A 230,123-nucleotide genomic window follows, 5' to 3' on the forward strand; every position below is an offset into this window, starting at 1 on the left:
AGGTGTACCTTTTCCATCTTATGAGGAGCCTCTGCTGGGCAGCTAGGTACCAATACCAGGTGTCTACTATTTCAGGCACCCCTTATCACCATTGCTATTAATGAGCCATTCTCTATGACTGACTCTTCTACAGTCAGCCCTTACCTACAGAAGAGGACCACCACTGAATTTCTCAGTGATGTTGGGGCCCTTCTCATTACTGCATTTCTGATAGCCTTTGTGAATGGTGTGTCCTCCAGGTTCTCCTGCAGAACTGAATCCTCTGATTGGTCTTCTGGACCCCCATAATATATGCATCCCAGCCTGTCTGACTCCCTGAACCTTTTAATTTCTTTGTCTTCCTGCCATAGCAACTCATGCATTTTAAATTCACTTATCATGGGCTAGTGCTTTCTCCAGATTTTCAGAGCCACCCTACCAGTGAGTTTGCCCTATTCTTTTGGGTCCTTCTTGGCAAGGTGTAAAATCTTGTGTTCTGAGAGAGTGACCCTAAGTCAATAAGCTCTTGCTTGTACAGGAGTTAGGAGTTGATCAGGCACACTCAAAATTCAATCCCATGGCTTCTGCTGGTACATCCTGGTGAATCCTTGCAGCTCCTTTAGGGTGTACTCTCCCCTTTCCTTATCATTTCCAGCACACGCCCAGTTGTATTATGCTGGGATTTCATCCTAGTGATTGATCTGGAGCCCAGTGAGGAGATGACATCAGCTTCTAAGGGGTGGCTGGTTGCCTTGCAGGGGGAGAGGTCTCTGCAGTATTTTTCTGCACAGGTCAAGTCCCAACTCACTATAGGGTCTCATGAAGGAAATGCTAACTCTTTTTTAAAAAAAAGATTTTATTTGATTATTTTTAGAGAGAAGGAGAGAAAAAAGTAACATCAGATTAATTTCCTGTCGTGCACTCCCAACTGGGACCCTGGCCAGCAACATAGGCATGAGCCCTGGCCTGGAAATGAACTGGTGAACCTTTGGTTTGTAGGATGATGCCCAACTCACTGGCCTACACCAGTCAGGGTGAAATACTACCTCTTAATGGAGAGGCACAGGTAGTCCCTGAAGTCTCTGAGGGCTCAGGGTAGTCTACAGAGCCAAAGTCTTTTAGGAATCCATCTCTACCCCAGGTTTCAGAGCCTGTGTTTTCTAGCACAGTCCTCATCTTAGCATAACAGACTGGCCTTGGCCGAGTATTCAATCATCTTTGAATTTGGCTACTCTGAATTTGTTCCACAGCTGTGTCTGTTTTCTCACTGCAGGAGATAAGTCTCTTTGTAAGTTGTCAGAGAGGTCCTATGGCTCTCATGCGTAGTTTTTAAATGCTGACCGCCTTCAGTTTCTTATTATCCCTTCATGTCCCTTAGTAATTAATAACCAGCCAACTCCATTGTCCTGTATGCATTGTTCACTCTCAAATGCCTGGATCGCTGCACTGGCCAGAGCAGTCTCCTCCACCAGAACCATCTCCAGAATCGCCACTGGTAAAAGTTTAATGAATAGGCTCCTACCTTTCATCAGTGACCATCAATGCATCTGGGGCAAAGGGTCATCAGTTGCAGCTGGGCAGTGAGTAACATAGTCATGAAAATCCACCTTGCTATTTGCTGTCTTGGACCACTTAGTATCAACTTGGATCCTCTGAGAAGAATACGTCAAGCCCAAATTGGCAACACAAGAGATTTACAGGAGTGACCCTGTGAAATATCAAAGGGAGAGGGATAGCAATGGGTAGGCAAGGAAGGGGAAAAGGATGGTGAATTAAGTAGGAAGAGCCAAAGCTCATTTAGCTCAGTGGAGAGCTCTGGTGTAAAGGTTGCTGGTAGAGCAGTCCCATGTCGTGTAGGTGACCAGCGCCTTGCACACCTGCCATGCTCAGTTGTTAGCTTGGGCTGCCCGGAGGAGTGTGGCACATCCTGAAATTGCTGTAGCTGGAGGATGTCAGCTAACTGCACGCCTTATGCCGATGGGCAAGTCCTTTCTCAGAGGCAGATTCAGCTGGCACACATCAATGGCTGCCATACCATATCAGTTCTTTACATACACCCGGATGTGGTAGGTTGATAATGGCTCCCTCAGATACATTCACCTCCTAATCCCCGGAAGGTATGAGATACCTGTTTTGTAAAAAAGAGTCTCTGTAGATGTGATTAGGTTAAGGATATTGAGGTAATATTATTTGGGAGGACCCTACACATGCCATCACAAGTGTCCCTATCAGAAACAGGCAGAGGGAGATCACACACACACACACACACACACACACACACACACACACACACACGGTATTGTGAAGACAGAGGCAGAGATTGGAATAATGTGTCCAAGGAATGCCAGCAACTACCAAAGCTGGAAGAGACAAGGAACTTATACCCCCCAGAATCTCCAGGGGAGTCCAGCCCTACTGACATCTTGGCTTCAGACTTTTGGTCTCCAGAATGGTGAGAGAATAAACTTCTGTTGTTTTAAGCCACAGATTTCTGGTTGTTTATTATAACAGCCATATGATACTATTAAATCAGGTTTATACCTTATTTTATATAACTTTGATTGAGATGTAATTCATATACCGTAAAATTCATCCTTTAAAATGTATAGTTAAGTGGAGTCACAAAGATGTACAGCCTTTACCACTACCTACTTCCAGAACATTTTCATAGCCCCCATAGCCATTATCAGTAGCCCCCCATTTCTCCTTACCCCAGTCCCCATCAACCATGAATCTATGTCACTACAGATGAACCTGTTCTGAACCTTTTGTGCAAAAGGAATCACACAAATGTGGCCTTTTGGTTTGGCTTCTTTCACTAAACATAAAGTTTTCAAGGTTCATCCACGTTTTAGCATGAGTCAGCATTTCATTCCTTTTTTAAAAAAAAATTTATTTATTTACTTTTGGAGAGAAGAGAGGGAAAAAGAAATGAAAAGAAACATAAATGTGACAGAGAAACATTGATTGGTTGCTCTTGGAACAGTCCCCAAATGGGGACCTACTGCCACCCAGTATGTACCCCAACCAGGAATCAAACCCGCAATCTTTTGCTGGATGGGATGACACCCAATCAACTGAACCACACCAGTCAGGGCAGCACTTCAGTCCTTATGGCCAAATAATATTCCATGGTATGGATATTCTATTTGTTGTTTGTTCATCAGTGATGGACATTTTGGTATAATTTCTTGAAATCAAATTTCTATAGGGGGAATTTTTCTATTAGAACCTTAGGTTACCCAGGTGTCAGTTTGAATCACTCTTCCTCTTAATATTTTGAATAAATTCCAAATCTAGATATTCTCAATATTTCTACAGATCCTTAAGTAGGGGGAGTAAGGAAGGCTTACATTTTCAGTTACCTCTGGCTCCTATGTCCCGCACTGGCTGAATTCTTGTTCTTTGGTCTGAATATTAGGGCTGATTCTTTATCTCTGTATTGATGTGACGCCAAACTTGGAACTCACCTCCCTTCTTTTTCCTTTATTTCATTTCCAACTTTTGCTGCAAGTGACAATAAAAGAACTCAAACCAGCAACGATTTTAGCATCTCGAGCAGTGGTTCTCAAACTCTTTGCACCCAGAACCTCTTTATAGTCTTAAAATTATGGAGGATCCCAAAGGGATTTTGTTTATATAGGTTATATTTATTGAGATTTATTGCATTAGAAAGTAAAAATGAGAAAAGTATAAATATGTATTAACTTAATTAAAAATAGCAATAATAATCCTACTATGTTCTAATAAATAATATATCTTTAATAAAATATAACTATATTTTACAAAACAAAAACATTAGTGAGAAGAGTGACATTGTTTTACAATTTTTCAAACCTTTTTAGTGTTTAATAGAAGACAGTTGGATTTTCGTATCTCCTCCTGCATTCAATCTGTTGCTTGTCATTGAATTATGAAGAAAATTTGGCCTCACAGAGATGTAAGTTGGAGCAAAAGCCTTGGCAGGTCGTTGTGGATATTTGTCTTTGAAATGACCCCAGAAACTTGACAAGTGGTGGTTTCTTAAAGGATAGTTGTAATGTAAACTCTAAACCCACACCAGTGATCTTTTCATACTTTGTTACATTAAAATCCACTGGTCTGTTTTGCCCATTGAATGGATCTTTTACCCATGCATGATTTTGTTACATTATGCATTGGTCGTTTGGAAAATATCATGTCACTGAGTAATGTAGATCTTCCAAATGTTTCATTATACAATATCAAAAAATCACATTTGTTTTTATTGCTACCAATTTCACCAGAAAAATCTTTAAACACTGGTAACCTGTTAGATTCACAGTATTGAATACAGATTTCTAAATCCTAATTTTCACTTGAAAGCTTGCATTTTATCCTTGGCAAAAATATTGTCAGTTGTTTTCCTTGAAGCTAAAGGCTCACTTTATTTTCAATAAAATGTCTGCCAAAGATCCCAATCTGTATAAGCATGCTTTGCCTGCCAGCTGTTCTTTCAAATAAAACGGTATTACACAAAAAAGCAGCTAGTCCAGTTTGTAAATCAATGCACAATCGTTCTGCCTGGAGACAACTATTTCACATTAGTATACAATAGTTCTTTATGTGTGCTTCCCGTTTCATCTTACAGAATATTTAACAGACATTACTCCATTTTTAATAAAGTTAACAATTTTTACTGATTCGTCAAGAGCACTCTTAAGTGAAACCGATTTTTTTAAATTTAGTGTATTTTGGTAAAGAATATACTGACCCCTGGCACAGTTTGGGGCCACTGTCTTGATATGAATCTAGGGGCCAGCTGTTCCATTCACCATTGTTTTGTGTTATCAATAAAAATGTTAACACAGTAGGCAAAAAAATTCAATGTCATAGTATTATGAAATTGCTTTTTTATCTCATAGCCCCCACGAAAGGGCCCCCAAGGTCCCCAGTGGTCCATGGGTCAAGGTCTGAGAACTACTGCTTCAGAGTATCTTCTTTTCCCCAAATGCAACACTCCTGGGAGCTTTAAGCCCTCAACATGGCAGCCACGGAGCCCTGGTAGAGCAGGCAGGGGGCTGCAAACCTCACCGTTTCTCATTGAAGTTAGGCATGAGACAAAGAAGCTTTGACCTGTTTAATCCACAGCTATTTATCATCTGCCTTGTTTGCTATTTATATCGTTTAGTTCACATGATTTATAGCATAAGGTATAGCAGTGAACTTACCAGTAACATTTTGTAAATATTTCATAGCTGGTATGAAATAAATTGATGAGATAAAGATAATGTTTCAGCTTGACTAATGAAGCTGTTCACCCTTGGACCTAGGTGGTCCAAGGATAAAAGTCACTTATAAAAGCAAAACAAGGGCCAAAATCAATTTTGGTAGCTCATACTGGCAAAATCCACATTTGCCTTAGCAAAAATAATTATCATTATACCAGAATGTAATAGGATGGCATTCTCCACATGAATTCTGTGTCTATGAATTGCTGTTCAAAGTGGATGATATTTAGTATTGATGAGTAACTTCACAGGACATGGAAGTTCCTTGTTTTTTCTTAAGCATATGTTTCAATTTAGGCCAGTTTCAGTTTAAGCATCGAGATCAAAAAGCTGTTATGTGGGTGGGGAGTTATACTATAACAATTCTTGTTATGGTTCTGAGGATTTAAAAAAAGGAAATTTCAGTGTTTTCAAGTGACAGAAAAGGACTTGCTTTATCCCAGTAGTAACCAGTGAGAAAAAAAATAGAAATGCAGAGAAAATACTACTTTAAGGGAACAAAAATGTGATATGCAGATGTCTTGAGAGAAATTGGGAGGTTTGATCAAATGCCGGCTAGGGTTTCTTCTAGAGAAAGTGCTCTGATCCTAAGAATTAAAAATCTTGCCAGGGAACTGATCTGAACCAAAAGTGTCAATGCAGCTCATTCGTTCAGACAGCAATTTAAAAAAAAATTGAGGGTCTGCTGTATTTCAGGCACAGTATACTTACTTGATCTGAAGGGTTTCAAGGAACATGTGTAAAGGACACATGGACAAAGCCAAAGGCGGTAGGATCAAGGGTAGGAGTGGGGATGGGGGGGTGGGGGGAGGGGGGGAAATGGAGACAACTGTACTTAAAAACCAATAAAAAAATAAATTAAAAAAATTATGAATATATGTCAAATCAGTGTGTTGGCACTTACCAAATACTTAACAACTGTTCAGCAATATGATCCAGAGACGTGGACACACGGGCCAAGGCTGAAGGCACACACGTAGTCCTCCTATCCTCACGTTTACTTTTGCTCTGACTCACCTGCAGTTGCTCTTCTTCTTAGTCTTTCCCCCTCTCTTACCCATCTCCTTCCTTCCCACTTCACTCCTTTATCCTGCAAATACTGACTGCTCATTGCCTGTGTGCCAGACTGTCTGCTAGGAGCTAAGAATACGGTCATGAACTACGCAAACAGGTCCATTTGACTCTTGCACTCTAGCTGAGGAGACAAATCATTGCATAAATAATCACAATTCTGGTAAGTCTTACAAAGGAAAAGTAAAAGGGCCATGTAGGTTGGGACTTAGATTCTGCCTTGTGTACAAGTCAGGCAGCCAGTCCCCAGGAGGATGACTAATGGTGCAAGCCCAAGGACCAGGGGGCAGAGGAAACCACATTAGGGTGACTAACTATTGAGGTTTACCTGGGCCTCGGGGGCTTCCTGGGACATGGGACTCTTTGTCCTAAAGCTGGGAAAGTCCTCAGTAAATGCAGATGAGTTGATCGTGCTAAGCAACCCCCATCCCAGGACATTTTTTTTCTCCAGGAAAAGGCCATTGGCTCCTTCAGAATTTATGAACCTCCAACAGACACCTGGTAGTGATACAGAATTTCTCTTCCTTGCCATCTAAAGGGGGTGGAATACAAAGGGATGGGCTGTAAAATGAATGAACTTTGTCACAGCAGACCTGAGAGCAGGTCTCTGCCACCACAGAACATTGTTCGATGTGGCACTGGGGGTTTTCAGTGGCCCCAAGCTCAGTAAGACTTCTTCAATTACAGGCACTGGTATGATTAAGTGACTTTGCTATGGTTACGGAGCTAGTTGAGAGAATAGCTGATGCAGGTCTGGTTTCCATGGAAACAGACTCTGCAATGAAGATCCTGTTGCTGAGGATTTATTAGAGCTAGCTCTTTGGAGCGAGGGATGCAGGGCGGAGGGCTGGAACTGCGATGCTGCTGTATCACAGGCAAGCCTTCGCCAGAAAGCTAAAGTGGGGGTGAACCTGCAGAGATGTGTGGCTTGAGGCGAGAGATCTGGGTCCACCAGCCATTCTATCCAGCCTGACTCTGGGAGGAAGCATAGCCTTTTGGCCGAGGGCCCTTCCTTTCACTCAGCTGGGGCGATGAGTGCTGCATTCTGAAGGGGGGACCAGGGGGGCACACGGTCTAGAATATCAGGTCTTAGGGTTTCAGTTCAACGTTTCCATGACACCATGTGTCACCACTTGTCAAGCGCTGCCTGTAGACATCTTTAGCTTTTGATTTAGCATGCAATTAAATAAATTTTCTGCCTCCAGAAAGATGCTGATCAGTGATGTAAAATCATAAAGTTGTTAATAATGAATGAATCTGTAGGCGCAAATGGGGTATAATTACTGTGTAGTGCTTTCACTGAAAAATGCCCTGATTATTTCAGGTGGAAGCTGACATTTTAAATATAAACTGTGATGTGCCTATGAGCAAAGAATCAGACATTTTATAATGCCAGCATTTGCCAAGACACAATATGAGATGACATTTCCCTGCTGCTTGGGAAGTGTTCTGTGGTCTTTTGAGAAATTTCAACACAAAGTTAACAGGGAGTTGAGAAAATGTGTCTAAAAACTTGATTTTAAAAGATTAACATCAGTCAATTTTTTTTTTGAGTAATAAGTGTCTGTGAAGTCACGGTTTCAGACTTTGATTTATTCAATTTGGTTTTTTCTTGAATAGCAATATAATATCAGGTAAGAAAACAAACAAAAATCTGTGTTTTGTTGTATAAAAGTAGTGTATTTAGAGTTGAGTTTTTTATAAACAAAAGAATCACATTTTTTGCCTCCACCTATGATATGGTGAAGTGGCAGAAATAGCTACCTTCACACACGGCTGCACCTTAGCATCACTTGGGGACATAAAAAATATTCAGGCCCCACCCTGTGCATTACAAATTAGGGTCTTGATGTGGGTCCTATAGTTCGTACTTTATCCAAACTGTCCCAGTAATAATTCCTCTGCAGCTAGCTAGGCACTAGTCTAGTGTCCTGACCGACTTTTGGGAAGTGCTGGCAGAGACGGCTTCAGCTACAGGCCCTTTTGTGTTGTAGGTGCCTTTTTTTTTACTAGGGTAAAATATTTAACATCAAATGTACCATTCGAACCAATCCTAGATGTGCAGCTCAGAAGCCTTAAGTACATTTGCATTGTTGCCGAGACATCAGCACCTTTCATTTCCAGAACGTTTTCATCTCCCCCCAGTGAAACTGTGCACCCGTTAAACAGTAACTCCCCATTCTCTCCTGCCCCCAGCCCCTGGCAACCAAAGTTCTATTTTCTGTCTCTGTGAGTGGGACTGGTCTAGGTACTTCATATAATTGGAAGCACACAGTATTTGTCCTTTTGTGACTGGCTTATTTCACTTCACATAATGCCTTCAAGGTTCATCCAGGCTGTTGCACAGTGCCAGAGTCTCCTTTCGTTTTAAGATTAAACAGTACTCCATTGTATGTAGGTACCACCTTGTAGACGGACTCTTGGGGTTGCTTCCACCCTTTGGCTGTGTGAGTTACGCTGCAGGAAAATGAGTGTGTAAATATCGGTCTGAGTCCCAGCTTTTCATTCTCTTGGTTATATACCCACAAGTGGACTTGCTTGATTATACAGTGATTCCATTTTTAATTTTTCGAGGAATGAGCATGACGTTTTCCGCAGCAGTTGCATTATTTTACATTCACATCACCACTGGGCAAAGGTTCAGACTTTCCACATTCTCACTGACACATAATTTTCTGGGCTTTACAGGAAAAGAATAGCCATGTAAGTGGTGTGAAGTGGTATCTCATTGTGATTTGCATTTCCCTGATGATTAGTGATAGAGAGCATCTTTTCATGTACTTATTAGCCATTTGTACTATCTCCTCTGGAGAAATGTCTATTCAAGTCCTTTGTTTTTACCAGCGTTATTGAAGTATGATGTTTTGGCTTATGTATACATTATGAAATCAATCAATCTAATTAGCATACCCATCAATTCATGAAGCGGTAGTTATTTTTTTGTGTGTAGTGAGAACACTTGAGAGTAATCTCTTAACAAATTTTAATTATATAACACATTACTGTTAACTGTTGTCACGAGGCTGTGTGTTAGTTTCCCAGGACACATCCATTTTCTTTTTTTTTTTTTAATTTTTATTGTTATTCAATTACAGTTGTATGCCTTTTCTCCTCATCCCTCGAAACCAGTATGGAATTTCCTCAGAAAACTAAAATTGGAACTGCCCTTTGACCCAGCAATTCCGCTGCTGGGATTATACCCTAAGAACCCTGAAACACCAATCCAAAAGAACCTGTGCACCTCAATGTTCACATCCATCTTCTAACGAAAACTTTGTGCCTTCTGACCAACATCTCTTGATCTCTCGCACCCCTCGGCCCCTGGCAACCACCCCTCTACTTTCTGTCGCTTTGCGTTTGATTTTTTTAGATTTCACATGTAAGCAAGGCCCCGCAGTGTTTGTCTTTCTGTGTCTGGCGTATTTTGCTTGGCACCGTGTCCTTCGGTTTCATTCACGTGTAGCAAACATCAGGATTCTTTCTTCTGCTTGGTCGAGTCGCTGTTGAAGAGCTTCACTAAATCTCTTCAAGAGGATAATTCCGAATTCTTTGTTCGTTAGTTTCCTTTGGTGGTGTCGTGTTTACCTGAGTATTTATGATCCTTGATTCCCTATCTGTTGAGTAAGCAGCCCCCTCTTCGAGACTTTACAGGTTGCTTTGGCAGAAACATCCTTCACTGTTCATCCTGAGGTTTTGGACTGTTCAGTTGGTATCGTCCCTGGCCAAACGGGACTTGCCACGGGCTCTATTTTGGGGCAAGGCCAGTGCCCATGTTGTGAGGTATTGCTGGCTGGGAACAGTTGGATAGGACTGCTGGCTTGGTTCCCTGTCCAAGCACAGCTGTAAAATAGGCGCTGCAGTGGCCCGAATTCCCGGGTCATGTGTACTGATTGGTTGGAGGAGGGGTGTTGTACCTTCAGCAGTAGGCAGGGTTATGAATGTCTTGTCTTTGCAGACGGGCAAAGCCACCGGTAGGGATTTCCACGTGGGTGCAGCTGCAAGTAGAAACTCAGTCTTCAAGGGCCCGTGTGCTCTTTGCTTTAAGCCCTGCTCCCTTCTCTGTCACAATCTCATCCCAGGACTCAAGCCCCACAAATTCCCCTTGATATCCCCAAACCCAAGTGGGCCTCCCAGGAAGTGACCCATAATGCTGGGGGAGCTAGATGACCACTTGGGGGTCTTGTTTTCCCACTGGGGAAACTATAGGTCTGGGGGTTCCTCTTGGTGTGGTGCTGTGCCAGCCCAGCTGAGGGGCAATGTGGTCGGAGTGGAGCCCCTCCTCTTAACGTTTCTAATATGGCCCATCTCAGTCTGTGGTCCAGTGGGTACTTCAGCCTCACCCCTGGGATTTTCACAGTGGTGTCTTGTCTGTGGATAGTGGTTAGTTGGTTTTCTTGTAAGGAAGACTGAAGTCAGGAATGACCTATGTCGCCATCTTTATGACTGCATTTTTTGTTTAATTTATTACATTCTTTAGCTCCAGAATTTCCATTTGGTACTTTTCTGTCTCTGTTGAACTTCTTTTTTTGTTCAAGTATTGTTTCCTGATTCCATTGAGTTGTCTATCTATGTTTTCTTGTAGCTCACTGAACTTTCTTGAAAGAATTATTTGGAATTACTTGACAGGCAATTTGTAGATCTCCATTTTTTGGGAATCGGTTCCTGGAAAATTATTGTATTCCTTTGGTGATGTCATGCGTCCTTGACATTTCATGTTCCCTGAAACTGCATTGCTGTCTTCACGTTTGAAGAAGCTATCAGCTCCTCCAGTATTACTCACTGGCTTTGGGGAGAAATTCCTTCATTAGTCAGCCCTTGTTAGGGATTCTGAGGCTCTTTCAGACCTTTTCTATGAACGTGTCTACTCCACACCTCTTGTTTCTTCTTAGGAGAGGGGGTGATGGGGGATTCCTAAGATCATATGCTTTTTCTCGACCCCACAAAGCCAGGCTGGGCACCGAGAGCCTCTTGCTTGTTTTTCCTAAGATGGCGCACTCAGTTGCTCAAGTTTGTCTGCCTCCTAAACCCACAGATTCAGGCTGGCTCTCTACACAGGCTTGCATGCCATCTGTAAAGGCTCACTCTTGCCATCCCCAGGGTGCACATGGGGAGCTGACCATGGCAGGGTGTTTAGGTGGGGCATTTGGAGTACTGGGGATACCCACGGGCCATTTGAGGGTGTCTATAGGCAAAGTGTCCCAAGTGGCTTATGGGCAGGCTTCTTGATGGAATCCATGAAGCAGTTAGTACAACCATGAATTATGGGTTCCTCTGATGAATTATGAGCCCTGCTTGCTGTGCTCCCAGCTTCTTCCAACTTCCCAGTTGTGCCAATCATCTCAGCATTCTGGGTGGAGCAAGAAATAAGTGGGCACCTTGGGCAGTGTCCTGAACAGCTAGGGAACCTGGGTGCTCATATAGTACCTCTCACTTTCTCCCCTTGGAAGAAATTGCAGACTGAAGGGGTTTCTCTTGGCACTGATCTGAGCTGCCTTGGGGGAGAGGTGATAGGGTAAAGTGGAACTATTCCTTTTACCTAACTCTTCAATGCACTTATTTTTTGATTTTTCACTTCAGTGGTGTGCTGGAACGTCTTTGCTGGACTCCTGAACTCTTACAAAAATACTTCCATCTGTGGCTGGTTATCAAAGTCAACATTCTGTGGGGAAATCATGGTAGAAAACTTTTATTCTCTCATGTTGTTGATGTCACTTGATCCTTTGCCCATTTAAAAAATGAAGTTGTTTGGGTTTTTGTTGTTGTTGAGCTGTAGGAGTTCCATATACATTCTAGATATCAATTCCTTATCAGATATGATTTCCAAATATAGTCTCACTCTGTGAGTTACCTTTCCACTTTTTTGTAAGAGATTTTTTTTAATCCTCTAAAATGGACATTTTACATAATACTAGTGATTTCTGTATAACAGATAAAAGAGATAATATATAATTGAGGCTGGGAAACACTTCTCTTCCTTTATATAGCCAGGCATGTATCTCCCACTTCATTTTTTCATTTTATTTTTTAATAAAGATAAGTTATTAATTTATTAAGCACCTCTTGTCCAGTTTGCCTTTTGTTGTTGTTCTTCTCCAGACTTTTTACTCTTTTGCTAATGCCCCTTGATGCACAAAATCTTTTAATTTCGATCAAGTCCAACTTGTCTACTTTTTCTCTGTTGCCTGTGCTTTTAGCGTCATAACCAAGAAATCATTTCCAAGTCCAGCATCATGAAGCTTTTCCTCTATTTTATTAATGGAATTATACAGTATGTACTCTTTTTATGTCTGACTTCTTTTGCTTAGCATTTGTCTGTGGGAGTCATCCATGTTTTTACATGTAGTTGTAGTTCCTTTAGTTTCATTGCTGCAAGACTTAATTACTCACAAGCAGTATTTCCTCTAATTTTTAAAACAGCTGAGAATGTGTTTTACTTATATCTCTAAAAGAGCCACATGTTTATCAATATGTGTACTCTCTTGGCTTAGTCACTTGTACATCAGCCAGAATCTGTAAGCCTGATATATTCACAGAGTTATCCCAGACAACTGGGAAAGCCGCAGCCATGCTCAACAAAAGGATATCTAGGCAGGAAGGTAACAAGGTGGTCTGGCAGTAGATACCAGGCATAAACACTAGTATTAGCATTTTCCCAGAGACCTTCCAGAGAATGATGTAATTTAATGGGAGGGTTATAATAGTGAGGATTTCAGGTCCTATGTCAAGGTGGAAGTGCAAAAATTTAGGGGCAAATAGACCTCTCTGTATTGCCCAAATCATACAGTATAGATAGGAGATTGCTAGTTTTGAATTTATAAGTAATTGGTTTTGAATCTCAAAAAGTAATGTGTTACTGGGAGTTCTAATTTGATGAGGAGCATTGAGTTGAGCCCGTCTATGCTGAAGAGTTTATTGTGCCGAAGTAAAGACAGTGAATTGGCATGTGAGCAGAATGCTGCTTCACATTCAGGACCCACTTTGTCCCCAGCCAATCTCCCCTCCCCTCCTCTCCTCTTTCTCTTACCTGCCTTCCCATTTGCTTTCACATCTGCTGGAACTATTTTCAGAATTCATTGTTCAGGCCAACTCATTTTGACATAACTGGCAGGTTGATGATTCATGTGACTAGTTAAGTTAATCACTGGTTAGAAGTCTGTCATTATAGTACCACATTAAAACTATCATAACTCAAATGTCTTTTGAACAAATTTTCTTCCCCTTGTCTTCAGCTTAACATCTCATTTCCATTTTAATGAGAGGTTCCTGAAACTGTCTTTTCTGTCTTGCTCACTATTCTGGCTTAATTCAATATCTTCATTGCTGAGCTAATTGGAGTTGGAATGCTATTTCCTCTATTTTGGAAGAGATAGAAAATGGTTGGAACAGGATTTAAAATTAAATAGTATATTTTCTGCAGATGTACCTATTTTACCGTAAACACAATTATCATAATTATCTTTTGAGCATGTAAACTGTTCACATCATGGCTGGGTCATAGGTCTTTGGAGCTCAAAGGAGCTCAACTATAATTTAGTTAAGAGACCAGCCTGTTCTAGAGCATAGTAATTTGGTCACATTAGACAGCTTTTTAATAGCTATTTAGCAGCTATACTCAGCAATGGAAATAAAACAAAATGAAAATATGATGGATATATAATTGGACAGTCTTTTTATTAGTAATATTTTTATTGTACTTTATTGATTATGTTATTACAGTTGTCCCATTCCCCCCAACCCCCCTTTCCCCATCTGCCCGATATCTCCCTTCCCTCTAGCAATCTCTTCACTTAGTTCATGTCCATGGGTAGTGCAAGTAAGTTCTTTGGCTTCTCCATTTGCTATATTATTCTTAACTTCTGCCTGTCTATTTTGTTCACCAATTATGTTTCTTTTTTAAAAGTATATTTTATTGATTATGCTATTACAGTTATACCAATTTTTTTTCTCCCCTTTATCCCTCCTGCCCTGCATCCCCCACCCTCCAGCATTCCCCCCACCCATTAGTTCATGTCCATGGGTTAGTTCTTTGGCTTCTCTGTTTCCTGTACTCTTATTAACCTCTCCCTGTCTATTTTATGCCTACCAGTTATGCTTCTTATTCCCTGTACCTTTTCTTCCCAATTGTCCCCTTTCCCCTCCCCTCTGATAACCCTTCATGTGATCTCCATTTCTGTGATTCTTCTGTTCCTGTTCTAGTTGTTTGCTTAGTTTTTGTTTTTGTTTTTAAGGTTCAGTTGTTGATAGTTATGAGTTTGTTATCATTTTACCATTCATATTTTTTATCTTCTATTTATCTTCTATTCCCCATTTTTTCCCGCCCCCTCCCAGCTGATGACCCTCCAAATGATCTCCATATCTATGATTCTGTTTCTGTTCTGCTTGTTTGCTTAGTTTATTTGTTTGTTTTTTAGATTCAGTTGTTGATAGTTGTGAATTTGTTGCCTTTTTAATGTACATGGTTTTGATCTTTTTTTTCTTAAGTAACTCCCTTTAACATTTCTTGTAATAATGGCTTGGTGGTCATGAACTCCTTTAGCTTTACCTTGTCTGGGAAGAACTTTATCTGTCCTTCCATTCCAAATGATAGCTTTTCTGGATAGAGTAATCTTGGTTGTAAGTCCTTGCTTTGAATCACTTTGAATACTTCTTGCCTGCAAAGTTTCTTTTGAGAAATCAGCTGACGGTCTTTTGGGAACTCTTTTGTAGGGAACTCTCTGCTTTCCTCTTGCTACTTTTAAGATCTTCTCTTTATCTTTAACCTTTGGAGTTTTGCTTATGATGTGTCCTTATGTGGTCCTCTTTGGGTCCAACTTGTTTGGGACTTTCTGTGCTTCCTGGACTTGTATGTCTATTTCCTTCACCAAATTAATGAAGTTTTCTTTCATTATTTTTTCAAATAAGTTTTCAATTTCTTGCCCTTCCTCTTATCCTTCTGGCATCCTTATGATTCAGATGCTAGCATGTTTGATGATGTCCCAGAAGTTCCAAAGCCTATCCTTGTTTTTTTTTAATTCTTGTTCCTTCTTTCTGTTCTGCTTAAATGTTTATTTCTTCCTTATGTTCCAAATCATTGGTATGAATCCAAGCTTCCTTCCTTTTTCTGTTGGTTTCCTGTGGATTATTCTTTATTTCACCTAGTGTAATCTTCATTTCTTCCTTTATTTTTTTTGATGTACTCAAGGAGTTCTCTGAGCATCATGATAACCAAGGTTTTGAACTTTGCATCTGATAGGTTGGCTATCTCCATTTTGCTTAGATATTTTTCTGGAGTTTTGTTCTATTCTTTCATTTGGGCCATATTTCTTTGTCTCCCCAATCTAGCAGCCTCCCTGTGTTTATTTCTGTGTATGAGGTAGCTGCTTTTACTCCCTGTCTTAGTAGCATGGCCTCTGTTGAAAAGGCACCTGTAGATTGTGTGGGATGGAGCCTTAAGTAATTGCCAGGCTGGGATACCCACTTCATCACTTTGTGACTGTGTGGGGAGGGCTTGGAGAAGGAACAATGACACTACATGGCTTCTGGCAGTTTTCCCAGTGCTCACACCATTTCCAGTAATTTTACCGCCTTCCTGTGAGCAACTGGTGCCCTTCCAGTTGCCCTGGTGATGAATCCTGGAGTCGGTAGGTTTGCATAGGTTCTAAGGCTGTGCTGCCCCTTTAAGCAGTGAAAATTCAACATTTTCTTCTGCCACCCCCACCCCCACTGGTTTTTACAGTCAGAGGTTGTGGGAATCTGTCTTCTTGGTGCTGGAACCCTGGGTTGTGCGGTCTGGCATCACTCACTCAGAAGGTATCCCTCCCATCCTTTCTGTGCCACACCACCTCTCTGCCTGTCTCCATGATCTTCCCCTCCTATCCATCTGGATGAATGTGTCTTCTTTAAATCCTTGGTTGTCAGACTTCCATACAGCTTGATTTTCTGACAATTCAGGGTGTTATTAGTTTTGAGATCTGGTTGTAACTCTTTTTATGGTTGCACAAGGAGAGGATGCATGTGTACTTATGCCTCCATCTTGACCAGAAGTCTAATATGACATTCTTGAAACTGGAATCTGTGTTTGTTCATTTTTTTAAAATATATTATTTCTTTGTTTTTAGAAAGAGGGGAAGGGAGGAAGAAAGAGAGGGAGAGAATTATCAGTGTGTGGTTACCTCTTGTATGCCCCCAACTAGAGACCAGGCCTGAAATTCAGGCGTGTGCCATGACTGGGAATCAAACTTGTGACCTCTAGGTTCAAAGGCTGGCACTCAATCCACTGAGCCACACCAGCCAGGGCTGTTTATTCATTTCTGAGGTGTATAAGTATTTGCTAAATATGGTTGATCTAAAGAAGTTTCCCTTATTTATCTCCCTTCACTTATCAGTCATCTATGTACATCGTGTGATTTAAAAAATACTGAAAAGTTGTCCTGGCTTGTATGGCTCAGTGGATTGAGTGCCTGTCTGTGAACCAGAGTCGCTGATTCGGTTCCCAGTCAGGACAAATGGCTGGGTTGTGGGCTAGGTCCCCAGTGGGGGGCGTGCGAGAGGCAACCACACATTGATGTATCTCTCCATCTCTTTCTCCCTCCCTTTTCCTCTCTAAAAATAAATGAATAAAATCTTTAAAAAAAAAGAAATACTGAAAAGTTCATTTGCTCCCAAATTTTTGACATTCCAGTTTGGCATGGTACCTGATGTTACTCTCACTTTACCCATTCAAACCTTTCATATCTCTTTCCTCAAAACTTCCATAGAACATTGCACATTTAACCAGATGGTGGTTGTCTCTGCCTTTAGTATGACCTCCATCAACCTTGAAGTACAAATTAGTTATTCTTCACATTTCCCCAAGAAATATCTACTCCATATAGATAAGGGATTTTATTTAAGATTTCATAAGGTGGATTGAGGAATCAAAGAAGGGAGATTCACAGGCTTTGAGAAGCCTCCCATAGCTTCTGATATCTGATTAGAGAGGTAAAAACTGTGAGGCATACTTTCTCATAAAACATCCAATATATCAGACTATGATTTTCTTGAGATAATTTAAATGGGTTTTTTGGATGGATTTTATTTTTATTGGATAAGTCAGTCATTGGATCTTAATCTTTTTTTTTTCAATTATAGTTTACACTCAATATTATTTTATATTAGTTTAAGGTGCACATCATAGTGGTTAGACAATCGTATACTTTACATAGTCTTCCCCCTGATATTTCTAAATGGGCTTTAAGATGTACAACTATGAAATCTTAAATGAAAATATTGTTTTATCTCCCCACCCCCCCCCACATCCTTGTCAGGGTTGCCTCTATCACGTTTCTGAATATTCCAGGATTCCCACTGTTTGGAAATAAAAAGCCAGTCAAAGAGTCTCGCTTTCCCATCATTGAATGCTTGTAGAGAGTTCAAAATGTTTCAGCAGGAGTGGAAGAATGAGGAGTTTCCTAGTAGAGAGTCATAATCAAAGAAGTTGGATCACAATTACAAGACTTTTATCGACTAGCTCTCCATCCCATGGATTTTTGTATGTTATTGATTTCTCAGAATGTTCCTGGATCCTTTAAAACATATGTATCATTTCTCATTGTTTTACATTTGTCTCCACAAGGCTGTTATTTTTAAAATAAGGTCCAACATGACCTCAGCTGCCTATCTCAAAACTATTCTTTCATTTGTCACACCATGTCACATTGTTTCTGCTCACAATTTAGGACAACCATGGAGTGTTCTTCTTGGTCATCTTTGACACTTTGACTATAAGCAGGTTGTGAGTACAGTGAAGATAATCTTGAGGATGAAGGGGAGAAATGTAATCTGTGTAACGATGGAAGAAATGCCATCGCCCCATAAAAAGCCCCCCGCACTTCTTTCTATTCTCATGAAGACTCATTAGAGGTTTTGAGATGATTCAGATTTGATGTCATATAAAAATCTTCTGATCCAACATTAAGGATGTGTGCCTCTCTATATCTTTGAGAGAATAACCTGTAAAAAAAGAGACTACTGTAAAGCCATGTAGAAGGGTTGTAATCTTGGCAATGAGGTCACCTTCTGCCATATCGATAGAAACGTCAAAGGCAATATCGGCAGCAGTGGAAGGGAGTGGCAGCTGCTGTGGGAGTGGCAGCCATTGTGGCAGTGGCACCTGCTAGTTGTTACTACGCTGTGGTAGAGCAGAGAGCTGGTGGTGCTGGTGCTACAGGAGCAGGAAGACAGTGGTAATGACCTCTCATGAGAAAACCACCAGAGACTGCCTTGTCTATGGAGAAGATGAAGGGCACCTACAAACCCTGTCCATCTATTTGAGCTGAGACACTCTGCGGTCTCCTCCACTTGCCCAGAATATCCAGAAAATCTCAGACTATTGAGAAGGAATAAGATTTTCTAATAAGAAGGAAGCCAGCAATACTAATCCTGATGGTGAGAGTAGCTAACACACTGTGCTTACTGGGTGCAGTCACTGTTCTAAGGGCCTCACGTATATTAACTTATCCCCACTAACACCCTTTCTTCCTCTCACCCCCTAAGAGCACCTATTGGCCACTGCCAGCCTCTCCAGACTGTAAGGGCAGTGAGGATTGTTGGGGAGTGGAGGTCCATCTTGGGGAGCAATCCTCTGAATCTACTCTTTCCGCTCAATGTTGAAAATTGCTAAGAAAACTATATATTTTTGCTCAATTACTCTCTTTTTGTTCTAAACTAGGAAGTAATTTTCACGTGGAAATGGCCCTTCTGGGTCCCAGTGGGAAGCAACTAGGATGATGGAAGAGTGCTGGGCAGTTACAGCTTGTTTGACGTGTGGTTTATGCATCAGTGGTTTTCCACAAGAACAGCAGGGTTAGACAAGGTCCATAGAAAAAAGAAAGCAGACTAATTATGCTTTTAGAACTGTGTAGAGTTTTCAATAGTAGCTGACCATTTCTGCTTCCACTCCTATCTTGGGGAAAACTTTAAACAAAATTTTTTATTATTATTCAATTACAGTTGTCTGCATTTTTTCTCCATCCCTCCACCCCACCCCATCTGAACCCACCTCCCTCCCCCACCTCCACACTCCCCCTTGATTTTGTACATGAAAAATTTTTAAAAAAAATAAAGTTTCCCTCCACAAGCTGCTGGGCAATTATTCACTGTTATCTGATAAAGTATAACCCTTAGTATATTTGGCAAGAAAAGCAATTTTTGCATTTCACAATTTTGACACTAATTTGGTCGTTGCCTCCTTGCTACTTGATTGTCAGAAGAACAGTTAAAAAAACTGTGTTTTTCAGTGTAATAAACACTAGAGTTGGTTTTAGAGGGAAGCCGGTTAAGTCTGTGGAAACTAGCTGAGGAAGTCATTTGTGTTCTTGAAGGTGCCCAGCACTCCATAGCCTTTGGTGCATCCTGAAATGAGACTGAACATTTCAAGGGTGTGGAGTAGATTCTGTAGCAGTGGGAGAAAAGTAAACATGAGGGAGACAGTTGTAAAAATAACTATTTCCAGTTTTAACGAAAAGCATCACATATGCAAGCATCACTAGAGACAGCCCTGGCCAGGTGGCTCAGTTGGTTGGAGCGTCGTTCCGATATACCAAGCTTGCGGGTTTGATCTCTGGTCAGGGCACACACAAGAACTGATGTTTCTCTCTTCCTTCCTCTCTCTCTAAAAGCCAATAAATAAAAATTAAGAAAGGGAGTCAGTATAGATACACAAGAGACTGATAGATGCAGTAACCTCCAAGGTTTATACCGAAGAAATGTTGGTGCATGCTTTCCCCCATAGACATCTTTGATTTGTAAAAATAATCTTTAGGCAAATTTTCATAGATGTGAATGATAAACCAAATAAGGTAAAACTACATAAAATAAGCATTCTTTTTTGGAGGATTATTAGCATTTAAAAATATTTTACTTATTTATTTTTAGAGAAAGGAGGAGGGAGGGAGAAAGAGATGGAGAGAAACATCGATGTGAGAGAAACATTGACCGGTTGCCTCTCTCCCACTGGGGACTGCACCCACAACCCAGGCATGTGCCCTGACTGGGAATCCGACCTGTGATCTTTTGCTTTGTGGGATGCCACCCAACCAATTGAGCCACATCAGGCAGGGTGGATTATTGTAATTTTGATGATTTTTTTGGATCATATTTACTATCCTTTTTGATTGAAATTATTGCTGTAGAGGTAATATATCTAAGATTCAGGATTTGGATCAGTATACTTCATGTATTTGAATTTAAAAAGGAAGTTTTAATGACTTTAAATAGAGAAATGAGTTCCAGTTAGTTGTAATTGAACAATTTAAAGTGATTGATAAAAATTACATCTCTTACTCAAGTGAAAGGGAACTCTAGTGCTTTCACTACTATTTTTAGACTCTAAAATGGCCTTGAGGGAAATTTATCCTGAGGTTGTACGGACTATCAAAAAGACATTAAAGCTCTTTAAAATGTGGGACAATCAGCACGTCAGTTAGAAGTAGGAGAGTGAGCGTGACTTAGTTTCACAAAGTAAAAGAAACAAAGTAAAGAAACTGTTTTGTTTTTTAAAACAATGGCTTGACGATAAAATATAGCTGAGCATGTGTATGCTTCTTGCTACTCTAGCTAGTATCCATCTCCAGCACACTTCCGCATAACATGACTTCACGTGGACAGAAAACATCCTGGGGTCCTCGGGTGCTTCAGTCGCCTCCACCAGTTGTAGCAGACACTGCGTGATGTCTCGCTCCATGGTGGTGCAGAGGGAGACACGGCTCCAGGTTCCCTTCCACCTTGTCATGTATGCATGGCCAGTTTCAGGCCAGTAGGGGCCTTGCTTCTTTCCTGGTTGTCTGTGTCCAGGTCAATTAATGAAGCCTTCTCTCTAGTTTGCACCAGGCCCCTACCAGCTTCACCTGTACTGCCATAATCCCATGTAACCTGGCCTAGCTATGAAGCCAGACTTACCTTTCAAAACTGCAGATTTGGTCATGTCATCTCCTCATTTAAAAACCACTCACATCCAGTCTCCTGCTGAAGGGGCCAGTTTGCATGTGTCCTTTGAAAAGTGTTTGCCAATATTTATCAAGAATTGAAAAACCGTATTTGCCTTGTGGGTCAGCAGTTCTATTTCTCAGCATCCATCCTCAGCAAATAGTCCTAAGCAAGGTGCTTTTCATACAGAGATGTTTAATGCAGCGTATTTAGCACAATAAAGAACTGGAAGCAAACAATGAACATACAGGTAGGGGAGTAGTTAAGTAGCCCCTGGTATGCCCAATGAAATATTTTTAAGCAACTAAAATACTTAATTACACTATTTTATAGTATGAAAAGCACTTATGCAGTAATGTTCAGTAAGCATATTAAAATACAGAACTATATTAAAGATCCAAAAACATAAAATACACAAATTTGCTTTCCTCCCCCCATCTCCATCACCACACCCTGAGGGTGAGGTAGGGAAGTGGTCTCTGAGGAGGATAACAAACCTCTTATTGCCTTCCACCACGGACAAAAGTTAGTCTTGAAGATGCCCTGCCTGAGAAAATGATTTAATATGATAGGAAAGCAAGAGGGATTTCCAAGCTGTGCTAATTCTTCATGGAACCAGGGTGTGGCCCTCAGAGGCAGGTGGCTCTGATGCCAGACAGATGCACAGAGATGGTCTGGTCAGCACTGGCAGGCCTCTGAGAAGGGTTTGCAAGCAGGTGTGTGAGCAATAGTTGTAGGGTGTTGAGGTTGGCATTGCTTTGCATAATAAGGATCAAGTGTTACCTTTAATTTATGTGGGGACCATGTTAATTCGCATTTAGGAAAATGGTTTTCTGAACCCTTGGTATGAACTGAGACTGTTCACTCTTGAGGAGTTTTCTCTCAGTGTGAGTGTGTGCATTTGAGTCAGTGGTTACCTGCTGGATCTATGAGGAAGAAAGAAGAGGCACATTTTTACCTTGCAAGGGTAGATAGACCCCTTTCCATCTTTCATGGAACACAATTCTAGACTGGGAAATGCCCCTGAGTCTGGGTCCTGGGAGCTGCCCGAGGGAGGGAGGAGGTAGAAGGCAGGGTTCTGGGTGTGCACTCAGAATCCTATGGTGGTGATGGCTCTTTTTATGGACGTTAGAGCAGTCACATCTGGTGCATGGTTTACATTTGTTTTCTTTTGCTCTGCAACTCCCTTTCATTACCTCTAATCTTCCAGAAAGTCCATTTTTCCCTTCCAGCCTGTGTGGTACTGTTGAGGGGAGACTAAGGGGCCAGTCAGTAAGGGCACTCTGGGGCCCTTTGCACCTCACCTCTCCCCTGAGGTCAGGGGCACAAAGAGCAGCATTGAGAAGGACACAAGGCCTGAGTTCCAGGCACCGGCGGGCAGAGGAATGAGCCGTGGCCAGTGGAGAGCTGGGAATGAATGGGGAGTAATCCTCCATAGCGAGAGGGGCTGCCAAATGGGTGGCTCCGAGGGGCTCTGAGACCATTAGCTTCTCCTCCAAACAGATTAAACAGAGGTTCCACCCCAGGTTGAAACCACCTGGAAGCTCTTAAAAGTTACTGATACCCGGTTCCTGCTATATAACGATTGAATCAGGACCCCTGGGGGGTGGGGTCTGGCATCAGTTTTATGAGTCTCCCAGATGATTCTGATGTGCAGCCAGCTTGAAACCATTGCCTTAGCGAAGGTTATGGGGAGTGGGAGAAGCTGGCCTTGGGCAGTAAATATAGCATGTAAATCTCAACAAAAGCATTGCAAAAAATTTCTTCATATTAAAAAGTCTGGAAGGAAACACAGTCATTTCTCATAATGGTAGTCACGTTCTATGAAGTCTGGGAACCACTGAACTCGCTAATATTGATTCATTGCTCCCAGGGGAAATATGTACTATATATATCTACACATTTCACATAGATTATAATCTTTAATCCTAAAAACATGCTGTCCTGGTAGATTCTATCTCTTATTTTACAAATGAGAAGAAATGAGAGTCAATGGTGTTAAGTGATTTGCCTGAGACTATCCCAAGAACAGGTGCCAGGGTGGAGTTTGAAACCCCACCCAGCAGACCCCCAGCTGGTACTTCCTGCACTACACCACACTGCCCCCTACTGACTCCATCCCCTGGCCACCTCTGGTGAGAGCGGAAACAGGAGAGCTGGACACAAGCACAGGTCTGGCGGGCCACTCAAAATTATGCACCGCCATGTGCATGTCCACAGGTATTCATTTTGGAGTGTCAAAGAAATTTTCGGGAGTAGGTGAATTTGTAAACGTAAGATCCACAAATAATGATGATCAACTGTATATAGTTGACAGTATTTGTACTTGGATAGAATTAAATGACCTATTCTTCCCTATTTCTCTATTCTTCTAAAATTCCTTTAATAAGTATACATTACTTTTATAAGTAAAAAATGTGAAAAACAAACTAAAAGTCTTTTTCTTGGCATCCCTCTGTCTATAGCCCTGTTTCTTCTCAAAGTATGGCCTTGACATACTTACACCAGAGATGGTTTACGTGACAATCAAAAAGATACATTCCTGTTTTGCCCCTTCCAAAACTACTAAAAAAAGATCTCTAAGGAACCCCAAAATGTGCAATCGACAAATTTCCCCAGATTGTTTTTATGCATGCTAAGAGCATAAAAATGTTTGAAAAAACCATTTGCTCTTGCAGTCTCCAAAGAATTAAGATGAAATAAAGGTATTTCAGACAAAGTGGCTGAAAGAATTTACCACTCATAAACCATTGCTGAAAAAGCTACCAAAGGATATACTTTACTGTAAGAAAGGAATGAAACCTAGAAGAAACCACTGGGATACAAGATGCAATGGTGAGCAAAACAATTAGTAAGCATATGGTAAGTCTGCTTACTAATTGCCTATAGTAAACAAAACAAAGGGAAAGGAAATTAAAATAAGGTGAAATTAAATTAACATAAAGGACAACCACAGGTGGAGAAAGATGTGTGATTCGTGTTGAAGCATTCTGAAATCTTCGTAGAGTTTGGGAGGAGAAAGGAGATTGTGGTTAAACTTTCAGGGAGAGGTCATCAGCATGACTTAAGGATGACTACTAAGTGAATAAAAATATAAAATATAATTTTGAAATCAGTGGGAAAAAATGAATTAAAAACGAGATAACCATAAAAAGAGGGGAAAAAAAAGAAACAAGCAAAAATAGGAGGAAAAAGTAGATCAAGCAAAGAGAATGTGGGGGCAATAGAACAGAAGTGGAAAAGAGGCCCCATTGTCAGCTCTGAAATTTGAATTTATTCTACTCACATGCTAATAACTTAGCTTGTTAGGGTTTCATAGATGTTGGCAGAAGACACAAAATTCCTATGTAAGACACAAAGGACTGTAATACAGCCTGGTAAGTAGCATAAGTATCCATCAGCCTATTTGTATCAGTTTCCTTGTTTTCTAAAACCCATGACAGTTTTACAAAGAGCTGAGATGGATGTTTGAAAGTGCAGTGCATTGTGTTACAGGAAAGGAACAATAGCTTGGGAACCTGCTGTTTTATAGCAAGCACTAAGCAAGCCTGTGCTTTGCCCCAGTGAGGGAGAAATTGCCTTTTTTTCCAAAAGTTGCTTGCTGCAGACGTAACTCTAAGAAATAGTCTTGGTAAATATCAGTCAGGGCCTTGCATTCTTGGCACACCCAGCACTATATGCAGGAGCACAGGAGGCTGTTGGAGGAGTATCTCCCAAAACACATAAGTGAGAGTCTGTGAGTGCATTGGTTTGGGGAGGAGGAAAGAGTAGGGAAGGAGTAGGGAGAAGTAATTTAAAGCCCCATTGCTAAGGATCTTGTATGGCCATTAGGGATGTTATAACAAAATTACCATAGACTGAGTGGCCGATACATTTATTTCTCACAGTTCCGAAGGCTGGGAAGTCCAAGATAAAGGTGCCAGCAGGGTTTATATAGCAACTTAATAAACAACAATGTATTTTTAGAGAAGGGATAAGACAAATTAAAGAGACTTTGAACTTCTAGGGGGTGGCAAATTGTGAAAATGTAAATATATGGGAGAAACTAATGGAACATAAAGGTGGTTTCAGCAAGGTTTGTTATGTAGGGTTCACTGGGGACATCTCTGGGCTGAGAAGAATCTAGAGTTGTCCCCAGTGACTAAGAATCACCCTGCCCTCTTGGTAGAGAGATGGAGGGTTGAGAGTCTTTCTTGTGTCTGTTTCTTCTCAATTGTTTTCAGTTCAAAATAATCCTTATGCTGGAGTGGTGCATTTTGGGGTTCCATACTCTGAACCCCTTCAACCACTACATCCATTTATTAGGTTCATTTTAAAACATACATGAGAATTGATTTAAGAAGAATGAGATAAACTGTATAAATATATATTCAATATTAATTCTAATATTTTCTTATTTTCTTCCTATATTGCACCAAATTTTTTAATGGACCCCTGGTGCAGAGAACTCGGTTGGGAGGCCATTGGGGTTTAGCATAGATATCTCTGGAAGTGTATTCATGACATTGTAACTTATTTTCTCTGATCGACTTACCAAACAGAAATGGTCGAGTGGACATCCTCGGGCAGATAGCCTTGTTGAGATGTTTGACTATGTTTGTAGTAGGGATGTTGAGTCCAACCGTATGTGCATTTCACATTTTGGTGACTGTTCTCAAACGGTCCTACAAAAAATGCTGCACCAATTCCCATTTCAAATGATAGTCTGTGAAAGTCTCTTTTTCCAAACTTCCTGCAAAACTAGGTATCAATCTTGAAAAGTTTGCCCAAGTGAATAGGTGAGAAATAATATATTATGGTATCAAAGAGCATTTCTTTAATTATAATTGAGTTCAAACATTTTAAATTAGACTTAATTCTCTCAATTGCTTAAATCCAATTTATATCCTATGCCAATTTTCCCTGCTTTTGGGGGACAAATATCTAAAAGTTTTGTGTAAATTAAGAAAATTAGCCCTTTATCATATATTCTTGGGTTGCCCTTTGTTTGTTGAATTGTTTGTGGCCATTTAGAAATGTTTAACTTTAAAAAAAAGTATAATCTAATGACATGGAGTGGAGAAAGCTAAGATGGCCTAGGCAAACATGGCTTGCCTCCTCACACAACCACATCACAATTACAACTAAACTACAGAAAAACCATTATTCAGAACTGCCAGAAATGGAGCTGAATGGAAGGGTTACAACCATGGAATTAAAGAAGAAGCCACATCAAGACTGGTAGGAGGGGCGGGGAGGTGGAACAGGCTTGTCCCTCACCCATGTGTGGTGGATAAAAATTGGGAGGGATATCTTGGGAGAGAGGGGTCCCAGCTGCACAACACACTCCCTAGCCCAGGGATCCAGTGACAGGAAGATTAAGTCCCCATAGTTTTTGGCTGTAAAAACCAGCAGGGATTGCGGCTGTGGAAGACAGAAACTGTTGGATTCCCAGGCAGTTCCTCCTACAGGGCCCACAGACTTACTCAGACTCACTTACTCTCAGCTGCAGCACTGGGGCAGCAGTTTGAAGGGCACCACTTGCATACAAGGGGCATCTGGCATCAGGGCAAGAGCAGGGGGACAGCTTTTATCCAGACAGAAGTGCTGGTAGAGGCCATTGTTCCTTTTCTGAACCCACCCACAAAAGAACTGGCAGGCAGGCTCAATGTCTGAGACTCCATTAACCTGGCTCACACTTTTTGCCCTACCCTGGTGATTCTCTGAGGCCATGTCCCACCCAACTTTCAGGCCCACCCAAACTGTTCCCAGTCACTTTTCCAAACAAATAGCTTGTCTTGGCTCATGCTTCAGATTTTCCATCTCAAACCAGCATCTGGCCTCAGCAAGCCTCCTACCTCTTGCTAAGTGGCCCCAGGCCTGCCAGTAGCAGCAGCTGGCCTTGGTTCACAGCTTGGACTCACTTGGGTACCTACAAGCCCAGCCCAAGTAGCAGCCATTTGCAGATTGCTTATGCCAGGAGGCCTCAGACAGAACACAGGCAGAGGCTGACCTGGGCCTGTACCTTCTGGGAGGTTCCAGGGCCTGCACACCAAGTGGACAGCTACAGACCATGTCAGAGCACCACTACCCAACCACCTTCACAGGAGACACACCCAAGGGGCAGGCTCAGTGGGCACCAGAGTCCTGCTGAAGTAAGTTCTGCTCTGAAGTAAGTGGGCTCCTGCACAGCTGATCCTCCACAGAGATTGGAGGTTGGTGGTCAGAGGCCACAGCCAGTCCTTGAAGCTGATCGGCCTGGGAAAATCCTTCCCATTGACCTGCTAACAGCAATCAAGACTCAACTACAAGAGGAAGGTGTATATAGCCCATACCATGAGCACACCTGGAGTACCCAGCTTAGGTGACAGGGGATGCTGTGTCACTGGACCTTACAGGACACCTATTACGTTAGGCCACTTTACCAAGTCTGGGAGACATAGAAGCTCTACCTAATATGAAGGGCAGATAAAGAGCTTCCCAGACAAGAAAAAACGGAGGGAGTGCATCATCACCAAATAATTATTATATGAAATGTTAAAGGGACTTATTTAAGAAAAAGAAGATAAAAAATATGAACAATGAAATGGCAATAAATACATATATATCAACCATTGAATCTATAAAACAAAATAAGCAAATAAGCAGAACAGAAGCAGACTCACAGATACAGAGAACATTCTGATGGTTGCCAGATCAGAGGGGGGTGAGTGGGATGGGTGAAAAAGGTGAAGGGATAAGGAAGTACCAGTTGGTGGTTACAGAGTAGTCATGGGGATGTAAAGTACAGCATAGGAAATAGAGTAGCCAAGGAATATATATATATTGTCCATGGATTATATATATCCATGGGGATTGCCTGAGGAATTAGGGGGACCGGGTAGAGGGAAGAAAGAGGGGAAAATTGGGACAACTGTAATAGCATAATCAGCAAGATATAATTTAATAAAAATAAAAAGTATAGTCAAATCCATTGCTTTTCTATAGGTACTTACACCTGGAGCAGCATGAAGAAGGTGGTAGCCTGAGCACCCACTTCCTTGAATGACCGATGAGAAGCTAGAGCGTGGAGAGGAGATTTTAGGGTTTGTAATGTGAAAGACTGGGATACGGAAAAGACTAGCAAAGGGAGGCAAGTTAGGAAACTCTTAGGATAGCCAGGTGGTTAGGTCACACAGGAAATATGAATAAGGGCTCTGGAATCAGGCTTTGAGGGTTCAAATCCCAGGACTAATATTTGGGGGCAGACAACAGAACATTCTCTCTGCCTCAGTTTCTTCATGTAGAAATTATCAATATTTTATCTGAGGTTTAAATGAGATAAGGTAGTGGCACAGTGCCTGGCATAGAGTCAGTGCTTCCTAGAGAAGAAATAAAGAGAACTTGTTTCAGGTTGTAGGAAAGAAGGACAGGAACCAAGAGACTACAAGTATCAAGAAACTTGTAGAATGAATGGAAACAAGATTGAGAGGAATGAATGGCTCCTCTCTGTAGATTAAAATCATGAACATGTTAATGAAAAGAACAATCGAACACTGATGTGGCATGGATGGTCAACAAAGAGACTCTAGAACTACACGTGCTCCAAATTCCAGCTGTACCCAACTAATCACTTAATGCCTCTCTGCCTTGGTTTCTTCAACTGAAAGTGTGCAATAATAATTCCGCCTATTTTATAGACGAGGAAAAGAAAAGTGAGCTACTATATGTAAAGCACTTGGAACACTATCTGGCCCAGAATATGTACCTAAAAATATTAGCTATTATTGTTAATCTTTTTTTGCACTATACCAGGTGGGGTTTCTTTTCTTTCTATCATCTCATTTGCATTTTTTAAGATCCTTTTCCTTTCAGTATGCATCCAAAAATTGCCGAGATGCTTTTCCTGATTCACCAGGTTCTAAAATTTGGAGCTGATTTAAGTCTGCCCTTCCATATTCTGGATCTTTCTTATTCCATGCTAAACTAATCATATTATATGTTATTAATAGGCATTGATAACTTCGTGTCATCCTTCTCAGATGACATTTGCATTTTAACAAGAATTTTCAAGGCCTTGACTCAAAGGAGTGAGTCATGTGGTTATTTTAGGTATCCTGGCAGAGAAACGGTCCTTGAGCTGGGAGAGTTCTCCTAAACTCTAAATTTATATCAAGCCAGCAGCTGCCTACACCGCTCACTCAGAATGTGGTGTGGGGGTTGTATTGGTGATCAGGGAGTGATTTAAATCAATTAACCAATATTCTTGTCACTTGTTATATGCCAGGAACTATATTAGGTAATGTGGGCAAGAATAGAAAGATGAAATTTATAATCTAGTTGGAGATGAAAATGTAGAAAAATGAAAAAGAGAGTTATTCTTAATGCTAAAGTCAAACTAGACCTGAGAATGTTGCCTCCTGGTCAATATATGAGGTCTCCAGGGCTAGGTCCTAGGTAAACCAGGAGGAAGATTACCTAGAAAGTTGCTTTTAAGATCCTTTTTACCATACAGTCAACGCATGAGCTGCTGCTTGGCAATGAAGCTGGCTCTGCAGTGAGAACCACTGAAGGGGAAGATACTGCACTGAGTTATGCATCAGCTGGAGAGTCTGGATGAAGCATTAACAGAGACGGAGAGCCTGGGGCAAAGACTGGGGCACAGGGCAAGTGAAGGTGTGGGAATCATGTAACCTAGAGGAGGACTTCTCTCACATGAATTCTGGTATGCCTTGCTGAGGCAGGAATGGGTCTTAAAGGAACCAAACTGATAATGAAGAACTGATAATGTTTCCTTGTTTGTAAAATAAGGAAGGTTGAAACATGAGCACTGAAGTCTTTCTGAGCTCTGGTGGTCTGTAAGTCCATCATTCTAGGATAGACAAAAGGCAGTAAGAGGTAGTATTCAAATATGCCATATAGACCCATGTTTCCACGCAGAGTTCTTTCATTCATTTGCAGAGAAATCACCCAATTCTCTTACCCTATCACTTGAATGTGTTAAGAAAATGTAGATTCCTTAGTTCTTCAAAACTGAAGTGGTTTCCTTTACAAATTCCCGCAAGGTAGGAGAAAGAAGAAAAAACAAATTTAGCCCAATTTTATGATTTAAATCTTTTTGATCATTTACTTTTTAGATTTTATCCCTGGTCAGTTATCAGAGCACAGATGCCCAATATTTGGTGTAGGGGGTCCTTTTTCCTCATCCTGGCTCCCAAGTCTTGCATGCAAGTACAGCTTCCTGCCATGGGGGATGGGTAGCTGCTACTGCAGGAAGAGATGAAACTGACTGAAACTCACCACAATTTACTGTCCAAGTTTTCCCCTGGAACATGCAAACCTTTAGTAGACTCGAGGGTTTCAAAAATATTACATCAGACAGGTCTTGCCAGTGAGATTGTTGTCTAGGTGAGGAAACTGATTCCTGGTGCTTCTTGCTCTGTCAGTCCCAGAATCCTCTGCCACTTAAGAATTACTCAGATTTGGGACTCATAAAAGAAGATGATTCGAATGCCATAAGGTGTGGAAGGACTGATCTTTAGGAGTGCATCGTCAGTGTTTACTTCAGTTGGCAATGGCTTTCTATTTGCTATGTTCATTCATTTAATAAATATTAATTAAGATATATGAAATATTACCATTAGGTTTTTCCTTTGTTAGATTTTTTCTTGTATCATCATATTGATTAGTCTCCTCAAAATCTTTTTCCACTGGAAATTAAAAATAAATGGAGTAAATGGGCTGCCATGAAAGATGTTCGGGATGCACCAACACGGCTCATGAATCAATGGTTGAATTGGTTTGGAAAAGATTTATGGTAATTTAGGGTAGAAAATGGTATAGAGATTTAAGCTGCTATTTGATTCATTCACCACTTGAGAGAACTGGCCAGGGCTCTGGCCCATAAGGCTAAGAGGTGGACTGGAGACTCCCAACTTAAATCTGTGATGAATTTATAGCCAGAGATGTAAATAAAGCTGAAAATAGTAGTGCCGTTCTGAGATTCAAGGGGTCGTAAGGCAGGGTCTGGGGACAGCCACAGCTGAGAAGAGCTGGAGGCATGACTTCTGTGATCTCACTTCTTCCGGGTAGCAGTCAGAATCGTTGACTAAGCTGGGTGTTGTGAGTCTATTAAGAGTAGAATTAGACAGTATCACCCAGTTAATCTCCTTCAAAACCATCTGAGCTATCACCATTTTTTGCTCTGTCCAGATGCCTTTCCTCAATTGTACTTAGAAAGCCAAGTTGTTGCGATCAGGCTAGCTGTACAAAGGGCAGGTAGAGCACCTAGGGTACCCTTTACCAACTTCACTACCTGACAGTTTGCTGGCTGACTCCACATTTTCTGGACTGCTGAACTATCTCCACTGGGTCATCAGAAATCCTGAAGTTTTCCAATAGAGAAAGAGTAGACCAGTTGGTCTACTTCCAGGAAAAGCAAGACTCAAGAAAGACCACACCCTTGACCCTGTGTATCCATAGGTAGCCAAAGTTAACCCAGCAAACCTGGGAGTTTGCTAGTGTTCTCCTGGAAACACAGCTGCAGTCCCTGAACCCTTGGTTTTTAATATTGTGCTGAGAGTGAGGCCACCTGTCCCTATATCTGATTTTTTTTTTTTTCTCAAAGAGCTGAGTGATTGCCTGGAACAGCTGTGGGTATTTGTGTTTTATTTTTATAAGCCCTAAGCAACTGAGTGAAAAGCAAAGCCAATTATGTCATTGAGTTCTTCAATATGTATGAACAAAATAGCAGAAAACTGAGTTAGCCATGGCAAATACAAGGTTTACATAGAAGAAGAAACACTGAATTTTACTGGGGAATCAGTGAACAAAAGAAGCAAAACATTTGCTTTTTGGGGCAAAAGACTATTTTTATTTTGTTTATGTTCATTTAGATAAACTATCTTTAGACAAGATCTCTTGAAATCTTACAAATACTGACTTTATCAATATAAGACGGCAGAAGAAGCGTAGTGGAGGACATGCTACATACCAGTCTAGCAAAGAGAGTTAGGTTTTCTGTGCAGCAACCCCTACAGCTATGTTGGTTCTTTGGGCTGTTTAAAATAACTTTACCTTTTTTAAAAAATTCTGTGGAGTTTAAATATTACTATAAAGTTCAGCATCCACTCTGAAAAGTTAGTTGTGGCATCATAGCATGAAGTCAAGAATTTGAAGAGCCAACGCCAGAGAGTCAGTCTTTGGCCACTGGCTCTCTCCAGGGAGTCTGCAGGTCAGTGTAAACGAGAAGGCAGTCTTATTCAGTATGTGTAGCATCCTATTTGGAGCTACAAGTCTCTTGGATCCACCACGACATTTTTAGTGGTGGTGGTGATGGTGACTGGTGCCAGTTTGGGATGTTAAGTGAGATTTCTAATCTTAATATGAAAACTCATAGAATTCTTCTACCTAAAAAAATTGTCCCACATTGGGGTCATTTTTGCTCTCTTTTTGTTTCTTATTCTCCTTCTTATTTTAAGGTGAATCCAGTTGGTGTCACTTATGATTTTTTCTTTATTATGAAAATGCTACTTAATTATTGTTTTTTAAAGCTTTGGAAAATACAGAAAAACTGAAAATAAGGAAAATCCTATTCTGAAGGGCAAGAATTGCTAGCTTCTCTGTGAGTCCCAGCCTAGGTCAGTGCATGTGTGTTTGGTTTCATAAACCAGACTATATTGTATGTGTAGTTTTGTATTCTTAAAAAAAATTAAGTCACAAGCTTTCTTCAATGTTATTAAAAATTCTGTGAGCAATTCCACATCTTTCTGTTTTATTTTTCCTTCTCTTTCTTTCCATTCTCTTCTTTAAAAAGTATTTGATGTTACTTTTTTTCTTCTTTCTTTTCAAGAGGCCATTAAGGGGAAGTTTGCTTTTGGACAAGACAGAATAGGGACTGGATTTTTCCTATAGCCAATGAGGAGATGACAGCCAAGGAGGCACAGCAGTTAGAGTTCATGGGGAAATGGAGAGATGTTGGTTAAAGGGTATAAACTTCTAGTTATAAGATAAAAAAGATTTGGGGATACAATATTCAGCATGGTGGCTGTTAATACTGTATTGTGTACCTGAAAGTTGCTAAGAGAGTAGACTGAAGTGTTCTTACCACCCACATATACAAAATTGTAATTATATGAGGTGATGAGGGTATTAACTAATCTGATTGTGGTAATCATTTTATAATATGTATGTGTATCAAATCATCACTTTGATATCCTGGATTTGTATATGTTATATGCCAATTATATCTCAACAAAGTTGAAAAATATGTAAATAAATAAATAAATAAATAAATAAATAAGAAAACTAGGGAAGTCTTCCTTAGAGTAGAAAGTCAGTTATTAAATGTGGAACTGATGTTGATAGAAAAATCTCCATTTGGCAAAAATCAGAGTAATAATTAACATTAATGGATGTCACAACTAGTGGGTAAAAGTGAGGTGAAGAATGAGATTTTAAATAGTGAAATGATCTCTCCACAAAATATTTATTGATTACAGAAGGGGAAAAACTTACTTTACACTTTTAGCAACCTGGCAAACACGGTCTTAACCATGTAAAGTTAATACCACTGGTAACAGGACTTTTTTATAGGTGAAATGGATCACCTACCAAAGCTGGTTCAGGTGTTGAGACTGCTGATCACACACACAAAGAGGACAGGAAAAGGTTTATTACTCACATTTGGGGGTTGAGTAGGGCAGGCTTACAAGCATAGCTTGAGAGAGCAGGGAGAATGACTGGTTTGGGCTTCTATTCAGTTCAGGGCCTGGGGCCTCTGGTGAGGGTTCCCAGGCCAGGGCCAGAGCTTGTGTGATTTGAACTTCTTACCTGCACCGAAGGAGTGACCATCTGGGCTTTCTTATCAGCTTGCCCAGATGTAGGGCAGGAGAAGAGAGAGGAATGACTTGAAAGTTGTCAGCAATCAAACATCAAAATGGAATCTCGTTCTTTGTTCCGTGGCCAATTGATGCTGTGTCCTACCCAATAAACGCAAAGAGAAGTACACGTTTGTGATATTCAAGCCCAAAATACATTGCCTGGGCCTAATCATTAGAAACATCACTTAAATCTACTGCATAGAAAAGAGTTAGCATAGCAGGCCTTGGCGGGGCGGGGCGGGGTGGGGGAGACCTGTCCTTAGAAAGCCCTGTTTGCAAAATTGGCCTTGGTTGGCATTTGGAAACGTGGATTTTGTTGGGTTTTGGAGTGTTCCCACCATTCGAACTGATAAGAGAGGTTCACTGTGCCTAAACTTTTTGTTCCAGGATATGGTTCATGCTGAATACCTGCTTTTCTTCTTGGAGTCTGGAATTTTGATCCTTGCCAACCTCCAATAAAAGCTTTGAGTCTGTAATAAGCTTCCCTGGTAGACACGACTTCACATATGGACTCATATATCCAGAGTTGGCCAAACTCGGATGGGGATTCTGCATGTTGGGTCTTAAAGGAGTTCTTTGTGCCAACCTTATCAGTTTTTGTTAAGTTTAGAACTGTTTCAAAATAAAATATTAAAAAAAATTCTGAAAACATATTTGTATTGGCTGCATGATATTCAAATTAATGAATCTTCCATAGTTTCCTTAGCCAGTGGTTCTCAATCAGTAATATGAGAATCACTTGCATAGTTTAAAAAATATATACACGCCCAGATCCTACTCCCAGAGGTTTTGTCTCAGTTGTTCCAAATGAGGCCAAGGCATCATTATTATAAAAATAAAATTCCCATGTGATTCTAATATAGAGTCAGGAATGAGAAATAGTTGGCTAAGAAATCTATGGCAGTAAACAATCCCTTAATATTGACTATTTAGGTTGTTTCTACCCATAATATTTTAATAAGAATTTTATACATAAAACTTTCCCCTTATTTTGTAGCATGCTCTTAGCATCAATCCCAGAAGTCAAAGGATATGAGTATTTTTAAGGTCCCTACTGATATTTTTTCAAATTGTTTTCAAAAGCAAATTGTCCAGTGTCTCTTCGACTATATGCAAATACATCCTTTTAACATTTTACACGTCTTTGTTAACATGATTTATAAAAGATGTGACCTTGTTTTAATTTTTATTTCTTTGATTTTTAGAGGCTGACCTATTGCCAATTTTTGTTGCCCATTAGTGTTTCGTCTTTTGAAAATAATCTTTATATCCTGAGCTACTGGAGCGACGATCTTTCTCTGGTAGTTTTATATAAGTGCTTTATCATTTTAGTTGCAGTATTTCCTCAGCTTGTGGTTTGCCTTTCAATTTTGGTCATTTTACTCTTTTGAGAGAAATAACATTTTCTTAGGAATCAGAAAATATGCTGTTGCAGCAAGAATAGTTGCCAAATTCAAGGCTTGCTCTATATCTGGGAAGAGTTCCTAAGACAGAAGAGGAGGAAAATACTGCAAGCTGGAACTAAGGGGCCCTGTGTTTTGTATTCTTGAGGTTATTTTGGGGGTGAGGAACGTGCGTCAAACCCATTGTGGTTTATTTTGTTCTTAATCATGGGACTAGATTAGCCCTGTTTTGAGGACTGTAGTAGAGTCAATGACACAGGCTACAGCTATTTTTTCTCCTTGGTCATGGAATAGTTGAAAAACAAGATACTAAATTGTAACATGGTCCTGAAAATAAAAACTTGCTCAAAAAGTGAATTCACATGAGAAGTGCTGTGTGGGTTAGCAAAAACCCAGGAATAAGCAGATTGTACTGTCTATTATTGAGAAAGATATTCTAGGCTAGCTCCAGTCGTAATCACCACAGTATTTGGTGTCTCAGGACAAGAACCCATCAAATAATAATGTTATTTCAGAAAACACTATGAAAACACATCTGAAGAGAATCAGGATTGCTCACAGACCTGAAAAATCTGGGATAGCCTGCAGAAACCTATTCACCCCATCCAGGTCAGTAGAAGGCTTCAGCCACGTGGGGGAGCTCAAATCTCACTTCCCTTAGCTGTTATTCCACCCCCAAGGGGGTTAGCCACAGACCTTGGGATTGGTCAAGTCTAAGAACACAGTTTAGGGCACAGTGCTAGGGCCTGGAACTTTCTCTGTGTTGGAGGGAAGGTTAAACCTGGAGGCAAAATTTATTTTTGGTTCACCATTTTGTAGGGTTTTCTCTTTAGAAAAACTGGTTTCCCACACAGTTGGATTGATGAAAGAGCGTTCTGCTTAGATGGAGGTGCCTGCTGCCCCCCAGAAGGTCTTGGGTGGCAATGGAGAGTTTCTAGAAACTAAGAAAAGCTTTTCTTTCCTTCCTTGCTTTAAGTGCAATTTGATTGGAATTGCCTCTTCTCTCCATCAGAGCCAAACAACGAAGATAACTGCTGGCCAGGCAACATCCTTTGGGTAATGAGACAGAACTGATTGTAATGGGTTAGGAATTAGTTCCAAGGGCAAAGAAAGGCTCATCTCAAAACAGAACATCTCCGTAGAGAATTTTGGACTGCTGTTGCCGGCATTTGTGGACTGGAGAGTATATTCACAATCCAAGGGTTTTGTTTTTCTTTTTTGCTCCTATTTCTCCACCTGGTGGAGATCAATTTTGATAATGGTATGGATTTTGGAGCAGAAGTGTCCAGTAAACCAGAGCTATGAAATCCATCACTATACAGATGAAGAGGAGTGGAAGTCCTCTCTCCTTGTTACCTCTCTCTCTTCCCTCCTTCCTTCCTTCAAGCTAGAAAACGCTTGGGAGAAGTCTTCCTTCCTTCCTCCCTCCCTCCTTATTCCCTCTGTTCCTTTTTTCCTTCCATTGTTCTGTCCTTCCTTCTCTCCTTTTATTCATTCATTCTTCTTTTTCTTTTGGAGGCAGTTCCATGTAGGATATACCAATAATTCCTTTTCCTATTTAAAATTAATTTTTAACTATTAATTTAAGTGATTCCTGAATACACTCTCCTGCCAAAACACCAGACACCTACAGCTGAAGCTGCCATCAAGTCCTCTTGGGGCATTGCCCCACTATCCTCCTACCCCAGTGCCATATTCCAGGCATTGTCACAGGGTGATTAAAGGAGTAGCTGCAGCCAGATTGCCTAGGCTCAAATTTAAGTCTACCACTTAACTCCTGGGCTACTTTAGGTATGTTACTTAACCTGTCTGTACCTAAATGTCCTTATCTGGAAAATGAAAATGTTACTAATACCTACCTCAAAGGGCAGCTTTAAGGATTAAGTGTAATAATATATGTAAAACACTTAAAATTATATCACACTTAGTGAGTATTGGATGAATGTTAGCTATTGGGTTGGCCAAAACATACACTTAGTTTTTTCCATAAAATAAAAGACACATTTTTCATTTTCACCAATAACTTTATTGACTTGGATATTCTGAATATGTGAGCTATCTCCCACTATTGGCTTCTAGTGGGTAGAGGCAAAGGGTGCTGCTAAACATCTTCCAATGCATAAGACAGCCCCACAGCAAAGAATTATTTGGCCAAAATGTCAATAGTACCAAGAAACTTTGCAAACCCCTTCTGACATGTTCGATCAGTCACAGAACCTTCTTCATACACTGCAAAATCTTTTTTTTTACATTTCAGTTGAGTTTTTACCTTTCTTGAAATAACAAAGCATAACATGACAAAAATATTGCATATTTTCTTCTATCTTTAATATGTAAATAGCTGCACAAAAATTCACCAGTTTTGTAAGCTTTTTTTTTAAAAAAAAATGCACGCTGGAATGACTGCTGTCACAGTACAATCTGACAGAATTGTTGTGAATGACATTAAAGACAACTAAGCACTACCACGGCCATCTTATGGAAAAAACCAAATGAACTTTTTGGCCAACACAATCCTATTATCCCACTGCTCGCCTGTGGTGTGTACTTCTCCCCAGTCCCCAGAGCTAACCACTATCATGAGTTTCCAGAATGCCGTTTTAGTATTGTTTGTGTGTAAGTGTGGGCATGTGTTTGACAAGATGCTGTAATGCCAAGCATACTATTCTTCAACTTGCCTATTTCAATTAGCGATGATGTTTGCAGATTTACCCATGTGGACACAAATGGATCTAACATAGTCCTTTTAACTGCTATAAAACACACAGTGGGCGTCTGTAATTTCCTTAGCTACTTCCTTACTGATGGACACTTACAATGTTACTCATTTTTGGCTGTTGTGAACGGTGCTGCACGGAACCTCCCCACATGCGTCGGTGCCATACTGCGCACACATACCAGAGTTCCGCATAACTCTGTACGTGCAGCTGCTGGGTGGTAGGGGATGTGCATGTTGCTGGAGCCAACCCACACTTCCACTCGCAGTGTCTGAGAGGACTCACTTTCTCAAAACCGCACAAGAGCTCATTAATACAATTAAACAGTTTTTTCAGTCTAATGGAGAGAAATATTATGTCATGATTGTTTAATTTGGATTGCCATGGTTTCTAGTGAGACTGAGCATCTTTTCATATGTTTATTAGCTATTTGCATTTTCTCTTCTGGAAATCATCTGTTCATAGCCTCTGTTCTCATTTTGATTATACTGCTAGTCTTTTTCTTATAACTCTGTAAAATAATCTTTTGTCAGATATGTGGCAAATACTTTCTCTTAATCAGCTTTGCTTCTCTTTTAGCTTTGTCCCTGGACTCTTGGATAACACAGGCCTAAGTTTGGATGTAGCCTAAACTTAGCTGACTATCCTTTTTCTGTGCTTTTTGTTTGCCATTTTGCTTTTAGCGTCTTATTTAAGAAAGCTTCTTCCCCACAAGTTGTTAAGGATATCCATATATGTAAGGTACACATTTACATACATGTGTATCTATAACTCTTTTTTCCTAATGGACCCTTTCTATGCAGGGGTGTGTCATCTTCTTGGAAAATATAAAGGCCTATGGTGCCAGAACAGTCAGATTCTAGATACCATGTTGTGTTGAGAAGCTGGAGCTGGTGTGTTGAATTAAGAATATGCGGATTATGAACCGCGGAGTGAGGGCGCACAAGGCACCTACACAGGGCTGGCAGGGAGCTCCTGCTTTGGGGAACTGAAACCATGGGTCATTTTGATTGAAGGTACAGTTTCAATGCACCCCACAAAGGAGGTAGTCACAAGATTTGTCACCTACAGACTTGTAGAAGCAGGGCGCCCCAACCCTGTGCAGTGAGCTGGGTAGGGTAGTCCTCTGTCCTAGGGGAGAGAGAGCAGAGGCCAGCAGCTCCTACCCACAGGTTGGTTGGGGTAGTGGTCACTAAGTTTTCAGGGCCTTTACTCTAAGTGGTTGTTTTAAAAAGTGCCAGAGGAGAAACAAAGCAGGGACTTATGGCGGGAATCCCAAACTCAAGTCTTTATCTAAATGCCCAGTCTCTGAATATGAGCAGGGCCATCGCATTATAAAATGCCTAGCAGCAACTCAGAAAACAAAAGTTTTTTTTCTCATCATACATGTTTGCTCAGGGGCAGAGGAAAACTATAAGAAGAAGGATTCAAAATCCTTTATAGGCTCAGAAAAGTATTGCTTGGGCTTTGAAAGTGGCAGGTCTGGAATGTGGAGAGGAACGGGGCTAGCTTTCAGAATACTTTTTGTCTGGAGATCAAGTGGACAGCAAGCGTATTGGGAAGGATGGCACCCATCCGACAATGAGTGTAAGCCTACATATTGTAGGGGAGAAATGGAACTAGCTTAGGAGCAGGTGGAAGTTTGGAAAGAAACATCTGACTCTACCTGAAAGAAATGGGGATGCTTTAGGGGGCCATGGAAATCGAACACAGCAGTGAGGCATTAGGTTGTGCTGCTGCAGGAAAAGAGGAAGAGAAAGCAGTATTTCTGTTGGCCTAAAGAAAGCTAAAAAACACATGGGAAAAGACATTGATTTCATTTCTTCCGAATTTGAGGTCATGGGGTTTGATGGGATGGATGGGCTCTGTAAAACCATATGGATTATTCTGGCAATTATTTTTTTCCTCGTTTCCTTCTTCCTCTTTAGAATATGTCTGTGTTTCTTACAGGAAATAGGCACGTGAGTATTATTCATTCCTTAGCCAATACTCCTGCTGCCTTTGGTTAGACAATTTCTGTGTCTTTGGAAGCAGGAGCATGCTTCTGCCAAACTCAACTAATGTTCTTCAACTTCTGACTCCTGATCTACAGACTTATCTGTAGTCACACTCTATTTTTTTCCCCAGATGTCCCCATCCAATGGTACTGTGAGTGTATCCTTAAAAATTTCCCCTCTGCTCCAAACTTAAAAGACAGCTATAGAAAAAAAAAATCCCAAAACAAACAATAGCTAAACATTTTTATGGGCCAGAAATGGAAACATTCAGTGGTAAGCTGGGACTGCAGCATAGGCCTGCTGGGCTAAAGGTACAGAAATAGTCAGAGTTGAGAGTGTGACTCCTTCAAGGGAATGACACCCAAAGTGGCCCACATGTGGTGGGGCAGCTGGGCCAGCCTCACACTGGAAGACCAAAGGCTAGGTGGGCCTGGCCTGACCATGAAACAAGTTGAAACAGCTCTGATCTTTGCTTGAAGCCATGACTGTATAAAACTGAGTCCCTGCAAGGACAGGAGGAAGTAGAGCACGCCCAGCAACAGGGCCTGTTTGGCTCAGTAACTAGATCTAAAATAGGCCCGTCACTCTGTGCTTGGAGCTCTCCCTCCACGGTAGGTTATGGTCTTGGGTGGTGGGTCTCCCTGGAGGCTCAGTGGAGGCGACTGCAAAACTTAGACATAGAGAGGAGTGATCACAGGGAAAGAAAACAAGCTAAGACAAAACAACAAAGACTAATGCCACCCAAGATGAGTCTATCAATCCAAATATAAATTCACCATTAAGAAAATTACCTGTAGCCCTGGTTGGTGTGGGTCAGTGGATTGAGTGCAGGGCTGTGAACTGAATGGTCATCGGTTTGATTCCTAGTCAGGACACATGGCTGGGTTGCAGGCCAGGTCCCCAATGTGGGGGCATGCAGAGGCAACCACATACTGATGTTTCTCCCCCTCTCTTTCTTCCTTCCTTCCCCTCTCTCTAAAAATAAATAAAATCTTTAAAAAAATAATTATGCTAAAAAAATAAAACTACCCCTAAAATTTTATCAGTCAGACGGATTCATGCATAATGAAATATAAAAAAATAGAAACATATCAAGTGATTTTAAAATGTTATGTTCCAGATCTTCAAAGAGATAGAGAAACAGAAATTACAATATAGAAATAGGCAAATCTGATAGACTACAAAAAAAAAGACATTGTGAGAATTAAAGTAAATGAAATAAAAAAAAACTTAACAGTGTAAATACTAAATTGGACCCTATAAAAAACACCAGAGAACTGCAACTAAATAATATTACATTTCTCCTCTTCTTCTGACGGTCTTGAACATGAAGGTGCTCTTTCGATCAATCCCTGTTTCTCACCTCTTTCCCTTTGTTACTCTGTGTTCTTCCCATACAACTTGTTTCTTATGCTTCAATTTCTTCCTATAGACTAAAGACATGAAAATATTAGCCACAAGAATAAGTGTGCAGTTATATATAATTGCACCATGGTAGATGATGCATTGACCACGATAGCTTTTATTATTAGATAGTTTGCTAGAATAGTAAAGCTGTTTTCAGCCAATACAATGCATTATACTTGGTACAAATTGGCTTCCAAAGTCTCTCCTGACTTTCTGCAACAACCACTGAATAAGCTGAAGAGGCTCCAGGTATTCATATGACATAAATTATACTTATAAATTATTCTGACAAGCTCGCTTCTTTTTACCAATGTATTCCCTTCATAAAATTGATTGTGAATTTTGAAAATTGCATATAAAACTCTGACTTTAACTCACACACACCTACCTTGAGGACACTTCATCCTCAGAGTTCAGTTAACAAGATAGACCCAACTTCAAAGAGTTAAAGTTGCTGAATGACTCAGAAAACAACATCAAGTGCCAGTAGAACACGCTGTAACAATTCGCTGGACCACATATTCATTTAGTGCTGATCAATAAGAAGGAATTTGGTTAGCAGGTAGAGTTTTATATCAAATGAATAGCTGTTTCCTGGACTGTTACCAATAGTCTGATGACTAGAACTGGGAATCTGTGGAAGATGCTTCTGGCATCTTCCCAATATCCCTACTCCTTCCCCGTTTTCCAACAGAACACCGATTTTGTTCAGGGGGGCAATGTGCTCAGTCTTAAGCACATCTAAGAAGCCAATTGTGACAATCCTATTCTCTGCTTTCCCAGACTCCCCTGCTCTTCCTTAGGGGTGACTATGTGACACAGTTGTAGTGAATAACATGTAAACAGAAGTCTGCTAAGAAGAGGACAGATGTGGTTTGTGCTGCTCCTAACTATTTCCTCCTGCCTTGAATTTGACGTTTAAAAATGTGTCAGCCATCTTGCAACCATGTGGCAAGACCAAGAGAATCATAGAAATACCAGCCCTGACACCATTGAGCTGGGTTAATGCCGGCAGAAGCTTACCACTTGACATCTTGCTAAGTGAGAAAAACAAGCTTTTATCAAAATACTGTTAACTGTACACAGTTCTAACTGATACAGTATGGAAATAAAATAGTTGGCTTTTTAATCTGTATTTTGAAAGACTAAAATGACTCGATCAGTTCGAGGCTGGAATAAAAGAAGTACATGTTCACTGACCCGCACTAGGGAACAACATATGCTCACAGGGAAGAGAGTAGGAGACATTTCCCTTGGGACTGTTGCTAGAAGAGTTTTGCAGTTTCGGTCCTTGGTAACCAATTGAGGTTTCTCTCCCTCTCTTTCTCCCTCCCTTTCCTTCTCTCTAAAAATAAATAAATATTTTTAAAAAGAATGAAACATCTAAGAATTAATGGAGTTTACCCCAATACGTTTCAGCAGAATTAGCTAGAAAATATTTTTACTAGGCCAAATGAAGTATCTTTCATTTATTAATACAGAACCACAAGGCATAGTTCACATCTGAGGCTCACTTATCTAAGAAGGGTTCCTAGGGAAACAAAAAAATTTTCCATTTCTTTCTGTAACTGCTCCTTCACGACAGAGAGTGTTCTTTCTTTCTTGGCATTCTCTCTTTTCTCTCTACCTCAGGACATATGTACAGATGCATTGGCTGCTTTACAGACATGCTACGATTTCTTGCTGTGGTCGATCAAAGTTGGAATGCCTGAGGAAATTACTCAACTTAGACAGCCTGGAATTGTAGCTAGCCAAATAGTTACAGCACTCTACTTTTCACATGTGTTAAAGTAATATTTTAGCTATCCTGGATGTACGTTGAGAGAACATTTGTCTGCTTCACATTGTGTGAACACTTGAGTCAAATATAGTATGTTGAATGCCCAGCTTTAGTATCTGTGACAGTTCATTTTTTTAATGGGTCCATCACACAGAAGACAACATATTTTATGTAAAAAAACAAACAAACAACTCTCATACACAACAGCATATGTATTAGGAACTAAGACTTTTATGATCTTCTCGAATCATCCAAGCTGTTCTGGAAATGTCAGAATAAATGCCGCAAATGTTGATATTTGTTCTTGAGAACGTTTGTTGATCTGGTGTGCAGTAGTCTGTCAACAAATGGAACCATATTTTTTCTAATTTATTATTAAAATTTTTTTAAAAAGCACTGCACATCTGTCCTTTTCTTTTTTTCTATTAATCTTCCTAATTTGCAAATAAACATATAAAGAGTTAAGCAGAAAAATAATGTCATAGTAGTTTGTTTTCATGTTTTTTGAATTAGAAGGCACAGAATCGCAGTACAAAGACTTACATAAATCTCTAAAATAAAATATTGGCTTCAATAGACTTGCACATATGAAATAGTTTAAAGCTTTGTTTTAGTTGGATTCTTTATAATGTCCAGGAAGAGGTTAGCACACACAGTACCTGAAACTGTCCTTTGCACATGAACTACAGTAGAAAAGACAAATGCAGCTGTTTCTCCAGTAAAGCCCAGTTTGGTATCCACTTACACTTCCCTTCCACCTAAGTAATTACACCTTCTAACCATGTCAACAATAATATAGAAATATCACTAACCCCCCCACCCCTAACAGACCATGCAAAGTTATTGTAAATTATTTAAGTTATTGTAAAATAACTTAAACCATCCGTTTATCAAATACGAGGTGATGACATGATCATAAATGGGGAGGAGAAAGGAGTAATACTAACTTATAAATAGTAACTTATAACTATGATTCTCTTAAGCCAGAAGGGGATAGGATCGAGGGTGGGAGGTGGGGATGGCTGGGGTGAGGGGAGTGGTGGAAGGAAAATGGAAACAACTGTATTTGAACAACAATAAAAAATAAAATAAAATAAAATGACAGGATTTAACAATGAAAAAAAGAGTTCTAACTCACTTTATCTTTTTCTACTTTATTTTTTTGTTGTTTATTCTATTATAGTTGTCCCCAATTCTTTCTCTTTTGGCCCCCTCCACCCAGACCACTCCCCACTCCCACAGTCAATCCCCTCTCCATTGTCCATGTCCGTGGGTCATGCATATATGTTCTTTGACTAATCCCTTCCCCTTCCTTCTACCATTCCCCCCACCCCTCACCCTTCTACAACTATCAGTCTGTTCCATGTTTCCATATCTCTGTTTCTATTTTTCTCATTAGTTTATTTTGTTCATTAGATTTCAGTTATAAGTGAGGTCAAACAGTATTTGCCTTTGGCTGACTGGCTTATTTCACTTAACATAATGCCTTCCAGTTCCATCCATGCTGTTGTAAAAGGTAGGAGTTCCTTCCTTCTTTCTTTCTTTCTGCTGTGTAGTATTCCATTGTGTAAATGTATCATAATTTTTTAATCCTCTCATTGACTGATGGGCACTTGGGCTGTTTCCAAAATGTGGCTATTGTAAATTGTGCTGCTATGAACATAGAGGTGCTAAGTTCTTTTAAATTGGTGTTTCAGGATTCTTAAGGTATATTCCTAGCAGTAGAATCACTGGGTCATAAGGCAGTTCCATTTTTAATTTTTTGAGGAAATTCCATATTGTTTCTCACAGTGGCTGCACCAGTCTGCATTTCCACCAAGAATGTACTAAAGTTCCTTTTTCTCTACTTCCTTGCCAGCACTTGTTTGTTGATTTGGTTATGATGGCCCTTCTGACAGGTGAGAGGTGGTATCTCTTTGGGGTTTTAATTCGCATCTCTCTGATGGCTAGCAATGTTGAGCATTTTTTCATATGTCTATGGGCCATCTATATGTCTACTCAGGTCCTTTGCCAATTTTTTAATTGGGTTGTTTGTCTTTCTGGAGTGGAGTCATGTGAGTTCTTTATACATTTTAGAGATTAAACCCTTGTCTGATGTATCATCGGCAAATATGTTCTCCCATACAGTTGGTTCCCTCTCCATTTTAATGATTGTTTCTTTAGCTGTGCAGATGCTTTTTAATTTGATGTAGTCTCATTTGTTTATTTTTTCCTTTATTTCCCTTGCCCTGGAGATGTATCAGGAAAAATATTGCTATGTGAGATGTATGAAATTGTATTGCCTATGTTTTCCGCTAGGATTTTTATGCTATCACAACTTATAATTAATTCCTTTATCCATTTTGAATTTATTCTGGTGTATGGTGTAAATTAGTGGTCTAGTTTCATTTTGTTTTGCATGTACCAGTCCAGTTCTCCCAGCACCACTTACTGAAGAGACTGTTTTTACTCCAGTGTATACTCGTGTCTGCTTTGTTGAATATTAACTGACCAGAGAGGCATGGGTTTAGTTCTGGGCTCTCCAGTCTATTCCACTGATCTGTGTCTCTTCTTATGCCAGTAACAGGCTGTCCTGATTACAGCAGCCTTGTAGTATAGTTTGATATCAGGTATTGTGATCACTCCAACTTTGTTCTTCTTTCTCAGGATTGCTGAGGCTATTTGGGGTCTTTTTTTGTTCCATATGTGATGCGGACCTCAACCTGCAGGGTCCATGTGTTGTGGCTGCAATAAACAAATTCACAAGGACTACAGAAGTCCTGTGGAGAAAAAGGGATGGCGTGGCCACTCTCTGAATGAGAGAGAGGGCCCTGACCTCTGCCTGGACAGGCTTTTATTGCTTTTCTAGGCACATTACACCAAGGACGGTCCTCATTTACTATGCACAGGTTCGCTTTAGGTAGTTACCTTTTATAGAAAACAAAGGAGAAGATGTTGCTAATTACATCACAGAAGAAGGATATTGCAAATGCTAAGGGAAAAGTGGTTGAACTGGTTACACTCATCCTTGGGAGGTTTAGCATAGATTTTAGGAAGTTACTTTAAAGATATGCAGTAAACATTTGCTGCCTCAATTCAGGGTGAGGGAGTTTCAGCAAAAGCAAGCCTCATAGCAGCCTAGGTACAATGCAGGCTTGATTCCCCATGGGAGAACCTATACGTGGGTGTGGGTCCTGTGTGCTGGACCTTGCTCCCTACTGGCCTTTCCAAGTAGGGTCTGGGCTGCATTTCCCACACCACATGGAATGGTCCCCTATATTTCCCCCGCCCTGTTTTTAGTTAGGACTGCTATAGATCCCACAAAGCTTGGTGCTTGCTGGTCTCTTACACATACATATTTTTGGAATATTTGTTCTAGATCTGTTAAACCAACAAATTTTAAAATGTTCACATCTGCACATACTCCAAAAAAGGAAAATATAAATAAGTCCCTCACTCTGAGCTTTCTGAGAAACCTAATAAGCGTTCGAGCCCCAATGCCCTGTGTCACAGGTATGCACATTAGGCACAGTCAGGAAATGTGTACACCATGCAGGAGGCTGGACCAGTGAGAAGGACTGCCAGTAAAAACTCCCTGGCAATGGGAATGGCCAAAGAACTCTTGTCACATGAGATGACTAGGATTCAATTTGAAGCTGTTTGCTCTGTTATAGTGATATGCAATCCTTCATTATTCTAACACTTAGTAGGTAAAGCCTGATACTCATATAAAAATGAGAGGGTAGAGAGAATGAATGAAAAACACGAAGTCATGTTTTGTTCTGTTTTGAAGTGGGGTTTAGGATATGATCTTGATGGGATTCCTAAAAATTATGTGACTTAATTTTCTTTCTCACTTCTTTCCAGACTCTGAATGAAGGCCTGGGTATGAGAGATGGATAAAAACTTAAAATCAAAGGCAGTCTTTAGATTGACCTTGAAAATATCAGCCTATCATTTTCCTGAACACAGGAAAATCTTCTTAACCTAGCTCCTCCATTACCAAAAACCAACAAGCAAACAAACAAAACCCAGTAGATGTTAGATTATAAAATTGATGCCCCAAATGATATAGATACACACACACAACGGTCACAACACTATAAATCCAAGGGCTGATAAATCTAATATCTCTATTAATATAGGAAAAGAAGAGATTTTACACTTGATCCAAAAGTCTAGATTTGTTCCAAGTAGCCAAAATACAGGATTACCATCAAATCCACCGAATGACCAAATGCAGCTTTAAATAGCTCAAAACGGAATTCCAAAATGTAATATATTCTTGGAGAATAACAACCTCTAGAGCTAAATACAGGCTCGTATGCAGAACTACATGCTCCTCAGGAACTGCTAAGTCTGGACCCATCTACCAGGTTCAGGCAAGGTGAATACATCTATCTGATCAGGTCCACACAGGTCACTGAGAAATGGATAGAAAAGGGTGAAAAGTTTTCCTGTTGCCATCAGTACAAAGTAAAATGTAACACGCACTGTATTTAGGTGTTTTGACTTGGTCAAAAACTAATACCGAGTAGTTTTAATGCAATGTAAAATTAATCTAGAATGCAGCCATTGATTCAGTTTTCTCATCATTGTAAAAAAATTAAAAGGGAAAACATCACTGCTTTTCTGTTCAGCAGGTACTTTGTGCTAGAGAGCAAGTTTAATTTCTAGCATCTTAGACAAAGAACAGATATACCTTTAGTACTAAAGACAAGAAGCAGTATCAGTATTTAAAAACGTGTTTTAAAAGAGAGTGTGACTTTCACTGCCCCAGGCTAACTGGGCTCTGTTTGGTGTTCTTTGTTTGCGCAGGGCCGCCCACAGCCTGTCTTCCCGTGAAATTAACGTTCCAGCAGCAGCACAAACAAGTTGCCTCCTATCTGCATACGGCTCTTCAAGACACATTTCCCTTGGGCAGAGTTAGGAATTCTTGGGAGAGGTGATTTTTCCTGCACCCTCACCGGAACATAGTTACTTGGCTGGATGCAACTCCATGAAGTGTAACTGTCTGTGTGTGCGCCTCAAAAAACAACAAAAAAGAAACGCAGAGAAACATAAGCCTGGGGAACAGGCTGTCTGTCTGTTTCTGTTGGAACACACAGAAATCCTACTAGGATCTTTGGCTAAAATAATCAATCACATCAGCTTGAAAAAAAAGTAAAAAAAAAAATCTGAAGTCAAAACTCAAATTTCATGCAATGAAAACATTTTAAGTACTACTAAGGAAAAATGATAAAACTCCTTGCTTCACACACAGAAAAATTGGACCTCTCCCTATTACAGAGAATAAAAGGTATTATCAATGAAAGAGACAATGAGACTTTCAAAGGTAGTAGGTCTAAATTTAGACTCATTAACCACATGTGGTTAATGGCACTTGTGTATGGCTAAATGCATCAAATTGTCTTTCAAATGTGTTCAGCCCAGTGAGGAAGGGGAGGGGGGTGGGTGGGAGGAAGCAAGGAACCACTGAAATACTCAGCACCCTCTGATTATGAAAAGATGGTTTCTGCAAAACAAAAACCGTGCAGAAGAATGAAATGCTCATTTATTTAAATAACTTTTCAATCTTCCAAATAAACAGAAGTGACTGTAGAGCAGATGTTCCTATTTTTTTGCAATAAAAAGCAAACACTGAAGTGGAGTAGGGAGCAGGGGGTAATTAAGCATCTACTCACAAAGAAAGCCCCTAAGGGAACTTGTTACAGGTTTGGTGAGAGAAATGGGTTTAGTTATATCAGCCCTTCCTACTGTGTCTTTCCATCCTAGATGTGCCCATATCTCGGCAGCAAGCCTCGCCACTTCTGTGACCACTATTAGTGAATTTTTTTTGGTACTTACCTTCATATACCTAAATAACATGCCTATATTACTACTTGTTTTTAGTGGGTGTTATACATAGTTTATTGATTCCCTGCTGTGGAATTTGCTACAGCAGATAAGAACTCACCCATGTATATATCCAACCTCCCAATATATTCATATCACAATTTTGATTAGATTAGTATTTATGGTTTATTATTGCTATGAAATGTTATTGGTAGCTGATATTATATAATGACTTTTCCTTTCTTGCCTGTTGCTTTTCTGGGACTTAATAATGATCTTGCTCTTCATGTTTGCTAATTCAAGGCTAAATTCTTCCAGCTAAGTCTCTTTTTAGTATATTCAGATGTATTAGGTCTTTTAATCAATTCATCTTCTGGACAAAAATCTGCCCCACCCCCCACAAGCCCTCTGACCTTCTCCGATCTGCATCGGTTACCTCCCTCTATCTGGGGACCATTGTCATTCAGGCATCTCTGGATCTTAATAAAACATCTTGAAGATAAATAAGCCAACAAAGAGACATTGTATCTTTATTGTCCTTATGTCTGTTCAACAGTATCTTGTTTCTAGAAATGCTTTAAACAACAAAAAAAATGGCCTTAGCTGGAGTTGTTTGGGACGGAGAGAGAAGTCACTATCTGTGACAGCACAGAAAATGTCAGAGTTGAATCTCTGTTCTCAAGTCTCGCAGTGACTGCAGACTCCATTATGAAAATGGGGTTGAACGAAGTCTTTTCACACTTACAATGAGTCTGTTTTAGTCTCACTGATGTTTTTGCAAAAGATTTTGTTCCTTGCATGCCTGTTAGATCCTCCTCCAACTTAGCCCTACTTAGTCTTCTACTTTGAAAAATTTCTACCAAGTATTGCTTAATGTTTGAATTTAGAATAAAAAGTCAGGATTTTTTTTTCTGGTATCAATATAAAATTAATATATTTTTATTGTGTGAAATTGAAAAATGCAGAAAAATAGAAGGGAGAATGATGATTTGCCCAATCTAATTACCCAGAAACAACCACATTTACCATTTTGAAGTTTTCTTTTCAAAAAATATATCTTTTACAACAATATCCTTTTTACAAAAGTTAAATAGTTGTAATACTATGCATCTTGATTTTTTACTTACTATTATAAACTCTTTACATCTCACTGTAGATTCTAAAAACATAATTTTACTAAAATAGCTTATCAAGATATATCAGCATTACTGTAAAAAATTTAGAAAATACGGAATGACAAAGAGAAGAAAACAAAAATTCCCCCAAATCTCATCCCCAGTGGTCACATGGTCATTTCCTGAATATTGATATGTTGTGGGTATATATGTAACATATATATATATTTTTAATTATTGAAATTATAATCCGTATGTCATTTTGTATTGTTTCTACCACCTAGTACTGCAATATAAGCATTTTACTGTGTCATTAAACTCTTTGTAAATGAAATTTAAAGAGTTTTATAAAATTTTATCATAAAGTAATAACTTAACCAAGGCCCTGTGTTGTGCAAAGCAATACTATGCAAATATCTTTGCATATAAATGTTGTTTGCATTTTTGAAATTTTAATTAGGAGAGATTCCTAAAAGTCCAAGGGTAGGAAAATGTTAAGGCATATTGTTTGCATTTCCAAAACGGTGGCACCTGCTGGCATTCCTACCAGCAATGAATTGGTGTTGGCCTCACACTGCTGGCTGCATTTTTATATTACATACATTTAAAACCTGTGTAAATGATAGATGAGGACAACCCTCAGGACCCTCTGATAACACTGATTCTGAATGGTCAGTCCAGTATCTAGGACTTCAGCTATTTGAACCCTGCACACTCCATTCCCTGGTGTCAGAAGGAAACTGCACATTCATGGCCACCATTCAACAATGTTTTTGAGGGCTGCAGCCCTCTGCTAGATTCTCAGAATGTAGAGAAAAATAATCCATATTTCTGAATCCATATTTTCTGAACTGAAGGCGGGATTTCTCAACTGATATCCCTAGGCATATTGTGCATGAAGATATTGAGCCTCTTGGTCTTTGGGGTACCTAGACGGCATCTGAGGTGACCGAAACCACGGGGATTGTCCCCTCTGGCAGACAGAAGCCCTCTCCGTTTGCCCCAGTGTGTCATACAGATAGTATTAAACACTAGCCTTTTTGTTTTAGGCCCTGATGTGACTAAGGTTGGGGAATGCTGCCTTCAGGTCCTTTTGATGTTCCTCCAGGTCTCTGTCTTCCTCAGAACTAGAGTTGTGGGCAAGAACAAGTATTTTGTGGGTCGAGCAGACTCCTTTCTTTGCTCTCATCATGCGTACACCACGCTGCAGCTGCTGGGGCGTCTAGCACATAGCTGGGCAAAACGTCATTTCCTACTGCAGGCCGAAGCGAGCTCTTTGCAAGGCTGCAGGACTGCCTTGGACAAACGAAATCTCTTTCCTCAAAGGTTAAAAAGTGTTTAAGCAAGACACTGCATTACAGTGGAAAAAATCACCTTTTCAGAGGTCTGTAAAAGCTCTTTTTTAATTACATGTTGTTCTGATAAAGGAGTGTAATAGCACTAAATGCATTCTAATAAGTCACTACAACTTGTAGACAAAGCATCTGGGCAGAAGCAGCTGCATAGTCCTCAGGTGCTCCCGGGGTTTAACAGCCACAGGACAAACACAAGGAAACAAACAGTTGTCCTCAAGGTATGTATAGTTTAGGGGCTGCTGGAGGGGGAGGTGGCGTTAGGGGCCTCCTCCTGCAACTCCCTGTGCTCGGGTGTGGCACCAGCTGCACAGGAGGGTCCCATGACCCATCCAGCTGCTAAGGGAGGCAGCAGCAGGGGCAGCCCCTGGCCCAGGCAAGATTAAGGCTCTGAGCCTGCGGGATCCTGCACTTTATCCAGCCTGTGTGGGCATGCTTCCAAGTGGAGAGGGCCTGCGTGGAGGCCAAATGTGCCAAGTTGCAGGCTCAAGAGCATCTCAAGACAGAGCTGGTGCAGTGGATCAAGATGTTAGAATATGTGCCACAGCAGGAGAGGGCCAAACAGCACTCATTGAAGTTTGAGACAGACTCTAACCAGAGGGGGAAGAGACAGAACTGTCAGAACAAGTCTCCAATAGCCCTGTGGAGTTGGTCACCTTGGAGAACAGCCCACTGGTGTGGGAGGGGTGGTAGCTCCTCTGACAGTTCCTGGAAGAGATGGGCTACACGGACACTACCCTGGATGTGTGGCCCAAGGGCATGTGGTCCCTACTGGGATGCTCGTTGGAGTTCAATGGGGCCATGGAGCCCAGCAAAGGGGCCCCCAGAGCCACAGCAGGCCCTGGGGGCGGCGCTCAGCAGTGGGGAGTCACTGCTGGTGAAATAGATGGAGGAAGAGATCAAGAGGAATGCAGCAGGCAGAGATGGCAGAGAATGCTGTGGCAGACCTCCCTCCTGCAGAACTGAGGACAAAGACAGCGAGGAGGGCAGTGATGAGGACAACCAGCTGGACAGGACAGTGTGCAGCACAAGAAGCAGCATGTGAAGCTGCCAGCCAAGGCTTGGTGACCAAAATGGAGCATGAGAACAAAGAGGGTGACTTAGAGGATGCCATCCGCGAGCTCGACTTCCTGGGCTCAGGAGAGGATGGGGAGGCCTCTCCGGACCCTCGGGGCCTTGGCGATGCTCTGGAGAAGGGACTCACCATGAGCTGGAAAGCTGTGGTGTGTGGGGGTGTCACACAACAGGGAATTTTAGCTGACCTAGGGGATGTAGATGGGCTAATCCCCAAAGTGACTGTCACGCCTCTTGGCACATCCCAGCCCTTGCCCCACAAAAGTTCCTTTGGCTTCTCCTCCACGTTTTCATCATGGACACTATTGGGGGAAGGGAGGTGAGCCTGGGGGACTTGACAGATCTGACCATCACCAATGACAACAACCTCAGCTGTGACCTGTCTGATGGCAAAGATGCCTTTAGGAAGATGTGGAACCCCAAATTCATCTTCTACTCGTGCTGGGGTCGCTTCTGTTCCCTGGCTTTCCACCACAGCCATCTGGTTTTGCTCACTGCTTCTGGTGGCCCGCGCATGCTCTGGAACCTCTCAAGGCCATCACAGACAAGAACGCTGTGCTCCACGTGGAACCTAGCCATGCCTTCCAGGCTCACAGGGGCCCATGTTGGCAGCAGCCATGGGCATGAACAGTGAGCTGTTACAGTGGTGGGGGCGGATGCCTGCATCCACAGCTGGAAGATTTCACACCTTAACATGGACGTCCAACATGTTTGTGACTGAGCAGGCTGAACCACTTCCTGGAGAGCCGTGGGGACTCATGTCACACCTCCCAGCTCCTGGCCTCTTTTGGAATCTGGGACCCCAGTAGGAGCAGCCAGACCTGCCTCTATACCTCCCCCATAGCCAGCAATCATGGGATCTCCACCTCAATGGCCTTCATCAGCACCAAGCCTGCCCACATTGTGGCCTCCTTCCACTTTGGGGACACCTTCTGTATGACCTGGAGGTTGGCAGTGCCCTCCTCACTCTGGAGTCCCAGGGGAGCAGTGGCCCAACCCAGATCAATCAGATGGTGAGTCATCCAAATCAGCCCCTCACCACCACTGCCCACGACGGCAGAGGCTTTCGCTTCCTGGGCAACTGGACAGGGAAATGCATTGCTCACCTGGACACGGCCACCTACCTGGCCATAAACCCCAATGGTGTATTCCTGATGTTGGAGAGCCACCACTGCTCCTCGCATCTGTGGAGGCTGGACAACAAAATGTGAGTGCAGGAGATCACGGCCCACCATGAGAAGCACCAGGAGGCCATCCGCACTGTTGCCTGCCACCCCAGCAAGGCCCTCATTGCCAGTGCCAGTGCCGAAGCCCCAGCCAAGGTCTTGTATGATGCCCACCTGCCCCGGCTCTGGCTGGGGAGCAGAGCTGGGCAGCTGGGACAGAGATGACTCAGCCTCAGTCTGGAGGCCCAGAGGCTCTGCTTCTTCCCGCTGGCCTCAGCCTGATGGTGCTAAAGGCCTTTGACCCAGGAGGCCCACCCCTGTGGCCTGCCCTTCCCCCAGCATCCAGCCTGGGGCATTGCCTCCTTCAGTAAACACCCTCCAAGATGGCCTCTGGTAGTTTCATCTCTGCCCTGACACCCACTCCGGGTCTTCTAGCTGTCTTCTGGGGGTAGTACAACCAGGGCTGGGTGCTCTTGGGGATCAGCTTTTCCAAGACATCGGAAGCGCCAGGTTTTTTCTTTGAACCCTTATTTCTCCTCTTCATCCTTCCAGATAGGGGTGGGAACTGTGCTGGGAGGAACCCCAGATGCCCCTGCTCTGAGTACACCCAGAGCCATGGAGCCAGCTGGAGCCAGGCTGTCCTCAGTGGGAATGCTGGGCCTGGACCACCCCGGAAGCACACCCAGTCCACCACCCTTCCCTCTAGTTCCCTTAACACAGCTTTCCAGACACTATCCAGTGCCTCCAGGGCTGGTAACTGCCTGGGGAGCAGGCGATGCCCTCTGGGGTGGTACCTACCCCTACCTCCCCCAATGCTCCTCCAAGGGCAGCCACTTTCCCTCGACAGGGTCAACCACGGGGAAAGATGGCCTTTTCTTGCCCCTTCCTGGTGCATGGAAGGTGGTGTGGGGTCCCCAGGGTCCCCATAACTCCCTCTATATCTTTATAAATAAATGGGATTTTAATGGAGACGCCCCCATGTCGTTATCCCTGTGTGGTAGTCTGTCAGTCTCTTCTCCTAGCCCTCCACTCCTTCCCTCTATTTATTTCTTTTTTGGGTTCCACCCTGAGTCCTTGTGCTTCCTTCCAGAGTCTTGTTTACATGCCCTATCCTCTCTGTCCTGGATTTGTATGTGTAACTTGTCTCAATAAATCCTTCAGAGAAAAAAAAAAGATATGTATAGTTTAGTTTTGAGGCCTCCGCATTGCTAAATTCAATGGGAAATTCTCAGTCCTCATTTCTCTTCTCCCACTGTGCTCTGGCTCAGCTGATCACTCCTTCCTTCACCTTTCTTTCCCTTTCTTTTTATTTTATTGTTGTTCAGCTACAGTTGTCCTCATTATTCCCCCATTACTCTCCCCGCCCTACCCACCCCCACCTCCCACATTCAATCCTCCCCCCACCATTGTCTTCGTCCATGGGTCCTTTATACATGTTCCTTGATGACCCTTTCCTTTCTTTGCCCTGTTATCCCCCTCTGCCCTCCTCTCTGTTTTCTGTCAGTTTGTTCTTTATTTCTATGTCTCTGGTTATATTTTGTTCACTTGTTTGTTTTGTTGTTTAGGTTCCGCTTACAAGTGAGGTCATATGTTATTTGTCTGTCATTGCCTGGCTTATTTTACTTTGCATAATGCTTTCCAGTTCCATCCATGCTGCTGTGAAGGGTATGAGTTTCTTCTTTCTTTCTGCTGCATAGTATTCCATCATGTAAATGTACCATAGTTTTTTGATCCACGCATTTACCAATGGGCACCTAGGTTGCTTCCAGCACTTGGCTATTGTAAATTGTGCTGCTATGAACACTGGGGTGCATAGGTTCTTTTGAATTGGTGTTTCAGGATTCTTAGGGTATAGTCCCAGCAGTGGAATTGCCAAGTCAAAAGGCAGTTCCATTTTTAGTTTTCTGAGGAAATTCTGTACTGTTTTCCACAGTGGCTACACCAGTCTGCATACCTGCCAACAGTGTGCTAGGGTTCCCTTTCCTCCACAACCTCGCTGGCATTTGTTATTTGTTGATTTGTTTATAATGGCCACTCTGATTGATGTGAAGTGTATCTCACTGTGGTTTTAATTTGCATCTCACTTATGGCTAGTGATGCTGAGCATCTTTTCATATGTCTCTGGACCCTCTGTATGTCCTCCTTGGAGAAGTACTTGTTCAGGTCCTTTGCCCATTTTTTAATTGGATTGTTTGCCTTCCTGGTGTGGAGTCATCCTTCCTTCTTGAAATACATCCTTTTCTTTGCTTCTAGGCACCACACTGCTCTGGTTTCTCTCGTATCTCACAGGTTGATCCTTTCCAGTGCCCTTGCCCACATCCCTCCTGTTACATTTGGTGTGCCCGGGAGGGGGTCAGTACTCAGTTCTTCTATGTCCACTCATTTCCTTGGTACTTTCATACAGTAAGGTGATTTCATGGCTTTGAACACCACCTGCACTATAGCCCCAATTTTATCTTTTTTGTTGAAATCCGTTCTCATGTATTCAACGGTGGCCTATTATGGTGGGAAAGGCTAAGTAGAAGTGATTAGAACTGCTTTTATATAGGAACATAGTAAACCAGAAGCAACATTATATTTCTGAAAGGAAAGTAGGGATTAGTGACACCTTTAAGGACTAAAAAGATGTGGGTGTGATGATTCCCACCACATTTCTGCTCAACTCTTCTATTTGGCTTCTGTAGAAGGAATAGCATTTATATTAGCACCCTCCTAAAAAATACTTAGGTATAAATTTAACAAAATATGTATATAATCTATATGAAGAAAACTATAAAACTCTGAATAAAATAAAAAGAAGGATATTCTATGTTCATGGATAGGAAGACTCAATATTGTCAAGATATTAGTTCTTTACAACTTGATCTATAGACATAATGCTATCCCTATCAAAACTTTAGCAAGCTATTTTGTTAATATCAATAAACTGATTCTAAAGTTTATATAGAGAGGCAACACAGTATTGAAAAAGATGAGCAAAGTTGGAGGCCAGATACTACCTGACTTTAAGACTTATTGTAAAGCCATATATAAAGCAAGACAATGTGGTATCAATGAATGGATAGACAAGTAGATCAACGGAACAAAACAGAGAACCCAGAAATAGACCCACATAAATATAATCAACTTATTTTTGGCAAAGGAGAAAGGCAATAGTCTTTTCAACAAAGAGTGGTGGAAAAACTGGACATTGACATTCAAAAAAGTGAATCTAGACACAGGCCGAACACTCTTCACAGAAATTAACTCAAAATAAATCACAGACCTAAATGTAAAATGCAAAATTACAAATCCTAGAAGATAGCATAGGAGAAAACCCAAGAATCCTTGCATATGGTGATGACTTTTTAGATACAACAACAAATATATAGTTCATGAGAGAAATAATTGACAAGCTGGACTTTATTATAATAAAATTAAAAAATTATTCTCTGAAAAAGACAATGTCACGAGAATGAAAAGAGAAGTACAGATTTGGAGAAAATGTGTGTAAAAGGCACATCTGAGAAAGGACTGTTGCCCAAAATGTACAAAGAACCCTCAAAACTCAACAATAAGAAAACAAAAAATGCAATTTAAAGATGGGCCAAAAACCTAACTAAACACCTCACTAAAGAAGATATACAGCTGACAAACAAGCATGTGAAAAGATGCCCCACATCATAGGTCATCAGGAAAGTGCAAATTAAAACAGCAAAGGGACGCCACTACACACCTGTTAGAATGGTCAGACCTACAACGCAAATGCTGGGGAGGGTGTGGAGCAACAGGAACTCTAACACAGGGCTCGTGCGAATGCAAAATGCAACCGCCACTGCGGAAGACAGTTGGATGGTTTCTTGCAAAACTAAATATCCAGCAGTTGTGCTTCTTGGTATTTACCCAAGGGTGTGAAAAACTTATGTTCACACAAAACCTGCACACAGATGTTTATAGCAGCTTTCTTCATAACTGCCAAAACTTGCAAATAACCAAAATGTCTTTTAGTAGGTGAATGAATAAAGGGGCTGTGGTACTGCCAGACAACGGACTGGTATACAACACTCAAAGGAAATGAGTTCCCAAGCCATGAAAAAACATGAAGGAACCACAAAATGCATATCACTAAGTGAGAGAAGCCAATCCAATAAGAATACATAATGTATGACTCCAACTATATGACATTCTGGAAAAGGCAGAACTGTGAAGACAGTAAAAAGTTCAGTGGTTGCCAAAGGTTGGGAAAGGAGGTGTATAGGTGGAGCACAGACTTTTAGGACAAATACTCTGTAAAATACTATAATACTGGGTATATGTCATCATCCACTTGTCCAAACCCCTAGAATGCATAACACCAAGAGTGATTGTTATGTAAACTGTAAACTTTGGGTGATTACGTGTCAGTATGGGCTCATCATTTGTTACAAATGTGCCCCTCCAGTGGGGGATGTTGATAACGGGGGAGGCTGCACATGTGTGGGAGTGGGGGTGTAGGGAAAAGCTCTGCACCTTCCCCTCAATTTTGATGTAAACCTTAAACTCCTCTAAAAAATGGTCTTCAAAAAAAGTCTCGAGCAGAGACTTGATTGACCACACTGAGCCTATGGAGTGTGGCTGGAAGAGGAGACGCCGTGAGTGGTCCGTCTGGAGGCAGGTTCCTGGTCCTAGATGAGCAAGTGAGGGCTGGGTTTGGCGAGCCTCCGGGGAAGCAAGGCCGTGAAGTACAGACATGGCCTCGGGGACCTACTGAATGTTCTCAAAAGTTGAGAAATCTCTGAGCAGAGACGTTTCCCCAAGGGTCTACTACAAATGAATTTAACATGATATGTGGTATTACTTGTTATCTGCCCAAAATGTATCTCTCAAATTTCAGATGCTACCACTTCATTAAAATATTTTAGGATTTGGATGGTTATGTTCATCTTATCTACACTAAGATTTTAAATCTTAGAAAATATCTCTCTTTCATTCTTTATCTTACCAGCTGGCATCGTTCTTTTATCTTTTTAGGCTGTTCTCAGCGGGTAGCAGCTTGGTCATTTAAAAGACATTTTTCCTGGACCACTTCCAATTACTTTATAGGGCTTGTAGACCTTAGTTTGGTTGTAATTTTGGTCATATTTTCTATTTGGTCATCCATGTTGTTTTGTTGGCATTTTTAGATGACGTTGTTCTATTCAAGGAACAGCCGACTCCATAGTCTGTTTCCCATACTGGTGTTGAAGGACTGTGTGTGTGTGTGTGTGTGTGTGTGTGTGATTGCCAGCTGTAATGCGGATGGTAATCTATGTGTACAGTGATGTTTGAAGGTGGTGGGATGTATAGCTATTTCTGTATATAAACAGTTTAGATTGCTTTTGCCAAAACTTACTTTTGATACTGAAATTCTTCTATTAGTTTTCAGGCCATGTCAGACAGCCCCAGAAAATTTGTTTATAGTTTATCTTAGTTGACCCAAACGTTTTATTACATGAAGAACTTAATGTTTTCTGCAAGACAGCGCATTTCAGCATGCAATTTATCCCTCGGATAATTTATCAGAATAGTAAATAAAACTTCTTAGAACTGGATTCCGAAGAGTCTTAGCATTTATCTTTTCCTTCTGGAGAAGTGATCGTCTGTCTCTATTATTTGTTTTCCAGCGCTGAGCCACGTCTATGTCCATGACATGAAGAGTCTGGTCCCTTGACAACCTAACAGAAATAATACAGCTAGTTCAGCTCTAACTTACTTGTTTCGATATGTATAGGAAATGATAAAAAGTGTGCAAAAGCATGTCACATGATCCAAGGGACTATATAAATGTCAACTCTTTGCCGTAGGACAACAGAATAAAAACAATTCATGACACCTGATCAAGGTTTAAGCTCTCATAGTTATATCTTTAGAAATCTGAACATGTCAATATGTGGTAAAAGCTAATATTACAGTATTTGATGGGGTAGATTAATAAATGTTGTTAATTACAATCACAATGAAATTAAATTTAATGGGTGGCTATATTGGTTAATTTAACATTTAGAAAAAATTCAATTATCTGTAAGTAAGGATGTTGGCCCCTCCTGTGGAGTAGATTTCAATGAAAGGAACGGATGTCTGGATCGCCATTAGGTTTTGTTTTGGAAATTATAAAAGAATTGTATAAAATCTCTAATGTGAAGTTGGAAACATAATTCAAAACAGTCCTGTGTATGGATTGATGTGTCAGTGGTTTTAAACAGACAAAAATAAAATGTAAAATTGTATTTATAGCTGAGTGTCCTGATACCACAGTATTATAGGTCCTTTAAAGAGACTGTGTCAGGTGAGTTGCTTTGGGACAGTGGTCAAATAGATTATATGGCATCAAGGATTTTTGTCTCCGGTTATAAACAAAATTAATTGCTGTTTAAACGTGGAATGGGCAGAGGATTGAATTTCAGAATTTTTTTGGTGAGTTTTATTATTATACTTGCTAGGTTAACGGTGTTCATGAGTTTATACTTTGGAGTCAGGCAAACACGGTTCCTGGGCCAGCCCTGCTTCACAGTAGTCATGTGACCGTACACAAGTCATTTAACTTCTCCAAGCCTCTGTTCCCTTGAAATGGGGGTAATAATGGAATTAGGACTTCCATAGAGTTGTATGAGGATTAAATGAGATCATACAGATAATGGGCTTAACACAGTATCTGGTACATAGTAAGTGCTGCATAAATAATTTCTCTTCTTCCTCCTCCTTATCATTATTGCTATTATTATTTTTTAAAAGCTTTTTAAAATAAAAAAGATTTTATTTATTTATTTTTGGACAGAAAGAAAGGGAGGGAAAAAGAGAGGGAAAGAAACATCAGTGTGTGGTTGCCTCTTGCATGCCTCTGACTGGGGGCCTGGCCCACAACCCAGACATGTACCCTGACTGGGAATTGAGCCAGCGACCTTTTGGTGCGTAGGCTGGCACTCAATTCATTGAGCCACACCACCCAGGGCTATGCTTCTTCATCTTTACAAGTCATTGTCATATGTGAGACCAGAAATGGAATTGTAGACTGACCAGAATTTCTGCAAGTCAATTAAAAAAAATAGACCATGTGCAAAGAACAATGGAAAGTACTGGAAAGTTGGAAAAGAGAAACGTGAATGCAGTCCAAGTTCTGTCACAGCTTAGTGTGACCTTGGGCAACAAGCTCAGTGCTGCATCTTCGTTTCTACAATTGTAGAAACATTGTACATTGTTTCTACATTGTAGCTATGGGCTTGGACTCCGATGATCTCAAAGGTCACTTCTGGCTCGAAGGTTTTCTAATTCTGTATTTTCTTAGATCACAAAACAATTATACTAAATTAATTTTTAATTCTTTCCTAGTTCAAGGTTGACTTGTTATAAGAACCAAAATAAAGAAGAAAACCTTGGGGACAGCATCGGACTTGAATTTAGGGTTCCAATTCAAGTTCTAATGTTGAGCAGCTGTGTGATCTTGGAAACTCCCTTTACCCGATGTATCTTAACCCTGGCTGCACGTTTCAATTAATCTGGAGGATTTTTCAAACACTGATGTTGGATCCCATTCTTGAAGATTCTAAATACATCAGTGGGTTGCTAATGTTCTCCAGGTGACTTGAATGTGCAGCCAGGAATGTACAAACACCAGTGAGGCCCTGGCCGGGTAGCTCAGTTGGTTAGTGCACTGTCCCAATATGCCAAGGTTGTAGGTTTGATACTGGGGCAGGGCACATACAAGGATCAACCTTGTATGTTGATAAATTGCATGAATAAGTGGAACAACAACTTGATGTTTCTTTCTCACACACAAAAATCAATAAATAGCCATGGTCAGGTGGCTCAGTTGGTTGGAGCGTTGTCCCATACAGCAAAGTGTTGCGGCTTCGGGTCTGGTCAGGGCACATGCCTAGGTTTTGGGTTTGATCCCCAGTTGAGGTGCATACAGGAAGCAACTGATCAGTGTTCCTCTCTCACATCAATGGTGGGGTTTTTTTTTCTCTCTGTTCCCTTCATCAATGAACATATCCTTGGGTTAAGGTTAAAAAAATATCAATAAATAAAACAAAAACCCAAACCAGTGAGCTTTAGTGTCCTTGCATCCAAGATGGAGCTCCTAGAAGAACAGTAATAACTGCCCTCTCTACGTCACTGAATTGAGGGATTAAACAAAAGAAACTAGATAAAATTACTCTACAATCTGTAAAATGCACAGTAATTTTTAACGTAAACATTCCTGAAGGGCTTAGCTATTGTTATCCTAAAAATGGGAGGGATTAACATTAGTATATTAATTCTGTTGCTGGAGTCCCAACCTTTTCAGATGAAATTCACGTGCTGTCTTGAAAAGTAGTTGAGGTACTGAGGCAATCCCCCCTCCATTAGTACATGGCAATTTACTCCTGCAGAAACTCCTAGCGCTGCTCTGTGACCTAGTGAGGGCTTAATCACTGCATGTCGACTCAGTGATTATTCTTAACGAACACAATTCTTTCAAGTTTTTCGTAGCACATATCATCACCACAAATCATGACTTACCTGTTTATCCCTTTGTGCCACAGCTTGTAAACGCATCCAACTGTGGGATAAACTACCCGAACGTTTCCATAGTGGGGAGAAAAGCAACTGCTTCTAAATTTATCCTATTCCACCAGGAATTCCTAGTTAACCTTCATCTAATGTAATATCTTTTAAGAACTTAATTTATCTTTCTCTGACTTATTTCACTTAGCATAATACCCTCTAGGTTCATCCATATTGTCACAAATGGTAAGATTTCATTCTTTCTTTTGGCTGGGTAATATTCCATTGTATATATGTACCTCGTGTTCTTTAGCCAATCTTCTACCAGTGGACACTTAGGTTGTTTCCACATCTTAGCTATTGTAAATAATGATGCAATGGACATGAGGTTGCATATATCTTTTTGAAGTAGTGTTTTGGATTTCTTTGGATAAATACCCAGAAGTGAGATTCGTGGGTCATATGGTTTTACTTATATGTAGAATCTAAAAAATAAATAAATGAACAAACAAAACAGAAACAGACTCATAGATACAGAGAAAAATCTGATGGTTGCCAGATGGGAGGTGGGTAGGGGGCTGGGTGGAAAAGGTAAAAAGATTAAGAAGTACAAATTGCAATTACAAAAGAGTCATGGGCTGTGAAGTACAGTATAGAGAATATAGTCAGTAATCTTATAATAACTGTATGGTTTCAGGTGGGTACTAGACTTATATGGAAGGTGACTTTGTAAGTTATATACATATCTAACCACTATGCTGTACACATGAAACTAATATAATATTGAATATCAACTGTAACTTAAAAATAAAAAAAATTTAAGAAAGAACTTAAGTTTAGGTTCCTCCAGTGGTTATCTTTCTTCAGATATTTTCACAATTTGACACTTTGATACATTTTTATCTGTTCAACTATTCCACTGGAAATGTCTGTGACCATTGCAGTTTGGGTAATAATTACTTATTTATTTTCCTAGTAGGGTTGGAATAAGTCACGTCTTGACTGCTGAAACTGACCCACTGTGGTCCATCCTTCAGAATGAGCAGGTGTATTTGACATAGACTTGTAGACTTACTGTTCATGAACTTGAGTCAGGTGGCCTGAGACATCTCCGTGTCTGGAGAGGGAGCTTGCTGCCTCGAAGCTGCTCTTCCGTGTTGAGTTAGAGGACCATGGGCAGATCACTGATGGTGACCGGTGCCCGAAAGGGCTGTCGCTGCGGGTGCTACTCCGTCCTCTGAGCTCTCATGCCTGTAGCATCCATTCAGCATCTCCAAACTCACCAGAAAATACATCTTAGCAAAAGAGGACTCTGGAATCTTTTCAGTATTTGTATTTTTCTAGCAAATGATTTCTGACATTTCTCTCCATTGTCAAAGTCTGGGAATGATCTCTAAATGAAAAACTGCTTCTTTCCTTGGGAACCCCTTCAAGTGATGGACATCTATTAAGAATTAAGCAACTACTTATTCATTACACAAATAGTTAGATTTTAAAGAAGCTGTTTGGAACTAGAGCCATGTAGACTGTTGCACATGCTTTTCTGCTCACAAGCATAGGACATAGTGCAGTTGATGAAAGATTTTAAAAATATTTATACACGTAACACATATATAGTCACGCTTATATGCATATGTATGGTTAAAATGGTATGTTCACAAATGAAAGCCTGATTTTAACATTTTTTTAAAAGTTGAAAAAAACACCAAAGAACATGTGTCAGAGACCATAGGGCACACGAGGCCTAAAATATTCACCATCCGGCCCTTTGTAGAGAACGTGTGCTGACCCCTGAACGCCGTGGGAAGTCCCTCTAATAGACCTCACTCAGTTTTTACTTTCACCAAGAAATAGTCCATTGTCTTTTTCCTTGGAGGTATTAATTTCTACTTGTAAAATCAGTCTTCCCAGCCATTCTAAAAAGAAACAAAAGAACAAAACAAACAAACAAAAAACCCTAGAGAAGCCTCGAAGAGCTGAATCTGCAACAGAATCCTCTGCTCCCAGCCAGGTCTGTTGTAGCCGCCCTTGGCCCCTGCCGGTGCTGTGGCTCTCACTCTCCTAGACCACTCCCCAGCATCACGGCCAGCCACCCATTTGCTGCACCCCTTCTTTGGCCTTGGCTTTTGGGCCAAATGATGATTCCATTCTAATTGCTCCTGTGAATCTGCTTTGCTACATTGCCCTGCTTTTCACTTGCTGTCCCCTTTTAGGGCCCCTCTTCTGTATTCCTTTCTCTACTTCTCTCCCAGAATCTCAGCCCTGTTGAGACAGATCCTTCTAAATATAATATTCCTACCCTTACCCTTCACTTATCCCTGTCCAGGCCCAGTTTTCTGGTTGCTTTCAAGTGGGTCCACTTCTGTCCCCTGCAACAGATCATAGCAAAGAAGGATTTCCGGTGGCTGCCCTCACCAGACCAGCTGAAGTATTTTCATAAGCAGTATAGACACTCGGCTCACTGCTTGCACACACCCTTTATTTTAGTTTTATTTTAAAATTTTCGAATTACAGTTTACATTCATTATTATTTTGTATTAGTTCCAGGTGTACAACATGGTGGTTAGACGATCATATACCTTACAAAGTGTTCCCCTGATACTTCCACTTCCCGTCTGACACCATACGTGGTTATTACAATATTATTGACTGTATTTCCTATGCTGTACTTTACATCCCCCTGACTATTTTGTGATTGTCAATCTATATTTCTCAATCCCTTCACCTTTTCCACCCAGTCCTCACGCCCCCACCCCTATGGCAACCATCAGTCTGTTCTCTGTGTCTATGAGTCTAGTTCAGTTTTGTTTGTTCATTTATACTGTTCTTTAGATTCCACATATAAGTGAAACTATATGGTATTTGTCTTTCTATAACTGACTTATTTCAGTTAGCATAATACCCTCTAGGTGCATCCATGCTGTTGCAAATAGTAAGTTTTCATTCTTTTTATGACCCAGTAATTTCAGTTGTATATACAAACCACAGCTTTTTTTATCCACTATTGATGGGCACTTGGGTGCTTGCATTAGCTTGGCTATTGTACACACTGTTGTAATGAACATAGGGGTGCATACATTCTTTCAAATTAGTGCTTTGGGTTTCTTCAGATATATACCCAGCAGTGGAATTGCTGGGGCATAAAACGCACATCCTTTATTCTGTTTACTTAGTGTCCACGTCACTTGGTGTAGTGTCCTTTCCATGAACCCCCGGCCTCTTGCCTTCATCTATGGCTGCAGCAGTTTTCCACGTCCACCACTTTGACCAGGCCACACCAGAGGTCCCTGATGCCCTTCAGACCCCGCCCACATATTTAACCAGAGCCAGATAGCACTCAGACTTCTGGTACATTTCTTTTTTTCATTCCGTTCCAGCTTGCTGAGTCCCTCCTCCCACCTGTGAGCGTCCCCCCCCACTCCACACACACTCAATCCAATGGTAAGCTCATTCCAAACTACTTAATGAGAATATTACCAAATCTAACAGATAAACCACTTAATGGATATTTAATTCTGCTTTTAACCTTCCAGTAAATATATGGTTTGAGGACCAGACTTCTGGTAAATTTTTCCGAGTGATTACTCCTTTTCTGACTCACTGTCTCTTTTACTGACACATTATGTTGCTTTCAACCATTAAAATCCTGTAAATAAATGCAGTCTTCTTATTATAATGCAGAAGACAACATCCTTCTTTGTAAACGCTCCTGCATGGAAATGTAGCTTAAAACTGGTGGGTGGTCAGCTGGTCCAGGCTGACTCATGGCTTTAATTTTTGGAACTGGTTTTGAGAGCTTGTCTCTCAATTGCAATAGATGCCCTTCAGATAACTTTGTATCTGGGCGTCTTTTGCCTTTCATTTCCCTCTCCTTTCTCATTCCCCAAACACCTTTCTCCTAAGCCCCTTTTCAAAATGATATCACTATGTCACATACCAATTAGGAAAACCTAGCCGGGACACACTTGCCTTGAGGGAAGCACCCCCGAGGACACTGACCTACTATAAGGAACTACAGGGAGGCGGAGTGTTCACCAGCCTGCCCCAGCGCGGCTCTGCTACGTGCACCGCTCATTTACTCATTCAGGACATTCTTTGTGACATCCTTCTCTGTGCCGCAAACACCATGCTTGGTTCTTGGGAAACAATACTGAGCCAAAAGGAAATCGTTGCTGCCTTCATTGGGGGGAGCATCAATTACAAGTTTACATTAACAAATGTGTAATAAATTAATATCCTAGCTCTGATAGAGAAAAAAAGAGCTAATATTAGTTTCTAACTCCCTGACAGCTCTGGTGATCTCTGACCCCTGTCTGGCCGTATTTCTCTCCCCGTCTCCTCCCTTCCCCTCCTCCTCTTTGTTAAGTGCGGGTGGAGAACGTGGCTAACAATACCGGGAGCCCTGGCATTGCTACTGTGCTTTTTATCCACATTCTTTATTTGAATTGTGAAATTCTTGATCCCGCAAAGTAGATGTTATTATCTCCATTTTAAATACCAATAATGGCGTAAGACAACACTGTTATTACTCACTCTGTCGTTGGAAGGGTGAATAAACGAATGCTTGCATTGTGGGAGTTTGGCGTGAGAAGTATGCCAAAGTCCCTAATTTGAAACCATCAGATTTAGTGGATGCTAACCTACCTAAATCAGCGACTCTGGGATTTACTTTTTTTTTTTTAAGCATCGAGAGAAAAATCTCTTTTCAGAAGTCAAGACTGGATCTCAAAATTGGAAACGTGTCCTCCCCCATGCATGCCCACGTGGTTAAAAAACCATGCATTTCCTAAGAAAGGTGCTACACGCCCGGTTTCTAATCTCCGTATTTCTTCCCCGCCAGAATTTCTAAATCCTTCCCAAATACACCCAGTCATACTTTTTGAACTTTTGAGTAAACGTCTTCGGCTTCTGTTTTCCGCAAAGCCCCCAGGCACAGGCCCAGAAACAGAGGCCCGCGTGGAGCGCCCCCACGCCGGGGATCCCTGCGAGGTGGTCTGGTTGGCTGGGAGGCGGCTCAGCGTCTGCGCCCGCCAGCCTGCAAAGCGAGAACGTGCTTCTCAGCTCTGGTTCCACCCGCTGCCCGCGAGCTAAATGAGGAGACGCGCTATTTTTACCTCCCTCGCAGCAATACTTTATATATTTATTTGCAGGAAGGAAATAAAGTATTAAGAAGAAAATGCCTGGCCTCAATTTTTTCCCGGAGGTGGAGAGGATTGGAATAGAAAAGGCTATGTAAGGTATGGGGTAGTGGAGAGGGCAGGTCGCTTTCTCTGCGTGCGCATCATCCTTGGCCTGGAAGCTCCAGCACTCCTTCCCTTCAGGCTAATCCAACTGACAGCTTCCCCTTCCCCCAACTCTGGAGGTGCCACCATCACCTCTGATGCTGCCTGGGTTGCTGCATCACTCTGAGGCTTTTTCCCCTCCCCCCCCTCAATAAAGCATGCGCAGTGCTTTCAATGCCAGGGAACAGCATCAGCATCCCCATCAGCATCAGCATCAGCTTCAGGACCCGAAGCTGCTCTCGGGCGCGCTCTCGAGGGCAGGGAGCACACCCGCGCCGCGCGCCCCCGCGCCGCTCGCTCTCGCGAGCCGGCTCAGCATCCTCAGTCCCAGCAGCAGCCCCCGCAGTCGCTGAAGCGGCCGCGCCCGCCGCAGGGAGGGAGGAGCATCTGGGGAGGTTCCAAGTTGGCGGAGCGACTGGGACCCCCGGACTCTCAGCATCCGCCCCCGGAGGGCCTGAGACGCAAGCAGGGGAGGGGGCACCGCCCAGTCCTTAGTTCCGAGTCCTGACCCCCTGCCCGCGGCAGCACCATGCGTGCCGAGCCGGCGTGACCGGCTCCGCCCGCAGCCTCCCCGCAGCCTAGTCCGGCGCTCTCCCCCGCCATACCGAGCGGCGCTCGGGAGCTATGAGCCATGAAGCCGCCCGGCAGCAGCTCCCGGCGGCTGCCCGCGGCGGGTTGCAGCCGTCCGCGATCCTCCAGCGACCCCCGCGGCGGCCCCGCCGGCCCGGCGCCTGCCCGCGCCCTGGCCCGCGCGCCTCCCTGCCGCCTGCTCCTCGTCCTTCTCCTGCTGCCTCCTCTCTCCGCCTGGTCCTGGCCCCGCGCCTGGGGGGCTGCTGCACCCAGCGGTGGGTATGGCCCCGGTGCCCTTTGCATTGCCTTGCCTGCTGGGCCCTGCAAAGGAAAACGAAGGGCACGCGGGTCCGTGCGCTCCGGACACGTCCCGAGCTCGGCCTTTCCGCGCCTCCCTGCCTGCCTCTCCACCTTTCTCATTCCCAAACCCCCATTTATTCCAGTTCACTTTTTTGAAGTCCATTTCTGTTGCATTCACTAAAAAACCATTCTAATTACTGTTGGTTCCACTGGAAGGTGTTTAGTGGATGCAGGGTCCCTCTGTGCAACTTGGCTGAGGGGAACCCGGTGGACGGGAAATGCAGCGAGGGAGCAAGTTGCTTCTTGGGTGGTGGAGCCTGAATGTGAATGCGGAAGGATGTAATGATAATAGTGGTAATGTGTTGTTTCCTCAAATTACCTTCTGGGTTTATTCCCTGCTGTTGGAATTGAAGTAGGGAAGAGAAACTTCCAGGATATAAACCTTTGGTTTGTAATTTCTCAAAATGCCTGTCATTATAATGAAAAATTCAGATAATATAATATTCAATACCACTGGAAATCAGTGAACACAGAGAGCTGGCCTGGGCAGGAACGCAGAAAAGAATTGGAAAGCTGCCAGCATCTGCATCCCTCTATGGCAAAGGAGTTTTGCTCATCTCAAAGTTAGACGAAAAGGGAATTGTCCATTTTGTTAAAAGAACCAGTTAATCTGAATTTAGCACTGAAGTTATCTTAGGAGCATTCTGAGCTCTCCAGTGGGGTACTCCTAGGCAATACCTTTGAGCCTCTGTGGACTCAGATGAGGGTCACAACCCCTGAGCAAGTTCATTTAGTGACTCTTTCTTCAAGTCCATTCTGCCCCAACCCATACTTAGAAGTATAGATTTGAGACTGGTTAGAAATGTACATACAGAACATAAGTCAAAACCCACAGTACATTATTGTATAAGCCTTATTGGCTGTTAACTTATCCAGGCCATTTCATTGTTGCAATAACTTGCTTTCCTGTGTGTGCACTTCTTACCTGCTTACAAATAAGAAACTTGTTTTTGCCATTAATAGAAAAAAATGCATTTTGGTACGTATGTATTTATAGGGTATATATGTGTGTGTTTGTGTATGTTTCTGCCCCCTGCCCCTTTCTCCCCAACCAGCTCCGCATTGGAATGAAACTGCAGAAAAAAAAATGGGAGTCCTGGCAGAAGAAGACAACACCTTGCAACAGAATAGCAGCAGTAATACCAGTTACAGCAATGCAATGCAGAAAGAAATCACACTGCCTTCAAGACTCGTGTATTATATCAACCAAGACTCTGAAAGCTCTTACCATATTCTTGACACAAAGACAAGGCACCAGCAAAAACATAACAAGGTAGGCAGGGGGCGGGGTATGCAAAAGTAGCTGCCACAAAGAGTTACTTTTGATATGATTTTCTGCCAGAATCTGCTTTCACAAATTTTACTGCAACGTTTTATTAGGAAATCAATATCATGATACGGGAGAAACTGGAGGGAATCAACCTGGGAATCCACTGGAATAGGATTACTCTTTCTCTGCTCTGACTTTAAACTGGAATTGGAATTTTTTTACTGGCCTTATAAGTTTAACAGCTGAAATCTGGTCCCTGTATCTTCCAGGTCATTGGACACCGAACAATAGTTAAGTGACTATGTCTACAGTCCTGACTTATGTCTGTGAAGCTTTATGTAAGGGTGCAGTATTCTCCCTCCCATGATGAAAACTGCTTTCAAGCTGGACACAGAAGATTGTTAGTTGAGGCTGTTTGGCTGCAGATTCCCCCAACAGTCTTTCACTTAGAAATTGAATGTTTAAATTTAAACAACTGCTTTCTTTCTTTAATTGATCAATAGGGAAAAAATGCTTTCTGTTATATTTTCAGTAGGTAAACAGTTTGACATTTTAAAAGATTATGGTGAATATTAGCAAACCATTTATATAATATAGAGACCAATTTTGGTCAGCATAAGACTTCAGACTATCTGCATTCATTGTACGTGGTCACTTTACTTTCAGGCTGGTTCAGAAAGTGGCACTGATTTTAAAAAGGCATTCAGTGGCGGGTGAAGGTGCTTAATATCCAAAAAGTTTATGGGATCTTTTTTTTCTTGCTTACTATTCTTTATTTGAGTTAAGAATACTCTGGACCCAAGCAGATTAACACAGGAGCAGAAAATTGAGTCTGTATGTCAAATATTTTACTTGGGACTATCCTTGTTTAATTGAGGACAGTAACTGTCTAAACATCTAGAACTTTAGAAAGGTACCTGTGGTTTACATTACTGTTTTCTTAGTTTTCTAAAATGAAGGTAAGTGGTAACTATCTATTTCCATTTTACAAATGGGGAGTTAGAAATTTAAGGCTTTTAGGGAACTTTAAAACAGCTAATTGTGAAACAGGTATTACAAAATCAAAAGACCTGAATATTCATTTTTACTATTTTTTACCAGGCAGGTTTCTGAGAAAATGTTTCCTTTGTGTTGATTATTATTACTGGGGAAGTTGATTTGGTTTCACAGTGCTATCAAGTGGCGGTTCCCCGCCTCGGCTGAGATGAATGGGTCTCTGTTCTCGCAGCCCTTTCCCATCTGCTCCAGGGGTGACTCCTGGATCATGTCTGCTCATTTGTCTTGCTGATAGGAGGAGTCGGTGGTGGTTTTAAGGAAGAGTCCTCTTCATGAATGCTTTGAGGTCCCTTTTACGGCTTTCTTAATTAATGAGACTGTCTGTGGTCTAGTGGCAAGTCCTCAAACTCCAGTGCCTTTGCATAAGGTACTGGAGGAAGAAATAAAAACTGCCTCAGAGTCTACGATGAAGAATGTTCAAGCCCTCCTGAGCTGAGAGTTGAAAGAAGTTTCAGCGGAACTTCTTTGTAACTCAAGTATTGGAGGCTATGACTAACACCTGTCGTATGGTTTAACCATATATGGTTGCTCTGTTGGTGGGACATGGTTTGACTGCAATATTGCTGAGTTTCTATGATAATAGGTTTGTTAAAACTTCATTCCCTCTTCATTTGTGTAGAGGAATAGAGTTCTCTCTATGGAACTCATACCTGCTGTTGGAATGATTCTGCCTCTCCACTTCTCATTCCCCAGGGTGGTGGGGCTTCTTTTATCTTCAAAAAATAAATTTACAAAGTAATTATATTTGAAAGCACTTTTCTTCTTTTCTTATTAAATTCAACAAACATTTGTTGCACATTTCCATGTGCAAAGTACTATGCTCCAGATTCAGATAAGAGAGAAAGGGTACCAGGAGGAACAAGACGTGTCCATTTTCCAGGAGACACAAAAATGAGATAAGCAAGATTCTGAAAAGTGCTACCACGCAGGTATAAACAGTGTTCTTCTGCAATGGTGTGTCCCCTGACACTTCCCTTTGTCTTCTGGGATTTCAATTCTACTTCTGTCTTTAAGCACCTCTTGAACTAGTTGACAAAAAGAGTTCCCAGTGCTTTCTGTTTGGATCTTAGGATGACTTGCCTAATAATAGTGATGAGAGATACTTGTTAGTTTAGCTGCTTTATAAATACTTCAGCAAGAGAGGCAGTATAGAATGTCAGGATTTTTGCCTCTATAACTTTTGATTCTAATATCCGTGTACTATGTACCTTTTTTCCTCCCTGATTTCATGGCACTCAAGCACATTTTAATGAATGCCTGAGAAACGCTGAATCACTGTGCTATTCTCCTGGATTCTCCAAGTTGGGGGGTAGATGTGGAGAGGGAAAGTCCCAGATATGGGTTGCATGGCAGATTTTTGTATTTATTTCATAAAGTATTCAGTGTTGATCAGGACTTACTACTTTACGGATATGAAAGTTAAAATGTTTAACTCTTTCAAATTTGGTGCATTCAAGAGCAGGTGGTACAAAGCACCTCTGTAATACCAGTGCTTTTTGAAAACCTTTCAGTTTTCCTTGCGGAATTGTTAACTGTGAATGTTAGAGTTGGACCTCGGATCTTGACTTGGCTAAGAAAGAATTCAGTACCAAGAAGTCTAATGCAAGAAAGGTTATTTGGAAAGTCACAGAGGTTGAAGAAGTGAGCCAGCTGGGCTGTGTGGACTCAGGGAGCAAGTTACAGAGGCAACAGTAGGGCCCCAGGAGCTTAGGAGAAAGAGAGCAAAGGTGTGCGCCTGAGAAAGAAGGCAAGGGTGTACTCTGGAGAGGGGGAAGTGGGGAGAGGAAGAGATATCACACGTGGTCTAGGCCCTTTGTCTTAGGGTTTTTTAATCTGTTTTCCAAAGGTGGAGATTTTAGGGGAGGATCTTATTAGAATATTTGTCAGCATTCCAGGTTTGTTTTTTCAGGGTTGTGGTCTCTACTGATTAGTCAGCGCCAGGGGTCATTAGTTATCACAGCTGGCCCTCGTGTCAGCCTTGGAGGTGGTTCATCTGGTTTTGCCACAGCTGAAGCCTAGATGTTATCTCTCTTTTGACCAAAAATCTGTCATTGTGGTCTACACGCCTGAGGTTTTGTTCTTAAGATCATTTGATGCTGATTAGTACCTCATTGTCCTGAGGGCTTAGTGCTTAAGGGAGTGGTCGTGCAAGGACTTGCAGAGTAATTGTACGAGGTTATTCTCTGGTCCCTTAGTCCCTTGTTCCTTCGCTAAGGGGGTCTAACTGTGTGACTGTTGATATGCTAGGGGAGGAGCGTCACCTGCGGGGCCAAGGTTCCAGACTATAATAGTTCTTTTCTCTAGCTTTGCCCATTGCTAGGCACCTAGGACTTTCTGACCCCGTGACAGTCTATACCTGGCCTATTGGTCCTGCTCTGCTCACGCCTGGCTAACTACCTACTCTATCAGAATCTCTTTATCTCCATATAGGGTGATGGACAATGTATTGCCTAAACTCCGCCATTGTTTAAGAGTGAAAGAGGGCACACTTAATAATTGTGCTGAGACAATACTCATAAACCAAGATGGTTCAGAGCAGATGAGGAATATGGTGACCTCAGTCTAAACAGTTATTAGCTTATTCAAATTCAAGTTTCTTTTCTTTTCTTTTTTAAATGACTTTATTGTTCAATTACAGTTGTCTGCATTTTCTCCCCACCACTCCCCCCCACCCAGCCAAACCCACCTCCCTCCCCTGCTTCCACCCTCCCCCTTGGTTTTGTCCTTGTGTCCTTTATAGGAGTTCCTGAAAACCCTTTTCCCCACTGTCCCCTCCACCTTCCCCTCTGGCTATTGTTAGATTGTTCTTAATTTCAATGTCTCTGGTTATATTTTGTTTGCTGTTTTCTTTTGTTGATTATGTTCCAGTTAGAGGTGAGATCATATGGTATTTGTCCTTCACTGCCTGGCTTATTTCACTGGTTTTTGCACTGCATGTATCACACCTACACTTAGCATAATGCTCTCCAGTTCCATCCATGCTGTCGCAAAGGGTGAGATCTCCTTCTTTCTCTTTGCTGCATAGAATTCCATTGTGTAAATGTACCATTGTTTTTTGATCCACTCATTTACTGAATGGCAATTAGGTTGCTTCCAGCACTTGGCTATTGTAAATTTTGCTGCTGTGAACATTGGTGTGCATAGGTTCTTTTGGATTGGTGTTTCAGGTTATTTTATTTTGTGATGATTTATTATAATTTTTTTCTTACTAGCTAGGATGTCAGTTTACCATCATGTAGAAATATTCGGGTCTGAAATGGAAAAATTTAGTTTTGCTTTGGTACCAAGACATATCTTCTTCATTTGTAGATACTTTTGCAAGCGTAAATGGAATTTTATGATTACTAAACATAAGCACTTTATTAACCACTAATGCAATATATGAATAAAATGGACCATACATTTAAAAAGAGGGAGAAGCTATTTAGATTCATTCATTCATTCAATCAATTTGAGATAATTCTCAAATTATCTTTGAGGTCTGTTCCTAAGAAAGTTAATGAATCTATGGGTGAGAAAAAAATAACTTTTTCTCTTTCCTACTAGGTTCTTGGCTGAGACGTACCCTGTCTTAAAAAAGAGTTAAATAGGAGAAAAACAAACAAATTTCATAACATGTAGACCTCCTGTGTACATAAGAGAGGCCCAAGAAAACTGAGTAACTCTTCAAAATGGTCCATGCCATTGCCTTCAGTAACATCTTCAGCTGAAGACATAAGATGTTGGCGGTGGGGCGGCAGTTCCGGGAGGGTGTGGGGAAAGCACGGTAAACAAGGTTACGGCTGTTCCGCAGATTTACGTCTCTGCCGTCTCCTTTGATAAAAGTTTCTAGCAATTTTAGTCATTTTCTCCTTTGGAGATACCCTTACCAATGGAGATTCCTTACAAATGTAAATGCCTCTTATAAAAGGGTAACTTCTGCTCCATTTTTCAGAGCTGCTTTTGTGTTTGCTGATTCTTAAAAATAATTGGCCAAAAATAATCGTTATGCGAAAGAGGCATGATTTGGGGTTGTATATTCTCTTCCTGTTCAGACCTTTTCCTGAAACTTCCCATTAGTCAAAAATTGCTTTCTCTGTGTCCTACTGTCTTAGGGTTCTTTGCTTTTCCAGGTGAGAAGAGACAGGCGAGGTACACTGTGCATAGCACAGCATCTGGGGAAGGTGGAAATCATCTCCTTGACTGTAGTCAGCCCGCTTACGCTCAGCCTTGTGTTACCTGTCGGAGGTGGAGCAGATGTTTGGAGTTAAGAATATGCAGACGCTGCCCAACTGAATGAGGGGGCACAAGCCATCCACCCTTGGTGGGTGGGTAGTTCCCTCAGCATCTGCACTCCCACTTTGGGAAAGAGACGTTTTGATTATAAAGCTTCAGTTTTAGTACACTCACACAAAGGAAGTAGTTAAAGATGTATTACAGATCCCCAAAGTTGGGGTGGGGGAAGAGCGGTCCCCCGTCCCAGGTCGCCAGCCATCAGAAGGCAGAGAGCAGGGTAGCAAGCACCTATTACTCATAAGGTGGTTGGGCCAAGATCACTAACTGTTCTCAGGCTTAATTCTACGTGACTCTTGCAAAAGATGTAAAAGCAAAATGGGAATTTGTGGCAGGAATCCTAAACTCAAGTCTTTATCTAAATGTTCAGGCTGTGGGTGTGAGCAGAGTTATCACACTGTAAAATGTCTGTGCAACAACTCAGGACAACACAGTTGTTTTTCTCATCACCCCTACCCCTCTGTGCCCCAGGTTGGAGAGGGAGGAAAGAGATGTGTGAGTGAATTTAGATCCTGATAATTGTTATTGCTTCCTACTCTACCTCAGGTCAAGGCCAGTTCCACATTTCTTGAGCATCCCGAAGCCAGTTGCCCCATTGTTCTCAGTGTGGGACAGCAGAAAGAGATAGAGCGTCCTTTCTGAGAATTGGCAGGGTGGCAACTATTAGGTTATGTGACAGTACAGGTGTTTGTATTGGCTTCAATTGCCTTACCAAATTTTTTAGGTCTCCTAAGCATTCACTTTAAAATTGCAGTATATAGAATTCGAGCTTGTAATGGTTTTACTGGTAATGTCTGGCATATATAGGCTCCCAGTAAGTATCTGTTGAATGAATCTATGACTAAACCCTCATATGTTAAGAGTGCATCGCTTTCTGTGAAATTTTATGTTGTAGTCAAATTGGCATCCAAAAGAGCCTCAGTTACTCTTAAACATTTTTGGCCCTGTGAAAGATCAGTAGGAGAGAAAATTTTGGTTGAGTTTTTGCACTGCATGTATCACACCTACTGAAAATACCTTTATCAGCAATTTCCTATCACTGGCACCCCCCATAAATATGGCTAATCAAGAGCTGACCAGGTGGTAGTTTTTGTCGTTGCTGCCGGTTAATTCTCAATGTTAGAGCAAGAGGTGTCCACTCGCATAGTATCTAGTAAATCAGATGTGTATGTTAATTGTTAAGTTCTGTTTGGCTCAGCCTAAATGTTTACGGAATACCTGTTTTGAATCAGGCACCGTGCTGGACTCTGGTAAAAGTGATGAGAAGTAACACCCAGCCCTTAGTTTTGCTCATGACCTCATGGGTGTTAGAAACGAGGCAGCCAGCTATATACTTCATGGCGGCACAGTCGCTCGTTGTAAGAGTAAAAGGCTGTGGGCACTCGGGGAAGTCGAAGAAAACCTCTTTGAGGAAGAAATAATTGAGCTGGGTCTAACGAGCAATTAGGAGGGAGGCATTTGGGAGAGGGACCCGCGGATTCAGAAGCAAAGGCTCAGGCCTGCAGGGAGGCAGTAGGGAGTTTGGTATGGCGAGTGTGAAAATGAGAAACTCTCAAGTGTGGGAAATCTAAAAGAATTGGGCATTAGTGTTACATTTGTAGTCAATTGGGAAAAAACTCAATTCCTCTGGAAACCCAATAATGTACATGTTTATAGATGTAGCAGCTGAGATTCATAGTTAGTGTCTTCTAAAAGGACATAAGCTGGTAAGTGGCAGACAGAGTCAGGATGTGAACCCAGGCCTTATCTTGGCAAACGCTCATGCTACAGAGAGAGTGGGGTGTGTTGAGAGTGGCAGGTTGTGAATGTGAAGCGCTGGGAAGGCTGTGCAGAGATAACGGGTTCGGGTTCATCCCCCATGCCATGGTCAAGTCCCGGTCCTGTGAAGCCGGGAGGTAAGCGCATTGTTGACTGAGCGTTGATGGATTGCCAGTTCTGTGGCTCCTCGGGGAATTTATCTTCTAGTCGGAGGAGACAGACCATGAACAGAACAAGAACAACACCACAAAGATTTGAGGTTTTGACAGGTGCTGAAAGAAGATAAAAGAGCGTATATGGTCGAGAATGGTGGGTGGGCTGGTTTCTCTTGAAGATGATCTTGGGTGGAAGTAACCCGTCTGTTGTCCCTTCTCTTTAGGTGGGGTGCGCACGAGCTGTTTACTTCAGTCCCCTCCACTCCTTGTTGCCTAACACTCACCCTTCTTCATTTTTGTTACTTGCCTGGTCCCTACAGGCATTTGAGTGAGGGCCCTAGTCTTTGATCCTTCTGTCCCTAGAGTGTGGGCCATTTTGGGCCATCTCACCCTGGACCGACGTGACTGCCATTGCACTTTGCAGCAGTCCCAAGCTGCGCTGTGCTGTTCAAAGTCTTCCTTCAGCCGTGGCCAGGTGGCTCAGCTGGTTGGAGTGTCGTCCTCTACACCAAAAGATTATGGGTTCAATCCCTGGTCAGGGCACATTCCAGGCTGAGGGTTTGATTGGGAGGAAACTGGTCAATGTTCTCCTCTCTCTCTCCTTCTCTCTCTAATATCAGTAAAGCATATCCTCAGGTGAGGATTAGAGAAAATATCTTGCTTCAGCATATGTTCCTTCATAATGTTTTCCACTTTCTGCTCATGGGTCGACTCCATCCTGCCAACTATATGACTGGTGTCATTCTGTCTTCACTTATTCTCAGGTTTTGTTAACAGATTAGGCCACTGCCCTTCTCTCAGCATCCAGTCAAAAAAAACATGACCCAGGAGCATTTACTCTCCCGACGGCGTTGCCTCGGGTGGGCGGTGGCAGTCCTCCGACGGCAGTCAGGCAGGCAGAGAGCTGTGCCTTCTGCCCTGCTCCTTGTAATCAGTGTACCGCTGTTGTCCTGGCCATCGAAGAATGAACCTTCGGACTCATCTTTGACTCTCTTCTCTCCTTCATCTTCTGTCTATAAATAGTCACTTATGAAGTCTTGACTTTTCTCCCTTGAATCCATCCCTGTTTCTCTCTGTATTGTGTTCTTGTCATCGCCTCTCGCCTGTCTCTCTCTGTCAATCCATCAGTCCCACTGCTGACAGATTCATCTTCACGGAACACTTATTTCTCATGTGACTGCCGTTATCCTCATGCAACAAGCCTAATTTCAGCTGGATGAGTTTTATCCGTGGGGTGAGGGAGAGACTGTGAAACGCTCTGGAAGAGCTGCCGCTCCCCTTGGTATAACACACATTTGCTGCTTTGTTCTCCTTTCAGCATTTTTCCAGGCCTGTTTACCCAAAGGTCAGTCCCTGGCAGGAGGTAATTTTGTCTGGGTGATTCCATTCATTTCTGTCCAAACTCTGGGACTAGTTATGAAATCCCTTGTGATCAGTGCTAACAGCCTAATCAGTCAGTAGTATGTGCTTAGGCTTTTGTTTTAGGTTCAAGTACTGGTAAATCCCTGCTTCAGAAGATCCTGTCATCTCCATCTTTACAGACCTGAGTAATTAATTGCTCCTAATATATGTTTGCTGAATGAAAAGGTTTTATTCCTGTCAAAACTGTACATAATCATAAGGCTTTATTCACAGAAAGTATTCGATTCACAAGTGACGTGGGTACCCTTTAACCTTATGAAAGACTCATTCATTCACATAATTCACTCATTCAGAATCCACCAAGCATGTGATTTTTGCAGTTTTTCAAAGGGGTCTTTGTGTTTAGAATTTATATAAATTCAGAATAATTTTAATCAAATCTAATGCTAGGACTTCTATCAGAAAAGAATAGGTCCAGTTATCATATTTTACTCAGAATAATGAGAGATTAAAGCAATCACGTTCATTCTTAGCAAATTAGGGTAAAGTGTTTGCTTTCTATAGAGGAATGTGAGAGGTGCCTTCTCCATCCCCGGGTACCCATCTGGGATGGAGCCAAACCTGCGAACTGGCTTCATGCTCCAAATGAGAGTTTGTGATGTAGGTGTCTTCTCTGGCTGAAGAGCAGACAGAGGCTACAAACTAATGAATTAGAGAACTACTTCAAATTTTATTATGAGATATATTTGTTAACAAAGCCTATCTTAATGCAAAATGCTAAGCTTTCTCTTTAGAAATGAAAAGGACGGAAATTAGTCTCCTCTATTGATAGACACCAGTTACAGAGAGTTAAGTTAAACCAGTGAACAGAATTGTAAACAGGGCCCCATAATCAATGACTGTATTGATCTTCAGCTTTGATCTGTCATCATATAGTTGGGGATATTCACCTTTTTCTTACCTGCATGGCACTGTCCACTTGCGAGAGTCATCCTGGCACATTAAAAAAATATTGTATCTATTTATTTTTAGAGGGAAGGGTGGGAGAAAAAGAGGGATAGCAACATCAATATGAGAGAAACATTTATTGGTTGCCTCTTTTACACACCCCCATGGCCAGGGGCCTGGCTTGCAACCCAGGCGTGTGCCCTGACCAGGAATTGGATCTGCGGCTTTCACACCCAGCAAACTGAACTACACTCACTGGTCAGGGCCATCCCAGCACATTTTTAGTTTTAGGAAGGGAGCGGGAATAAGACGATCACTTCTGCCCTCAGGGGGGCTGAGATTAATTTTATTAGTCATACCTAAGCATGGCTAGACACAAGTTGTAGAACACATTCCAGAGCCACAAAGAAACTGGTTTTTAATTCCAATAACTGTTCCAGTGCTTCCTTTTCCTTAGTGTTGACATTCCAGAATTTTGTCTGTCTGGTTGTACTCTGGAACACTGAATGGGATGCTTTGTACTGTCTTTTAAGTGTAAACAGGCCTGCTAAAACCATATACTCTCAAAGTTAATAGTTGTATTGCAGGTGGGCTCCATTAATGATGTAAATGAATCCACACTTAGGGGTATGCCCACCCTCCTCCTGTCTCCTTGTTCTTGACTTTTTCAGCGAAGTTGAATGCATTACGTCAACTTGCAACTCACTCTGCAACATGCTGGTAATTACAAATACAATGTATTGCTTTCGCAGTGACCCTAAACTGTTTTATGAAGGCATTTTCACATCCATAATCATACAACATCCTCTCAGCAATAAAACAAGTTTAATTATTAGACGATTATTATTTATGTTTTCTAGATGAGAAAACTAAGTCCAGAGTGGTCAGGCCCATTGGTCTGGGTCCTGGGAATCATTGGCGTGACCAGAATGACCCCAGCCTTGGTCTGTAGACTTGCAGGTCCTTGTTCTTTTAACACACCACATCTAGGGAACGTCTGTCCCATGTAGACACCTTTTCTCTTGACAATAAGGACCTAGAGCTAATCACAGCAAGTGCACACACCTCCCCTGGCCTTCCTCTGAGCCTTGGGTTTTGTCTTTTTTTTTTTTTTTCCTCAGGGAGTACTCCAGATACATAATCATGTTTAAAATGCTGACATTTTTACAATACTTTGCTTACTTGCTTACCTTATCTTGTTAATCTTCCTTAACTATTTCCTCTCTCTGATTCCCCACCGTCCTTGTTTACGGAAGAAGGGAGTGCACACTTTGTGTTTCCAAATTCTCCCACGTTTCACTAGTCTAGGAAAGCTTTTTCCTCCCTCCCTCCCTCCCTCCCTCCCTCCCTTCCTTCCTCTTTTGAAAAATATTTTCTAATATAGGCTTCTGCAGCCTGAAGAAATAGGTCTTCAAAACAAGCTGAATTTAATAAGAAGGAACTGGTTACTGTACCCTCTGTTTTTTGCTAACACCCCATTTAAACTTTTTGTCGGCATGCAGTCACCAGTGCCCTGTACAGACATGCTTTTATTTCAGTGCAAAGCAGGGACGTTGGCACTTTAATGATGCCGTATAAGCATTCACTTGTGGGATAAATATGATTTATACTACGCTCTTTTGAACATCAGGTATTCTTTGGCTTCTCTTACTAACTCCTTTGCCACATAGTGGAGAAGAGTGAGGGGGGCGGTTGGGCAGGGGGTGTGACAGATCTAACACCAGCTATTTAGACGTGGGCAAGCTACCACGCCTTTCTAAGCTCCAGCTTTCTCATCGATAGTGTGGACGTAATAATAGTGCCCACCCCAGCCGCTGGGACTGACTGACATGTCCTCCCCCTTGGAAAGTGGTTTGCACGGTACTTGGCTTATAGGAAGTACTCAGGAATATTACTTACTTATTACTGACTCAAAGCCTAGGGAATCCAAGTTGTGGACTGCTTTTTTATGAATAAAGGATATTTTATTAAAAAGGAAGGTGGGGGAAAAAAGAATAAAAGGGAAACTTCTGTATAAAAAAGGTGGGTTTAGAAGGAATTGCGGGGATGTTTGTGGGGAGGGGGACTCTCAGGGTCTTCCTGCTTTAATGGCTGTCGGTGAATTGATCGCTTCACCTCAGAGGAGAGTGGAGTAAATGCCTGAGGATGTGGTGAGATGTTTTAGAGGCTGCAGCCCTCCACGCCGAGTGGAGGCAGTCGTCTGTAAACCTGCTCTTTGTACTCCAGGGGAGCATTGGAGTCTTCCCTAAGCCTCGGCCAGTCAGTATCCAGGGCGCTCCAGGGCAGACTTGGAACTGGGCATTTTGGGGAGTTGTAAGGTGAACTGTTTTCTTTGTGGAGCTGATTGCTAAGGTGGGCACAGTGTGTTACCAAATACTATAAATAGCACATATTCATATGATAATTTCCCTAAGAAATGTCCCATCTCTCTTCCTTTTCCAGGACAATCCCCGCCCCAAAACAAAACCCGACACGCCTCCATCTGCAGCTGATAGTTTTTCTGGCTTTAGAATGTAATGTAACCGTTGTAAAACCATGACAATTAGAGTAGTGTGTAGAACTTCTGACCCGGGAGGGTAAAAACACCAGAAGTAAAAGTCTGTTTTTATTCACACACTGGGATATTATCGAACATGCCATGACCAGAAAGGAACATTTTTGGGGCATTGCATCTTAACTGCCCTAACCAAGAAGAGTTTATATGTACACTGATTCCCTTTCTCTTGTAAATTATGGCTGAAAACAGTTGGTGAACTCTATTAGTGAACACAGTTAGTTCATTACCTTGTTAATTACTGTGGTCTGCCCTGTGCAATGCAGTGAACTTTCATCTCTGTAGAGTGTTGAGACTGTAGTTACAGGCATTTATCACTGTTGGGCAGTGTGAACTCGATTGCTTGTTCCCTTTAGAACCAGTGGGACATTGGGATGATGCTGTCCTGTTACTTTTGGCTTTGCAGTGGTGAGTAAAACAGTTTCTTGAAAATAACTATTACTTTCTTCTAATGAACTATACCTATATTTTTCATTTTATTCTTTTATTTGGGACATTAATCCTTTTAAGACCTACTGATTCGTTTTAGGATTATTACCCAAATAGTAAATTTCTAAACTATCCTGGTTACCTATCAGATCTTAAATCGCTTTTCCATTTCAGTTTCCTAGAGTTCTTGCCTGTGCCTGACGCGTTTTAATACCCTAATGTGTTGAAGTTTACGAACTTCTTATTCTTAAGGATACTTGTTTGCGATGTAACATTTGAGGATCTCGGTTTCTTCACAGAGAGCATAATCTCTCCCTTGATGCCCAGACTTTATATCCAACTATTTATCTTGTAGTTCCTCTTGGCTGTGTAACAGGCAACCCAAACCCATCACGTCCAAAACAGAGCTCTTTTCCCTAACAGCTCTTATCCCAGCCTGCCCCTCCCACATTCTCCCCCACCTGAGTGTGTAGAAGATCATCCTCCCAGTCACTCTGGCCGAGAACCTTTACCCTTTATCTTTTAAGCACTACTTCAAATCTTGGTGGTTTTTGCTTCAGTGCTCTCTGGAATCTATTTCTCACTGTCTCCGTTGCTGCCAACCTGGTGTCATCCACCATCGCTTCTCCCTGGTCTTATTTAAATATCTTCCTAACTCTTGTCCCTGCTTTTGTCCTGCCCCCATCACTCTGGCTCCAGTCCTTTTTAAACGCACCAGGCAGAGTGATCTACTTCTGTACTAATTTGGATCACGTCACTCCTCAGCTGAACAGCCCACACCACGCTCAGTGACTTTTTTCCTCTCAGTCACCGCATGGTCACTGATGAAAATGAAACTGGGAGCATCATAGTTTTTGTTTCCATGAAGAGCAGTGCTTTCTTACTCCTTGGAAGCTGGGGGTGTTGCTTGAGGCCAAAGAAGAGAAGCTTTGTAGTGGCTACAGGAGTCTTCATGGAATTTTTAAAAGGAGGCTCTTATGTCAGAGCCAAAGGAAGCAGATTGTACTGCCACCATTGGGCCTCATGGGGAGAGGGTGATCACAGAAAGGTGGGTGTCAGCTGAGGTTCAGAAATGAAAATTGCTCAAAAGGAGTATTTGGAGGTATTTTTCTGGAAGCTGAGATTTACTGACGGTTAGATGAACAAGACAAACAGAATAATGTTAAAGAGAAAAAAGGATGAATAGTTCAGTTTTTGCATGTTTAAATTTTCCTGTGTTTATATATACACACATATCATAAAATTTACCATTTTAACCATTTAACTATACATTTCTGAGGCATTAAGTACATTCGCATTGTTGTGTAACCATCCCCACCATCCATCTCCAGAACATTTTCATCTTCTCCAGCTGAAACTGTTCTCATTAAATGCTAATTCCCCATCCCCCTTCCCTGCAGCCCCCGGCAGCTACCATTCTACTTTTTGTCTCTGAATTTGACTGTCTAGGTACCTCGTATCAGTAGACTTACCTAGTATCGGCCTTTTGTGGCTGACTTATTTTACTGTCTTCATAGGTTAATCTTCATAGGCACAATGTCTTCTGGGTTAATCTATGTTGTAGGATGTGTCAAAATTTCTGTCCCTTTTAAGGCTGAATAATATTCCATTCATGTAGGTACCACATCATTTACCCAGGCATCCACGGATGGGTACTAGGGCTGTCCCACATTTTGGCTGTTGCCAGTAATGCTGCTATGAACGTGAATGTACAAATACACCTGTTTGAGGCCCTGCTTACAGTTCTTTTCCGTATATACCCAGAAGTGGAATTGCTGGGTCATGTGGTAATTCTATTTTTAATTTTTTGAGGAATCACCAAAACATTTTCCATGGCCGTTGCGTTATTTCATGTTCCTACCAGCAGTCAGTGCACAAAGTTTCCAGTTTCTCTACGTTCATGTCGACACTGTTTTCTGTTTTCCCTTCCTTTCTTCCTTCCTTCCTCCCTCCCTTTCTCTCTGTCTTTCTTTTGTTTTCTTTCCTTTTCTGTTCCTCTCTTTTCTTTAATAACAGCCATCCTAATGGATGTGAAGTGGCATCTCATTGTGGTTTTGATTTGCATTTTTCTGATGATTAATCACATTGAACATCTTTTTCATTTACTTACTGGCCAGTTATATATCTTCTTTGGAGAAATATTAATTCAATCCTTAGATCATTTTTAATTGAGTTGTTTGATTTTTTTTTTCTGTGCTAAGAGTGCACTTTGTGCAAAAGTTTTTAATTTTTTTTAAAGTTTTTAATTTTGATGAAGCTCAACTTACCTATTTTTCTTTTGTTGCCTGTGCTTTTGGTGTTATATCCAAGAAGCCATCGCAAAATCTAATGTCATTAAGCTTTTCCGCTATTTTTTTCCAAGAGTTTTAGTGCTAGCGCTTATGTTTAGGTCCTTGATTCATTTCAGTTAACTTTTATGTACAGTCTAAGTTAAAGCTCCAGCTTCATTTTTTGCTCGTAGATTTCCAGTTTTCCTATCACCCTTTGTTGAGAAGACGGCCCTTTCTCTGCTGAATGGTCTTGGCACTCTTCTCAAAATTCATTGACTCTATTTGTGAAGGTTTCTTTCTGGGCTCTTTAGTCCATTGATCTATATGTCTATTTTTATGTCTGTTTTGATTTTACTAACCTGGTAGTAAGTTTTAAAATCAGGAAGTATGAGACCTTCAGCTTTGTTTTTTTTTAAGATTGTCTGGCTATTCAGGGTCCTTGGAGGTGGATTTTTTAAATTTCTGAAAAGTTAAAATTAAAAAATTAGGATAGACAAATTTCTGCAAAAAAAAGTCGTTAGAATTTTGACAGGGATTACACTGAACCTGTAGATTGCTTTGGGTGGCATTGACATCTTAGCAATGCCGAGTGTTCCGGTCCACGAGCACAGGATGTCCTTCCATTTATTTGTGTTTGATTTAATTTCTTTCATCTGTGTTTTATAGTTTTCAGTGTCCAAGTCTTTCACCTCCTTGGCTAAGCTTATTCCTAAGTATGTTCCATTTTGATGCTCTTATATATGGAATTGTTTTCTTTATTTCTTTTTAGGATTTCTCATTGTTAGTGTATAAAAATGGAAATGAGTTTTGTGTGTTGATTTTGTATCCTGCAACTTCAATGACTTTATTTATTCATTCTAATAAGTTTTTTTTCTTTTGGTGGAATCTTTTGGGTTTCTGCATATATAATTATGTCATCTACAAACAGTAATAACTTATGTCTTTCTTTTCAGTTTGCATGCCTTTTATTTTCTTTTCTTGTCTGATTGCTCTGTCTAGGACTTCTAGTACTGTGTTGATTAGAAGTAGCAAAAGTGGGCATATTTGTCTTATTCCTGATCTTAGAGAAAAAACTTTCTGTTTTTCTTCATTGAGTATAATGTTAGATGTGGGTTTTTATACATGGCCTTTATTAGGTTGACATGGTTTCCTTCTAATACTTACTGCATGTTTTATCATACAAGTTTCTTTAAAAGGGATACTGGACATATACAAGCAGGAGAATTAATTGGCTGCATATTAGATGGACAACTTTTGGTAAATCACTTACTTCTCTAGATTTGACGTTCCTCACTTTAAATGTAACGACACTGGGTTCGATTTGGGTAATCTCAAATTTTTGTGTGCACTGGAACCACCTTGGGAGGTTGTTGAAAACAATTTAAGTGTGTAGATCTGTATGAGGTCCGGTGGTTTGCATTTTTATCTTGGACAACTTTGATGTGGGTGAGTTTGTCCTCTAGAATTCCTCATGGCCTTAAAATTCTGTGAAATATCCTCCAATAAGAGTTGAATGGGTGTTCCTCAGAGGCAAAGAAATGCAGATATAAGTGTTTGGGGTAGAGATTGTTCGTTATTCCATGTGATGGCTATATTTGTGGAGTAGCTGCTTCCCTGAGATTCTGTCATGTTGGAAGAAGAGGAATCGTAAACTGTAGACCTTGTTATTTACCAGTGAGAAGAGTAGCTGGTTTCAGAAGTGGTTGGTGTGAGGTGATTTGGAGAAAAAGAGTTTTTGACAAATGGAGACAGAGGGGGGCCTAAAGGACACTTTTCCACAGAGAAGCTGCTGGTGGGATTAGAGTGCCCTTCATTTACCCCCTCAAAATCCTCAGCCGGGCAGTTTCTGGAGGGGGAATTCCAAAGAGTGGTGTTGAGAATCAGAGGGAAGCAATGTTACAATAGGTGAAAAAAACAGATGAATAATTTGTTTTACACTACTAATTGTATAAAATTAGTAGTTACTTTACTGTATTTACATGGTCTAAGCATTTGGAGTTCATAAAGGAGTAAAATGAAAAGTAAAAGGCTCTCTCTCATCACTCCCCAAACTCTGTGGAATTTTTATTTTTAGCTCTTTTAACATTAAATATTTTATCTCTGCCTCATTTTTAGATCCATCAGCATAAGATATTATCTTGTCTGCCTGCAAAGAATTACGAAGTACATATCACACTATGGGGTGCTCTTTCCTTTCTTTCTCCACCTCCTGATTTTTTTTTTCTGGAACATTTAAAAATGTCTGGTAGTTTCAGTAAGAATTTTGCACTCAAAATGGACTTGGAGAGGGAGGGCTGAGGGTTAAAATTATGTGGTGAGTTGCGTCTTCTGCCTTGGGCGAGAGAAGTAAAACTGGAGACTCAGGAAGGGCAGCTGAAATGTAAGTACCTCCCTTTGATAAGTAGCTAAGAGCTCCTGCTCAGTGTGCAAGGCCTTGGAAGGTTGGTGATGAGGGATGGAGAGAAATTCTGTGGAGGAAAACATTGTGGATGTCCTTCTCCACTATTTTTTAAAGGTAAGAAGGCGCCAGAGGATGAAGGGCCTATTAGGATTTTGTTTGTCTAGTGGGAAGCCACTCATGGCTTTTAAAAGAGAAAATAGCATGATTTGGTTTATATTTTGCAAAGATCAGAGTTCTGGCAGCTGTAGAGACCATGGGCTGTAGAGGGGCAAGAGTGGCAGCAAGGAGACTGGGTAGGAGGCACTCACAGGTGTCCAGCGGAGTCTGCATGGCCTTAGTAGGGTTGTAGCAGAGAAATTACAGGGAAGTTGTTGATTTGGGATATATTTCAGAGGTAGAGCCTCCAAATTATGGATGATTTGAGGGGGTGGGTGGGCTAGCAAAGGTTAGGAGATGTGGTAGACAGAATAATGCTCCCCCAAAGGTGTTCACATCCTAATAATCAAAACCTATGAGTATGTTACCTTATGTGGTAAAAAGTGGTTCTGATCACCAAATTTTATTGTGTTGAGGGGGTTCCCCACACCAACAAGCAGTTCTTGGGACACTAACAGCGTGTCCAAAATTCAACTCAATTCTGACACTATTTACCTGGAGGTAGCAACAGGTCCCACAGATTAAGGAGTCAGTCCTACAAGACTACCCACCCCATCTTTCAGATGCCAGTTGCAGGTCCAGGTTTTTACCTGTACTTTTGACTGACTGACTGTAACTAAGAGGTTCCCCAGGCCCACTCCTCATGTTCGATTAATTTGCCAGAATGGCTCACAGAACTCAGAGAAACATTTACGTACTAGTTTATTGGTTTATTGTATAAGGATATGTAACGTGAGAACAACCAGATAGAAAAGATGCTTAGGGCAAGGAGTGGGGAAAGGACATGGAGCTTCGATGCCCTACTCAGATGCACCTTTCTCCACAGCTCTCCATGTGTTCACCAACCTGGGAGCTCTCTGAACCTCCTCCTTTTGAGTTTTTGTGGAGGCTTCATTATATCGGCATGATTGGTGAAATCATTGGCCATTGGTAGTTGATTGAACTTTGGGCCTCTCTCCCTCTCCAGAGAGGCCAGGGGGTGGGACTGAGTGTTCCAACCTTTTATTCATTGTTGGCTCTTCTGGCAACCAGCTTCCATCCTTAAGTGCTTTCGGAAAGTCATCTCATTAACATAGACCCAGTTGTGGTGGAAAGGGGCTTCTTATGAATAATAAGATACTGAAGGAACCAAATATGACAAAAGATGCTCTTACTGCTCAGAACCTTCCAAGGGTTTTGGTTGCTGTAAGCCAGGAATCTTGGGTGAAGACCAAATATATATGAGACATATACTTTGGTCATCTGAGTGACCAAATAGAAATATTCTTACACATCACAATATTACACGTGGCAGAAGAGACTTTGTAGATGTGATTAAGTTAACTATTCCAGATGGGGAGGCTATGCTGGAATAGCTGGATGGGCCCAGTGTAATCACAAGAGTCCCTGAAAGAGGTGGGGTCAGAGAAGGAGCGATGAGTTTGCAGTCATGCGAGGAAGGACCCACAAGCCAGGGAATGCAGGCAGCCTCTAGGAGCCGGAAGAGATAAGATGACTTATTTCCCCTGGAGCGTCTGGAAGAAACAGCCCTCCTGACACCTTAGTAGTAGCCCCTAGATTTTAATTTTGGACTTCTGAACTCCAGACGTGTCAGATAATTATTTGTGGTGTTTTAAGTCACAAAATTACTGAAATTTGTTAACAGTAGTAATTGGAAATTAATACAGAAGTCAAGAATGACTGTAAGGCTTTTTCCTGGACAATAGTGCTGCTGTTTCCCAGTGTGAGAAAGACTGGGAGGGAGGTTCAGAAGAAGGCTGGGGGAAGACGGAACTCGTGCTCTTCAGGCAGACGTTTGGTCATCTGCGTGGATATGGTGACGAGTGGCTTGGCTGTGGTTGCAGGGGCAGGTTGGATGGAGGGAGATGGAAATGGGGGAGCCACCAGCAGGTAAACGGTATTTAGAGACCCGACGTTTAGACCCACAGAGAAAGCATATTACATTCATCATGGAAGGACAGCTTATTAACTTCCAAACTGAGGCCACATACAGTTACTCACCCTCATTTCTTGCTGTTTAAATTACAGTTATTCTCTTTTGAGTCACCAAATGACATTTCAAAAGGTAATAAGAAGCTGCCACTATGGGGAGTAAAAAAAAAAAAAAAAGCAACATTAAGCACCCTTAAAAAATTTTTTTTGGACTGTGTAGATAATTACAACATTTCTTTATTAGTTTTTGAAGAATACATGTGAGTCATTTAATGGATTTAGCCCGATAGTTTAATTTGGGGAGATTTCCATGGGTATAAATTTTTAAGAATTAGCCTTTTAACCAGTGAAAAACATTTAACTTTTGAAAGAACCAAACTCCCGTTTTCTGTGAGTGTCAGGGACTTCCTGCTGTTTTGTTTCAAGGGCTTTAGCAACACCTGAAAGTGAGCTGTGAAATGAAGGTTAAATTTTTTGTAAAGGCAACACATCCAGAGGAATCTGTATGAATTTATGTATCTCCTGAACATGTAGGTCAAGGGTTCTCAACCAGGGGCGGTTTTGCCCTCCCCAGGAGACATTCGACAATGTCTGGAGATATTTTTGGTTGTCACGCTGGAGACTGGATGCTACTGGCATCTAGTGGGTAGAGGCCAGGGATGCTGCCAGCATACCCCAGTGCACATGACTGCCTCTCCCGCCCGGGGTGAATGCAGCCTAAAATGTTAGTAGAGCTGAGGTTGAGGAAGCCTGTTAATAGAGCTTATAAACCTCGAGGTTAGGAAAATGGGAACGGTTATCTTTCTGTCCTGTAACACGTACGCTGTTTCCCACATAAACCTGATGGAGCCAGCAGGCTTTGTCTTTTGCTGCCCTGACTTAAATACTACAGTATTCTGGCAGATTCCGTACTTTGTATTTTGCGATACACTGGCTAATTTACTGTCAACTGGAATGGAGGGCAGAAAGAATTTGCTGAGGTCTTAATTTAAATGGCTCTTTCTTTATGGGGGCTAAGATAAAACAATGTTAAATTGATTATAGTTGTATTTTTTGGAGCTAATTTTATATTCTATAAGCAGTTTTTATTTCGGATAATTTATCAAGTGTTACTAACATCGTGCCTTCTCTAGTCATGACTAAAATTCTTACTTTTTGGCACTGTTGAAATAGCATTGTGATTTTTAAAAAAAATACTGAAGAGAAGTCTCCTTTTTTTGTCATTTGCTAATTGAAGTAGGAGCCCAAGGAACAGCTGTAGGAATGAAGAGATTTGTGTAATTCTCTCAAATATTTTCATTCATAGGTTTTGCATTATAAACCTTAATTGCTGTATTGGTTAGAGATTTTGAGAAATCCACACTATTTAATTGGATGTGGGATATGCCTTAGTTTCTGTGCCTTAAGATCAGGCCTCTAAGATGATAGATAATTAGTAAATTAAAATCAGTAAGTGTATACTTTTAAGAATCCCTAAAATGAGATATATGACAATGTTTGCCTAAAAGCAGTGACAAGTTTGAAATATTAAAAGCAGTTAAGATAGTATGACTTGCAGAATATGGAAATAGACTTCAGGGAAATCAAAGACAACATTGTATGGTAGTGTGTGTGTGTGTGTGTGTATATGTATCTCCATGCATATACCCTATGTGGTTTGTTGGAGAACTAACATCTTCATTTACTGTGCATTCCTTTGTAATTTTAACACATACACAGGACATGTGAAAATGATGCTTTTGGACTTGAATTCTTTTGGGGGAGTTTGTAGTTCATAATATACCTCTTTGGTTCCAAAGCGACACTGTTTTAATTGAAAACGTTATTTTAGAACCCAGTGAGTGGGTTATTGTATACTGACTTTACAGTTTTGCCTCCCCAATTATCTTCATTTTCTCTTTTAAGCTATAGCTATTTCAGACAGTAAGTTGTCTGTGAATTTGAATTATATTCTCTTCTTTTACTAGAATTTTTTGTATCTTCAATAATCATTCATTTATTCACTCACTCACTCATACACTTAATCATTCACTTACTGGTTCATTATTTCTTAATTCACTTACCCAGTAAATGTGAACTAAAAGATATATCTATCTGTGCCTCATGTCTGACTGCCGATTCCACGTCTCCACTTGGATATGTCACGTGCATATCAAACTTCAGAGATCCCAGATAGAAGTCCCGTGTTCCTACCACCACCTCCTCGTCCTCCAGTGTCCCTCCTCCCATCGCTCGCATTTTCTGGTTGATTCAGGCCCCACATTCGGGACTTTCCCTTGTCTCCTCTGCTTTATTCATAATCCATATCTGATCTGTGAGCAACTCCTGTTGACTCTGCTTTTATTGTCTGCCCAGAATATGACCACTCCTCATCAGCTCCACTGTTGTTACCCAAGTCCAACCCACCGTTAACTCCTACCTGGATTATTGCAGCAGCATCTTAACAGGGCACTCTGCTTTCTCTCTTGGCCACCCCCGACCTTTACTCGGTTTCAACACAGTAGCCTGAGTGAACTTTGATAAATGGAAGGCAGATCACATCACTTCTCAGCTCAAAGTCCTCAGCAACTTTTTATTTCATTAAGAGTGAAAAGGATTGACGTTTCTTTACAGTGGCCTTACAAGGTCCTACACAATTGACCCCTCATTACTTCTCTAACTTCATTGCCTAGGACACTCCCTTGGACTCACTGCACTTGATCCAAACTGGCCTTACTGCTGCTCCTTAACGTACAAGTATGCTCCCGCCTCAGGGTTTTTGCAGTTAGCTGTCCCTTTTGCCTGGAGTTCTCTTTCTCTGGATATTCACGTGGCTTATTCCTTCTCCTCCCGACCTTTGCTCAAATGTCACCTTTTCAGAGCTTTTCTCTGTCTACACTATTTGATATTGTCATTTCTCTATACAATAACTCCCTAACTACCTTTGCCTCTTTCTTACTTTATTCTTTTCCACCTGTAGCATTTTATCACCGTCTAACTGGCTTTAAATTTACTTATTGATTGTATTACTCCCCTCTGCTGCTTGAAACATGGTAAAAGGAATAATTATTTGTTGAATGAGTAAATGATTTCATATCTGATATAGCAAACAATGACATAGTGTATAATTTGAGGAAATAGATGTATTCCAAAGTACTGTATTCATTTTTATATGTCTTCAATGTTCCATGCAATTTTGGGTTCTCATTTGGAAATAAAAATGGAGTTTTAATGAACCTTAAACATTCTGTGGACGTGGTGAGTCCCTCATTTGCTTACCAAAATAGGCAGGATATTCTGTGTAACAGTCGGTATTCTAAATGTTAGTTTTAAAATTGGTGACTATAGGTTGAATGGTTGGTATTTTGCAGAATTCTATGGAAGCTGAATGTTGGAGAAAATGAGGTCACATCAGTATTATCTTTTCCTCATCTAGCTTTGAGTTCAGCATGTACAGCACACGTGGTATTCGTTTTGAGTAAAATTACGACACACGACAACTGTGAAAAAAATTACGACACACGACAACTGTGAACCCCTGTGTCCAGGGACCGGCTGAACAGCGTTCCTTAGGAAGTCTGTCAGCTACTGCATGTGTGCATGACGGGGAAATCCATTTTTGTCTTGGCCCCCAATTTGAAAGTACTCTTTCCATCCAGAAAGACAGAATGCAACCCATCCATAGTCATAGCTAAGGTCAGAATTCAGAGCAAAGAATGGATCCAGACACGGCTGAGAACCAGAATACCCAGAAGTGTCTACCCCATAGCTGCAGACAGAGCTGGGACCCTGTCAACAAAAGGAGGCTCCACTTGCCTTGTGGCACACATCTTGCGAAGGGTAATTAAGGGAAGAAAAGACCTCTCAGGAATACTGTTGTCAAATAGCTTTGTATTTGCTATGGACAGATAAGCAGAGCCTGAAAATTTTCCTCAAGTAGAAATAACAGCACAGGTATAGAGATCTTAATGCAAACCAGTTCTGGACAAGAGCAGTGTAAGATCCCCCTCAGGATGAGTAGTATCAAGATGTCTCAAGAGAAGAGCAATCTGGCATAAACAGGGCTGCTTAGCCTTCCTTGGTTGTTTGTTTTAAATAGTTTCTCAGTGAGGGAGAACTGGAAATTGATATTGGAATCGACTCTATTGCATATATGGTTTGCTGGATATGATAATGCTCAACTGACTTGTGTAATTTCTGCATCCTAAATCTCATTTCGTATTTCATACTCATTCCTTCTGAACTACTCCTTATGTGGTCATCGTAAAGATCCAAGGGAAAGAACCTTCTTTTGCCCTAGATAGAGAAATATTTGAGTTGTATCCACTGGGCTGTGGTGGCTGGCATCCCAGAGACCGGAGAGAGCAGACCAGGGAAGCCTCCGGGAGCGCTGCCTTACGATGCTTTCTTCTTTCAAGCTAGTACGACCATTATATAAGCATGTTTGAAAAAGCTGTCTTGTAGTGAGTCACAGACGTTATGCATGGAGCTGGGTGTCTTGTGCATTCTAAAACGTATGCCCTATTTCTCTGATTTAAATTATTTCATGGACCTTCAGTAATTCTGGCTAGAAAGAAAAAATAGGTTCTCGCTTTATGACACGAGTGTCAGTGGAGAGGGAGGCACTCCTTGCAGTTACGCCGTCTGGCGATGTGGAAATTGATGAGGAAAAAGAACAAAGTGAATCACACCTCAGCCACTCGATTAATGCATCAAATTAAATGTTACTATTCAGAAAGGCAGCAGAAAGGAACCGCTTCCATGGTAACTGTTGTCATAGTTGTATTTTTATTCGTCCTTCGGAAAATATATGAAAGCGAAATAATGGAGCTGTAGTGATACTTGGAGTGCTTTGCCCGTTTTCAAATGGCAGGAGCTCCGAAGGCTTATGATTTCAGCTCTCTTTGGAGGCGGCACGGTCAGTTTAATACCCAGCAAACATTAATCACCAGGGGTAAATTTATAGAAGATGGCTCATGCTGATGTCTGAAGGTGCTTTGTCAGTGGAAGCGTATTGTTGCAGAGTTCTCCTGGGTTGCTGCGATCATTCCGGAAGATATTAATGTGACCCTTTAGGACTAAGAAGACCTCCCCCCTGTAATATTAGATATAACTTCTTTTTTTTGACTGACTATGAGGGATTTAAAACATGAATTTTTAGTATAGCTAGCTTACGATTTATTCATTGGAATATCTGCTTGGATGATCAATGCTGTTATTTTTTCTCTGCAGAGTCCATCTTTTGTCTGTATCAGACTTTGAGAGCCCCTCACACTGAGGGTAGTTAAGGAAAAGGAGGAAGATGAAACTGGTTTCTCTTTTAAATTGTCTTTTATTTTTTTAATTTTTTTTTTTTTTTTTTTAGAAAAGAGCTCCTGTCAAAGATTTGGTCAGAAGCTAAAATTCAACATGCTATCCTTTTTTTCTGTATCATCAGATTAGATATTTGAATGTTGGCCAGATTTCTCTCAGAGTAGACGTTCTACCTTCTTGGGTTAGGTTGGCTCAGAACAAGGTCGAACAGTGACCTGCTTCGTTCGCGGAGATGCTGAGCTGTCTCTGGGCTGGGAGAAAAGCGTGCTCCGCTGATGTGATGTTGTGTCTGTAATACTGTAATACCCGTCAAGGAGATGATTTCAGCCTCCTGGTTTAAGGCTAAAAAATAGATTGATTAACAAAATACAATAGAATTTTGGGGGCTTTTGTTCGCATGACTCCTTGATCTCGTGAGGTGCTTCACTTTGTAATTTAAACTGCCATGTGTTAATTCTCAGCACAATCCAAAACATAGTTAATGCTCCAGAATTGAAGGCATCCAGTGTTTTACTTCAAAAGCAAGTTTCTTAAGTCTCTATTTATTAGCTAACACTTAGAAGCATTTTGAAATTTCATCCTGTTTGGTCCCAGAGCTATCCGACTTCTCTCTTTAAATGCTAAGACTTCTCCAGTAAGCTTTCCCTTGCTCTCTCCAGCCCTCAGCATTCTCGCTCCTCTAATTTAAATGCACTTGTTGCTCAGACCATGCACTTGTTAACATTAAATTGAGTAATTAATCGTGCTTAAATTGTATCTGGCATCTTTACAAATAATGTTTATTATTTTACTTTATATTTTATTTTTTTAATCTTCACTAGAGGACATTCATTGATTTTAGAGAAAGGGAAAGGGAGGGAGAGAGAGGAAGAAAAACATTGATGTGAGAGAAAAACGTCGGTCAGTTGCCTCTGGCACACGCCACGACTAGGGACCGAACATGCAACCCAGGCATGTGGCCAGACCAGGAATCGAACCCATGACCTTTTGGTTTACAGGATGATGCTCAACCCACCTAATGACATTGACTAGGGCACAGATAGTGTTTGTTATTATTATCAAATGGAGGTATTGTATTTCCTACACTTTGTCGTTTCTCATCTCCTTTCCCTAACCAGATTACACACACTTTTCGATATCAGTACCGATTCTTCTGTATCTTCACATTTGCCACCAATTTCACACAGGTGAGGGATTCGGCGCCAGCTTGTTCCTGGGTTAACCAATAATCCTGTCTGGCTAGAAGGAAGCGGTGATGATGGTATTGTCTCCCACAAACCACCTATTTAAATACATCTTGGGAAGAATGTTCAGCAAATTACCTTAATTTGCAAAATCGCCTTCATCTAACACGTTCAGCAAATTACCTTAATTTGCAAAATCGCCTTCATCTAACATTTGCAGCTGTTCCACTTCTCAGGAAAATGATTCATATTATTTTAAAGACATGACGACTTGAACAAGGTCAAAGCATAATACCTGATGGTAATTAGCAATAAAAATATAAAATTTGCAAATTTTACAGAGGATAAATCACATTGGATTTTCTAGAAGGTGATCAGCTTTATTGGAAAAGAACTTTTAAGGTGGAGCTGGCCGATAACCTTTCCAAACGCTAATAGGGTTTTTTTCTTTTTTCCCTTTTTCCTTCTACTTTACCCTCCAACCCCCTTTCTAAATTATGGAGCTCTTTCTGTGTGGCCAACATTTTCCAGGAACTTTCTGTTTCATTATTATATAATTTAATCCCCACACCCATCCTGGTAAGCTGCTATCATATATATTCAATGACCAGGAAACATTGAGGTTTTAGGATTTCTGGCATGAACTTGACATTTTTTTTTTCACTGACCTGAAGCATACACCTCATCTTTCTTCCTTTGATGTGTGACCTTGGACAAAAACATCATTTAACCTCTCTGAGCCCTGGAAAAATTCTTTTAAAAATAAAAGGGGAATAACAATATTTGTCCAACTTACCTACATGGGGTGATATATTATTCTGGATAACTGAGATAGTTAAAACACAAGAAATATAGCACATTACTATTTTTGTCATATGGGAGTCTTGATCACATTGGTGATTACCAATGTGCAAATTTAGAATAAGGGATTAGAACCAGATCGTAATGAAAAATAGTCTATTGATGTTTTCTTTTGGACTTTAAAACTCCTAAGATATACTTACGTATTTGAGTTTTTGCATTATACAGAAAAAAGGCCCGGAGGTTGAACTTTGCTGTTTTCCAGCTCATTGGGATAGACCCAAGTTCGTCACTTACAGAAGAGTCTGTGTGATCTAAAGAAAGTGACATGTTTTCCTCAAGCTTACTTCAGTTTAAACTTGACCGTGTGTTTCCTATTGGAATGTGACTATTTGGGTCACTGGATTCTATGTCTCCTATTTTCATACGAAGAGGAAAACATACTGTGCAGCCACGTTGATGCGGGGCTCTCTGATGAAGCTTCTTTCTTCAACAGCTCTACCCTTTGAAACAAGGCAGCTCCTCCTACTGTCTGATTAGCTGATTCTCTTCCTTCTTAGTTGAATTTCCACATTCTCCTGTCTTCTCTGAAACACCATAAAATGTCCTGAATCTCAAAAGAAGGTAGTGTTTGAGATTCTGGAAACTTTCCCCACTGTGTTTGAAAAAAAAGGAGTAGAAACTCTTCAAGCATCTAATGAAAAATCATGAAGAGTAGGAGAAAAAAACAAACAAACAGGTAAAGGGAGGGAGAAATACTTCCTGAGAAGGTTATGGTATATATACACATATACATGTGCACACACAGTCACAACATATATATTTGATACATTTTTAATTATACTTTATTGTTTATGCTATTCAGTCATCCCGATTTCCCCCCCTTTGACCCCTCCACTTGCCCTCCCCACTCGCTGAGGCCATCCCCACACTGTTGTCTGTGTCCAGGGGTCATGCATGTATATTCTTTGGCTAATCCCTTTACCTTTTTTCATCCCTTCTCCCCATCCTCCTCCCCTCTGACAGCTGTCAATATGTTCCATGTTTCTATGCCTCTGATTCTATTTTTCTCACTAGTTTAGTTTGCTCATTAGATTCCATATATAAGTGAGATCATATGGTACTTGTCTTTCTCTAACTGGATTATTTCACTTAGCACAATAGTCTTCAGGTCCATCCATGCTGTTACAAAAGGTAAGAGTTCCTTCTTTTTTACTACTGCATAGTATTCCACGGTGTAAACATACCACACGTTTTTTTATCCACTCATCTACTGATAGGCACTTACGCTATTTACAATAGCCAAGATCTGTATGTTTGATACTTTCCTGAACATAGAATAAGCAGTATTATTAAAGCAATAATGGAATTAAAAACAGAGAAAATTGCCTATAGTCTCACTAGTAATCAGCTACTTAGTGTTTTACTTTTTCCACGATTCCTTTCAGTGGGGGAGACAGTTTTATTAATCCTGGCTTCTAGCCTTGCTGCAGTTTTGCTCTCTCTAGCACCTCCCTTCCTGGGAGTCCACAGGCCTCCTCTTTAGGAAGTCGAGCTTGAAGCATCTCGCTGGTGTCTGCACAGTCCTGCTTGGTAGCCTCCAGGGCTTCTGCCTCCATTTGAAAGCATTTTCTCCTCTTATTGATAGGCTACTCTGGATACATTTCCTTTGTTACTTCATGAGTGTCTCCTTAAATAAACAGAATGTACCTTAAGAGCAGGGAAGCTCCTTCCACATTTTCCTCTGGTTCCCAAACCATGTACATTATAGAGCACACTAAAGTAAAATACGTGCTCAGAGGGTGTTGTGATTGAGAATAAAGACACCTCAAGTCCAGTTGCTCACTTTCTACTGAATTATGAAATTCAGTCTCATAACATTTTCTGAAATCTGGGAAAGCAAACTTTTCATCTCCCATATTTAGTTCCAGTTATATGCCCGCTTCATAGAAGTCACAAATCCTTGCCAAGTAGTAAAGAAGACTGGTTGAGCACTCATTATGTGCGAAACATTTTTGCATGAAAAAGTGCCTGCTTTTTATTTGTATATGTAGTCACATTTTTCTCTCGTTTTTATCACCCTGTTAATGTTAACTATTCTAGAATATGTCTCAAGAAAACATAACTGTGTCTGTTCAGCTTATGTAATGTACCTGACACAAAGCTGAGCACAAATGATTGCTTCATATCATAACATTGATTCATAAAATGCAAAACCAGTCTTAGCTGAGGACGGAACTGTCTCCTAAAAGTGTTTAATAAGATACCATTAGGTGCCATCTATTCGAAGGAAATACAGTAACAAAAGCACATTGTTAAGATGTGTAAATTGTTCTTCCAGGGAAGGAGGTTTGTGTATATAATTGAGTTTAGTTGTTTTTGTTTATAGAGCTCCTGTAATTTCCCTGTGCCAGATTCTGAGTCAAAGGAAAAATATCAGAGTGCTTAGGCAACAGCTGTTCTCAGTCCTGCAGGGCGGCAGTTCTGAGCCCAGGGCTGTGCTTATTCTTATCGTGCAGTGACTCTGACGATGAGGCTCTGCGTTCTTCCCTAGTGCTGTTACAGGGACTGTCCTTGTAAAAACAAGTGTTAATCATCAAGTGTGTCTCCCAGATATCTCGAAAGAGAAAATAACTCAGTATGACCTTATGTGTGTTCACGAACTCATCTCTCAAGTATTCCTATGGTCTGACTTTGTATTACTGAACACACTTCCAAACCTGGATGCATAGTTCTTTCTTTGTGAAAGAAAAGCGAGACTCCGGGTAGGCTTTTTATTTCAGTGAGTGTCAGCGATGCTGGTCAGTGAGGCAACTCTGCCATATTTAACAAGCCATAAGTGTTGGGACTGTATAGTACACAATTTTCTGGCCATCCTTCTAATTTTTCTATCACTTGGAAGAAGTGGGTTGATAAGAAGTAAAAACAAATAATATCCAAAAATGTAATGTGTAAAACAACAATGATGAGGACTCATTTTACCTGATGGAAAACATATGTAAAAGTGACAGTTAACAAAACTGTATATATAATATTTTGTTAAAGAAAAATGATCAATTGATGTGGAATAACCGAGATTCGAGAAGTTAAAAGCTATTTCAGGATGTGACAGAGTCGACAGCACAGAATGACAAGGAAAAGTATCATTTGTCAGGTCTTTATTTTGGTATAGAGAGGAATCTGTACTCTGCATACAAACGCAGAACATAGAGCAATGGAAAGAGAAACAGAATGTAGGGAAAGTAACCTATACCACTGTGCTGAAATTACTTAACATGGATACAGATATGTTAGATGAATATACTAATTCCATTTGATGTTCATGCAAGGAAAATGAATGCTTGAGGAAATATGAAATCACTTTATAGGGCAATGTTCTGCCTCTTAGCATTAAATTAAAAAGTGACAACATTCACACTGACCAATGTGATAAAATCAGATTTTTCCCCCTCACGGAGAGACAGGAAGGTGGTAGATAACATTGTAATCGTTTCAGTTGTGGGGACTAATCTGTCAGCAGGTTGGAGTCATAATGTTGTCATGGATGGTGATGATGACAGTGATGATAATGGCATGTGCCGGGCACTGTGCTGAGGACGGGGGGGGGGGGGGGGGACATGTGGAGGCAAGCTTGCCACTTTGGCCACAGGCATGTGTCTGTGAGCAGCCCTGTCCCTGAGCACGTCCCACAAAGCCCTGCAGTCTCCAGCCCACCTCTTTTAGATTCATTGCTTGGCGTTACCTCCAAAAGCCATTTCCCTACAGGCTATCTACTATTTTTAAACACTAGAAGTTTTTTTCAGTATTTATTTTTTACTCATTTTTTGTGAATGTTCCCCGCCCCTGTGCCCTGAATGTCTTTTCTTCTCCTGGCAGGTGGATTCTTATGCATCTTTTGGAACTTAGTACAAATCGCATCTTTCAGTGACCCATAGCCCCTGGGACCCCTTAGACACAACTCTGAGGCTGGCAGCGTCCCCAGCTTCCCTGGAGCCTGGCGCTTCCTTGAGCAAGAGGCCGCATCCTAACCATCTTTACATGCAGAGTGGGACTTAACGTGTGTGTGGCATGAGTGACTTAAAAACACGAAGGAAAACCCCAGTATTCATATTACTTGCTTGTTCCTTCATAAATTCTGTCAGACTGAACCTTGTCACATTGGCCCCATGTAAACTTACTCGGCAATGATCGAACTGTCCCACTCCCGGCAGCCCTAGGAAGTGGGGTAAGCAGTTAACTCTAAGACGTTTCATTTTGCAGCAGGGTTTTGTTGGGGTGTGCGCTTGTCTCACTGCGTATTCGCTGTAAAGGGCAACTTTTGCTGGGTCACTGGCTGGCTTTTCTTAGTATTTGTAAAGATGCTCAAGGACGTATATTTATCAGCACTTTTAGGCTGGGCTCTTATTAATGAACTCTTCTCTATCATTTAATATTCCTAAGAGAAAATATGTCTATGGACCTATTTTTTTCTCAGGAAGTAAGGTGTTTTTTTTTTTAAGCTTTTGGGACCCAGAGCTGAAAAATTTCCTCCTGTACAAATTATTCATCAATATAAAAATACTCATGCAAAAATTAATGTTTCAAGACATGGAATCAATTCAGATTGAAGGCCGTATGTGACACGTGTATTAGAGAGAGAGGGTCTTCTGCAGAGGATGGAAACCACATTTGGCAAGACAGAAGTGTCTTCCTCATGTGGCTGTCTGGGTGCGGGACACCCAGACCAAGTACAGTGACCCTGTTCTACGTGGCTGTTTGGGGTCTGGCGTGCTGTCACCTGGCGTTAGGGGTTGAGGTGCCTTGTCATCGCTTTGTGTTTAAAATTTAGAATTCGTTTGAGTAATACAAATTAATTTTATTTATTGACTATTATGGAGTGACTCTCTCACCAGCAGCTGTGCTTGACAAGAAGTCATGGTTTATAGTATTTTATAGGTTTGGCGTGACAGAAATCTTGACAAAAAGTATTTGCTTAATTAATTGGAAGTTCGTGTGTTTCGGGGAAGGATCATTAGTCGACACCTACTTGCGAGATGCTTGTGATGTGAGCTGTGGAGCTCACAGTCCAGGTCCAGGCCCGTAGGGGAAGCCTACCTGCCGGTGGAGGGAGGAGCAAATAAAGTTTGCCCCGAAGCCCTGAGGATGAAGAGTTCATCTTCATTTAAGCTTGTGAAGGAGAGTTTCCTTGAAGTAATGCCGTGGGGTTGCCCTTGAAAGATGAGCAGCATTTCAGTAATCGCAGTGGAGGAGGTGGGCCGCCAGGAGCATGGGCAAGGTCTTGGGGGGAAGGTGGGAGTGGAAAGAGCCTGCTTGCTGTGCGCGTGTGCGGCTTCCCCAACCATTGTGACACCCGCGGTGTTTTAGGAATGAAGCCTGGAGGAAGGATGTTTGTGAGCAAGGGAGAGGGAGAGGGGTGTGAATGTTGCATTTATCCTTGCGCCTCCCCCTACCCCCATAGGGGGACAAAGGAGAGTTTTATATTGGATAGTACTTGGACAAAACTTCATTGATTTGCCCTGGCTGGTGTGGCTCCCTTGGTTGGAGTGTTGTCCGGTGAACCTAGAGGTCACGGAGGTGATTCCCCGTCGGGGCACATTGGTATTGCTCTCTCACATTGATATTTCTTTCTCTCTCTCCCTCCCCTCCTCCCCTCCCTCTAAAGTCAGTAAACATGTCCTCAGGCGATGATAAAAAAAATGCATTGATTTGTTAATTTACATTATTCAAGATGGTTCTGTGAACTGTACTAATCTTTAACACCTAGTACACAAGGTTTGTGTGTAGATGAGATTATCTTTGCATTTTGAATTAAGGCACAATAATGACAACATTTGTAAATGTGTGACTTTCACACCTGATCTTAGCCAAGAGGCTGAGAAGGGGTGGGATGTAAACGGGTGTCTTTTTTTAAAATTAAAATTTAATTTAATTAATTTACTTTTTTATGGTTTAATGTTAAATTTTTTTTAAATTTTTTATTGTTATTCAATTACAGTTGTACACCTTTTAAACAGGTGTCTTTTAAAGGGGGACCTAAACTCTCAGTCGCCACAAAGGGCCTGGTTCTAACTGCTCCGGAAGTTAAAAGGTTGTGCTATCCCATTTTACTGGAATGTTCTGCTGATACATCATTTAGGGAAAGTTCCAATTCCTGATGAAGAGCAGAGGGCTGACATGATTTTTCACTTAGGTGCGCAGAAAGAATTGGTTAGCTTTGTGCACAAAATAAGCTGAAGCCAGGCTTTAATTAATCAGACTTTTGCACAATTCATCATGGTCACTTTGTAAGTCCAGCTAATATGCTCTTGATTTCCATCATGATGCGTTCATTTTAAAAGGACTCTCTATGAGTTTCTTGCTGCACAGATATTCAGGTCTTCCAAGTACAACTGTGACAATGCACCAGACTCCTCTTAAAGAAGAATGAGCCCTGGCTGGTGTGGCTCAGTGGATTGAGTGCTGGTCTACGAACCGAAGGATTGATGGTTTGATTCCCAGTCAGGGCACATGTCTGGGCTGCAGGCCAGGTCCCCTGTAGGGGTGCGCGAGAGGCAACTACACATTGCTATTTCACTCCTTCTCTTTCTTCCTCCTCTCCCCTTTGCCTAAAAATAAATGTATAAAACCTTTAATAAAAACAAACTGAAGAATGAATTGTTACATAATGGTCGGTAAAGAAGTAAATTAATCCATAAAAAAGTTCTTACTAAATATTATTCTTGATATTGATATATCAGCCTTTTTAAAGACAGGAAAGTAAGCTAAGGACTTTTTCTGTCTTTTTGGATCCCTAGGCTGTCCATCTGGCCCAGGCAAGCTTCCAGATTGAAGCTTTTGGCTCCAGATTTATTCTTGACCTCACACTGAACAAGTAAGTATTTAGTCATAATCCTGTTAAGCAAGTGTAATAAAACTTCACTTCATGTAAAAGATTTAGTCAAAATAATGTCTGTTGTTGAAGTTGATTTTATGTCATATAGCACCTAAAGAAAAACATGCAAGTCTGAAGTGAATTGTTTTTTCCTTTTCTGGAAAGAAAAAACAAACATTTAACTTGTGAAATATCTCCAATACAGTACTTAGATATAATGACTTAAGTGAAATAAGTATTTGAGGTAATACATACAGTTAATCAAATGTTAACTATAGAATCATGACTATCTTGTGTGTAGGAGGCAGGATAAATGACCAACTCCAGGAGGATTAGACTTCAGTCTCAAAATTTCTTCCTTGTACCTTGCTTTAGGCAATTCTCACACTGTATCGCAATTCTAAGTGGAGAAAGAAAATGAGAGCCTGTAAAAATTTGAGGAGGTTCTCTGCTGTGCTGTCAAACAGGTCTTTTAGAAATTCTGGCCCTGATACACATCTACCTGGTTTTCCCCGGAGCCTGTGTTTGTGTTGATATTCAAATGCAGTTTCCTAAGCTGGAACCCGTTGTACAGATGTCTTGTACGAAGTGTGGACGAGGGCTGATGATAAAAGCCGAGCTTGTCAATCTCTGATGGGGTTAGCAGTGAGCTTTATTTGGTGAAAGGGATTTCCTGTGTGGTTTTCTTTAGTTCAAGAGGCTCCCACCAGCATTTTCAACTCTCATCAGCATTTTGACCAGGACTTCATCTTTGCCAGAAAAATACCATGTAATGCCATCAGACACTATAATGTAGATGACCACAATCAATAATCTGAGAAATCGCGAAAGATTCTAAAGAAGAACTATTAAATTTCCTGTATGCCAAATTCTGTGAACTCTGCAGAAAAAAATGCAGAGTCAGCTTGGGTGCTCCTTACTCAAGTGTTATTGCAGCTTTAAGTCAGAATGAATCAGCAGAACTTAGAACTTCCTTTGTTAGCGGTACTGCAGGTTTTTCTTTCTGAGTCTGCTGAGCGTTGGTTGAGTTCCTTTTCGCCAGGCTGTGTCAGCACTGTGCCCATCTAAGAGATTTGTCTTGCCAAATCTTAGACTATGTTGAGAAGCTAGATGCGGCTAAAGTTAGTGTTTATGTCTTCTGTTCCTTTAACTCTTACTGCAGTGGAGTCTGTCATTCCAGACTGTAGTGTGACAGCAACCAACATTGCTATGTGTCGGTTGAGGCTGATGGCCACAGCAGAGCCTCCCAACCAAATGACTGAGAAAGGGTCATGTGGGATGTCCAGGGTAGTTAGAGGTCTGGAAACACATCAGAAAGTTATTTACCACTAATATTTAATGTGCAAAGGAATCAACTTAAGCACATGCTGTGAGCAATCCTTGCCTTTAGGAGCTTATAGTTTAGTCAGGAGAGATTGTCAGATTAATTATGTAATTTTTAATAAGCAAAATTTGTTGTGTTAGAGATAAACATGCACCAAAAAGAGGCAGCTCTCCAGGCTGGAGGATTATGAAAAGGCATCTTGGAAAGGTGATGCTTGAGCTAAATCTTGGAGGACAAGTGTCAGTGAGGAAGGGAAGTCTTAGGGATGGGTGGGGAGGGGTGGAGCGTAGAAAGAGAGAGCGAGGATGAATGAATATAGAGAGTTATCCTCTGGAGGAGATAGAGTGTGCTAAGGAGGCAGGGCCATGTAGCAGTGTGGCTGTTAAGGGAGCATGCGGCATTTGTTGAACTTCACGGTAAATTACAGGGTTGAGGCAGAGGGAGATGAGTCAGGAGAGGCAGACTCAGAGACAGTTCAAGTCACGGAAGATCTTGTAATTATGCTCAAGTGCTTGCCCATTATTTCCTAGACCGTGAAAAATGAAGTAAGGGGAATAAACAGAAGTTCAATTCTCAGGAATTATAGAGAGGCACAGAGAGGGAATGCCTTCAAGAAATCTTCAGGTGATAAAAATCATTAGGATTACTTGGATGTGGATGACAAGGCAGAAAAAGAGTTGAAGTTAATAGGTGCCTTGGTTGGATAGCTGGGTGGGAGGTGGGATCCAGCTGAAATGGGTAGCATAGGGAACAAACAGGTTAAATGGTGAAGATAAAAGAATGTGAAATCAGGACATAATTGATTTGAGGGGTTTGGGGACACCCATGTCTAGGAGGTGGGTAGCTGTAACAGTCTGGAGCTCAAGAAGACCAGGGGGCTGGAGAGAGTAGAGAGTTACTTCCATGTGTTAACAGCAAACATGGATGTGAAAATTGTCCAGGGAGGGTGGGTAGAACAAGGAGAATGTAAGCTGGGAAGATAGTTATGAGTTGAGGAGAGGAAGAGGAGCCCACGAAGGGACAGAGGATGAGTGGGATCTAAGCATCACCCACAGTAGAATGATCTAGGGAGATAAGGAGTGAAGCCTTCCCTTTGGTTTTGCCAATTCAGCAGTCATGGCTGGTCTGACTGCAGCAGTTTCGGTGAAGCCCTGGGGTCAGAAGCCAGGTGACAGTGGGCTGGGAGTGAATGAGAGGAGATGATGTGGAGACAGCACGTGCTGGTTGGGGAGGTTTGAGAAGGAGACAGAACCAGAGTAGGGGCTAGAAGAAGGCCCTGGGGTCAAGGGAGGGCCTTTTAGGGATAACAGCACAAGATGTTGGCTGAGAGATGGAGCTGAGAAGAGTGAGAGGTGAAGATACAGAAGGGAGAGGAGATAATCCATGGAGCAAGATCTGGGTGAAGACAGAAGGGAGTGAGATCAGGCAGAATTATTGATAGTTTTGAACCAGAAGAGACAGTTCATTCTCGACTTGGGTGAAGATATTATTGTGTGTGCAGGTAAAGATTGCTTTGCAGGTGAAGGGATGGAGTTCAGGAAATGCATCTTAGAAGACTTCATTCTGCTTGGAAATGGCATTGCCTGCCATAGGGATTGGGATGGAGAGGGAGGGTGTGTTGGGGCTTGAGGAAAGTCATGAAAGTTTAGGTTGATTGCTGAGAGGAATGGGTAGGGAAGCTCACCAAGGTCATGCTAAATTTATGAGCAGCCTTCATTAGGAATCACGTGTTGTGCATTAGTCTGGCATCATTATTCCCAATGGTGGATTTTTAAAATGTATTTATTATTATTTATTACTGCAGTGTAGAGGGAAGGGGGAAAATTGTAGTATGGATCAGGGTTCTGTGGAAAACAGCGGAGGCAGGCCTCTTTGAGTACTGGTGAATAACTTGGGTAGAGAAGTATCAGGATGCAGTCTGGGTAAGAAAGGAGATGAGGTCCAGAGGAGGCTGAAAGACTGGGAGAAAGTGGACGTCTTGCAGGGAAAAGTGCGTGCAATGGGAGGGAGGCCGTGAGAGCTCCAATCCTGCGGTGTGTCCCCTCTGCAGATTTCTGAACTGTCTGCAGACTACGTGAGTGTGTGATGATAGCCTGGAGCCAGGGGAATTGTACTTTGTAAGCATACGTGGCAGGAGTTGGCCAGCGTGGGTCTCTAGTTTAAATAACTTTCAATGGCTGGGATTAACTGAAAAGTCTGATACACGTTAGAATAAAGTCAAGAGAATTCTTAAATCAGTCACAGAGGAACCAAAAGAGCTTCTGAGGAAAGAGAAATCTCATTTCCATTAGAGGGTGGTCATTGCCGCTCTGTTTACAACAATTTACAAAATTGTTAGAGGAGGGAAAAGGCAAAAGGTACATAATGAGCATATGGGCTCAGTAGAGGAGTGGAAGCACAAAGATGTTAACATAAACCAATCGAGGGGGCGGCCGTAGAATCTAGATGGTTAATGACCCTACCAGGCCTGGACTGCCAGCTTGTGAAGATTACTCTGATGTGAGTTCCCTCGAGAAGAGCCTTTTTGAGTCTGTGCTGTCCTAGATTGAACAAGTGAGCTCTTGGCTCGCTGAGGCATCTCATGGCAGAGGTGTGTATTTTATTTATTTGTTCAGCAGATGTCGAGTGAACATCTGCTATATGCCACCGACTGCTGATGCTGCTGGGAATAAGCTAGACAGGTCCCTGCCTCCCCGATGGAGCTTCATTCCAGGGGAGAAGGCAGACGGTGAACCACTAAATAAAGACAAGTGCATGGAAGGACATGTACCTCAGCTGTGTGATGGAGAGGGACTGCAGGTGGGGGTGGCCAGTGTTATTGAGATGTCACAGAAGCCAGAAGGTCTGTGTGCAGAGGGACATTGAGGTGAGAGCTGATTGTCAAAGATGAGCCACCCCAAGAGGCTGGAAGGCTGAGGATCCCTCACAGCTAGGGCAGTAAGACAGCTGGTGTTGAGAAGAGCGTGGAATGTTCGAGAAGGACAGAGGCAGGTGGGACTGCAATGCGGTGGGGGGCAGGGGGTGGCGGGAGACTGAGGAGGCGCGATCAGAGAGGACCAGTGTAGGCAGAGCGCTGTCCCCAGCGGGGCGTGTGGGTGGGAAGACACTGGAGGGCAGTGAGTACAGACGCACATCAGCAGATTTACATTCTGTTTGGCTCAGAACATCCTGATTGTGGCCTCACAGGACCTTTACTCACATTCCTTTCAGGATACCCTCCTTTTACATTTTATTTTGTTTTTCCTCTAGAATAACCGTTGTTCCATGTTCCAGAAGGTTAAAAAGGATTAGTAGATTAGTAATTCTTAATGTGTATCAATGTGTATCGATCCTTTGAAGTGCCTGGCGGGCTGGGGGTGGGGCTCTGAGGATTTTCTTCTCCCCCTGTGTGATTGGGATTATGTCAAAGCCTGTAATTAAATTTGCTTGTGTCTCTCAGCAAATGTTTATTGGGAATAACTGTGATCAGAGAGAGCTATGTAATAGTTGAAAACTCAGGTTCTGGAGTCAGACCTAAGTTTGAACCTGGGGCTGCCGTTTACTAATTGTGTGGATCTGGGCAGTTTCTCAACTTCTTTCTTAATAACAGCATGAGATATAATTCACATGCCCTGAAATTCCTGTCGTCCACGCATTATGTGTGGGTATAGTGATTACATGCCATGGGGTATAATCATCCCGTGTGTAATCTGCACAGAAACCGGGGGTGGGCATTATACACGGCAACGTATGGTGCTTCCAGGACATTTCTGTTGCCCCAGAAGGAAAACTTGAACCTACCCGTAGCAATCACTGCCCATTCTCCTCTCCCCCATGCCTCTGGCAACCACTCATCTACTCTTTTGTCTCTAAGAATTTGCCTATTCCAGACGTTTTGTCTAAATGGATCTGTACAACTTGTGGTCTTTTGTGACTGACTTATTTTATTAGTGTAATGTTTTCAAGGTTCACCTACGTTGTAGCCGAATAGTATGGCATTGTATGGATATACTGGCTGGAACAAAAGTAAGTTTGCTGTTGTTCATATGGGAAATAATACAATAATTAATAAATAATATAAGAACAAACTGTGTTTCGTGTACTCATAGCTGTAAACCTACTTTTGCCCCACCCTGCATTCTTCTTAAACTTTAGATTCCTTCCTAAGCTGTAGGTTGTTGTAAGGATTATGTGTGGTGTTTATGCATCTTCTAATTGGAAATACATGTCCAGTGCTGTGGACTGAATGTGACCTAAAATTCCTATGTTGAAACCTTAACCCCCACATAACTGTTTTTGGAGATAAAGCCTACAAGGAGGTAATGAAGGTTCAGTGAGGTCAAAGGGCAGAGCCCTGGTCTGATAGGATTAGTGCTATTAGAAGAGGCGCCAGAGAGCTTGGTGCTCCCTTGCTCTACTGAGTGAGAACACAGCAAGAAGGCAGGTGTCTGCAAGCTGGGAAGAGGGTCCTCACCAGGGATTGAATCAGCCAGCATCTTGTGCTCGGATCCAGCCTCCAGCAGTGTGACAAGTACATTTCTGTTGTTTAAGCCACGCAGCCTATGATATTTTGTTAGGGCAGCCGGAGCTGATTAATACATTCAACAAATACTGGTATTTCTGATTCATTATTATTACCATGACAAGGCTGCCACTGGGCTGGGTGTTGGGGGGTTCGGCATCAGGGAGTTTCTCACCTCGTGGAGCTCACGATAAAGTGGACTGAAGGAAAAATTAGAGACAGTTTGACCGGCCCATGGCGGAAGTACATGAGCACTAAGAGTTTAGACAAATATACTTGTGTTGAGTTAAAGACACAAAACACATTTGTAATACTTCTGGTACTCCTCCACTTGTCCTACAAGCTCTTTACTAGACGCGCATTAAAGAAGTCATTGAATATTTGGCTCTTCAACTTTCCAGGCCATCTGGCCGTGTCTGATGGGATCGCTCAGGCCCTCAGCATGCTCTCCTGTTTATTGTGAAATGAATCCCTGAAATTCTTCTGACCTCTCCCTGGTGTGGAGGGGGAAGCAGACTCAGGATGCATCAGACGTGAAGCCTTGGTTAATAAAGCAGCAGCACGCTCCTAAGAGAGCGGCGCTCTAGTGGGAGGATGCGGGGGTCTTACAAGCCTCTCCTGGGCGTTTGTCTTGAACCATGTACAGAGCAGCGCTGATTGGGCAAAATTGATGCAAGACATCAGTATTGGATGGTGGTAGCCTAAAACTGAGGAGTGGACGCGGAACCTGGAGAGTAAGGGCTTTGCTTCATCGAGTGGAGAGAAGCAATTCTGGCGTTGGATGCGGGGCTGGAGGAAATGCTGAAAGTTGCATCGTTATTATTGTCAAGCCTGTGCCAAGCTAAAATAACCGCGCATGTGTAATTATCAGGTGTATATGGTCTGTGTTCCACATTGCAGTGTGAGCAGGGCTTGTGTCATGAGTGGGCTGCTCTGGGAAAAATGCAGATAAGGTTTTGGGTGAACAAGTGTGTCTTTGGAGGATTCTTTCCTCTATCTGTCCATTTCCCTGAGAGGGTAGTGGCTGAGGAATAATGCCCAAGCAGCACCTTGGATAACGGGGCACCCCTGGTGATATGGGACTGTATCATGGAGACACTCTCTGCCCCCTCCCTGCATTCTCATCTCACCACGCTGGAGAAGAGGAGCCCTGGGAACCTTCCTGCTTTCTTAGGGAAGTTCTAGTGAAGGACTCCTACTCTTTTCTATACCACTGCTTGTTCCTCCAAAGGGGGAGGAATCGAAAGGCTTACTTTATATCTAAGATGATGGAATTAGGCTTTGATGGCTTCTCACACTAAAATATCTGCTCCTGGATGCAGTGGGAACCCCTTGGTGCCCCTGGAGTCTGCTCAGCAATCTGAACAAATGCTCAGGTACTTGCTGCCATCATTCTAGCTCTTCTGCTTGCTACTGGGTAGTGCGGTGGAATGAGTCCACCTTCGCAGGCTCCCTGGAAAGCCTCTTTAGTCCAAGGTGCCAGCCACCTTCTCCAGTCTCACTTGCTCGGAAAGTTGTTTGATGGAGCTAACCCTCAGGTCCATCATTTTGTGTCCACACTCTTTTGGCTAGAACAGAGAGGGATGACTGGCATCCCAACAAACATTATACCTTCTGTGACCTCTGACAGACCCCACGGGAAGACACTGCTGGCCCTGGGTCATACCTAGATTTGGCTTTGGTGCACAAATGTACATATGTAGCTGGTGGGGACTGATGGTGGGCTGCCAGGAATCTCAGAAAAGGAAAATTGGTGGAGCATCCCCAGTTCAGGGAAGTACACAGACCTCAAGTACAAAGCTCTTCTATGCAGAGATGTGTGGGCTGACCTGCAGTGACATTTCCCTTCCCCAGGGATGGTGTGCACTGTGGAGTGTTCAGGAAAAGGTAGGGTAGTGCGGGATTCAGGTGATTAGAGCCGTTCAGTGGCTTCACCTGGAGAGGATGGCCTTAAAGGAGTGTTAAGTAAGAAGAAAGGCAGGATGAAAAGGCTTGTAGTAATGCATCCAGTTAGGTACTTCTGGATTTCGACAAGAATCTTTGTTCTGATTTTTTGGGAATCAGGGATGTTTGATTTAAGATGAATACTAATTAAGAAAACGCTGATTTAAAGAAATACGCTCACACAGTAATTTGCTCATTAAAAGCAGTTCATGCAGTGCTTTGGAAAGAAGAAAAGAGCCACATTGATGTAGTTTTGGCTAGGTTAAATAAAGACGCTGATTTTCGGTGCTGATTAGCATGATTAATTCATTCTTTACTCAGTCAACAAGCATTTACTGAGTGTCCAGTGTGCGGCAGATACTGTGCTGAGCAACCCAGGGAATTCGGAGCTGCGTAAAAGGATCCCTCCCCTCCAGGAGCGCACAGTAGAGCAATGGGATGAAAACATACGCAAACAGAATTAAAATGTGATAGGAAGTGACTTAGGAGGCCTTGGTGCTGAGGGAAGCTTTCATGGGTAAGGTGGGATTTGAAGTTCCTTTTCAAGGATGCTGTCGTGGTTTTGGTATCCCTGGCAGCAGACCCTGTGGTGTGGAATTTAGGAAATACCTGTAGGGAGTGGGGAAGTGAGGTGTGGAAGAGGAGGGAACTGAAAAGGCATGAGTTTCCATGTGCCCAACTGAGGCTCAGCCCATTGAGGACCTCTGGGAGTCTGTGGGTTCATTCTCTAGAACATGCCAGAATGTTTTTCAACTGCGGGGCCCAAAAGATGAAAGTTTGTCCACCAACTGCCAGTCTGTTGTTGGTGGAGGGCTGCTTCTCAGAGCAATAACTCTTCCGTACCTCCCCTGTGCTGCCCCCTGGGTAGAACAGAGGCCCCGAGGCCAGCAGCCTGCGGTCATTGCAGTCTGCTGCCTTCAGTGTGCGGAGGTGAGTGCTGAGGGCATGCCAGAGTTTGCCTCCGATGCTGTCCTTTGGGAAGATGTGGGAGAGAGAGGAAATGGCAGAGCAGAGAGGAAATGGCAGGAGGCGACCGCTTCACTCAAATCATTTTGCACATTCAAGCAGCAACTGGAAGGCAAAACTGCCTGTTCGCTGTTTCCCTGGATTCGAAGAGGGAATTTCAGTCTCACTCAGCAGAATGTTATTTCAGCTCTGCAAATGTGGAGATTGAAACTTAAACTTGGTCTGGAAGAGGGAACATGTGGCGAAGCAGCAGCCCTGCTGCCTTTTGTGGGTGACTAGGGCCAGGAGTTAGGAGCTGTGGCTGGCGCTGTGGCATCGCTGTCTTCTGTCTTGGCTCCTGAGTTTGCGTGACTCCTGAACCAAGACTGGCTGGCCATGCGTGTCACTGCTGCCCCCATGCTTCTCCCTTACTATCTGCCGCCTATCAGTTCCGCTGCTGAAATTCCTCTTACACACGTGGGCCAGGGAAGCAGGGGAAGTGCTGTCCTTTCTGAGCCCAGGCTTCACTCTCAGTCTTGCTGCTGCGGCCGCCAGCTAAGGCGTGCTCTCTGGGTTTTAGTCCGAAGGGGTTAGGGATGATGTGTGACATTGCTCTCCATGTCAGGATCCTGCGTCTTTAAGATGCTGCTCACTCACAGCCTAAATGCTTTCTTTCCTAATTTCAGGGATCTGGGTAAGGAAGGCTGTCTAGTACAGTAATAATGAGGGTGATAGGCCATGTGCTAAGTAGGCCTTTACCCACGTTCTTCAATTTGAGTTCCTTTAATAGCCTGTGAGGAGGATGGGATAATCCCTGTTTACAGCTGAGTAACCTAAGGCCTAGGGGGAGTCAGTCACGCGCTGGGCGTCAGCATGGACTGTCCATCTGGAGTCTTCTTATGTGGCTGCTTTGATCGCAGCTTTGGACTAGCGATTTACCAGTGAGCCGTGCGTAAGTCTAATGATTGCCTATCTGGTCAGATTAAGGGAGGAAAGAAGAATTGAACAATTTCTTCTTTTAGTCCATTTTTAACAGTATAAAGAAAATAAGGCCCCAACAGGATTTTGAAAAATCCTGTTTTTTGAGCAGACCATCTGTTATGTGTTGTGTCCTGCCCCCCCCCCCCCCAACTCCTGTGTCGTGGTCCTAACACCCAGTACCTCAGAGAGTAGCTGTATTTGCAAAAAAGGACTTTAAAGAGGTCATTCAGTTAAAATGAAGTCTTTGGGGTGTGTCCTAATGCAATATGACTGGTGTCCTTACAAGAAAAGGAAATTTGGACACAGATGAGTGTGCACAGAGGAAACGCCACGGGAGAACACCAAGAAGGTGGCCAACTGCAGGCCAAGGAGAGAGGCCTCAGAAAGAAACCATCCCTGCCCACACCTTGATCTGGGGTTTCTAGCCTCTGCAACTGTGAGGAAGTGAGTTTCTGTTGTTTAAGCCACCAGAGGCACTTCGTTAAGGCAGCCTGAGCAAATTTATACACATCCTAATTTTCATTTATTTGCTCGCTTACTGCCATGAGACATTTAGCGTTAAGCTTCTCCTTGGTAATGGGTAAATCTGTTTGTCTCCCGTAATTAACACTAGTGCATTTTGGGAGATTATGGTCTTTTTTACCTTTATGTGCTTTAGGAAGAGTGGAACTGTTTTCATAGTTTTGGTATTATCCGTGATAATAAGGAATCTTAAGAGGCAAAGATCCCCCAAATTGCCGTAAGTACTGATTGCCGCTGTGACGTGCAGTATGATGTGGATGAACATTGCTTTTTATTTCTCCTGTAGGTCCGGTAGTTAGTCATCTATGGCTTCCTGTGCTCACAGGGATGAGTTGCTGTGGGGTTTTCACCTCTTAAGTCATCCTTTCCTGTCTAATTCTAAACATTTGGATGCTTTTCCTCTGATCCAATGCATACCTATCATTTGGACATTTCTGGTTAAAGAGTTGACTGTATAATGAATACTTCAGGTGTTATCATTATCATTTGCTTTTGATGATGACCCATCTTATCCTGGGTAGATCAGGTCGAGAAACTCTTGAAAAAGTTTATAAGAAATTAAGGATTTCCTAAGTAGGTTCTAGTTCTATTTTTTTTTTTAAGGATGGTGTATCTGACCTACTTTCCAAGTGTTTTGCAAGTGACGTTCATAATTTGAAAACATAAAACAATGATATGTAATTATATAATTATAAAACAATAGTAGCAGAAACAGTAAAAATAAAATCATGTTTAAACCATTGGTATTTATGCATTGAGTCTTGATTTCCATAGGTGGACAAGATCTAACGTAACTCTTGGGGGGTGAAGGGCAGTGGGTGTTTGCCTCAGCCTGCAGTAAGTGACTTCCTTACCCCCATGTCCTTTTGCGTGTTGATAGTAATTGTTGTGGATGAATGGGACCCAGAGAGATTAAACACCAGGCTGGGGAAATCAAGAGGGCCCTAGGACCTGGGTTTAGACTCTCTAAGTTTCAAGAGATGAGAAGACTGTGATTGCCCAGAAAGGATCGATCTATGGCCATAGCCTCTAGCACCAAGAAGAAAAAAAATACGGCATCTAAGAATTTCTAGTGAAGTCAAAGCTATCTAATTGTCCATGGGATCACATTGCACTGTGTGTTTAATTTAGGGTATAAAAAATAGTCTCATTCACATGTCTAGTGGATTAAAAGGCTATTGCTTAGCTGGTGGGTTATATAAGACCATTTGCAGAATGTAGGCAAACAAAACTTGAACTTGATTCATTCTTCAAAACTCTTCGTCATTCGAAGACAAATTAATGTATAAAAATTGCAGCAGGAGTTTTTCATGGCATAGGATTTGGTGTTAATGGGCATCTAGTACTTACTAAATTTATAGAAGTTAACTAAATTTAGATTTTATTTTTCTGATAGTTAAGTGAGAAAGGCCACATACTGTGGTATGTAATTCCCATGATCTAATAAACGTTTGTCTGTCTGCCTAGAGATGTCAGTGTTTTCCTGTGCAGGAGCAGTTTAGCTCTTCAGTGTTAGGTAGCCACGCATTCAGTACACAATGGTTAATGTCTGCAGCCATGGTTTTGTGAATGACCCAGAAATGTTACTTAAATGGACTTCTCGTATTGACCTTCTGTGAAAGCCAAATGCATAAAGTTCTTTCTAACCTCAGTGGATTGATCGATAGATTTCCATTGATCGAAGCCTTTAATGAACCATTCCAAGCACTTTTTTATTTCAGAAATGTTTATCGAGACCTGCTAAGTGCCAGACACTCTTGAAGCCGCCAGAGAGAAACGCTTCCCTCATGAAGCTTACAGAACAAGGGAGGAGAAAGACAGGCTCATAGGCATTTAAATCATAGTGTGAGTAGTGTGTGGTGGGCTCTTCTCCCTCATGGGAGGGTGGGAGTGCATAGGAGCTAAATGTCTGAGCTCGGGCCTAAAGCTTGAGATTTGGCCAAAGGTTTGAGCGTTAGAAGTTGTGAGGGTCTGAAGGTAAGCAAGAGAGGTGAGACATGGAGTGATAGAAAATGCAAGCTTGGAGACATTAATAAAACTGCACAGCTAGTAAGTGACAGAGCTGGGATTAGAACTCAGGATTGCTCACTGTTAAAGCCTTTGCAGGTTGAGACATTTTTCAGTGATAAAGTAATTCCACTGAACTTTGGTTTGGAAAGCTCTACAAAGATGGATCTTAGAGAAATAAATTTTATATCATTTGTCTTTTTCATATTTTGCTAAACTTTCAGTACTCCTATTCCTTGCATAAATCTAGCCCAAACAATAATGCATTAAATTCTGCTGCCAGTAGGAACTGTGCTATTTCTAGAATGATTTTTTTGATGATTTATAGACAAGACTCATAGAGTCATTTCCCCTAATTTTAAAAATTAATTATAATGTTAGAGTCTTAACTATTTTTTACTGTGATGTATTTATAAAAGTCCTCTCTTTAAGTAATTAGTTCTAATTCATCTTCCATGATAACCATGTGCTTTAGTATTTCGCTTGTGTTTAAAAAACAAAACAATCTACACAGGCTGTTCCATACGACTGTTTCTGCCAAAAGTTTCAGTTCCTCACTGCAATTAAAATAATTTTAAAATTAAAAATATATTTCTCTTTCTTATAAGAATATTTTTCAAATAAGAGGCTGAAAGTCTCTAACACAATGTAGACTGTACATTTCATTGCTTCTGCCTTTATTTTTTGCCTAAATGACTTCACATATGTAATAAGTAACAGATTAAACTATGGGACAAGAAGGATCTCATAGCATAAGGACAAGACTATGTCTCTTATAAATCCCTAGAATTTCTGAGACACTTAATTGCATCTGAGGCTCTTATTACTGTTAGTATTTATTCATTAAGCACTGACGAACTGGTACTTGACCCTAAGGAGATGCTTTGCTCTTTAAAGCTATTCGGACAATGGTAAAGCGTTTCTTTATGTGACCAGTAGTAGCGCTTGCCCATCCTCCCTTCCTTCATCCTCTACACTATGCTAAATTATTGGGAAACAAAGAAGAATGAGATGTAGTCTCTCTATTTTTTTAACAAAAAATTTATTTATTTTCAGAGAGAGGGAAAGGGAGAGAGAAAAAGAGGGAGGGAGAAACATCCATGTGTGAGAGAAACGTAAATCGGTTACCTCTCACATGTCCCCAACCGGGGACCTGTCCTGCAACCCAGGCATGTGCCCTGACTAAAATCAAACCAGGGAGCTTTTGGTTCCAGGCCGGTGCTCAGTCCACTGGGTCACACCAGCCAGGGTGAGGTATAGTTTCTTTAAGGAGCCCGCAATTTAATGTGGGATCAGGGAAAGCTACACAGAGGAGGGGATGGGTGAGCTGCATTTTGAAGGATGAATAACTTAAGGATGAATTACTTTTAATACTTTTAGATGGGGTGGGGGGAGCAGTAACTCTTGAGCACTCATTTATTTTTACCAATGAGACAATACCTCATACAGAATATTCACTGGATATATGTGAGTGATGGTTGTTGATGCAGGGTCATTATTTTGCATTGGTTTTCTCACTGATAACTAATAACTAGGAGTCATTTTATGAGCTGGAAAATGGAGTGCTGATTTTCCTGAGGTTAAAAATGAATATGTGCCCTTTTTCCTTTGGAAGGTCTAGTTAATTCTGTTTCTGTGAAATCATTAGTGTACTCACCACTGAATGTGTTAACATTGAGTGACAGCAGTGTGTGCTTTCAGAAGTCAATAATACATCTACCTTTCCATCCAGCTTTGAATACCTCGGTTCTTTTGTGCTTTTGATTTGGTGAACTATAGAAAAATGAGCAAACTGAAAGACACTGTTAAATATCCTTTTTCATGAAAGCAGTTTGAGGCAAGGTTTCCAAGTCTGTAGATTCAGAGAACGGTAAAGCCGCTCCTGTTCCCAGTCCCATCAACAAAACACCCATCCTGCATTTTCTTATTTTGATTTCATAGTGCTCCTCAAGATAGACTGTTTGGAGGTATGTTCTATAATTAAAATATTACATGACTTGTTCGAAAACTTACGTTTTTCTGTTGTATATGCAGGAAATTCTTCCTTCTCCCTGTAAGAGCCAGTTTACAAGACTTGCTCCGGGCCGTGGTCGGGTACTCATGGCAGGGTAGAGTGACCACCATTCTCGTAGCAGCATCCCCGCTGTCCTGTAGCAAAGCTGTATTGGAAGCCAAGAGAAAACCAGTCTTTTTGGATCTTCCTTTGAAGGCGACTTCCTGCTAAGTAATAATTAAATTACATGGCTCTCAAAGTACAAACCCCACAAATCCTTCGGTGGAACTCAGCATGTGTGTAGCACAGGTGCATGGGTGGTTATCCATGACCGTCGATGATATTACCACATTCGTGAGAAATGGTCTTGAAGAAGGAGATAAAACCTTTTATGTGGCTGACTTCTCTCTGCCACAGCAGTGGACGATGCAGACCCTGGAATCAAATAGGAATGTTTTTCTCAGTCTAGTTGGATGAACAAACGGCCCCGTAGCAGTGCTTTTGGTGGAGCAGCACAGATGTCCCTGTCCTGTCCTTTGGGTGAAATCCAGAGGGTCCGTCTTGTCTTTACTCTTGGCATCAAGGGAAGTCCGAGAACCTGAGAGAGGGCGGGTCTGCGCTAGGTCTGTTGTAACGGTCTGCACCTCCACCTGTGAGGGGAGTTCCTGATTAGCTGGGGGACACCTTCCTGACACACTTTTCCTCCCACCTGATCCCCTCTGTCATCTTCCACTGTTGATTTAAGGCTTTGAATGTAGCAACTTTGCACTTAAAAAAATTTTTGGAATAAAGGATGTTTTCTTACTATTTGAAGAAAGCATGATCCAAATCATCTTTGAGAGTTGGGTGCAATCACAGATTACTCTGGTGCTTTTCCGAGGTACAAGTCAAGGCATAAATTTCTTCCGTAAAGCACTTGATTCTTGTATTAAAGGAGGCTGTGTTAGGTGAGCTTCCCACCTTTCTTGACTTGGTTAAAGTATATAACTTTTGAATCTCTACTGTGAATTTGGAAGAGTTTATAAAGGCTGCTGATTTGATTAAGAGAGCTTTAATTTTGACACCGGAATGAAAACTATTACATTTATGATTGTGTACTGGTTTTCTGTCTCCAAGAACAACTTGCAGCTTCTTTCATGAGATTTCTTTGAATCGTGAGAGGTGGGGCTAGATAAATTCTTCAGTGCCACTCAGTGCAACTTCTAGCTGACTCTTAAATCTCTTCTGACCTGCACTGAGTGCTTTGCTTCTGTATTTCAGAGCACTTTCAGGCCGAAGTGACTGATTCTTAGACTGAACTGACTTATCAACTCCCTTTTTTCTATCTTTCTGTAATTTTTTTACCTCCCAGTCTGAGTTTTGTACTTAAAAGTCACTCACTTTTGGAGACTGAATATTAGTCTACTAATTCAGTTGTTAGCACTTCCTATCCTGAGATTGCTGTTGTTCCTCCCTCCCCTTAAATAGCCAAGCTTCTGTTCATACGTGTTCACCTAGAATACAAAATAAGATAATTTATTATTTTCTAAGTAGAAAAGACTGGAAAGTTACAAAAGCATTTTTCTAGTACTTGAAAAGTACTATTTTTTAAGCACAGAAGAAGTTATTTATAGTCTTCTCTGCCAGTGTTCAGTAGTATTAAACAGTAGGAGGTTTTCACAGTTTAAAAAATGGTGTTTTGAAGTCTGTAAGAACTGTCTGTGAGGTGAAAGCAATCTCAGGTTGAATTCTGCCAGATTTTTGCTGTCTTGTGTTTTATAGATGACCTTATACCGTCTTATAATATACATCTTTATAGATGAACTGGGTACAGTCTATTAAGAGAGCAGTTAATAACCAGCACACCATTTAAAGATCTTTGCTTTCAACTGTAGCATCTAGTCCATTGTATCTAACTGTGGAGGGGACCCGGTGGAGTGTATCTAGCCCTCTTCTGTTTCCCCAGGGAGAGAATCTAGATTCCTTTCGGCTCTTTGCAACCACAGTCCATACTGTAATGGACCTGTGGACCCGTTGCCCGTGAACCTGTGCAAGAATTTCTCTGGTGCATATATTCAGGAGCAGCATCCAGGACACAAGGCAGAAAGGTGCATGGAGTCTGTGAAATCACTCTTTTAAAGGCAGGACATCTCTTCCACTTCCCTAGAGAGGACCTCAAGTCTTTATTCAAGATTACTAAATGCTGGTTTATATAGAATGCTATTAATCTTGGTTATTCCTTTTTTCTGGCTGTAACAATAAAAAGCAACAGCTTAGTAAGAGCTGGGCTGATAGGAGAGCTGTGTGCTGGGTTTGATGAAGCACTGCAGACCTGCCCTGTGGAAAGGCTGCCCTCGCCTGTTCTTGAGCAAAGCACGATGCTCAGTAGAGTGTTCAGACCCCATTCATTTGTGGGGTGGACTAAGTGACTATTTTTCCTCCAGGCATACTTATTCTCTGTATGTTGGGAAGCTAATTGCTTATTTTTATTGGATAATGGCTTCAGAAATATAAGAGTGAACCTTATGAGGTGAAGCAGTATCAATTAGTTCCCTGGAGATTGCATTAATTTGGCCAAGCCACTGTGATCCTCAGGGAAATGGAGTTTGACGTTTCCAGTGCACTGTGTTGTCTGATGTGGTCACGGTGCTAATTTGAACAGTTAACATAATTAAAAAGGAGAAGCATATTCACTTTGCAGAATTGTATTTATATTTATTTTAAGCCAAGGGTCATACCATATGCCAAGAGAGAGACTGGTACCTGTGGGATAAGAAGGAAAGTTTCCATGGATGCTTTCTCATAGTAGAAGAGATAAAAAGGCATTGTCTGAAGGTTGGTTGAGAGGAGACGCAGGTGGGAAAAGGACGAGAGATGAGAATACATGACCCATCAGCACCTAGAACCGTGCCTGACACCAAGTAGAGGGGAATCTTTATTTGTGCAGGGAATAAATTACTCTTGGGGTGTGGCAGAAAACGTGTTAAGGTTGGTAGCATTCTGATTCCACCCCTGGGGGAAATGCTGGAACTACCCTGAGCCTCAGTTTATTAAACTGCGAACTGAGATTGATGGGAGGCCTCACTGAGGTGCAGTATGTGAAAGAGACTGGCATGTATCATAGACACTTCACGGGTGTTTAGTTCTTTCAGCAGAGTGCACTTTCTGTTTCCTGCCTGTTAATAATCTTTTGCAAATATCTTGTCATAAATCGGTCTGGCCTTAGTCTTTCTGATGGCGAGGGCTATAGTTTCTGAGCCGGCTCATTTTCTGTTTTTCTGTTCATGGCACCACTTGATCGAAACTATAGTGAGGTTCTATTTAAAAACCACTGGAAATGATCACGGCTCCACTTACACGTTTGTGTTTGCTGAAACTATGGAAATTTTGGCCTATTTTCCCCCCATCACCTAAAACCTATAAAGGGCTATTTTTAAAGGTTTTACATTGTGAATCTTCATTTGTATAAGGCTGCTGGGGAGTGGACTGTTTTATGTTAAGTGAGTTTTCCAGATAACTAAAGCTTATTCCTTGATATAGTAAACTTAAAAGAGTCATTTTTGAAAGAATCTCTCTAAAATGGGTTAAAATATTTTCCTGTTTCTTTGATAGAATATATATTAGATATAATTTAACTTTTTAAAATATGCAAGGTTATTGTTTCACCTGGTCGACCAGCTGTATAATCTATATCACACCTGTTTTCTTGCTGTAGGCTATAATTTTACTATCGGTGAACCCGTGCTTTCAGCTCAGCTCTTACTAATTTGTTGCTTTTTAATGTTACAGCCGGAAAAAGAGATAAGCAAAATTATTAGCATTTTATGCAAATCAAGATTTAGTGACCTTGAAATAAATAAAGGTCTTCTCTAGCCAAGTGTAAAAGATGTCCTACCTTTAAAGTATTGATTTGCTTTGTGTCCTTGGTGCTGGCCACAATCCAGGTGGTTAAGAGTCTCAGGAATCTGAGGCCTGGGGAAAAAGAGGTATTATTTTACTTTATAACAGAATACAGAAAGGTAGCTATCAATTTGATACATGCTTTGTAATTTGTAGAGCCTTTTGAGTTTTCACCAAATTCCACACTGACAGATAAAGACCCTAAAATTGAATCATAGACTCTCTTGCCCAGGGTGGCTTGGTTTACACTGAGTCCTGGGCCCTAGGATTTAGAACTTCCAGTCCACCGCCGCTGTCATTCTCCTTCCCAGTGTGGGGCTATCGCCTATTGGGCTGTTATGTATGTGACTCTAGATGATGTACATGGGATTACTAAACTGTGTACTTTGTATCTAAATATTTCAGATTATTTAGATAGTAAAGAGTAAGTAGGAAGAAGAATGAGTGTATCAGAAATGTGATGAGTATTCTGAGACTGAGAATGTAGGTTTCGAGGTATTAAATACTAAATCTGATTTCCTTAAAGCTCGGTCTCCAGTAGAGCCGAGTGGCTTGCAGAGCAAGAAGGGACTATCAACCTTTCCAGTTACCTAACTTGCGAGTGGTGTATATTTGCAAACCAAGGATTCTAACAGTGATGGTTTAGATCTGGTTTTCACTTTCAGAATTATCAGCAAAAGGATACAAATGTTGACTCAAAGTAAGCAGGACTTAGAATCCAGGCAAAACAATGACAGTAATAAGTGACTTCCGATCACCTCCAGTGTGTAATTCGCTGCAGTTCACAGTGCCTTTTGTGAACCGACTCACTGAATCCTCACAACGCCTGCACTCGTACCCACTCTTTAGAGAGGATGCAGCTGAGGCACAGAGAAGTCAGGGCTTGCACTTGGAGATCGCACTTCTAGTTAGCAGTAGTTCTGGGATTTAAATCAGCATTCTATTCTGGCCCTAGAGTTCCATTGCTTCTCTAAAGAGGCAGCCTCATGTAGAGGTAAGTGTACAGAGAATCCAGGCTTGAGAGAGTTGGGTGGTCTTGTGGGGCAACTCTGATTCAGATGGATTCATGGGAAGGCCTGGCCTCAATATAGTTGTATGTTGACATTTTATGAAATGGATCATCTTGTTAAGAAGGGCTAGATTTAAAATTCAGACTTCTCTTACAACCCAACATTGTTTCTCTCCCCTAAGTTAATATAGGCCTCACAGGCCACCAAGAAGTTCCTTGGAATTTCTTCCCAAGACTCTGGACAAGCCAGGCGTTTTATTTCACCACTCCAGTCTCTCCAGACAAAAGGCAGTCTTTATCTGGGTGGTCGTTCTTTGTCATACTTGAGCAAGTGTTGCGGAAGAAAGGGCTTATGGAAGGGGTTAGTTCCCGTATGCTGACCCTGGAGCGGGGGGATAAAGAGGGAGCAGGGTGGGGACACAAACAGTAGTGACTTCAGCTGAAAAGTGAAACGGGATGGCCTTTAGGCCTCTGTTCCCAGGTTCACTGTGTGGTTGGTGTGTTCGCTGGGTAGGGCAGAACCTCAGTTTGAGTCTTTCCCCAGGGCTGCTCTACCTCCTAACGATATAAGCTATCAAGCACCTTAATATTCCTGTGTCCCCACTCTCTGGCTTTTTTACTTTTCAAACTTTTTCTCAGTTACAGCTTGAAATCTCTATTTTCATGCTGAGGCAAACAGGCTACCTTCATTTGAATTGTACCTTCTGTTGCAGGTCTAGTCTTCTCGTTTCCATGGTTGTTTGTTCTCTAAAGGAAAAGGGCGCCCATGCTTTATATCAATTGGAAAACTTTTTTTCACTTCTCTGTTGCCAACAAAACAAGTCTAACTCCTTAACCGGTGTGTAGTTATGCCCCTTAGCATGTCTGAGCAGAATGAGAAAAATTTTGTTTTCCAGTTAACCATACTTGTATTTTGACACTGAACAGTAGGTATTTGTTAAAGTTAATGATGGTCTGAACCTAGAAGTATGAGTGGAAGTGGGTGGGGTGGCTAAATTTTTTTTAAATGTAAGAAGGTGTTCAGAGGCTCTGAAATACTTTATGGGGTGGTTCATTACCTTGCAACAAGAGGAGGTTCTTTTCAGTGTTGACATAACTAGAAATAAATGCAGGCCTTTTTTTTCCAAGAAGAAGGCAGAGTCCAGGTTTTGACAGTTGAGACAGCCGTGGCGTTCTAGATGACAAGTTGCAGTCAGAGCCTTGCCCCCGAGCGCTTACTGCACAGAGTTTTCCCAGGTGGTTCATCGGAAAGTTTACTGTTCTTTTTTTCTCTTTTTTTTATTGACTTTATTGGGGTGACATTGGTTAATAAAATTAACAGGCTTCGGGTGTACAATTCTATAATACATCGTCTGTATATTGTATTGTGTGTTCACCACCCCAGATCAAGTTCCTTTTCGTCACCATTTATTCCCCCTGTTCCCTCTCCTACCTCCCCCATCCTTTCCCCGCCCCTCCCCGCCCCCCTTTTTGGCTCACTGTTCTTAATGAGATTTTGCCTGAATGTTCAGTGTCACGTATTTTCAAGTCCTAGTTTTCTGCGTGCGGTTAGTATCACTGGTATAAAAAATGCAAACATGCTTTGTAGTGTGTGAGTGTTTTTCCGCTTTGTAGGAGTGTCCTTTCTTCCTGGCAGACTTTATGCCGGCCCGTGTATTTATAAGCTGGGAACAGACAGATCTGTAGGCAGTGACCACCGTGCAGCCTGCTTGCATTTCCTTTACTTCTAGGTCTGTTTTCCAGGGGAGATAAGGGTATGAAGGGAATGGGGAGGAAGAGACATGAAGGGAGCTTTTCTCTCTTTTTTTAAATTGCCTAGTTCACTTTAAATTTCTTTCCCAACCATACTTAGGAAAGTAAAGGACTTAGTAAAGCCCTCTGCTTTTCAGAAATCACTTCATTAAAGTAGATGTTAGCATGCACTTACCTAGCACTTGCCTAGGTCTGTGTGCTGAAATGGGCATTTTGTGTTTGAGTGAGAAAGACCTGGTCTTGTTTTTGAGAAGTCAGCAACAACCTAAGATGTGTAACAAGAGCACCTTAGTAGCTGTGGATAATTCTCTCACCTTTTCTCTCTGAGATCACTGGTAAATATCAGTTTTATTGATTTCCAGCCAAAAGCAGGATTCCGTTACAATGGCAGCTTGCCAGGACAAAGTAATGGGGTTCCCGGGTTACGTCATCCTCAGTACCGGCGCTAGAGACCTGTTGTTACTGGACCGTCGCAGAAGAAGCAGCGAATGGTCGTTGTCTAGATGAGTTTCCTTCTCGTTGTCAGAACTCTTTGAACTTCTGACACAAAAGAGATAAGTCAAAAGCAGTTTTCTCAAAGAAATATTTGTTTTTATAAAATTGATAGTGCTCATGAAATTCAAAGTCAATACCAACAAAAGTGGAAAGAAAAAGTTAAAAATTACAGTTCAGAAGTAACCATTACTACTATTTATAAAAATTAATTCAGAGAACTGTATGCGTACAGATGGAAGGTATGATAGATGGTTTACAAAAATAGTAATCTGTGATCATATTTTAAATATAAATGATTAAATTTAACAAATATTAAATTTAACAAAAGAAAGAAACAAGTGAAATTAAAGAAGTTGATGAAGGTCAGATGAATATTTCTTCATAACAAGAGAGATTACTTGCTACAAAAGTCCCAATAAAGTTGTGGAGAACGTTGCTTGGAATAATTAGCCAAGGTTGTATATTGGAGTGAAGAAAAACGAACACACTGACACTTCTTCCACTTTCTTCCTCACCTGTGTTACGATAATCTTTTGACCTTGTCAAGGTTTATAACATCTGCATTTTTTGTTCAGTAACCACAGATCTCACAGTGAATATTAATTCTTCACTTAAGGGAGTTAACACCCCTCCTCCCCTTAGTCCTTTCACCACGGTCTCTCCATTCTTCCTGGATTATTGGGATTTTGCTTGACTGGGACTAATTGAAGAGTATATTGTTCAAGATGGATTTTAGGGCCTTATATTTCATTAATTCTTGAATGCTTGAAAAGGTGTGTTTATTACTCATACTCGGAGAGTATGTAGTTGGCTGGATATGAAATGTTTGAGTCATACTTTGCCCAGGACTTTATGGGGATGGCTCCCCGTCTCTGGGCTCGGGGAACTGCTGTGAATGAGGCTGAGGCAACCTAGTTTTCCCTCTTTAGAGAGCTTTCTTTTTTCCTCCATACATGATTATCTGATTTTTCTTTATCAGTAACTTCCTCAGGGCTAATACACTATTTAGTGCTAATGGTGCTTTATAAAGATTTCCAGGAACATGGTTTGTCTTTTTGAGCTGCAAATTCAGGCTTTTTTAATTTCATTTTAGAAAATTTATGTTCTGTTTGTGCCTGTTCTTCTCCTCCATGTGTTTCATCTTGTTCTTCAGGAATATCAACATTGTGTATATGCTGTCCTCTGTATCTATCATCTCTGTCACTTCATCATTGCTTCCTGTTTTTCATTTTATGTTTCCAACTGTGCTTGGATCCTTGTAATGTTTATTTTTTCATTCTCCTCTGGAGCTTTGCCAGCTTCCTTTTCATCGTATTCTGTTCTATTTTGATAATTCTTTGAGCTCCTTTTTAAAAAGAGGTCATTCTATAAATTTTTTAAGGCCACCGAGAAGTATTCGTCTGAACATTTCCTCTGTTCCTTGTGATGTGATATATATATCCTCCACCTCCCTGGCTTTGGTACTTCCTTCTTTCCTTCCTCAGTATCTATGCTCAAGTCCCTGTTCATTTCTTTTTAGTTATGATGGCTCCATGCCTGGGGATAGCTGTTTGCTGAAGCACAGTGTGGGGAGAAGAGGGCATGGCGACTGGGCTAGAAGGCCGAGCCAGGGTCCCACAGCTTGTTTGGGTTTGTTGCTTTCATTATTCCTCACCAGTATGTAACTCTCCTTTGAAGAGGCACATCTCTCCATGGGGTCCTGAAGGGGTGTGTGGAAAAGATGGCGGAGCCTCCTTTGGGCTCTGTGTGGTGAGCTGGCGTTGGCACTTTCACCTCCCTCTTTCCTCTCCTTCACATCACCTCGGAAAGGTGCTCTCACCTGGTCAGATTCTGCGGAGATAGGTTGACTCAGATTTCCCAGTCTTCAGCTTCATAGTTTTTAGTAGCTTGAAGTTGGGACCATTTCTTCCCATAGGGAATGTATAGTACTTTTGTCTATTAATCAACTTTTTGTCCTTCTGTTGTTATTTATGAGGCATTTATAATCTGGACAGGAAAAAGCTCAGTGATAGTCAAAGATGGAAAGTGAGAGGGAGGGAGACATTTTCAGTCTTCGGAAATATTTTGCCTTATGCATGATTTCTCTTAGGTGCGCTGTAGTGGCAGTCACCTCGGACTTACAAAGGGGATGCCCTGGTAATAATGAGGGTCCAGTAACTAAGAACTTTCACTGAGTTATCCAGCACTAGGTAGAGGGGACAGGGATTTGGGGTATTCAGATCATTTTTTCGGTGACACCTGTGGTGAAATTCAGACAACTCTAGAGAATGAGGCAGTGCCTAGAATCTAGATAAAGAGCTAAAGGGAACTAATATCCGCATGCTTGTTTTCTGAGGTTATGGGATAAACAAATAGAATCACCTTTCAATTTTTAAAAACAGCCTATTTAATATTTTTTAAAAGGATAAACTAACTAAAATTCATTTGAACCTAAGAATTGTAAGAATGATCGGGCACGAGGCAGAGGAAAGAAGTCCCATGGTGCCATCACTTTACTCAGTCCTTTCTGACTTCAGATTGCGGTGTAGTGTGGATGTTTAAATTATTAGTCATCTCAAAATTACCCTCCGGTTTTAGATATTATTAGTCATCCAAATAGGCCATTAAGTGCTATTCCATGGCCCCAGGATTTAAAGAATTGTGTATAAAGATAGAGCAGTTTATAATACGGATCTGACGCACTGAGCATGCATGTGAAAACGCTCCCAGGACAGTTCCTTTTCAGGATTATTGGAAGTTCTAAATATCTAACAATGTAATACATTGTCTTTGAGGAAAAAATAGGAACTCTGAAAAGGTTTTATCTTGTTGAGCATAAAACGTCTAGAAGTGGCTTGTCTGCCATGAGTATCTCTCAGTATAGTTGTGACACAGTCTTACTTGTGCTTAAATCCACTGTTGGTGGTGTTATCTGTGAGTTCCACCTTCCCCTGTGCAAATACGTCTTTTAAACAATGGGAGAGAATGTGGGAGTGAGACAGGGAAGACATTTGTGTGCGGCATGAAGTCATCAATGTTTGTAAGTGATGATCAAAATGACTGAGATGGATATTTTCCAGTTGTGGCTAGAAAACCAGGTTGTTGAAAACCAGATTTCTTTAAAATAATTACATTGAAGTTTGTAGACTGTTCCAATGAAGGGTATGGGATGTGTCACCTGCCCCAGCCATGCTCTGTATGCGGGTTAGGTGACCTTGCACCACCCTCGTTCTTCCCCATTTTAACAGAATTCCTCGGAAAATCGGTACGGAAGGATTTGGTTTGTCTCACCCCTTTAAGCTTTTGACCGTTAGCTCTCTAGTTTGAAAGTTAAATATTTTGATAATAAAATCACATATGGTTCAACTTCTGTCAGGTCTATTACATTTTGTTGCATTTCTGTACTTTCTTTTTCATACTTTGGTATCTTCCAAGAACTTTTCCCTTTCTAAGTTTTATTCTTTTAATAGAAATGGACTCCTGAATGAACACTGTAGTCTAAAAATGGCCTAATAAGCCTGCTATTTTTAGAGGAGGAGAAAGTTCTTCGCCTTTTGTTCTCTCTGTGCCTTTCACTTCCCACGGATCCTTCAGAGATGTCCCCCCTCTGGTTAGTAGTGATAGCTCTCGCATTCTAGATGCCTTTTCCTCCTTCCATTGCCAGCTCAAATTGTCTCAAAATTTTTAATGTCAGAATTGTACTAGGCTCTTCTGTTTCTATTACTTACAGATATTTTAGATTCCTTTCCTCTATTAAAATTATGAAATATACACATAAAGCAGTGGAAATACATCTTTGCAGTTAAAGAATAATAAGTGGGCATTCGTACATACCCACCACTCAGTTTGGGAAACAGAACATTACCGTTGTCTCAGGCATTCTCCACGTCCTCCACAGACATAGTTCCTTCACCGCCCCGCCAACCCAGGTAACTGCTCATCCAAATCTTGTGTAGAAAGGAGATTTAGGGTTTATTTCCAAAAATAAAAAAAGGAAAGAAAAAAGAAAAATAGTAATACCAAATAATAAAAGAATTATAAGAAAATAAAGATGTGGAAACATGTTTACTCCTTGCATTCTATAGGAGGAAAATTCGCTTAGGGTTGTAAGAAGAATCAACACTCCTTAAAAGGGTTCTGCTGTCTGTGCTGGCTTACTGAAGTCAGAATTAGGGTGAGATGAAGGGTTCAAACATATACAATGAAAGCATGCAGTGCACTGTCACCCAGTCTACCTTGTCGATGTTAGAAGGAAAAGTTAGAAATGACCTATTTTGGTCTGCCGCTTTGAGAGCACCCAGTTTCTCTTTGCCTCCTTGATCCCTGATCCTTGAGGATATATACCAGCAGCATTTCCATGTCTTACTGTTTGTTATAGGTAGTCCCTTAAGGCATTACACACACACACACACACACACACACACACACACACACTCCTTTCAGAAAGTTGTAGGTAGGCATTGAAATTATAAGGAGGCCTGACCTTAGAGTGATCTCCATCCTTCATCCATCATTCTTCTTTCAGCCCTACATTCACACTGTTCACAGGCTGACTTTTTGGGATTGGCTTTTGCTTTCATGGCAACAGGATACTTGCCTTACAGGATACTTACCTGTAAGACAGAGACAGAAAGGGGTCTGAGTCTCAAAGTTTTCTTCCCACCTCTGCCATATCCTGTCTCAAGTCCCGCCTTACTCACCTAGGGGCTAAGCTCCGCCCATAGGGCACTCAGCTTCCTGTGGATTCCCCAGACTGGAGTGTGATGGACTGGAGTGTGATGTGCCCGTTGTGTCTTGTCTTTTGTTTCTTCTGAGTTTCCTGGATTGTTGAGTCATCATCAACAAAACTTTATTAGAATGCCCCTTCTGTGTAGGCCACAAATTTGAGAACTGTGGACATAACACAGTACCTGCCCTTTCTATGTGATGTTAGTTTGCAGAATCTCATTTGCGTATCGGATGTTTACATGCTGGTGTGATCTCTAGCCTCCTTATGTATTTCAACTCCTGCTAATTCTCTTGATCTAGAGTTTTCACTCTACCAGACTACTAGGTTCTGGCTTTTTCTCTGAATATAGTCCACTCTATTTTCTACCCTTGTTGCAAGTTACCAGCCTTGGTATGCATGGCTTCCTTGGATATGAATTAATTCACATACGAAGGCTTGTTCTCCTTCCCCATCACCTGCAATCTCCTACCCACTGTACTATCAATACTCAGTGAATTTGCCAGAATGGGTCACATATAGTTGTTAGACTTTCCACCAGGGTTCCAAAAATGTCTGGTTTTAAGATTAAACTAAAAATAGTTTCTCTGAAAGGACCTAAATAGACTAGTTTCTCCTTTTTTTCTGTGTCAGTCTCCCTGGGATTTGGCTGCTTCTAGAATGTTAGAAAAGTTTTGCTTTTGGTCCAAACATTGAGAAGCCTTTTAGTGGTGAATGGGTAGGATTGTCTACATGGACTTAAAATTTTAAGACAATTAAATGAAAGTGGTCTGGCTGGAGGAAAAGCCCATTTATAGAAACTTTTAAAACTCTGATTTATAGACCTGTTTTTCTTCTTTTTTTGACTGCCACTGATTTGATTTTATTACTGACACATTACCTATGTTAAAATAGAAGGAAGTTATCTGCCTATAAGTTACTTTAAGTGACTTTTGAGATATATTTAGAAATCAAGTGTAAAAACTTAATGATCTTATTAGCTTTCAAAAGATAAAAATTCAGTTGTTGTATTAACACAAAATGTCTAGATTGTATCCTTAGACTAGAATAGATTAAATTGGTCACCTGTAATCAAAATTTTGTACATTTTTCAAAATGACATCAAATCTCATGAAATTTGCTTATCATAAGTTACTTATCATAAGTACTTAATTTTCTCTGTTAACCTTGGTTTTTAGTATTTTTATGAAAAAGCATGTTAGTATGACTTTAAGTTTTTGATATATTTTTAGTTACAATCTAGTGGTTTTGTACTTGTGTTGTCTGATTTTCAACACACCACTTAAATGGGTTAGTGTTAACACAAAGGTGGCTTTAGCAGACCTGGCTCATTAGCTCTCGGATTAGTTTCTATGACAAAGATTTTTGTTCATTATTAATCTCATGTGTAGAAAGCATTTGTCACTTTACACCTTAGAAACTTGAGGTGTTATTTTCTGAGGTCGAGGTACAGAGAAACATGTAGAATTAGAAAAAAATGATAAACAGCTCTTTACAGTATATACAGAGTGCAGATGGAACTGTTCTTTCAGCACCGTTCTGGGAATCCCAGTGTCCTGGCCCAGTGTACGGACAGTTCATTGTTTGACAAAGCATGTACCGAAAGGATAAGATGTGTGCATTAACAGACCCCAAGTTCCACCTTACCGTGGTGTAGGGTACTTTTAGGGTAGGAGATGAAGGCAGTCATATGCACATTCACTATTTTAGAGTTAGAAGTTTCTTTAGAGATCCTATAACCTGACATTCTTATTTTTGTAAGGAAGAAATCTTGCTGCACAACACTGAGGACTTCTCCAAGATCTCAGGGACGATGTGTCAGAGTCACGCTAGGAGTTGGATCTCTTGATTCCTGTCTGCCTATTTATTTATTAATGTATGTTAATTCATTCAACAAACAGATAGCTCTGGGTGCCTGTTTAGTCACGGTATTCTTCTATGACTGAGACTATAACAGTGAGCAAAACAAAAAGTTTATCAGTCAGCGCTCTGATAAACCACACTGAGTCTGAAAAGTGCCCATGAGTTGGAAGAAATCCCCCTTCTAGAGAAGCTGCAAGTGAATGCTAGTTTTTCCAATAAATTCTATACTATTCAGAAGTCTGTTATCTTGTTGTTATTTTGAAATAGTACATAATTTGGAAGCATGAAAAGTTCTCTTTAGTTGAGACATTCGTTGGCCATTAGGCAAATTTTGACTTTTGATCAGAAAATCAAAGGCTCAGTGGATAATTGTCTGATGCTATGAAATGTGCTCAGAAGGTGGGAAAAGCATGAAGATCATTTTTCTAAATGGCAATTAAAAAATAGGTGCCATTTTTGTATTATAATCATTTTGTACTTGCTTGAAGAAATCATTTAAAAATGCTCCTTTTTCTTCCTCCTGCTTTTCTTTTTTTTGGTATGTTGTGCTCTTATCTGCCATATTGGTTTGATACTACTGCAGTACCATGTTTCTAATTGCTACTTTGGGATAATTTCTTAAACATCTAACATTTAAGAAGGACTGTGGTGATCATCTCTAAGAGTCCCTGCGTTATCTGTATGAAGGATACCATAATTGCAGAGCGTTGTTTTTGCTTAGTACAGAGAACTCTAGGGTGACAACTTCAAAGGCCTCTTCTTTTATGGGGCTGTGCAGGCTTGTCTCCAGTCTGTCTCGTGGGACTTGCTCTGCAGAAGATTTGGGTCTAAGGTCAGCCAGCAGATATCACACATGCTCAGACCATAGCAGCACGGGAGAAAGAAGGGGTTAGATACTTCGGCACGGTAAAAAGGGAGGGAAAGAGCACACACAGACAGTTGTAGTTGCTTTATAAAAGTCTTACTCTTTATTAAAACTGCATACAGTTGCAAAGTTCATACTAGCACTTGCATAACAATTTTAGGGCAAATATCTGTAATTTACAACAAAAATATTTAAAGAAATGGAAACATTGAAGTCAAAACTAAGCAATCTTTAATCTTTTCTTTGATCCTCATCTCCATTTTTTTCTCTTATTCAGTCTTCAGCCATTAATGGAATGAGTGAAGGAAGGTTAAAGCTACAGGTTTTTACATGTGGAGAGGCCTTTTCTTAGTGTCTTTGGTCTCTTGCCATTCTCTCCTGCAGCTAGCATTAATTACTTTGCAGATGGCTCTAATAGACCCGCTGGAGGAACCTTGTCTGTGTTCAGCCCTTCCCAGACCCTAAAGTCTCTGCGGTTTCTGAGGACATAAATGCAGTACTTGCTGTCAGCCCTTATAAAGAGGACAGCTGTGTTTGGCCTTCCTAGTTCTGAGCCCTGGTCCTAGAGGACACTTTACTTTCAAAGTTCCAACTCCTTTCTTAAACCTGTGTATTGACTAGTCTGAAATGTGCCTCTTTAACACCATCATCCCTGTGACTGATGCTCTGGTCTAATTGGACGTTAGTTGCTCCTTGAATATGGCTCCACCTTTTCCTGTCTCATGTGTTTGCACACCCGGGTCCCTGTGTGTATGGCCTACTCTTTCCTGCCTATATTTGCTGGTCCATATTTTGTCATGAACTTGCCCTGGTCCTGCTTTTTTTTTTTAAAGTTCCTAATCACCTTAGTGGAAATTAACTTCCCCTTTGGAGCAGCTTGATGCTTTGTTATGATAGTAGGGTATATGCTGCCTTGTCTTTTTTTCCCACATTTTTTTATTGTTGTTCAAGTACAGTTGTCTTCATTTTCCTTCCAGAGTGCTTCCACCCTCCCCCTTGGTTTTGTCCATGTGTCCTTTATAGTTGTTCCTGAAAACTATTCCCCCTTTTCCCTCCATTATCCTCTTCCACCTCCCCTCTCTTTACTGTCAGTTTGTTCTTAATTTCAATGTCTTTGCTTGCTTGTTTGTTTTATGGATTAGGTTCCACTTAAAGGTGAGATCATACGGTATTTATTATTCACTGCCTGGCTTATTTCACTTAGAATAATGCTCTCCAGATCCATCCACACTGTCACAAGGGATAGGATCTCCTTCTTTCTTTCTGCTGTGTAGTATTCCATCGTTTAAATGTACCGTAGTTTTTTGATCCATTTGTTTACTGATGGGCACTTAGGTTGCTTCCAGCACTTGGCCTTGTCTTATTTTAACTGTGAGATTATAATCACCTTGGGGCTAAGGACTCTTTTTCTGTTTGCCTTTCTGTCCTCACCTGAACCTCCTTTGGGTATTCAGGGAATGTTGGTCGCGTTGAGTTGCAGGGCAGAGGCAGCCGGGCGGCCACTGTTTGCTGTGTGGTTGGTGGTGGGATTGTCAATATCTGTGGCTCCTTTCCTTTCCTGGGCCTGAAATTAGTCAAGAATCCATTCCCTTCCTAAAGGAGCTATGTTTCTCTTCCTTTAAAAAGCATACCTTGTATTGTACAACAGTGTCTTATTTTAATAGGTGCTATATATTCATTGTAAATGTTTTAGTAATTATGGGTAAACAAAAAAAATAAAAACCATTGAAATTTTTATAGGAAGCAATAGCCCACTATTATATTTGTGTGTATATATCTCTGCAGATGTTTTTCTATGTGTGAATATAAATATATAAACATATTTTTTAAAAGTTAACATATTATCATAACATTTTCTTATTTTGCTCATTGAATGAAGTTGTGAACTTCTTTCCCATCTTTCTGAATGTCTGTAAAAACAGATAAGCCTACTCATATCTCTATCATTTGCAGAGAGTAGCCATATGTGTGCATGTATTTACTCTTGTCTAATTATTTCCTCAGGAAACCTTTATAGGTAGCACTTACAAGATTATAAAAATTTATGTATTTAGCGGACGGGTGAACATGCTTTCAGGGCTTTGATGGCTATTGCTAAATTGCCCTCTAGAAAGAGATATTAACTCATGTTCCCAATAGTAGTGTGTGCAGTGCCCGTTTTCCTCCATTCTTGCCAGCTCTGGCTACTATCATTCATTTTTATTCTCTGAAGTGATAGGGAAAGTGGTCCCTCGTGGCTGTTTGAATGTACAGGTCTTTTACTGCTAATACAACTGTAGACTCGTATATTGATTACTTTTAGTATTTCTAGTTTTCTCTTTTTGGTGAACAGCATTTTGCACATTATATTTTGTAGATTGCCTGCCCTTGTCTTTTGCCCGCTTTCTGTTGGGTTGCGTGTATGTTTTTGGCTCCGTATGTTGAAGATAGCAACCCTTTGTTGTTCATATATTTTGTAAATGTTCTGTCTCAGTGTGCCTTGAAATTTTATTTGTGGTATCTTTATAACTTATGAAAATTTAAGAAATTTTTAAGTCATCTTTTAAAAAAAATGATTTCTGGATTTAAGGTAATGCTTAAAACAGTGTCTCCTTAACATTCAGCTATATTTTTATAGTAAATTTATAGCTTTATTTTTAAACCTACATATCTTTAATGAGTATATTATTAATTTGGTATAAGATTTGATGTAGGGATCTGATTTTTCCAAAATGTTTAGTCACTTGTCCCAAACATATTTATTCTTTATTTATTTTCTTCTCTACCAATTTAAAGTGTCATTATTTTCACATTTTACATTTTTGATGTGAACTTGAATCTCTTCTCAACTTTCTGTTCTGCCCTTTGGGGTGCCTGTCTCATCAGTCCAGGGCTCTCTGTATTGTCGTTACTATAGTAGCATATAAGGTCCTATTGTTTTTTCTCTTTTTTAAGAAATGTTTGGGTAGTTGTAAACATTTATTCTTTAACATGAACTTTAGAATAATTTTATCAAGTTAAAAACTTTCTGAGATTTTGTTTGGGATTACATTAAAATGATAGAATATATGTATATCTAAACATGTACCTATATGTGCAAGTACTCACATACATCACAAATATATAAAATTTGTTGCCGTTGTTGTAGTTGTTAGCAGAAACTTTCCTCCAGATGATTTCAAGGTTGTTTTGTTGATGCACATTGAAACGTATTTTATTTTTGCCTATTTATCTTATAACTGGCCACCTTCCTTAATTCTTACTATTTTTGAGAATTTCCCCATTGATTTCCTTTATATTCTTTTCACCATTTCATGCATACCTCGGAAGAACAGACACTGTACCAAAATGTGCAGTTTTTCTATACATACTAAAAATGAAAGAAGTCGGGAGTTCTTGTTCTAGGATGTAGCAAGAACTGGGTTTGGAGGGGAGTCATTTCTTCTGTACAAGGTCACCAGGGGGCAAGGTTGGTCATAATGGACACATATCCATTCCCTACAATTTTACTATGTGTCACGCCTGGTTTATTAATTGTATAAATAAATGTTGGGCAGATCAGAAGATAACCTGGATTAGCAGTGTTTGACGAACTATAATATTCATTCTTTGAAAATTGTGCATCAGAGCTTTTCGGTTGTGTGTGACTGTGTTGAACAGAGATGCCGTCTTTACTTGGATGCAGTTTTCTTTGTGTCTAAATATTTTTTTGTTTCCTGACATATGGAGGTAAAACCACAAATGTGAGAGTAACTACAATTCTCTCATAGAGGAATTTCAAAATGACTGGTATACTTGTGGAGATACTGGCAGCCACTCTCGGATTGTTTTCGTCACTGCATATGGTCTGGTTTAAAAGTTGGAGAGGAGAAATTAAACATCTTTCAGTTTTATTTAATTAAAGGTGTTTCTATTGATGCCATTTTCTCTGAAGGGAGCTCATATGTATTTGTTTGCTTATTTATTTATTGACTTTATTGGGGTGGCAGTAGTTAATAAAATTATATAGGTTTCAGGTGTACAATTGTATAATACATCATCTGTGTATTGTATTGTGTGTTCATCACCCCAAGTTTCCCTCTATTGCCACATATCCCCCTTTTACCATCTCCTACCTCTCCCAACCTTCTTTCCCTCTGGTAATCACTGTACTGTTGTTTGTCTAAGTATTTTTTTTCTTAATCCCTTCACCCTTTTCACCCAGCACCCCCCCATCCCCTCCCCTCTGACAGCTGTCAGTCTATCCTCTGTACCAGAAAGGAACTCCTAACTGGCTCTTCTTACTGGCTAATCAAGCCAGCTGCAGTGCAGACACTCAGCTTTTATATTACCTTAAGTTTATCCCTTATTTCTCTCCTAACTTCGCCTTTCTCTACTTCCCTGTCTGCTAATTTACAGCCTGCGTATGTTTCCTGTTCTTATACTGCGGTGTTCTTAACTGTATTATGGGGCGTGGGACCGTCGCCTATGAGATGCAGGAGTGCCTACGCATTAAAATTTCTGCTGCAACCTCTTAGTGGTTTAGGAACTCATGAAATTCCCATTGTGACCCTTAAAGGAGCGTAACACCCCTACATCCTACTCGTGCGAGGAGTGTTCTCCACCTCCTAGGACATATGCCCACATTCCCCAGCCCTTGCCTAGCACGCCATCTTTGCTCGATCTAACACAAAGCCTCAGTTCACCCTATAATTGCTTGTACCCACTGAACATATCATTTCTATACTCTTACATTTCAGCCTCTCCATGTCTACAATATTGTAACACAGCTTAAATTCTTACTGTATTGTTTACATCCAAAGGAGTATATATTTCTGAGTTGAAACAACTTTTGGTATAAAAATGTTTTTAGGTGGGACGAGTCTTAACTTTTTCTTAGAACCTGAGAAAAGTGGTGATTGGACATCATTTTCCTTTTTAAGTGTATTGTTTTCGAAAGGAAAGCAGTGTAAGGGCAGAAGGGTTATTGTAAGGTTACAGGCTTCTTCTGCTTCTCTGAATGTACTGAGTTTAAATTCTGTGTCTCTCTTCATTACAACTTATAGCATTTAATAAATTAAAAATATTTATGTTAATAAAAGGAAAAAAGAGGGCCTTAGAGTGTAAGGAGGGAGTGGGCATGTGGTGCTGCGTTGTACAACCCTGTTACGCGTGATACTCCAGGAAGCTGAGGGCATCCACAGTGGCCGGCTCTTGTCGTTATTAAATGAAGGAGTGTGAGACCTGGCGGGGAGGGTGGCAGGAGACTTCTTGGGTGAATATATTAAGGACCGTTTGGGATGATGAGTGTTCCCAATATTGAGAAGTTAAACACTGTCAAACAAAAGATAATCACATATGTGAATTATGAAAATGGATATTAGTGGCCCTCCTTTCTCTCTACACATAATTTTTCATTCTTTGTTCACACAGATGTTGACTTCTGTTCCAATTCCAGTTTGAAGGCATATGGAAACTAATTTATGTGTTTTACCACTGAGAGTTGAATTAGGATATTTGTGGCACTATTCCCTTAAGAACAAAGGCATTGTGTGGCAAAGAGAATGGCTGGTCTAGACCTGAGAAGACCAGGGTATTAGAGTGATTGTGGACTCACAGCTTCCTAGCTTCCAGTCTTGGGCTGTTGATTGGAAGTGTCTACATCCCGATACTATGTGCTGAGAGAGAGAACCTAAGGTGCCTACTCACGGTTGTCTTAAAACAGTGGCCATTTAAGCAACCACAGAACCCCAAAACAATTGGTAAAGGAGACATACTCACAAACAGCTTATTCATTAGCATCTCAGCTTTGGGGTACTATTTACCCATGGACTAGCCTGGTCTTCCATGTAGAACTTGACATGAGTACCTTAAATTTGAGCTTATGTAGGGTAAACATGCATCCTACTTTCCCCAGGACAGTCCTTCCTGATTGATGTCTGTTGTCCTGGCATAATCATTAACGTGCCTCTTTTGTCTCCTATAAATGACCTGATTTGGATGGTACATTATATGGCCAACCAGTTGTTAAGCCCTGGTGCTTGCTACTCTTCTTCTAGATTTTTCCCTAGCTCTGCTGGTGAAGGAATGCCCTGCTGGCCTCTAAGTCCCTCCAGAACAGCGTGTTCTGCTTCCAGCGATCCACTCAATGTCCGAATCAGAGATGCAACCTGAGGGCTCAACAGTTCATTTCAGAACTGGAAGTTCTGGAGACTGGTAGTTGGACTATTTTTTACAGGGAAGTAAATGCTCTCTCACTGATGTAGAACAGACGGTTTCCTTGTGGTCCAGGGTATGGCTTTCCTAGCAGTCTCCTTTATAACCCCAGGTCCTGTTACCTATGCTGTCTCATTCTGAACATCATGTTCGGTTATGCCACTTACGACCTTTCACCACAAGGTTCGCTAGAAGGAGCATATGGTTCTTCCTTTAAAGGGAGGGATTATTTTCTCAAACCACTAGAAGCCATTCACCCTGCATGGTGGGGGCCTGGCATCTAGTAGATGCTGCTAGATGTTTGCTCACACAGCAAATGTTGACTAGGCTTACTATGTGCTAGGCATCATTCGAGTGCTAAGGACGCTGCGACCAGTGAAAGAAGCAGTTTTAAGGGAGGGATCGCTGTGGTCGGCCGGGAAGACAAGATGGGACCAATGGGGATGTGTGCTCTTTACAGGAGGTGGGGGAATGTGGTGATACAGAGAATATGGTGCGGTTTTACGTTGCTCAGTGTCTGTCACAGGCTCCTAGAAAAGGAGCTGTTTTTCTTCTTTAGTATTCCCAAATGCAGTCGATTTTAGAAATAGCTATGTAAATTGGGGGGGGGGGAGAGGCTCTTCAGAAAGGAGAAGTAGGATAATTAAAGTGACCTTTATCAGATCTGGCAATTAATGGTTAGAAAACTATCTGCCTTTGTAATTACAAGCAAAAATAGTAGACTAAAATAACTTATATTTGCAACTCTTAGACATGCTCCAGTGATTGTGTGGTTGAGAATTTTGAAAGTAATGAATTACCTGTAGAGAGAGATAATTAGCATGCAGTTAGTGAAAACTGTCTGTCTCCTGATGTGGCAGAAGTGTTCCTCAGAGAAGTGTTACTGTCAACGGCCCTGTGTATGTACATCCACAGTGCTGCTTGCGACCTCATTAACTAGCTATGAAAGAAGTTTCTGCACCCCGTCAGGTATTCCCAAGGATATAGAGTTAAGAATTGTTGTTATTTTTTACTATTATTTAGATTTTTCAACAGGGAATGAGTATGTGCCATAATTTAGTTTCGAATATAGAATTATCAGTGGTTGCACATTTGATGATTCATTTCATTATAAACACCTGTCCAAGGCACAGGCATGCGCTTTATTTCTGTGTTGCAAAGGCTGGCCTTCAGCTCATCTAGGGAACCAGGCCCCTGCATGTGCCACTCTGGGTTCTCTGCTGCCTGGCTCTGGGCCTCCTCTCGCCCTCCTCAGCGGCTCGTTTTAGAACTGCATCCAGTGCAGCTCTCAGAATGATGCAGAATCATTGAGTCCTCTCAGATGTTGGTGAAAGAAGCAGTGTCAAGGGTTCTTAACAAGAAAACCTACAATTAGGTAGAATTATAGAAACCAGACTGTCAGAGCAAGAAGGGACCTGAGGAACCGTCTGCTCCAGCCCTTCCTCTTGCAGAAGAGGAAATGGAGCCTAAATTTAGGGTGCACATCTGGCTCGTACTAGAACCTTCTGTCGTCCTTCAGTTACCCTTCTGATTACGTGAGTTAATACCCTTATGGTCCTTAGAACAGTGCCTAGGACATAGTAAATGTGAGTTACCGCTTGTTATTATTTCTAGGGGCAGAGTTCAAATGAGAATCCAAATCCCCTAAACAGTCCCGTGTTCTTTTAGATGCCCATATTTTATATGCCCCACGGTCTACAGGGAGAAATGTGTGTGACGAAGTTGAGTTAAAATCGGGAGTGACAGCTTCAGTGCCATCGCTGTGCACATGCTCTGTGCTGAGTTCTGGGCTCAGCGCTGCGCGTGCATTTTCATTAATCTTCACACTCTTTCGTGTTTCCGTTTGACCACATGAAGGCTGAGTCAGGTAACCTGTCCATGGCCCCACCGCTGTTAAAGGGCTGGTTAAGCTCTGAATCCTACTTTGTCTGACATCAAAATCTATATACTTAACTTATGTATTTTATTTCAGTAGTTGGCAAATTATTGTCCTTGGGCCAAGTCCAGCCATACCTGTTTTCGTATAGTCCTTGAGCTAAGACTGTTTTTTTTTACATTTTTAAACAGCTGAAAAAAACCAAAGAAGAATACTATTTCACGGTGTGTGAAATCATGTGAAATTCAGATTTCAGTGGCCACAGATGCAATCTAATTGGAACCAAGCAGCTTGCTTGTGTTTCTGCGTTGCCTGTGGCTGGCGTGTGATACAACAGCAGGCTTGAGTAGTTGTGGTAGGGAGCTGGCCTTTATTCTACTCTCTTTCTCGGTGGTGTGTTTTATGAGATTCTAATTATTTAGATCATTATACTGGGATTTTATAGGGCCTGTCTCCGCCTGCTAACCTGCCTTTTTTGTTTGTTCTATGTTAATTACACGTCCATCAAGTGGTGAATGGTGGGCATAAAAGATGCTCACCCTTCAGTCATCTATGTCTGGTGATTTTGAACAGACTGAGGAGTGAGTTGTTGCTGGATAACATCTGGAACTTGATGAAACCTTTTTTTACTTTGGACTATAGCTGTTTGTGGTGCCCATGCCCCTCACATTCATTTATTGAACTAATTATTTTTAAACCTCCAAGTTTCTTAGATGCAGAAATCACTCTATTTTCTTTCCTTTGTAGTGATTTGCTGTCTTCTGATTATGTGGAGATTCACTATGAAAACGGGAAACCACAGTACTCTAAGGTACAGTTGACAGTGTATGGAAACCCTGTAGTATAAATATACTTAATCATAAGCTGTTCAGTACACACTCATTGTTTTGATGTCTATCTCAATAAAATCACCTATCCTCTTATACAATGGTGCAAAATTTTTATATTTTTAATTTTAAAATATATTTAGGAGAACTTTATGAAAATTTACAAATGTTTAAGATAACAGGTGAGATTCTGTGTATTTAGGCCAATAAAGAAATGTTTATTGTTTTGTTTTACGTACAGTATTCATGTAAATGAATGGGAGAAAGAGCTATACAGTTTCATATCAGCACCTTAAATTAGTAGATTACCAGGCTGTGGTCATAGAAAGTGGATGATAAGAGTGGGTGGGTTATTGGGATGAGTATTTGATCCGAGTGACTTCAGTGCCCAAGAAGGTAGGGAAAGAAGATGTAGGGAGAGCTCTCCCTGTTAACCTTCACAGCAGTTCTATGAGGTGGATGTTGTTACTCCTGTCGTGCAAAGGAGGAAATGAAGGCAGAGAGAGGGCAAAATAAACCTGCCAGCAGGCATTGGAACATAAAGGCGATTGGGTACTTGATTTCCTTCAGTTGGAGATTCACTTTTGTCCCCTTCTCGGAAGATCGATAAGGAGCAAGTGGGTTTAGGTCAAAGTGAGGAGATTATTTGTATGTAAGGGACACAGTGATCTCTACCAGTCAGGGTAAAAGTCCTTGGAATAGCTGCAGGAGAAACCCACGGAATGCCAAGCAGCCGAAGCCGTGTCCACGGGTATCCCAGGCACGGGAGAAGACACGGAGGGAAGCAAACCGCAGTGGGGAATAATCTGACAGCCTCACGACAAATATTTAATTGTAAATACTGCCTGGGGGACATGGCATCACTCAGGATTTGTAACTGTCCAATTACCAGTGGGCACAACTGTGATTTGATGTGTTCCAAACCTTTGAATATTCTGCCACAGATGAAGAACTTCCATGTATTATTGTTACCGGTCTGTCTGTTCCTACCTTAGGCTGCATCTGGGGGTGGGGGTGGGGGTTTGAATCTCCCTAAAATTTAATGCCGTAGAAAGTGAGCAGAAATGCTAAATCAAGCATAGGAATGGTGCTTCCTGGCATTCGTACGAGCCGCAGCTTCTGTCCCCGTGCCAGTGCCAGGGGCACTGCGGATGCTGAGTCGTGAGTCTGGAGGAGAGGAGATTGTGTGAGGACTTTATAGACTCAGCAAACGAGCCGCCTTTGCAGGCCGCAGTAACTGGATCCAAACTTCTCACTAAGAAGTTATATGTATAGGTATATATATTTTATTTTAGAAGCAGACAGCTAATTGGCCTCCAGAGGTCATTCGAGGTGCCCAAAGGAGACCTTATCGTTAATAACAAGACACATCAAATCTTGTGTCAGTTGAAACTGAAATTTAAAACAAAAGGTGGTTCAACTCTGGCAAAAAAAAATGCCCCTTGCAGTTTGTTTTTGTGTTCATTGCACTTCTCCTATTTATGACCCATTTTCTCCAAACAGGTCATGTGCCCAAACTTGCTTCATGTATAATGAACTAATGGGAACAGTCTGTTTTATCTGTGTCTGTCTCTCTCTCTCTCTCTCTCTCTCTATATATATATATATACGTATATACGTATACTTATATATATGCATATATATGTATATATATATATACACACACATACCCCTAAACTGAGATGTTAATGTGGACACTATCTTGTAGCAGGATGTTGTAACTGAACAATATTACAGACATTTTAGCATATATTAAATAATCTAAACTTTTTTTTTAAGTACATAATATTTTTTCCTATTTGCTTGCTATAATTTGTTTAAAGGTTGCATAGCAATAGACAGGTTGTTTCCAGGCTTTCACTATACAAAGAACTCTAGAGAAAGGCTTTCCACATACATTTGAACACATCTTTGATAATTGCTTAAGGATGAATTCTGGTCATGGGATTTTCTGGGTCAAGAGTGGCATATTGTTTTAAGGATTTTGTTAAATAGTGAGTTTTTCTTTCTGAAGGTTTGTATAAATTCACATTTCCGCTACTATTACATACACATTTTAAAAAAACTTCACATTAAATTCCATGTCGTTTGAGAAAAATCTTTGTACGGAGTACCAGAAATTAATGTCTAAAAATGACTGGGTTAAAAAATCCTGTTCTGCGCAGACTTTCTTCCAAATATCTCAAACACACATACTCATGCACTACTATTCACATGACGAGAGAGAAACAGGTTCACTAATAGCCTGTTCGGCTTTGAAGTTAAATATAAGTGTGAACATTTAAAATATTCTGGGAATAATTCTCAAACAAAACGTTGAATCCACACTTTGAAGAAGCTTGTCTAGGTTTTCCTACTTCATCACCACCTTGGTCCTACCTACTTCCCACTTCTAGTTAAGAAGAGGCTCTTGTCTTAGGCTTTACTTTTATTGGAAGAAAGTGGGTTCCAAGGGCTTCTTTCCTTGTGAAATAGAGAAAGGAGCTGGAGAGGACAACCACTTAAGTAGGTAACAGAGCCTGCTGCCAGGTAATCAGTAAGCACATAGGGAAGACTTTTGTTCTGCGCCCGACTGAGAAATCGCTGGAGCTTCTAGCACAGTGCTTTGCATGTGACATGCAATAACCACTCTCTTGATTTGTTGATGAACTTTGTTGATGAACCTGTTAAAAATAAGTTAGTTTTTAGTATTTCATAGCTTATAAAAGAATTAGGCACATGTATGACAGTTTAAAAGTACTTTTCAAATTTAATGTATTTCTATTAAATGCCTTTTAGGTGAACCATTAATTTTAAGTGCTTGCTAATTCTTTGGTTTCTCTTCTGCTTATAAAAAGAACTACCACCCACGGCAGTGGAAGGTTGAATAGATAGATGCAGTCCTCCCAGCCCTGCTTCCCTCTACTTTATTCCTCTTTATCATTTTGGGACAGGGAGACTGTCCTTTCCTAGCTCTATTTTCTCACCTGGGCTTTGTCCTGTTGCCTTGCTCACTCCTACCCAGGACTGAAGAGCAACTTAACTGGTGGGAAGGGGGTTGGGCATGTCTGTGTAGTCCTTTCTTCTTTGTGTTTTGTGAGATCCACCTCCCTACAGGAAGAGCACATTCTCTACTTTCCCACACTCTCAGTTGTGAGTGGTAGCCTGTGTGTGCATGGGGTGGTGGGTGAGGGTTGGTCGTCCCATGGTGTCTGTGTCTGGGTCAGCGAGTCTGGCTAACTCGGGGGTGCACCTTAGCAGGCCTATTGGATCCTCAGCTAATCCTCTCCTCCAGTATAGTGCTATCAAAAATGAAGGTGATATTTTTTGATCACTGTCTCATTTGGTTTTAAATTTAAATGGGGACCAAATCACACCCTCTAGGATGGCTATAATAAAAAAGATGGATAATAACACATATTGGCAAGAATATGGAGAACTGGAATCCTTACACACTGCTGGTAGGAATGTAAAATGGTAGAGCTGCTTTGGAAAATAGTTTGGCAGTTCCTGAAAATGTTAAGCATATGACTCAGCAGTTCTAAACTTAGATATATATCCTGGTGAATTGAACATATATGTCCAAGCAAAAACTTGTACATGGATGTATATAACAGCATTATTTATAATAGAACATTGGAAACAGCCCAAATGTTCATCCATTGGCAGATAAATAGACTACATGTGGTATATTCGTACAAAGAAATGTTATTCAGCCGCAGAAAAGGATGAAGTCCTGATTCATGCTACACTTTGGATCAATCTTGTAGACATTATTCTAAGTGAAAGGAACTAGTCATAAGGGACCACGTATTATATAATTGTGTTTATTTGAAATGTCCAAAATAGGCAAATAGAGGCAAATCCACAGGGACGAAAAGCAGATTAGTGGGTGCCAGGAGCTTGGGGGTGGTGGTGGAAAGGAGGAATGGGGAATGACTACTGGATTTCCTTGTGAAGTGGTGAAAATATTCTGGAATTAGATAGTGGTGGTGGCTTCACACCTCTCTGAACATACGGAAAACCACTGTATTGTACTTTTTAAGAGTGAAGTTTATGGTTTGTCAATTATATCTGAAAGGAAAAAACCCTCTGGTGGGGAATGAAGTTTATTTATCCACCTTCTCAACAAACAAGGATCCTCTGTTCCTTTCAGGCAGGTCTTGCCACTGAGGCTCAAGCCTAAGCCATTCTTGCTCATTTATTAAGTAGTATCGAGTGTGCTTACCGTGATTTAGTCCCTGTTCTAAGTGTTGGATACGTACCAGTGAACCAGAAAGATAAAAATCCCTGCCTTTGTTCTTTCCCATATGGCTGTAATCACTTCGCCCTCTGCAGCGTCCCCACAGTGCTCGTGCGTGTGTGTGCGCTTTCCTTATGGAGTCATCCCTGCAGCTCAGCTTAAGCTCCCTTCTTCCATGAAGACTTCTTGGCAGGGATTATTGTCAGAGGGCATGGACCTTGGTGGGCGTGGCTCCTGGTTAGAAGTTTAAAAAATCCCTGTGAAGTCAAGAGAGCAGACAGTATTTGTTCCTCACACAGCTATTTTAAGTTTCAATAGCATAATTTTGTGTGAACTATTAAAAATTTATACAGCATCGGTACAGCCAAATTGTTCTAATACTTGAACATTTTCCCCCCATTGAGTTTAATAAAGGTAAATAATTAAACTGGTGTTCTTCGGGTCACAAGTTCTCTGATTCTCTAAAATATTTTTAAAATTTCCTTATTCTGCAGTATTCACATTCAGGTATATGTGTCCAGTTATAGATATGTTTTTCTCTTTTGCTACTAGACAACTGATTTATTAAATAAATTGATACTAGTTGATAAGTTTGAGATATTTAGAGATATGTGTAGAGAATAGTGAATATGTAGCCATATTTTCTTATACGTCCAGGAATATCAGAATACACACACTTGTGAGCTAAGGCCTATGTATCGTAGTTTCTTTTCAAACGTTTATCCACGTGTTCAGGAGTCAGTTGAAAAAATCGGAGGTTGGTCACCATGAACAACCAAGTTTATCAGAGTCTCTTAAGTGATGAAGACGATAAGAACTGGGTGATAGAACTTTACTGAAACATGAGATCATTAAACAGACACAAAGGTGGAGCAATTTTGAAGTAAGTTAAAACAATAGGATCTATTTCCACTGGGTTCTATTTTCCGTTGGGTTGTATTTAAAGTAAGTGGAATCAAAAACCACTGCTGTCATTTGGTCAGTAAAACCTTTTTCCCTCTCTGCGCTGTTATCGCTAGGCTCACTACGTTGCTACCCTTCTCCACTTCTGATTAGAAGGTGTTTTAAAGGATGCACGTGGCTTCAGTGTTTCATTATTTGCAGGAGTGGCCTGGTGGTTTCCAGTGGGCCTCTTAGCGTGGCAACTGCAGGGAGCCGAGTCCCAGTTACGTGAGCATCACCTGGCCGTGGGGTGTTCAGCTTAGTGAAAGTGGTAGGCTGAGAAAGTTGGGGAGTATACTTACTAGGGTTTATAAGTTCCTTTGTCTGGTCAATAACTTTCACTTATCGGATGCCCCATTGTGTTCAATGTAATTAACTGACTGACAGTTTTGAATCCCCAAATGCCCCTGGAGGCACACGTAGAGCCGTTGGCTGTCCTGCCTGCTGTTTGCTCAGTCACAGATCTGTGTCCCAGGCATAGCTGGTGACTTCAAATTCACTGGCCAGCACTCTTGAACTCCCTGAGGCCCTTCTGACTGGAGAAACACCAGTGTGTGAGTCTGAAGATGTAAGATTTCATTTCGGCTTTTGCTGTCGTTGGCAGAGCCTTTACCACTTTGTGACTGTCTCCCCATCTGTACATGGGTGGAGGGAGTAGTTGCTATGAGATAGTGAGTGTTCACGATGGCTGGTCCTGTGTGGACAGCACCCCTGGGGCCGGCTGCCCAGTGTCGCTGTCAGCAAAGTGGCCTCTTTGCTCTGGCCCACTACTGTTACCCCTTTTACCCAAGAGGGAATGCCTCACTTCAGTTGGGATTTATTTAATGTGAAATACCTCAGTATGTTACTTTGCAGTGGTGTTTATAAAATGCTGCAGAGATCCGGAGAGTTGCTAAATAGTATTTTTCTGGTAATACTTTCTTAAAAACTTGGTATAAAGACTTTGGTATACAACTCTCTAATACTAACACTGAATTAGAACCCACCAAATTACTTACAGCGCTTAATATAACTACACAATTAGAGATTAACACGTTTTAATGATGATAAACACCAGGGATTGGATGCTGCCTCAAGTCTCACTTGAGGTCCAGAAAATATGGTGCTCTACATTCAGATATACAGGGAACTGAAACAGTCCCCTTCAGGTGGTATCCTGCCTTAATTAAAACAGACAGCAACGACCTTTGTACTGAGAGAGAGCGCGTCAGCCTGCAGTTTCCAGGGCAGGTGAGTGAAACTAAATCTAAGAAGGGACTTGGAAATATTTTCTGGGGAAAAATGAATATTTTTAGGAGTACCTGGAAAAATACAGTTTTTCTCAGAAAGGTCAAGTAAACATGACAGTGTTTGCCGTGCACTTCTAATAATCACCTGATTTAAGATAGCCTTTTAGTATGATACGAGGTCCTAAATAGCCAGTTTGGTGGAATTTACAGTTACCGATGACTGTTTTTAGAATCATGCGAAGGGTCTGAAGTCTAACTGCATGGTATTGAGCTGGATTCTCAAATTCCTGAGATGTGTGATACCATTTGTCTATATAAGTTCCAGAGTTGATTGTGCAAACAGAACTTGACATATCACATACCAGGCAATATTTATACACAAGGTTGTTTTACCATACCCGAAAAGCAGCCCTTTATAAAATATTAACAAGGTTACAATACCGAATTTAGACAGCCGAACGTTTGTATTACACTTCCTAAGAGGAAACACATTGAGTTGGTTGGGAAGTGGTCGTTTGGCGTGTGGGTGGACGCCATTAGTCACTTTAAATGGCCTCTGAGGCTGTCGTGATGCAGTATGATAATCAGTGATCGGAATGACTGTAAATCATCAATAAGAAGTCAAAGTAAGTCCAATACGCTCTGTTTAGGAAAACAAATAGGAAGCTTCTGGTTAAACATTGTGGATTCAATGCTTATGTTTATCTATTCCCTTCCATAACCCACTCAAATAGTGGTTAAGGAATTTTAAAAAGGGCAAGACGAGAAAAAAAGACAACAGAAGAGAGGTGTCCATAAAGTTGTAGGAGATAGAAAGCAGATGGATGAGGAGTAGCTGAGGTTTGAGCTTCTCCTGTTCTGCTAAGTTCTTCTGGGCAAACCCAGAAGCAGCCAGCCAGCTCCCGTCACATCGCCCGGAAAGGCTCAGAAATTGAAGGCACATGAAAACAGAAAGGTTCATGAAAAGTCTGCATGGAGCCCATTTAAATGCTTGATCTACCCCAGACCTCATATAGCCGGGCAACCATATCTTCTGTACTCCAGTGAAAAAGCCCAGTTTTTAGAGAGAAACGGAAAGGAGGGAATTAATCAGAGAAACAGTAAAAGTTTTCCAGAACTAGAGTGTTTGCATTTCTTGATTAAAAGGTGAAACAGAGTGCCCAGCGTGATGAATAAGCAAAGACCCCCCACATCAACACGTGTCATGAGGTTTTATAAAAATGGGGATAAGTAAAATTTCCTAAAGTCTTCGTGAAAGGAAAAAATACATTTGTAGAAAATATCTAACATTAGAATTACATCCAATTCACAACATCAACATTAGAAGCTGTAGGACTATGCAAAATGCTATCAGAATGCCAAGAGAAAATACTTTGCAATCTAGGATTCTCTGCCCACCCAAATGATCACTCCAGTGGAAAGATGGAAAAAGTAATGTTCATTTGTGCATGTTTTCACCCAATTTATCTCCCATGAACCCCTTTTCAAGAAAGTATTGGAGGATGTGTGCCTCCAGAAAAGAGGAGGTGAGGCTGAATGGAGAATATGTGGATGGGGTCTAAGAATCAGTGTAGAAGGTGGGCGGAGGGAGTTCCCAGGGTGATGCTACAGAGCAGTTTTGGGTGGCGGGTGTGAATCAGGCCTGGCAGGAGGCCGAAGGGAAACCGGAAGAGTGTCTCCAGGAACAACATGGATATGATAAGTTAGTTATCTGATGGGTTTGACCGTAGAAAAAGAGTTGTAGATAATATTAGATAATGGGGCTATTAAATAAATAAATGGGAAAATCAGCAAACAAGAAAATGAAGCAAAAATTCTTAAAACATTAAAATGGAGCAAGAAAGAAAATGCACTCACAGTGGCACAGCTCTGCACAATCTTTGCATAGTTGTAATGTAAACATTAAATATCAGTTTAGCCAAAATTGATGATGTGCATTGAATGTATTGGGGGGCAAGAGGGGGTGTTAAGATTCTTTATTAGGAAGATAATTTCTAAAGTGCAAGAAATCAGGATGTAGGCGTATGAATATTCCATTCAGAAATACATAGGTAAACAACAGAAGAAGCAGTTAGGAGTTTAAAATGATGACTGTGGAGGTAGGAAGAGAGGGAGAAAGGAAACTGCTATATTTTAAAAAATAGGCTTTGTAGTTACTGTTTCACTTTGAAAACTAAGCTGTGTATTACTAACAAAATTTTCTTAAAAACTAATTTTAAATAAGAAAGGAAATAATAAGATTTTATGTAATTTTCTGTAACAAATGATTATAAACAGCAACATTATGGTCTCTCCTCATTTAGGCAGAAGACTATTCCAAAAACATTATCTGTTAAGTATCTGCTCCCTTACCTGCTTAAAAAAGGTGTGTAAGTTGGACCAGTTGCACTGGTGTCTTAGTTCCATAAAGCCTTTCGTCCGTCATTAAATTTTACATACACATGCTTGTTACAGGAAAGTTGAAAAATTGCCTAGTGCTCTTTGGGATTTCGTGTTAACCAGGAGGAGTTTCTAGGACCATCCTCCCAGTTCTTTTTGCGGCACAGAAGTGTCCCAGCAGTGAATCACGGTGCATAATTGCTCAAGTCAACCTTCTTCTGTGTTGCAGGGCGGAGAGCACTGTTACTACCATGGAAGCATCCGAGGTGTCAAGGACTCCAGGGTGGCTCTGTCGACCTGCAATGGACTTCAGTACGTGGGCCTCTCGTTGGGAGAATGAACTTGCTTCCCTCTGGTCATCCTTTCCATCTCGTCTGTCACAGATCTGTGTTGTAGTGACTCTTCTGTGCCAGTCCCACGTGAGGGGCTGGAGCTGGACTGATGAACAGGGAGGGCACAGTCACTGCTCTCTTAACATTTAGGGTTTGCAGGCCATTCTGAGGTTAAACAAATGATTATACAGATTAATATTGAATTTGCGTCTTTGGCAGGTACTGTGAAGGGAAAAGACACAGGGTACCTAACTGAGATCCAGCAAGGTTTCCCCGAGGTGGATGCCAGAGCACGTATCAGTTGGGTTAGACCTACGGAGGACTAGGAGTTAGCCAGGCGAGAGTGGGTGTGGAAGAGAGGGGCCTGTGCATCGGCTTCGAGGCAGGCTTTAAAAGCTGTCTGCGGACACCTTTAGACCCCGACACAGAACACGGCATGTGGAGATGTATTTGTACTCGTGTGAGGAAAAAAGGTCTTGAAAATCTTATCTTTACACATAATAAAATATCCTGTATCTCTGTAAATGAAATGTGATTTCAGCACAGTTATTACTGCTTAATGGAAATTCACAATTTGCAAGCATAAAGGTACTTCTGTTTGCCTCTTCAGAGTCAGATAATTTTAGATTATTGTCATACATGAAGAACCTATTTTTCTAATAGATGATATTGGATTTGCATAACAAGAAGTTGGGGCTAGTTGTGTATTATTCTGGAATAATAACTCACAATACTGGAACTGCACAAACAGTCCGATCCAGATTAATCTTCTAATATGTCCATTTAGCTTCAAAAATTAATTCTATCAGGTATAATTTGTTTGCTCTTAGTGTACACTCTTTTTAAAAAGATTATTCATTTTCAGAGAGAGGGGAAGGGAGGGAGAAAGAGAGGGAAAGGAACAGCAATGTGTGGTTGCCTATGCGTGCCCCCTACTGGGGACCTGGCCTGCAACCCAGGCATGTGCCCTGACTGGGAACAAACTGGAGACCCTTTGGTTCTAAGGCCCGCGCTCAATCCCCTGAGCCACACCAACTGGGGCAGTGTACACTTTCACACCCTGGGTAGCCTGTATGCTGTCTGAGTATCGTGTGGGGGCCACAGCAGGATTCCATACAGATATGTGAATTAGATTTGGGGTAATGCAGAGGTATTTATTTAACTAAACTCTTTATATTTAAAGATACAATATGAAGCTCACCTGCTATTCCTCGCCGTTTGCTCTAACTGTTAATTCTCTCCTTGCGTGGTTTCTTGTGTTGCAGTGGAATGTTTGAAGATAATACCTTCGTGTACATGATCGAACCACTGGAGCTGGTTCATGATGAGGTGAGTCTGGCTGTAACATCACTTCCCTGATGGTGTTTTATTCCTTCAACATCTTTGCCTTGGAGCAAGAAAGAGAGTATAATGTAGACTTCAATGTGCCTTTATATATTGTGCCTATTTCAGACTTAGGATGACACCATGAATTTTGAAGCTTAAATTGAACATTCCAGACTACTGGTAAAGGATGATAAGATGAGGCAGAGTGAGGTTTTCTGAAGTGAAAGTTCTTTCCAATCGATAGGAAGAGCAGAGAGGACATTATGTTTTGTACAGACCAACTTCTTTTTCTTTCAACTAGCTTTTATTGTCGCTACTTCTTTAGATAATTGTACAAGTGTGAGCATGTTTTCACTTTTATGAGTCTAAGAAGCCTCAGTGGGGAAATTTGTGGCAGCGCTATGGTTATATTATGTAATATTTCGGTTTCTTTAGAGGTAGGGACAAAAATAATGTTTAGAGTCATGCATAGGCCAGCAACTGAGACAAGAAATGATGAGGGCATTATGCTGAGTGAAGTAAGTCAGACAGACAAAGAAACATTGTATGATCTCACTTATCTGTAGGACCTAAAACAATGCTTAATACATAGCAATAGAAAACAGATTTGTGGTGAGCAGAGGCCAATAGGGGGACTGAAATGGGTGAAGTTGATCAAAAGGTACATTCTTCCAGTTATAAGATAATTAAATTCTGGGCCTGTAATATTGTATTGCCTATTTGAAAGTTGGTAAGAAAGTAGATCTTAAAGGTTCTCATCACAAGAAAAAAAATTGTATCATGTGAGGTGATGGGTGTTTGCTGAACTCACTGTGGAGACCATTTTGTAATATACACATATATCAAATCGTGTTGCACACACACTTACACCATGCTACCCGTCAATTATGTCTCAGCACACTCTGATAGTGTGGCTCTCGAATAGAATGTAACCAAACTTAAAGTTTGACATATGTTCATCAGATACTCTCAGGAGAGTTCACTACATGGTGAGTACCATTATAGATGCTGGGGATAAACTGGTGAACAAAACAGACGTAGAGCCTGAGCCTCATGCATCTTCTAGTCTGCAGGGGCCGACAGGAATGAACAGGATGAATAAGTCCTTACATACAGCCAGGTAGAGTTCAACCTTCGTATTCAGGGAAGGGCACGATGAGATAGTAGTTTTGAACAAAGACCTTCAAGGAATGAGGCAGCCGGAAGAACATTTCAGAGGAGCAAAAGCAAAGGCACCGAGGCGGGACCATTCCCAGAGCATTGTAGGAACTTGGAGGAAGCCAGGTTGGAGAGGAGTGGAAGGGAGGGGGGACGGTAGGAGGTGAAGGCACTGGAGGTCATGTCAGTGAAGAGAGCTGCTACTGGGAAAACAGTTTGAAAGTGATAGAGTCAGAATATTGCAGTCATTGGGTAGGGAGCAAAAAAAATGCTTTTTATCTTTGGAGATTTCAAATGTAGATATAAAACAAACTTTGAGACAGGTAATGGTCATGCAGGCTATTGATAATAACAGTTGAACAAACATTTATTTTCTTTGTTGTGGCAATATATGCCTGAATATGGGGTCGATTTCAAATTTGACACAGAAAAGTCATTAAATTTTAAATGGTAAATGTTTGGATAATTCTGTATCATTTTTCAACCAGTAACTATAAAAAGTAACAGGTAATGAGACAACCCCACCTAGATAAAGACATTTTGATTAAGTAAAATGTTTTTCCTGTACTCCACTGGTAGGTGTACAGCATAAGTATTTGACTCATTCAGCTAAAAAATTTACTTTGATTTCTGGCATTAATTTATAGCCCTGTTACCCTAAAGAACAAAATAAAGTAAAATTTAAAAAACAAAACAAAACAAAAAGTAACAGCTCCCTAAGCCTTAGAATATTTAAATATGTAAAATAAGGTAATTTTTCATTACATCCCTAGTAGGGCAATTTTCTAGCTTTAATGAATTAATAAATGTATGTGACTGGGTCTAATAAACTGTTGAAGAGACTTGTAAATATAGGCAGCTATTGTCCTAATGTTTAAAGCAGTGGTTTTGCATTGTTATACCCATAATCGTATTCTTCCGGAGTGGATGGCTACATGCTTAATGCCCCTTCTTTTTTTATCTTCTTTCTTACTGCCTTCCTTTTATTTTTCAACTTTTATTATTTTTTTCAGTCACAGTTGGCATTCAACATTACATTGCTTTGAGGTGCATAGACATTTCTATACCTTACGATTGATCCCCTTGATAAGTTTAGTGCCTGCCTGGCACCATATACATAGTTACTATCATATTGTTGACTCCGTTCCCTGTGCTGTCCTTCCCGTGACTATTTTGTCACTACCAGTTTGTGCTCCTTAATCCCCTTACCTTTTGTACCCACCTTCCCAGCCCCTCTCCAATCTGGCAATGATCAGTCTGTTCTCTGCATCTATGAGTCTATTTCTGTTTTGTTTGTTCAGTTATTTTGTTTGTTTTTACTTTCCACATCTAAGTGAAATCATGGGGTATTTGTCTTTCTCCGTCTGGTTTATTTCACTTCATTGAACAATTTGTCCTCCTCTTTACCACCAGTAGAGGGAAAGGAACAGGACTTGAAACTTTAAATTAGTCCGTGTTTGAAGTTGTGTTGCTGATCCAATTGTGAGTCTCATTACTCTAGATACCTTTTCTCCTGTTACCAGAATTAAGAGTTTAATGCACTTGAATTTAGTTGTTTTTTGATATTTTGTTTATTATTATTAATATTAGTATGCTTTACAATAAGTCAGGCAATAAGGATGGGGTGTTTCTAATGAGAATTCATTACTCTTAGGTAGTACATGAACAGAAAAATTCTTAATTATTGTAAGCCCTTTATGTAACCTCTTTTTAAAAATTTTTATTTATTGATTTTAGAGAGAAAGAGGAAAGGAAAAAGAAAGAGAGGGAGAGAAACATCGATTTGTTGCTCCACTTATTTATGCATTCATTGGTTGCTTCCTGTACGTGCCCTGACCAGGGATCAGACCCTCACCGTGGCAGATCTGATGAAACTCTCACCAACTGAGCTAGGAGCCAGGGCTATGTAATCTATTAAGAACACTCCCTCTTAAAACTACTTTTCTGATTATAAAACTGATATATTGTAGGAAACTTGGAAAAGCAAAATAAACAAAAACTTAACTGAATAGTAGTTACTATTTGCCATCATCCCATCCCCCAGAAATAACTTCTCTTCACTTTTCAGTGTGCATTTTTTCCAGTTTTCCAATTTTCCAATGATATATTCCTATATATTTAAAAAACAAATTGGATCATTATTTTGTAATGTAATTTCAGTAATGTATCTCCCTGAACTCCTATATTTTTATTTGTAAAATGGGATAAAATATGCACCATATGGAGTTCTTGTGAGGACTAAATTGCATAATGTGTTCATTAAGAGTGCCTGGCACATATGATGCATCCAGTAATGGGAGCTAATAGTAATAATAGTAATGGAAACAAGACATTTCTAGAAGTGTAATTTCTAGGGCAAAGGGTATTGATGTTTTCAGGGCTGTTAATAGACCTGCTAAATTTCTCTTTGAACTATGCTACCAATTTTCTCCTACCAGCAGTGTATAAGAGTGCTTTTTGCCTCTTTTTAATTAACTTTGGTTATCATAATTTTTAAACCTTTGCGAACTTGAAGGCACAAATTCGTATATTTAAATTTTTTACTTTGAAAGAATATTAAAGTATTCATCATCTTTTCATATATGCATTGACCATTTGTGTTTTTTTCTTGTGGCTTTCCTATTCGTGGCTTTGGAGAAAGCTAAGACTCAAGAGTAGCTAATAAGACTATTGCTTTTATCTAAATTGGAACAATTGGATGATGCTCTATTTAAAATTGAAATTCCAATACAACATGTACTTTTCATTTTTGATAGCTAAAAAAATAAGCATATAAATGCCCCCATTTTAGGAAAGATATTACAGAAAGTTCTAACACTGTCCCATAGAGGCATAATTACATCTTGCTTTTCAATTGTCTACAATTGTTTTTTGTTTCAGAAAAGCACAGGTCGACCACATATAATCCAGAAAACCTTGGCGGGACAATATTCTAAGCAAATGAAGAATCTCAGTAAGTTTTAATTCGAATGGCTATTCTATTTTGTGTAATAGGAGCTATGATTTGGTGGAACTTGGTAGACATGCAGGCTTGTGGGGAGCAGAATTGACTTGAGATCTGGAGTGAACAGTGTGGATGGGTGGTGGAGTGAACGGTGGCTTTCGTGTGATGAGGTATGGACAGTTGTTTCAGATGGAGAGACTGAAATATGAAGCCAGGAATAAAGGTGCATGAGGAAGCAGAGTGTGGCCAAATTTACAGCTCTGCAGCCAACTTGCACTCGCTCGTACGCTCTGGTCCTGACACATCTTACGGACGCTGATTTGCAGAAGCCTTCTTTCGGATACTGTTATATGTGATGTTACTGCTTTTGTGTATTGATGCAAACAGTCTTTAATAATAGATGTAAAAGCTTATGGCATACATTATTTTAATTCTAAAGTGAATTAAGCATAGTAGAATTCTCTTCCATTTTCAGATATTGAAGGTCAGGTGATTATGGTTGAAATATATACATTCTAATGAGTTTTGAACAACTCATTCTGTTTTTGATGATGTTTGGGAGAAAATTATGTTTGAATTATATTATAGTTTATTAATTACAAATTGAATTATATGTGTGACTGTGAGAATGTGAAATGTTTAACAATCAATGTGTATTTTCACCTTAATTTTGATTTGAGATGAAATCTTTTATCCAGAAGATTTCCTTCATGTAATACTCCTTCATGTAACATTTGGAAAACATACTCCCATTGAAATGCAGTCGAACATAAATTTTGGTATTCCTTTTTCTTTTACTCAGGTATGGAAAGCAGTCGTGAGTGGCCCTTCCTATCTGAATTACAGTGGTTGAAAAGGAGAAGGAAGAGAGCAGTGAATGTGAGTGTGACCTTGAGCCACAGGTGGGGCCATTGCACTCCATTGCCTGTCATCACACAGTACCTAAGTGTACCTAAAACAGTTAAGATGTGGGCAACTTCCTCTTACACACCAGAACAACAAACCAAAAACCCCTAGAACTGGAGTCTTACAGGCATATTAGTTTTTACTCAACTTGCCCTGTAACAAACTGATTACGGTGTTCTATGAACCCCGATGTCATAGAAGGAATGTATTGATTTAACTCTATTTTCAAAGTGTTTTCTTAATGAAAATTGCAGTACACTTTCTTTCTATTGAAAATATAGCAGACTTTTAAAAAATATGGCTTGCCCTGGCTGGTGTGGCTCAGATGGTTGGGCATCATCCCACCAACTGCAAGGTTGGCAGTTCGATTCCCAGTCAGGATACACACCTGGGTTGTGGGTTCGGTCTGCTGTTCTGAGCGCATGCAGGAGGCAACTGATGGATGTTTTTTTCTCACATAGATGTTTCTCTCTCTCCCTTTCTCCCTTCCTTCCTCTCTATCTAGAATCTATAAAAGAAAAAAATTATAAAAAAATATATGTCTTATATAACATCCTATAAAACATTTCTGTTAACAAGAAAAATAGGAGAAAGAGTTAGGTTTTTAGATGTTGGCTAAGCACACTTATTTTTTATTTCTTTCTAATGAAAACCTCTGTTATACCAAACTTTAAAGCCGGATGTGTTTTTCTGAACAGAATGAATCTATTTGACCATTAGTATCATAATAGTTACTAAATAAGAATCATATAATTATGTAATCAGCAATTGTCTTTTGGCTCCCATGTATTGATAAAAGTATAGGGGCTTTGTAACTGAAATTATGTTGCTAGTCTTTTTCATAATAGATTAGAAAGCCGTGATGACGGGGACTGTCTAGTAATTACATGGTGAATACTATGTAACTGAGAATTAATTCCATAGCATATAGATTACATGGTAATTTACTAGATAACTTAATGAGTAATTATACTGGAAATTGCACATTTTAGCTAATGTTTTGGTGAATGTATTTTTTTCTGAAAAAATTACACCTCCAGTCATCAGAAACTTAGTTGAAGGTCAAATCATCCTGCTTTTATGACCCTGTCTTTGTATGACGGTGATAAGTGATACAAGTTTCTTTTTCTTGCTCCTTTTTTAAATTAGAGATATCGTTTTAGTTCCTCTTGAAGGAGATGTCTTTAGTTACTCTTTAGTTGTGTGGTTGGTAATAAGTTTTATATTAGGCTAGTGACATTTCACTAAAGCTCACCCCTATGAAATATAAAGTTCTTTTTCTAATTAAGAAAGAGAAATAGAAGTTCAAGTGATGGCTAAGATCCTGAGCCCTTGCCCTTACAGATTATCTAGTAATAATAAAAATTTGGAAGAATTTCAAATATTGTAATTGTTAATGTTTATTCCTGGGAGAAGTTGTGTGTTGAAGGATTAGTACACTATTACTAAGATTTCACTCCCTTGAGTTAAGGTTTCTATTTTACTACAGTTGGTACCTTTTCTAGATGTACTCTGCTATTCTTGGTAAATGAGTTTTACATAGGTTTTCCTTGAAGCTTTAAATAGAGATGAATATTTTATCACATCTCAGAGCCAAAGAATTGAGATTATTTGTTTTAATGGAATTATACTGTACATTTTTCACTGTAATATTTTTATGTGTAAAAATGATATAAAGACAACATAGGTGGTTCTCTGTCTTGATGAGTAATGTAATAACACTTAAATATAGTTCTTTTCTGGATTCTTGAATGTGTGCTCTCACTTTATGGTCCCCTTTTTCTGTTTCCCTGAGCAGGTTTCTTCAAGGATGTTTATTTTAAATAGGCAGCAAAGAGCCCCTCTGAAATTCAAAGCCAGTCTATAACTGAACAGTCCTCCTCAGAGACGGCGCTGTTCTCTCTGACCATGTATTTTTCCACATTTTCCACAGCCATCTCGCGGTGTGTTTGAAGAAATGAAATATTTGGAACTTATGATTGTTAATGATCACAAAATGGTAAGAGTATAGAATCAATGTGTTTTGGATCCAACAGCTTACTTGAGAAAGAATACACTTCACTTTTTATTTGCTTACCATTTATTACTTATTAAAGCCAAGATACTTAGATACTTTATTTTTTGGTAATATTAAATGACTTCGTTTATTTTATGGTGTCTTGGAACACTGGGTTTTGTAGAAATTTCAGGACTCTCAACTTTCCTTCTGTGTAGTAATAATTGTAATTGATGGATTTAACTTTGTTTTTTGAATGAAATTGTTACTTATTTTTTAAAATATTTTTGTTGTTGTTCAATCACAGTTGTCCCCATTTCCCCCCCTTGCTGTCCCCTGCTGTGCCCACGCCCTCTCACATTAGCTCTGTGTGTTACCTTTGATGTGTCTTCACGTAAAATTCGTGCTCTCTGCTTTTCTCCATCTAGGTGTTTGGTCACTGCTTTCTAATTTCATTTCGTGTCTTTCGTCTGCTAGCACGTTATTTTCCTTACCAATTATTATGGTTTGTGGCAGATATAATTATAGGAAATAAGCATATGTATTATAATAAAGGTATGCCCAAAGAGACCATCCTTAACTGATGATTAAAATATTGGAAAGATGAATAATCTTTTGTTACTTCTGTCAAAGGAAAATGTGATTCAATGTGTCATTTTAGTAACACGTAAACGATGTATGAAAAATAGTTATTGCCCCCTCCATTGGCTTCTCTTTAAGATAAAGTCAGAAACTTTCTTAACCATATTCCACTGAACCGTTTCTCTTATAAAATATCTGGGCTGAAGCCTAGAGCATTCTAAAGAGCTTTGGTCAGTAGGTTATTTGCTAGTGTATTCAATACTTTTGGCATGCTGGGAAATGTTTAACTCCTGGCTCTTTGAAAAAAGTCTTGATTTAAAAAACTAAACTAGAATAATTTACATCTGTTTTTCAATATCAGGAGATTTGCTATTGGGTTTTAGAATAATCATCCTACTTAGAGTATTCATCTTACAATCTTTGTGCTAGATGAGGCAGCATAGTTATTTTGATAACTGTTATCCTTGGATTGGAAATCAAGCTCTAATTTTATCTTATTTTTTTCAGAAAACAAATTTCTTAAAGATTGTATTTGTTTAGGAAGAAAAGGCAAATTTGGCACTTTAAATGTAAATTATTTTCAGTATTCAGAACATGTGAAAGTAAGTTTTATCATAAATGGAGATTGGACATTTTTCTTTGTATACAAAATTAGTTCTCATTCAGGCAGGAAATAGAAATGTTTCTCTGCATTTACACTCAAGCTTACCTCTTTAATTCAGAGTAACCTCCTATTGGCCTTCTGAAGAAAGTGCAGGTATCTTATTTTGAGCAAGCATCATATCATCAGTGGATTTCATTAGGCGCACACACACACACACACACACACACACTCCCTTAATTTTGTAGAAAGCATTTTAGTAGCTGGCTGCTGGAGCCTAATTTGTGAGCCAATTATAGTCTTGAAAAGGGTCTGCAAATATTTCTTTGAGCCATTAATCTAAATATAAATATTAAAAACCTTATTCTAATAGAAAATGATTGAAACATTTTAAAGTACATGAAATACAAATGTTTGCTTACATTTTTGCTGTATCCTTATGCGTAAGTCAGCAAATGAAAATGTAGTAGCTCAAATGTTTTTCAATTTAAATCTCCTTTGGTTTTTCTTATTTTAAAACCACTGTTACTTATTTTTATTTTTCAATTATAGTTTACATTCAGTATTATTCTCTGTTAGTTTCAGATGTTCAGCATACTGAAAAACCCTACTTTATAGGTACCTACCAAATTGAGTTCTCTCTCATGGGTAATCATGATTAGGAATATCCATAAACTCTTTTATAAGAATTGCTAACTGAATGAGTTTCTCTCCTCTACAACTCAGAGCAGATGTTGAATTCCAGCTATTTTTATTTGTCTTCTCTGAGCCTCACTTTCCACATTTATCAAATGGGGATGATAAAACCTACCTCACAGAGTTGTATGGAACAAGTATTTCTCGGAGGAGACTTACTGTAGATGCTAGTGAGTCCTAGGTGCTCAATTAAATGGAAGTTCAAGCAAACAAATCTAGTGGTCACTGTTCGTCCTTACCTTACTCGCCTACTCATTCAGCCGCCTTGGACACGGTTGATTATTCTCTCCTATTTGAGACATTTTCTTCATCTCTCGGCTTCTTTGACACAACAGCTCTCCCACTTCACTGGCCATTTCTTAGTCTTTTACATCTGACCTCCAGAATTGTAGGAGTGCCCTGAAGCTTGGTTTGGGGCTTTCCTTTCTTTCCGTCACTCGCCTCCAGCACCATCCCTTCCAGTCTCGAGTCTTCAGGTAATAGCATGGCTTTAAATGTATCACTCTGTGTGCTCCCAGCCTCCTGAGGTCCGTAGTTGCAGGTTCAGCTGCTTGTTTGACATCCATACGTGCATTAAACAGGCATCTCACATTTGACATTTCCAAATCAGAACTCTTGGTTCCTGAGTCCTAAACTTTCCCCCTAGTCCTTCTCATGATTTTGGTTTAGATGGCACCACTGCTCCTCCGGCTATTCCACTTCAAAACCTAGGAGACTTCTTTCATTCTTCTCCCTTCTCACCTTCCACAGCCCGTGCAGATGTCCAGCCTTTGTTATCTTTCACCTGGACTATTGTAATAATTCCCCAACAGGTCTCTGTTTCCATTTCTGAACCTCTCTAATTCACTCACCTCACAACAGGCAGAGGGATCTTTTTCAAAGAAAATCAGAGGCTTGGAAATTACAAACATGGAAATAAATGAAAATCTTACCACATCTTGATAGGCTTTCAAAAGACCTCAGTTTCTGAAACTTGCATGTCCTATTTTTCCTGCCCATTATACTATAGGAAGAGGTTTCCCAAAAAGACCAATTAATATTCAGAAGGAAAGTCAATTTATTTTAACAGATGTATAACACCACTGCATGAAGGACGTGTCAACTGGTATCTTTACTTTCTTTTTGTGGTGTGTGCTTCTTCCTGGCAAGACTTTTTTTAAGTGTACAAGTCAGTGGCATTTTGTACCTTTACTATGTGGTGAACTGTTCTCTCTCCCTAGTTCTAAAGCATTGTCTTCACCCCAGAGAGACTTTTGCATTTACTTTGAAAGATAGGCAACTTACAATGCTGTACTATTTATAGCAACTTCTTTATTCTCAGTTTAAAAAAAAACAGTTAAAATGTCCTTCCGTGTCCTCGCCTGGCGGAAGAGGCCAGGGTCTCTCTGCAGCCTCTTTTACATAAACAGTAATTCACGAGGCTCCACCCTCCTTACCTAAGCACCCCCCCCCCAAGGTCTCACCTCCTCATACCAACATTTTGAGGGTTAGGATTTCAACACATGAATTTGGGGGCAGTTACAAACATTCACACCATAGCAAATGTTATAAATATAACTAGTTATAAATTAGTGAATGCTACGAAGAACACACTACTCATTTTTTGAACACTTATCATGGGCTGAGACAGTGTGCTCAGTATTATCAAAAATAAATACCAGGTATGTAACCATTAAGATATATTCTTTTTTTAAAAAACATAGTCACAGGGTTAGAGAGAGAATAAAATAGGGAGAGTCTGATAAATTTACAGTGTGAAAGTGGAAAAGGAGGGAAAAAAAGAATATCATGGTTTTTAATGCAGAAATATTTTGAATCTTTATGAAAGATGCACTGTTTTAATAGTTATAATTGAAGACACCTTGTAAAAACTTAAGGTGCAAGTCCGGTTTGGTAGTTTGGGAATGCTTTTCTTTTTTCGCAGTAGAGGGCGCGAGCCCCTGTAGTAGACTTCTGTTTCCAAATGTTCTCTCAAAGACGTAGGAGGCGAAGTACGCCTTGCTAAAACTAGCCCTTCAGCTGTTGCTTTGTAACTACTCTGTTGATTTATTTTTCCTTATTTTCTTAAATAATCATAAACTATTGGCACACTTCACTTTTACTTTATGTCTCTTCTTTCTTCTAACTTTGAGCAGTCAAAAGCAAAAGTCTTCCTTTGGAGGAGGCATCTTCTGACAAGAATATATTGGAATGTATGGAAGACACATTCCGTATCACGGACAGTGTTTACAGTGCTGCCTAAGCAATTTTCTTGATGTGTGTATGGCCTTGAGTTTAAAGTGAGGAGGGCATCCAGTTGGGATGAAACTTCCTGGTGTCAGCCCTTTAAAAGCTGGGAAGTTTGTTTCACTGATGATGAAAAGATTGCATTTATAGACATGGAGACAGAAATTAACTTACTTCTCTCTAGTGAGGCTCCTCACACATGTTTCTATAGGCTTTCTCTGTTACCTGGAATATTGTGGGTGTTTTAGATTGTCAGAGTTTTGCTGCCTCGCACAGAAATACTATGAGAACTCCACTGGATCCAACAAGGGTGCTCACTAAGTTCCATATATTTAATCCCCAATTTCTACTGTTGCTACGGGGTTTCTGCTTTTGCAGAATTTTGAAATTTACCATTATGATTTGGCAGTGACTGATACATCTTTTTTCCTCCCCAGTACAAGAAGTATCGCTCTTCTCATGCACATACCAACAACTTCGCAAAATCTGTGGTCAACCTTGTGGACTCTGTAAGTATCCAGTTTTCTCAAATCTATTTTCCCAAGATGGAATGGTTTATATTTCTGTGTGCTTACTTTTAGTTCCTTCCTGGGAAAAAGTAAAAATGCCCCCTTTAAGCTCATCTGGCTAAGGAATTATGCAATGGCCTGCTTCACAAAGAGTAGTGTTACCAGAGTTTTGGGGGGCTGTCCAGGTAGTCATGGAACTCCAAAAACGCATTGAGTTGCTTCGGAGTGATGTCTGGCTCTCACTGTCATCAGTGCCCAAGGAGGACGCAAATGCTGGAGAAAATTAGCTACGAAGAAGAATGTAAATTAAATTTGACAAAGGAGACTTTGTTAATAATAATCAGTTGAGCTTATTGACTTAAATATATGGCATAAGAACTAATACATTGAGGTGGATTGTGTTTGAAGCGTATAGGAAATACAAACAAAATTTTAAACCAGAATTGGTCATCTTGCTGTTCCTCTTAGTGGAATGCTTCAGACTTCATTTCTAGGTGACAGAATTAAGTGCGTCCCCAAATAAAACTAATTTGCAACAGTAAAATGTGTATCTCCTTACAAAGACCTCTAACTCTAAAAATCTTTTCTATTGATAATTTTTTTCCTTATTTTGTAATTTACAGGGCATGATGGTTAAGATTTTCTTGCTTTTTCCTGTTTTAGGTAGGAAGTCCATAAATGTGAATATTATTCATTATGTTCCAATAACTTGTTCATTAGACTAGTCATAAATTAAATATAGCATTCTACTTTGTCTATTCTAATGTAAAGTGCTATTTTGTTCAGCTAAATATATTTTTTATCCGATATTTATTGTATGTTTCTTCTTAACTAGTGAATAAAAACCTTTTTATAAATTGCTAAATACTTAAATGATACCTATTTTCTCCAAAGAATGGCCTTCTTTTTTGCCTTTTGAGCCGTTCAAAACCTCCACTCGTATAAAGACTCATACAATGCTTGGTAGGCACAGCTGGATGGGCATAGAGTGTCGTATGGAGTTAGGATTGAAATTCTGAAAGCCAATTTATACCTGGTTTTCTTTAATTTTAGCTCCTGTCAATCTTCTGAGAGGAAAATTATAAGTGAATATGGAAATGAGAATATTAAACACACCTTTCCCCCTGCCAAAGCTGTTTACTTGGCAGCATCCCTGTGTTAGTCATTTCAGCATGATTGAACAGAATTACATCTTGAAAAGTGTAATTTTTATTTTGCGTTACCATACAAGGTTCTGAAGCTGAACAATTGATTTTAAAAAGACATTACATTTAACTTGCTTCTTGTAAAAATCATTTTCACTTCATTGATTTAGGCATGCTGATATTCCCTTTCTTCAGCGTGTTCAAAGGTCATCCATTATTTTCTTAATTAGCTTGAAAAGAGGACAAAATGACAACATTCATTGAAATTGCTTAATTATGTGAATTATTTAGCTACCGGGCCAAAAGTAGAGAAAGAGAGCAGAAAGACACAATTTAAATGCTGTGAGTGATGCCACCCTGTGGTGAAGGTGAACTGGTGATATAAATCGGTTCTTTTCTTTTTTGGCCTCAGACCTGTGGTTCTCTCCCAGTGTTATTTTACTGTTCGTATAACAAAGCTTCTAAGGGCAAGCCAGCCATGGTGCTGGTGCTTGTCCAAGGACTTAGTGAGCCGTTCCAATCCTGCAGGAGTAACTGGCTGTAATGCACCACCCAGAGCTGGCGTTTTTGGCTCCAACTTGTTACCTCTTAGGAGGTTTGAGAGGCCTTTTCTAAACCCTGTTTTGAATTTATGTCTAGACCTTTGAATCTTGACGTCCCTACTCTTCCTTCAGAAGTGAGATGCCTGGCTATCACATGTGCTGATTTGAGACTGAAATAATATTGTAGGAGAGGCCAGTTGGGGGATTGTTCATTCTCTCTTATTGTTGCTCTTGGAAGTGAGAAAGGAAAAGAAGATTCTCTCTGATGAGCTAATTATGACTTCGTGTTCCCCTGTCACCTCCCCTCCTGTCTCTCCGCTGACTCTGAATCACTGACTGTGCATGTTTGACCCAGCATTTTCCTCCTGCACCTGTCCTGTTTTCCACCCCCAGATTTACAAGGAACAGCTCAACACCAGGGTTGTCCTGGTGGCTGTAGAGACCTGGACTGAGAAGGATCATATCGACATCACCACCAACCCCGTGCAGATGCTTCATGAATTCTCCAAGTACCGGCAGCGTATCAAGCAACATGCTGATGCTGTGCATCTCATCTCGTATGTACCTGTGGTCTTTGGCTTCACACTTCTCTTTATTCCTTTGCTTTATCAGTTGAGTTATATGTCAACATATCGATTTTGAACAGGGGTGATGTTGATTCCTCTCTGTGATATAAGAAGCATGGAGGTGGGCTGTCTGGTGCTGGGAGGGTGGTCCCTGCAGTCATTAGATATATCTTCAGAAAACCTCCTACCTTCAGACCTTCCATCCACAAGGTCAACTTGGGATTCAGGATGGCTGCTGGTGCTCCAGCCTTCATTACAGGAAGCAGGAACGGCAGTCCTGGAGGACGGCAAGAGGGCATTCCTTCCAGCCGAGTTAGCGCCTGAGAGCTTGCACACATCAGTTTCACCAAGAAATCATTTGTTAAATCTTACTCATGTGGCCACATTGAGCTGCAAGAGAGGCTAGGAAATACAGACCTTTGAGGTGAATTATTGACTAAAATTGAACTTCTATCACTAAGGAAAAGAGGTACCCTATTTTCTTGTGTGTAACACGTATTCCCTTCCCCACTTACGGTGAAGCTGTTTTCAGACAGTTCTCTAAGGTTCTGTCCTGGAATCAAACCAGTCAAAGCTTCCTCCCTTTCCTCTCACCTGTACTCTTACTTTCTTTTCTTTCTGCCTTCAATCAACGTTTTGTAACAATCAGCAATATTTTGTATAACTACCAGATCTTCTCTAGTAGAAAAAAGTCACGAGTTGTGGTCTGTTTATCTTTGTGTCCTCAATTCCTGAGCCAATACATGATGCTTTGTAGAGGCTCAATTAATATTTGCTCAGCTGAGATTATTAACATAATATAATTTAAAGGTTTCTAGGACAACATAAATTTAAATGTATTTGAAATGCAGTTTTTGATTTTTTTGAAGCGGGATGGTTTTGGGTATTCAGTGTAAGGGATTGGACATGTTTTAGGAGACCGCACGTGATGGTCACTATATTGCTTTCCTAATACTGATTTTTTTCTTAAGGCGCGTGACATTCCACTATAAGAGAAGCAGCCTGAGTTACTTTGGAGGTGTCTGTTCTCGCACAAGGGGAGTTGGTGTGAATGAGGTAAATTCTGTCAATTTTCTTAAAGTCGAGCTTCATCTTTGCACCTGATCTGATCTCTTTTTTCCCCCTGGGGTCCAGTTTACATCCTTTCTCAGACTTGTTTGGACTGATAGTGACATCAAGAATATAATATGAGTGCCTTATAATAGTAAATAGAACCCAAACTGGTCTTTGTTGTTAGAAGAGAGGTATTGTTTCATTTCATAAGAATAGTTTTCATATTTATCGGGCAAATGCAAGCCAAAGAGAATTTTTTGGCATCTACAGATAAATTTGTACAGGCTTATTAATCTTTCCTTTGTAACATTTTTTGAAAGTTATAATGCTCCTTTGCTCATGTTAGGTTTAACTCATTTCTATCAAAGAATTTGTGATAGTATCTAATCAGTATCTTTGTTTTCTTCCTATGTAAATTTTTTACCTTTATGCCTTCTACTTACCTAACTGTAGAATTAATTGAAACAATTATTTCCTTAGTCTCATTGTTTAGATTTCAATACCTTTGTTTATATAAAGGAAATTCTTATAACAGTTGGCAACAGCACCCAAAAAGCTGAACAAACTCTATGCAAACTCTGGTTATGACCAGAATACACCAGGTTATCCCCACAGCCATCCTTCAGTGGAGGCCTCTCTTGACATACTGGTAGCAAGTTGAATGTGTTCCTGGTTTGCTAGGAGTTGTGTTGGGGCACAGCCTTTTAGGACTTGTATGTTACGATTCCATGTGAGAGCATCAGTTCTGAGAGATGCCATGTGGTAACAGAGGCCTTCTGCTTCTTGGGCCCTGTTGTAAGGAAGAAATGAGGAAGGAGCGCGTGCTGCGTTTTGATGCTGTGAGGCTCTACTTAGGGAACTGAGGTTGAGGAGGTAATGATTAAGAAATAATAACTAGCTTTGTGCACTCTCTCAAATGTTTCCCACACACTTTCAACTCTGAAAAACAGTATGGTCTTCCAATGGCAGTGGCACAAGTATTATCGCAGAGCCTGGCTCAAAACCTTGGAATCCAATGGGAACCTTCTAGCAGAAAGCCAAGTATGTACACTGACCTTCTTACTCCCTTTCACATGCTGTTCTGTCCGTGTGATGCATGTCCAGTCAATTAAAACATAGGTGGGGTGGGGGGAAATGGTGGCGGGAAACTGGAGACAACTGTACTTGAATAATAATAAAAGATAAAAATAAATAATAAAACATAGTTTTTAATTTCTAAGTCATTGTAGTTTAATTGCAGTATATCTCTTCCATCTAAAAAAGTTCTAAGATGAGCAACTTAAGGTAATTCTTGGTATGTCTGGGTTGTAGAAATGTCCTTTTTCCAAAGTCCCTAACATCATACTTTCTCATAATGTGACCAGCTTTCTCATACTGCGCAGGGGGAGGGGGGGAGCACTCACAGTCTGGGTTCTAACCACCTGAGTATGGATACAAGATGCTGGTGAGGATCTTTCACAAGTTTAATAAGAGTGCAAGTGTATCAGGAGGGAGCTTAGATCTAGAGTTAAAAAGGAGCTCAAACGCAATTTCCCAATCTATCTACCTCCAGTTAAGCCATCTACTAGTCCTACTAGAAGCGTGGAGCTAAAGCCTCCTGGACGGCCAGCTTCTGACCCAGGAACTTAACTGAGTTCTCTGACTTACGAAAATGAGGAGGGGCACGATGGTAGTTCTTGTCAGCTGTTATCTAAGGAAGCAACCTATACTTCTGCAAAGAATAAAGAAATATTGGTTTAACAGAAGTCGATTTTGTCCAGTGAGACTTCACCCTCTGTAGCTATGACATGGAATTAGTAATAAGAAATTATTTAAGAGCTGTAATGAAAATGAAAGGTGTGACTTCTGTTGTTTCTCTTCTCTTCTGTTGCTTTAATGGTGTCCTTGGACTAGAATGTGACTGCACAGAGTCCTGGGGTGGCTGCATAATGGAAGAAACAGGGTAAGTTTTCATTACACATGCACTTGATAAATGTCTTCCGCTGAAAGTGCCGCATATAATTGGAAACACAGTCTCTCAGCTACTGGTTTTTTAGGCTAAGCACTTAGTATAAATTCAATAATTAATTATTTGATATTTTAAAAACGAAAGGACTAATTTAGTTTATTTTAATTTTTTATTTAAAGTTGGTGGTACATGTAAAATATAGTAACTACTTCTACTTCTATGAACCCTTAAAGATAGGACAGTATTAAATGCTTCTAAGTTTAATAGAGGCATTAATTTTTTAGTACACTTAGAATTGAAAGCTGGTTGTCTACCTAAAGCAGTCAGTGAAAATCAATTTCGTTGTCAATTTATTTTTTAAGGAACTCACAAATAGACATGTTGCTGTAATAAAAATTGTACTATACTGCTTATATAATCAATACATTTTTTTAAAGCAGATTTATGTGTCTAAATTAGGTAGTCTGCTGCTGATAGATGTTTGCACATTCCCTCACCTCTCTCCTTTCTGCTTTTGTGGATACGTTGGGCACTAGAGAAGCTGCCCTGGAGCTGCCATTGCTTCTGTGAACCAAGGCCTGGAAACATTACCCTCTTTCCCAGGGACCCCTGCCCTGGGGAACCACTGCCCCAAGGCCCCCTAAACCAGATCCCTCTCCTCGTAGATGGGAGAGGTTCCTTGCCCCTGTGCCTCTCCTACTTCCTTTGCCCAAGCCTGACATCTGCTCAACCCACTGGCCTTTGCTGGTGCTACCCCCGCCCCCCAGGAGCCCGGGTGGCCAGAAACCCTGACCTGCTGAACAGAGTCCCTCCCTTATTCCTCCACCGGGAGGCCAGCTCACAGGACGTCGGGAGTGTGAGCATGAGGGTTTGCAGAGAGTCCACTGGGCTGCCTGCTACTTGAGAACACATGGTTTTAGAAATGTAGTTCAGACTTGAAACTGTTGGACTCCATGGCCCCTGGCTTGTGTACCACAGTTCAGTAACATTATGGCTTACAAAGGCTTTCTTGAGAGCTGCTATAGGAAGGTCACGTCATTTTCAATATTGGTTCCGTAGAGGGATGTCTTCTAAACTCCTAATTTCTAAATGAAATTTTTGTTAAATGTATTGGGGTGACATTGTTGATAAGATTATATAGGGTTCAAGTGTAAATCTTTTTTTAATGTATTTTTTATTTTATTTTTTTTAATTTTTATTGTTATTCAATTACAGTTGTATGCCTTTAAGTGTAAATTTTTATAATACATGACCTTCATATTGCATTGTGTACCCGCCATCTAAAGTCAGATCATTTTCCCTCACTGTGTATTTGACCCCCTTTCAATGAATTTTTGGGCTGACTAAATTAGGGTATGATAAAACTATTTGAAGTTATTCTCAAGTATACGTTTCTGTGCAGTTCTCCTAAGAGATCACTGTCAGCAGTGGCAGATTTTGCCTCCCTCCATAACCGCCCTCACATATCAGGATACGTAAATATTAGACTGCGTCCCAGCGTAAGTGTCCTTGCAAATCTCAGACTACGTACGATTGCAAATATGCTCCAGGAATCAAGTTCTGTGATTTAGTTTAAGCTTGACTATGCGTATAACATTCCCGCAGGTACTGACTGACATAGGTAGTAATTTGATTGCGTAAGTCATAGCAAGGCTCATGTTGCAGTCCTGCTAAATCATGAGTGTCACCCAATAGTAGTATTCGTGGTTGAGAATAAGAAGCTATTATTCATAGGAGTTTACCCCAATTCTGTTGTGTGTATCTACACTAAAAACGTGTGTGTGTGTGTGTGTGTGTTCTAACACATCGTTTTAGGCTTTCCTCGTTTACCCAAATTGTTTGGCTGAAGCTTGTATTATATAATCTTTAATAAATTGACCATTTCAACTCCCTCCTCAAAGTAAAATCTAGTGGGTTCCCGAGCTCTTTTTACTCAGGACGGAGGCAAAAAAGTACTTGCCTTTACTGAGACGGAGCAAATAAAATGACCTCATTTCAAAATACCATCTAGACGAAGAAGTTATGTGATGAGCTTTTCAAAAACTCTTTCAAGCCCAGAGAACAAAGGGCTTGAATGCTGAGCAGGTTGTAACCTTGCCCCCAGATCTGCGATTTTCTTTGAATTTCTATTTTTATAAATTCTTATCACACATATTATTTGGCTATTTGAACACGAAGTGCCTTGTCAAAATTTGTGTAAAATCATCTGGGTCCAGAGTGAATATTTTGTTCTAATTCCAGGGTTTTAGTTTTCTTCTCTGGTGACTGTTTTTGGGAAGTTTTTTTTACATAATTGATTCTTTATTTCCTCAGGGTTTCCCATTCCCGAAAGTTCTCCAAGTGCAGCATTTTGGAGTATAGAGACTTCTTACAAAGAGGGGGCGGAGCCTGTCTTTTCAATAGGCCAACAAAGGTTAGTAACTTAGAATGTGTAATTATTTCTCTATTTTTTTTTTACAACAGAAAAGTGCCAAATATCAGATACCTGTCTTGGAAAGCAGGTTAGTTGTAAAGCAGATTAATATTTAGTTACCAAAGGCTTTATTCTGTTGAAGACTGAGACCTATTTAAATAAATGATAAAACTGTAGTTTCTGGTTTTTCAGTGCCAGCTGCACCTCCTCTGAACCATCCCCCCACCAAAATAAATAATCTCTTAAAATATCCTTGAAATTTTCATGTTAGGGTTTTCAAGCTGCTGCTAAGAAATAGTGGGTTGGATTAAGATAGATTAACTTATTTCTCTGACAAAAATTCCATTTGCCCTTACCATTCTCTCTAGGGGTGTAACTAAAGTCTTAGCCTGCATCTGTCCACCATCCTTCCTCCCTTCCTCTCCCCTCCCCTCCCCTCCCTCACTCCCTCCCTTCCGCCTTCCCTTCCTTTCTTCCTTCCTTCTTCCTTTCTTCAGTGGTGTATTCTCCCAGAAAGAAAGCATTTCTAATATCAGCTAGCCAAAAACTGGCCCAAAGTGTTTTTTGGATCCCATAAGTACACGTATGTATTTGTACTACACAGTTTCTACTTGGGAAGGTCCACATTGTCAGTTGACATTTCATCAAAGTTCACATGCACAGCATCACAATCCCTTATCCAAAAATCCTTTCATTCAAAAATCTATGAATGTTGGAAGTGTTTTTTACGAGTTTGTAGAAGACATATTGGAGATGTTAATGTGTTTGATTATAGGGCATGCGCCAGTCCCCTCGGGGCTATTACATGGAATGTGGTAAATGCATCATACTTTTCTAAAATTCAGAAAAGCCAAAATTCTAAAATCCCCCAGCTCCCCAGCTTTTGGATAAGGGGCTGCAGTCCTATAGTGAGATGTTTGGAGGACGTTGCCCAACAGGCAAAAAGGCAGGGTCGATGCTAGTTAGCAGATGGTATTGAGATTCTAACATTGCACATTCTATATTTCCTTTTAAAATACTACCTCATAAGTCAAAAATAGTTTGTTGCTATACAAAATACTCTGCAAATTGAGAGAGCAGTGCAATCATGTTAGCCTTTTTTAAAAATCAGTGACTAATGTGGGTAACTGACGGAATAATTTGTTCCCGCCCCATAACTGTGATTCTGCTATAGTCAGGGGATGATAGTTTGATGCCTGACGTTCGTATACATTCTCAGTGGGGCTGCAGAAAAACAAACAGGAATTTTAAAATGAACTTGCAGCATTAAACTTGGCTGTCTGCCTTTTATAGTATTCATCTCCATATGACAGAAATCTGAAAACTTTGGAGTATTCAAAGTGGATGAAATGAATAATGATGAATTAATGTCAGCGACTGGTATTTTTGAGTTGCAAAGTACATGGCTAATTGTATCTGCCTTGCAGCTTACCAACTAATTATAAGCATCACACGTAAGGAAACGACACTGAGTTGTTTGCAATTTCATCACTTTGAATACTTTTTGCCAGTCCCTCCTAGCCTGCAAATTTCTTTTGAGAAACTAGCTAATAGCCTTATGGGGACTCTTTTGTAGGTAACTCTCTGCTTTTCACTTGCTGCTTTTAAGATTCTCTCTTTATCTTTAATTTTTGGCATTTTAATCATGATGTGTCTTGGTGTGGTTCTCTTTGTGCCCATCTTGTTTGGGACTGTCTGTGCTTCCTGGGCTTGTATCTATTTCCTTCACCAAAGTAGGGAAGTTTTCTTTCATTTTTTCAAGTAAGTTTTCAATTTTTTGCTCTTTCTCTTCACCTTCTGGCACCCCTATGATTCGAATGTTGGTACTTTTGAAGTTGTCCCAGTGGCTCCTTAGCTTGTCCTTGTTTTTCTGGATCCTTTTTTCTTCTCTCTGTTCTGATTGAGTGTTTTTTACTTCTTTATGTTCCAAATCATTGATTTGATTATTGGCTTCATCCCCTCCACTGCTGGTTCCCTGTAAATTTTTCTTTATTTCACTTAGTATAACCTTCATTTCTACCTGGGTTTTTTTGTTTGTTTGTTTGTTTTTATGCTGTTGAAGTACCTAATGAGTTCCTTGAGCATCCTGATAACCAGTGTTTTGAACTTTGCATCTGATAGATTGCTTATCTCCATTTTGTTTAGTTCCTTTTCTGGAGTTTTGTTCTGTTCTTTTCACTTGGGCCCTATTTCTTTGACACCTCATTTTGGCAGCTTCCCTGTTTTTGTTTCTATGTATTAGGTAGAGCCGCTTTGAGTCCCTGTCTTAGTAGTGTGGCCTATTGTAGAAAAGCACATCAGTACCGTGGAGGGGGTAGACCCTTAGGTAATCACTAGGGTCGGGCAACCCATGTGAACCAGGTTGATGGAGTCTCCGATATGGTGTCACCCCTCTGTGGCTCTGTGTGGGGGAGAGCTCAGAGAGGAGACAAAGCTGCTGCCTGGCCTCTGGAGTTTTGTCCGATAGGAAGCTGTCTCCCAGCACTGGCCCTGATGCCAGACACTTCAGTTTCTCCCTGTATGCCACTGGTGCCCCTCCAGATGTTGCCCTGATGCTGGAGCCCAGGAAGAGTGAGTCTGCCTAAGTCCTAAGTCTGTTGCAAGCCATTTAAAAGTAGATACCTGAGAATCCTTCAGTTTCCTCCACCGCCCCAAGCCCCACTGGTTTTTACTGCCAGAAGTTATGAGAACTTATCTTTCTGGCACTGGAACCCTGGGCTGGGTGGTCTGATGTGGGGCTGGGATCCCTCCCTCTCGAGGTATCCCTCCTGATTTTTATCCACCACACGTGGGTGTGGGACCTCCTGTTCTGCATCTCTACATCTCTGCGTCTCCACACATCTCCATGCATCTCCACCCCTCCTAACTCCCTACTCGTCTGGATGAATGTGACTTCTTTAATTCCTTGGTTGTTGGACTTCCGTACAGCTAGATTTTCTGATAATTCTGGGTGATAGTTGATTTGTAGTTTAATTGTAATTTTTGCTGTGGTTGTGTGAGAAGGTGAGCCATGCTTACCTATGCCTCTATCTTCCCTTGTTTCTTATAATAGTTCTCCTTTCTGGAAGTGGAAGGAGGATCAGATCTTTCTCAGGTGCTCAATGGAACTCACCCCTTCCTTGGGTGTGTGATGTTGCTGGGGAAGGAGTCTCTTTCTCCCTCTCATACTCATGCCTCTGAGCATTTGGGTTGGGATGTGCTGTTCCAGTCTTCACCCAGGTGTGTGGTGGACATGCTTAGAGAAATCTTGTCCCAGGTTAAGGGAAAAATGAATGTTTCCCATAAACAATCAACTGCCTCCACATTTGGTTGAAATAGAATTTTTCTGGCAAGCAAATTCATGGCACCCGAGGATGGATTATTCCAGACATTTGACTCTTCCATTGTTCCAGGAATGACTGAGAGATTTCCATACATTCATGCATATGTCTGCACGTGTATTTAATATGCTTCAGGTAATATGGATTTATTTTCAATGAGAATGATGGATGTGGATTTCCAGCCACACCTTTTTCAAAGCTTGTTTGCATTTACTTGATAGTATATATTACATTTGGCTGTACCTGCAGCATTTTTATCTCTTTGACTATTTTGATGCCTTCTCAGCTGCCTTGAGATAAGTCAGCAAATTGGATACATGAGTCTTATTAGCAATGCATCTTAGCTCCATTAGCAAATATGAGAAGTGATCTATTCTTCTTGACAGCTTATCTCCATAAAAAGTAGCAGTAATGGTGGAGGTCATCTCAGGAGCCCACCACCAGAGAGTCGCCAAGAGATATTACCCCATTTAAAACATGGTTTTTAGAATGTTATTAATAAGTGAACAGCATTTCCCACACAGACACATTTATAAGATGCCATTACAACAGATCACAGAATATCACGTGGCAGCTGATTGAAGGGCCCTATTGGTGTGCTGATTTTTTGTGATAAATTAAAATGTTTTCCCTTTCTCTCCCTAATCTCTTTCAGCTATTTGAGCCCACAGAGTGTGGCAATGGATACGTAGAAGCTGGGGAGGAGTGTGACTGTGGTTTCCATGTGGTAGGTATCAGGGTTCGTTTCTACCTGCAGTGCAGCTCCCACCCAGAGCAAAGATGGATAACATCAGTGAGAAGCCTGCACTGTCGTTCACTGTGGTCTCGCTGCCTTTCTTCCTGACCTTGCTCCTCAGTGCTTCGTCCCAGCTCAGGCACGTTAGAGTTAGTCATGTCCTCACGGCCCTATCTGAAAAAAACCTAATGGAGCCTTCGCATCAAATTCCCTAGCTCTTAAAAATTCATAGCTCACATTTATATTTCTGTGTTGTGTACTTTTTTGTTTTATAAAACTAGGTTGAGTATTAAGAATGTAATAGAGCTATGCAAGGGTGGGACACCTGCTATGAAATAAGCTGCCTTTTTGGTAGAGAAGCCCTTTCATAGAAGATCATGCTTTGTTGAGAAGTAAGGCAGGAAGGAAATCTATCATTATTTAAGTGATTGATTCTTTCCTAAAGTACTTCTTTACTGTAGTATAATCTCCTTGTCTGGATTATGCATAAATCAATGTGGACAGAATGCTGAGTGACCAGTGGGTGGGCCTCCTCACTCACTCACGTGAAGTGTTTTTTCTAGGAATGCTATGGATTGTGCTGTAAGAAATGCTCTCTCTCCAATGGGGCCCACTGCAGCGACGGGCCCTGCTGCAACAATACCTCCTGTCTGGTGAGTTTCCTGACAGTGTCATCTCTCTTTTCCTTGACAGATTAGCTGAATATCCCAGTGTATACATTGAGCATGTGTATAGTTTGCCACAGATTGGTTGGTTGACAGGGTGTGTGGCAATTTTGTAAAATCAATAAATCGACCCAAATTCTGTGGGCAACAACATTTCCCTTTACTGTGATTCACTGTCAACCATCCTATCCTCCAGTGTCTCCTTTAAAATGTATTTATTCTTCTTCCAAAATAGACATCGAGAGTTGCCCTATTAACGCAGGTGAAAAGCAGGTTAAGTGGTTGAATAGAAGAGGGACGGTTCCCGTGGTCTTTTCATTTTAGACCCCGAGCATAAAAGCGAGTGCTCACATTTCATACACTTGGCTCTTTAAATGCCCTGTAGAGGCAAAAAAGCTTCATAAGGACTAGTACTGTATGAATGTGTGAGTTTATATGCGTATGGGTGCACAGTTCCTCCCATCCATAGTAGAGGCCAGTTAATTTTGAAAAGTCATTTTTTTAAATCTTCCCATTTCTCATCTATAAAATCCTCTAATATTACTTTTACCCATAAAATTACACAGTTTTGATTACTTTATTCAGTATTAATGGGTATTAAACATTATGGTATTCTAAAAGATTCCAGCTTAGTTTAAACTCACCTTATGTCCAGATTATAAATTGCTTGAAGGCAATGGGCTTTTTCCTGCATCTTTTACGTACCCCCTCTCAGACAAACAAAATGCCTTGTATACAGAAGGCATTCACTGGTGTTACCAAAGGGAACCACTGAAGTTTGATTGTGTATATTTAGCTAAAGCAAGATTAATACCCAAGATCATCGTTAATTAGTGGACATTGGGCATGTACACACATCTGCAGAGAAACCCTCAATGTTTATATTGTAGTGTTGTTCTTCTGTCTTAAGGCACACCAGTGTTTCACGTTGCGTCATTGCCATCACATTGTGTTTTACAACTCATACTCTGAGACAGTGGGTTTTGAAATCCGAACATTCACTGCCTTGGTTAATGATTCATATTTACTCCAGAGAGTGATAACTGGGCCTTGCCTCTATTCTGCAGCCATCTTGCTAGTCTGTACAAAGAGTGTGGTGATAGTTGAGAGAGAATATCAAAATTACAGGTGAACATCAGAATGCTAACTCTTTAAAATATTAATTAGTACCAGCTCCTAACTCTGAATTTTGATTTGCAGTTTCAGCCAAGAGGATATGAATGTCGGGATGCTGTGAATGGGTGTGACATCACCGAGTACTGTACTGGGGACTCTGGCCAGGTACTGCAGTCTGGGTTCTCGGTACTGCACTTCACATGTAAATGCACATCTTAAAGCTTTCCATTTGGATGACATGTGCAAATATGCTTTGGCTTCTTTGCTTTGTTTTGCTTTGTTTTCTAGTAATTTCTAGTTCTCCACCCTGCCTTTATTTTAAGAACATTTGTTGTGATTTTGGGGTCTAAGTCTCTTTTTCTACCAAGTTTCCTTTTCATAATTAGTTCCCTTTATATGGTTTATACCCCACTAATTGATTTTTCTTTCTTGGTCCCCACATCTAAAACAGTAATGAAGCACTAATGTACTGTTTCCAAACATTCTTAAGCCACAAAACCCTTTTTAAAAACAAGAGTTTGGATGGAAGCCCAGTACAGAAGGCGGAAACAAGCAGAACTGCTCTGGGCGGAGTGGGGTCGGGAGCAGAGCCTCCTTTCTCGGCTCCCACTTACAAAGCCCAGACTCATGGTTCGCAGGCTGTAGCATGATCTTCCTCACGTTAAAAGTATTATAACATTATAATTAATGTTGACTTCTAACCTTCCTTATTTATGTACTTTTTATGGTTTTAAAAATTAATGTCATCTTATTTAAAGTCTTAATTTGTCATCCGAATGGACATTTCTTGAGCACCTGTTGGATGTCACACACTGCTGTAGGTATTGGGATGTGGTAGGGATCGAGATGGACAAATCCTTGGCTTCTGGAGCTTCCACTCTGCTGGGTGGAGAAAAAATGAACAAAATATCAGGTGGGGCTAAAAGCTGAGCATAAAATGAGGTGATGTGAAAACAATGATGGAGCGGGAGCTTTAGGCGGGGTGGTCAGGTATGTTTTCTCAGAGGACTAGGCATTTAAATAGAAACACAGATCAGAAGGGGCTTGGCAGAAAAGAGCAGGTGCAGAAGCTTGACTTCTTCAAGAAATGGAATGAAAGCCGAGCTAGCTGTAGAATAGAAGGAACAATTCAGAGGGGAAGTAAGCAATCAGGACAGGTAGGAACTTAGCTGGATTTCATTCTACCTTCCTGTTCATTCTGACGTTACTTAAAAAGCATTTCCCATACCATTACACATTTGTTACATAAATATCCTTTTTATGATTGCATGCGTCTCTCATGTGTATTAGTTTACTTCTGTATCCAGTGATGGATATTTAGATTGTTGGCAACTTTTTATTATTATAATTAATATGGCAGAGACACCTTTATGCATTTTTAAGAGTGTTTCTTGTTCGAAGTTAGCTAATTAGGATAGGTTCTTAGGGGTGGAGTTACCTATGACCAGATTGTGTTGTTTCCAAGGGGCTACCAATAAATAGAGATGGAGGCCAGTATATCATTTTTATTATTGAAAATGTCCAAGTTAAAAGCCACGGCTTAGTGTGAGGGCTAAATGGCCCTCTTTATAGATGCCAGATTCAGGCTATAGCAATAGGTTATTAACAGAATTGGTCTAGGCTGACTTCTTTCTGCAATGCCTGGCCCTTGGCTTGTATGTAATGGAGGAGCTAGAGAGTATGATTTATGGGAGTAGACAAGAGAGGAGTAGCAGACCCGCACCGGAATGCCGTTGTTCTTCCCAAGTTTATGAGCCAGTCAACTGCTCTACCTGCCTGGGGAAGAAGTGAGTGAAGGAGCTGAGAGGAGCTGGGGTTACACTGAGTTTCATTCCCTGGAAGGACAAGAGCAGAGGGAAAGAAAGATTCCAAGTGACCTCTTTGAAAGTTCTTGGTATACATCATCTGGGACTCCATCCTCATGGGCGCCTGTGAGGATACGGTACAGTTGAAATGTGTTCAGGCTGTTCTTTTGTGATTTTTATGCGTATCTGTTTCTTATATTTAAGTATGTAAATAGGTTTCTTTGTAAATGTGTTACAATATAGTGGCAAAGTGTAAGAACTGTGTAGATTCTGTGTTTTATGACAAGTATAGTGACATTCCTAATATATGTTTCCCTGAGTTATATTTTTAGTTTTACAGAATGATACTATTTTTATACCCATCATACATTGTTTTGGTTCTGTCTATTCAGCTCTTTTAGAAGTATAGTATTTCCATTTCAACCTTTAACTCTTGAATTGCCATAGAATTTCCTGGAAACAGGGCTTTTATAATGAGAGCTCTATGTTTAACCAAATATTCTACTGTCTACATTTTTTTAAATGTTCTCTTTTTAATCTCATGTGTCTAAAGTAAAAACTGTATTATTAATTTCTCAGTGGCCTATTAGAATAGCATGTTCTCTTAGTAATAATTTCCTTGAATGACAGGAAGCGGCCTGAAATAGGTAATTGGCAGAGAAGAACTGAAACACCCTCGAATTCTTTGGGTTTGTGAGGTGCAGTGAACTTTGAATTTAATTGATACTAATAATGATTAAGAAAATGTGATCTCTGAGAATTTCTGCATCTCTGAGAATCAGTATGATTGGCGACATCATGACTTTATCTCTTTTATCTCACAGTATCTTTTTGCTTAATTTTGGTATTAGCATCAACTAATGGCTTTGAGGTTCTTTTAAACTTTCCAGTTTATAATGGAATAAGCTATACTTGTACGACTGAGAGAACTCCGTGTCACACAACCCTGGATGACATAGTAAAGATATTTTAGAAAGACATGGGAAATGTTTTTTTGTTAGTACTGTGAAATATGTCATCTCAATGGGTAGTAGAACGTGATTTCAAATAAGCCCATTTAGCTGCTATCGCTCTGAAGTCTCCCTCGTGGGACCCGTCGTGTACAGCACGGAATTGGGGCTGGGCGGCGTTTGGAGACTGCATCCTGAGCTGTACTCACAGGCCTATTCGTGCTACTGTGCAGGCAGAATAAAGTGCCCAGATTTATGGTTCTCCTGTTTTAAATGTCTCCCGAGACCATAAAACATTCCATAATTTCCCTTGTTAAACATTCCAACGATAAGCCACTGGCTTTTATTAGCCTAAATGAAAACTAAATTGATTAGGAATCTTGCATGTAGCTGTGACAGCTGGTAATAAGGTAAAAAATTTTTTCATTGGTAAGGAATTCTATGAGTTCTTTCTTATCAAACCATCACAGAAGCCCAAATACGACAAATTAATTCTAGACCCTGACGTGCCTATTGTGGTAGCAGCATTTCTTGTTCACTTCTGTTCCGTGCGGTGGTATTTGTCTTGGAGTCAGTGAATAATTAATGCTAGTGATTAATAAGATAATGACTGTGTTTTGAGTGGATTTGGATGGATGAAAGAGACCACAGGGATCTCTGTTTTTGTGTAGTTGGCTCAGTATGCCAGGGTTTAGTGCTGATAATTATATCCTTTGAATAGTCACCATCAGGTTGAATGAAAAGCTGTAGTGAATGACAGCTTATAATAGAGTCAGATATTCTGTAGAAAGAGGTAGAACCCAAGCACTTTATCTCAAAGTGTTCCTTAGGAAAGTGTTAGCTCTCTGTGCTGACTAGACAGAGAGAAGCAGAGGATGACTCCAATTATTTGGGGCCTGAATAATTGAAAGAGTGCAACTGTCCTTTCCTGAGAGGTAACAGAAAACTGAGGGAGGACCTCAGTGCGCCCTGCTGTGTTTCTTACTTGCCACACCTGTGTGTTTTCCCCCCCTTTTCATATTTGCTTTGAACACTGTAGCAGAGACTTTGGATTGAACTTTTTTTTTTTAGCTGTCTTAAATGTGGTAAATGAAATGCATAGAGAATAAACACTTTAACTTAATGTATTCAGGGTCATTTGGGGCAAAAATGAAGTGTACTTTTAAATAATTATTTGATAAATAGAACTGGCAAGAGAAATATCCATCACATCAGGATATTGTTCTAGTAACAGGTCTGTGGTTCGAGAGGTCAGAAATGTAATGGAGATACAGCATTTACATTGACTTGAAGGCAGGATCTTTCTTTTTTTCTTTTTTCCTTCCTTCCTTCCTCTCCCTCCCTCCCTCCTTTTTCTTCCTTTCTTTCTTCCTTTCTCTCTCTCTCTCTCTCTCTCTCTCAATAATGTTGCCTATAAGCGAGCATTGTGGGTGTCAAATATAGAGCCGGCATCTTTCACAGAGCTGAGCCAGTCTATAAATTAGTTCTGAATGTGTCTGCTCCTGCATAACAAGCTGGTTCACATCCCTTCATTGTCCATTTTAATCCCTCTGCCTTTAACTCTGTAGGAAAGCGAATGTAAGTTATTATTCCAGTCTATGTCATGGAAAACAGAGAAACATTAAAAAAAGCACTGATTATGTGGACCCAATTTATTAATTTTTACCTATAATGGGAAAATTAATTTGGATAATCTACTTAAGCAGTTACTCATACTTTTTCTAAACACTTTGAATTATATATTCACCTTGCTTGACCTTTTTGCTATTTTTATATATTGTATATATAACCTGAAGGTATTTAACATGATGAACATTAACTAAAAAAATTGTATTTTTCAGTGCCCACCAAACCTTCATAAGCAAGATGGATATGCATGTAATCAAAACCAGGTATGCTGGGATATTCATTTTAACTGTAATTTTAAAAGGATTTGTTTACAAGGGTTTTTTAAAAATAAGTGTAATTTTTGAAAGGAAATTACAACTCAAACAATAGTAAATTATTAGAATGGTCTTCTAATACAGAGTTGCTTTGTATCATACCAAATACTAACTGTATTATATTTAACTCTGATGATAAATTGTCAGGGCAATTTAAGGGCAAGAATCAGGAATCTAGTTTATTGAGTTGTGACTCTCTTTCAATAACTCCAATCTTTTTATTATGAAAAAATACGACACTCTGTTATAACGTGTTTTTTTTCCGTAAAGCCATGTGATACCCTAACTATTCACAAACAAGAGAAGCTCAACATTGTTTTGGCATCATCCAAAGAAATATGCCAATTATTATGTACCATAAAATTTAAAATGTTAGATGATTAGGTTAGATTTAAAGAGCTGTACTCTGAGGTCCGTTCTGAGTTTTAGATTTTAACGGCCTGTCAGGCGTGTGCTTGTCCTAAGATGTTTGTGATTCTCATTTTCACTGTGAAAATCGTGGGGGGAGGAAACAGACCTGGGCTCCGTGCGCCTGCTAACGCGTGTGTCCCTGTCCGCAGGGCCGCTGCTACAGCGGGGAGTGCAAGACGCGGGACAACCAGTGCCAGTACATCTGGGGAACGAGTAGGTTGCGTTTTCCTGTTGATGGTCACACACAGTCTTCTCTTCATGTTGTTCTTCTCTGCCAGTCTTGCTGAAAGAGATGTATAGTTTGCAGTGATCTGCAAAAGGATGAAATAAAGAGAACTGTGAATCTTAGTCACAGAACCACCGATAACACCTGCTGAAGTTGGCGACTGGCCATCAGAACCGAACAGTGTCGTTCAGTGCTTGTCTCTGTAGCAGAAGGGATAGTGCATCCACTTGGAAAGACTGGGCTGAGTGCAAGGGTCATGTTCATGACCCAGCCCTGTGCATAATTTATTTTGTATCCTGGATTTAACAGTTACCCCCCAAAGGTAGCTTTCTGTTCTTTTACCCCAGGAAAGTTCTAGCCCTTATTATTATTATTTTTTTTGCAATCTGTTAGCCTCAGGGTGAAGTGAAGAAATGCAGGTCCTGCCCGAAGTGCAGGTAGGTAGCCGGGCAGCTAGAGATTTGGGTGCGTGGCCAGGATTCTCAGGACGCTCCCGGAGTGTTAATACACGCTACCCTCCTGACATTGGCAGTGCCTCTCCAGGGAACTGCGGTTCATGAGGGCCAGAGCAGAAGACAGAGAAATGGGCCTGCTGTGTGGTTGAGGCTGGGTCACCCCCAAAGAAACAGAAAGTACACAAAAGGAGAATAGAGCCCGCACATAAGTGCTTGGCCAGTATCATTTAACTAAAAGATTTACTCTTGGTGCTTCAGTTTTGACAGAGGAAAGATAGTAGAGAGACATATTTCTTTTAAAAGGTTTAAATATAGACACCCAGGTGCCAACGTAAAATGTCAATTGGCTAAGACTTTATGGTATCTCCTAATATTAATACAAAACAGGACTGAGAATATTTATTAGTTTTCTGTGTGCCACTTTACTAATTTCTGCTGATGATCATTCCTACTTCCTACCCTCAAACTGACCAGCAAAAATGGGGAATGCTTTTGTCTTTCAAGTTAAGAGTAGTGGTGTGTTGGAGCTATCTTGTGTTAACTTGGAAGAACTATTAAAATTTCAGGAATTTTAGAAGCCAACCAACATCACACTGATACCTTGAAATTCACCATGTATTGTGCCATGGAACGTTACATAATGACATTTATACCATGGAAATTGGTAAATGCTGCAAATTAGGAATTTTTTTTTTTTCTGGAGATTCAGTTGTCAAACATTTACTGGCGTGCCACTGGTATAATAAAGAAAACTAAATAAGTAGTTCTCTTTATTTATTTATCAATCATAAAGATAACTAAAACAAAGTGTCTTCTCTCGCTCATCTCCAAAAGAGGCTTCAGGGTCTGACAAGTTCTGTTACGAGAAGCTGAACACAGAAGGCACGGAGAAGGGAAACTGTGGGAAGGACGGGGACCGATGGATCCAGTGCAGCAAACAGTGAGTGGCGGCCCTGGGGCCCGATGCGTGGGCAGGGAAGCCCCACGCCCAGTGTGAACTGGGCCCAAAGTAAATGTGACTGATTCGTAAGTCAACGTTCAACTGTTTTGAATTTGAAAGTATACATTTAAAAAATACATGGGTATATGGCCACAGGCTAAACTGTTTCTATGGCATGGACTCACCATTTCGGTAAAACTCGGGAAATTTCTCACATGCTGTATTTTACTTGGTGCTTGTTTTGAAGAGATGCTTTGCCACGGCATTACAGATTAATGTTAGGTTTTAATTGGGTACAGTTGCTGTAAGATAGGCCCTGTGCATGGTCTAGTATATGCAGAGTTCTATAAGCAACACATGTAGACTGTGTATATTCTGGGGACATTCAAAGTGAAATACCATTTTGTTCATTTCATGAACATTCGGCAAAATGTTTTGCTAAAAGTTTTGGTAACTTGATATAAAAGGAGTCATACTTTCTGTATTATTTCGTATTTTGCTTCTCAAGTTCAGTGTTTTAATGTTCATTTTTGTTGTTCACATGTTTCACTTTCATTCACAGTCAGAGCCATACACCACAATTTATTTCTCCGTTCTGTGTTGGTGGGCATTTCGATTGTTCCCGTGTTTTGGGTATTAGGCACCGTGCTGCTGTGAGCATTCTCTACATGCAGCTGAGTGCACATTCGGACACATTTTTCTAAGGCCTGTGCCTAGAAGAAAAATTACTGTCATTATACATAAAAAAGAGATGTATGTTTTCAGTGCCACCAAAGTGATGTCATACTGTTTTCTTTTTTAAATGGTTGAACTGTAGTAAACCCTACCAGCAATAATATGTATGTGAGAATTTTGGGCTGCATTCTCACCAGTGCTTGGTGTTATCTGACTTTTTACTTTTATCTATTCTGGTGGGTGTGAACTGCTATGTTATTTGTTTTTAATTTTCATTTCCCTGATTACAGTTGGAATTTAGTACATTTTCATGCATTTTTTGGACAATGGATTTCCTTTTGTGCATGTGATGTACCACTTTAATTCTTTGACTATTTTTTAAAAGAAATTCATTGTTTACTTAAATGGGCTGGAAGTAGGAGCCCTCATGGTGGATGAGTCATTGAATAACGTCACCAAGTACCCAGATGATTTCTTCTACTTTTCCTTTTTGTCTTTTGGTGGAAATTTTAGTACATTAAAAAATTTTAAGGACATCTTATTTTTTACCATGTTTTTTATTGTTCTATTACAGTTGTCCCATTTTTCCCCTGTTGCTTTCCCCACCCCCCTCACTCCCCCCACTCCCACAGTCAATCCCCATCCTATTGTCCATATGCATGGGTCATTCACACTTGTTTAACTAGGCCCTTCCCCTTCCTTCCTCCCTTAGCACCCAGATAACTTCTGCCCCTTCACTCTGTAATTCATTGCTTATTGAGTTTGTATCTTTATGCTCCTGAACTTAATGATTACAAGTTAGAGATAAAGAATTCACATTCAAATGCAGGAAGCTGGGGTAGGAACCAAAGATCTTCATGTCAGGCTCTGACCTTCTATCCAGAAAGCAAAATTCTCCCAAGCAACTTCTTAGCCAGCTTCTCACTTCTCAACACCCACAAGCCACTTTTAGCTCTAGATAGATAAGAAGGAAGGACGACCATGAAGGAGGATACAGGGAGTGGAAGTGCGTAACTAGCTTGGACACCGGTCGCCGCCGTCTTTCAGGGCTGAGCACTTGGCTACCTCCAAACAAAAGTGAGACCCTGTAATGGAGAAGGGGAGTCTCATCCAGCCAGCAATATCTGAACCGACGCTTTTGTTTGGAAGGAAAGAAAATGTTTTCATATTTTGAAATATGTGGACTGAATAGTTTTGATTTTTTGAGCATAATTCCTCCTATCTTACTCTTTTTTTAAAAATATGTTTAGTGATGTGTTCTGTGGATTTTTACTCTGCACCAATCTTACGCGAGCTCCACGTATTGGCCAACTTCAGGGAGAGATCATCCCAACTTCCTTCTATCATCAAGGCCGGGTGATTGACTGCAGGTAACACTGAATATTGGAAGACCTAATGAGTCGTGAGAATTACAAATTTAGAAAAATCAAGGGAAAATTTCCTACTTTTCAGGAAAGGAGTGCTGACTGAGGTTTTATCATCACCTTTCATGCTAAGAGTCTTCTATAAGACAAAGTTGTGTCTAGATTTGCAAATTACATTTGTTAAAAAAATTGTGCCAGTTATTAATAGTGAGGCGTTCTTTGTAATTATGATCTTAAGAGTAGAATTATGGTGTCTCTTTGGACCCACAATTAAAGCTTTAAGCATTGGAATATGTCACTGTTTGAACACTGTGTTTTATTATTTATTACAAAAAAAAAGAGTTTAAGCTTTACTTCGTGTAGATTTGTCTGGTTTAGAAGGTGGTTTAATAAATAATCACATATAGAAAATATTTATTAAAATATTATTGGTAGCTGTAGGCAAACATTTGATATCCAATTACCTATGAGTACAAGGCACAGAAAATATGAGGCTTATTTTGTAAGCCAGGGAGTCAGGTTATATTCCAAGTAGTCGTAATTCTAGGACGCTGTGCTTTCAATCAAATGGCACGTCGTTCCAAACACTTTCGGGATTTCCCCACAGAACTGCCTTCAGCATCTGCAAACGTCCATCCCCAGTCTCCTCAGAGTAGCAAGCCCGTGTCTCATGGGAGTGAACGTAAGGTCTGGAACCATCCAAAAGTGATTTTGACCAAAAGTTAGTGAATTGACTGGGTAACCAGACTGGATAATGCTGTCTTGGTCAAATGACTGCTGTTTTTCAGTGTTTCAAGTGGCCTCAAAAGCAATTCCCACAGGGCCTTTGACAGGGAGATCCTTCTGGAAAAAGTCTGTCGTCTTCAAATGTAGTTTGAAGCACGCAAGCGTCCTGTGAATATGTAGGTTTTCACATGTCTCGAGATATACTGGCCTTATTAAACTATGTTGTGTATTCTAAATTGGCATATTTGTAAACTGGTCAGCAATGTACTCTGTCAGTAACTGTAGTATATTGACTATTATTCAAATTGAAGTTGTTTCAAACTTTGACATTTTAGGAGTAAATATCGAAACCACTTTATTTTTTCAATCATGAATAACCCAGTCATCTAATGATAATTTTCAAAATATTTTTCTTTGCTATTTTTGCTCAATGACACATCAGAAAGCCTTGGAGAGTAATGATAAGATTGGTTCTTTTATCATCTTAAGGTCGGTCTTGCAAGTGAAGATTTAGCATACACTTGGTACAAATGACATTTTTTCCTGAAGACAGGTGGTATAATAATGATAAAGATAGGTAGTTTCTTTTATCATGCCCTTTTCTTAAGGGGCGGTGGGGAAAGGGGGAAGGGAAAAAGTGGAGAAATGCTAGGAGAAGTCCATGTCCAGTGGCAGCCTCTTCATGGTCCTAACAGCGAGGCTCATTCATGTTGACATTGTATTTGTAAGTGTAGCACTAATGACTGTGTGAATATCTTTCTCCTTTCAGTGGTGCTCACGTGGTTTTAGATGATGATACAGATGTGGGCTATGTGGAAGATGGAACGCCATGTGGCCCATCTATGATGTGTTTAGATCGGAAGTGCCTACAGATTCAGGCCCTAAATATGAGTAGCTGCCCACTCGATTCCAAGGGTAAAGTCTGTTCAGGCCATGGGGTGAGTAGGCATCAGCGTTCCAGTTCAGACCTTTATTATCTGGCATCCCCAGAGTCCACGGCGCCTGGACTTCAGTTCAGCGGCTCTCCTTCTGTGTGTGTTGCCGGTATCTACGCATTGACCATGATTTTCTTTTCTTAGTACCTTCATCTGCTAACAACAACACACATGTATTGATATGGTGTATTTTTATGCTTTCTTTTGTCACTGGCTATTTGTATTCACCACATTTCTCTAGATACAACTTGACATCTAAGGGGTTGGAAGAAAACTGATATAATTTTTAAAAGAACTGTGAAAACCCAATGTGATTACTTATACCATTTGAAATAAGTTGAACCTTCTCAGTGATTCCCTTTTAGCTACTCAGCATGCATGCGGGGTATCTATGTGTGCAAGGTCACGCCACGCTAGAGGTTGGCTTGCTGATAAAATTCACGTGTTTAAAGTCCTGTGGTTGTATTCCTATCCTTGCTGGTCAAAGAGATGCTCCCTCTACCGGCGCACGTCCTTAATTCTATGAACAAAGTGTTTGGGCAGACACAGCTGGCAAACCTAGGCTTAACATCGAAAAACAAATCTTAATAATTATTTAAATTTGGCTTAGTGAAAGAAAGATACTTCAAAATTTATACAGACCTCAGAAATGGATAGAAGAAATATGAAGAAACTGAGAGCTTTAATAGAAAAGGAAATGCTGGGATGAAGGTAAAAAGAACCCAAAATGTAGAGAGCTAAGTAGGTGCTGTAGGATAAATAAGGTGGAAAGACCTAAAAAGCATATGCCCAGTGACTATGTATAGTTTCAGGTTTGGTTGAATCACAGGTTCACAGGGGAAGCTGGGTAGCCTAGTGATCAAGAGCATGGATTGAGGGCTAGAAGGAATCCTGAGTGTGAATCCTCGCTCTGCTTCTTGCTATCCCAGTGACCTTGGGCAAGTCATGTAAGCTCTCTCCTTCATCAGGGTGCTAGTATGAGGGTAAATGAGGGGCTGTGCATAAATCACTTAGTATAGGTGCCTGGCACAGAGTAAATTCTCAATACTTGCTGAATTAAAATAAAAGCACTGGGCAGAACCTTTCATTACTCAGTCATTGCTTTGTAAGCATTATAAAACTTAATATATTAAAAAGGCCCTTGACTCTCAACTATACTTCCTACTTTTTCATCTTGTTAAAAAAAAGGTCAAATTTGATCTCGTTAATCATTATCACAGTGTTACAACATTTCAGATTAAAACACTTCTTATACCAATAGGCTTAAGGTTGATTTTATCAGCTCTGGTAGTCTGTTTCTGAATGTTTTTCCCAGGCAGTTAAGGGTTTAACCTCCTCTGTCTGTAGTTTGCAGATGGTTATATATTTCATCTAAATTCCAAGTCCCTTCCAGCTGCTGGTTGGTCCCCAGAGGACGAGAGAGGAGAAAAAGATCTCTTAGGACGGCCTTAGCCCGGCTGACTGAGAGAAGAGCTACTCTCGGCAGGCAGGGAAGGTGGGAGGGGTGCTTGTTCGGCTGGACAGGGCCACCAAATGAAATTTGGTGTGGAACGTGGTGAGGTAATGCAATGCATTGGTGATTTATGTCTGCTGGTCTTTATCTTTGGCAGTGCCTCTTGAGACCAGTCTCTATTAATTCCTTAATTAAGCATATATGTTTCTAAAATGTAGTTTCTAAAATATGTTTCAAACAACTACTTATGAAAAAAACTATCAATACATTGTCAGACATATGTGTACTTAGATAATATCAATGTGAATGATTAACATTTAATGTAAAATTTCTTCCTTTTCATCTTTTTTGTTGTTAACTGGAAAACCACCATGCAACTATCTGACCCATTCATGGTTTCCCCATGTCTGATATCTAACACTGTGGCAGACTTTAAAAAATTCCAAATGGTTTCTAAAGTGTCTGCCTGGTCCCATGTCTCCTTTATTTATCATCAGTATTCTGTCAAGGACAGGAAAATGTTCCATCTCTGTTCTTTCTTCTTTACAGGTGTGTAGTAACGAAGCCACTTGCATCTGTGATTTCACCTGGGCAGGAACAGACTGCAGTATCCGAGATCCAGTCAGGAACCTTCATCCCTCCAAGGATGAAGGACCCAAGGGTTTGTGTGATTTCGGTTTCATTTCCCAGCATGCTGAATTCATTGGTACTCTTCTGATGGTGCCAATAGAACAACTTAATGGATTTGAAAGGAGGCACATAAGATTATCTCTTTAGCCATTAAAATGTATATAGTTCATGTGCCTGCAGAATTAAGGATTCTAGTATTGAAAAAAATATTTGAATTATCCCTTATTCTAGAACTGAAATTAGGAAGAAGTAAATATACCATTTCCTTTCTTCCACTTTCATTTAAACTTCATTCTTTTTTCATAACCACAGATGTTAATCATTTCATAGTTTGTCTAAGCTATGTCAGTTTTCTCATAGCTAAATCTTTGTGGATGACATTCCTCAATACTTGAAAAGTGAACAGGGAGGTTGTCATCTGTCATGCTCTGTGTTAAAGACACTTTTGATTCAGGAAGCAGTTGGAATTTTTCATGGGACTTGAATTCTTCAAAGAAAACATGAAATATCTGGAACTTGTTTTAATCAGCCATTAAAAGGAGAGAGATTAGAATTTTAACATTAAAAGGAGTCTCAGTGACCAACTAACTACACCACCCTCATTCTGTCCCCCATGCCCTGAGGTCAGGTGACATGCCTTTCTTATCCAGGTAGCCAGAGGCAGGGTGCCCAATACCAGGCCCATTCTCCTCTGTTAACATAATGCTATAATGTAGCCAGCGGGTCATCCTGAGCAGGGTAATCACTTTGTCATTATTCCCCTCATCACAACCCATTGTGAGATTTTCAAAGATCAAGAAATGTCCTCAGTTGCACTGCGCAGACCTGAGAAACCAGGGAGTTACTGGAATGAATGATGTGTCCCAGTGACACTGGCCATCCGGTTCTTTCTCTCGGTACTGCGGACAGTGTCTTATAAATCATCACCATGCTTTCTTCCTGCAGTTAGGAAAAACACGTATAGAAATAGTGTCATTTTGATCTGCCTAGTTTTCGATAAAAGGTTATTTAAACTCTCTGAAGTTCAGTGTTATTCATATGGGAAAATATGGTTTCAAAAGCATATGAAAGTCTACAGCCCTCAATTCCTGCAGAGATGTAGGCTATTCAGGTGTGTGCATCATGTTCGGTCATAGTGGGTGTGTTGAAACACTTTTCATACATTTGCTTCACATGCCTGTGATATTAAAATTCTATAAGAATCACAATCACACCCTCATGGTCTGTTTCTGTTCTTCTATTACTAAAAAACGAACCAATTCCACTTGTACATGTAGTCCTTTGTTACTTAAAAACTAGAATAAAAAATCCATGGATTTCACCATTGGAAGTTAGAATTAGGGAGGATTTAGACTCTGACAGGAGATACAGAGCTTCGTTGTTTCCAAATTTTCTTTGCATAGCATGTCTGTGATTCTCTTCAAGACCTAAAAGCTGTTTCTTCCAGGAACGCATACAGATACCTGAACAGATGAGCAGAGGTCAGCTGGTTTAGACTCTGCCGTTTTTCCTTAGGTAGGGGATTATTAATCGCCTATCTGTTCCTTATTCCTGCACCCACGCAGGCCTAGAAAACTTCATTGGAGGCATAACGTGAACAGCTACGTTCTAGAGAAGGATATATTCACAGCAGTCTCTGTGTGGTTTGTTTCATTTTCTCCCTATTTAATATGGGGTAATTCTACATTATCTTTAAAGATAACCTTTTTGATCATTCAAATAACACATGTTTGTTAGAGAAAATGTTGAAAATACAGGAAAGGTTAAAAAGAAAATAAATCACGTTCAAATCTAAATCAGACAATTTTGTCTCTTTGGTATAGAAATTCATTTTGGTAATGTTAACATTGTTTACTATTAAATTAATAATATATGTCCAATATTGCATATTCAAATAAAACGTGAAAAAATAAAGTAAAAAGAGAAGAAAACCACCCTTTTATTGCACAACTCAGAAGTGGTCAGTACCAGTATTCTGGTATATTTTGTTCCTGTTGTATTTTTTTCCATTCTTAATGAGACAGTGGAGTCATTAGAGTAAGAATGTAACCATTGGTTCTAAAATTGTTAAAATCCTCTTGATCTCCAATAATCTTGGTTCAACTGAAAAAAGCCATTAATTGATATACATGAAGAATACTTTTTATTATAAATTATTAGATTTCCAGAAAACTCAAGCAATTATACTTCAACTAAATAATAGCTTTACCTCTATTTATCTTTTTAGCTGCTCTAGAAAAATCTGTTAATGTGCTAGTAAAACCGGGAATAACAGAAATTAAAACTACAGCACTTTGTTGTAGATTTTATGATTTTATTTTTGATATTCTGGTTAAGAGAAGATGACAGAGAAACTATATATTTCTATTTTTATCCAGATAGTAAATATTTATTGACTGTCTTGCTATTTAAAAGACAGTACGTCCTTAGCACATAGTAGGCGCTCGATAAACACTATATCCCTTCCCTTTGGGAATAGGAGGAGGAAAGGAAATGCTGCGTATTAGTGTGCTGGTTTTCTGTCTAGCACTATCCATTTGTAGCATTGCCTTGAGGAAGCGTAACAGGTAATAAACTCAAGATATTTAAACAATCAGTACTTTCTTTAAAAAAAAACTTTTTATAAGAGTTTATTTTAGTCAAACTGACAACATATGCCAGGGAACAAGTTCTCCTATGATCCCCTCCATCAGTGGGTTCAGCAGCTGTGTGAGGAGCTAAGGTGTTTCTCCGTAGCTGAATGCTGTGTATTCTTTCTCTTGGGGGAACTGGTTTGACAGGCACTGGCCTTTCTGAACCGGGTGTCTGGGCCCCTCCCCTCCACGTGCTTGCCCTATGTAGTGAGCGATACCCACAGTAATCTGGTCTGTCAAGTCCATTCGATGAAAGTTTTTCTGTATACATACAATAAGAAGGTGTTAAAAAATACTTAGTTTTATTTAATTTTATTATACTTCCTTGTTGTAGAGAAAAAATTTAAGAAGCAAAACAAAACTATTGCCTTCTTTGTTTTTTTTATCATGAACAGCGCGGCATAAAAGGTAAATCATACCCCACTACAGCCCTTCAGGTGGAGACCAAGTTAGTAAAAGTAAAGGTGAATCCTGTGACTCTGTTTCCATTGAGTCGAGGATGTCAGATATGAACTGATGTATTTTGGGTATTTCCTTTATTTTAATTATAAATTTCTGAAAGAATTAAAAGTCTCACCTCTTCATCTGGGTGGGGACTGAAAACATACGTGGAAGTATTGCCGTTGTAGCCCCTGCGCTAGCTGAAGTTGTCCGCTTTTGTCCACGGCTTTCACCGTGCCATATTATTTGTTCCAGCTTCTCAAATCAAAAATTTTAAAAAGCAAGAAATAGGATCTTAAAGCAAAAACAATGTAAAGATTTTAAAAAAGCCTTTTCCATTACATATGCTTTATTTTTTTCACATTGTCATTTATTTTACCTATGAGGATTCTTCTGGTCTCTCTTCTCCCAACTTGTTTCCACTGAACTCACTGGAAGAAATTATTTTAGTCTGTTTTGCAAGGGTACAGTACATTGAACTTTGTTTAAAGGACCTAGAATCTGCTATGTCAAGTACCCATAATTTTTGTCAGCTTGTAGGCATCTTTGCATCCTGGTGCTTATTATGGAATACAAAAGTGGAACTTTTCTCATTGCGTGGTTTACATCACCATTACAGGAAGGAAGAGAAGATACTGGACCCTATCAAATGTTTTCATTGATTTGGAAGGACACAGAATGTCTCTGGGAAGCTCTGCCCAGACCCTTTCATCCTGACCATAGTCACCAGACCAGAGAGAAAGGGCTTAGTGGCCATTTAGTGCGTTCCAACATTTTACAAATGCGAAAACTAACTCAATCACCAGGGTTAGCAGATAGTGAGGGACAGAGCCGAGAATAAAACGTAGTTTACCTGATCTTGAGCCCAGGGTTTTTTCTGAAATTGCACACTACCTCATTTAAAGCTGAGTATGTATTAAGTTAGAAAAGGTGAAACAATAACCAAGTAATGATGAAGCTTGGCTGATCCATCGCTTATTGAAGGGAGTATTCTATGTCAGCATTTAGTATTTTCAAAACAATAATTTCTAAGTCTTGGAAAGTGTTAACCTCAAGGTGTTAACCTTGAGGAGTGTTAGTGTTTACCTTTTGCACGTGTCTTTTCAAAAGGTGGCCCCTCTGTGAGTGCACAGACCTGCGGTGGTTGGTTCAGACGACCACGCTCATGTGTGTTTGTATCTCCACTACCTTTCTCACTGATAGTAGCCTCATTGATAATGTCAGGATTTACCAAATTTTAAAGTGTTTCAATAACTGAGTTTCTTTTGTTTGGTCTCAGAAAAAAGGCCATGACATTTTTATTGATAGCTAAACTGACTGAATTAATATTCTCATATAAAATAATTTATTTTCCATTTCTTTAGATATTTGTCCCGATGTATTCCCAAGTGAACTTTTTAAACATTATTATTGCATAGAAAAGAATAAGGCGATCCGAGTGCATGTGTGGCATATTGAAATACGGAGCTACATAAAATATCTGTCATGCCAATATGATACTCTAAAGCATAGAGAGTATATTTAGTGTTTATTCTAATCTTCAATTTTAGCAAAAATAATAAATCCCCACAGAAAGAACTTGGGCTCATAGAGTGCAAGGGATGGCTTTGATGTACAAAGGACGACAGGATGGCCCCTGTCTTTGAAGTGTTGGTACTAAGGGATAGGCCCACAGCCAATTTTGGTTCGTTGTAATTACATGGGCTAAATAGTGCGTGTTTCTGTTTCAGAAACTCTCTGAAAGTAACAAGGAAAAGAAGGAAAAAAACCAACCACTCAGTTTCTAAAACACAATTTCAAAATGTCTGAAGTATGATGTCTGTGGAAGAATTCTACATATCAAATAGGAATTCTTAAGAAAAGGAGAAAATTCAGTTTTACTCTTGATACTATATACTTTTCAAAAATTCTACCTTTTAGCACATCTGAACTGGTTAGCAGAGGCTAAGACTAAAAGTAATACTAATATACCAACAAACAACAGAAATAAATAAGGAAAAAAATCAAAACATGCTGCCAGGTAATAAACAATTTCCATAATTAAATTAAATCAAGTTACAATGAAAGATAAGCATGCCAAAGGGTTAGGGAGCAAAGCTAAGTTTGTGATATGATGATTGTGTTATTAGCTAGAATCTTTAAGAATTTCGTCTTCAGGTTTGGTGGGTGAAAGGAGAGAAAAGATACCCCGTCACGTGCCCAGCATAGTTCCTGGAAGAAAAAGGCATTTAATAGATGATGAATGAGTGAGTGAGTGAACCAATACAGTTACATAATAAATAAATTAGCACAGAAGTAAAACCAGAACATAGGCCCCCAAAGGTCCAAGGAATTTCTTTTTACTGAGATGATAAATTCTTTGTGGCCGTGAAGAACAGCTGAGACCTCTGTTTCCAAGTATGGCCCCTGTCCACATCTACCCACCTGTGAGGCACTCTGTTGATGCATGTCCATCTGAAAACAGATTGAGAGACTACGTGCTGAAAGAGATCAGCCTGCTCAGTATCCTGATAAAGAATCCAATGGATTTTACATATATTTTCAGTATGCCAGAATTTAAAGTCACTGGAGGAAGAATAAGGAAGGGAGAGGATACTTTTGAAAAAGCTCTCTTACCACTTTTATCTTGCTTTGCTGTTAAGAGTACCTACTTATCAGTTAGGAATTTGGAGATAATTCTTATTCGTCAGCAGAGATTACAGACTGTAACTTTTTCTTGAATACATATTTGAAGCATCTATAGAAATGGCTTGTTCCCTCTGGTTGTGTTTCTAACCTAACCCTACATGGCAGACTGCCTAATCCTCTTTATTCCGCAGTAATAAATTACATCCTCTGCAAATACAAAAGCCTTGTTAAATAGTTATATTTATTCATCCATACAGTCACTATCATTTTTAACATATTAACACATTTTCATTCAGCATACACATTTTCATCCAGCATACACAGGAGAGTGTATATTTCCTATCATTTAGCTTATATGGCTTATATAAAAATGGAGGAGGTACTAGAACTCTTGTGTACTTTGGCTGTGGGAGCCAATGCCTAAAACTTATGCAAAAAAAAAATTAACATAATGTATCCTAGTTAATTTAGTGGTCAAAAATTTTAAAAAGCAAGAAATAGGATCTTAAAGCAAAAACAATGTAAAGATTTTGAAAGCAAGGTCTGAAAGCAAGGATTTTCTAAGGTCTTAAAAATGTGAGGCATTATATCTAGCATAACTTTCATCCCAGTTTTTGCCTCTACCGTTTGGGGATCTGAGCTACGGTCTCGGTGATTTAGTATTATCATGTACTGTCATATTCGGAAAACATTACCACCACCTTCTATGTTGGCCTTTTCTCCTTTCCCTTCAGCACTCTCAGGAGCCTTTCTCTGTTTTCTGTTGTGTGCCCATCTTTTTTTGGTTTTAGGAACAACTCAGGTCGTGCTTAGTTAATAACGAAACTAGAATCTCACTCCTATGATTTGCCCTGCGGTAAAATAAAGAAATTGTACAGTTGCTCACCTGGGTCAGAGATCTGGGGTTCACTGTCCTGTGGGAGAATATTTAGCTCAAAAGGTTAATGATCCCCATATTAAGCCTTAAGAAATCGCAGCTTCCAGTTGTGGTCTGTGTTTCGTTTCCCTGTGTCTCCGGGCGCAGTCTGTGTGACTGCAGCCTTGTGAAAGCTAATCTCTGCTTTCACTGGGAAAGTGACCGGAAGCCAGTACTTTTCATCCACTTGGGATGTGGGGCAGAGTGCTTACATGTCCACACGTTTGCATGCACGCATATGGATACACAGACACACTCAACCACAAACATTCTGCCTTCCTACTTCAACCCTAAACTTCATCTTGCCTGTGCATCTTGCCTTGGAGACCTGGGCTCGCTCCACTCGGAGCTGTACGCAGAAGCCGTGGTGCGCAGGTATTGTTTCCTCAGTAACCTACCACTCGGTGGTCCGAAGCAATTAATACAGTTTCCCAGAGACCCTTACTTTTCTCAGGGCAAAGTCTACACACTGAAGACTATAAACAAAAAATAAGTATCAAATGCTGTGGTAGAAACACAAACATTGCAGGGTTATTTGAAATACCCTTTTCCAGGCAAAATAATTTCCCAGTTAACAATTCATTTAATTTTAAAGATGCTGTTTTTTAAATTTGTAAGGATTTTCACAGAATTGAGTAAGTTCTGGATTTTCAAAAGATATAGCTTCTTAGGCATATTTTATAGTTTGAGAATTTTTTTAAACTATACTAATGACATAACTTTTGTAACTGAAATATAGATTTGCTGTTAACACGGTTTAATTTACATTTTAATTTCACCTCACTCTTTATAGGAACTATAACTCCAGTTGGATTATTTGTGTGTCCAGAAGTATCAGAGATTATGTTTTTAATTAGGGTTTTTGGTGTGTGAAGGTAAATTCAGAATTATCTTTGAATATTTTCAGTGTGTATACAGTTTAATGTCAAGTCACCAAGCCAAGATTTTAATATGTAACTGACCTTCAAAGCATTTCCTGAAGAAGTTAATTTGGTTTGTGAGTGAAATCAACGTGTGATTAATTTCCTTCGTTAAAAAAAATCTCCATTTTTCCCTCCACACAGTGAACATGGCCACAAGCAGGCTAATAGGTGCCGTGGCAGGCACCATTCTGGCCCTGGGGGTGATTTTTGGAGGCACAGGGTGGGGAATAGAGTAAGCATCTTTACGAGTTTCAGAGTGTTTCTGTTTGGTTCCTGGTGTGTGAGCTGACCCCGTGTCGTCCCGTCGATGTGTTTCCCGTGGTCGTGCCACTTGTGGTGTGTGACTTGGATGTGTTGTGTCGTGCTGTTTTCTCGTGCAGTGGAGAACCTTCTCCTGTCTGGGACAATGTGGGGCATGAAATAACATCGGGGTGCTTGGGATGTCTTCACAATCGAGGCAATGGTCCAAAAGCTCCTCCACTCGTAAAAGTCATTTTAAAATATAGACCTTTTTTTTTTTTTTACTATTTATTGGCAAATATGCTTTTGTATGAGTGTTTTATTAGGATTCCTATAACAAATTTAATCATCACCAGCCAAATAGGTCCACATATACAATGAGGACTTACCAACAATTGCTCTTTTTAAAGATGATCTGAATGATAGCCACTAATATTTTCTCCACTGATTGAGAGTGATATAGGAGTCTTCATCTTAATTTGTTTTTGAAAAGAAGATTTTCAGGATATTGCCCATTTTATTATAAAATAGGTTAATAATTCAAATTTGAAGTTTACTTGTATATTTGGGAGCAGGCAGCATTAAGAATGAAAAGATACTTAATCCAAACCAGCAAAACCTAAAGTTGCTACCTACCTGGTGGGTTTGTCTTACAAGTAGCCAGAGTCTAAATAAGTGGCCTGCACAACATATGCCTGTCAAGCCCCCAGGGAAGTACAGCTCTCCTGGAGCCTTTACTGCGGTTGCTCTGTCCTTGAGCTGTATCCTCCGAAGAGCCGTCAGTTCCCCAGGGGATAGAGCTTTCATGAGATTGTTGCTCTGTAGACTAACAGGTGACCGCGATAATTTCTAATTTCAGGGAGAGCATTTACAAGAAAGAAAAATAGTCCTTCCCATGCCATCTTTTCTACTCACTCTGGTGGCGATAACACTTCACAGCGGCCCAGGGACAAAATTGCTAGCCTCTCAAGGAATCACCAGATATCATCCAGTCAGCCAGCCCAGACTCTGGGCATGCTGAGAGCATCACACGTGGTCCTCCTTAGTGCCACTGAGTGCAGCGCACTGATGCTCTCCTGCCGTACTGGGTCTGGGAGACCCAGGGACCGAAATAGCGTTACGGGGGAGCAGGCCCATGGGTTCCACGTTGTGTTGTCTACCCAAGCCTTCTCTCCCGGGTCGAGGGCTTTGACTAGACCTGCATTTTCTAAGTCACATCCCATCAGTGTGGACTGTGAAGCTACTTAACCCCAGGGAAGCTGAAAATACTGGAAAAGAGATTTTGTGTCTCCATACCTGTTAAAAAATGAAGTATATATGAAGTAAAATATGTAGAGAAAACAAACTTTGTCCTATAAAATTTCACCTTGGGTCTGTTGACTGGATTATATACAGAAGTAACATTCCTCTTCCAGGGAAAGTTCTCCACATACCTTTATGGGAAATTCCTCCTTAAAAGAAAGGTAGCTTTTTAAAAAATCATTTCCAATTCCATTTTTATGAACTTATTGACTTTACTACTGGAAGGGATGAATTTTAATAATTCTCCCTTGAGTCTTAGAGCTGGGCCTTTGTTGTAAAGCGTAGTCCTTGTCACCCACCCCTTCCAGTGTTGTTGGTTTGTCGCTATTCCTGGTTGTCACAGGTAAGTCTGTGTTAGTGTATATATTTTTTCTAAAAGTAGATATTATTCTTGGTTTGTACACTGTTTTAGGTATTAGTTTACTGTTTCTTTTCCTTCAAATTCTAAATTTTGCCATAATCGCTAAAAAAGCAAATACAGTGTAAAAAATAAAACAAAATCCACATAGTGCAGTGTAGTTTCAGCACTTACTAATTTAACTGGTAGTGTGACATTCATTTAGTCACTAAGGATTCCACGGACAGGGGTTTTGTTTTGTTTTGCTTTATTTCCACTCCTAAGTTTATAATTGTAAATCAGGAATCGTTTCTCATGAGTTATGTATTGATTCGAATTCCAGCCTGTTTTCTGAGCTAGTAATGTGCAAATCCTGTCGAAAGCATAGACTGTGTACATGGTAATATGAATAGTTTTAAATGTTTGTTTTAAGATGCGTTTCCCTATTAAACTTCGCAGAGGAGAGTGGGATGCTGTTTCATTAGCGCGGGGGGTGAGCAGGTTCTCTGTAAAAGGCCTGATGGTTTTGCAGGTGATGGAATGTCTCACAACCGTGCAGCTCTGCTGTCTTAGCATAAACGCAGTCGCAAGCCGTGTGAGTGAGCGTGACTTGTTCCAGCGAAGTCTCTAAAAAAACAGTCAGCAGGGCCACATTTGGCCTGTGGGATGGAGTTTGCTCACCCTCGAGGTATACTGTAAGCTTCAGAGTCATACAAATTTGGGTTCAGATCTTGCCTGCATCACGTATTGACTTCTAGAAGCCTCTGTCTTTCCTTCTATGAAACAGGGAGAGGCATAGTCCCTAACTCTTACGGTTTTGTGAGATCAAATGAGATAATGTCAAGTCCTCAGAAGCGCACCCTCTTAGTAAGGACATAGTGTACAGTAGTTAAGCTGCCTTTACTGCTCTCATTATTGTTTATCACCACTGGTATCTCTAAAGGCCACTGAGATTTGTGTTCTGTAGGACCTCAGTGGTTAGTCTTATGACTATGTCCAAACCCAGGAGCCTGAAGGGACCGCGTACCTGAGACTCCCGTTGTAACCATCTTCCACCTCCCCATCGCGCCCACAAGCACTGGGTGGTCTGAGTGAAAACGTCATGCCGCACACGACTTTAGTGCAGCTAAAAGTGGCATCCATTTATGTACACAGTCGACGGCACTGATGTGAGCAGAAAAGAGAATTTTTTTTACACAGCAACAAATATATACACAAACCCGAGGATTTTAGGTGAACTACCAAAATTGGCCTGGTGACTTCGGGAATGGGGACATAAAGTTAGGAAAGAAAGTATTTTTCTGTTAAGGGGCACTGTGCCTGCATATTAGCATCCTGTAACATGGGCTATTTAAAATGATTCTTTTACTAAAGTTAATGTTGCTTACATTTAAAAATAGTGAGCCATGGTGTTTTCCATGTGAGTGGAGAGGATGTACTGGAATATATATCATCTTTTCCTTAAACAGTTGATAGAAATTCCACTTCCTTATTTTTATTTCCTTCAAATTACCCAAGTTTTCTGCTCCCGTTCCTCTTGCCTTTGGAACGCTAGTTACTGTTTAAACAGTGCCTGAGTCTGTGCAATGAAGAAGTATATCTTTGAGAACAAGGCTTCAAAGTCAGGCCTTTATTGGTAACTCCTTCTGACTTCTGAATTTTAACTGTCTCCCAGTGGGGGATAAGAAATTTAGCATTCAGGAGACTCTATGTGCTGCTTGAAAGAACATTTCAGTAGAATATTTTTCCTTCTTTTCATGCCCTCGTTTGCCAGCAGGTTGAGCTAATTCTAACACACTCGGGTTCTTGATGCGCTCTTTTACTTGTTTGGTTCATGACATTGGGAAAGGGGAGGAGAAGAAAGACGTTCAACGACAGTGACTGGGGCATATTTGCTTCACATTCTGCGAAAGGTGACTTTAATGGAATTTAATTGTCAATGGTGCAGAAGCTGTAGACGACAGGCATTCCAATCCATGTGGTAGCTCTCCATAGCATCGAAAGTGAGATGAAGCTGAGTAAATAAAGGTGATTTGTGTGTTCAGCAATCTTTTATGCAGGGTGTTGACTTCCTGAAACCGCTCAACTGATTTTCCCTTGTGGTCATGAAAGTGGTTGGCTCATATGACTTTCTTCCCATGATCCTTTGTCACAGGTCCTAGTGCCACCAATCTCATAATAGGCTCCATCGCTGGTGCCATCCTGGTAGCAGCTATTGTCCTTGGGGGCACAGGATGGGGATTTAAGTAAGCAACGCCGCATGCCTTCTTGTCAGTGGCTCTGGCACTTCTCTTTTCTGCTTACATAACCACGTTTTGAGTTCCTGCTACAAGTTTTAACAGTAAAACTGGTTAAAATAAGTATTTTCTTTATTCACAAATGAGTCAGAAAAGAAGAAACTTGAAAACTCATGTCATCTTCTGGCAAGTGGGAAAACACGAAATGTAGAAGGAATTCCCATGCACTGGTTTAAGGAGAACGAAGTGGAAGTTCTTTAATAGAAGACATCCCAGCCTTTTTGGAGCAACATTCTGAGATACATTTACTTATACACAGATAATCGAGGAAACTATGCAGTTGGAAATGGTGGATAGAAACCTCTTGTATCTGTTTGAAACTAGTTTGTAGTCCATTGACATTTTGAAATTTTCACAACCTAAGTAACCATTTGTTCATTATTTTTTACATGTAACATATGTAGCTTTATGATTTGAAAAGCTTCAGTATTTTATAAAACAGATTTTCAAACATATTTTCATTCATTCCCTAACCAACTGAATTAGTTTCACAGTGGAATTTAAAATCTGTGGGGTTGTCATACTTAATAGTTTATAATTAACTGCTAATATCCACATGACTGGTGGGCCTGGGGTGTTTTCATAGTACCCCTTAGTTTGGATTGCGCATTGATCCCTGAGCTAAGTTCGTTTCAACAGACATGCCAGATAATCACAAATAACCCTCAAGTATGATTAAAATTTTCAAACCTAATTTATTCAGTTTGGGTGTTTCCATACTGCAGACTCATTGGGTAATTGCTTTTTTGTTTTTTAGCTTTTCATGCTGCAGTGATTTATGATCTGTACATAAGCCCTCCTGTGCCAAATATTCCTTGTGATAAATTAAATTTCAACCATATCTATAGAAACAAATTTGAGTGGGAAGTAAGACCATTACCCAAGTTCAACACTCACTTTGCCTTCATCTGGTTACTCAGTAGAGGAAGTTTCTGAACAGTTGCCTTAACTAGGAAGTTTAGTTTGTTTTGTATTTGGAATTCTGAATTCAATATATTTAAAGCAGATAAAATGTTTTTCGAAAATGATTATGGAAAAAAACAAACCAAAAAATGATTTAAATAAATTCAAGCCTACAAGTCTTTGAGTGATTTCAACTTGGAGAGCTATTATCAAATAGTACCTCTTTTCTACAGAGATATTTATAAACTTGAACTTGCTTGATGGGACAGTAGTTTTGGCACCTGTGTTTTTCCGAAAGCACAGTCCAAATGGGCAACTCATGTTTGAATTTCTCATTATATGAACAAGACATTGCCCAGATACTGACTCACTCAGGTGGCACATAATAAAATACCACATTTTTATTTGGACTGGCCTAATTCAAGCAAGAATGTTCTTAGTGTTTCCCTACTGTAAACAGGTCACTGTACATTCCAGTTTTTCCATGATGTTACTTTATAATGCCCCCTTGAACTTTTTCATAAATACACTTCAAGAAAAGTAAATTTGGCTCATGCTCAGGCACTGGGAAACCTCAGTTTCAAAGGCTTGGAAAGCATGCTGCTGTGCATCTTCGTGCGTCTCTGTCATCCAGCCACATGTGACACCAAATTTCCCATTTCCGGATTTGGGAGATAAGACCGCTCTTCTGTAGCAGGACCTCAAAACAGCGGCCTGGCCTAGCTCACAGCTTGAATTGCATGTTTTTTGGGGAAAACTGGAAAAGCCTTTTATCACTGTGTATATAAGTGGATTAGGCCCCGTCCAGATTGTTTATATCAGAAAGAGATGGTTCAGTCACCAGAGGAACAGAAAAAGGGTGGGTGGGGAGAGGGACCCTCAGTGAGCCGTGGGAATGCTGTGCAGGCACATACTGGCGGGCTGGGTCAGTGCCCCTTCCCACGCCTGGGACCCTAATAAAGAAAAACATTGCAGAAAGGGCCAGAACAGTGTGAAGTAAAAATTATTATGCCCTGAAAAAAAATGAAGCAGTGAAATAACTTCAGGAGTTTAAATGTGGAGAAACTGCCGCTTTGGTGCTATTGGTTGCTACAGCGAGTCTCTGAATTTGCTTTCAACTTGAATAGTAGCTACGTGGTTCCTGCTCCACATTGAAGAACTGCTTCGACTTTGCAGTAAAGGACTTGAGGTGACAAATGATATAGTTTAGGTTTTCTCACCACTTGGGCAGTTGGGGGAATGATTAGTTGAGACATGCTTCGGAAGTATGTTTGCTGGTGGAACGGAAAGCCGTTGAGTTTTTTATTGAGCCCAATGCGAATACAGAAGAGTTCCCTTCAGAATCAAAAGTTCAAAAGTAGTTTTGAAGATTGCTGTAAATACCTTTGTTGGAAATCCCTCCTGCCATCAGGTTTTTGTGACTAGCAGAGACGTTAACAAAGAGACCTGAAGGGGTTGAGGGCACATAAACTTTCAGGTTACAGGACGATGTAGAACCGCTGGGGGGGAGGGGCCGTTGCTTTGTCCTCAGGTGCGTTTCCTCAGGTGAGACTGTGAGCAGAGCAGACGTGGAGGCGGGGTCATGGCACACCTGGCCTGTGCGAGTATAAATGAGAAGGACAGCTACACTTCCGCCCTGACACCGTCTGCCATGCTTTATAGTTTTTCCTCTGAAACCCTATTTCCTCTGAAATAGGTGGTAAAAAGCAAGAGTATTGTGAGTGTGCAAGCATGTGTGAATGAATGTATCTTGGGTGTGTAAGGTGACACTGATGGTTTGTCCAGATTATTGTGATGAAAAATAATGTAAATTTAGATAACTTCTTAGCAGAATAGTAGAGTCTGAAAGCTTTGCTTAATGCGAACAAGACTTCCACAAGCAAAGCTGTAGAATTCCTCAGAGAATTCTACAGGGAAAAAAATGCTTTATTTGGTGGGTGATTTTATTTAACATATTCTGATGTATTCGGTAATGTGGCAGATGTACCTTAGTAACTTGGGTTAATTTCATACACCAAAAGTATGACGTTTCTAAGGGATGATTTAGTCTATGGATTCCCAGGCTTTAGGGTCTTAGACTTTTTCTCTGAGAAATCCGTGAGAAGTGAACACAGGCTCTCTGCGCACCACATTGTCCGACACGCCCCCACATCTGCATTCATTCCCCCTCACCTGGTGCTCTTTTCCTGCCCGTCACCGACACGCCCGGACGAGAGCTGTGGTGCCGGGGGTCGCAGCCCTCTGTCCTGGGGGACTCGTGGGGACACAGAGCCTCTATCTAGTATTGAAGAATCACCCATTTGATGAGATCATTGGAGGTGTTGCTTGTACTAGACTTCGGAGAAAATCGTGTACATGAAGGGCCATTTTAGTAGCGTCTTCTCTAAAGCTGAGAAAAGGGGACCAAAAAATGAAGAGAGAATTTCATACCGCCATTTAAAGTGAACAGAATTTCCGTCATGACCTTGGATGTGGCTTTTTATCTGACATTCCCTAAATTTGAATGCAGGAAAATTGACGTGAGCGATACGGTCGTTCACACGCACATAAAGTGTGTGAACATCATCCTAGTTCATGGTAGTAGGAAAGAGAAATTCCAGGTGACGGTTGGAAAATTACTTGAAAGCAACAGTGACATAGGTTGTGGGCAATTCAAACCACAAGATTTTAGGATGAGTATTGTGCTCTCCCAACTATATTGTAGCATCTCGGTCTGTGGAATCGCAGACCTTGTCCCCTCTGCCCCTGCTTGCTCTCCCCATGGGGTCCATGGCAGGGGTGGCCATACTGGCCTGGCAGAGCTGCTCTTGGCATTAAAAGAGTTAATGCAACAAGAGTGGCATTATATGTGGTTTCTCCTCTGTGAGAAGTTGCTTGGGTTACAAATTCTTACTGAGCCTGACTGTGTGAGCAGTTCTTTTGGCCCGTGTTCCGTTCGCTGGCCACGCTACAGAAAAGACTGGTTAGGCACTCACATCACGAAAATGTAAAGGACCCTATCTGGGTTCTCACAAGGAAAGTTAACTGAATTGTTGGAATGTCAAGTTGTATGAAATTTCAAAGGAATTTAATATGCCTAAGAATATTTTCTGGAAAGAATCAATGTCTTATTTTTCTTATTTGGGTTTTACAGAGTTAGGTAATTGGATCAGTGTAACCTAGTGTTTCCACGAGGAGGACAACTGGACTGCTGCGTGTCAGAACTCCATGACCGTGTCCCAGTGCAAATCCCCTCGTGCCTGCCACTCCTGAGTCGGGCACTGTCTCGCTCAGACCTAGCAGGTGGTGGTGCGGCCAGGTTGGCCAGGAAGACCCAGTTCAGCCCCCAACTCAACTTCCCAGGAGGGAACTCAGTCTGAGTTCACCTAGAAAGGGTTGGGTGAGGCCTTACTGGTGGCAGGCAAGGACTCACTGTGGAGAGATAGGAAGGTGATGGTGGGTAAATATACCTTTGAAATACCTAAAGGCTTCATAATCTGAGATGGTTATTGTTACCTGAAAGGATTGGTTTCGATTTTGTATAGACGTATGTGTGTATAATATATATTGTAGGAAAAAGTATAGGTTTTTCAGAAGTAGTAAAAGTTCATGGAAAGTGGGTCAGTGCAAGGTTTCTTGGTTATGATACTATTTGATAATGAGGCAGAACTCCCTTACAGGTTATGATGAGGAAGTGAATTGCCGTTACAGCCCTAGCGAGCAGAGAGTATTCAGATGAAACGGTATGGAAGGCAGACAGTAAGCACATACATACCCATGGAGTTGTGCTTTCACGTTACAGTTGAACGAAGAGATTTTGTTCTTATAGACAATTCAGGGCAGACGGTTGTCAACATACAGTGGCCCACAGTGGTCACAGTTTATATGTGAGGGACCCTCCCAGTGAGTCTGCCTTAAGAGTGTCCCCCTCGTCCTCCTCCGGGAAGGAAATACGGTCCTGGAGTCCCCCGTTGACATTCAGATTCCATTGTCTCAGAAATACATGGTTCTAAAGCACAGTTTGGCCTCTTGGTTAAGCCTCGGAACCCAGTCACCCTGTCAAACATTGTTTCTGTTTAAAAATGTAGTCTAAGCTTCAAAAACTGACTTTCAGAAGGAGCACAAACTTGTGGACACTGGAGCTGCCTGTATGCCAGGCTCAAGTGGGATTTCATATCTCCATTTAAAAATGAACTGGATTGCAGTTACGACCTTGGACATGGCTATTTCCCTGGCATTCCCTGCATTTGAATAAAGGAGTTTAGATGTGGGCAATACAGTAATTTACATGCGTAGCGATAGCTGGCTTCATGTCTCCTCTACATTCATTTTAATTGAGACATTAGTCTAACATTTCTCTTTAGTTCCAGTAATGCATAGCCAACTAGTAGTAGTCCAGGGTTATTTTACAAGGTCAAGCAGTCCCTGTTTTTCCCCACCTGACTCGACTGGAGGTGATTATATATCAACCTTCCAAGGCTGTGAGCATGGGTAGAAGACGCACACCCTGTGCCCTGAAGCACTTAGTACAGGTGCATTATGGGAGATGTCCCTTTGGCATCAGCTCTATTTCTGAGGCAGCATCAGCAATGCCTGCTTTCAAGAATGCTGACTCAAAAGGGGGTTGGGAGTGGTGGGGGATAGGAAAGAAAAGGAAGTAGCATTGTTGTAATAGTGTTCGCCGCAGTGGATTACCTGCTAAGTCAATGAACCATGTGCTTGGGCCATTAATGAAGATGTTCTAATAAAAACTTTCAAAAAGAAAAGAGAGATTTTCTTTAAAGACTTTTATATTTGATATTTCAAAAGAGGAGCATCAAAGTGGTCATTTTGAGGGAAATCTAAGAACTTTACAGGACACCTTCATGCCTATTTTGAGCTTTGCTATTATTTTTAGTTTGAAATACCTAGTGGGGAGGAGGAATATACTGTAATCCTTTCAGTACGTAGGGCTGGAAGGGCATCCAGCTGGCCCCGAGAGAGTGGGCAGGGGAGTGAGGGCTCCTGGGGACTCCTCGGTCTCCAGTGTTGCATGATGCCTCGGTGGCAGCAGCGTTGCACCCTCCCAGTGCGCAGATTAAATGCATGAGCCCCCTTGCTTGATGCCCCACATGAAACCAGACCAAGGGGAGGTTGCAGCCAACTTTTGTTGTTGCCTTGTACAAGTGTCTTGCTGGTTCTTTCTTTTCTCTTTTTAATCATAGGAACCACTTTTTAGGAGACTGGACACTGTGAGCAAGGCTTTACCTTGCTTCCTTCAACTAAGCTAATTTTACCTTGCTTCCTTCAACTAAGCTAATTTTAACTTGCTTCCTTCAACCAAGCTAATCTGCTGCATTTGCTTAACTAACCTGAGCCTGTGTCCATTCTCCTCTGAGTGTACTGTCTTCCTGTGCACTCTGGTTTTCAACTTTCGAGACATGAAAAATGCTTGTTCCACAGCGTGGTAAGAGCTCACACAGCCTAGGCAGCGAGATAACTGAGTAGAACGAGGCTTTTTGCCCTCTTGGCAGAGGCTGATGCACTACTTCTGAACTCTCGGGTCCTGGAGGGAATCAGCTGCAAGACCTTCAGAGTTTGTCTTAGTTCTCATAGCCTCCTGAATGAAAGAGCCCTCCATATGATAATTTTCATCTAGTCACAATTAGCCGTGCCAATGACTTCTGAAATAAGAGACAAATTGGGCTGCTGAGACTTCCAATGATTTAAAATGAACAACTCGAAGCTTTTTTTGGTCTTCACAAATGGCTATATTCTAGTGGAGATGTCAAGACATTCAAAAGTGAGGTGTTCTGTGTTTCCATTGCAAGCTAGTTTCGGAAAATCTACCTCGGTGTGGGTTGGTTACTTTGCTCTGGAACTAGCATTGTCATTGTCATCACCCTTCTCTCATCGTGATCTGACTAATATTGTGGATTTCTCCCCCCTCTGCTTGCATCTTCTTTGACGCACCCGGGAAGAAATGTCAAGAAGAGGAGGTTCGATCCTACTCAGCAAGGCCCCATCTGAATCAGCTGCGCTGGGTGAACGGTGCTTCGCACTGTTGGATTCTGGGTATGACATACTTTCAGTGACATTGCCAGAACTCTTAAGCCTGTAAACAAGAACATTGGGTGGTCAAGACTACAGAACTGAAGTTGGGGTGACAAGGATGAGGTAAAAGAAAACTGTCCTTTTTTGGAAGTCATTTCAAAGAACTCCTCCCACCACCTGTCAATAAAAGGGGGACAAAAGACAATGTCATAAAAAGAACTATTTGAGGATTTCTTTTCCTAACTAAAGGTCTCGAGAAGGAACAACAACAAAAATTAAGTGCAATAAAAGAACCATTAAAAATAACATGATTTTTTTTCCTTCCTCAGCCTGCCGGCACTTAGTATCTTATAAATGATCTGGCATGATTTTTTTTTCTCTTCCTACCAATGACACACTCCCGTGGCATGAAGATCTAATTCTGGAAAGGGTAAAATCTGCATGGCAAATCTTCAACAAGCAGCTAGCAAGCCAATCCGCAGCAAACCCTGCAACTGAATTCCTGAGGTGGAGATGCCAGATGAACATGAGGAAGTGGCCTGGCCCCCACCCCCTCGTCTAAACCAGACCATGAACTCCAGAGACCCCTGCTCTTGTGATTCACTTTCCCATTGTCTTTTCTCCTGGGCTGAGCAGCCTTTGGAAGTGGGAGCCGGAGTTTGAGCGTTGATGCTATTGTATAGTTCTTTTATAAATGTAAATATGGAAAAAAGATTTTGACACATCAACGTTCACTTGTCTGTATTGAAATATGTTCCTTGTAAAGGTTCTCGGTAAATTTGAGTCTATTGTTTGCTCCCCATCTTTTTGGTTCCTTTTCTCTGTATAGATGTCTCTGTCCTTCTCTCTTGTAACATGTTGTACAGTGATTGTTGGGCTTGCTTAAAAAAGACAGCTGTAGTCACAGATGCAGGGAGTTTGGGCACAAAACAGGTATGATTTAGGAATGAAATGCTCGAATGAAATGAAATGCTTTGAAACCAAAAATAAAAGGTGGGGCAACACAAAACAAAATAACCCATATTAAAAACACAAAAATTATGTAAATGGAAGTATATGTACTGGTAAGTCTCTAAAATTTTTGATGTCATTATAAACGTATGTATATAATGTAAGAAAGTAGACACCCTCTCAAATTAATCACAAAAGTGCCAAGCTCATGATTTTAGTTTTTGGTTTTGACAATTTTTTCCCCTGTCTTTAATGTGAAAGGAGGATAAACTTAAAGCCTTAAATTAAAAAAATTTTTTCGATGTTGAAAGCTTGGAAAAAAGTGAAGCTTTCCATTTTATTCATATCTATTACTGTCGATATTTCTTTCATGCTTCATCATACTGCCTTGAAATATATACGGTAGAAGCCCACGGTCAAACCGGAAATGGAGGCAAATAGCACTTACCTTCCGGTGAGCACTGTTGGAATGCCCACAGTCCGCTGCTGGTCTGGATTGCTGCGCTGGCTTACAGCGGGGCTCTACTATACACAGCTTCACCTTCTTTTCCCTCCAGGCAGATTTGCAGGTGTAATCTGGGTTCCTAAATCCCTCTAAGTTTAGGTCACTTTTACTGAGGTTTCTTCTTCCATAGATATGGTCATCATCGCTTCCAATCAAGTTACTAAAGAAATTTGGTCCCGGCTTTGTTTTGAGTGTAAAACTTGTCCATGATCCCTTCAGTGACTGTCCTTCTAGAGATGAGCTCTCCTGAAGGACCCCAAATACCCATAGTTCTCTAATGTCCTCTTTTGAAGAACAGGACGTCAATGATACTGTTCGCTTCATGACAACCAAGTCAGAGAGCTTTCAGTCCCTTTTCAGCATGATTCATGACACTAGTCTCACGACTTTGGCTTTGACTTTGGGAAGGATTATGGCCTAAAAATGTGCTGCTTGAAACTGTTTTTTTTTCCCCCATGTATTTTTAATTGTGGAAGAATCACAGTCATAGAGCAGGAAACCTTGATTTCTATATGCTACAATAGACCATAACCTAACATCTTCATCCTGTTACTGCTTTTTGAGTACTAGGTGCTACACCAGTATGCAGCCTTTCTCTAGAAATAGCTACATGTTTATATTGCGATAACAGGGTTCTCTGCAATGTGTACCAGCCTTATTGTTGGCTTCACCAGACACAGGTTGTATGTCCCCCTCTGTAGTGGCAATGGTCCTTTCGCCTCCGAGGAAACTCAGATTACTCAGCATCTCTTCCCATCACTGCATCATGTATGTCTCTCTGTTGCTGGATCCTGCTCACTAGTGGCTTTGAAACCACTGCTGAGCACACCACGTACATTTCACTGCTCTTCCAGATGCACCAGGTGACTTAATAGAAACAAAACCATGGTGGTTACAAAACAAGTTCAATCTTTATTATCAACTTTTGAGCATTTCACAAACAACATTGTAAATGTGCGATGTTATGTTTTAAATCAGACCACAGTGGTCCCCAAATATTATGTACATATGGCAAATGTCAGTGTAACTTTTTGTTACACTGGCAGTTTCATAGGTAACCAAACCTATGCTCCAATGTTCAATTGTTTGTGTGTATATGTAAAATGCACAAGCTTTAAGCTGTGTGTGTATGAATATGAAAGATTATGCAACCATACCAGTCGTAAACAATGGATTATAATTATTTTTGGTGGTATTAGGTTATGTAGTTTCAAACTCTGCTGTATTTTCTCTTGCCCATGCCATTCATTTGCTGATTTTTGTGGTGTGAGTAATCCTTTCTATTAATTTGAGCTCCAAGCACAAGCATATCACTGTTTAATGTTACCCAACAAGAGTTAGTGTTCAGTAATGACAAGTTCCCATTTCACCTGCTGCACTTCTGCTGCATTAACGAACAACACATGGATGAGGAGATGTACGCTGACTTCATCGCTCACCTGGGATACTGCATGAGCCCACTGAATTAGAGCTACTCCTATTAGATAAATGAGCAGTACACATAGGTGCATGTTATGAAACACGAATCACATAGAGCTGTGGAGTTTTACCAAATGGTATGTGTGGGTTTTGTTTTTGTTTTTGTTTTACTATGCAAAGATGGGAAATGCACAACTTTTCAAAGACTAGTGTCTGAAGAACTTTACAAACAATACTTGAACCCTTTCTTTCAAGCCATCCCATCCTATATTTTATAGCTGTTGCTTCCATGGTTGATTTTCATTTTTAAATGGTTTGTAATTTTTTAAGTGCACAACCTGAAGTTTTGTTTGAATAAATTCATTCATAATCTTGTTGGCTGCCTATGAATGGAGATCCAGTACTCACTGTATGCATCTTTCAGTCAAGTCTGTATTAAAACCTTTGTTAACGTAAATGTTGTAGCTTTATACTTTGGTCATTTTTCATACCCCTTTTTCTGTGTTCTCTTGTATTGTCGAATAAACGGCCATGTGCCGGATACCATCAAGAGTTTTAGCACAGGTCTCTTAATCGAAGACTCCCTGAAAATTTAAGCAGTCAATGGAGCAAAATAAAATCTCTGGTTAATGATAAATATATTCCTGTTTAGGACTCAGTTTCATTGGGTTTAATGGAAATGCTCTGCTTCTTATCAATCAGAAAAAAAACCCACCATAGAATCATCGTGATCAATTTTTTTTTGGTTAGTGCTGCTCTTCTGAGTAGAAAGAGGGTGACTGTTAATGGCGTCCACACCTTTGACCTGGCACCAAATTGACAGTCAAGCTGTAAAGAAAATAGAAGTGTTGGTTACACAAACTGTGCTACCGAAAACACTGGAAGGAGGCTACTTCCTCTTGTGCAGTTGCTCATCAAGCGATATTCATGAATGTCTTTCAGCCTGTCTCCTCGCCATCCCCACTGCCATGTCTGGGTTTGGCACCAGGAGGCCCTGATGCCTCGTCAATCTCCTGCCCTGGCACAGAGAGAGGCTGATCTGACCACACCGCTCCTCTGATGAAAATTTGCAGGGGCTTCCCGTTTCCTGTAGGACCAAGTCCAAACCTAATAACGTGACAAACTTCTGCCTGCCTTTTATGACCTCAACCTTGTTTATTTGGCCTTCATTGGCTCTTATTCTTCTATAGGCCCCCTACTGAAAGATCCCCCCGCAAAGAGCCTCTTCTACCCAGGGCTGAATAATCTTAGGTAAATTTTGTCCACTCTCCACAATCCACTTGTCAGTTCATGTAATAAAAATACAGAAATACTAAAAAGACATGAATATTATACTTTAAACAAGAAAGCATATTACAGTGTCGTGTATGTTTGATTTTAGAAAAGAATTATCTGGTTTTTGGTAGGTTTTCCTTTCAGTCACTCTATTTTTGAGGTTGACGTTGAAATGAGTTCTACTCCATGCCCCCTTGCTGACTGGGGAGAAAAGTGACCCAGAAACCAGAACTCCCTGGAGAATAGAACAAGAGCCCTACAGTTAAATCTTTGATGCAAATAATGAAGTAGATAACCCAGATGCTCACCGTGGAATTCCTAGGTAACTTGAAATTTAAGATTAGCATCCGTTAGGTTACTGTGCAAGGGTTAGGGATGGCTACTCAATGATTTATCAATTCAACCAGTATTTATTAAAGCTGTATGCTGGGAACTCCTCCTAGGAATTAAAGGAACAAAAACCAGTTCTTGGCCTAAGGTGCTCACAATTTAGCCTGGAGATACGCATGACAAATGAAATTGTGAACGAGAGTAAAAACCATGAGGGGCAGGTGGGAGAGGGATGCAGACAGGCTTCCTGAAAGAAGTGAGTTTTGAACAGTCTTGAAGACTGACAAGAGATCACCAATCTAACAAAGTGGGAAACTCAGCCAAGGCACAGAAAGCAACATGTGCCAAGAGCCAGGAAGAGGAGCTCAGACCCTTGGGGTAAGTAATGCTGGGTATCTCATCCATCTGGCCTGTGTTTCCTTCCACCCTCCTTCCTACACTCCCTCCTTTCTTTCCTTCCTGCCTTTTACAAATACTTGGTTTATAAAAATCTGCCAGGTCTCAAGGACACAGTGATGAGCTCTCACATCTGGTGAGCAATATGCAACATGTAAATACAATGTGGTAAGTGCCCTAATAGGCGTAAGTATTAGGTGCTTCAGGAGGAGAGAGGAGGGAGACTATCCCTGCCCTTGAGTTCAAGGAGGGTTTCACAGAGGAGGGGGCATGTGAGCAGAAAGCTGTACAATGGACCCAATAGCATGATCACTTGTTGTTATGTGTAACCTGGGCTAGAAGGCTGGTGGAAGCCCATAGGTGCCTTGGAGTAAGAAGAACCTGTGACGTTCGGTCTAACTTCCTACTTCAGATATCTGGATTCCTTTCGCTTGTGTGAAGATGATTCCCAGGTTGTCCATCAGAAGCTTATATTTTTAGATGTTGTGCGCTCATCATGGATCAGTCTTAAATGTCTGGTGCTGTCAGTGATGACAAAGAGGGCTTTTTGACCTGACCGGTAAAACTGATATTTTCTTAACATAAAGACCCCTGGCTAATTTCAGTCTGGAGTGAGGTGGGTGGAGAAGAACTGTAAATGCTTTTAAAGCATTATTTAGTAAGTCCTTCAATTAATGAAGAGTCAAAATCATTTTTCCAAGTACAACTTTACTTCCAGTCCACTAAAGGTAGTGTTTCTCTGTCTAAGACCTTGGAGAGAAGCTTACCTACCCTTCCTCAGTCTTTTCAGAAACCTATCAGCAGGTACGGCCCCTTGCCTACAAGGTCTAAGCCTCATATATAGCTTCCGGAGAGAAAGGAAATGCCATGATTCCTCATTACCTGAAAATAGTTGTCCTGCTGGGAACTGGTGATGCTCCTTTGCCAGCTGATTGCCTGTGTGCACTGTACTTGCCCTGGTGTGGCTGCAAAGGCTGCACTTGGGACCCCACAGAGTCCACCCTGTGAGTACATTGATTTGATTTGATGATCCCTGAAAGCCAAATAAGCTGAGTGAATCGATTGGGCCTACAAAAACAAGGCAAAACAAAGCACAACAAGAAAGTCATCACCCTGAATGATCAGGATATATCAAGAGTTCTTCAGATCTCTTTGGAGCTCTAAATAGCTGCCGGCCTCAGGGGGTAAATGAGCTTGCGACAGAGCTCCTGGCTGCGTCAGGTCTCAGGGTGAAGACAGAAAAAAGGTAACTTGGATGGTAGGTGACATCAGGGGTCCTCTGTTCCACAGCAACAGACACCGCTTTGCAGAGTCATTGTAACTCTGTTAAAAATAGTGAATGGATTGTAGGCAGTAGGTTTAAACTGCTTTTCACGCGTAGGCAAAATAGCTATAAAGCACGACGACAAACCCTAAGGTCTACAGAAGCCAATTACCAAAACGAGCAGAACAACCCAGTACAGGAGACAAGACGGGTAAGGGACGTGGAGCTGAGCTGGAGAGCACACGCCCCGTCTCCACTCGTCTCTGGCCAACCGTCGCCATGTGGAAAATTGGGTCCTTCATTGACCCTTCCCTTTATTTTTCTAGAGAAGCCAGAAATCCAAATTCATATATAAGTTTTCTATTTTTTAAATTATGCAGCCAATTCATATTTTAAGGACACTGTGTGGATCAAGGAGGTGCAAACAGAACCTTTGTGTAGGGTCAAGCCTGTTGGCTTCTGATATGTAACTTCTGCATAAATTACTGAGACATTCTCGTGTGTGGCCCTGGAACTGTCTGATAGCCCCAGTGAGCACAAAGACATGGCCTTGCTCCAGGCTGGCTGCCGCGTAAAAAGGCCTTCTTGTGAATTGCCACTTACGGTGTTGACTTACAGTTATTTTGTGTGGACGTGGAGCAGGCACTGAAAGCCACAGCATTGAAGGCAGCCCGTGAAGGTTTTCCCTTTCAGGGGTGTTTTGTGTGCTAAGCTCATTCAGATGTGCTCAGTTGTGGGAGAACAAAGCCTGTATTGGCAAATAGGCTTTGTCCCCATGCTCATTCCTCAATGCTCACTGAGGCTTTGTTTCACTGCTCACTAAGGCAGCTTAGTGGCTGCCTGGACCCCTAAGCCATGCCTGCCATTGGTTAGAAAGAATGCTGAGATTGATTATAGATGTCTGCTACCTGGCAACCAGAGGTATCTGACTAGATCCACACAAATCTTAACATGGTCTTTCTTTTAGTCCTTGACTCTCGCCAGCTGGATATAGGGATGAACCAGCCAATCTGGCCTGTCCAGAGGTCCCTGTGTAATTTTCTGGATCCAGGGAAATAGGAAAAAGATCCTTGAGCAACGCAATGCAGAAACTGAAAAATGCAGCAAGAAGAAACAAGTTAAATTTTAATTTTTTGGTTTTTTCTGATTAACCATGAAAATCTACATATTTATTGCAGAAAATTTGGAAAACAAACAAAAACTAAAAAATAAATCAAAACCATTATAATCTGATCATCAAGATAGATCTTCCATTAATACTTTGTTAATTTCTTGAGCCTTTTTTTTTCATTTCCTGCCACCACAGAATCAGCCCACAAAGGTAGGCAGCTGGTGGGCCTTCCCGGGGACCTATGTTTTCATCTCCCTGCTCATTTATGTGCGTGTGTCTCCTGTGTACCAGGTTCTGTGTTCTCCTGGCTCCAGGAATGCAGAAATGGAGGGGACAGTCAAATCATTACGGCAAACAAATACTTTCTAGTCTTTCGATCTTGGCTCAGCCTGTTTCCTCTGGTGGGAAGACGTCTTCTCTCTCCCAGAGCCCCAAATTCCTATGCATCCCTAAATGTCACCTCAGATATCCCCTCCTTCACAGTCTTTCCTGATCCTTCCACAGCTTCCTGGGTGTGGACAGGGAGTGTGGGAGTTCCGTTAGTGGGGGCGCTGGGGTGAAACACCAGGTATTTCGGGCCCCAGGGTCCATGCTGTAACCACGCCAGTTTATTGCCCCTCTTCTGGTCCCATTTTACAGTTGAAAACAATGAAATTTGAAGAGGTTTAACACCTTCCTTGTGAGCACCTTTCTAGTAAGTGCCAGGGCTAGATTCAGGACCCAGATAGGAAAATTCAGGATCCTTTTCTGAAGCCAGGAGACCATGAAACAGTATATTTGACACGCAAAGATGAGCAGGAGGGTGAAAGCTGTAGTTCCTCGTGGAGAACCACTTGCTTCTCTGTAGGCTGCTCCTGCGAGGAGCATGGCTGGGGCCCCTGGCCTTGGCCAGCAGCATGAGCAGACTGGGGGGAGGGGGGTGTCCAGGTTTAGAGGGTCTGTATTATGAAAACTTTACTCCCTGAGTGCAATTCCTAAGCTTTTGTTAGAACTAGTGAGAGAGAGGACAGCAAACTGAAGGAAAAGGCTGAAAATCTATTCCTACGGCACCCCTCCTGTGAGAAAGTATGTTAAGAGCATGTTAACAGATTTGAAATATCTGCAGGACATTAAGTGGGAGAAAAAATGGGATTTTTCTGGTACCTTTGATGAGTGAAATAGTTTTCTGTTACAAAACCGAGGAGCGAAAAATACAGAAATGCCATTTTCAATCCCATATTACAAAGAACTTCATTGAGTCAATGAGTAATACAAGCATCTACTAAATAAAAGCTCTTTTTATTTAGATTTGGTGGGTCAGAAAATATGGTGCCTGGATGCTGCTCTGCAGGATATTTAGAGTTCAGTTGAGAAACTGAGAAATAGAGAAAGCATGACCATGTAAGATGAAAGTGTCATAGTAGGTAAAATAAAATACAGGTAAACTACTCTGGAAGAGCAGCAGAGGAAAACACTACTCGCTGCTTTAGGGGTGTAGGAAGGAGATCAACAGAATTCTCTGGATGAGGGAGCATTTGAACTGGTGAACTACAGACGTAGGGAAGTGGGAACAGAAGTGTTGCAGCTCGAACTGGGTAGGAGTACAAGTTCAGCTGAAATAACAAAGACCACAGTTCCACTGGCTTAAACAAAGTCAAAGTTTTTCCTCTCTTGCATGAGCTGCCCAGATCTGGTCTGGTGGCTCCTCATACTGTCTTTGTGCTGTGCCAACCGTAGCATACAGCTTCCATCTCATGGGACGAATTCTCTGCTCCGGCTTTTAGGAAGCAGGTGGAAAGGAGGAGACATGGAGGGTCTACCAGTTCCTTTGGATACCAGTCTAGACATTGCATATATCACTTGCCACAGGTATTCATTAGAACATAGCCACACCTGTTTGCAAAGGAGACTAGAGGGGCATGTAATTACTAAAGAGAAAGGTTAGATGGGGCATTTAGAGACAGTGACCTGCCACTGAACTTGTATAAAGTGCCCATAGGGAATTGTGAGGGTGGGAGGTGTATGACGTACTGCTCTGATGCACTTTGAGGAACAAAGGAATTATAAAGGGTTTATTTCTCTCTGTGTGAGGAGTGCTGTCAGAAGACGAGCGTCAGCTTTTGGCCCTGTCGGGGAATGCCTCCAGGGAACAAAACTGCCCTCCCCGCAGTAGCCCACATCCCGGGATGGATGATCGCGGGTTAGCAAGGCCCTCTAACCTGCGTTCATCCACTCCCCGCCCAACCCCGACTCATTACAGCTCTCAGAACCAGACTAGCTCCAAGCTCCATCTTTGTTGGGCGGGCAGGGAAGCTCATCTCCCTCCGCCCAGTCCCGCCCGGTCCCACAGCTGTAGGAAAGTGCTCCCTAATACACATCCCGCCCACTCATCTCTGCCTCAAGGTGTGCTTCCCTGGAAACCCCATCTGGAACCAGAATTGAGCAGCTTGGTTTTGTCAGAGCTTAGAGTACACACGGGGGAGAGGAGGGAAATGAGGAATGACCTGTAAAGCCCTGGGTAAAGTTTTGGGGACCCTGAACTGTAGTGTGCGGTCTTGTCGTGGGCAGTCTTGATCATTACTCTGATCCTCAGGAGCTGGTTCCTGAGGATCAGAGTAATGATCCTCAGAAGCTCTCTGGCAGTAGTGTACACGATGGAGTGTGGGTAAAAGAGGCAGGAGGTGGTCAAACCACGTGGGATACAGCACCATAGCACGGATTCAGGAATGTGAAGAACTTAAACAGGCCCTGGCAATGAACAGGGAGTGGAAGGGACAGATCACACGGGCAGAATCAACAGAACCGGGCAGCTGGTTGAGGAAATCCAGAAAGAAGGGAGTGTGAAAGATAAAGGCCAGGTTTGATACGCTGTGACTGGGACAATGGGGACAATCTGGAAGAGATCCTGACTTCGAGGGCAGAGATGTTTTGCATTTGGGATCTATTGGATTTGAGGAGCTTGGAGAAAACCTAGCTACAAACGTCCAGCAGGCTATTGAAATGAAGATGTGAAACTCCTTAGGGATAGAAATATCTACTTGAGAACCACTTATAGATGTAATAATTTAAGATGTAAAATTAGAGGCAATTTCTCAAGGAGGAATCAGAAGAAAACAAGGAGGGAGAGAAAGGGCTGGAGGTATTCAGAGAAACTGTGGAATGAATGCAGTGGATAAAGATGACTTCATGAAACCGGGACTGTGTTCTGAAAGATTACCAACAGCAGGGATGGATTCTGTTGGTCCCAAGTACAGAACTTAGCAAGAAAGGGTGAATCTGATTTTCCTGCTGTAGCCAAGATTCCAACTGATAATGGAATCAATAACAGCTTTCCATAAGAGGCAACATACAACTCAATTACCAAAAATCCAGTATCTTCACTAAGAAAGCTGAAGAATTTTTTTGAGAGAAACAGGGTTGTCCATACTTGAAACTCTTCACAATATTTAGTGTAGCAAAAGAACAAACAAATTTTTTAACCTTGCACTTCCATTACTATAACCATAATGGCACTTTCTTTAGTCCGAAACTGAAACTACAAGCGTTCAGCATTCCAGGAACAAGAGATGAGGGCGATGCTCCCATACTTATTAGAAGCCACATATTGATTTATCAGCAGAGTAGTTGTTCATTAATAGCATTGTGATAGCTGTCCACGGAAAAATCTTGTTCCTGGACCACTGTGATATTGGTGTAGACACCTGGCATAAGGGAGAACACAAGAAAGTTGGTAATGGTTCTTGAATTTCAAAATTACATTCTCAAAGAAGGGGTAAGCTACACAAAGAAGGGGTAAGAAATGTAAAACATCTTAAGAAATATGAGTTGAACATAGAAATAAAAGGAACCAATCTAAGTAGAAAGTCATGTTTATAGGTGACTCTGTATTTCAGACTGACTTTGTATTTCAGTAGGTTCTCAGGAAATCGGTAACCACTCCTTTCTTGGCCCAGAGCCACATTTCATTAGCTATGGCTCAAAATGAAGACATGTATTTTTTCTTTATGAAAATTAAAAAACTCTGAAAACGTCTGTACTCAAATACTTATGGGACCAAACACTCAAATGAAAGGCAGAAAATACAGTCAATTCAGTCAGTTTTTGCTTTGTTCTCAGGACACACCCCAAGGAGGTCGCTGTCCATATGAAGAAAAAGGCCTTTGGCTTTTTACAGATGAATGAATTACAGATGAATGTCTCTGGAAAAAGTCCGCTGATTGTAAAAGTCTGTACAATTCCCAGTTAGTTACCCAGAAAAGCCAACAATTCATAAAGCAACAAATCACACATCACTGATATTAGTGGGCTATTAAAAATATTTTAGAGATCATCTCTCTGTTTGGCTGACTCTCCTGCAATATCTTGACAGTTAGCCTGCAATTAATTTGCAATTAATTTGGTTTGGAAAGCTTTGTATATATTTACTTTTATTATAGTGAAAGATAAATTTTGAATTCCTCACACAAACAACAGTCATTATCTAAAATTGAACTCCTCGCACAGGTAATTAACAGCCAAAAATAATGCTGGCATCTTGATTTGGCTGGGGTGGGAGGGAGATGGAGACAACTATAGTTGAACAACAATACAAAAATATTTATAAAAAGAGAAAGAAAAAGAAGAAAAAAGAAAAATTGACCCTGGAAGCATCCCTAACAGCATAATTCCAACCCCTCATAGTAGCCCCCCAGCACACACGCATTTTATGAGGGCTGAGAATGTACGTGTCCGCCTTCCTGTTCAGTGGGGGAGAAGCTGTTCTGTAGACTGTGTTGTGGGAACCACTCTGGAGAAAGGGAGAAGTGCGATGTCAGGGAGCTACTGGGATCACGGTTCTGGACAGAGTGTGGCAACACTACAGTGACTTAGAAATGAGGTGTGTCGTAATTGTAAATATGGCTTTTTATCAATGGCGAGAAAGGCTTGGGTCTATCAGCAAGTGGGCACGGCTTTAACTTTATTGTGTTTGTTGTCTTGATTTCTCCCCTATTCTGCAGCATTCTGTCTGGAACCCTGGCAACTGGGGAAGATGAGGAAGGGGTTCCACAGTCTTTCCAACCAGCAGCTCACCAGTGTTTCAAACACTGCCAGGCCTGGGATTAGATGTTTAACGTAAGTGCTTCTGGTGGGTAGGTTCTCTCCCGACACCTTTCGGTCTTGAAATCAATCTATACAATGTTTGTATGATAGATCTCCTGGACAATTCTCTCACTTATCCCTGTTGATAGTAAGAAAGATGTGTTAAACTGGAAATGCGAAAAATTTATCCCAACATAAAATTTCTTTCACTGCGAGGGATGCCAAACGCTGTGGGGTATCGGCAGATGTCATGTTGCAGGTTAGAGGCGGTCAGCTTTCTGACAGCAACTCTAGGTCACATTTACAAGTTGAAAAAGATCACAAAGTTAGATATAGAAATCTGTAAATTTCTCACTAAGATTTAATCAATGCAGTGGCTGATGTCACAACTTTGTCAGAGTTTAGAAGTTTTCTGCATGACTATTAATTCAAAGCCATGTATGAATGGGCGCCCCTGAGAAGTGTGTTAGGTATGAAACTTTATCTGAATATGGGGTCCCAACATGGGATGGATATACATATACATATGCATGTACACATACATATACATATGCACACAAACATATATTTGAATGTAACATGCTCTTCCAAATATGTCTTTATGTAAACTATACGTAGACCTAGAGGGTTCTATGCTAGGTGGAATTAAGTCAGAGAAAGACAAATACTGTATCATTTCCCTTAGGTGTGGAATCTGGAAAACTAAAAACGAACAAACAAAACAAACTGACCCATGGATACAGAAAAACTGGCAATTGCCTGAGGGTCGGGTGGTGGGGGTATGGGCAAAAAGGTTAAAGGGATTAAGTGGTCAAACTCATAAATAAGCCACGGAGATATAAAGTACAACATAGGGAATATCGGTAATATCCCAATAATGTGGCACAGTCACAGATGGATAGTGGGCTTTGTGTGCTGATCACCGTGTAAGGTGTAAAAATGTGAACTCTCACTATGTGCTACACTCGAAACCAATACAATATTGTATGTCGACTGTACTTTGATTCCGAAGAGCTTTACATTTCAGAATAAAAAGTAGGTATGGAAAAATAAATAAATAAATTCCCTTAAGATACAACCCTCAGGTCAGAAGCATGGAGCCTGTTAAAAGAAATTTACTCTTCTTCAGGAGTTGCTGGTCATTGTAAGTGGGGGTGGGGGGTGATTCACTATCTTTCTGAAGGGTTCCAAGGCAGAGGTGGGGGAAGGGTTAAAAGGAGCCTGGTTACAGAGCGGCTGAACGGTGAGGAGCATGAGCGCTCCACGTATCCGGCCAGGTTTCCGTAGCTTCAGATCTGTAAACCTAAGGACACTCGCATTCGGTTGATACAAGTCGCCCTCATAAGCATAAGGGGCCGCGAGCTTGTTCTAACAAGCACTGCTGCTCGCAGAGCTTGCTGGGTTGCAGGTCTTAGAGAGAGGACTGAAGTCGTGTGTGCTTTAAAGCAATGTTTCTCTTCTCAACCTGCATTATAATACGTGACACATTCCCTTTATTTCACTTTTGCACTTTTAAATTATTTATTTGTTTGTTTCCTTAAATATTGCTAGTCTTCTTTAGTTGAATGTAAATTCCATAAGAGCAAAGACTGCTTATTTTGTTCATTTATGTATATGAAATATATATATATATATCCCCCATGCCTGTAACAGTGAATGTTCGTGTGTGTGCATAATAATGAACAAATAAGTTCCTTTGATTTGGGTATACGTGTCCTTATATTTCAATGATTTATCTTTGCCTGTCTTCCTCTGCTGTGTTCCCCATTAGCTTGCAGATTCACCTGTGGTTTAACAGACATCTGCACGATCTCTCACTGCACCCAGGAGGGGCCTGCTTTGCAAAGCAAGTATTCTGTCATCTCAACAATCTCCCTTCAGCTCAGGAAGGTGCTGTGGGCGGACCCTCACGCCTCACTGTCCTGACCCCGCGCCAGAGAGGGTGCGCTGGGAAGACACTGGTGGTCGAGGAGAGTAGACAGTGATTGTCATCCCAAGAGGGACTGAAGTTCAGGGCAGAATGTAGTATATTTCTGGTCTGCCTCCTTGTTTTATTAGCACCAATTAAATGGCTAGGCGCTCTAATAGAAGACATCCTAATTAACCAAGAAATGGTACTATTTTTGGTGAATGAATTTTTGCATTATTTGTTTAATATGAGGAATGAAGAACATTCGCTTACGATCTTTATTTTTAAAGACCTTCTTCCATAGATCATATGTAAACTTTTTATTTTTAATTTTTCAATTACAGTTTACTTTAAGTATTATTTTGTATGGTTTCAAGTGCACAGCATTGGGATTAGACGATCATACAAGCTTCACAAAGTCCTCTCCCTGATATTTCCAGTGCCCACCGGGCACGATACATAGTCCTTACTGCAATATTTTTAACTATATTCCCTATGCTGTTGGACTTTTACATTTTTCACTTAAGGTTTAAGTAAACAGAATGGGATTAATCATAATCCATCATCTTGATATTACCGTATTACCCAACCATTGGCCTTTTGTATGCATGTATATGTTTATTTACTTACCTACTTATTTAAAATCCTATACTATGTATATTTTGTATCACTGTGGTAATTAGAACATTGAGAGCAACTGACATTGTCTGTGTGAAACCCCTCCACGTGTTGTCCCCTGGGATCCTCCCTCTTAATGTAAGTACTACCTGGATTCTTATAATAGTCACTTCATTGCCATTTAGAAACATACATAGTTACGTTTTATGTACTCCTAATATGCGCACGATTTGGTTTTAGTTGTTTTAACTTTATAAAAATGGTATTGACATTCTGTAAATAATATTTTGGGACTCGTGTTTTCTCTCAATGCTATATTTATAAAACCATGGCATTCCAAAAATTTAACTGCTGTGAAACAGTCTATGTTGTGTGAACACACCACAGTTTATTTATTTATGTCCTACTCTGTGCATTTGAGTTGTTTCTGGATACTTGTTATATGTATGGTATCTCTGTAAGCATTCTTTTCCATGTTATTAGTGTACAAATGCAAGAATTTCTTTGGTGTTTATACAGAGGAGTGTAATTGCTTACTTAGGGGGCATACCAATGTTTAACTCTTTTCTACAGTGATGGAACCACTTCTAATTCATTATTTCAATAGTTTGCTTAACTCCAGGATTTCTAGACATTTATTTAGTTAATGGATTATTGCCACAAATCATAGAATAATAAATTGTAAAGCAGAAAAGAATTGTGAGATGATCTAGTTGAACTCATTTAATTTGCAGAGAACATTGGTACACAAGAGAAATAAAATGACTTGCTTGAAGTCCTAGAAACAAGGAGTTTTCAGATGCACCCCCAAGTAATATCTTCTATTTCTCAAACATGCAGTGTTTGGTGAATAATAATAAAACTTTCGTTGTTAAGGTAAAGACATTGACCCTTAAGAAAATTAAAAAAAAACAAACAACTAGCTGCAAGGCAGTTATCCCAATTTAGGGTTATAGTCGAATTTATTCAGTGCATTTTTTTTCCATCAGCTCACATTGCCCTGTGGGGTTGACTTTTTTGATTGTTTCCCTAAACCCATTCCCAACTTCCTAGACAAAGTACTTTCCTGCCTCTCACTTAAACTCTTGTTTCCCAGACTCATTTGCATCTATAAATGACCATGTGACCTACTTGTTGACAATGCAGTTATGCCTAAATCCACTAATGAGGCTTATAGAAATGCTTTTACTTCCTTAATTAAAATGTAACAGATATGTCTAGGCTGGAACAATCCTTCCATTTATTTCCAGATTTGAATGTAGATGTGATGTTTGGAGCTGTGGCAGCTACCCTGTGAGCCCAAGGCAAGGTTAAGGGAATCATAGAAACAGAGGGCTTGATATCATTGGGCCACTGAACTAACATCAGCAGTCACTTGTCTCCAGACCTCTTATTAGGTAAGAAAAGTAAACTCCTTTTTATTTTTAGCAGGTCAGGTTTCCTGTTACTTGTACCTTAATGCATTCCTAGCTAGTGTATCATTTATAAAAATGATCTCAAACTAGATTTAGAATGTTTTTTTTTTATTTTCCAATGACTGAAAATTAGAATTGTCTCACTGAATGGGTATATTTTTTCCGTCAGGGAAAAATAATTTTATACTTTTATACTTAGCATCTACTTTTAGATTATAGTCTTTCAAGCAAAACTCCATTTCAGATGATGTGTTTATGCTCACATTAAATATCTCCATTTAGCAAAGGCATTGTAACAGGGTGCAGCCAGGGGGCCCCCCAAAGAAGGATTTGTAACAGGGTCCAGAATTCAGGGTGTCCAGGAAATATTAAAAATATATAATGTCCTCACCCCCACAAGTCTGAGCTGGGGGATGGGACACATGGAGCAGGGACATTGAGTTGTTTTGCATAGCAACAGTTTTGCAAATAACCTCAGGAATAGTTATTTAACATATCTATAACTTTTAACTGGTTTCATGGATATGGAAATGGCTGTGACTATGCTTTGAGCCAGGGAGATGGGAATGACTTCCACCTGCCCGCCTGCTTGAGAGCTTGGAGATGATTTGCTCTATGCCCCAGGGCTACTATGTCAGCCCAGAAAAGCTGGAGAAAAATATGGGAATGCTGGCAGGTGTAGCCAATTGTGGGAGGAGTTGGAAATGGGGCTGCAGAGGAAGATTGGCGCTGGGATTTAAACACAGGTGCTGCGGCAGCCATATAAAGGGGTACCCATGCAGCTTTGGTGAGAAGGAGGGTACCATGCAGCTTTGGGGATCCCTTTGCCAGGCAGCTTAGGAAGCCAGAAAGCAAGATGTAGCAGTGATGCAGAGCTCTCTCTTAGCAATTTGGAAGAATGCAGGAGAGATGCTTCAGGAAGAAACGGGGTGAAAGAACTTGCTGGTGGGCCATCAGAAGGTGCCACGTGTTTTTGGTTAAGGAATGGTGACATAGCTGATGCTGCTGGAAACTGTGGGAGGCCTGTCAGCTGAGCGCAGATTACTGGGAAGAATCAGAGAATCAGGGGCTACCTGAGCCATGGACTTCTATTTCTTTTCCTGCAGTAGGGTACCCCGGACTGGGTACAGGGGGGAAGGAAGGACTGTGTGTGTTTGTGGGTGCTTTAAAGGACTTTGGGATTTTAATGAAGACATTAAGTCATTACTCTAAGTCTGTATAAGTTTTTGAATAAATAACTCCTTTCCTTTTCACCAATCTCTGACATTGAGAGTTATAATTCCCTGGTGGCAGGCAAAGTAAACCTAGTACAGGGGGACCCCAGAAGAAGGGGGGATCCATTTGGTAATAGTATATCATTCCCACCCCCTCCATGGGTCCATTCGGTAACAGTATGATAAAAAGTTTGGGCACTGGATAATGAAAAATAAAAACCTAAATTGGCTCACCTACATTTTAATTTTTTTGTCCAGACATGACAAGAAATTTTATTAATGCAAAGTTGATTAATGCACTCACTTCTCCAATTCAGGTTTAAAATGAGACTGTTCTCCTGCATAAATCCAATCAACATTGATTAAGAACTCATTATATATGTGTTCAGCTTTAAAGCCAATGGTAGTCAGACATGATACCTACTCTGAAGGAGCTGGATGTGATTGAGGTGGGAGTGGGAAGGGGAAGAGGTGAAGAGAGACAGAAAAGCACTACAGTAATTAGAATACAGTGAGTGCATAATAAAAGAATGAACAAAATTATATAGGAATCTAGAGAAGAGCAGAGCTAAGTCCTTAGTCATACATAAGTCAAGGAAAAAATCTCTTTCCAGGAGCTGCGCTTATACTGTAAGATATTTTGTGCCTTCAACACATAGGCCTATGTCCTTATTTGTTGTTTCACAGGTGTTTTCGTTTCGGCAAAATCCATGGTTGTCACTGGACCCCTGATTTCCTGAGCTCTGAATTCCTTCACTCTTTTTATATGGGTTGAAGTAGAGATTTTATGTTTTTTGCTACTCCATCATAATGGAAGGCTTAGGAAGAGAAATTTACTGTTGCTAAAACCTTAGACCTTTGTCATTGTTGCCCTGGTATGTAGACCAAATTGAAAACAAACCACTGCATTGTAGTTTCCTTTGGAAATTAGTAGCCCCCAAAACAGGACAATTCTGAAAGCCAATACTTATTATAATGGTCACTCTTGAAATGTTGGGGTTATCGAAAGAGATAAACTCAACTCCTGACAAAACCATAAAAATTTGTAGGGGTTTTGCTACCTACTGGAAAGAATGGCCAAGGATGGATGTATCTTGAGAAGTACCCTGGAAAGGAACCACCACTATGCCTATGATCCCAGCTACAGTATCTTCAGTTGTACAAGCAGGAAAAATATGAATGAACTATTCCTGTATCCCCGAGTAACTTTCCTTTTTTGAACATTTTAGAGTCAATGCCTAATATCATCTGACTGCTTCACTGCAACTTGTCCTTATGAATTTAATCACACTTAATGACTCATCCACTTACCCCAATGAGCATTCCAGGAAATTGCCCTTGTTTATTGCCATCTTCAAATGATGGAAAAGCATAATAGAATGAGAGAAAGTAATTATTTTGGCTATCTGATCCTAAATGCTAAAGAAGCACCCAATTCTTAAAGACTGTCCCAACCATTTGCAAATTAATGCACTGCTGAAGATGCAAACTATCTATATAACTGCTCTTGAATTTCATTAAAATTAATCGGAAGTCCTTTTTAATGTCTTTGAGAATTGCTTCAAGTGGCAAAAATCAGAAAAGCTATTCATGGGGCACATTCAGCTAATTGCAATTTACTTCTCAACTAGTCATTCTTTCACCATAGGCTGCAACTGCATAGAACTGAAACAACTCTTTGGATGACAAATGCCAGTCAAACCAGTTATTTAGTATCATGTAACTTTAAATGACCTATTGGTGTCCTGAATACTTTTTTAACAAGTCAGAATAATGTGATAGACTGATTCCAGGTGTAACGTGGTAAAACTATTCTCTCTGTAAGTTGAACCTGCCATATGCTCCCTCTGAATTGTTGGGAGGAGCGAGTTGGGGGAATAAGGGTAGACTATATAGTGAAGAGAGTAGTGTGCTTGTGTAAGCATACTATTTAGAGCAGATACATGAAAAGGAGTGAAAATAAGTTCTGGAAACAGAACCATGTTCTAACTCTTACCAGCTAAGTGAAATCCCTTAAGAGCAAAACAGAGGAAAGAGGAGGATAAAATGCATTTCCTTAGGATCTCATAAGACCATGTATATGAAAATGATGTTTTGTAAAATGTGGGTTCTGGCCAAATGTTCATCATCACTAGAGAGAGTCTAGTCTGTGGAAATAAAACCACAGGATAGGCTATCAAAGTAAGCATTCTTATATATTCAGTAGTGTGTAAAATACTTCATTCAAATAATTTGATAGTACCTTTCTTTTTATCTAAACGCAAGAATTAGCATGTCACTTTCTTCTTGCAATTACTAAGCTGATAATAATGTTCGGATAAAACACACACAATTCTTCCCAAGAAACTCTCAAATTGCCCTGATAACCAGGGAATACTAATAATATGTTATAATAGAGTATGTAGTCACCAGGATCTTCCAAATAAATATATTCAATAAGATGACTGCTTAATTTTCAAGTGCCAGTTGGTAAATTGTACTTACGTGAAATGTCTATTGACATTTCATCCAGGGTGGCACTACGGAAGTTTTACCGAAGACCAAAACTTCTGGTCCCAAGTAATTGCATTGAAAAAAATGTAAAGCCTTTACTCCCATTGGCAAGAACTGTTCTAGGCCATCTGGTTGGGAGAGCAGCATCACACAGCTTCAGCTTCTATAACGCAGGGCAAATTCAATACATTGTCTTCAGACTCATGGGAAAGGTAGAGCCCACCTGCAGTGGCCTTTCCCTCCACTCTACATCAGTGGCGCTCAGAGTTCAGAGCTTTTCCACCTCTGAAATATGAAACTTAAATATCCCTCTCCCTGACTTGAATCTCTCTGCCTGTTAGTACCTTCTTTCTTTACTCCTATTATATCTCCCTCCCCTTTTTTAAAGATTTTATTTATTTATCTTTTAGAGAGCAGAAGGGAGGGAGAAAGAGGAGAAAAACATCAATGCGTGGCTGCCTCTCACGTGCTCCCCACTGGGGACCCGGCCTGCAACCCAGGCATTGGGTGGGAGTCAAATCAGCGACCCTTTGATTCGCAGGCTGGTACTCAACCACTGAGCCACACCAGCCAGGGTGCTTTTATTCCCCTTTAGTGAGACCTCCAGTTTCCTCCATTTCCTCCCAGTCTTTCATCTCTCTACCCTCAGTCTTCTCTCTTTTTCTAACCTGCATATACCCTTGATTCCTTTACATCCTTCTTCTTCATCAATGTTTACCCAACAAAGCTCTAATAATACTGAATCAATGTAATAATGGCCATTCTTTTCTCTTACACTTAGTCAGGTGAGCACTGCAGGAGAAAAATAACAGCAAGCATTTATCAAGTACCTGTGAAATGCGGCACCATTCTAAGTGTTTTCCATGCGTATGATCTCATTTTATCCTCACTAGCCCTAAGGAAGATTTTTGTCCATTTATGGACAAGAAAACTGTTTTGCGAGGTTGAGTAACTTGCCCAAAGCATTATATTAAATCAAAGACACGGTTGAGTGTAGACATCCCATTATTTTAACAAAGCAAAAGAAAATGCTGCAATTCTAATTGCAAGGTGCCATCAGTTGATAGATACATCCTGATTTCAGTGACGTTAGATGTGAAAACAAAGTGAAATATGACAAGTGACAGAGAGATGGTGCAAACCAGGCAGTCTTCATCATTGTGCTGTTCTGCCTCATGAAAACCACACAAGCATGCAAATGGTCTGTTACCAAGTTATGGTCTCAAACTTTGTGTGGGCTTTTAGTACTTTCTTTAGTCTCTCTCCTTTCTCTTATCTCCTTTTTTCTCACTGTTTTCTTCAATGGTTTTTCCAAAACATTTTCACTATTCTTAAGTTCCTTCCTTAACACCTCTGCCTCATTCACTTTTTGTGGATGACTATGCATCTTTGTTCCTTAAGAAAATTAAGACCATTGGTCACTATCTCCCTGAATTCCTGCTCCCCGACCCACCATACTGTCTATAGACATATCAGTATCCAGTGATGGCCTCCCTTCTTTCTTCTTCAGAGAGAAAGCTAGCCCCCCTTCTGTTAAATGCTGGCTTGTCCTTATTCTCTTATCCCTATTACTTCTGGTTTCATATGAGATTGTTAGTTGTCCTTTTTTTCCTGAATTTCAACTCCTCCCTATCTAAGGTTTTCTTTCCCTCAGCCTGTAAATGTGACAAAGACCCAACCACTAACCTGTTCTAAACTCCATAGAAAGTGCTTTACAGGGGTTGTGTGAATTTCCTCACTTTCCATTTCTGCTTCAGTCCACCATCTCTCCCTTAACACTCAGTTGAAATTGATCTTAATAAGCAACTTGGCTTCCTCCTATTTTTTAGAAACAATGGGAAAATTTTGTCTTCATTTTTTTTGACCTCCTTTCGTGAATCTATGTGATGTGGTTGATATCTTGCCTCTTTGTGAAACTATCTTATTGGTTTCCAAGGCACCAAGCTCTCCTGGTTCCTCTTAACTCTCTGTTTCTTGATTGTGTAAATGTTGGCGTTTCTCAGTTTCTACCCTCAGGCTACTACTGTACCCACTCTACATACTTTCCATGAGGGTTTGAACTATTGCCTACAGGGAAATCCAACCCGAAAATCTAGATTTCATTCCTGTGCACTGTATCCCAAGTGTTTATCTTTAGTTCCCACTTTTTCTCTGCCTCTACAGCATTTCCATGTGGATGTCAGTCATCTCAAACTTAATTAACATCTTGAAAAAAAATTGCTGATTTGCCTTTCCCAAAACTCTTCCACAAAACATTTTTCCTCTCTTAGCTGGTGGTAATTCCAAACCTGCAGTTGCTTAGCCTCCCAAACTTAGAGTCATCTTCAATTTCTTTTTCTTGAACACTACATCCAATCCATCCATAAATCCTGTCCTTTCTACCATAAAAACATATCCAGAATCTGATCACTTTCCCTGACTCCATGGCTGACACCTTTATCTAATTTACCATCGTGTGTTATCAAGATTGTTGTACCAGCTCCTAACTGGACTCCC

At 40.7% G+C, this 230,123-nt stretch overlaps 1 protein-coding gene and 1 pseudogene across 2 annotated transcripts; both read left to right on the forward strand.

Moving 5' to 3' along the window:
- The first annotated feature begins 50,933 nt into the window (after nt 1–50,933).
- On the forward strand, nt 50,934–67,478 carry LOC112307941 (striatin-4 pseudogene; annotated as a pseudogene).
- A 556-nt stretch (nt 67,479–68,034) lies between these two features.
- On the forward strand, nt 68,035–208,162 carry ADAM23 (ADAM metallopeptidase domain 23). Of its 2 annotated transcripts, XM_053919001.2 has the most exons (27): nt 68,035–68,514; nt 69,655–69,872; nt 103,234–103,310; nt 140,893–140,956; nt 149,974–150,056; nt 151,342–151,405; nt 155,441–155,513; nt 156,307–156,383; nt 158,344–158,409; nt 162,949–163,020; nt 165,101–165,264; nt 166,245–166,329; nt 167,277–167,367; nt 168,220–168,268; nt 170,588–170,687; nt 174,663–174,734; nt 175,307–175,396; nt 176,609–176,689; nt 181,121–181,171; nt 181,783–181,846; nt 183,149–183,254; nt 185,180–185,299; nt 186,789–186,957; nt 188,957–189,068; nt 200,613–200,703; nt 207,597–207,690; nt 208,083–208,144. In XM_053919001.2, exons 1-26 carry the CDS (start codon nt 68,301–68,303, stop codon nt 207,643–207,645), a joined length of 2,502 nt encoding a protein of 833 aa, XP_053774976.1. In that variant the 5' UTR covers nt 68,035–68,300; the 3' UTR covers nt 207,646–207,690; nt 208,083–208,144. The 2 variants fall into 2 exon arrangements, with proteins under 2 accessions (XP_053774976.1, XP_024419729.2); XM_024563961.4 differs by having other exon boundaries at nt 207,597–208,162.
- Nucleotides 208,163–230,123: the final 21,961 nt, after the last annotated feature.

This window comes from Desmodus rotundus, chromosome 2 (genome assembly GCF_022682495.2).
Source record: "Desmodus rotundus isolate HL8 chromosome 2, HLdesRot8A.1, whole genome shotgun sequence".
Classification (NCBI taxonomy): domain Eukaryota; kingdom Metazoa; phylum Chordata; class Mammalia; order Chiroptera; family Phyllostomidae; genus Desmodus; species Desmodus rotundus.

Bases quoted from the DNA above. Each gene is read 5' to 3' on its own strand.
- ADAM23 (XM_024563961.4), top strand. From the start codon at position 68,301: ATGAAGCCGCCCGGCAGCAGCTCCCGGCGGCTGCCCGCGGCGGGTTGC. The intron at 156,384-158,343 runs GTGAGTGTGACC...CATTTTCCACAG, and splicing joins GAAGGAAGAGAGCAGTGAAT to CCATCTCGCGGTGTGTTTGA. The intron at 181,847-183,148 runs GTAGGTTGCGTT...CATCTCCAAAAG, and splicing joins CCAGTACATCTGGGGAACGA to AGGCTTCAGGGTCTGACAAG.